This window comes from Scyliorhinus canicula, chromosome 20 (assembly GCF_902713615.1).
Source record: "Scyliorhinus canicula chromosome 20, sScyCan1.1, whole genome shotgun sequence".
Classification (NCBI taxonomy): Eukaryota; Metazoa; Chordata; class Chondrichthyes; order Carcharhiniformes; family Scyliorhinidae; genus Scyliorhinus; species Scyliorhinus canicula.
The window spans coordinates 12,837,241-13,125,598 of record NC_052165.1 but is presented as its reverse complement, the minus strand read 5'-3'; the positions used below and the strand labels follow the sequence as shown (position 1 = coordinate 13,125,598).

At 44.6% G+C, this 288,358-nt stretch overlaps 2 protein-coding genes and 1 long non-coding RNA gene across 11 annotated transcripts; 1 reads left to right on the top strand and 2 right to left on the bottom strand.

The window, feature by feature from the left end:
* Nucleotides 1-65,736: 65,736 nt before the first annotated feature.
* On the bottom strand, nucleotides 65,737-82,809 carry LOC119955178. 3 transcript variants are annotated; one of them, XR_005458400.1, is made up of 4 exons: nucleotides 82,675-82,809; nucleotides 76,290-76,390; nucleotides 68,993-69,124; nucleotides 65,737-66,795 (listed from the first exon to the last, which is right to left on the bottom strand). It is a non-coding gene; the product is annotated as an uncharacterized LOC119955178 (long non-coding RNA). The 3 variants fall into 3 exon arrangements; XR_005458402.1 differs by lacking the exon at nucleotides 82,675-82,809 and adding an exon at nucleotides 77,358-78,450 and having other exon boundaries at nucleotides 76,290-76,403; XR_005458401.1 differs by lacking the exon at nucleotides 82,675-82,809 and adding an exon at nucleotides 77,358-78,449.
* si:ch211-272n13.3 (ankyrin repeat domain-containing protein 26) lies at nucleotides 82,639-248,318 on the top strand. Of its 7 annotated transcripts, XR_005458399.1 has the most exons (41): nucleotides 82,639-82,966; nucleotides 88,686-88,800; nucleotides 96,151-96,324; nucleotides 100,260-100,366; nucleotides 105,333-105,470; nucleotides 106,735-106,871; nucleotides 117,123-117,173; nucleotides 122,905-122,941; nucleotides 125,875-125,944; nucleotides 130,600-130,660; nucleotides 130,766-131,022; nucleotides 132,997-133,141; nucleotides 149,915-149,985; nucleotides 151,803-151,905; nucleotides 154,918-154,946; nucleotides 155,070-155,109; nucleotides 155,220-155,264; nucleotides 156,566-156,895; nucleotides 159,867-159,955; nucleotides 165,731-166,795; nucleotides 169,074-169,315; nucleotides 172,764-172,964; nucleotides 186,525-186,552; nucleotides 190,119-190,260; nucleotides 190,710-190,923; nucleotides 193,554-193,737; nucleotides 195,140-195,274; nucleotides 196,515-197,483; nucleotides 203,508-203,660; nucleotides 204,972-205,147; nucleotides 212,257-212,350; nucleotides 217,850-217,927; nucleotides 218,613-218,747; nucleotides 223,430-223,542; nucleotides 226,091-226,232; nucleotides 229,079-229,369; nucleotides 232,072-232,307; nucleotides 239,198-239,450; nucleotides 240,412-240,469; nucleotides 243,747-243,792; nucleotides 247,541-247,698. XR_005458399.1 is itself a non-coding variant. In XM_038781157.1 (40 exons), the coding sequence occupies exons 1-40, from the start codon at nucleotides 82,764-82,766 to the stop codon at nucleotides 247,687-247,689; spliced, it is 7,242 nt and encodes a 2,413-aa protein (XP_038637085.1). In that variant the 5' UTR covers nucleotides 82,639-82,763; the 3' UTR covers nucleotides 247,690-248,318. The 7 variants fall into 7 exon arrangements, 6 of the variants coding, with proteins under 6 accessions (XP_038637085.1, XP_038637087.1, XP_038637084.1 ...); XM_038781157.1 differs by lacking the exon at nucleotides 240,412-240,469 and having other exon boundaries at nucleotides 195,140-195,268; nucleotides 247,541-248,318; XM_038781159.1 differs by lacking the exon at nucleotides 240,412-240,469 and having other exon boundaries at nucleotides 82,640-82,966; nucleotides 165,731-166,732; nucleotides 247,541-248,318.
* Nucleotides 248,319-254,637: 6,319 nt separating this feature from the next.
* lsm8 (LSM8 homolog, U6 small nuclear RNA associated) lies at nucleotides 254,638-261,432 on the bottom strand. Its single transcript, XM_038781032.1, has 4 exons — nucleotides 261,253-261,432; nucleotides 259,180-259,220; nucleotides 256,240-256,367; nucleotides 254,638-254,976 (listed from the first exon to the last, which is right to left on the bottom strand). The coding sequence occupies exons 1-4, from the start codon at nucleotides 261,281-261,283 to the stop codon at nucleotides 254,886-254,888; spliced, it is 291 nt and encodes a 96-aa protein (XP_038636960.1). The 5' UTR covers nucleotides 261,284-261,432; the 3' UTR covers nucleotides 254,638-254,885.
* Nucleotides 261,433-288,358: the final 26,926 nt, after the last annotated feature.

The window sequence follows — 288,358 nt, the reverse complement described above, 5'->3', positions numbered from 1 at the left end:
GGAAACATGTTCAGATATTTACAAGTGAAGGCATTTGCTAGACGGCAGGTGGAGGGGTTCCCCCTGCTCCCCAGTAAGGGGGCGAGTGATAGGGTGTTCTCGGGGGTCTGGGTCGGAGGGGGGAAGATATCAGACATCTACAAGATAATGCAGGAGGCGGAAGAAGCATCAGGGGAGGAGCTGAAAGCCAAGTGGGAAGGGGAGCTGGGAGAGCAGATAGAAGACGGGACGTGGGCGGATGCACTGGAGAAGGTCAATTCTTCCTCCTCGTGTGCGAGGCTGAGCCTCATTCAATTTAAGGTGCTGCATAGAGCTCACATGACGGGGACAAGGATGAGCCGGTTCTTTGGGGGTGAGGACAGGTGTGTCAGATGTTTGGGAAGCCCAGCGAACCATGTGCATATGTTCTGGGCATGTCCGGTGCTGGAAGGGTTCTGGAAGGGGGTGGCAAGGACGGTGTCGAAGGTGGTGGGGTCCAGGGTCAAACCAGGATGGGGGCTTGCGATCTTTGGGGTCGGGGTAGAACCGGGGGTACAGGAGGCTAGGGAGGCCGGAATACTGGCCTTTGCGTCCCTAGTGGCTTGACGAAGGATATTAATTCAATGGAAGGACGCGAGGCCTCCAAGCGTTGAAACTTGGATTAACGATATGGCTAGCTATATTCAGCTAGAAAGGATCAAATTTGCCCTGAGAGGGTCGGTACAGGGATTCTCCAGGCGGTGGCAACCTTTCCTTGACTTTTTAGATCAGAGATAGACGTTCGGGGTCGAGGCAGCAGCAACCCGGGGGGGGGGGGAGGGGAGGGGAGGGAGGGGAGGGGAGGGGGGGGAGGGGAGGGGAGGGGGGGGAGGGAGGGGAGGGGAGGGGGGGGAGGGGAGGGGAGGGGGGGGAGGGGAGGGGAGGGGAGGGAGGGGGGGGAGGGAGGGGAGGGGAGGGGGGAGGGGAGGGGGGAGGGGAGGGGAGGGAGGGGGGGGAGGGGAGGGGAGGGGGGTGAGGGGAGGGGGGGCAGCAATGGTCGTGGGGGGACATGCACGACTGTAACGCGGGCAAGTCTGCTCGCTGCTCGTGTCTGAAACTGTAGGCTGCCTTGTTTGTTAAGTTGTTGCTTGGGGGGGGGGGGGGGACTGGTGCGCGTGAGGGGGCGGGCGAGGGAGGGATATTTGCCTAGAGGGATTGTGTTGTATATAATTTAAAAAATAGTAGGGGTAAATGTTTGTATGGAAAAACTCTTTCAATAAAAATTATTTAAAAAAAAAAAATAATTCCTTCGTGTATAAAGACACCCGTTCTGTCCCTCATATTTAGCAGCAGGGGCTGTTTAGCTCACTGGGCTAAATCGCTGGCTTTGAAAGCAGACCAGGACCATGCCAGCAGCACGGTTCGATTCCCGTAACAGCCTCCCCGAACAGGTGCCGGAATGTGGTGACTAGGGGCTTTTCACAGTAACTTCATTTGAAGCCTACTCGTGACAATAAGCGATTTTCATTTCATTTCATTTTCATTGTCTGGTAACCATCGACACATCGCTAGCCTGTACTCTTAACTGCTCCTATAATTTGTGTTTTCTAATTTCCCCTACAATTGAACCCTCCCCCCACTATTCAGTTTAAAGCCGTATCTACAGCCCTAGCTATGCGATTTGCTAGGACTCTGGTCCCAGCATGATTCAGATGAAGACCATCCCATCAGAACAGTTCCCTCCCCTCTTTCTCCAGTACTGGTGCCAATATCGCATGAATTCAAACCCATTTTTCCCACACCAATCTTTGAGCCAAGCATTTACCACCTTAATCTTATAGACTCTGTGCCAATTAGCTTGCGGCTCATATCCCACTAGGATGTCACATCAGCTGCGTACCTTAGGACCAAATACAACCACTCATAAATTATCTACTTTCAAGGAATCTCCAGCAATCATAGCAATATTCCATTCGCCCTCTCTATGTAAACAGATAAATGGTCAGAAACAATCATGACCTAATACTTTACGACTTCTTAATTACAACTTTACCAGACATATAGTTTGGATACCTTAACCTAGGTTCTTTAATAATATTATTGCAACAAATATATACTTTAACCCAGGCTTCTAATATCAGCACTGCCACAAATATTTTTTTTTATTCACGGGATATGGGCATCGCTAATCAGGCCACCATTAATTGCCCATCCCTAGTTGCCCTTCAGAAGGTGGTGGTGAGTTGCCTTCTTGAACAGCTGCAGTCTGTGAGGTGTAGGTACACCCACTGTGCTGTTGGGGAGGGTCCAGGATTTTGACCCAATATAATATATAACACCTTCTATATTCATTGCAATAGGGTATGGAGAGAGGGTTATATTTTGAGATCAAGGTTCCCTAACTTTGGGCTTACTCCAGGGTATGAAGCGGGATGCAAATGTCAGCTGGAAACGATGAAGACAGCCTCAGCTTTGCAAACATTTAGCTGCTGACGCGTAATTCCAATTTGCGGAGCCACGTTGGAAGCTGATTCAATCTTGCTTGCTTCTTACTTCAATCTTACCTCTGCTTGTAACACAATGTGATGGTGAAGTTCAATCAACCATTGAATGGTACGAAGACCCCACGTTCTTAGATGCCCAAGCATTTACAAATGCACCAAAGAGAATCTTCAGCATTACATGGCATACCTTCCAAACCCTGAATCTGAATTTTGAATCTGCTGTCTCCTCCAAATTAGCATGCATCTCATCCAAATTATTGATCACTGAGAGTGCAGAAATACTGGCAGTGATTATGATTATACATTGCTAAATAGCTGGCCGGTGGACTTTGCTATCTTCAGTGAAGTCTGCTCATTTAAATAATCTATCTTGCTCCCTGCATAGTTTCCTCCTTCATCGGGAATCAGGAATTCATATGTTGTTGGAAAGGTTGCCGGACTGAAACATTTAAGAAGAGGCCACAAGATTTGGCCCACAGCCTGATTGTTGGGTGAAGTGAAGGCAGCCAGGGTAAAATCTTCAACGTGCTTCGAGCACGGGAATCCAGTTTGCAGGATTTTCCTCTCCTTCCTCTTTCTGGGAATGCAGCCAGGGTCCGCTTCCAGAAGTGGCTCAGCCAAGGCAGATGAGAACTGAGTGAAGGTCAGAACCTAAGTAGAGGACCAGGTTTTTACTTCTCAATGTGCCAAATGGATACCGTACTGTGGTGAATGTGATTCACACTATATATAGTTGCCAATATCACTCCATGTATATATGTTCGTTATCTACCCGTTGTAAGATCAATGCTGTATATAGTTGCCAATATAATTCCGTGTATATATGTTCACTATCCACCATTGTAAGTGCAGTTGCACTATCCAACCACCAGGGGGAGTCGCTCTGGGAGTACGCGAGAGTTTTTACTGGGCTCCTCCCTTGGCTCCGCCCAGGACCCCTCCCCCTGGGACCGATGTATAAAGATCAGTGCCTTAGAGCCAGCCTGCCAGTTCATCTGAAGTTCAACGACGAATAGGCTGGCTCTGTTGTAAGTGTATTGAAGCCTCTGCTCAGATCCAACTACACGTGTTCGCTGAATTGATGGTTCCATCACGTACTAATCGCATGTGGGAGATTTGCCTCTGTGAGTACCATCGCAACAGAGATCTGGCAGACCACACCCATAACCCTGTTTATCATTCCTTTTTTAATATTTTTTAAATAATAAAGAAGCACTGTCACATTGACCAATATTATAACAGTTAAAAGAGGCCTTTCAGTGTCCCTTAATTGGCCATCCAGGAGCCTCCATCAACCTCTGGGTGGAAAGGCCATCCTCACCCTCTCCTACTATTGACTGAATTGCACATGGTTGTCGGGGTCTGGTTTAGCTCAGTTGGCTGGACGGTTGGTTCATGATGCAGAGCAAGGCCAATGGTTCAATTCCCGTACCGGCTGAGGTTATTCATGAAGGCCCCGCCTTCTCAACTTTGCCCCTTGCCTGAGGTATAGTGATCCTCAGGTTAAATCACCTCCGGTCAGCTCTATCCCCCCTCCCCCCTCCTGAAAGGGGGAAGCAGCCTATGGTCATCTGTGGTGACTTGACTTGACTTTAATTGGAAAGGTGACATGCACTCCACTCCCTGACTTCCCTCTCTATTCTATGGTGCCTGCTCCTGTGGACTGGATTAAATTCAGCTCTGAGAGTGCCCTGACCCCCAACAGACCCACACAGTCGGGTTTCCAAAGTGTGCAAGGAGCTGTTCCAGTCCTCCAGACTGCATGGCTTCTGATCAGCCTGAGACTGCTCTGACTTGGGATGAAAACAGATTCAAATCTTATGCTGTTTAGCACAGGGCTAAACCGCTGCCTTTGAAAGCAGACCAAGGCAGGCCAGCAGCACGGTTCAATTCCCGTAACAGCCTCCCCGAACAGGCGCCGGAATGTGGCGACTAGGGGCTTTTCGCAGTAACTTCATTTGAAGCCTACTTGTGACAATAAGCGATTTTCATTTCATTTCATTATAATACAAACTCAGTCTGTGCCTACAGGCAGCAGCTTCTGCTCCCTCTGCTGGTGAGCTTGGAGGCAGCAAGGACACGTCATTAGAAGGGATAAGGGCGTGCCTGAAAGCCACCGCCTCCCTGCCTTCACCAGAATTAGGCTCTGCCTGGGACGGCCCATTGGTGGCCTCACAGCTCCACTGCCAGTTCAGGCTCCGGACCGACCACCTCATGACCATTTCAGGTCTCACCTGCTGTCAACCCAACCGCAGGCAGGCCAGATGCCATGCAGCATGCGCAGTGAGGTCTTGATTCCAGGCTGGCCTCATCACTGCCGGATTGGCTTGTGGTTTGATGGGCCTTCCTGAAAAGGAGCGTGAGGGGCGCCCCACCAGCCAGCCCGTGAGACTAACAACTCCTCAACAAGATTCAGCCCCACATAATGACATAGCTGCATGTGCAGGTTAGGCGGATTGGCTGTGCTAAATTGCCCCTTAATTAGAAAAAAAAATAATTGGGTACTCTTAAATTTATTTATTTTTAATTTTAAAAATAATGACACAGCAGCATAGTTAACTGAGGCCACAGTTTTAGGCGTTTACCCAACTTCAAGTCTTTTGAGTTTTTGCCTTAGTTCTATTTTTATTGTAAGTGCAGAGACCAAAACCTTCACCTTTTTCCATAATATGGTGTCCTGAAAACCAGTCTCGTATTTGGAAATACCTAACCTGGCTGTTTATTATTTCTTGCCCTTGTGTTTCCAAATTGTGTTAACATAGAACATAGAACAGTACAGCACAGAACAGGCCCTTCGGCCCTCAATGTTGTGCCGAGCCATGATCACCCTACTCAAACCCACGTATCCACCCTATACCCGTAACCCAACAACCCCCCCCCCCCCCCCTTAACCTTGCTTTTATTAGGACACTACGGGCAATTTAGCATGGCCAATCCACCTAACCCGCACATCTTTGGACTGTGGGAGGAAACCGGAGGAAACCCACGCACACAGGGGGAGGACGTGCAGACTCCACACAGACAGTGACCCAGCCGGGAATCGAACCTGGGACCCTGGAGCTGTGAAGCATTTATGTTGTTGAGGCATTGAGACAAGATAAAAATGTCCCCCCCCCCCCCCCCCCCCACATTGAATAACACAGAAAACCAAAGTGCAAACTGCTGTGAGAGCTTGCACATTTAGACTCTCAAAGCCTTCTAACAGAGCATAAAACAAGGACAAATAAATAGCTCGGTGACTTCCAGTGGGATGTAGAGAAAGAAGTGCGATTTGGAATTATAATATAGTTCCAGATGAATTGCTACCGCTGCCTCAGCGAGCCAAATGGACTCCTTCTCTGCCAAGATTTCAATGGTGCTGCAGCAACACAGCTTCCCACATCAGTCAGTGATGGGAGCAAACAGACAAAGCGTTACTCGGGCCTGAAGAAGAATGAAGGAGGGGTTTATCCGAAGCACACTGCAGTGTGCTTTGCACCAAACATTCGGCCGACAGCCTGCTGCCACAGTATTAGTGTAGCCCAGAAAGCACTGGTCCCAGTCCAGACTGGCTGTAAAGCTGAGGGCAAGCTTCTCTTTGTGTCTTAACCTTGTGAACCAAACCGCTGTAGGTTCTCGAGCTACTTGCCCGCTGTGTTTATCGCTCATTTTGCAGGCCATTGATGAAATACTCAGTCTTTTTTTTTCAAATCGAAGGTCGCCCTACACACGCTAGCAGCTTGGCCTTAAAGCGTGGATCATTTCTCACACAACCTTGGACCGAAACCATTCAATGCTGAGCAGCTCGTGTGCTGTTGTCAAGAGGCGGCTTCCCAGCGCAGTCCAGCATCAACTCTCTGTCTCAAAAGCTGTGCCGCTGGGAAGAACGATACAGGGAGCCCACTGCTGGGACAATATCTCCGAGTTCCACGCCAAGAAAGGTGGCTCAGTACTTTCTGCGCTGATGATGCTTATTTTAAAAAGCAGTATCCAAATTTATCAATACTTTTGGTCAATAAGAAACATGGATGGCTGAATTTATTACATACAATCTCGGAAGAATCATTTGTTATCCCTTGATCAACAGATTAAATTCTAAATGAAACTGCTCGCAACTAAACTTCAGTCTGTGCGGCTACACTGCCACCTGCTGGATTTCGTGTGGAACCGTTCAAACAAAATGTGCAAAGCAATTAATCAAAACAATTAAAGTCTTTTCAACTGTCCGCAGACTTTATCATAATCTTTTATGGTGAAAATATACTTTTTTACAATTTCCTTTTTTTGGGGGGTTCCCTTTTCCCACCATCTACCTTTCCCGGCTAGCAAATAGATCCACCTTGCCTGCACATATGGGGCTGGGCCAGGGCTAGGAGGCAGGGAGGGGCAGAGTGGTGTTAAAATGGTAAGAGAAGGCAGGGAAGGGACTGCCAGTTGCCTTCCTGCCAACATGGCATTTTACCAGGAGCGGGTACAATAGCACCCTCTTGTGACCATTTGTGTGTATGTAATTTTAGCCAAATCAGAATAAACTAATTTTTCATTTGGTACTGTTATAACCTCCATGAGGACTGTGGGGAAACAATCATTGATTTCCCTGTGGGTACGAGCTCCCTAGCTAGTGGGGGAGGCCAACCAGCTGGGGCTCATTAAGGCAGGAGATTATAACAAGCCCAACCCAGGGCCTGATCGGAGAACATCCTTCTAGCAGGGACTGTACTGGGAGTAAAATGCAATGTAAAGTATAACTTGTATATATGGAGATAAATTCACCTCCATTGTGACAGTTTCCTTATGAGTTATTATTGGTACATTGAACTCCCTGTGCTGCATGCAGTCTCTTGTTCTGCTCTGTTCTGCAGAATCACCTTCCTTCCCAGTGGCCAAATGAGCCACTTAAGTGGCCAAATAAGGACATCTTCTCACCACTGCTGGCATTTTAACAGAAGCAGTTAAGCCCTCCATCACATGCGAAGGCCACTTGTTGCATCCTATGGGTTTGGAGTTTGTTGGGGTTCCCCATTTCAGGCACTCTGTGGTCCACTAAATGTCACCCTGTTGACAATGAAGCACCCACAGCAACAACCACCCCCCTCCCCCACCCCCTGCCCTCACCAACCAACCCACCCTCGGTGATTGACCTCAGCAAACCATGACCCCACTCATCTTGTTGCGAGGGTCCTGACATTGGAAATTGGGGGGGAGGGGGGCTACCTCCCAAGCCTTCTGACCACCAGTGCCTGATTGGAATGACATCATGCTGGGCCTCCTGGAGACAGGCGGCCGGGTCTCCCAACAGTCCTCTATCTATTGGGCGAGTTTCCTGTCACCCACCCTAGGTCCTGGCCAACGTGTCAGTCTGATGATGAAAAATCAGCAAAACTTTTACCGATTAAAAGTGAAATCAACCGTACTGTTTTTCAGTGCCCATTGTCAATTATTATTTCCTGTTGAGGCTTCTTAGTTCTCTTTTGGTTTTCTTTATGTGGACACTCTGGGATGAGCGGTACAAAGAGTCCCATGAAAGACTGTCAGGGGCTGAGTTTCAGGCACTGTGGAGGCACCTCCTCCAAATGACCTCCCTGTACCATCACATGCGAGGCATGCCAAGTCCTCGACAAGACTCGACAAAGCAGTTCTCCACTTTACGAAATTCGAGGTACAGCGAGCGGCACTTATACCATTTAAAAATTGACACCTCTTTTCGAATTTATGACATCGATTTTGACTTTACGACACCACTCTGGCCCACCTTTTACACCTTTACAAATATAATTCATAAACTTTTTTTAAAAATTTAGAGTACCCAATTCGTTTTTTCCAATTAAGGGGCAATTTAGTGTGTTGAATCCACCTACCCTGCACATCTTTGGGTTTTGGGGGTGAAACCCACACAGACACGGGGAGAATGTGCAAACTCCACACGGACAGTGACCCAGAGCCGGGATCGAACCTGGGACCTCAGCGCCGTGAGACTGCAGTGCTACCCACTGCACCACCGTGCTGCCCTATAATTCATAAACTTGATACATTCAGACCAAGCAAGCTAGCAGCACGGTTCGATTCCCGTACCAGCCTCCCCGGAGAGGCGGCGGAATGTGGCGACTAGGGGCTTTTCACAGTAACTTCATTGAAGCCTACCCGTGACAATAAGCGATTTTCATTTCACTTCATTTCATTTTTGTTTCGTTTCATTCAAGTTGTGAAACCTTCATCCGAATTACCAAGCCCTCTGCGCCCTACACTCACTAAGGTGGAACCCTGGGGCCACAAGGTCGCTGTGGAGAATGGGCACCATGGCCCACCAACAGCACGCCCGCAGCCTGGCTGAATTGGAGCCCAGAAACAAGAAAACTGGAAACTGAGGCCGCAGTTTGCCAATGAAAATCCTGCCTTGACCTGCTGGCCGATCTCCCATTGATTACAAGGGGATCTTTAGTGCCTGTGGACTGAAGCTTTCTGCTCGGCCAGCCACTGAGAAGGGTCACTGAAGCCCATCAGCAGGGGTCTGAATGCATCAGGACGAATGTCTAAAAGCCCGGGGGAAATGAGGGCGTAATTTTCCAGTTAAAAACGCTGCCGTGGCCCCACTCTCTGAACCAACCCCCCATTTTTCACATTGTTCCTACAGGGGAATCAGTTCTGACTTAAAACGTTTCGATTTACGACCTGGTTTCCGGGAACCAATTGTGTCGCAAGTCCGAGGTCTGCCCGTTTTCCTGGAAATTTTATCACGTGACTTTTCCCCCCGCTCTCCAGCCATTAGTCAGCCAACACATCCATCCTTGTGATGTACAACATTCTTACACCAACAGGAAAGCAAAAAGGCCATTACCCAATTGATTGATGTTTGACTGTCAGCCCAACAGCCATTCTTTCCCCCCCCCCCCCCCCCCCCCACCCCCTTTCCCCCCCAATTTTCAATATTTTTACCTGGTAAAGAGAAATGTTCAAAGAAAATGACAAAAATGTAGGTTCAGTCGGCAGTTAAGAAGCCAAATGCAATGTTAGCATTCATGTCGAGAGGGCTAGAATACGAGACCAGGGATGTACTTCTGAGGCTTTATAATTCTCAGGTCAGACTCCATTTGGAGTATTGTGAGCAGTTCTGGGCCCCGTATCTAAGGAAGGATGTGCTGGCCTTGGAAAGGGTCCAGAGGAGGTTCACAAGAATAATCCCTGGAATGAAGAGCTTGTCATATGAGGAATATTTGAGGACTCTGGGTCTGTACTCGGAGTTTAGAAGGATGAGAAAGAATCTTATTGAAACTTACAGGGGACTGTATGGACTGGAGAGTGGACATGGAGAGGATGTTTCCACTTGTAGGAAAAACTAGAACCAGTGGACACAATCTAAGACTAAAGGGACGATCCTTTAAAACAAAGATGAGGAGGAATTTCTTCAGCCAGAGGGTGGTGAATCTGTGGAACTATTTGCCGCAGAAGGCTGTGGAGGCCCATTCACTGAATGTCTATAAGACAGAGATAGATAAGTTTTTGATTAATAAGGGGATCAGGGGTTATGAGAAGAAGTCAGGAGAATGGGGATGAGAAAAATATCAGCCATGATTGAATGGCGGAGCAGACTCGATGGGCCGAGTGGCCTAAATCTGCTCCTATGTCTCATGGTCTGATTGTCTTACAAATTATCTTTTTACAGTACTGCTTTCTGGAAATTGATCTTCAATTCCTGGAGACTCCATCCCAACCCTGGAGGGCACTTAGGGAAGGGCAATGCTGGCCGGACCATGAAAGAATCTAAAAAATAGATTGACCACATGCTTGTGATGGTTTTAAGAACCACAATGATCAAACTAGACTTGACAATAAACAGCTGCACCCTTTTCTGGATCAACAACATCAGAACAACTTATTCAGTAACAACTCCAAAAACATTCAAACAAAATTTTCCTGTGGTTGATTTTCATTTCTTGTTCAGTTTGTAAGGATCAATCACTTCTCAGTTGATTGTTTTTGATGCTTATGACTGATGAAAATTAATTATTTAATTTTGGCACTCGCCATCTTCTGTGCCTTGCCAACATTACCTCTTTCACGTAGAAACTTGCATAGAGAATAGAAGCAGGAGGAGGCCATTTGGCCCTTCGAGCCTGCTCCGTCATTGGCCGATCATCAAGTTCAATACCCTGATCCTGCCTTCCCTCCATAATCCCATGATTCCTTTAGCCCCAAGAGCTATATCTGATTCCTTCTTGAAATCACACAACGTTTTGGCCTCAACTGCTTTCTATGGTAGCGGATTCCACAGTGATGAAATTCATTTGTGGTTACTTTCTTCTCATTTTTATGTGATCGCAGGATGAATTCCTGCTCATTTCATTTTTAATCATTTACATTTTTCCTGTTTGTTTCATTTTGACATTTTGAACCCTCAGTCAAGATATCAGTCAAGTTAAAGTCCGCTGAACGACTCATCGAGTGGGGGTGTTTCTCTGTGCCCGCAACACTGGCCCGATCCCCGAAAGCTAGATAATTGGGATTTTGAAAGGTGCTACTTAAAGGAGAATGGCATCTTTGTCTCTGCCTAATGCATGAGTCGTTACTTCATTGCAAACATCCAAGACAAACAAATCGAAAACACACGTTGTTCTTCTGAACACCTATTCAGCGAGTTTGTTACACATCACTCCGACAGACACGAGTTGATATTATTTACAGTCTCTATAAATAATATTGTCGTCAGTACAAAAAGAAATGAGAAAACTGTGCACTGCTAACCTTTTTGCCATCCCATATCAACAGATTCTATTCCGGGAGACAGAAGATAAGATTGCCAGATTAGTCCACAAAGTCAAAACAGTGACAGCTTCATGATACTGAGGGAGAATTTTACAAACCTGGAATGTTATAAATTGAAGACACTCTACTCTTCATTTACACTTCCAACGGATTTAAGTCTGAGTTTTTAATGAATGATCTGTGGGCTGAATTTGCTGTGCTTTCCAATTTCAATTAACCCTTGAAACATCTTTGTGACAGCTGTGGCTCACTGAGTAAACACACTCACCACCTGTGTCAGAATATTGTGAAGTCAAGTTCCATTCCAGTGACTCGAAGACAGAAATCAAGGTTGACATCCCTGTGCAGTGATGATAGAGCTACTGTCAGGGATGTTTGGCTGGATAATACCGGGAGGTATTATCCAGCTGTTCTGGCAGGGCCAAGAGCACATTTGTGGCCATTGGCGGTTTTGCAAAAGGGAAGACAGAAAAAAAGCCCAGTGCACCCCAATGTTGACAAATGTGAGGTTATCCATTTTGGTAGGAATAACAGCAAAAGGGATTATTATTTAAATGATAACATATCAAAACATGCTGTTGTGCAGAGAGACCTGGGTGTGCTAGTGCAGGAGTCGCAAAAAGTTGGTTTACAGATGCAACAGGTGATTCAGAGGGAAAATGGAATTTTGTCCTTCATTGCTAGAGGGATGGAGTTTAAGACGAGGGAGGTTATGCTGCAATTGTATAAGGTGTTAGTGAGGCCACACCTGGAGTATTGTGTTCAGTTTTGGTCTCCTTACCTGAGAAAGGACGTACTGGCAATGGAGGGTGTGCAGAGGAGATTCACTAGGTTAATCCCAGAGCTGAAGGGGTTGGATTACGAGGAGAGGTTGAGTAGACTGGGACTGTACTTGTTGGAATTTAGAAGGATGCGGGCGGATATTATCGAGACATATAAAATTATGAAGGGAATGGATAGGATAGATGCGGGCAGTTGTTTCCACTGGCGGGTGAAAGCAGAACTAGTGGGCATAGACTCAAAATAAAGGGAAGTGGATATAGAACTGAGCTTAGGAGGAACTTCTTCACCCAAAGGGTTATGAATCTATGTAATTCCTTGTCCAGTGAAGCAGTTGAGGCTCCTTCATTAAACGTTTTTAAGGTAAAGATAGATAGTTTTTTGGAGAATAAAGGGATTAAGGGTTATGGTGTTCGGGCCGGAAAGTGGAGCTGAGTCCACAAAAGATCAGCCATGATCTCATTGAATGGCGGAGCAGGCTCGAGGGGCCAGATGGCCCACTCCTGCTCCTAGTTCTTATGTTCTTATTTTCTTATGTTGGAAAGTCCGGATCTTGTTAAGGAGGGGAGCCGGAGCGTAGAGAGGGGGCAGGGTTTGATTTCAGTTTGGAGAGAGATAGGGACAAGTGGGATTTAATCGTAGGGGGACAGCACCCACGACCCACAAAGGGAAGTCCCCGATGATCTGGCCCCCCTTTTTCTTTACTGCCTTTTGAAGGTTCCCCTTAAAATAAATACATCAGGTTACGCGCTCCAGCCCACCTTTCCCTGCCAACCCTTTTATAGCATGGACAGCATGTTATCAGGGTCAATTGGCTTGGTAACAATTGTAATTGATACTTGATTTCCTATTTGAATATGACAGACGGGTTGTCAATTTCAGTACTCGCACACACATACCATGGGGGTTAGCTCAGGGGTGGGTGGATAGGTAGTGGGGTGGGCATCTGTCTTCTCTGTGTTTGGGTGGAGGGTGGGAAGGGGTTTTTGGAATAGTTAGACTAGTATGCCATTGTTCCATTATTTCCATTATATGTTGATCTTTTACTCTTATTATAAATAAACAGTCTTTTAAATGTTTTACTTATAAATCTGGTACCTGTAACTCACTGGAACAGTCAAAGGTTAACGATCTCAGGACAATACACCAATTATTGATTCATTCACTGATATTGGCATTCCGGGGTCTGTGAGGCTGGAATTGACCGTGCAATTGCCCTGGGTGTCGTAACATGCCTTACCGCAGAGCCTGGACTTCAGCCATCTTGGAACCCCAATGCCATTCAATCAAGGCCCCACTCTGCCATGCATGGATCTTTGGGCCCTGAAATATCAGAACCCTGAGAGACAACCCCAACAGTGACAGACCTGAGCAGAGTCTGCAGATCATTCACTGGACTGATCAGCCATCTCAGAACCTATCGGACTGAAATCGAAGCAGGTCATGCTCACTCCCAAATGAGTGCCAAATAAGGAAGCTTAGAATGTGTGGAAGCTTACATCAGGTCTGCACCAGACCCTATTCCAGAAGCTCAGATGATTCAGATCCTCTACACGCGACTGAGCTGCAACGTCTTTCCGCTTATCCAGGACGCGCCGACCTACGCCGACGCCATGGCGCTACTGAAAGAAAACTATGCTCAGCGGACTAACATGCTTTACGCCAGACACATCCTCGCCACTCGTAGTCAACTCCCTGGTGAGTCAATAGAAGATTTCTGGCGTGTTCTAATCCCCCTAGTCAGAGACTGTGACTGTCAGGCAGACACGGCCATGGAATACTCAAACTTGCTTATGAGGGATAGGGTCAGATTACATCCACCAGCGCCTTTTAGAAGGGGCCACGCTCGACCTCGCGGCAACCAAAAAGCTGGCGTTCTCACTGACGATCGCCTCGCACAAAATCCATGCCTACACCCCCGGCCGCGCGGCCCCCTCCTACACATCGTGGACTCTGCAGACGGCCACCCCATCGGGGACCCCACTCAGCCAACCCCACGCCTGTGCCGCGTGCCCGCCAACCAACCCTGGGGGCCCCAGATGGTACTTAGGCAGCCAAAACACCTCCCCCCCCCCCCCCCCCCCCCCCACAACGCTGCCCGGCCTGGAGCGCCCTTTGTATGGCCTGCAGCAAGAAGGGGCACTATGCTGCGGTGTGTCAGGCCCGCTCAGTCGCCGCTATTGTTCCGACCCCCCTATCGTATGGCCAGTGGGCGCCGCCATCTTCCCCTCCTCGGACCACGTGCGAACCGTGGGTGCCGCCATCTTGTCCTCCCCTGGAGCATCAAGCGCCGCCGTCTTGTCTTCCCCACGACATGTGCGGCCCGTGGGCGCCGCCATCGTACCAGGACCCATGCCCCCGGGCACCCCATTGTCTGCCACCATCGACGACCAGCCGCGTCTCACCTCAATCACGATTGACCAGTCTCGCTCACACAACCTAGCAACCGCCTCTACAAATGTGAAAATCGGTGGGCACTAGATCTCCTGTCTGCTGGACTCCGGGAGCACCGAGAGCTTCTTTCATCCTGATACGTAAGGCGCTGCTCCCTCGGGGTACACCCCGCCAACCAGAGAATCTCCCTGGCCTGCATGTCCCACTCCATGGTGATCCGGGGGTACTGCATCGCCACCCTCACTATCCAGGGCATGGAGTTTACCGGCTTCCGCCCCTACGTCCTCCACAACCTCTGCTCTGCCTTACTCCTCGGCCTGGACTTCCAGTGCAACCTCCAGAGCCTAACATTGAAATTCGGCGGCTCCCCACCATCCCTTATTGAGTGCAGCCTCGCGACCCGAAAGGTCGACCCACCTTCCCTATTTGCAAACTTAAGCCCCAGATTGCAAACCCATCGCCACCAGGAGCAGACGGTACAGCGCCCAGGACAGGACCTTAATCAGGTCCGAGGTCCAGTGGCTGCTTCGGGAAGGCATCATCGAGGCCAGCAACAGCCCCTGGAGAGCCCAAGTGGTAGTGGTGAAAACTGGGGAGAAACACTGAATGGTCGTGGACTACAGCCAGACCATCAATATGTACACGCAGCTCGACGCGTACCCCCTCCCACATATATCTGATAGGGTCAATCAGATTGCACAGTACCACGAGAGTTGAATGCAATGGGGAAGTCTTGCTAAAACTATACAAAGCACGAGTTAGACTACACCTGGAACACTGCACACCTAGTCCCTTTACCTAAGGAAGGATATACTGGCATTGGAGGCAGTCCAGAGAAGATCCCGGGTATGGAGGAGTATTCTTATGAGAAGAGGTTGAGTAGGTTGGGCCTGTACTCGTTGGAGTTTAGAAGAATGAGAGGTAACTTTATTGGGACATATAATATTCTCAGGGGATTGGACAGGGTGGATGCTGAGAGTTTGTTTCCCATTGTGGAACGTCTAGGACCAAAGGACATAATCTCAGAGTAAGGCATCATCCATTTAACACAGAAATGAAGAGGAATTTCTTGTCTCAGAGAGTAGTGAATCTGTGGAATTCTTCATTTTTATACCTTTAGAACATAGAACATAGAACAGTACAGCACAGAACAGGCCCTTCGGCCCTCAATGCTGTGCCGAGCCATGATCACCCTACTCAAACCCATATATCCACCCTATACCCGTAACCCAACAACCCCCCCCCCCCTAACCTTACTTTTATTAGGACACTAAGGGCAATTTAGCATGGCCAATCCACCTAACCCGCACATCTTTGGACTGTGGGAGGAAACCGGAGCACCCGGAGGAAACCCACGCACACAGGGGGAGAACGTGCAGACTCCACACAGACAGTGACCCAGCCGGGAATCGAACCTGGGACCCTGGAGCTGTGAAGCATTTATGCTAACCACCATGCTACCCTGCTGCCCTAAAATGAAGGCCAGCATTCAGTGTGCTTTCCATAGACCCATAGAATCATAGAATCCCTACAGTGCAGCAGGAGGCAATTTGGCCCATTGGGCCTGCACCGACCCTCTGAAAGACCACCTTACCGAGGCCCACTCCCTCTTCCGATCCCCATAACCCCACCTAACCTGCACATCTTTGGGCACTGAGGGGCAATTTAGCATGGCCAATCCACCTAACCTGCACATCTTTGGGCACTGAGGGGCAATTTAGCATGGCCAATCCACCTAACCTGCACACCTTTGGACACTAAGGGGCAATTTAGCACGGCCTATCCACCTAACCTGCACATCTTTGGACACTAAGGGGCAATTTAGCACGGCCAATCCACCTAACCTGCACATCTTTGGGCACTGAGGGGCAATTTAGCATGGCCAATCCACCTAACCTGCACATCTTTGGACTGTGGGAGGAATCTGGAGCACCTGGAGGAAACCTACACTGTCAACCAAGGCCGGAATTTAGCCGGGGTCCCCTGTGCTGTGAGGCAGCAGTGCTAACCATTGTACCACCCTCCCTATTACCTGCTGAACCTGCATGCTAGCTTTTTGTGATTCATGCATGAGGAACCCCAACTCCCTCTGTGCTGCAACTGTTCTGCAGTCTTTCTCCATTTAAATAATATTCAGCTCCTTTATTCGTCCTACCAAAGTGTATAACTTCAAATCTTCCAACATTATATATCATCTGTTAGGTTTTTGTCCACTCACTTAACCTGTACATATCCATCCATAGACCCTTTGTCAGTCTCACCACTGGCCTTTCCACCTATTTCTGTGTCACCTGAAAACTTGCTAATAATACATTCACTTCCCTCATACAAATCATATACATTGTAAATAATTGTGGCTCCAGCACTGATCCCTGTGGCACACCATTAGTTATAGGTTGCCATCCTGAAAATTCCCCTCTTATCTAAACTCTCTGTCTTCTATTAGTTAGCCAATCCTTTACCCGTCCTAGTATACTACCCCCAACACCATGGGCTCTTATTTTATTAAGTAGCCTTTTGTGCAGTACCTTATCAAATGCTTTTTGGAAATCCAAGTATAAGGCGGCACGGTGGGGCAGTGGTTAGCACTGCTGCCTATGGCACTGAGGATCCGGGGTCGATCTTGGCCCAGGGTCACTGTCTGTGTGCAGTTTGCACATTCTCCCCGTGACTGCGTGGGTCTCACCCCACAACCCAAAGATGTGCAGGTTGGTGGATTGGCCACACTAAATTGCCCCGATATTGGAAAAAAATAATTGGGTACTCTAAATTTATTTTTCTTAAAAGGAAATCCAAGTATATTACATCGACTATTTCCCCTTTATCTAACCTGCTCGTTACCAACTAAAAGAATTCCAATAAATTGGTCAGGCATGATTTCCCCCTCATGAAGCCATGCTGACTCTGCTTGATGATATTATGCATTTATAAATACTCTGCTATTACATCCTTTATAATGGAATCTCACATTTTCCCAATGACAGATGTTAAGCTAACTGGCCTATAATTACCTTCTTTTTGTCTCCCTGCCTTTTTGAATAAGGGAGTTACAATGGCAGTTTTCCAGTCCTCTGGGACCTTTCCGAAATTTAAGGATTATTACCAATGCATCCACTATCTCTGTACCTACTTGCTTTTGATATCCTGGGATGCAATTCATCAGGTCCAGGGGATCTATCGGCCTTCAACCCCCATGAGTTTCCCAGGGGCTTTTTCTCTTGTGATAGTTATTTTATTTATTTCTTTCCCCTCCCCCTTTTGCCCCTTGATTATTTATCACTTTTGGAATGTTATTAGTGTCTTCCACCGTGAATACCTACACAAAGTACTTACTTAACTCTGCTGCCATTTTCTCGTTTCCCATCATTATTTTCCCAGTGTCATTCTTTTTGTGATGTCGTGAGATTGTGAAAAGCACTCTAAAAATACAAGTATTTCTTTCTCATTTTTGTATTTAAACAATTTGTTCTGCCTGTGAATTAATCCATCCCCCTCAAGCTGTACTTGAAAGAGATGACTAGTGAGAAGCACTTCCTTTCAAACAAACCGTTAACAAGGATTAAAGCAGGCAGTCCTTTCCGAACTCTCTGTAGGAATGCAATAAATTGGCGGCTGCCTCCCCCTTGGAACAGTTTCCTTCGCAATGAGAGAAAGAGTGAAGGATTAGGAATGAAAACCAAGGTATAGGAAAAGAGAAGGCAAGTGAGAAGTAAGAGGTGCAGGAGAAAGAAAGTTGAAGGAGGAGAAAAAAGAGGAGTAATGAGGGGAGATTGAATATGGAAAGTAAGAGTTGAGAAAGAAATGTGAGAAAGAAAGGCAATAGAGAAGCAAAGAATGGCAAGAGAGACAGTAGAGAGCAAAGATAGGTGTAGGAGGAGCTAACTTAAACAAGTAAAGGAGTGGAAGCAAGAGAGAGAAGAAATGAAATGCTAATCTTGATTCATAAGGAGATCAATGATTATGGGGAGAAAGCAGGAGAATGGCGAAGAGAAAAATATCAGCCATAATTGAATGACAGAGCAGACTCGATGGACCGAGTGTCCTAATTCTGCTCCTATGTCTTATGGTCATAGGTCTTATGATAAAAGAGAAAGGCCGTAATGAAAGTGAGGGGGGCTAAGATAGAGACAGAGAGAGATGTATAAGGCGAAAATTGTATGGTCCAAGGATTTAAGTAGTTGAGTATGGAGTTTAATGATTATTCTATTTGACTCAAAAGCAATTTAATTATTCATAGCCCATTTGCTCATTGTGGCACATGGACCTGACTCACTGCTCTAACAGACTGGGAAACCTAATTCCAGGTATTGAACAACTCAGATGACTCATTAGCTTTGAATTTCCTGCTGCTGTTATTGTAATGCTGGCATTGACTCATTTATCTTCAACCAGTTAATACCAGTGTTAAAATAACATTGATTTGAGAATCTAGTCAATGTTTTCATAGTTTCTGTCAGGTTTTTGTCCCTTTGAAGTGTGCCCCTGAGGTTTTTAAACATACTTTGGATGAGTTTTTGTGTTGCAACATTTCAAAGACATTACTACTAATAATAATAATTTTTATTAGTGTCACAAGTAGGCTTACATTAACACTGCAATGAAGTTGCTGTGAAAAGCCCCTAGTCGCCACATTCCGCCGCCTGATTGGGCACACAGAGGGAGAATTCAGAATGTCCAGTTCACCTAACAAGCACGTCTTTCGGGACTTGTGGTAAGAAACCGGAGCACCCGAAGGAAATCCACGCAGACACGGGGAGAACGTGCAGACTCCGCACAGACAGTGACCCAAGCTGGGGGTAACCACTCTGACACCGTGCTGCCCAAGAGTGGATGGAAGTGGATGTACCAGAAACAAACACAACTGTGCTGGCATTGTTCAGGATGATGCATTAGTAAATTACTATTCTAAATTATACATACCAAATAGTATAATGTTGCACATTCAAGCTAATTTTACAAGTGAGGACCTTTATGACTTTAGTGATTTCCCAAGATCTTCCGTACAAGCCTGAGGTAAACACTTCACTGTTCAAAGTTGTACATTTTATGTCAATAACAGCATAGCAGTGTCTAGGTTTAAATTTATTTTTTAATTGTTTTCTTTAGGAATATTATATATAAACTAAAACTACAGACTCTAGAATTTCCCAACAACATGAAAGACTCTTGCTGTTGATGAACATTATCAGCTCAGATATAAAGTTACTAGTAATAAAGCTCCAAAATGGCCACTTGATTGCATATTATACAAACTAGCAGATATTTTAGGATTACATGTTCTGATAGCTTGACATCTATCGCTCGGTAGGTTATGCCCTGTTGGTTCCCTTGACGTATTCATTTCTCCAATGACGACGGGAAGACTTTAGGACTATTGGATTGCAAGTATTAGACACTTTAAGGGTTAAATGCCTGAGGTTATAGTCTGTGTGACTGCAGTGGTCATTTTTTTTAAAGAAGAACTATGTTTTGCAGGGCCTGGATACTTTTAGCGGCCGGAAGGTGAAATTGACAAAAGAATGTTTTTTTCAGTCTGGACTAATGGACTGTGGTTTGACTGGGAAAGTCCCTGTGGAGTTAATGTGCTTTTCAGCCTGCAGGCATCATTTGTTTTTGAGTTTGGGGAGATGAGATCATTGTTTGGTGGAGCCAAGGAATGGAGAGATACATTTTGAAAAGCTTTAGAGAGGAACTTTGGAGAGAGGGGTTGAATTCTAATCTGCCTGATGCTGAGTCCGCAATCCTCCCACAGGAAGATATTGAGAGCTGTATGTTTATTTTCTTGTTGTTCAATGGGAAATTGAGTAGTAGTGTTTAAGGTGTAATTGTAAGTTGTTTTTTTCAGGAATGAAGTTAAAAAGTTTAATGTTGTATTCATAATAAAGTTTTTTTTAATAGGACCCAAGTCCTACTTCTTCATGCAATCACTCCTAGAGCGAATCATTCTCTCCACAAAGTCTTATTAAAATATAGGGGTTTCAGTCCAGTATCATAGTTGGGGTCTGATCTGGGATTGTATTACTCTGCTGTCTGTAGGATTTGCTACAACAGATATTTCTAATTCAAGCTATAGAATGGATTTCCATTCTGGGGTTACTTCCAGGACCTAGACCTGCACATGTCAGCAACACACATATGTTGCAGTGTTGCTATGTAACGATGCAGCAGCCTGTTCACTGTCAAGTTAACAGCAGCAAACACATGAAGAGATGGGGTATAGGCTAAAACAGGTTCCATTTAAACACTGGGATGCAACTATTGATGAGGTTGTCATTCCTCCAAGGGATGGAGGAGGGTGCATTGCAAAGAGCAGTGAGAATAGAGGCCCCCATTGCAGCCAGCACCACCCCCAACCCCCTCACCTCCCCAGCTCCCCCTCCCCCACCATGTATTTGGATGCCTCATTGAAGGTGCTGCTGGAGGTGGTGACTGAGCACAGAAACATGCTGACCCATCTTTGTGGTGCCAAAAAAGACTGCAAGGCTCACCAAGAGGGCATGGCTGAGGTTGAATAACAAAGTCAGCAGGTAGGGACTGGCGAGGTGGAAGTTGATCCAGTTCCAGGAGCGTTTGGGTCTGGCAAGGGAAGTCCAAAGATAGATCGAGATTGGATATCCCCTTTGCAGCAGTCACCAGAGTACAAAAGGGAGGGGCTTCCTGAGGGCACATTGAGTTCTCCTGATCATTAGAGAGATATGGGCACCGCAGCCCTGTTGATACATGAACAGAGGTCAGAACCAGAATGCTTTTGGTCAGAGGGCTGGAGTCCTGACTACAAGATCATATATAAGAGAGGCATTTTTCGAACTGCATCTTTCTTCACCTTGTAGGCCAACTGGGAGTTGAAACCTAGGAAGAACAAGGTGGCAGGCCTTGAAGGTGGGGCTGCCGCAGCTCATGTTGTTGATGCGCTTCAATGTGTCAAACCACAGGAATGCTGGGAACAGAGAAATGGGATCTGCCTTAGACAGACTGAAAACATCTAAACATCTCCATGTCTAGTGTTGGGCGGCACGGTGGCGCAGTGGTTAGCACTCTGCCTAACAGCGCCGAGGACCCGGGTTCGATATCGGCACGGGTCACTGTCCGTGGGGAGTTTGCACATTCTCCCCGTCTGCACCGGTCTCACCCCTACAACCCAAAGATGTGCAGAGTAGGTGGATTGACCACGCTAAATTGCCCCTTAATTGGCAAAAAAAAAAGAATTGGGTACTCTAAATATACTTTTTTAAATCTCCATGTCTAGTGGATCCATGGAATTGCTTCCCATTGATGATCTGTCAAAGCTTGAGCTGTGGAAGTATCTGTTGACTGTTCCAACCTCTCATCACCATCCTTTCTTGTGACTCCCACAAGCCCAGCCACAGAGGCAGAAACCCTAACCAAAACAACATTCCCGAGGAGTCAGTAGAGGAAGACGCTTTGGAGCCTGCACCATAACATGTTTCTTGCGCATCCTCCATCAGTGCAGATACCCACACCTCAGTGGGTCCTTGTCCTCATATCTTAATATAAAAAATGAAAAAAAATGAAAATCGCTTATTGTCATGAGTAGGCTTCAATGAAGTTACTGTGAAAAGCCCTAGTCGCCACATTCCGGCGCCTGTTCGGGGAGGCTAGTATGGGAATCGAACCAAGCTGCTGGCCTACCTTGGTCTGCTTTCAAAGCCAGCAGCACAGTTCGATTCCGTGTAAATCATAGTAAATCCACTATGATTTAGCCCAGTGTGCTAAACAGCCGCAGGGGGTAGAGTGAAGTGTACATCATTCCAGAGCTGTGGTCAGTCTCCCTCAGAGGATGGAGGACTGATACAGCCTTGCTCAACAGGCTGAGCCTTGAGGGTCACAAAGCAGCTCCGCCTGAATAACCAGCGTGAGATGCGTACCCACATGCTGGGAGTCACCTGAGGGACTGCGGAGTCATGTGATGAGAATGGTGGAGACCATTCATCTCATGTGCTCCACACTGTCACAAGGACTAGAGCACATGTGCAATGAGAGAATGGCCAACCTCATGGAGAGTCACATACGGCATCACTCAGATTTGATTCAGCAGCAACGTACTGACATTCATGGTTGTAACAATATGGATATTGTGTGGTGGATGAAGGATTAACAATTTAATGTAAATACATCTAACCACCAGACGGTGATCCAAAGCACGTGACATCCTCGATTCTGGGAGAAGGTGTTTAGGCGTGAGAGAGAGTAGTGGTGTGTTCTGGAGTTCTGTAGATAGAGTTATAGCATAGTTTATTTAGCAACCTTTGTACTTCGAAAAACATTAGAATCTAGTTCTAAGTAGTGTTAATAAATTAGGTTTGTTGCACATCAAAGCCATCCTTACCAAGAAAACAGAACGTCACAATGGTCTGCAGCTTTGATCAGCCAGTGGTGCAAATGATGTGAAGAAAAATAGGCTGGTTACCAGCTGCATCCCAATTAGTGGTTACTCCAGTGACAAGGACTCCATCAAAAGGCTGAGGTGGTGATAAATGGCGCTGAAGAGGCCATCCGCCATTAGTCTCCAGCAATTTCATCCACCTCCCTGGTCCCACCAACACGTGAGGCATATGTGGAATCACAGCCTGTAACTAAAGCTGTACTAACAATGGTACCAGAGCATTAGCCATTAGAGATGTCCCCCCTGAAGTGTTATCTGTGTTGGTCTAACATTGACTGCAACTGGATGCAGTAAAATGAGAAACAGGCTTCTGACACAGGAGATGGTCAAAACTGTTTTATTGAACCTGTTGATTGCTGTACATAATCTGCTGTGGTTTGACACTCTATTAACCTGATAACCTCCTACTGGCTTGACCAGACTAGCTCTCTATCACATGGTGATGATGTTCATTGGCCTGTGCACTGCGACTATCTCCCTAGCCCTGTCCTGTGTGAGAGAGCGAGAGCCTTAATGTCCTGTGGGCTTTATAGTGGTGGTGTCCTGTCTGGTGATTGGTTTTTCTGTGTCGTGTGTGTACATTGGTCATCCTGCGTGTCAATCACTGCCTGCCTGCATCTCATGATATACATGAGTGGATATTATGACACCTCCCTGCCCCACCACCACCACTACTCCCCCGCTACCTCTGCTCCGAGACCAAGTGCCACAGGAAGTTCAAGGCAGGCACTAATGCTGTCTGTCTCCACCTCTTCCTCAGCCACTGGGAAACCACCTCATAGGCGTGTAGGCCACTGCATCAATCATGTTACTCAGTGAGTCACTTTGGTCCTCTGATGTAAACAATATCACACTGTATTCTGATAAAGCACTGGGCATGTTGTTGCACCAAAACAGATTTGTTTACCTTCATTCCGTCATGGTGACATCTCCACAAAGCTGCTTTCAAAGACTACGGCCGTTTCTTACCGCCAAAATTTAATCTTCAAGAAATTAAATCGTTCTAATTCTGTATTAACTTACCTGTGGCTTAAGGCCTGGAAATTAAGTAGAGCCAGTTAGAAGATCCATTCTTTTACAGGAAGGTGTGTCCATTTGTTACATTTATAATATTTTATCCTCTTCTGGGCCTGCTATCCTCCTCACCAGAATGGTGAAGCCACCGTCAAGCATCGGTTCCATTGCGGCAGGTAGTCGGGATCTCAATGACATTGGCAAACTGCTAATGAGGCCCTCACCTACCTGGGATAGAGGCCTCACACAACGCCCAAAATATCCACCTGGGTACTCGGATCAGGCACGGACATCCAGGCCTAAATCAAGGAACAATCTGGTCAGGTTCATGATTAAAATGGGAAAGAACGGTGGTGTATAATGACCAAACATGCATTGCTCTGCATTCTAAAAGAGTTTTGGCGTCTTCAAATAAACCCAGCATTCTGAATGTATTTCAATACATTTGAATTTGTTTTGAGTAGAAATTCATGAATAAACTACTGAACTGAAGCTCTCCCACTGTTTCCAGTGTGCGTTTTGAAAGTGAAGCACCAGCATTTGAAAAAAATGAAATGTTGTTGAGGGATTTGGTGGAGAATAGAAAATTAATTAATTCCATTGATATGCTTATGGAGTTTACTCAATAGTAGGCCCTTAAGTAAGTGAAGCGGATTCAAAGTGTTTGTGCTCAGTTTTCAGTTATGCAAGCTCCACCACCTAGCTGACCAGTTGGGAACTCTTCACTTGTTTATGTTCAGTAACAGTCGAAAAGTAAAACTTCAAAGCCCCAAGTTTTTCTTTCGAATCCTATCTAATCACATTTGAGGACCCACCAAAGTCACTGTTGGGATGGTGCGCAATCTGAGTCCTGTTCCGGCTGCACTTCACCTGGTGAGGGTGAAGGGGTTTGTCATTGCACCCCAATGCCAGCACTTGTGGGAGACACAAGTGAAGATAGTGAGAACTGGCCTTGGAAAGTGCAAACCGCAGCAGAGCGGAGACTTCCCAATGCAAATGCTTCTCCTGCATGCTGCTGGAGGGGTTGGCACTCTTGATGAATGCATTGCAGCCGATATTCACCATCTCACCCAGGATTGCCCACCTTGCCTTCCCCCGCTGGCTCTTCATCAGTGATTGTGTCAAACTCCATGGCCCTGATTACATGAAGATAGGGAACCCCTTCTCTTCTCTTGTCCCTCTTGTGGGCATTGTGTACCTGCTCCTCCTGCAATAATAAAAGAGTGCGATATGAGGCACTGCTGGCATCCATAGACAATGTCAATGGCTCATATATATAAGAACGTGCATGTACCAGTGATGGAAGGTCTTCAGCAGTACTATGGTTCTGGGTCCTGCTCAGGGATCTGTACATGGAGCATGGAGCAGCAGGCATCCTCAGGCTCCTTAGCCATAGTGTCTTCAGGAGGTGTAAGGCCCATCCTGAAGGTTTCTGCATTGCACTCACCTTGCCAGAGATAATACATTCATTGGATCTCTTTATACTTTGAACCTAGTTCTTCCAGGCCACATTCAGTCTGCTCACAGTGTCAGTGGTCTCCATTCAGCTCTGCTTGATCTGGAAGTGTAGCCTCCTCCTGCTCCCTCCGCTCCCTCGCTGCCTCAAGGAAGACCTCCAGGCTGCTCAGGTTATAGGCCTCTCCTCTTCCATCTTCAACCCAGTAAATAAGGAACGGGAGTCACTGTAATGGCTGCCATTCTGCGTTTAAATCAAGCCCCCATTTTCAGATCCATGAAACCTGAACAATTACTTGTGAGTCACAAGTGTTACCATCTGAGAATTATTTCAGGAAAAGCTAGAAGTTTTAGGTACTCCAAACTGAGTGATTTCTACTCTTCCCATCTAGCGAGCTCATCAAACACTGCAGAAAGTCATCTTCACAGGCAAACCAAATTTGCATGTTTCATAAACCAGGCCAGTGTTCTTCTGCTAGTAGGCTTACAACCAGGCACTAATATTGATTGTGCAAAAGAAGATTCGATTAATGTTCATGTATAGTCCATGTCACATTTAGCCTGTCTCTTTCTGAACGTCGCAATAAATCCATATTGCAACAAAGCTGGGTTTAGCTTTATTTGCTGTTAGCTATATCAGTGCATCACCTGACAATTGCATGATGAGATGCTCTAACCTATTTGTGATAAAAACACTGGTGCACATGGAGTTCCAGTGCCCAGTTGAATACATTTATTCTGGTTTTGGTTTATATACATGCATACACACATGACCACAATAGAGTGCTATTATACTCCTCAATCTTTAGTGGGGAAAGTTATACAATGTTCAAATCCCATGCATCTTATATACATTTCTTGTAAAAATCCAACTTAACCACGGCCTTCCTATTCCCAAGCTTTCAAAACTTGGGTGAGGATCTTTTCCTGCCTTAGCCTGAGTCTGAGAAGAGGTTTTCTCCAACAAAGACTGATTTTTCCCTTGATATTTAATTGAATTTTATGTTTAATGTTGAATTTTATATCAGTCATGTCTGTCTGAGCCTGATTTGGATCTGAACTGATTTCAGGTATGACTTATGTTAGAATGACTATTGGTAGTCTACTCATGTCTCAACTATCCATTTCATCAAACTCATTTGATTCTTCCCAACTCCCTTCTTCTTCTTGAATCTCTGAAAGTAAAACATGCGGCGGAATTCTCCCATCGGGAGAAAAACAGTCGACGCCGGAATGAAACCCGGAGTGTTTCACTCCGGCATCGGAGGCCGCTTCTCGCCCCCTATTCTCCCCCCCCCCCCCCCCCCCCCCCCCCCTCCCAGGGGCTAGGAGCGGCGGCGCGTGAATCTCGGGCGCCGGGCCTTGACGCTTGCGTCAAAGTGGCGCGCTGGGAATGACACGGCCGGCGGCGCCTAAGTGATGTCAGCCGCGCATGCGCAGGTTGGCCGGCGGAGGGAAAAGAGTGCGTCTTTTAGAGACGCCGGCCCGACGATCGGTGGGCACCGATCACGGGCCAGACATCTCCTGAGTACACTCGATCCTCCCTCCGCCCCCCACAGGCCCAACACACAGAGGTCTCTCGCTGTTCACGCCGGCAGCAACCAGGTTCGGCAGGCCGCTCGGCCCATCCGGGAGAATCGCCGGTCGCCGTGAGAAATGGCGAGCGGCAATTCTCCGAACGACCTGTCGAAAAACGCGACACGCCATTTTTGGGGGGTGGTGGGAGAATCGCGGGGGGTTCAGGGTGGCGTGTCGTGATTAGCCCGGCCCTCCCGCGATTCTCCCACCCGGCGTGGGGTGCGGACAATCGCGCCCATGATCGACATGTACAAATCTAACGTTTCTACTCCTAAACATCTTGACCAAATATGTGCGAGAGTCACATATTTTCAGACTCTTCATGAATAGCCATTTAAACCATTTATGCTGAAGATCTTTCACCTTAACCTCTGGTTCAACTTCAGACTTCTTTATCTCACTCTACCCCTATCGTGACACTTTCTGCCTTGGCTGTTTCTCTTATACTGACTGTGCTAAATAATGGATTCAGCAACAAAACCCATTCCAGGCTGTCTTCTAAGAAATAATTCAGCTGGTGTTCTGGTGGTAGTGTGAGATTTGCTAAAGCAAATAAACAGAAAGCTTCACCGTTTTATGATTCAATGACAACTGACATTTCTTCCCATTTGTTTTTAGTATTTTTCTGAACAAAAGCACGCTTAAAAACGTGGGGCATGCACGCTGCTGCTCCATTTCCAGCAGGCGGCACCCTATTGTGTTTTACCCCAATAATTAGCATGAAATTTGAAAACCCTTATGAATAAAACTGAGGCCCATTGGCAGACACATTTCCTCTGGCAAGCCATAAGCAGCAAATAAGCTGTACAAAATATTTAGAGTTTTGCAAGTTGTTGTTCAATCCATCATAAACCCGTCAACCCACTTTGAATGAATATCTATAACAATGAATAGCTCTTGCCCTTCATATTCTACAAAATCTATGTGTAGCCTCTGCCACACTCTGGCCATTTCCATGATTGCAAAGGTACCAATGGTGGCTTGTTTTCTTATGCTCGGCATTGTTTCACCGTGTCTTTTATTTCCTTAATTAACTGTGGCTACCAATAGTAACTTCTCGCTGGACCCTTAACAATAATAATAATCTTTAGTATTGTCACAAGTAGGCTTACATTAAGACTACAATGAAGTTACCGTGAAAATCCCTTAGTCGCCACACTCCGGCACCTGTTTGGGTACACTGAGGGAGAATTCAGAATGTCTAATTCACCTAGCAAGCACATCTTTCGGGACATGTGGGAGAAAACCCGGAGCACCCGGAGGAAATCCACGCAGACATGGACAGTCCCAAGCCGGAAACAAACCCGGGTCCCTGCCGCTGTGAAGCAACAGTGCTAACCACTGTGCTACCGTGCCAGCCCTATGCTGTATCTGCACATTAACTTTTAGTGACTCATGCACGAGAACACCCAAATCCCTCTGCACCTCAGAATTCTGCAGTCGCTCTCCAGTTAAGTAACATTCTGCCTTTTTTTATTCTTCCTGCCAGTGAACAACTTTACATTTTCCAACATTATATTCCATCTGCCAGATTGTTGCCCACTCACTGAACCTATCTATATCCATCTGCAAATTTCTTTTTTTTTTTAACAACATACTTTCCTACCTAGCTAATAATAATAATCTTTATTATAGTCACAAGTAGACTTACATTAACACTGCAATGAGGTTCCTGTGAAAATCCCCTAGTCGCCACACTCCGGCGCCTGTTCGGGTACACAGAGGGAACATTGAGAATATCCAATTCACTTAACAAGCACGTCTTTCGGGAGTTGTGGGAGGAAACCGGAGCACCCGGAGGAATCCCAAGCAGACATGGGGGGGAACGTGCAGACTCCGTTTTATGTCATCTCTAAATATAGCTATCATGGGCGGAAATCTCCCGAAAATTTACTAAGTCTGGGATTCTCAAGGGCCGCCCACCAACAGAGGAAATCCCTGCTGAATTGGGTGTTAGGGCAAAAACGGGTTTCGCATCACTCGTTAAACCTGGTCACAAGTTTCCTAGCCCGCGCTGACAGTCTCAACAAGCTTCCCAACATCCCTGATGAGGTTACCATCCAGACATGGCGGGAACATGCAGGTGGCTAATTCGAGCTGATTAGCCTGTAATTTACAGGCAGAACCCCCGATTCACCTGACTCGTGGGATGCTCCAGTCCCCCTCGCCTAGAGTCCACTGCCATCAATTGGAGCAAGTATTGAGGAATGGGGAGCGAATCAGCATGGCCGATCCACCTAACCTGCTGTGGTCCTGTGGGAGGAAACAGGAGCAGCTGGAGGAAGCTCACACAGCCAAGGGGGAAAATGTGCAAACTCCACCTGGACAGTCACCCAAGGCTGGAATTGAGTCTGGGTCCCTAGCACTGTGAGGAAGCAGTGCTAACCATATGTTCTTCTGCACCACATACTCCTGAAACAAAGTGGGAAGTACATCAGTGAGTGTCCCGCATTACGTTTGCGAGGTATGGCTTTCATGGTTAAATAACTGCGAGTGTGAGTGAGGCTGTCAGTTACAATAACAAAAAGAGAAAGAGGTAAAGCATTTAATCAAAGGATAAAAGCAAATTACTGCAAAGCTGGAATCTGAAACACAAAGGGAAAATGCTGGAAAATGTCAACGGGTCTGACAGCTTCCGTGGAGAGAGAACAGAGCTGACGTTTTGAGTCTGAATGACTCTTCATCAAAGTGAGAGAGTACTGTAAATAGGATAAGATTTATACTGTTGCGGGGGTTGGGAGGGTGCAGCAGTGGGCTGGATCGAGAGCCAGCGATAGGTGGAGGCTCGGGGAAAATTAACAAAAATGTTGTGGACAAAAAGACAGAAGGAATGTAAATGATGGTGATCATGTTTAAAAACTGTGCTGACAGTGGCACATTAAGAGATCAGAATGTGTAAATGGCAGAACAGAGGTAGGCGGTGTGTTAAAGGACAACCTGGCAGAGGGAACAGATGCCCTAGCAGGGCAGCGGGAGGGAACACGGTGCTAACGGAAAAACAGATTGATGGGGGAAATGAAAATAAATTGCTAGAAATAAAAATGGGGTGATGGAGGAGGAGAGAGTTCACAGTCCGAAGTTGTTGAACTCAATGTTAAGTACGGAAGATTGTAACGTCCCTAATCGAAAGATGAGATGCGATTCCTCCAGTTTGCGCATGGCTTCACTGGATCATTGCAGCAGGCCACGGGTGGACATGTGGACATGAGAGGAGGGCGGTGAGTTGAAACGGCAAGTGACAGGAAGATCTGGCTCCTGCTTGTGGATGGGCCGAGGGTGTTCTGCAAAGCGATCACCCAGTCTGCATTTAGTCTCACCAATGTAGACTCGACCATAATGGGAGCAGCAAATGCAATAGACCAGATTGAAGGTGGTGCATGTGAAATCATTGGAATGGGTATTGATTGATAGAAGTTGGTGATAGATGGGTGATAGCAAATCGAGCAGTGGATAATGTTGGTGGTGAAGTTGATAGGATAAACTCCTTGACCTTGACAACTCTTGTGCACTGCATCCATAATCTTGGACTAAGATTCCTGGCACTAATCCTTTTCCTACTGCCTTTTGAGCATCTGTCTCGGGGTGGGTCTGCTGTTACCCCCAGCGCCCCATTCCGCACCCGTACCCCATTCCTCCACCAACTCACATGGGTACAGAACATCTCGCTTCTGCCCACTTCCTCCACCAAGACCTCCGGCGCAGTGTCTGAAAATTTCAGTGCATGCTTTCTTGGATGTGCTGCCATTCTTCAAAGAATCACAGGGCAGGTACTGTGTTAAAATGACACCCACCATTTCTTGCACTCACAATCCATCTTCCCCTTTAAGAGCAGTAGGCTGCGTTTAAGTGACCCATGACATTGAACCCCCTGCTGATCCATGTAGCTATAAGGTACAATAGCAGTACGAGTTTACCACTCTGCCTGCAATGCAATGAACGAGTGCGTGTTAATTGCTCATCGCGATCCCCAGGTCCTTTTTCGGGGGTTTAACCAATTTCTACACCCTTGAGGTTGTCATATTTACTGCAAAGCGAAAGAGGCTCATAAAGATCATATCACAGAGAGAAAACAGCTTCTATTGGATTGAAACCTGTAACTCAGATGTAAATGAGTGATGTTCTCATGCACTCCCTACAATCTAATTGCTTATTGTTTTACTTTAAATGCAGTGAGATCTGTGTTACCATTCATCCCGCTGGAAAAACTCTCTGATGTCCATCCCGAGAAAATTTTAATGATTCTGCCCCAAACCTACATCCAGAAATAATCAGTTGATGAGAGCGAGGTGAAATCATTTGTATTCATTTTAGGCCAGTTTCACCATAATGAATGTAATGACAAGGGAACCAATCAATTGCGAATTAAATTCCGATAAAAATCCAAATTACATTATCTGAGTTTGCAATCAATGATGCATAATAATTACCTAGATAGCAGTAAACACCAGCTATTTTCCAACACAGCTAAACTAGGATCAAAAACAAAATACCACCAGAAATCTGAAGATAACATTTAAAGGTCGGGCAGCACGTGTGGAGAGAGCAACAGAGTTAACAGAGCTTTGACAAAGAGTCATCGGACTCGAAAGGTTAGCTCTTTTCTCTCCCCACTGATGCTGCCAGACTTGCTGAGATTTTCCAGCATTTTCCCTTTCGTTTCAGTTCCAGCATCCGCAGTAATTTGCTTTGCAACAGAGTTAACATTTCAGGTTTGACCAGAGAAAAGTCTGAAAGGTTTTAAGGCAAGGGAAAGTCTGGTGGAAAGAAGAACAAAAGGTGATAGGATGAAAAGCAAGAGAGGTTGAGAGATTAAATGACAATAAAGATAGATGATGGTGCAAGGAAAAAAGCAGGGGGGGGGGGGGGGGGAGGGGGGGGATTCTCCGACCCCACCCGCAGGGTCGGGGAATCGCCCGGGGCTGGCGTAAATCCCGCCCCCGCCATGGCCGGAATTCTCCGCCACCCGGGAATCGGCGGGGGCAAGCCCCCCGCGACGATTCTCCGGCCCACAATGGGCCAAAGTCCCGCCGCTGTCAGGCCTCTCCCGCCGACGTGGTTTAAACCACCTCCAGTGTCGGCGGGAGCATGTGGCGATCTGACCCCGGGGGGTGCCCCCACGGTGGCCTGGCCCGTGATCAGGGCCCACCAAACGGCGGGCAGGCCTGTGCTGTGGGGGCACTCTTTTTCTTCCGCCGCCGCCACGGCCTCCACCATGGCGGAGGCGGAAGAGACCCCCTCCACCGTGCATGCGCCGGGGTGACGTCAGCGGCCGCTGACACTTCGGCGCATGCGCGGACTCACGCCGACCAGTGAAGGCCTTTCGGCCAGCCCTGATGCCGGTCGGCGGGGTGCCAAAGGCCGTTCGCATCGGTCGGCGGAGCGGGAGGCACTCCGGCGCGGGCCTAGCCCCCAACGTTGCGGAGAATTCAGCACCTTTGGGGAGGCACGACTTCGGAGTGGTTCTCGCCACTCCGGTACGCCGGGACCCCCGCCCCGCCGGGTAGGGGAGAATCCCGGCCCAGGTTTTAACGTGACAAGAGAAATGAAATAAGACGTGCCTGATTGACAGATCTGCAGAATTATTACCAACAACCGGCGTCCAGGAACAAGAATAACACACAAAAAAAGCACAATTTATGGAGGGAGAAAGTATGATTTGAAATTGTTCAACATAACGTTGAGTCTGGAAAGCTGTGAAATGCCGCATTTTACCTGAGAAAGGACGTACTGGCGCTAGAGGGTGTGTAGAGGAGATTCACTCGGTAAATCCCAGAGTTGAAGGGGTTGGATTATGAGGAGAGGTTGAGTAGACTGAGACTGTACTCGTTGGAATTTTAGAAGGATGAGGGGGGATCTTATAGAAACATATAAAATTACGAAGGGAATATATAGGATAGATGCGGGCAGGTTGTTTCCACTGGCGGGTGACAGCAGAACTAGGGGACATAGCCTCAAAATAAGGGGAAGTAGATTTAGGACTGAGTTTAGGAGGAACTTCTTCACCCAAAGGGTTGTGAATCTATGGAATTCCTTGCCCAGTGAAGCAGTTGAGGCTCCTTCATTAAATGTTTTTAAGGTAAAGTTAGATAGTTTTTTGAAGAATAAAGGGATTAAGGGTTATGGTGTTCAGGCCGGAAAGTGGAGCTGAATCCACAAAAGATCAGCCATGATCTCATTGAATGGCGGAGCAGGCTCGAGGGGCCATATGGCCTACTCCTGCCCCTAGTTCTTATGTTCTTATGTTTAAGAGATGGGTTTCTGTGTCCCAAACTCATGCTAAAGTTCTTTGGACCAGTGTTGCAAGCCGAGGACAGAGAGGTCAGAATGGGATTGGAGTAGAGTAGAGCTGACAGCTGACTGGAAGCTCTGGGCCATGCTTACAGACTGAGTGGAGGTGTTCCACATAACCTGTGTTTGATCTCCCCACTGTAGAGACTGCCTTGCCAGCAGCAAGTACAGGATACTAAACTGAAAGAACTGTAAGTGTTTTTTATCTCTTTTTTTAGTGTGTACTTTGTTTTGTTTTTGTATAGTAGCTTTTGGTGATGATTCTCCATTTATATTTATAGTTCCTCTACATTCATTGTTTATCTCTTTTCTTGTTCCATTACTACCCTTCAGTTTGTCTTGCATCATTATCCTTTTTGTCAATTATTTTCCTTGGACCTACATGGCCGTCTGTATGTTAGAGGTGATGAACAGAAGGTTTCAGCTTGGAAGAGATGAATACCCTCAACACAGAGTGTACAGAGAGTGACCTTCCTCAGCACAACAGAGCTACAGTGTCTCACATGGTTCAGGCTTTCACTGCAGGTCCTTGCATTTACCTGCAGCCTCCTGGAACTAGACCGCCTTCCATTAAGGGGACTAGGTGGGCATTCCTTAGCAGTGGTCATCAATGTCCTCACATCTCTCAATTTCTTTGCCTTTCGCTCCTTCCAGTGATCTGCTGGTGGTATGTCTAGAATCTCTCAATCTGGTGCCCATTAGTGCAACACCCAGGTCTCGGTTGAGGCTAGTCAAAAAAGAGAGACCTGCCGGATTTCACTGCAATGTTTGGATTCCCTTGGGTGCAGGTAGTCACTGAATGGAAGCATGGAATAATTAATTCACCCTCAGATTGGTTAGGAGTTTTCATTAATCACAATGGATTCCACATCCTCGATGTCCAGCTAGAGCATAACCATCAGAATGCGATTGTGCCTGTCGGTAATAAATATCCAGGATGCTTCCATGATTCATTCATTCAGTGGCAATCTGACCTCCAGTAGCTTTTCGCTCCTCGATGCATCTTTAGGGGCTAGCTCCTGGAAGACAAGGGCTACCCTTTGAAGACTTAGCCGATGACTCCTTTAAAGAAGCCTTACCAGTGAGCCAGAGGAGAGATTCAACAGGATGCACTTCAGACGCCTTGACAGATCTGGAGGTGGCCTTAAATATTCCCCATCAAGAGCCTCCAGGATTTATGTGGTTTGCTGTGTGATGCACGATCTATTGCACAAAAGACTCAGATTGGTACAACTGTGGCTTTATTACAGTCAGATGCGTGGCCTCATACTGCAGCTGGCGAAATGGCTGATCAGGAGGAGGTCATGCATATTTATACGGCTCCTTGTGGGCAGAGCCAGCCGGCAGGGGCTACCGGTGAACCTGTAGTGTAGGTCCTACCGTACATCCCCTAATACAGGTGCACAGTGGTTCACCACACTGTGCCTCTTACGACATGGCACTGCAAAGTGGAGTGGAGCTGCAGCAAGTAGAAAGGTGCAGAATGACTGGCATCTTGGTCTTCTGAAGAGGAGAAGCCAGGTGTGGCCATGGTATGTGAAGCTGTGCACTTAACTGCCAGAGATGCCGGTGATGGACTCATTCAGCCACACATCACTTAATATGCATGCATGGCGCCAGCTGGCAGTGTTGTCAGAAATCCTGAGGGAACATCCAATCCCGAAACATCATTCCCAGCAATCAACCATGACCTTCACACCCTTCCCTCCCCATAACAGCTGATCATACAGCTCTGAAAGTAAATGTCCAAGGTGAATGGAAGACGTCATGCTGATGAGGAGTTCAAATACAGGAGGCGATTTTCAGCCGTAATCGCTGTCATAGAGAACGGTGATGCGGGTGGAAAATCGGGAGAGACTCCGGATTCTCTCTGGAGAGATCAGGGGCTGGATTCTCCATTTTTGGGACTATGTCCCCCACGCCGGCGTCAAAACGTAGAGTTTTATGCCAGAAAAACTTGGTTCGAAGGGTCACGAATTCCAAGCCTTCCAGGGGGCTAGCAGGGACTCAGAGGAGATCTCGCAGCTGTTGCTGCAGACGGGCCCCCGCACTTCCGGGTCGGAGACCGCGCATGCGCACAGCGGCGGCCTCCAGCGGCTGAGCCGTGCTCCATGGCGGACTTGGTCCGCGGGGCTAGACCCACAGAAGAGACCCCCGATCGGCTGCGTGCCCAACCCTCAACCCCCGCAGAGGCACTTCCCGTCGTCGGGACTTCGGCCAGCAGGGGTGGAGAATCGTTGAGCTGGCCTCTGTCAATGGCCCGATATAGAACCCAGGTGGCGCGGTGTACTTCCCGAGTACGCAGCTTTTCGGATCCCGCAGAATCAGTGAACCGGCACCGGTCCCAATTTCTTGCGGGAACATCAATTCTTAGCCCCCGCACCGACCACAATTTTGGTGCGAGGATGCAGAGAATCCAGCCCCAGGTTTTCTGATTTTCCCCGCTCCTCTCTGGCACTGTCATGAGGTTCATGCCAACAAAGAGTGGGAACCTCATTTACACAGATTTTAATGAATTTAAGTATTATTAACGGGCCCTTTGCCACACGATCCACCCCCCCCCCCCCCCCCCCCCCATGATGGGGAGGGGGTCATGCGGCAATTCCCTTGCACTGTCCCTTGGTGCAGGTGGCATTGCCATTGGTGCTGCCTGTTGGCATTGTGCCACTTGGCAGTGACGAAATGGCAGTGCCAACCTGTGCCGGGGGCTTGGTAGTAGCCCCATGGTGGGGGGGGGGGGGTTAATTTATGTGTGGAGGTGGGGAGAGCGGTCACTGTGGGGTGGGGCGGATTGCTGCCAATGACTGGCGGGCAGGAGGGGGTGGAATGGCAGTGATGAATGTTAGGGAGGCGGGTGAGAGCCCCCGATACCTCCCTGGTGGGGGCTGGGACCGCTATTACTGTATGGAGTGCCCTTTAAAGATGGCGCCCCGATCTGTGTGGAGCCGGTTGCCAGCTCTATCAGGCCCCACCCTGCCAGAATGATGGGGTAAACCACACCCCCTCATTTCTGTCTTCAATGAGGCTCAATTTCTGGAGGGAAAACGGGTCTGTGTAACTGGAGAGCTACACACCAGTTTTCAGGATTTGGAGGAGGTGCCGCAAGAGAGAGGAATTTGCAGAGCTGCAAGGCATGCTGTTTTGTGGAGCTCTGTCCATAAGAATTCTGGGAAAGTAAGAGTGTGGGGATTTGGACCTGAACGTTAATCATCTTTCCTGTCCTACTGAGTTCCTCCTGAGGCACCGTCTCTTTGTTCGACGGACCACATTCCAGCAATTCATTTCCTTGGCCACTTCCATCCAAACCTGCATGTTTGGAATAACTGTTCTCTTCCTCCAGTTCTTGGCAAACTCTATCCCACAGCAGACCTCCAGATAACAGTCCAAGCTCTGGGGGGGGGGGGGGTTTGAGAAGGCAGCTGCCTTCCCAGGTCTTAGCTCCATTTTTGTAGCTGTTGAAGTTTCAGGAATCATTCTCTTGTTCAGCTACTCTAACCCCAACTGGAATCCCTATAACTCAAAAGTCTTCATTTGACAAAACCGGCATGTCATCCTGCACACCCTTGCTAATTGCCCAGGACCTAGGAAACCTGGGGGCAAAATGATCATGAAGAATCCAAGCGTTGGTAAAATGATGTTGCCGCTCCGCTTGAAGGTGGCGCACGACAAGCTCCCAAAAACAGCCCCATGATAATGACCAGGTAATCTATTTTTTTTGTGACGTTTATTGAGGGATAGATATTGGTCAAGTCATCAGGGATAACACCTCCACTCTTCTTTGAAATAGGACTGTGGAATCTTTGGACATATTGAGGCAGTTGTCTTGGGGAATTCTGTATCAACGATATTTTACTATATTTACAGTAGTTATGGAGAGGACTCCATACTAAGTCCTTCCACATCACTACCCATCAGTAGCCTGGCCCAGCTCCAAGTCAAATGCCTTCTTATGTCACCATGTGTATGGTACTGTACTCAGTCTCATGGTAACCCACCCATTAGGTACCAGATCTTTCTACTACAGATAATAGTGTAGCTGAGTTGAAGAGCCACGGTACAACCTGCATCTGGATCAAATGATGCTAACTGTCTTCCTGCTGAATGTAGATCAGTTTTGTTAAGATTACACCCATTCATTCTGTTTCCCCCACCCACAGCATTTTATCTCATTTGCCAAAAAGAGATATGTAAGCAGCACAGGCATTGTACCTTTGGGTAGAACCTAAGATAAAATTCATAAGATTTAAACTGAAGCTTACTTAATCCTCTTACAAGAAGAATCCAATGGGAAAATCCATTTTAGAGTTTGATGATAATTTCCCAATTTATACCTATTGTACATTTTTTGTTTTTCCTTTGCTCACTGAGCATTTTGTTCATTATTTCAGGACCTGAATTAGATGTGTTTTATCTCCTCTCCAGACTACAGAAAGTTCAATTGACGTAAAATGCTTCTAATCCACACAAGCCCTTTTTATTGAGGATAAATTGAACACCGTGACACTACTTAAAATCCCGAGTTATCTCCATTCATCTGAGGAAGGAGCAGTGCTCTGAAAGCTAGTGATTTGAAACAAACCTGTTGGACTTTAACCTGGTGTTGTAAGACTTCTTACTGTGCTCACCCCAGTCCAACGCTGGCATCTCCACATCATGGCTTCTTAAAAGCATGAGATAATAGAGTGAGAGGACAGCACGGTGGCGCAGTGGTTAACACTGGGACTGCGGTGCTGAGGACCTGAATTCGAATTCCGGCCCTGGGTCACTGTCCGTGTGGAGTTTGCACATCCTCCCCATGTCTGCCTGGGTTTCACCCCCCACAATCCAAAAAGATGTGCAGGTTAGGTGGATTGGCCATGCTCAATTGCCCCTTAAATGCAAAACAAATAATTGGGTACTCTAAATTTAAGTAAAAAGGGAATAGCATGAAAAGAGCCCACAGTTATTTTTGAATATGAAGGGCGGCAGGGCGGCATAGCGGTTAGCACTGCTGCCTCATGGCGCCGAGGACCCAGGTTTGGTCACAGCCCCGGGTCACTGTCCACGTGGAGTTTGAACATCAGTCCCATGTTTGCATGGGTCTCACCCCCACAACCCAAAAATGTGCAGGGTAGAAGGATTGGCCACACTAAATTGCCCCATAATTGGGAAGAAAAGAATTGGGTACTTTAAATAAAAAATATATATTTTTTTGAATATGGTACATCTACACTTGTGAGCAACGTTCAATCTCCTTGCTAGCCCCTTGCTTGCATGCGTCCATGGGTCTTTCACCACAACTAAGGCAATCATATTCAACAATTTGCGGTTAGCTGACCCAAACTGTACTAACATGATCGTGTGTTATACAGAGCACATGTAATAAATTTTCAATCTTCTCAAGTTCAAGATTATAAAATATAGTTTTGTGTTCAGAAAAAACATAAGCAGTAGCAGGAGAAACTTAAATGATTTAACCTAATCTAATCTAAGAGTAAGTTATAGTGCTTTGGTCTTATCTCAGTCTAATTATATCCTTTTCATTACCCACCACTGACAATCATAGTGTTCTCATATTCACCAAGGGGAATACTTGGTGCAAATGGCCAACTTACAATTATCCTGATCCTTCAACATCAAGTTTAGGTTTATTAATAAAGCATCTTTTAATCATAGGTCTAGATATTAATCAGGCTGCAAAAATAATATGACAGAGGTTGAAAGAATCCCATAGAGATTGTGTGATTGTCTGCACGTATACCTCTTGGCTGCTAAGTGTACTCCTTGTGGAACACCACATTGTGTAACTTGTTCCACATTATCTATCTCTTTAAAACCTAGATACTTAGGTCATACGGTACACAACATGCTCCTTCAGGGGACAAAAGGTATATTTACAGCCTGTTTTGTTGTCACTGATGATTTAGAGACATTTGGGTCAGTATTTAATGGAGGTAATAAGGGTTATGTCCACCAGTTGGAGAGCCAGCAACAAACTTGGGTTGCCTCTTTTTGGAAGGGTTCCTATTAGGTGCCAATTAGACATTTATCTGGGACACAGCAGGGCTGCACTGAGATCAAAGACCTCGGGAGCTCGAGCCTTGCCTGCCTGAGGCTGGCAACTTTCCATTGCTCGGCAACACTACCAGGGAGCCAATGGATGATGCCAACCAAGGTTCATAATCAGCGATGGATGGTAGGTAGGGGAATCACAGGGTGTGAGTCGAGTAGGGCATTGACTATAAGGGCAGGGAGGTCACTTGCAGTGGACTCTTTGAGTGCCTCAGGTAGAGGGACACCCCTGGAAGCCTGCAAGCAAACATAACAGGGTTTCAAGCTTCTCACATGATGAATCCACAGACCCTTAAGCAGGCATTAAATCTCCACTTAAGAGCCTCAATTGACAGCCGGGTGGGAAGGCTGTCCGCTGGTCTTCCCGCAATGGACTTCATTGGGGAAGAGGCAGAAATATGCCAGGAGACTACCCAGCCCCACCCCCCCCCCCTCCCTCCCCCACCTCACCCCAACCTGATTAAACGTTCCCACCATGAAACCTGCCAGGGGGAAGGGTATTGAATTCTGCCCTTGGAGTGAACGACATCTCATAAATATTCTTGCAGGGTGAGTCTTCATTAGGCAATCCAGTGGTCTGAATCAGAATCTATTCTCTTATTTTTTTTTGCTCCTGATAGTCTATGAATATTTTAATATCACAGACAGAGATTTTACAGTGAAGCCGCACAGAACTGCATAAATGAAATGAATATTAGAAATGTTAATGAAGCGCAAATCAATCAAATGCAGGCGCACGTAGCTCGTGACAGAGCCTTCCTACTGAACTTCAGTGTTCAGGGAAAAAAACCTTTGAAGAGTTTTCGGAGATTACTGCTGAAGAAATACAATTACATTTAGCACAGCACAAACTCAATATTTCCATCATTTCCTCCCCTTGCAAAAAAAAAGAATTCCTCCCAATTGAAACTCAGCCAGGTCGGTATCATCCATCTTCTCTTTGTGACTGAACAATTTCTGAACGGTTCAGCTGGTTGAAATTTACTGCGAGGCTATTCTGTGGCTGTCTCCGAAACCTTAATGGTGATGAAACACACTTTGCTTTTGAATTTTCAGCTGTACATCATTACGCTGTCAATGTAAAATCGCCCATTTTCTAGCATCTTCCTGGTTTCCTATTCAGTAAAACCTGATGTGGCAATGGAATTATCTGTACTGAATCCTGAAAACAGGAACAAAGGGTGGAGGATCTTCCACTTCTTTTTTTTTTAAATTTAGAGTACCCAATTATTTTTTTCCAATTAAGGGGAAATTTAGCGCGGCCAATCCACCTATCCTGCACATCTTTTGGGTTGTGGGGGTGAAACCCACGCAGACACGTAGAGAATGTGCAAACTCCTCACGGACAGTGACCCAGAGCCGGGATTCGAACCCGGGTCCTCAGCGCCGTAGGCAGCAATGCTAACCACTGTGTCACCGTGCTGCCCTAGGATCTTCCACTTCTGAGTGGTTGCAGCACTGCCAGTAAGGTGGCGATTTTTCTTTTTCCGCCTATATTTCTGAGGTCAGTTAGAGTGCTTCGTTATCCCAAAATGAGAGCCTAAAAGATTGCTGTTCCATGATATAAGCCTGCAACTTACAAATCAGCTGCCACATATATACCCCATTCTAAATCTACAACTGCCACATACCTCCCCTTCTCTGACACCCTAAATTGCCCTCTGGTGTTGTCCTTGATAAGAAAGGAGAAGGTGAGAGTGAACTTTACTTAGCACAATTTGCACGGACCCCATGTTTCTTTGCAAGGGCTTTTGAAGGATGGAGGTAGGGGATTGAAGAAAGACTTCCAGATCAAAACTGGAAGTATAAAGTGCCCTGAATTGCCTCATGATAATTCATCAGAACTGCACTATATAACTAATAGGTTTAGAAGGTTGTTATGCTTTTGGCCTGTATCTTTAATTCAGGCTAAAAATTGAGGGTGGGTCACGTGACCTGATTTGAAGTCTGCCTGACAACAGGCCTGCGTGAGAGGACTCTTAAAGATTAAAGAGAGACCCAGATTATTTTGCTTGAAAGAAAATGTAAAGTGTTCACTCTTGGAGAAAATGGTAGCAAGTATTTTTGGTTACAGTGATTAGGATGCCAGTCTAGAAAGTCCCAGAAGGTTTGCAAATGTTGGTTGTGAAGTTATGTTTTGAACTGTCCATTTACTACCAAGACAAAAGATAATGGGGGGAGGGGGTCTCAAGGATAGTTAAGCAGCATTTCTATCTGGATACAAGGCCTATTTGATTCATGTTACCATGGAGATGGACTTTGAGATGAAAGGGTTTCTATGATATCCCGTAAACTCAGAGACAAGTTAGTCTGCCTGTATCTGGGAGAGAGAGAGAGAGCATTTAGAGGCTGAAAGAACCTAAGGTTCATTGTGCAGGATTATGGTTGGAGCACATGCTTGGGTTTAAAAGACCAAATTTGTGAGGAGTTAAGATGAGGCAGAAGGATTTGCCTGGAAAGAATCTCGAGGAAAACTCTCACCGTAAACGAGTGTTTGGAGGTTAAAGGTTACCAGGCTGGGGAAAGGAATATAATGAAAGCAAACCTTCGGGAGTGAAGAAACACTTTGGATTGGTTTCAGGAGAATTGTATATCTACACAAAGGAGGTGAAACATACTCCTGTAAAATGGGCTTTTCGGCTGTTTTAAAAGTAAAATGGGAAAGTTCTGTTCATAGAGTATAATTTGCCGACAAAATAATGCTTAGTTAAATGTGCTTTTAGTCTTTGTTACAGTAAAAGTCTAAAACAATGAAACTATATCATGTCGTCCTTTTTGTAAGAGCATTTTCAAGACCTGTATATTGAGTCAGCTTTCACGTGGGGTTCTCCCCTGTGGTTATGGCTCAACCCAATACAGAGAGCAACAAAGATAATAGTATGGATAAGACGGCTTTATTATCCCAAGCTTGGTTATGTGCACACAAAAGAGAGAGAGAAAGAGATCTGGATATTTGCCAAGATCTATCTGCTAAACACCAATAAAAACACATCAATTATACGATTTAACAAAAATCAATAGCCCACCCCCTTTGGACTTAATCCAATCCTTGAAGTTGTCATTTCCAAACTATCCAGTAAAATTGTGACCAGCTCATAATTTAACCCCATCTTGTCACCTGTTAATTACCAAAATGTGTCCATTTTAACATTTTTCCGGGACATTCGCATCCTGATATCGCAGTCAGATCCTGTCCACCCATTGTCCATCCAGGGGCAGGATTCCAGAACTGGCTTCCCCGTTACTCCATGGATTGTTTCAGAGGATATTGGGGCCACTGATAAAACTTACTAAATCCCCTACGTAATCTGCTGACCACACAATCTCGTGTGTCTCAAAAACATGGGCAAGTTAGCGAGCCTAAATCCCATCATGCATTGTGGCCACTGCTTGTAGCTAGAGTTTACATGATTATCACTGCTATAACCGAAAATACAGGTTCAATGGTTAATAATGATTACCGGGTATACTTTCTATGATTAATCTCAATCCTCAATAAACTAATTTATGTAGAACTACTCTAGTGGCATCCAAGCTATTCAGTTTTAAGAGGTCTCATCGCTGGACACCCCCTTCACTTTTCAGCTACTAACTGGAGTTGTGAATTCTATTAAAAAGTTATAATCCCTGGAGAGGTCATAACGTCTGCTTATCTGGAAAATTAGAAAGTGCCCCATGTAAGTTTTCACAATGATGCATTAATAGATCTGAGGAAAGGTCCTTAACCCTGTTTCTTTTTCCACAGATGCTGCCAGATTTCCTGAGTATTTCCAGCATTTTCTGTTCTTATTTCGGAATTAGGGGCAGCACGGTAGCATGGTGGTTAGCATAAATGCTTCACAGCTCCACGGTCCCAGGTTCGGTTCCCGGCTGGGTCACTGTCTGTGTGGAGTCTGCACATCCTCCCCGTGTCTGTGTGGGTTTCCTCCGGGTGCTCCGGTTTCCTCCCACAGTCCAAAGATGTGCGGGTTAGGTGGATTGGCCATGCTAAATTGCCCGTAGTGTCCTAAAAAGTAAGGTTAAGGTGGGGGGGTTGTTGGGTTACGGGTATAGGGTGGATACGTGGGTTTGAGTAGGGTGACCATTGCTCGGCACAACATCGAGGGCCGAAGGGCCTGTTCTGTGCTCTACTGTTCTATGTTCTATGTAATTCCAGCATCCGCTGTATTTCGCTTGTGTTGCTGCTGTATCGTCAGCACACCGGCCCCTCTCCATTTTTCTCAATGAGAATGCCAACGAATTCTAAACCTGATCACGGAAGTGAATCTAGCCCTTGCATTGACAATAGATAATTAAATCATCTTAACATAATATGAGGTGAAGGTAAGTGCCAGACATGCAAAATATTGTATTTTTAGACAGTGTGTTTTGCTCTTATTACCTTATTGAATGGATAAGCATATTAAACTTCTTTCTCCACTGCCATGTCATAGAATCATGGAATTTACAGTGCTGAAGGAGGCCATTCATCCCATCGAGTCTGCACCGGCCCTTGGAAAGAGCACCCTACCCAAGCCCACACCTCCACCCTATCCCCACTACCCCATAACATTTTTGAACACTAAGGGCATTTCAGCATGGCCAATCTACCCAACCCGCACATCTCTGGACTGTGAGAGGAAACCGCAGCACCTGGAGGAAACCCACGCACACACGGGAAGGACATGCAGACTCCGCACAGACAGCGACCCAAGCCGGGAATCAAACCTGGGACCCTGGAGCTGTGAAGCAACAGCGCCAACCACTGTGCCACCGTGAAATCGGCACCAGGCACGGACCTCAATTTTGGACAGATGCCCGATTCTTCGCCCAATTATAGTTTGCGGCAGAGAATTTTACCCAGTTTATAAATGCAAGTTTTTTCTTTAGTTATTACAGATATAAATGTCAGTCCCTATCCAGAATTAAAACTGAACACAATTATATTTTCTGGCTAAAATAAACCTTGCCCACTTACTTCATCATCAGTAAAAACAACAAATGCCTTTAAAGAACCAAGATTAGTTCAGGTATCACTTGTAAACATTGCTCAGTACACTTACTTATCTACATGTTAAATCTTTCATACAGTGGTGTGAAATCTCAATATATGTTTAGCTGTCTTTGCCTATATTCGCTTACACAAATAGTTGACATTGTAAGTACAATTTGGAGTGACATTCATCTGCACAACAATCACAATGCATACTTAATATCGTGGAATTAAATCACATGGTCTTGGAAGATTAGACTGAACACTGCAGTTTGAAATGTTAGGGAACCGGAATTATCAGAAACAGAAGCAATGTGTTTATGTTGAGATCCTCTGTTTTCTGTAAGCCAGAAATGTAATTCATTGGCGGGAGACTTAAGTTAGTACAACCTGCACTGGTCAACTCCTCCCATTCCCCCCAGGCAATTCTTCTTGAGCCCCCTGGAATCAAGGCGCAAAAGATTGTCTCCCTCCTCTGTCTCATTTCCAGCAAAAGAATAACCGTCTCTCTTCGAGTTTTGCATTTTAAACAGCAGCCTTTTAGCAAAACATGTTTCCAGGGGAGACTGCTTTCTGCAGCTGGGTGTGGCTGTAATGGCAGCTGCTTCTACTATGTCCCCTTCTTCAATTATCTGTATGGATATATCGTTTTATTTTCCTTTGATGTTACCCACCCTGTGGATCCGGCTTTTAGCACACACCTGTAACTGGCAATTCCCTTATCTTTCCACTTTGGAATAACTTCTCTACATCCCATTGTTTCCCCTTAGTAACATGGGTAACATTTGCTTTTCCCATTGGTATGTTAATCCAGATTTCAAACACCCCTTCAGATAGCTGCACTTATCAGTCCGTTTCTATCCCCTTTATTTTAGTTTAACCCAGTTTCATTTTTTAATCTTAATTTTCCTCAATTCTTAACAAATATATAAAGTTACGTTTAGCAATACTAAAGTTGTTTGGTGATTTTTTTTAAAAACAACTACAGGTATCAGCGAAAATGGTTGCCGTAGCTGCTTGTGTGTATGTGTGTGTGTGTGTGTGTGTGGACAGGCAAAGCTCAATTGCATCATGTTTTTACATATTTTGTTTTAAATTTCCCAATCAATAAAAAGGAACCAGAGATTCTGTTTTAATTTATTTTCATTCAAATTCTTTTGATATCCTTTCTTCAAATTGGAATAAGATAAGTTAACTTTCACCATTAAACAAAGCCTTTGCCTTTCCACACTTTGGCTGGAGAAAAGAAGGCAATGTCTTTCCTACACCTCTTTTATTTACCTTTTTTCTCCTTTAAACCAATTTTTAGCTTCAGGTGTTTAGACGAAACTGACAGTAAAATGTGCTTTTAATTGACTTTTTATAGTCAGTTCTTTTTTTAACTCTCGCATAAGTGCTTTGAAAAGTTCAAAATAAATTCCTGCCAGACATTTTCAAAGCTCCAGGTTTATCTTTTGGGAAACAACTTCTTCCGGGATTTTCACATCCCTACTAGTAAACTCTGGTCAAAATTAATCCAGACTAACTCAAAATGTTGTTCAGTTTTTAAAATATTTTCCAATTCTTTTCAGTCTCATTAACATCTTGGTGTTTGCTTTCTCTCAGCACAGAATCTGGGGCGGAATTCTCCGACCCCCTGCTGTAGCCGGAATTCTCCGCCACCCGGGAATCGGCGGGGGTGGGAATCGTGCCGCGCCGGTCGGCGGGCCCCCCGCGGCAATTCTCCGGCCCGCGATGGGCCGAAGTCCCGCCGCTGACAGGCCATTCCCGCCGGCGGGAATCAGCACACCTCTGATGCCGGCGGGAGCAGGCAGCGCGAGCGAGCCACGGGGTCCTGGGGGGGCAGGGGGCAATCTGACCCCGGGGGGGTGCCCCCACGGTGGCCTGGCCCGCGATCGGGGCCCACCGATCAGCGGGTGGGCCTGTGCCGTGGGCACTATTTTTCTTCCGCCGCCGCCATAGCCTCCACCATGGCAGAGGCAGAAGAGACCCCCTCCATCACACATGCGCTTGGGTGACGTCAGCGGCCACTGACGCTCCGGCGCATGCGCAGTCTCACGCCGGCCAGCGAAGGCCTTTCGGTCATTGGGTTATGGGGATAGGGTGGATGTGTGGGCTTGGGTAGGGTGCCCTTTCCAAGGGCTAGTGCAGACTCAATGAGCCGAATGGTGTCCTTCTGCCCTGTAAATTCTATGATTCTATATTCCATTGAAGCAATTTATCGGCGTACCTTGTTCAATATTAAATATCATTGGAATTACTTTTTGATAAAATACGTAAAGTTATAAATACTTCTCGCTGTGGCAAAGCTCGAAAGATCTGGTCGTCATCTAACAGCTCCTGAGGGGAGCTATAATGCTGAAACAAGTAAGGATTGTGCTACTAATTCAATAATTTTGCTTCAAAAATTTACGCCTGCTGAGACTTGTATCCAGACGTTGGAAACAGTACTTCCAAAATCTCGTGTTCGTTAAATCGTGCAAAACTACCATGACAAAGATTGAAATTTGATGTCAAAGAACAAGTTACATGTCAATAATTACTTCTAATAAGCAGTGTTGCTATTGCTACCACCACTGCTATCATCAATGTCCTCTAATCTAAATGTTCAAACTAGTGAAACTAATAGTGTGGTACATGTTTAATTTGTTGTTGATTATTTTTAGGAAACTATATGTCCGTTACAATGTCCAAAATAGGTATGAAAGATGCATTTGATACTGTGTGATTATAGCTGCCGAGAGACATAATTTAAATTTCCCTGATGGAATTTTAATGATATCAGCCTCACTGGAAATGTCTGTCTCGGATATAATCTGTTTTTAAGATCTTTCACATTTTGCAATGGAGGTGAAGACATGCATTGCATGCAAATACCATTCATTTCCGTTCCATTAGCTACTTTTTCTAAATGACCACAATCTAGCAAAACAAAGCATGTTGTCAGAATTTGCGAGAACATATACTTAGAATATAAATGGTAACAGGTCAGGTTTGCAATATAATAGTTGGCAGGAAAACTCAGAAACAAGAGTATTCCAACTGTGCCTTTTATAAATGTCTGCGACATTGACAACTGCAGTTTTAAGCCATGACACCAATAATAAAACAGTTTGCTTGTACAATTCTTGAAAATTGTGATCAGATGAAGTTTTGAATGAATATCCTCATCCAGAAACATTGCTGTCTCTTTGTAATCTCATGAATTCAAACGCTAAGATCAGAATTGCTCCAAATTGCAAGTTTGACAGGAAAATGACACCAACTGTGCTGCTCCTATATTAGCATTGGTCTCAAAAATCTTGGTAATGTAATCTTAGCAATGTTTGTAAATTTGTAAGAACAGAGTGATGTGCATGAGGCAAGTAAGTGCAAGCACCATTGCAGGTGTACCCACCTGCCCCTTGAACTCATAACGTCTGATAGGTGCCCATCATGAAGGGGTAGTCATTCATCATCTTGACTTGGTGCTATATATTGTCCATTCTTTCACTGTCGCTGGGTTAAAATCCTGACCTGACAGAATTCTGGGTGTACCTACAGCACATGTAATGCAGTAGTTCAAGTAGGTAACACACCACCACCTTCTCAAGGACAGTTAGGGTTGGGCAATAAATGCTCGCCAACATCCCATGCATGATTTTTTTTTTTAAAGTTTTCCCAAGCCTCACTCAAGTCTGCAGTTATGCTCACCTCACATCCCCTATGTAAGGAGGCTGATAAACACATTATGCCTTTTTTAATGTCTCCAGGTATTTACCTGGGTGGACATTCCACCCCATGCCCCCCACAAATCCCTGTTAGGGACCACTTCTGGAGGCCGAAACACCTAACTGTATTTGATTTACTATCCTCCCCCCATTACCCCTGTCCAGGCTAATCTACATGGTATAACGCTTGAATAGTTAATAGCTATTAGAATATTTTAAAGTGACCCAAGTGGTCAGATAACGCAAAGAGCTTTGTTTGAGCATTTTAGCCAGAGAGAAAATATGGAGAACATTCTGAAGTCTGAAAAGTTTACTGTTACAACCCCCAGTTGATGCTATAACTAAATGGGAAGATCCCAGAATGGAACCCTGGCTCAAAAGTCCACATCTTATACATTTTTTAAATAAAATGTGGGGGAGCAGAGTCACAGGACCGCTAATTAGCTTTAACATCAAGAAAAAATATTTATTAAAGTTAGAAAAATTGGATTATACTACATAGAACATAGAACATAGAACAGTACAGCACAGAACAGGCCCTTCGGCCCTCAATGTTGTGCCGAGCCATGATCACCCTACTCAAACTCACGTATCCACCCTATACCCGTAACCCAACAACCCCCCCCTTAACCTTACTTTTATTAGGACACTATGGGCAATTTAGCATAGCCAATCCACCTAACCCGCACATCTTTGGACTGTGGGAGGAAACCGGAGCACCCGGAGGAAACCCACGCACACAGGGGGAGGACGTGCAGACTCCACACAGACAGTGACCCAGCCGGGAATCGAACCTGGGACCCTGGAGCTGTGAAGCATTTATGCTAACCACCATGCTACCCTGCTGCCCCAATACTCCTTTACTCCTACCTTCCCTTAACAATTACATACGGGTCTTAAGATTAACACGGATGATAAAGTACAATGGTACCATCAACACACAAAGTATTTTTTAAGGCACACAAATTGGCTGTGGTCAAATACACACTCCATTCTGAACCCAAGTAAAGGCCGGTGGATGCCTCCACAAAATCGCCCCAGAAGATTGCCACGTAACAGTTTCCAAACTCTAATCCTCAAAACATTCTTTAAAATCTTCTTTCATGATCATGCTTCCCATTAACGGTTTGCATTCTGAAATCCAGTCCACATTTTCTAAATGACTCTTGCAAACAGAACTGCCGCTCCACTTTCACCAGAGAGTCCACTCTAGGTCCTACGCCAACCCTTCTGGATTTTTTTGTCTCAACTGACTTCCACTGTTACACAAACTCTGTAGTTTGTGTAGCCTATACTGTCTTCCAAATTATTTTTAAATTTGTTTTGCAGACTGTAGTAAGACATTCCAAATTTTAGGATTACTTTGGAAACATTTCAGATTACATTAGAAAACTTTAGAAACCTATTTTCACACCAGCCAATTCCTTCATAGCTTTGTCTGGGATGGCCATGCACAGTTTCTTGTTCCATTTCCAGGTTTCTAGAACCAACCACCCGTTAGTTTCTCTGGTGCTTGCTTTCTTGGACAACTTTCCCTGCTTCAAGTGAAGCTATGAGAGATGCCTTCTTGCATCTCCCTATCTCCAACTGCTGTGGCTCTCAGTTCAAAATAAGAACAAAAGAAAGTTTTCTCTCTCTGGGAAGTTGCCTGATGTTGCTAAACAACACCTTATGTCTGTGTGGAGTTTGCACACTCTCCCCGTATCTGTGTGGGTTTCATCCCTACAACCCAAAGATGTGCATGATAGGTTAATGGGCCACACTAAATTGCCCCTTAATAGGAAAAAATTATTGGGTACTCTAAATTATTTTTTTTTAAAACACCTTATCCCTATTTATTCTTCCTCTGTAGCCGTCTCTAAGCATGATAGAATCCCAGTTGGAACTGAAACAAGCCCCCACACATACCTTTGCCCAATATGAATCTAGCTATAGATCCCTTCCAGGCACAGAAACATTAAATTAAACACACCTAAAACTATGCTTATTTCTAATGCTTACCCATACAAACTACCTTCTGTTTTACCTAAGATGCTAGGCCTTAGGTGGGATATAGTATGATAATTTATAAACAATGAAAACATATCATATAAGAAGAAGGAACAATAAAAAAACAAATCATGTAAGACAAAGTTGGAAAGGAAATTAAGACAATGAATTCACAGTTCAACGTGAAATCATTTTCGTGGGACACAGTTATGAATAAATGCAGCTCATACGCAGCCATCTATTATGAAGGTGGAACTTGTACCTTCAAACGTGTATCACGGTGGTTAGCACTGTTGCTTCCTAGCGCCAGGGACATGGGTTTGATTCCCGGCTTGGGTCACTGTCTGCACGTTCTCCCTGTGTCTGCGTGGGCGTCCTCTGGGTGCTCCGGTTTCCTCCCACAAGTCCCGAACAACGTGCTTGTTTGGTGAATTGGACATTCTGAATTCTCCCTCCGTGTACAGGCGCCGGAGTGTGCCGACTAGGGGGTTTTCACAGTAATTTCATTGCAGTTTTAATGTCAGCCAAGACTATTATTATTATTGAACAATCTTCCGAATAATCGGAAGATCTCCTGTCATAATGGTGACTCACAAATTGCACGTCTGATCAGCCTGGACCTCTTGGATGGAAGGGGTAATATTAATTGCTTTTCCCTTAACGTAGAACAGTGTATATGAACAATACTATTTATGCAGAATAAAGTTAGTTGTTTAAAACCACCTATGTCTCAGTCATGTGGAGGTGATTGTTGTCGGAACAGTCCTTTGATATTACAGTAACCACAGGAACTTTACTAATAGTTCCTGTGAGGATGTTCATTCAATACAAATTAGGTTGTTTGGATGCAAGATGTTAATGGGTAAATTAAATTAATCAGGAATGTACTTTATTTCAAGAAATGCGGAATTTACATTTAATTAATCACTGAATTATACATCCCTACAGTGAAGAAGGAGGCCATTTGGCCTGTTGCAGCTGCACCGACTCTTCGAAAGACCACCTGCTCTATCCCTGAAACCCCTCTTAACTTTCGTTGGAAACTGGAAGGTCTATTTATGTTCCAATATGATAGCACATGGTGATAAGTCATGAGTTCATTCTCGATTCTCCATACAGCAAGATCAATTCTAGTCCTGTTGTTAGGGTGGACACTGAGTAACAGATGCTATACTGTGAGCAGGAAAATGCACCCCACATGAAAGAAAGGGCTGTATTTTACAGTGGGATTTGCGACTCCAACTCTGGGAATAAAATGGGGGACCTGAGTCCGCACTTGCCGAAAAGAGACAGGTGGAGCAATCTTGCCAGAGTTGGCTTCCTAATTATCTGTCCCCAAGCTTCCTTCCAATGAAGGAGAACGGGCAGGCTCTTGATGCTACCGGCCCAATCAGAGGCCTGCAGCCTTGGCAGCTCCACTCCCATTGCTGAAGCAGGTTGGGTATATGAGGGAACCTGAAGGTGGAGGTGCGTCACTGTCCTTGCACATCATTGAATGCAAAACCGGTCTGGGCTGAAGCTGAGCAGAGGGGAAACCTCTTCATTGGATCGGGCAAGGCCCTGACCATGGCCATTTATAAATGCAGCCCTTTCTCTGCGGCCTGGAGCCTCTGACTCTGATGGCCCCCTGGCCAGCCACAGGAAGGTGACCTCCATTGAGCTGGCTGCCTCGGCACGCAGCAGGGTGAGGTGGCGAGGGGCACTGCTCCACCAGCAAAATGGCAGCAAGTCTGAAAAAAAAGGCCCAAATTGAGGCCTGAATAATTGCAAATTGATGTCCACAGGCACAGAGTAGGCATCCAATCAATTTTGCGGCCCACCTCTGGGAATGTACCCTGGAAACTGGAACACGTCAAGGAGCCATTCTGACATGGCACCCCACTATTTCCCGGGCCAGGTCCCGCCCAGCATTCCCCCACTCCCCACCTCTCCAAACCTGCCACCACAGGACTGGGAAACCTCAGCTGAAAGGGACAATTGTGATCAAGAGCATATTAGCCGTGTAAAATACAACCCAGCTAATGCAGGAGATTGGCCCATTACAGTAGGATGTTTTCCCAATACACCAGTATTCATTATGGCCAGCTAGATGTAAATGCTATATATTGAAAAGGGAATAAGAAAAAGATAGAAGACAGTTAAAATGTTCATTATGGAGTAGGTCAGAAGGCTGTGCATTTCTGTTCCACCTCATTGTGTTGTCTTCCTAACCATAAGAAACAATCTGTTAATAATCACTGGTCTTCATAAATGTTATTTTCAAAAATGGCGAAACTCCCCTGAAGCACAAAGACAAGTCAAAGGAGTAATTGAAGTTCCCACTAATCATAGTTGTTGAAAACACAACAGTTATTTCCATGAAATAATCAAAATTCTCTGAATTGTACCTGATATTGTCTCACAGGATTGTATTCTACCGAGCAAGCTGGACGCTGAGGATAAGACCGTTAGTTTCTTATTGGCATGAAATCCCACTTTCAGTTTATTTATTTTAGGAAATATGTATAACTTCCACAGTTCCCAAGTTGGGTGTTAGAATTGGGTTTGTGGATCTGGATTGGCTTTAACAGAAACACGGGATTCTCCGATCCTGAGACTAGGTGCTGATGCCAGGGCAGGATTCATGGAGGTCCATGACAGAAAAACTGGCGCCTTGCCTGGACCAATTCAACGACTGTTGAGGTGCTCGCACTGACACCATGTGGAACACAATTAATTCCAGTGAGAAACGGTGCAGGATTCACTGGGTCCTTGAATGACACTGAGGAGGTTGACAAGCTGCAGCCGCATATACTCCCCACACACACAATCTCAGCCAACAAGGTGACAGCAAGACGCGCAGCCCCATGTTTTATGGACGCCGAGCTCGAGACCCTCCTGGACGCAATGGAGAAGAGGCAGGGCACACTGTACTCCGGCCTGGGAAGGAAGCTGCCAGCCACCGCCTTTCACCGTGCCTGGGCCCAGGTGGCAAGGGCGGTCAGCGCCGTGGGCAACACCGTCTGGACCCGGCCAGCACTGCAGGAAAAAAACTGCACAACCTCCTCAGGGTGGCCAGGGTGAGTAGGAGGCACTGTGCCCCTGGCACCAACCCCTATCCCACCCATCCCCACCCGGAGGGCAGCCAAACTCCCACCCTACACCACATGCCGGCACCCATATCGGCCACCTTGGCCGGGTCCCCTGGCCACTGACGGCACCAGCTACCCACCTCCTGGACTTCATGTGTCGGACTGTCTAACACTCTGCATTTTCTGTTTACCCTCCCCATGAGGAGAAGGCCGCCCATTACCATCGGGAGCGGGGGAAAATTGGAGGTGGGCCCCCAGACTTGCGGCCCCTCACTGCAGTGGGCCCTGGACGTTGGGCCTGAGGAAAGGGACGTCGCTGTGGTGGAGACCGGTCGCGGGCGAGGAAGTGAGGCCCGCTGAGTTGCGGTTCCCGTGCCACGTGTGTCAACCCAACACCACCCTCACCCCCATACCACCCTCACCCCCACATCACCATAATTCCCACACCACCCTCACCCCCACATCACCCGCACACCACCTTCACCCTCACACCACCCTCCGCTTGCACCCCCGTACCATGGAATAGCCCGGGGATCCCAAGGTCAGAGGACAAACAACTAATATATTGCATTATCCAATCCTCTTAAGGCGGTCAATTTGGTTTGAGATTATGACAAGCATCCTTCATCAGTTTAGCGATTTCCTTCTGATAAGGCAAAACTTTTTTGAAAAAGTCACAAGTTGAGCTCCTTGCAAGCAATCTAGTGCCACAGCTATAGATTGATTGATTTTGATTTTCAAAACGTGTTAATAAATTACCACATAGGTGGCCTTTTGGTCAAATGAAGATGTATGGCATTAAATAGAATGTGGCAACATAGGGCAGGACATTCCCTAAAGGATAGAAAACACAATAATAGTCCATGTATGATTTTCAGAATCAATGGTGTAAACACTCCAAGGCAATGTGCTAGGATAATTGTTTTTCTCAAGATATCTCGATAACCTGGAATCTTGGTGACACATATCATTTTCTTCAGACTGACATCAAAATAGAGAAAATGGTTAACTGGAAATGCAATAAAAGGATCTTCAGGAGTCATAGGTAATGGTAGATAGATATTCAACAATATTAAAGTGGAAAATGTGAGGTGGCACATTTTGGAAGAATTGAGAGAGGAGATGCGTACATAAAAGGTAAACTTTTCAATGACTGGAGAAACTAAGGGCCAGACATTTGTCTGTTTCCATTTTTGGGTGTGGGTTTCAAAATTTGCAACTTCCCTGCACCCGTTCCTGCTGAGGCAGGTAGCCCATCAACTTTGTGCTGTCTCCTTATTTGCGTGATTTCAGCTTTCGGCCTAGCACGACCCACACTGCTGGTTCCATGCACAAAAGAAAGCCTCATAGCATGTGAGGCCAACGTGAGTTGCAGCTGGCCTCTACCTCTGAAAGGAAGTGTGCTTCTCCTAAAGGGAAGTTCATTGAATCCCAGGGGATTACAGCCTTTCAGCACAAGGGAAATGGAGCACAAAGGCAGAGAGAGGACTCCCAGGCTTATTGGTGTTCTAGGCCTTGTCATATCGGTGGACAGAGGGGAGGGGAAGGGGGGAGGTCATGTTTCCACAGATGACCAAGGTGCCCTGAAGGAGAATCCTCCAAAGAGAATGGGAGAAGGGAAATCAATGCTGGAGTCTAGCCCTGGGAACTCGTTAATAGTGACAAAAGATGTTTAATGACTTCACAGGATAACTCCTATCTGTCAAACTACCAGCCTTTCACAGCTTCTCTCCACAGCTTCCAACCTCATAATGTCCCAACCCCGGAGAGCCCGCTTCTACCTCCTCCCCAAAATCCACAAACAGGACTGCTCCAGTAGACCCATCATGTCAGCCTGTTCCTGCCCCACCCAACGCATTTCTTCCTATCTTGACTCCATATTCTCTCCTCTCCTCTTGTAAAGTCCCTTCCCACCTACATTCGCGATTCCTCCAAATCCCGACATCATATCAACAACTTTCAGTTCCCCGGCACACAGCTCCTCCTCTTCACCATGGATGTCCAATCCCTCTCTACCTCCATTCCCCACCAGGATGGTCTGACTGCTCTCTTCTTCCTCCTCAGACAGAGGCCCGAACAATCCCCATCCACCACCACTCCCCTCCGTCTGGCTGAACTTGTCCTCTCACTCAACAATTTCTCCTTTAAAATGTCCCATTTCCTCCAAACCAATGATGTGGCGATGGGTACCCGCATGGGTCCCAAATCTGCAGGGGCTGGTTTAGCACAATGGGCTAAATAGCTGGCTTTTAAAACAGACCAAGGCAGGCCAGCAGCACGGTTCAATTCCTGTACCAGCCTCCACGAATAGGCACCAGAGTGTGGCGACTAGGGGCTTTTCACAGTAACTTCGTTTGAAGCCTACTCGTGACAATAAGCGATTTTCATTTAATTTCATTTTGCCTGTCTCTTTATGGGCTATGTGGAACATTCCTTGTTCCAGTCCTACTCCAGCCCCATCCCAAAACTATTTTCTCAGCACATTGACGACTGTTTTGGTGCTGCTTCATGTTCCCGTCTGGAGCTGGAAACATTTATTAATTTTGCTTCCAATACCCAACCCTTTATCACCTTCACAAGACCCATCTCCAACACCTCCCTTCCCTTCCTTTATCACCTTCACAAGACCCATCTCCAACACCTCCCTTCCCTTCCTTGACCTTTTCATTTCAATTTCTGGGGATAGACTGACCATTATTATCCATTACAAACCCACCGACTCCCACAGCTACCTTGTCTATCCTGTAAGGACTCCGTCTCATTCTCCCAGTTCCTTCGCCCCCATCTCATTATGCCACTTTCCAAAACAGTGCTGCTGACATGTCTTCAATCTTCCTGAAACATGGTTTCCCACCCACCGTGGTCGACAGTACTCTCAATCCATCTCCCGCACCTCTGCCCTCACCCCATCTCGTGCCTCCCAGAACCAGGATAGGGTCCCCCTTGTCCTCACTTTTCACCCCATCAGCCCCTGCATTCAAAGAATCATCCTCCCACCTGTTCTGCCAACTCCAGCATGATTCCACCACCAAACACATTTTTCCCCTCACTCCCCCTGTCAGCATTTCCCAGGGACTGTTCCCTCCGGGATACCCTGGTTCACTCCTCCTTCACTCCCAACGTCTCACCCTCTTCTCACGGCACCTTTCCATGAAATCACAGAAGGTGTAAGTCCTGGCCCTTTACCTCCTCCCTGTTCACCATCTCAGTTCCTGAACACCCTTTTCAAGTGAGGCAGTGCTTCATGTGCACCTCCTTCAATCTGGTCTATTGCATTTGCTGCTCCCAGTGCCTGTGTCCCAACCCTGTGTCTCTACTCACTGACTGTCTCCAATCTACATTGGAGAGTCTAAACGCAGACTGGGTGGTACTTTGCAGAACACCTCTGATCTGTGCATAAGCAGGACCCAGACCTCTTGTTGCTGCCATGTCAACTCACCATCCTGCTCTCTCTTCATGTCCATCCTGGGTCTGTTGCAATGTTCCAGTGAAGCCCAGTGCAAACTGCAGGAACAACACCTCATCTTCCGATTAGGCAGGTTACAGCCTTCTGGACTTAACATTGAGTTCAATAACTTCAGACTGTGAACTCTTTCCTCCATCTTCACCCCATTTTTATTTCTATCAATTTATTTTCATTTCTTCCATTGAGCAGTTTTTCCCTCACCATTGTTCCCCCTCCCCCATTCCCTTGGGCCAACTGTTCCGAGTTGCCCTTTGACACACTGTTCACCTTTGTTCAGTCATTCACACATTCTAATATCTTTATGTGCTGCTATCAGCACCCTTCTGAGCATTACACACCCCCATTTACATCCCCTTTGTCTTTCAGTCCTCGATATCTGTGCTGCAACAGATTACTCGGATTGGTGAGGTGTTGACCTTATGGGAGAGGTACTGGCACATTATACATACACTGTCCTCACATGGTTGGGTGGTGGAGAATGGTCTTTGTTCCCAGGCAGCTTCTCATTAACCATGGAAACCGGGCGATGATGGGTCCAGCTGACAGAGGTAGGATGAATGCATTCTGGCTGCTTTCAGGACAGCCGACATTCATACATATGATGTGGGAGTGGTTTCACACCAGCTACATGTTTATAGAATGGTAGCCCAATTCCTGAAATTCTTCCTGTTCTCATGGGAACTGCACAGTACAGTTGATGGTACTCTGCATCATTAGGAATCCCAATATCCTGGCTCAGTCATGTTTCCTCATGTGCTTGTCTCTTCTAAGGGAGATAATGTTGTATTCACATCCTCTCCTGGAACAGATGATCCCAATGATCTCCCAGATGCTCCGATGGATGGTACAATGGGATAAAGACTGAGATATCACCCTTTGCATTTGGAAAGACCAGATGCTTAAAAATTCAATGTCAATGTGACCGTGGCAACCCTCAGCAGCAGGCTGTGGGAGGTGGCACAATTCAGTGCCCACCCGTTTACTGAGTCTGCATCACCTCAGGCATTGCTCCTGGGGCTTGGAGAGGTAAAAGTGTCCCCAAAACTCCTTGGTTGTGTTATGGGCCAGGGTTTAGAGAACTCCAAAGTGTATCATGGAGTTCACCTGACCCACAACTTTTAATAGATAGTGGTATGGGGAGCACACGGCCCACTATACAGGTGTAGGACAGCAGAAATGGAAAAGTATTTTTTTAAGCAAAACAATATTTATTCTATGAACTCAAGTTAACCTTTTAAAAACATACAGTGATCATCTCAGCAACCATTAATTCAAATATAACCCCCCAATGACTACAACACTAAGTAATCCTTTAAGCTTTTCTTTTAACATCCATAAGACTTAAAAACACCTTTTTAAGAAAGACATCAGGTTTAAATTCACTATTGAGAGCCCATGTTGAAATCAGTAAATGGACATTCATAAGCTTACAGAGATTCACACACATCCTGCTGTGATTGCAGCTTCTCCAAAACTAAAATGAAACCAAACCCACCCTGCAGCAAAAAGCCTAAAGCGAAAGTAAAAAACTGAAAGACAGCCCAGCTCCACCCACTCTCTGACATCACTGCAGTAATAGACACCCATTTCTGAAAGGTACTCTCACTACAGATATTTATATACACACCTATTTATAAACACCCGTTTTTTAAAGGTATTCTCACATCGCCTCCTTCCACTTTGCAGAGCTTCCCACCTCTGCTCTATTTCATGCCACGTTTCCGATCAAGGGTCACTTCAATTTACAGGCCTCTAAACTAAACTGTGTCCCCAAAGAGCACCAGCTCGTCAAATCATCTCCAAAACTACAGCAAGATATTTCCACAAACTAAACTCAGCCAAAGCATCTTACCTGTAAAATTGTGTCTTCTGCTAGTGAGACGTCCTCTTGTGTTGCTGAATACTTGTTCAGCTAGGAGTGATGGATAGAGACATTTTTTGGGCAAGTGTAGATGCAATTCCAGAAACGAACATCAGGTGCCGAGAACTTTAGTTATGGAGGTTAATTCTTACTGTGGATATGCTGATTAGATACCGGATGGGATCTACTGGCCATGTGATGCTCAAACGGCAAAGCAGCAGGAGATCCCTCTTCCGGGATCTACCCGGCTCACCGTGCCTCACGAGACGTTGTGATGTGAATCCCGCCTGTAGCCATCTCAGATGGCCACCTGCAAAGGTCCATGGGAATTATGGCCAACCCAGGACTCAGACAGACTCAGAGCTCGTGTGTGTATTTGCAACCCAGATAGCTAGACGCGATCAAAACCCCCGCTCGTTTGCATTCTAATGGCCCATTTTCCCAGAACAAAAGAACTGTACTCAGGTAACCGATACAGATACAGACTAATCAGGGAGCCCAAACAGCCATGGTCAATGACCGCTAAGGACACATCCAGCCATCAAGGCACCCGCCCCTTTATTGGCCAAAATCGAAGGCAGTGATCGAAGCCTGTCGAATTATTGGGTCGAAGTTGAGGACCACCCCAAAGAGCGTGCAATCCCAGAGGGATAAGAAGAGACACAGCCATGTGTTCGGTCTCTCTTGGATCCGGTCTATGCCAACCCAAATGCAGCATAACGACCAGACAGACAAGTTCAAGACCAACGATCGGTACCAGACGGATGAGCCCAGCAGAAACAGAGCCACTCTCCCACCCAGCCATGCAAGATCCGGACAAAGGCCTTGTCCATCTGCATAGAGCCGGTTGCCCTGAAGTTAAGTATAGGTTATCGTAGTTGTTAGGTTTGTAGTGTTTTGTGTTGCATGTCAAAGTAATCCTTGTGTGTAAATAAACCACCTTTGAACTTGAACTGACTAACTGGTTGTGTGGTCCTTCGCTCGATATCCGGTAAAGCCTTGTGGTGGTATCATTTGATACCTGGCGACTCTAAAGAGCATCATTATTAATTGGCATCATTAATTGGCGACTCAGGTGCCGATTGGCAACACGCCCATTGTGGGCGGATCACATTTTATCAAATCTCCATATTAGAGTGAGACAGCTAGAGGTTTCATTGCCCATGTGTAACCTGATGCCTTGAGACTTCATGAGATCCAGTGTCGATATTGAGGACTCTCAGGATAATTCCCTCCCGACTGCATACCACTGTGCTGCCGCTTCTGCTGGGGCAGGACATATCCAGGGATGGTGATATGGTGTCTGGGATGTTACTTGTAAAGTATGATTCCATGGGAGTATGTCAGGCTGTTGCTTGATTCTTGAACAAGGCTACAAATGTTAATGAGGAGGACTTTTCAGGGCTGGGATTGCCATTGTCGTTTCTGGTACCTAGGTTGATGCCAGATAGTCCATCCAGTATTAATCTTTCTTGACTGTCTAGCAGTTTGATACAATTGAGTGGCTTGTTAATCTATTACCAATGAGCCATTGCATCAGCTGTTACGACAAGACAATTCCCTTTCTGATTAAAAATCTATCACAGCCTTGAACATACTTAACAACCCAACCTCTACAGCTCTCCAAAGTAAAGAATTCCATAGATTCACTACCCTCTGAGAGAAGAAATTAATCTTTATCTCTGACTGAAATGACATAATTACTCTGAGATTATGCCCTCTGGTCCTAGACTCTCCCGCAACATTTCAGCATCTACCCTGCCAAGTGCCCTGAGAATCCGATATGTCTCAATAAGGTTTCAAGCGAATACTGATATCACCTGACATTTTAGCTCACTATGACAAAGAACTGCCCACTATAACCTCTGCAGATGCATCTTCTGCAGGATTGGGAGCTGTATTCTTTCAGATACAGATGGATGAAAAATGTAGACCAGTTCGTTACGCATCCCATGCACTGACTGAGACTGAATAGATGTGTGCAATGAGAGAGAAAGAAGCATTAGCTGTTACATGGGCTTGTAAAACAAATTGCAGATTATGTTATTGGTCTCCAATTCGCGTTAGAGATTGGACACAAACCCATAGTAACACTCTTAAATTCAAAGGAGTTAACAAAATCCTTCCACGAGTACGGTGATTCAGACTAAGGATGATGAAGTTTGAGTATCTTCCAGAGAAACAGCAGAGGCTTTGTCCCAGAGACAAGACTTGCACAAGGTGATGTAGCCCCTTGCTAAATAGAAACCTTTGCAGCAACAACAATTATTACTCTGCCAGCAACAACACTGCAACTAAATAAAACAGAAATGCACAGAAAGTTGATGAAGCACGTGCTCAGGTCAGTGAACATTGCATCAAAGGATGATCATTATACATTCTGTATAATCGCATTCTCAACAGTGCTATAAACAGAGAGGACATCTCAGTATGGTTGATGATTCACTCATCTACGATGAAAGTGTTGTCATTCCAGGGTTCTGAGACTTGATAACGATTCCACCGAGGGCACATGGTGATTATAAAATGTCGAGCAAGATATTCTAATTGGTTGTCAAGATTCTCAAAGTTGTTGGAAGAGATGACATAGAATATAGAACACAGAATATACAGTGCAGAATCAAACTTTATTACTTGTGCTATTCATCATCAGGAGACACGAGAACGATGAATGTCATTTTCCTTCCATCAAGACCATGGGAATGCCTTGGGATGAACCTGTTTGCACTCAGAAGTAAAACGTTCTTGATCATAGCAGACTCAAGGTGGATAGGAGTTAAACAACCACAAGGTCACTTTTCTGAAGGAGTGATTACAGTGCTGAAGGAGAAATTTTAAAAATTAGTTTTGTTTGTTAACAAAGCTTGGTGTTCTTTGTTCAACACTACGCATCCAAGCCATCCAGGTAGAGCAAAGCAGAGAACACCACACTGCGTTCACCGAGAAATCCAGATGACAGCCACATTGCTGAACTGGAGTCACCTGTAAATTCTCCTTCTGTCCAGAAGAGTCTGAGAGATCACGCACAGGACTCAAATCCCCACTCTCCCCCAAAGGACCAGAGGATCAGTTCGGGTAGACTTATGCAACCGCTTCAGGGGGTTGTCCCTCGAAAAAAGAAATTGAAGTCAGAGACTTGGTGGGGAGATGTAGTACAGTGGAGAGAATCAGAGACTTGGGAAGATGTAATATAAGGGGTTAATTCAAATTGTGGATATGCTTATGGGACACAGTACACATCATCATAGTGATGCAATGTCTCAAGATCATGTACCAACTCGTAGTTAAGGTGACACAATAGCACAGTGGTTAGCACTGTTGCCTAACAGCGCCAGTGTGCCAGGTTCAATTCCCGGCTTGGGCCACTGTCTGTGCGGAGACTGTACGTTCTCCCCGTGTCTGTGTGGGTTTCCTCTGGGTGCTCCAGTTTCCTCCCACATATCCCAAAAGATGTGGGGCGCGATTCTCCGCCCCCTACGACGGGTCGGAGAATAGCGGGAGGGCCTTCCCGACATTTTTCCCGACCTCCCGCTATTCTCCCCCCCCCCCCCCCCCCCACGGCCGCCCCCCGACACGAATCGCTGCTCGCCGTTTTTTTACGATTCTTCCCTAGCCAATGGGCCGATTTCCCAGGCCTTTACGGCCGTTTTCACGAACGGCAACACATCTGCTCTCACCGTTCGTGAAAACGGCCGCAAAGTGCCGTTCTGGGGAGCCATGGCAACGATTGGCACGGCCGCACCACGGCTGTGCCAAGGGTGCCATGGGCCCGCGATCGGTGGGCACCGATCGGGGACAACGGGTCCGAACCCCGCGCACTCTTTGTTCCTCCGCCGCCCCGCTAGATCAGTCCACGGGGCGGCTGAGGGGCATACCGGCCCACGCATGCGCGAGTTTCACGCATATGCGTGATGACGTCATCCGCGCATGCGCGGGTTGGAGCCGTCCAATCCGCGCATGCGCGGCTGACGTCATCGTGCACGTCAGCCGCCGTTAACTTTGGCGCGCGGGCTTAGCAAAGTTCGCTAAGCCTGTGATGCCGAGGTTCACGGGGCCCCGCTGCTAGCCCCGAACGGGGAGCAGAATCGGGTCCCGGGAGGGGGCGCGGAGGCTGCCGTGAAACACGGCCGGTTTCACGGCAGCCTTCACGACTCTCCACATTTGTGGAGAATCGCGCCCGTGCTGTTTAGGTAATTTTAGGTAATTTGAGGGGCTGTTTAGCACACTGGGCTAAATCGCTGGCTTTGAAAGCAGACCAAGACAGGCCAGCAGCACGGTTCGATTCCCATAACAGCCTCCCCGAACAGGCACCGGAATGTGGCGACTATGGGCTTTTCACAGTAACTTCATTGAAGCCTACTCGTGACAATAAGTGATTTTCATTTTCATTCATTTCAATTTGGAATTCTCCCTCTGTGTACCCGAACAGGCGCCGGAATGTGATAACTGGGGGCTTTTCACTAACTTCATTGCAGTGTTAATGTAAGCCTACTTGTGACACTAATAAAGATTATTATCGTTATTATATAGTCACCATTTGAGATGTTTTAAGAAAATTAATGTTTTCCTAAACTCAGCAAACTCTGTATATTCCACATTAGTATAATGAAACCGAGAATATATATTTTTTTTTTTTTAAATTTAGATTACCCAATTATTTTTTCCAATTAAGGGGCAATTTAGCGTGGCCAATCCACCTATCCTGCACCTCTTTTGGGTTGTGGGGGCGAAACCCACGCAGACACGGGGAGAATGTGCAAACTCCACACGGACAGTGACCCAGGGCCGGGATTTGAACCCGGGTCCTCAGCGCCGTAGGCAGCAATGCTAACCACTGTGCCACCGTGCTGCCCGAGAATATATATTTTTAAAATATTTTTATTCTCCTCCTTTTTCACATTTTCTCCCAAATTTACACTCAACCATAAACAACAATCAATAATGAATGCAATGTCAATCCCCATGTCAATAACAACGATCCCATCCTCCCACCAAACCCTCAAACATGAGCCCGCATGTGAACATAAACAAATGACAAAAACGAATCAGGAATCCCCCATAGTCACCATTAACACGTACAGTCCCCCTCCCCCCAATCCTCCCAGCCCCCCTCCCTAATGTTCGATGTAATTCAATTCTCGAAAGTGCCTAATGAATGACGCCCATGAATTGTAGAACAACCCCATCCTTCCCCTCAGTTCAAATTTGACCTTCTCAAGAGACAAGCATTCCAGCAGGTCCCCCCGCCATGCCAGGGCACAGGGTGGAGAGGTTGATCTCCACCCTAACAGGATCCGCCTTCATGCGATCAACGAGGCGAAGGCCTCAACATCTGCCTCCGCACCCATTTCCAACCCTGGCTATTCCGAAACCCCGAATATGGCCTCCCAATGGCCCGGGTCCAGTTTCACGTGCACCACTTTGGAGATTACCCTAAAAAACCTCCTTCCAGTAAGAGACCAAGAATATTATTGGAAAAATGTTTTACATCACATACCATCACTCCTGTTGCTTCCAGCTCATATAGCATAGTGCCTTCCCAGAATGCTACACAGTGCAGATTGAGCCAGAAGTATCCATTTTCTTGGTGATGGGTTTTATAGCATTAGCAGCAGCATATCATTGCAGACCCTAATTTTGCAACCTATGAATCAGGGAACTCTCTTTGTTGAAAGTGGCAGGATAATTTGAGAAAACTGTTAAAAATAAGTTTAGGATTCTAGGTTTTATAATTGGGTGGCAGGAAGGGGGATTGTTGGAGGGTGGGCGGGTGACTACAAAAGCAGCAGGTAACACTAAACCTACACCTTCAGTTCCTAGACAATGAGAATATTCTGTCGAATTTTGGATGTCCTACTTTAAGAAGCACGAAGCAGCCTATGGTGACATAGAGACGGCCTGTGGTGACCTTTTTTTCACAACAACAGAGAAAGCCAAGGGATGTGATGGAAGTGTTCAGAATTATGACAGGTTTTGATCAGGTAAGTCAGAAAAACCTATTTCACTGACTGGTAAATCAATAACTAAAGAGCATAAATTAAATAAAATAACAGAAATCTGAAAATCCAAAACACAAACATGTTGAAAACACATAGCAGGTTAGTGGGGAGAACTGTACAGCATTTGTATCGATCTGTTGAGCTGTGTGGTCTGTGCAAGGTAAACCAAAAGGATGGCTTGACTTGAGAAGGGGCAGAGTTTAATAAGAAAATTGGAAAAAGACTTACGAAGATGGTACCTGAGCAGAAAGATTATATCAATCAGAAAAGACTGTTCAAGCTGACATGATAGGGATCTTTAAAATTATTTAATGGAGGTAGCAAGGACGGTTCCACTTGCCCTTGGAGATCAGAACCAGATGCTGTAAAATAGTTACTGATAAATTCAATGGGAAATTCAGGAGAAATCTATCTACCCAGAGAGTGGTTAGAAAGTGGAATTGACTATCACAGGGAGGAGTTAAGATGACGCGCATAGATACATTTAAGTGGGATGCGGTAAACACATGTAGGATAAAGAAATAGGACAGTAAGAAGTCTTACAACACCAGGTTAAAGTCCAACAGGTTTGTTTCAAACACGAACTTTCGGAGCGCAGCTCCTTCCTCAGATTCACATGAGGAAGGAGCTGCGCTCCAAAAGCTCGTGTTTGAAACAAACCTGTTGGACTTTAACCTGGTGTTGTAAGACTTCTTACTGTGCTTACCCCAGTCCAACGCCGGCATCTCCACATCAAAGAAATAGGAGATATGGATTGGGTTTGCTGAAGAAGAGTGGGAGGTGAATGGTGTGGGATATGGACAGCAGCATTATTGACCTGTTGAGCAAAATGACCTGTGCTGTAAATACTATAGAATACCATGTCCATTAATAACCTTGTAACCTCTCCCATCCCCCTATTTTTTATTACAAATAATTCTGAGTATCCAATTTAGGGGCAATTCAATCCACCTAACTTGTACACAATTTTTGGGTTGCTGGGGGTGAAACCCACGCAGACACGGGGAGAATGTGCAAACTCCACACAAACAGTGATCCGGGGCTGGGATCGAACCTGGGTCCTCGGCCCCGTAGGCAGCAGTGCTAACCACTGCGCCACTGAGCCGCCCTGTAAATTCTGCCAATAGGTCGCACTTTGGGGAATACCGCCCAGTCCATCACACGAACCTGCCTCCCATCCATTGATTCCATCTACACCTCCCGCTGCCGGGGGAAAGCAGGCAGCATAATCAAGGATCCCTCCCACCCGGCTTACTCACTTTTCCAACTTCTTCCATCGGGCAGGAGATTCAGAAGTCTGAGAACACGGACGAACAGACTCAAAAACAGCTTCTTCCCCACTGTCACCAGACTCCTAAATGACCCTCTTATGGACTGAGCTCATTAACACTACACCCTGTATGCTTCATCCGATGCCAATGCTTATGTAGTACATTGTATATATTGTGTTGCCCTATTATGTATCCTCATGTATTTTCTTGAATTCTGTTTAATTCCCTTTTCTTCCCATGTACTGAATGATCTGTTGAGCTGCTTGCAGAAAAATACTTTTCACTGTAACTCGGTACACGTGACAATAAACAAATCCAATCCAATCCAATCCACTTTAATGAACTTATTTCCTGGGTTACCCCACCCACATCCCCCTGCAGGATGGCTTCTACCCTGTGTAGGGAAACTCCTCTGGATAAATCAGTCTCTTGGTTTTCTCCAAACCTGGCGAAGCAATAATTATGTTTTGTTGCAATTTTTCTCCGCAACCCAGCTGTGATGAAGAATTTTGTCCTGGGAATTTCAATGACAGAGTCGCATTCCATCGCTTTGTGGCATCGTAATTAGCCCAGCGCTCATGTTCTGTTACATCTTTCTCTATTTCTTAAAATTGCACACAGGTAAACCTCCTGCTGGCGTACGGTGAGTGAAACATTGCTTCGGTCAGCTCGAACAATCTTTTCTGATTGGTATAATCTTTCTGCTCAGGTCCCATCTTAGTAAGTCTTTTTTCAATTTTCTTATTTAACTCTGCCCCTTCTCAAGTCATGCCGTCCTTTCGGTTTACCGTGAATAGATACATGTCTGGGCAGGAAAAATACAGAGACAAGCAAATACTGATTATGGTCCAACATTCTACAACACCGTTATTATTTTAACTGTTACATTTCAAACCTATGATACTGATGAAGTGTTCTGCTTTCATCTTTTGTTCCACTAGGTGGCAAGGTCGAATCGCAAAGCCAGTAGAGAAATAAGCAATATAAAAAACTCTGAATGATGAAAATCTAAAGTAAACTAGAATACTCTAATTATGACCAAGGTTCTCGAGTCTGCTGTTTCTTTTTCAGATGCTGATGGGATTTCGGATATCGTACACTTCCAGCATTGTCAGAGAAAGGGATGAAATCAATTTGGTGATTATAATGACGGTGAAGCTGTCAGCGCCCGCAGTCATCATTCTGTGAAACTGCCAAAATCTTCTCGTGAGTACACGTGCAGTTTAATGTGGAAATGCAGAGGTTGCTGTCAGTGATTCCTCCTTCCTCCCCAGGATGCACTTTTGGAAGTCTGCGCAAATGGAAATCAATCAGAAATCATGAAACTTCCACTTTTGTCACGATTGGTCTTGCTGTATAAAAGTTACAGGGAAGAGCTGAGATGATACATTTAAGTGGGATGCGGTAAACATATGTGGAATAAAGAAATAGGAGATATGGATTGGGTTTGCTGAAGAAGAGTGGGAGGTGGATAGTGTGGGATAAGAACATCAGCATTACTGACCGGTTGAGCATAAAAAGTTTTTTTTAATTTAAAAAATTTCTTTTTTAAATGGCACATACAGACCGATTACTGTTGAATAATCCCTGTGGCCCTGAAAATGGGCCAGATTCTCCGTCCCGCCAGACCCGTTTTCTGGCACTGCTCGCCCCCCCCCCCCCCCCCCCCCCCCCCCCCCCCCCCCGGCAATGGGATCCTCCGTCCCATCAGCCAGCCAATGGAGTATCCCATTGTGGCCACCCCCATTTCGTCGGGAAATCCGCGGGCGTGAGTGCGCTGCCGGCAAAGCAGAGGATCCTGCAAATGGAGCATGCCGCCCCCCCCCCCCCCCCCCCCCCCACATCTCATATTTTTGGAATGTCACCTTTGGAATGAGAATACAATTAACTGTTATCAATTAATTGATAACATCATAGAATCAATTAATCTCTACAGTGCAAAAGGAAGCCATTCAGCCCATCAGGTCTCTACTGACCCTCTGAAAGAACACCCTACCAAGGCCCAATCCCCCCGCAACCCCACCTAACCTTTGGACACTAACGGGCAATTTAACCTAGCCAATCCATCTCATTTGAATATCACTGTTTCTAGATGCTAGAAATCCTTCATAGCTGGTGCCAAATATAAATTAATTTACGGAAAGCTGAAATCCACCCCATATAGACCACCATATCTTTGAGGTCAGCATAGAACCTAGTTGGGGAAAATGGACGGGAATCAGGGGAAGGTAGCGGGGGGGGGGAGGGCTACGGGTTCGTTATGGGGGTTTGATGGCAAGCTAAGGCCCAAAACCAAACTGTAAATAAATGCCTATAAACATGTGCCTCGGCCATATTGGGGAATGTAAAATATGTATGCCGGCTAAAGGGGGCGGCCACAGTTGTTATTATGAAGATGCTTACCTGTAAATATACATGTTAATTTTTGCGTGTTTTTTTTCCTAATAATTTGTAATTTGGTGGATATAAAATATGAAAACTCAATAAAAACCATTTTTTAAAAAAAGCATAGAACCTAGTTGCAGTGCTGCTGGCTGACAAGTTAAAGAATCAATTGAAATATATACAGGGTTGTTACAAATTCAGGTGTGCTATATGTATCTTCTCAGATTCACTGGTGTCAGTCGCTCCCTGAAGCAACACTTTCACGGTATTTGACTCACACTCTCCTATATGTACTTGTAAAATAGCGGTGGCACAGTGGTTAACATTGCTGCATCACAGTGTCAGGGACACGGCTTCAATTCTGGCCTTGGGTGACCGACTGTGTAGAGTTTTCACCTTCCTCCGTGTCTGTGTGGGTTTCCTCCGGTGCTCCGGTTTCATCCCACATTCCAAAAATGTGTGTTAGGTGGATTGGCAATGCCCTTTATGGCAGGGTGCCCTTTTGGATGGTTGCGGCAGACTCGATGGGCCAAATGGCCTCCTTCTGCACAGTAGGGATTCTGTGAAAGCGTAACTTCAGGGTGTATCAATAGCTTACCCCTGCAATCTGGATTTGATACTTATTCTTTTTGCATGTATTTTTTAATTCTCTCTGAAGACAAATTAAATTAAATGAGGTGAGTCAAATCTTGGTTTGAATCATTAGCAGCTTTATTTAGTAATAAGATCAATGTGCAGGGCAATAGTTATGGTAAGTTTTGTTTAACTCAATCATTTAAACTTTGCTTTACATGATTTAAAAGTAATGAATGTGCTGTCCCACGCTGCTAGGTCATCATACCAGCTAAAGCAGAATAGTCTCTCTGCATCTTTTCCTACAACCAGAGCAAAGTCACTCCTAATCCATTCCCTCGTTTCTCACAGCTTTTTTGCAGCACTTTAAAGACTGATATATCTGCCCAACCCTCGATGTTGCCCAGGTCTTGCTGAATGCAGGCATGGGCTGCTTCATTACCTGTAGAATTGCAAATGGAACTGAACATGGCATTCATCAGCAAACAGCCCCATTCTGAACTTAAGACGTATTGAAGTTGATAAAATACCTGAAGGTAGTTGAGCTCAGGACACTGATGTGATGAAATTCTGGAGCCGTGCTCTGGAGCTGAGATGAATGGCCCCCACATCCACAACCATCTTCCAAGTCTACGTATGACCCCGACACTGGAGTGTTGATCCTGATGAATATAAAACTGAAAATGGTTTCAAAAATCAAACAAATACGTGTGGTTGCTTTAAGGCCATAAAAGTTTCAGAAAGTCTTTACAACATGAAAAGCACACCCTTAATGTTGGATTGAATCATAATGATGCTTTCTCCACGTGGTGTATGTGGCATTCCAGGAACTGCAGTCACAAATGTTAGGTATTAAATTCCAGAAATTCCAGAGCTGAAGGGGTTGGATTATGAGGAGAGGTTGAGTAGACTGGGACTGTACTCGTTGGAATTTAGAAGGATGAGGGGGGATCTTATAGAAACATTTAAAATTATGAAGGGAATAGATAGGATAGATGCGGGCAGGTTGTTTCCACTGGCGGGTGAAAGCAGAACTAGGGGACATAGCCTCAAAATAAGGGGAAGTAGATTTAGGACTGAGTTTAGGAGGAACTTCTTCACCCAAAGGGTTGTGAATCTATGGAATTCCTTGCCCAGTGAAGCAGTTGAGGCTCCTTCATTAAATGTTTTTAAGGTAAAGATAGATAGTTTTTTGAAGAATAAAGGGATTAAGGGTTATGGTGTTCGGGCCGGAAAGTGGAGCTGAGTCCACAAAAGATCAGCCATGATCTCATTGAATGGCGGAGCAGGCTCGAGGGGCCAGATGGCCTACTCCTGCTCCTAGTTCTGATGTTCTTATGTTTTTGGGATATTGAGCTTTTAATCAAATTTAGGCTAACCAATTTCTCATCAGCTGAGTTCTCCTACACAGGTGGAGACATGTTGACCTCGTCCGAATTGCCTATTCAGCCTCCTAGTGTGACTCTGATGATTACAGCTGGAAAATTTCAGAAAACCAAATAGCTGAGAATTAGAGATATAAGATAACATTAGTTGAACAGTTCAACAATATTTTACTATCCACTGATTTACAGTTTCTACACCAATATGTACTTTTTCAATGAACTTGTGTCCAAAACTATCGGCAACATTCCCTCAACATTCAACTGATCGTGGAACTTGCCTTGTTTAATCACCACAAATCAGTGGACCTGAAGGTTATATTGTCCCTTAATGTCTCTCATCAATATTTGTATGCAATTGTTACAACATGTTCAGCCGAGGGTAAATGAGCAATTAAGCATGAAAATGCAAAGCTTCTTGCGTAAGCTACCCCACTGCAATATTTACCTATTTTCCTCACAATTGAAATATATTCAAGAGGATTTTGTTCCTGTATTTGCAGGATATTCATGCCAGGAAATATATCCTGTAGATATGAGCAAAATCTGTCACAGAAAGTTTTGTCTGATCCATTTCAGTCTAAGTACCCTTTTTCAAAATTCATTGTTACGGAATTTGGTCTTGCATTTGTTGCCCATCCCTAATTGCCCTTGAGAGGGTGGCGGTGAGCTGCCTTCTTTAACTGCAGCAGTCCATGTGGTGTAGATACACCCATAGTGCTGTTAGGGAGGGAGTTCCCAGAACTTGACCCAGTGACAGTGAAGGAACGGCCTAAGGAGCCTTGGGTGAGTTACTGCAGTGCATCTTGTAGATGGTACACACAGCTGTTACTGTGCATTGGTGGTGGACGGACTGAATGTTTGTGGCAGGAGTGCCAATCAAGCGGGCTGCTTTTTCCTGCATGATTTTGAGTGTTGTTGGAGCTGCAGTCATTCAGGCTTGTGGGGAGGATTCCATCACACTTCTGTCTTGTGCTTTGTAGGTGGTGGACAAGCTTTGGGGAATCAGGAGTGAGTTACTCGCCACTGGATTCCAAACCTCAGGCCTGCTCTTGTAACCACAGTATTTGTATAACTAGTCCAGTTCAGCTTCTGATCAATGATAACCCCCAGGATGTTGATAGTGGGGGCTTTTCACAGTAATTTCATTGCAGCCTACTCGTGACAATAAGCAATTTTCATTTTCATTTCATTTCATTTGGTGATGGTAATGCCATCGAATGTCAAGGAGTAATAGTTTGATTCTCTCTTATTGGAGATGGTCATTGTCTGGCACTTGTGTGACACAAAGTTTACTTGCCACTTGTTAGCCCAAGCCTGGATATTGTCCAGGCCTTGCTGCATTTGCATATGGACTGCTCTGAGGAGTCGGGAATTGTGCTTAACATTGTGCAATCATCAGCAAATATCTGACCTTACGTTGGAAGGAAAGTCATTGTTGATGCAGCTGAAGATGGTTGGGCCTAAGGCACTACTGTGAGGAACTCCTGCAGTGATGTTCTGGGACTGAGATGACTGACCCCCAACAAACACAACCACTTTCCTTTGTGCTAGGTATGACGTTAACCAGTGGAAGGTTTCCCCCCTGATTCCCATTGACTCCACTTTTGCTTGGGCTCCTTGATGACATACTTAATTAAATGCTGCCTTGATGTCAAGGGCAGTCACTCTCACCTCATCTCTGGAGTACAGCTCTTTTGTCCATGTTTGAACCAAGGCTGTAATGAGGTCAGGAGCTGAGTGATCCTGGTGGAACCCAAACTGAGCATCAGCGAGCAGGTCATTGCTGAGTAAGTGTCGCTTGATAGAATTGTTAGAACTGTTGATTATCCCTTCCATCAATTTACTGATGATTGAGAGTAGACTGATAGGGCGGTAATTGATTGAGTTGGATTTGTCCTGCTTTTTGTGTACAGGACATACCTGGACAATTTTCAAAATTGCCACGTAGATGTCAGTGTTGTAGCTGGAACGGCATAGCCCGGCACATTCTGGAGTACAAACCTTCAGCAAATTCTGGTGCACAAGCCTTCAGTACAAATGCCGGAATATTGTCAGGTCCCATAGCCATTGCAGCATCCAGTGCCTTCTGCCGTTTCTTGATATCACCTGGAGTGAAATGTATTGGCTGAAGACTGACATCTGTGATGCTGGGGACCGCTGGAGGAGACCGAGATGGACCATCGACTTGGCACTTCTGACTGAAGATTATTGGACATGTTTCAGCCTTGTTTTTTGCACTGATGTGCTGGACTCCTCCGTCATTGAGGATGGGGTTTTTGTGGAGCCTCCTCCTCCAGTGAATTGGTCAACTGTCCAACACCATTAATGACTGGATTTGGCAGGACTGCAGAGCTTAGATCTGATCCCTTGGTAATGGGATTGCTTAGTTCTGTCTATCACTTGCTGCTTATGTTGTTTGGCACACAAGTAGTCCTGTGTTGTCGCTTCACCAGGTTGTCAACTCATTTTTCTGTATGCCTGGTGTCCTGCACTTTTCATTGAACCAGGGTTGATCCACTGGCTTGGTAGTAATGGTAGAATGAGGTTTATGTCAGGACATGAGGTTACACATTGTAAGAAGTCTTACAACACCAGGTTAAAGTCCAACAGGTTTGTTTGGAATCACTAGCTTTCGGAGCACAGCTCCTTCATTAGATGATGACAGAGGCATCTGCAGCAGGCAGGTTGCATGTGAGGAAGAGGTATATTTTTCCCTCTTGTTGGTTCCCTCACCACCTGTCACAGGTCCAGTCTAGCAGTTATGTCTTTTAGAAATCAGCCAGCTCAGTCTGTAGTGGTGCTACCGAGCCACTCTTGGTGATGAACATCGAAGTCCCCCACCCAGTGTAAATGCTGAGCCCTAGCCGCCCTCAGTGCTTCCTCCAAGTGGTGTTCAACGTGGATTCAACAGATGATGGTGGACAGTACGTGGTAATCAGCAGGTTTCTTTGCCTATGTTAGACCTGAAGCCATGAGACTCCATGGGATCCAGAGTTGATGTTGAGGACTCCCAGGGCAACTCCCTTTCAATTGTATACCACTGTGTCGCTACCCCTGCTAGGTCTGTCCTGCCGGTGGGACAGGTCATACCCAGGGATGGTGATCGTGGTGTCTGGGACATTATCTGTAAGATGTGATTCCATGGCTATGACTATGTCAGGCTGTTGCTTAACTAGTCTGTGAGACAGATCTCCCAATGTTGGACAAGCCTCCAGATGTTAGTGAGGAGGACTTTTCAGGGTCGATAGGGCTGGGTTTTTCTTTTCCAGTGCCCAGGTGGTCCGTTCAGTTTCTTTCCTTTTTATTGACTATATAGCAGTTCGATACAACTGAGTGGCTTGTTAGGCCATTTCAGAGGGCATTTAAGAGGCGACTCCATTTCTGTAGATCTGGAGTCACATATATCAGACCAGCAGAGGACTGCAGATTTCCTTCCCTAAAGGTCATTAGTGAACCAGCTTGTTTTTTTTACGACAATTGATAATGGGCTCATCATTAGACATTGTTCAGATATTTAATGGGTTCAACTCCACCATCTACCGTGGCAGGATTTGAACCCACGTCCCCGGAGTACTATTCTGGGTCTCTGGATCACCAGCTCAGTGACAATACCACCTCCCCTTCTCATGGCAATGATAAATGTTAATTACTGCCATTGATTATCTCTTCATGTAAGTTAATTATTGCATACGTGAAGATACATTCCCTCAGATTTTAATTGTTGTTGGAGATTTTTAAAATAACACATAGAACATAGAACATAGAACATTACAGCGCAGTACAGGCCCTTCGGCTCACGGTGTTGCGCCGTCCTGTGAAACCCCTCTAAAGTCCCTCTACACTATTCCCTTATCGTCCATATGCCTATCCAATGACCATTTGAATGCGTTTAGTGTTGGCGAGTCCACTACTGTTGCAGGCAAGGCATTACACGCCCTTACCAATCTCTGAGTAAAGAACCTACCTCTGACATCTGTCCTATATCTATCTCCCTTCAATTTAAAGCTATGTCCCCTCGTGCTGGACATCACCAGCCGAGGAAAAAGGCTCTCACTGTCCACCCTATCTAATCCTCTGATCATCTTGTATGCCTCAATTAAGTCACCTCTTAAACTTCTTCTCTCTAACGAAAACAGCCTCAAGTCCTTCAGCCTTTCCTCATATGATCTTCCCTCCATACCAGGCAACATTCTTGTAAATCTCCTCTATACCCTTTCCAATGCTTCCACATCCTTCCTATAATGTGGCGAACAGAACTGCACACAATACTCCAAATGCGGCCGCACCAGAGTTTTGTACAACTGCAACATGACCTCATGGCTCCGAAACTCAATTCCTCTACCAATAAAAGCTAACACACCGTACGCCTTCTTAACAACCCTCTCAACCTGGGTGGCAACTTTCAGGAATCTATGGACGTGGACACCGAGATCTCTCTGCTCGTCCACACTACCAAGAATCTTACCATTAGCCCAGTACTCTGCCTTTCTGTTATTCCTTCCAAAATGAATCACCTCACACTTTTCTGCATTAAACTCCATTTGCCACCTGTCAGCCCAGCTCTGCAGCTTATCTATGTCCCTCTGTAACTTGTAACATCCTTCTGCACTGTCCACAACTCCACCGACTTTAGTGTCATCTTCAAATTTACTCACCCATCCTTCTACACCCTCCTCCAGGTCATTTATAAAAATGACAAACAGCAACGGCCCCAAAACAGATCCTTGTGGCACACCACGAGTAACTGGACACCAGTCAGAGCATTTCCCATCAACCACCACTCTTTGTCTTCTATCAGCTAGCCAATTTCTGATCCAAACTGCTAAATCACCCTGAATCCCATGCCTCTGTATTTTCTGCAATAGCCTACCGTGGGGAACCTTATCAAACGCTTTACTGAAATCCATATACACCACATCAACTGTTTTACCCTCATCCACCTGTTTGGTCACCTTCTTGAAGAACTTAATGAGGTTTGTGAGGCACGACCTACCCTTCACAAAACCATGTTGACTATCTCTAATCAAATTATTCCTTTGCAGATGATTATACATCCTATCTCTTATAAACATTTCCAAGACTTTTCCCACAACAGAAGTAAGGCTCACTGGCCTATAGTTACCGGGGTTATCTCTACTCCCCTTCTTGTACAAGGGGACAACATTTGCTATCCTCCAGTCCTCTGGCACTATTCCTGTAGACAAAGATGACTTAAAGATCAAAGCCAAAGGCTCAGCAATCTCCTCCCTAGCTTCCCAGAGAATCCTAGGATAAATCCCATCCGGCCCAGGGGACTTATCTATTTTCACACTTTCCAGAATCGCTAACACCTCCTCCTTATGAACCTTGTGGACCACGACTTGGGGCTGCTCCCCCTCCCCCTTAAGGATCCTGAAAACACGATCTGAGACATCGCGGACCCTGGCACCTGGGAGACAACACACCAACCGCGAGTCTCTCTCGTTCCCACAGAATCTCCTATCTATCCCCCTATCTATGGAGTTAATAATATTTTTAATTTCCTTTTGTCTTTTTTCTCTCACTCTTATCCTTTCAAACTTTTCATTGCTCCTTTTATTTCACCTTTTACACCCCATTTCACATTGTATTCACCCACTCTAATTTACTCTTCCCTCTCAGTCATTGCACTGTTAATTTCACAATCTTTCAATCTGATTAGCTAAGGATATACATTGTTCCTTGCCATGTTCACTCGGCTCCCAGGTGCCTTGTATCTCTCACAGCAATGTGATTAGATTTCACTTTCAGCAACTTGCCATACAAATACTTCAGAAACCTAAATATGGAGGAGCCAGGGCTGACAGTATCAGACACTGCCACAGCAATTCATGGCCCAATGTTTGCTACAAACCATGAAGGAGCATGAGAAATACCCTTTCTACATCGCTCAAATTGTTTTTAGAATCAGAACATACTTCTTCAACTAAGACATTTCAGTTAGTATTTGTACAAAGAAAACTTATACTCAAGAAAGGTGTAATTATTTATTAAAGAAGGACATAACTACAAAAGCATTATTTTGTTTCACAAACCCTCTCCAGGGTAATGGAGAGTTTTGTTTACTGATAATTATTGGTTTAAAGACTGTGGAATGACTGTGGACAGTTCCTAAATGCAGTGAAGCAATATGATTCCGTTACGTTTGTCATAGACACTCAAAGCTGTCAGGTGAAGGAAATATTTGAAGTAGGGACGGTGGGGATTGTCAACCTGTGTAAAGACATGAAAGCTCAGAGGCTATGAAAGAAAGACAAAGGGAAATGGCAAAATATGCAAGTGAGAAAACTGATCTTTATCCTTATTGAATAGATATTAGTGCAGGGTGACACGAAGTGTAACCGCAGAAGGCATTTTTATTTAACAAGCATTTAGGATTAACCAAAGGTTTAAATAAATAAATAAAATTACATGAATGAAATACCTCAAGATGCTTCCACCTTTGATTTTCTGCCATAAGGTATGAGTTTCAGCTTGGTTCAGTTGGCACAAGGTGATACGTGGCGGGTTCCACTACAAGTTCCCCTGAAAGACATTACTGGTACTTCTCATGGTCATTCTTTTGGTGCCAGCCTACAAATTCTAACCTACTGAACTCAATTTCACAACATGCTACACTTGGAACAAAGACAGAAAATGCTGGTAACAAAGTTGGCTCAGTTTGTCCCACCATGAATGCTCAGTACCTGGTAAAGTGTACCGCTGTAGTTTTGCACAAGGGAATGCTCACAGAAGGTGCACATTGAGGGCAGCTGCTGGTCACATTCATTAATAATGTTCAACAGATTTTCATTAAATTAATCCTTGGAGGGCATGCAGATTAAGGTTTGTGGGACATTCTTCCAGTCCTTTTTTTTTAATGGGAAACGGCCATTTATTTTACTGTTGCATTTCCCCAATTTCCCCTTTTGCAGTGAAGGCAGAATCAGTTCAGCACATCAGAAAAAAAATATCCAGACTACAACACTTAATTTTTTTTTTGCTACATCCAGCTCAACTGCAACATTGAGGATATGCCAACAATATCAATATTTTTATATCAGTTTATTTTTAAAGGTACCTTTTATATGTTCTGATTATTTACAACTGTACAAGCAAAGCACACACTTCCAAGTGCACAAGTTTAATACAGTATTGACTATTTTTGCATTTACAGGGTTCTTAATCTGAAAAAAAGGATCCAACTTTTAAGATCTTTCATAAATTATATTACAAAAAAATGCTATTTACTGCTAGTTCACACACATCTGATTTACCCAGTAAGACTAGTGACAGTAGAAGAAACTGAGTAACCTTTTATCATGCTCGTTCCAACCCCCCGGGGTCAGTTATAGCAACATCTAAATCTGTCTCGTACAAAAGTTAAGGTAAAGTCATTTTCAAGTTTAAAATGAAATTCAAGTTTCTCATTTTGACACTGGATGGAAATTAATTTATAGCATGAAAAGAACACAGTTGTTGAAATAATAATACCCCTTATGGAATAACTTACCCATTTTCTCCTATGACCAGCAAGTTTGTGCCTAGTTCTGTACTGCTTTCTCTGTTTGAAGCAGTCATATTAGTCTGGGTTACTATGACTACTAGCCATAAGAATTTTTAAAAAGCCAATACGGTCTTCATGTGTAGCAAAAGAAGAAGCATCCACATGTCACCTGCAACATTAGTAGATGGCAGAAGACTCAGTGCACCCTTGTCCTTCAAAATTATATATTTTAAAAGAAAACTCAGCAACTAATCTAACATTTTCCACACAGCAGAGATGAATCGCTATTAGAGAAAAAAAAAACTGGCAAGACAAAAACATTGTGAAAATTTGGAGGAATTCCACTCCCAAACTTTACTTTTCACCCTATTTCAAGTACTCTACAAGGTACCAAATTACCAAAAGGTGCCAGTGTATTGACTGGGAGTTTCTCTTTAAAGAAAAAAAAAAAGCACTTGGAAATGAGCATTAAAAAATAAAGAACCGTCACCACCTACTTTAGAGCACAGAGGTACATTAGCCAGTCTTTTGTAGTGATTCATAATCACTGTGTCACACGTTAGACAGTAGCCCTACCCTTATCCAAAAATCAACTGGCCGCTTACTATTAACAGTGCAAAAGTAAACTCTGAAGCATCGAGATCAATGGAAATCTATTCTTCCAGTCCTTAATGGGGAAAAAGGAGTTAGTAAAGGAAGCACATTTGGGATGTATACAGTTGGAGCTAAAAGCAACTGCGGATGCTGGAATCTGAAACAAAAACAGAAAATGCCGGATAATCTCAGCAGGTCTGACAGCATCTGTGGAGAGACAAGGGAGCTAACGTTTCGAGTCTGGACGACTCTTTGCCAAAGCAGTTGGAGCTGTTGGTCATGAACACTTAGAGGTTGGCCACTTTGGGACCTAATGCACTGCTTGGAAATATTTAATTGTTCATTCAAAATGTTATATAAGCATTTCAACCTATGGGCCTTTCTTTGGTCCTGGAGACTGTGATGTGACCAACAGCGAGATACTAGAATCTCATGAGTAATTACTTGTAAATAAATGAGCTTCCTGGCATTGAATGTCCTCAAGATTAATATTTTCACCAGTATATGGGTTCCAAGTGGCTACATTAGAGCTGAACAATAATTTCTGTCTGTGTGTGGGGGGGGGGGGGGGGGGGGGGGGGGGGGGGGGGTGTATTGGGTACTCTAAATTTATTTTTACACACATATGGATTTCACTATGTCTTCACAGGCCGCTTATCTGTTTTGTCAGAAAATTACCTCGCCGTCTGAAAAAATACTTCCTACTCAATGCGAAGAGGAGAGTCTCTCATGGACATTGTTGTTGCAATTCGGAGCACTGCAGCAAATTGGTCATCATTGAAGGCGGATGTGTTCTTTCATTTATTGAATTTCATAACAGAAAATGTGTGTTTGCAGACATAAGTTGCCCAAAACAGTACAAGCATCTTTTGGGCATGAGCCCTGATCTTTGGAAAGTGCAAAGCAAACAGTAGTGACAGATATATTTTCAGGTTCTGATTAGACATTGTGAAATGCAGACGTGTGTGAACTTCTTGCCTTCAATTTTATGGGGTAAAAAGAGCAACTTTGGCATGAAGGTCTTGATAAGGGAGAGTACATGTCATGAACAAAAAGCCCCATTCCTTGTAAACTTTAGAATTAGATTTATTCATGTGATTCATGACATTGATGACAAACATGAAATCAGCCGGACAGTTCACATTATTCAATTGGGGCAAATCCACATCTTTAGCTTTCATTTATTAAAACAAATTAATCCTTGCCTTCAGCTCCCACGCTCTTTTCAGAACCTTCCCCAAACTAAGCCTTCTAATATTAGTATGGTAGTGAATATCCGTGTGCTCTGATTCAGGTTCTGCTAGAAAAGAGACAAACATCTGTGGTTTAATGCTCTTGAAGAAAATGCATGCAGAATCCCTACAGTGCAAAAGGAGGCAATTCAGCCCAATTCAGCTGACCCTCCAAAAGAGCACTCTACCCAGGCCCTATCCTCATAACCTAACTTGTGCATCCCTGGACACTAAGGGGCAATTTAACATGGCCAATCCACCTAACTTGCACATTTTTGGACTGTGAAGGAACCCAGAGCACCTGGAGGAAGCCCACGCAGACACGGGGAGAACATACAAACTCCACACAGTCACCCAAGGCCAGATTCAAACTGAGGTCCCTGGCGCTGTGATGCAGCAACCACTGTGCCACCCTGTCGCCTTGATAGTGAACTGTGTTTCTTGTCTGGGAACAATATTGCAGCAGAGTCAACCGAGCATTCCCTGATGAATGCTCCCTGGGAGAATGGCTTGCTGTTTTTGGCGATTTTTACATGCAATCACATAGCTATCAGTCTGGTAATTCCATCTTGTGTTACGTATTGAATGGATTTAAAAAACTGCTTTCTTCATTTGTGCAACCATCCCATGAGATTGTCTAGCTTTCTCTTCGTCAGCCATGTTCTTATATTTGGCTGTATGTTTGCTCTCAAAGTGTCGGTTCAATTTGCAGTCTTTGAATATGGCGACACTTTCTTTGCAAACTAAGCACCCTGCTAAATCCGTAAAGGAGTATTTGGAACTCCACTCCTTGTTAAACACTTGGCTTTCAGCGTCTACTTTCCTCTCCTTCGACAAACTCATGTTTGTATTGTATCCTTCCAATAAAGCACCAAAAATGCGAATCCCTGCAAAACTGAAAACTAGTATAGAACTAATTTTCATGCTTCCCTTGCCGTGAAACCATTGGCTGCTATGTGTGGTGGTATAACTAGGAGGTTTACGGTACCTGTCTGCCATTGGTGCAGAGCACTCGCTGCCTATTGGCTCAGGTCGGTCATTTGCCTCTCTGCTGATTGGTTGAGGCTAGTCATGTGACTGCTCACCCATTGGCCGAGAGGCAAGTAGTCCCGCCTACGAGGCGGGGTATAAGAACTCGTAGGACCCGGCAGTCGGCCTTTCTCTGTAAGTCGACTGTCGGGCACACAACTAGTTAAAGCATGATATATGGAACTTCTTCATGACGCGAGTCAAATTGATGGTACATCACTATGATTAGCAACATGATCATGGCAACCAATCATAGGCCCGTACCCTGCACGGAGACATTGCATTGCTGATGTACAACGATCGCTGGTAAATTTTGATCAAAATGCAACGTTGTGTTTCGGGTTTTTAAAAAATCTGGTCTGGCAGGCCGGGTCCAGCCCGTGGCATATTTTGCCTATCCCTGGGCTACTCTGTACTCTAAGTGTGATCTAACCAATGCCTGGTGCAACATTTCCTTTATTGTGGTTGAAAAGTGATGGAAGTTCCATTTCACAAACCCGAGTATTTTGGATATCATGGACGCTGCATAATGACTTTCTACATCCCACATTAATGCTGCTGCTTAGACCGGCTGAAATGTGCTAACATTCTCTCTTTTCTGTTGATTTTTCAGCATCTGCTGTAATTTGCCATGGATCGACTTGGAAACATCAATTTGGGGGCAAGTAGAAGAAGGCCATTTGGCTCATCGGACTGCACCAACCCTTTGAAAGAGCACCCCAATTAGGCCCACTTGCCCACCCTATTCCCTGTACGCTGCACATCTTTGGACACTAAGAGGCAATATAGCATGGCTAATCGACCTAACCTGCACATGTTTGGACTGTGGGAGGAAACTTCAAAGCACCTGGAGGAAACCCACTCAGACAGGGGAGAACGTACAAACTGAATTGAACCTGGGTCCCTGGCACTGTGAAGCAGCAGTTCTAACCACTGTGAATTCATAGAATCCCTACAGCACAGGAGGCCATTCATCCCATTGAGTCTCCACCGACCCTCTGAAAGAGCACCCTAACCTAGGCCCACTCCCTTCGTCCTTTCCCCGCAACCTCACCTAACACTTTGGACACTGAGGGGCAATTTTAGAATGGCCAACCCACCTAACCTGGTCACTGTCTGTGTGGAGTCTGCACACTCTCCCTGTGTCGCGTGGGTTTCCTCCGGGTGCTCTGGTTTCCTCCCACAAATCCCGAAAGACATGCTTGTTGGACATTCTGAATTCTCCCACAGTTTACCCGGAATGTGGCGGCTAGGGGCTTTTCACGTAGCTTCATTGCAGCGTTAATGTAAGCCTACTTGTGACAGTAAAGATTATTATTAAATGCCGCCCTGCTATAAGCTTCCATGAGCAATGCACATTGACACAGCCTCCCCTTCGGAATTGCTTCCAAAGGAGCCTTTGGAACTGGATGAGACTGCTGGCTTGCAAGCTGTGAACTTGCAAATGCTCTATTGCTCCCTCACTAAACCTCAACCGCTGTCTACGTTTATGTATTTTCACTGTCCTCATGTATTTATGGTAGGTCCCATGTTTTTTTCACGTATGGGGTGATGTGCCCAGACTGTCCATAGCACAATACTTTTCACTGTACCTCGGTACACGGGAAAATAAACCTCCATGTGGAGAGGGAGCTGCCACACACACACACATCAACCCACACACACACCCACCCCAACCCAAACAATTGTGACAGAACAAGCCCCGGCCTCCCGGGACGCGTCATGCCCGATTCTGCTTCGTGATTGGTTGGTCACGACAATGGTGGTGGGTGACATAAGACGTTGAACGCGTGGGGGGCGGGGGCTGAGGTTGCGTGTGACGTCACGCGCATGCCGCTTGGAGCCCGGCGGCAGTTGGGACGGAGCGGAGGGGGAGGAGTCGGGTGGAATGGGGCTCCTCCCGCACACCGCAGCTCAATAGCACCCGCAGCCTCGCCGGTCCGCTCCGGTGGGGACCACGTCACTTTGCGCCCGGTGCCAGCCTGTCAAATCCTCCTCACCCCACAGACGCCTCTCTTCCTCCCTCCCCGGGAGCTGCTGTAATCGCCCCCTGATGTAGAGGACCCCCCACCCGGAGAGTCAATACCTCCCTCACCCCCCGCCCCCCCCCCCCAGGGGCCAACATCTTCCTCCACCCACCCACCCCAGGGGCCAATACCTTCCCCTCGAGAGACATCACCTGCCTCACCCCCCCACCCCCGAACATCATCTCCCTCACCCCCACCCCGGAGGGTCAACATCTCCTCACCCCCCCCCCCCCCCCCCGGGGCCAGTACCTTCCCCCCCCCCCCCCCCCGGGGCCAGTACCTTCCCCCCCCCCCCCCCCCCCTTCTTCCCCGGAGAGACATCACCTCCCTCTCACCAGGAGGGACATCCCAGTCGCCTTCTCCCTGTGAGCGGCCTGTCTGATCTATTCTAGATTCGGAATTGACGCCCCCCCCCCCCCCCCCCCCCGGCTAAGTGCTCACCCACAAAGCCGAGTGATGCACCCGAGCTTTTACTGGATAACAATCCCAGCCCGGGCCGGAGCCGCTCGCCTTTGTCCCCCGAGACGACGATGAAGAAGATACTGCGTTTCGCCAAGAGGAAGAGGAAATTCTCCCCCAACACCTCGGACACCGGCAGCGTCCTCTCCGCCGGCTACGAGCTGAGGGAGAAGGACCTGGGCAAGCTGCACAAAGCCGCCTCCACTGGCGATCTGTCCAAACTCCGACAGCTGGTCAAGAAGAACGACGTGAATCAGCTGGACAAAGAAAACAGGTGAGGGTGGGGATGGATTGGGGGTGGGGATGGTGGTGGGGAAGGATTTGGGGGTGGGGGCAGGAATGGATTTGAGGGTGGGGATGGATTTGGGAATGGGGATGGATTTGGAGGGAGGGTGGGGATGGAATTGGGGGGTGTGGGGTGGGGATGGTGGTGGGGGCGGGGAAGGATTTGGGGATGGGGCAGGTATGGATTTGAGGGTGGGGATGGATTTGGGAATGGGGATGGATTTGGAGGGAGGGTGGGGATGGAATTGGGGGGTGTGTGGTGGGGATGGTGGTGGGGGTGGGGGCAGGTATGGATTTGAGGGTGGGGATGGATTTGGGAATGGGGATGGATTTGGAGGGAGGGTGGGGATGGAATTGGGGGGTGTGGGGTGGGGATGGATTTGGGGGTGGGGATGGATTTTGGTGGTGGGGGGGGGGGGGAGTGCTTGCATTGAAACAAGCCTCGCTTAATAGTTTCTGAAATGACAGCTAGGAAATGCTAGCAGTACTCTCCATGGTCATCAGCCTGAAATGTTACGCTCATCACACCCGCCACCTACGCCGCCTGACCTACTGGAGTTTTCCAGCATTTCTTGTTCTTTATTTCAGCATCACTTAAAACCGTGATATTTTGTCCCCCCCCCCCCCCCCCCCCCCTCCCCCCCAACACCCCCATTCAATCATTGGCATGCAGCGTTGGCTCTAAAGCAAGGCTATCCCAGCCACGACTGCAGCTAGAAAATCCAACTTGCTCTCCCGTGGGTGAAACATTGCTCTCTGGAGAAGGACTGATGTTATTTCCATTTAGTTTTGGAAAAAAAGGAGGCAATATAGGCGACATGGAAGCACGGTGGTTAGCACTGTTGCTTCACAGCACCAGGGTCGAAGGTTCGATTCCCGGCTTGGGCCACTGTCTGTGCAGAGTCAACACATTCTCCCTGTGTTGGCGTGGGTTGCTCCGGGTGCTCCGATTTCCTCCCACAAGTCCCGAAAGACATGCTTGTTAGCTGAATTGGACATTCTGAATTCTCCCTCTGTGTACCCGAACAGGTGCTGGAATGTGGCGACTAGGGGATTTTCACAGTAACTTCAGTGCAGTGTTAATGTAAGCCTATTATTATTAAGAATGGCTGAGGAACCTATATGCAATCCCGTGAGTTTGACTTAATCTACCTTGTAATGCTGTGTGCATTCAGATAGAGTGCCCATCACTCTGTCTTTTTAATATTATTCCACATTCTGATCCTATTTCATGCTTGCCTTTGCTTCTTCTGCCTTCTGTGTTCGGTTTTGGTCTCCTTACTTGAGAAAGGATCTCAAGGCGCACTGGAGGGGGTGCAGAGGAGATTCACTAGGTTGATTCCAGAGTTGAGAGAATTGGCTTATGAGGAGAGACTAAGTAGACTGGGACTATACTTTTTGGAATCTAGAAGAATGAGGGGGGTCTTGTCGAGATATAAAATTATGAAGGGAATAGTTAAGATAGAAACAGGGAGATTGTTTCCACTGGTGGGTGAAACTAGAGCGAGGAGGGCATAGCCTCACAATAAGGGGGAGCAGATTTAGGAGTGAGTTGAGGAGGAACTTCTTCACCCAAAAGGTTGTAAATCTGTGGAATTCCCTGCCCAGTGAAGCAGTTGAGGCTATCTCGTTGAATATTTTTAAAGCAAAGATAGATTTTTGAACAGTAAAGGAATTAAGGGTTATGGTGAGCGGATGGGTAAGTGGAGCTGAGTCCACAAAAAGATCAGCCATGATCTTATTGAATGGTGGAGCAGGCTCGAGGGGCCAGATGGCCTACTCCTAATTCTTAAATTCTAATTTCACTTGCTACTTTTTTACTTCCTGTTATCAGTTTTGCTTCCCTCCAGTCTGAACTCCCTCTCGGGTTCCCATCCCTCTGCCAATCTAGTTTAAACCCTCCCCAGCAGCACAAGCAACTTTATTCACAGCACCAAGGTCCCAGGTTCGCTCTTGGCTCTGGGTCACTGTCCATGTGGAGTTTGCATATTCTCCCTGTATTTGTGGGTTTTGCCCCCACAACCCAAAGATGTGCAGGATAGGTGGATTGGTCGTGATAAATTGCCCCTTAATTGGAAAACACGAATTGGGCACTCTAAATTTTAAATTAAAAAAAAGTAACTCTTCTAACCTTAGAACCATAGAAAAGGAGGCCATTCGGCCCGTCTTGTCCATGCCAGCTCGAGGACACCCAGATGCTTTAGTTCAAAAGGTTGGGTTACAGGGCTAGGTTGGGGGCATGGGCTATGGGCTGAGGTAGGGTGCTCTTTCAGAGGGTCGATGCAGGCTCGATGGGCCATGAATGGCCGCCTCTTTTTGCTCTGTAGGGATTCTATGAAAAAGTTGCAGAAATGTTTCGTTAAAAAATTTTACAGAGCACCCGGACTGAACTGAAGTTAGAAAAGATTGCTATAATGGATTCATGATGGTAAGATCTAGTGAATCCAATTTACCGGTTTCTTTGAACATGTCATTTGAACAAGAAAAACAAAAAAATGATAGAAATTTGCTGCAAATCGGGCAACGCCTGGAGAGAGAAACGGACCAGTTCCTTTTATCAGCATTGTTATAGAATAGAACAGTACAGCACAGAACAGGCCCTTCGGCCCTCGATGTTGTGCCGAGCAATGATCACCCTACTTAAACCCACGTAACCCGTATACCCGTAACCCAACAATCCCCCCCATTAACCTTACACTACGGGCAATTTAGCATGGCCAATCACCTAACCCGCACATCTTTGGACTGTGGGAGGAAACCGGAGCACCCGGAGGAAACCCACGCACACACGGGGAGGACGTGCAGACTCCACACAGACAGTGACCCAGCCGGGAATCGAACCTGGGACCCTGGAGCTGTGAAGCATTGATGCTAACCACCATGCTACCGTGAGGCCCCCAAAGGTTAGAGTTGTAAATGGTGGTATGAGGAGGAAAGAACAAAGGGCTGTGAGGTGACAATCAGGAGAATGGTTGAAGGAAGGATGGTGCAAGGCGAAAAGGGATGTTGGGACAATTCAAGAAGAAGATGAGTCAAGAGGGTGTAAATGGCAGGATCATTACCATCAGTTGTTGCCTGAAATATGTTTGAACTCATTTTGTCCTGAAGGCTGCGAAGTGTGTAATTGAAGGATGAAGTGCTGATCCTTGAGTTTATGTTGAGACCACCAGAAACATGGGAATCAGGCTTGCAGACTGAATGGAAGTGTACCACAGAGCAGGCATCCAATCTGCATGTGTAAAGGAGACCACATGGCAAGTAGTAAATACAGTATATTAAATTGAAGAGGTGCAAATTGTTTCACATGGCAGGAGTGCTTGGGATGGTAGGAAATTAGGAGATTAAATTGCTGGTGTTCCACATCCTGCAATTGTGTGGGAGTGTGCTGTGCAAAAGGGCAGGTATGTTGGGAGTAATTGAGATCGACCAGGGTGTTTATCTCTTCAGAACTTTTTAAGGAGCAGGGAGAAAAAGATGTGTTCCAAAGCAGAAATGGCAGAAGATGTTTCATTTGATATTGGAAGCCAGTAGGGTAGAAGAGGAGGACAACAGTAATCTCATTTAGGTTCTGCAGAGTGTGACAGGGATGAAACCAAGAGTGCGTGCATTGGATGGAAATGATCAAAGGCACTCGTTGTCAACGATGGTGGAGGGGAAACCAGGGTTTAGAAAAGGAAAACATGCTGGAAGTGCTGGAGCTGAGAGGCAAACCTGCAGAATAGGGAGAATTGACAGCCAGGAAAATCAGCCAAAGCTTTGGATACATAAAAGGCTGGAATTGTTTCTGAAGCATGTGTGAAGTCCAGTTGAACAGATGTTTGGAGGAGGGTTTGCTAATTTGTAGGTATGGAGTTCTGCTGAGCAGTTATAAAGGTGAGCTTGCAGGGAGGTACAACAGCAGAACTATGCCATGGAACTTCAGAGGAGCTTTATTGGTTAAAACCTAACACCAAGTCAGAAAGAAATATTGGGCATGTGACCAAAAGCTTGGACACAGAGCTAGGTTTTGAGGAGTAATTTAAAGGGGGAGAGAGGGTGAAAAATATAGGAAGCCAGAGAGGTTGAGGAATTCCAGTGCTTAGTGCCCAGGCAACAGAAGGCACGGCCACCATTGGTGGAGCAATAAAAATGGAAATACTCAAGTGGCTAGAATTGTCTTCAAGAGTTTTAGGGGCTCAAAAAATGTTTCCCCTAGCCATTGGTTCTATCTCTCCCTAACAACAGACTAGGATTATTTACAGTGTTGGTGTCACTTTTGATTCCAAGTTGAGCTTCCGACCTCGTATTCATGCCATCTCTATGACCGACTATTTCCACCTAAGTAACAACGCCTGACTTTGCTCCTCTCTCAGCTCAGCTGCTGAAACTTTCATTTTTGCTGTTTTTACCTTGAGATAGCGGGGGCCTCACAGATGCTCAGTTTTGAGCTGCTCTTAATCTTTCCCATTTAGTAGAGTGGTAGTGCCTCAGCACAATAGAAGGTGTTCTCAGTTTGAAGACAAGACTTTGTCTCGATAGGGACTGTTCACTCTTATCCATATTGGCAAGGACTGATGCTTTTGTAACACAGATTAGTGAAAATAAGGTGGAGTAGGTTTTTTCCCCTTGTGCTAAGTCCCAGCTGGCTTTCATGGTTCAGTCAGTGATGATATTGCCAATCTACTCTATGATGGACGTTGAACTCCCTGATCATCCTGACATCTCTCACCGGATGAAGCAGCATTCCATGTTGAACAACACATGGAAGAAACACTCAGTTAGCTCTTGAGTGTTTCTTCCATGTGTTGTTCAACAGTACTGATGTGCAGAGTAGGTGGATTGCCACTTTATTGGAAAAGAAAGATTTACAATGGCCAAACTTTTACATTTACTCTGGGTTACTATAAACATGTTTTTGTCAAATAAAATTCAATTCAGAATTATTATAAATACTGAGAGTAGGTTAGGAACATAGCAGGGGTAGGTCATTAAACCTGTTAAGCTGCTCCGCCATTCAATAGGATCATGGCTGATCAATGGCTTTTTCCTATACTATCCCCATATCCATTTATATGATTGGCTGGCTAGATGGACCAAAGATGGTCTCTGTCCTGAAACTGTTGTTATGGTATTAAAGCTGTTGGTATTTTAATATTGTCCTTTACAGTTAATAATGTCCTTTACAGTTAATATTTTCAAAGCTGCAGATGTTATCGAGGAGATGGCGTTAGTTATGAAGTAAAACTTAAAATATTAGGGTTTTTTAACTTACAGTTGAGGAGCTTAATGTAGTAACGAGATGGGTGATGGCAAGATAATGGTGGTTTGAAATTAGTGGCAAAATTAGGACAAGAGGTTGGAATTTTGAGTTGGTTAAGAATTCAAGTGGAGGTCGAATAACACTTTAACGATGAAGGTGGAATTTTCAACCATGAACAGTTGTTGAAGCAGAGTTTTTAAATGCATTCTTATAAAAAAGGATTAAATAGCTGTTTGGTATTCATGAGTATGGTGCGTAACCAGGCAAGTATGATTCATGTGGAGAAACCAGCAAAGATGTGTTGGACCAGATGGCCTTTTTTTGTGTATCTATGATTCTAAAGCTTTGGAAAATGTTACTTTAGAAAATGAATGATTTGAAAAGGCACAAGCATTTTAGAATGCTTTGTACAGATCACATCAGTGTCACTGTTCTGTAATAAATATGTGCGTATTCACTTTCCTTCCAGGGCGCCATTGCATCTTGCATGTGCAAGTGGGCATGCAGAGGCAGTTTCTTTCCTTGTGGAAAACAAGTCAAAAGTAAATATCTGTGACAATGATAACCGCTCCCCTTTGATGAAGGTAATAAATAAATAGGTGGTTAGTTTATTGACCAAATTCTGTGTGATTGTGACGCTCTTATTTTTAAAACAATGTTCCATTTGAATAGTTTTGTGTCATAATTTTTGTCATTATTTGACTACACTGCCAGTTACATATGTAGGTAGCATTTTCACAACGCTTTTCAATTTTGGGTGTAAAACTTTAGGCGTTAAAATAATAACTGATTGTAAGGTTTGAGTTTGCATGTATGTAAGTTCTTGCCACCAAGTGTCATTAGGGAGCAGCCTAACGTTATATTTCTGGTTTGGTTGAGAGTGGAGTGTGCATACATGAAATAAAGTATATCTTTTTGTCTATATTTCACCGTTTCCCTTCCCCAGAAGGAGTTAATTGCTGTCCTACTCTCTCCACAAATCAGCAAAAAAGATCTTCTTACAATGTCTCTTGTTTCCCCTTCCCCACCTGCAACACCTCTAATCCTCTAGCCTCCTCTCTCCTTGCAGATGTTCTTCTTTCTCTTCATCCCAATTCTTCCCCTTCCTAGTTTGCTTTAACACGCTCTCGCTTTTGCTCTCGCTCTATCTCCCTCCCTCCCACCGCCTAGGACAGTTTTTTTGCCTGCGTTCGTGAGAACAGCGGCATGGGTGTAAAATACAGCAAGAATCAGGATACACAATTCTCGCTGGCGAGATCGTGTTTTCTGATTTTTCAGGCGCCTCGCCAGTGACGTAAGGAGAATTCCGCTACAAATGATTGGGAACCTCATTCAAATACATTAATTAGCCCTTTACAACAGCCGAAAAAAGAGAAGAACCTAGCGACTTCATCTCTGAAGGGATATCAGAGGTGAGCGTTCATTTCGCCATCACCCTCCTGGGTGCCAGTTGTGGAGTGGGCACCGAGGGGACACAGTGGACCCAGATAAGTGCAACTTGGCTGGGAGGGAATGAATTTCAGCATTTTGGTGGGGTTGGGACGGTTGGGGGGGGGCGTGTGGGGGGGCTCTCACGCCTTAGCGGCTCTTCATGTTAAATCTCCAGGTTTAAGTCTGCCAGCTGGTCTGTGGGCAGTGCTTCCAGTGTCCTCCTTGCTGGTTTTGTGGCGGTATAACTACCCTTCTAGAGTGGGGAATGGGACTATTTGGCGCCGCCCTTTTGGCGCCAATCATTTGGCGCCGACCTTGTGGCGCTCATCTGTTTTGGCGCTGACCTTTTGGGCGCTCATCTGTTTGCCGCCAATTCAGACTACTTCAGCCACTAATAACAATCTACAGCCTTGGTGCTACATAAGCCTGTTCTCTTTTCACATTTGAAAGCTGGAAATACAGTTTTGCTTTTAATTTCTCTTAGACCCCATACCAGAAATGGCTGAAAAAATTCTAAGCAAGAGAGACAAACCAAAATTAACACACGATGGATATTTATACGTGTTTGATAAATGTAGCAAAAGCGACCCATTGTTAATGTTTTGGAGATGTGAATTAAAAAACGAGTGTAAAGGTCGCATTCGCACTAAAAACAATGAAGTAGTGAAGGAAGTGAATGGACATTCTCATGGTGCTTCAGCAGTGGGTGTGGAAGTTGCTACCATCAAAACAAGTTTGAAGTGTAAAGCTGAAGAAACTCTTGAAGTGCCGTCAACAATTATAAACGGATGTCTTGAAAATAGTTCTCAAGCTGCACAAGCATCACTTCCAAACTCCGAGGCTATGAAAAAAATCATAAGAAGAAAACAAAATCTAATAAAGTCTGCTCCTCCAAACCCTGCAAATTCAAGAGAGTTGGTGATCCCTGACGAGTACAAATGCTATGTGACGAGCAATGGTCAAAGTGAGAACGTTTTAATTGCTGATGGTGGTCAAGAAGATGAGAGAATTTTAATTTTTGGGAGACAGAGCTGGGTAGTTTTTTTACGTAGCTTCTTCCACTTAGCCCATAATATACATAAGCATTTGAAACACCTTGGGCTCCAGCATTTGTACAATAATGATCCTGACTTTGCCTTAAAAGCGAAAATGATTGTAGCATTATGTTTTGTACCTGTTTTGTACCACATGGATGTCTACATCGATGCTTTATTGGAGGACTTACCTGATGAACTTCAACCATTGCTGAATTGGCTCGAAGATAATTACGTTGGGAGGACAATGAGACGAGGCAATGGGCGGCATCCGCCACTTTTTCCTACAGAAAATTCCTACAGGAATCAGTACAGTGTTAGAAATAAATGTCATGTTTTTATCTATTATTATTATTATTAACCTATCATTACATTCCTGGCAATATATTCAATACACAACAAAGGCGCCAAAACAGCTGGGCGCCAAAAGAGTGGCAGGTAGAAAGTGTGTGGGAGCAGGTGAATCCATAGTGTCAACACTGGGGGCGACAGTGAGGTTACTGCGTGGGCTCCCGTGAGATGACAGTTGCATGGGCAGAGTGTGGGACCCAAGCGGTGTTTCCAACTGAAGACCCTCACATGGAGGAGGACAAGTGCAGTCAGAATGAACCCCACACGCAGGCTGCACTTTGAAGCCCCTGGGCATGAGATGTCTGGAAGGTTAAGGCCACTAGTTATGGAGGGAAGGCTGCTGGAGTATAATGTATTGGTGGCTGGCTCTTCAAGTTGGAAGGCTCGTTTTAATCTGCAGCTCAGGAGCTGTGGGAATGAGGGTGCTCTCTAAGGATAAAGTTGACTGCCATGCAAAAGATGGGGAGGTAGTTCCCGTAGATCATCTTGAGCAGGGTCACAGATGGGGGTGCCTCCGATGCCACACTACCAGCCACGGATATACCACTATAGAACCTTCTACCTCCAGACATCAGAGGTCCAGTGTGGAGAAGAACCTGTCTCTCCCGGGGGTGATGGAGCACCTTTGCCAGGTGAAATAAGAGTTGGTACCACACAGACTGGGAGGTCACCCATTGCCTATGTCCCTGAAAGTTACTGCCGCTCTGAGCTTCCATGCCAGTGACTCGTTTCAGAGCTGCATGGATGACCAGTGCAGCGTATTCCAATCACCAGTGCATAAGGAAGGTCACAGACAATCTATTTGCAGGTGCCCACATGTACATCAACTTGGGCCAGGGCCAGGACACCAGGGCCATGGGCTTTGCCTGCACAGCAAGCATGCCCCAGGTGGAGGGTGTCACCACAAAGCCCTCTGCGCTCCCCATTGCAGCATGGGGCACCATTTCTGAACCACAAGGGATACCACTCCCTCAGTACCCAGATCAAATTGACCATGCGATGTGCATCTTGCAGGTTGTGGCACTCGCAGATCCCAGCTGTTTTTGAGGGAGAATAGCAGCTGGAGAGATCGCTCATTGGGGAGAAACAGTACCCATTCAAGGGCCAGCTAATGGTGCCAATGCGGAGGCTGAAAACACCCGCTACAGGGAGGCTCATGTGTCAAACCGTGCGCTGGGCATGCAGGCGATCAGACGTCCCAAGATGCGGTTCTGGAGCCTGGACTGGATGGGGGAGGCCCTCCAATACAGCCTCCGGAGGGTGTCACGCATCATTGTGGTCTGCTTCTCCCTGCAAAATTTGGTGTTGCAGTGGGGAGAGCAGCTAGACCAGGTGGAGATGGAGAAGCGGCACATCTACTTGGATGAGGAGGAAGGCAACCCATGTAGGAGGCAGAGGAAGGGCCGTGGGTATGAGCCCGCATGGGGTGCAGGGCTAGGGTCGCCCTGAAGCCTCATGATTTGGGGATGACCAGGACTAGGATGTCAAGACTTCTCCCACCATGGGGTTATCTGCTCACTACTGTGGTGCCTGTGGGAGGTCATCATGATGGTGGTTACGTTCAATGGCAGATATTAAAGTGATTGGCCAGACGCTGCAGGCAAACAATGATGAGTTGCAGTGAAGACAGTGATGCTCCTCTTATCCTCTGCAAAATGTCTAACTCCTGGCCTTCAGAGAGCTGAATGCGACGTGCCATCGAACAGAGTGATATAACAGCGCAGAGAGGCTGAATGACACATCTCAGCCACTACTGCCTCCTCCAAGGTCAGGGGCCCGGGTATTTTTCTTCACCGACTGACTAGGTGGACAGACTCTCACGTTTTCACCCCTTGGAATCCTCATAACGAGAGAATGTTGGCAGACATGAGAGACTCTGTGTTGCTGTGCGAATGGTGGGAATGGGGTAAACTTTCCATGGATGGGGGGCTGGCACCAGGAACAGCGCAGCTTTACTGCATCATCAGTGTGGGAGGCGGGCAGCACGGTGGTGCAGTGGTTAGCACTGCTGCCTCACGACGCCGAGGTCCCAGGTTCAATCCCGGCTCTAGGTCACTGTACATGTGGCGTTTGCACATTCTCCCCGTGTTTGCGTGGGTTTCGCCCCCACAACCCAAAAGGTGTGCAGGCTAGGTGGATTGGACATGCTAAATTGTCCCTTAATTGGAAAAAATGAATTGGGTAAATTTATGAAAAAAAGATCAGTGTGGGAGAGACATAGCAGTGCCATTCTCGCACTGCACAGGGATAAGGCGCTGAGTTTGCATGGGGGTTTGTGGAGCATGGCACCATAACATGATGTTGTGGAGGGTCCGTATGGGTGAAGAAAGTGATTTGCAATACAAGTGCGCTATTATAATAGTCACCTATCTCTACTAGTGCCTAGGTTCACCCTTGCTCACTAGGTGGCTATTTTTTACTCTGTATCCCCAGGATCCATAGCTGTGCTTGAGACAGCCTGCTGATTTCCATGCCCTGTTGCCTGTGAATATCTTGGTGGGCCTGGATCTTGAGGTTACGGGTCTACTTTTGGGCTGTACGGGAGTTGCAGTGCTGCCATCCTTGTGTGGGCTGGAGGTGTCTCACTCCCAGGGTCCTGTGGGTGGAAGGTCCGGGCTGTACTCCTGCCAATCCCCTTCCCTTCGGGTGCTCGGGGACCTTTGTGCTCCTCCACAAGATTGAGGAGCAGCTAATGTGAGAGCCAGAAGTCCCACCGTCCTCTGGCGCTGGCACTCTCGCACTCATGGATTCCCACTAGTGCCTGCACCATGCAGTTGGAGCCCTGATCAAGGAGCTCATGCCCTCAGCCTTGCGGGGCACGAGCTGAACCATGGAGCGGACATCCCCCACCGTGGAGTGCACATTCTGCACCAAGGTCTCCACTGTGGACATCACCCTCTCCGTGATGTATCATCTCCTCAGACAGAAGGTGATTGGACTTGCAGCCCAAGGAGGGATGCTGTCATCCCTTCTTGATGCTCGCGACTCTGCCTTTGAAGCTTCAACAGCTCTGGGAAGAGGACCCAGGGGCACGTCATCAGCCAGGGGCTCAGTAGAGTCCTTGGCTCCAGCATCCCTCCCAGTATTGGATCCCTGGATATTCCTTCCTCCACCTACTGTGGACCTTCACCTGTGAATATTGTCATGTCAGTATTGGAAGATTGCACACAGCAATTTCTGATGTAAATGAAAGATTTAAAATCAGTAATTCATTACTGCTGTTGGATTAATTATAGTTGAGTTTTTTATGTTCACAAATATACTTTTATGCTGGTAGAACAATTCCGTTATTTGCTTTTATCCATTTATTATCATGTCTGTTCCCTAACCTGAAGGATTTAAAATCAGTTTTTTGGAACTTTGTGAGATGGCTGTAGAGTGATGGGATTTATTGAGTTTATCAGTATGCTTTTGTATTGCTATGAATTGTACCTAAATCGAAAATTGCTGAATGGAGTGTGAACTCCACATGTAAACATTTTAAGATAAGTAATTCCTATAGGGTCATGGTCAATATAATGCACAGGTATCTCGAGCAATCGTAATGCAAAAGGGCAAGGCCAATTTGTGACTGCCGTAAATATAGATAGTGACGCTTTAGCATTTTCGAGCAGAGTGAATAAGAATGAAGTCACAAAGCCTTTATATTGGTCTTCTAGAGTGAGTTACAATAATGTGTATCTTTACAGTTCCTCTAAGTTATTAAACTGTTTTGTAAGCTTGATTTTCTGGTATCCATAACAATTTTTGGAATGAAAAACACCAAACATGGCCGTCGGCCACTGGAATCTATGATGTGATTGCAGAAGTTTATTTCAGTTGAAGCCCTCAGAACACCAGAAAAACTTTTTAATCAGCATGGTTCTGAGCTTTGAGAGGACAGAACTTTCGGCTGCTGAGCAATTCAAAACCCTGACAGCTATTGAATTTATAAGGGACGTAACTTTCAAACTTCCCAATAAACATTCTGAAGGTAAAAGAAAGGTAAAGAGAGATTTGTACAATTGACATGCCATCATCCAGAATTCATTTTATTTATCTACTAAAGAGAAGAGACCAAGTAAATAGGAATACAAATATTTCTCTGACTATGTAATTGTTTAACAAAGCAATATGCTAGTGAGTGGTAAGCAATATTCCCTTTACACTGTGTGACTGGGCAGCCACCTGTAAGTCACTGAACAGGCCGCGCAAAAACAATTTAATGGGGCTGTACTCTTTAAGCTAATCACCTGCTCACTCCCAAATGTATCAGTGGGAACATTCGTGGTAGGATGTAAGTGTGTGATCATTACTTCCGAGACTAGATCAATTGAAAATTTCAAAACTGAGATTGATAGATTCTTTTATTGGGTAGTGGTATGGAACCAAGGTTGATATACGGAGATGAGATCCAAATCAGCTGAACAAGCTTGAAGCTGAATGACCTACTTGTATTCCTGTTTTCACTTGGGTAGAGATCCACAAGTCAGTATCCAGAGGCTTGGCTCAGCCCCACTAATAGAAAGGAAAATTTGAAAAAATAGTTTACCTAGCGCATCTTGCATAACTTAATGGCTGGCCTGTAAGCCATAATAACAAAAGCCTGAGACTTCTTTTTCAAAATGATTTGCAAAAAAAAAAAAAAATATTTAGCAGGTGGTACTAAGAGCTGCAGCTAAATATCCCAGGCATCCTGTGTTGGACTGCATAATCCAAATTCATCTCTCTGTCACAACTCTGGGCAAAATATCCCAGTCCAAGATTTTGGCAGGAGTTGAAGCATTTAAGTAAAACTCTCAGGAAGCCATTAAAATACAGAGATGCTAATTTGGTAGTCATAGGATGATATAATCTCAACATGTAATAGCTGCTATTGTGTGTCATGCAGTGTGACACCTTTTATGTTGCAAATACCTTTCACTGCACTGCCACAAATGTAATAAGGGCTGAGTTTATAGGAGTTTTGAATTAAATGATGCTCCAGATACAAATTACGTATTGTATGTCACAGAACTTGCACTAATTGTAAAGTGTTGATAAACTAAATTAAATTTGTTAGATTTGTTTCTGGTTGACGGAAATGAACTTTATGCTTCAAAAATATAATTGTGAAACTTTTTGTTACATCATCCACAGGCAGTACAGTGCCAACAAGAACGTTGTGCAGTCATCCTACTGGACCATAATGCTGATCCTAACCTTGTGGACATTAATGGCAATACTGCCCTGCATCTTGCTGCTCTGATCCCTAACATTTCTTTGGTAATGCATTTGATAGAGCATGAAGCACACAGGAATGCTCGAAATAAGGTGCTTATATTTGTGCTTTTAAAAAATTTGTTATCTTTGCGTGTCTTTTTATGTGTTGTGCAAAATTACTTCACTTTTATGGATTATGTATGGGACGATATAAAGCATGTGACTTGTTGCTGATGATGCTTGCTGGTGCAATTCTTAAGGCCTGATAGATAGTGTTACTTCTCAGTAGAGCTCATCATTTATGGCATTTACTGCAAATCCAAATAAAACTACTTGTAAAATTGTATATTAATATAAATTAAGTTGCTTATAAAGACTTGAATTGTGCTAAACTCCAGTCATATTTGTAATGGTGGTCTGTGTATTAACATTGTGTCCAATTGTTAAATGCAGGGAAGGCAGTGGCGTAGTGGTATTGTTGCTGGACTAGTAACCAGAGACCTAGAGTAATGCTCTGGGCACCCGGGTTCAAATCCCACCATGGCAGATGGTGAAATTTGAATTCAATAAAAATCTGGTATTAAAAGTCTAAGGCTATGATTCAATTGTAAAAATCCATCTGGTTAGCTAATGTCCTTAGGGAAGGAAATCTGTTGTCCTTACCTGATCTCCAGATCTACAGCAATGTGGTTGACTCGTAAATACCCTCTGGGATGGGCAATAAATGGATGCCCACATCCCATAAATGAAAAAAAGAAATACCAATTTCCTACAGGAAAATCAGATAGGTAATTATGAATTGTACTATATTACAATGCATTACACTTGGTTTCTAAAGCAGGTTGTAGAGATTATAGAACAGTGAGCAGCTCCGAGTGATTTAATGTCAGCAACAAAATAAGAACGCTTACTACTGACCTCAAGGAGTCTCCACTAAGAGATCTATCTCTTTGCTGAGTTTTGGAAAGTAATTGGATTGCCATGTTTAGTTGGGATTCCCTATGTTGAGCTGCAGTTGTGTCATCAAGCTGTTCGAACACCCAATTACATTACAAAATTCTTTCAGCCAATTAGGAAATAAGCCCGAATAACTAAATAAATGCTGAAATACCATAAACTTTTAAAATACATCTAGTTTTTCAAACCAATTTTTTCAAGTTATGAGGCTGCTGAACAATTCTTATTAATAATTCTAGTTGAAAAAAATCTAGTAATTCATTATAATGGAGACATTAACAACATTCCGCAAAGATAACCCCATTATTTTTTCAGGGCCAGATCAGTTGTTCAGTAGGAATTATTACTCCGATTGCTATTAAAATTCAGTTACACCTCATTGTACACAACTTAACTATTTATGGGTTTCTAACTGCAATATGCGAAAGGAAAAGAAGTTCTCAACAAATCTATTGATGTCACTGATTTCTGGCTCTGGGAAATGGGGATTCCACAGTGAATTCTGTGACAGAGAAATGAATGGTGACTGTACCTATAGGATATTCATATTGGCCTGACATTGCAGTTAGATTTGATGGGGTAAAGATTGCGAATGCAAACAATTCGCCACCAAAGACCTACAAATCCCAGCCCCATGTTTTCTCAACCTGCCTAAAGGTATAGACTTACTCGGGCTCAATTGTTAAAAAGAGATTACCAATCACCCAGAACCTTTTTGACCGTGACCCATTATATTGATTCCCAGTTTCCATCACTTAATAAAGTTTGAATTTAAAACGGACAGTCACTTATATCATCCAAAAAGCATTTGCATCCATGCCAATTTTGAAATAGCCATTACAGCATCTTGGTGCTCAGTTTATTTTGGATTGAAACAGCTGTATTAAGTTAAATTGTTAACTCTTTTCCTTCACACTGATCATCGTGGAAATTTATTCCCATGAAAGGGAGATAGTTTCACGGTGCAACAAATTAATTTCTCAAATCTGTAGCAGGATTTTTGGATTTAGTAACCTTAAACTTGCAGGTTTTAGAAAGTGTACTTGGTATCTGGACCTTTTTTTGATCAATTTCTCCAGATGAATTAATCTAGTTCGAAGATAACAAAACTCTGTTTAAATAAAGTAACTTTTTTTAACATCCCATTTGATGAATGTAGTAATCTCTCCCTCAGCTGCCTTGCCTGCTTGTTGGTGTTCGTTTTCTATACTTGAATGTTTTCTCATGGCATCCTCAATGGCTGGTGTTTTTTGTCTTGATTTCTGCAGTGTGCCGTTAGCTTTTTAGACTTTGTTCTCCCATTACCATTTCACTTACATTTCCACATTACCAAACTAGTTTGTTTCAGAAATATCCATTTCATACCACTAAGGAGACCATTGTGAATATTTTCTCAGAAGCAAAAAAGTACTTCCCAAATTAATTCGGCTTTTGTAAACTATATATAGAATATTATGGTTTGTTATGCATTCCAAGTGAAAATATGATATTTGAATTGATAATCCATTGAGTTTTAGGGATGAAACCTGATGTCACCTGAACTTCTCATATATGCTACAGCCCTGAAAAACATTCTTTTATCTCTTTATGATGCTAACTTTATGATGGTTTTTATGGTGCATTTGTGATACAATATCATCATCTCTCCTATCCGGCAATGAATGACTTTTGAATTACTTGTCGAAGCTCTGTGGCATTACATTGTTTCTATCACTCTTAATCCCTCTTTTCCTTCTGTCGATCCTATTCTGCTCTTCCCTCAATTCTTCTTGTTTTTCTTTATCTGTCGTAGCTCTTTAGTCTTTTATTTTTGAATGAGAAGTGGTGGGTTGGCATATTCAGTGAGGATGACTATTTTTTACGGTGCAGAAGGAGGCCATTCAACCCATTGAGTCTGCACCAACCCTACCCCCATAACCCTACCTAACCTTTTGGACACTAATGGCCAATCCACCTAAACTGCACATCTTTGGACTGTGGAAGAAAACCGGAGCACCCTGTGATATATCAGATTGCCAATATACTGCCATTTTTTATGGTAATTTTATTGAACATCAAGGGAAGGAGGTTAGAATCTCTTGTTGGGTGTCACATCTGGTGTGAAGGTTATCTAACAATCATCAGTCCAAGACTTGCAAGCAAGGGAAAATGATTGATGATGTAGCTGAAGATGTTGGGCCGAGGCCACAGCCTTGAGGAACGCTTGAGGCTGAGATGATTGACCTTCATTTAACTGCAACTATCTTCCCTCATGTAGGGTAAGACTCCAGCTAATGGAGTGTTTTCTCACAATTCTTGTTGGCTAGGTCTCCTTGATGCCACTATTGGTTAAGTGCTACCTTGATGTCACAGGCAGTCACGTGTATCTTGCCTCTGGAATTCAGCTCTTTTGTTCATGTTTGGACCAAGGCTGCAATGTGGCCTGAAGCTGAGCAATCCTGGTGGAACCCAAAACAAGTACTGGTGAACAAGGTTATTAGTAAGTGGCGGAACTCTTGACAATTCCTTCCATCACTTTGCTGATGATTGGGAGGAGACAGATGGTGTGATAATTAGACAGATTGGATTTTTCTCTGCTTTTTGTGAGGAGGGCATACTTGGGCAATTCATCATCTTGTTGGATGTCCGTATTGTAACAGTTGTTTGGCTAGAAGCACAACTAGTTACGGTTCATACATCTTCAGCGTTACAGCTGGATGCTGCAGCAACCCAAAGCTTTAGCATTATTCAGTGCTTTCAGCCATTTCTTGATATCGCATGGAAATGGATATTTCTGAAACAATGGTCCATATGGTGATCACTATACTTCCCTATGCCAAACATGAACAAAAATACATTTGTAAGTAGTTCTGTCAAAATGCAATTTTGTATGACAACTTTTAATGAAAAGTGCCCCAACATTGTGAAGTTGTAAGATAGAAGTACATTTTAAAATCTTTAATCATTAGGTTAACCTGCAAAGCTTGTAAGAATTCAAATAAGAGCTCATTTTCATATGTGGAACTGACTTAACATATCAATAAGTTGTGAAATTGCTAATTATTCTGCTGTAGTAATTAAATAATTTGAATAAATTTTGTTTCCAAAAGGATGGTTGTACACCTTTGCTGTTGGCTGTTATTGGGAATCATCAAGAAATAGTGGACTTTTTGCTTAAAGAAGGTGCAGATGTCAATGCCAAGGACAAAACTGGGAGGTACAGTTTACATTCTAAGACTTAAATTACTGTAGTAAGAACTTGTTTGTGCAAAATTTGCATACCTTGCTACCTACTTCTTTATGGAATTCTTGAAGTAACACCTATCAAGCACTGATTATTGCTGTTGCTATGCTGTACTTTCTGGTTGCCAGCAACAAGAGCTCATGTGTGCAAGAGAGTGCAAGAGGAGACATTCCATTGCTTAAATTGAATCTGATGGCTCAAATTCTGTCCTTATTTTTTTTGAGAATGTGCATTTGATTCCATTCATTGAGAATAATTAGCTCCTCCAAGCATGTAATTTTAATATTGGAACTACCATCAGAGATCATGACATTTTTTTAGCTTTTGATGTCATAAACTAATGTCAGTGTAATACCTTTCTTCATTTAGCAAAGGGTAACAGCTTTGAACTTTGCACGTTTACATCCTCCTCATTGTTAATTAAGGGATGAGAGGCAGGAGAGTAATGCATGTGGCTCACTGGCACAAAGTAAGTGTTAGAAATTCGAGTCACCTAGTCAGCTTGCTTAATGTATTTCAAACAACCTCACAATCCACAGTTTGTACAATTTTTACCCCTGCCTCCCCATTGCCACCGACGAACAGTTCCTCAAACATTGTCATAAACAACCTCCACCATGTCTCGAAGTCCCTGACCCCCTCAACTCAAATTTGATCTTTTCCAACTGTAGAAAGTCGTACAGGTCCCTCGGTGGCATATCCAACCTCCAATTCAGCAAGGTCCTTCGCCAGGCAATTAGAGAAGCGAAGGCCATAACATTGGCCCTCACCTCCATTAGCTCTGTAATTTCCCATAGCCAAAGATTGCCACCATTGGGTTTGGCTTGATCTCCACCACATTTTTCTCCACCACAATTTTGGACAATGGCCCTTGCCCGAACTTCTCGGCCACCCCTTGAAAGAACCCACTCATCCTTGCCTGATTCGTATGCACCCTGTGCACTACCTTGAACTGAATTAAGCCCATCCGCGCACAAGAGGAGGTTGAGGTTGAATTCACCCTTCACACTGCCTCACACCACAGACGCCAGTCTATTCCCCACTCCTCCTTCCACTTGCACTTGATCCTACCCACTTGTGCATTGTAACCCATTCCCTCGTCACCTGAATCCCAAAATATCTGAAGCTTTCCCTAGCTACCTTAAATGGCAACATCCCAAAATTGGCCTCCCGCCCCACCACATTCACCAGAGACACCTTGCTCTTCCCGGCGTTCAACTTATACCCAGAGAAGGCACCCCTAGCACAGTCTCCATCCTTCTCGTCACCAACTTAGCCAGCACCTGCATGTCTGTGTTCAACAACAAAATGGGCCTATATGACCCACACCCAACAGATTCTTCCCCTTCAGGATTTACGTGATTGATGCTTGCATCAGTAACTGGCAGCTTCCACCTACTCCAATGCCTCACTAAACATCCCCAACATATGTGGAGCCAACTCTGTTGCAAACACCTTATAAAACTCTGCCGGAAAGCCATCCAGCTCTGGAGCCTTCCCCGACCATCCCCTTAATAAGAACATAAGAACTAGGAGCAGGAGTAGGCCATCTGGCCCCTCGAGCCTGCTCCGCCATTCAATGAGATCATGGCTGATCTTTTGTGGACTCAGCTCCACTTTCCGGCCCGAGCACCATAACCCTTAATCCCTTTATTCTTCAAAAAACTATCTATCTTTACCTTAAAAACATTTAATGAAGGAGCCTCAACTACTTCACTGGGCAAGGAATTCCATAGATTCACAACCCTTTGGGTGAAGAAGTTCCTCCTAAACTCAGTCCTAAATCTACTTCCCCTTATTTTGAGGCTATGTCCCCTAGTTCTGCTTTCACCCGTCAATGGAAACAACCTGCCCGCATCTATCCTATCTATTCCCTTCATAATTTTAAATGTTTCTATAAGATTCCCCCTCATCCTTCTAAATTCCAACAAGTACAGTCCCAGTGTACTCAACCTCTCCTCATAATCCAACCCCTTCAGATCTGGGATTAACCTAGTGAATCTCCTCTGCACACCCTCCAGTGCCAGTGCGTCCTTTCTCAAGTAAGGAGACCAAAACTGAACACAATACTCCAGGTGTGGCCTCACTAACACCTTATACAATTGCAACATAACCTCCCTAGTCTTAAACTCCATCCCTCGAGTTCACCTCCCTCAGCCCCAGCGGCTCTTCCAATGCCTACCTCCTCTTCCTCAAATCTTGGGAACTCCAATCCGTCCAGGAAACACCCATATCCCATTCCTCTCCAGCCTGCTTTGCCCTATACAACTTCTCATAGTACCTCCGGAACACCTAATTTATCTCCCTCGGTGCTGAGACTACCTCTCACCTCCTTTCGCACCTTAAAGTTTCCCTGGGCGCAGCTTGCCTCCTCAGCTGGGGCCAGCATACGGCTCGTCTTCTCCCCAGATTCATATTGAACCCTTCTCGGCCTCCTTCCCCATTGCCTTCCCCATCGTCAACCTGTAGAAATGCCCCTGCAACCTCTTCCTCTCCGCCGCAACTCTTTAGTAGGGGCACCTGCATAACTTCTTTCCACTATCATCCAATAGCCATCCATGCTCCTCCCTCCTCCGGTCATTGTGTGCCTTGAGCGAGACAATCTCCCCTTGGACCACTGCAATCAATGGCTCTCAGAATGTGGCTCCCGACACTGCCCCATTCTGATTGATTTCCACATACTTACCGATCGCCGACCTCACCTTTTCACAGAATCCCTCATCCGCCAACAAAACTAAATCCAACCTCCATCCTGGCCTCTGAACCTACCCCTCGATGAGCCTCACCTCCAGCAAATGTGGTGCGTGATTGGAAAATACAATTCCTGCATATTCCGCCCCACCACCCGCAACAACACCGCCCAGCTCGCCACAATGAAATCAATTCTCTAGTACACCTTATACATGTGTGAGAAGGAGTACCTCCTGGGTTCTTAATCCTCCACGGGTCAACCATTCCCATCTGCTTCATAAGCCCTCCCAACTCCTTCGCCATCCTCAATCTCCTCATTGACTTGAGGCTTGAACTGTCCATCCTTGGTTTCATTGTGGAATAAAAATCACCACCCATAATCAATTGGTGCATATCCAGATCCGGAATTGTTCCCATAAAATCCCTCCCATCAACCCATTCGGCGCATACGCATTAACGAGCACCACCTGCATCCCCTCCAACACCCCATTCACTATTAGACCCGCCCCACCCCTCCAATTCCATCCCGTACTTCCTCTCTCTGTACTGTAGGGATTCTATGGGTACAAGTGATATCGTCTTAAGTTCTTTGTGATGTCATGCCTTTTCTGGTTCCTCCAGTATGCCCCTACTTTATACCCTGGCTAGGTCTGATTTCCTGCAGTTTTGTCCATAGCCCCCTCCCTGTATCTGACCTGGAAACCTAACATCTTGCCTACAGGAGGTCCAACCATCTATCCCAGATTCACTAGCAACATTTTTGTGCCCTTTGACGTCCATCGACACCAATATCCTCTTTGGCATCAAAATTGGTAGTAGCAGTTCTCTACGGGAAGCATGTTTTTTAAAAAAATGTTGACCCTTTAGTCTTCTCTGAATTGCAAACATTACAATTCATACTATTACTGTTCAGAACATTTCCACAAATAAAACAAACAACATATTAATCGGAACATCAGAATTGAATGAAGTAACATACTTACAATTTCCTACACTTCTGAGATTCCCAGATACGATTAACACCAGTAAAGGCGCATGTTTACTGTCACTCAGGTCATGTCAATCCTGTTTTTGCAGGATTTCCAACCAACGCACCAAGTTCATGATCTGACCCTTTGATACAAACTCTCAGCTCTTTTGCATCCCTGATCTTTTTGCACTGATATTTGCAATTCAGTCCCTTTTAGCTCGCTCTCTACGTTGATGTCCCAAGTGATTCTGCAATTTTATCTATCTTACTGTCAAACAGAAAACCTTTTCACAGGAAGCTTTGCATGACCTCTCCTCACTCAAAATTTTGTGTTCCTCTTTCTGTCTCTGTGTGCTTTCTCTTTATCTCTACCTGTGCACTGATTGTCTTCTGCCTTTGGCTTTCATTTGTGTTCCCAGTTCTCCTTTGAATCACCGGCTTTTGCATTTTAACTTCCTTCCTATTGGTGTACTTCCAGGTCAAGATTCGTCAGGTCTCATGGATTGGTGTTTCTTATTCAAAAAAATTACAATTGACCCTATTACAATTTATGTAAACTCTTAAAAGTCATTTGCAAAAATTCTTAAAAACAATCACAGAAACCCCAGACATCTTAAAGTAATTACAAATTTTCCTTATTGACAGTGCTTCAGGGTCAAAGGTTGTCACTAGTCTCACTACAGCATTAGTCTATAGTTGATCCCTTCAAAATGCACACTTGCAGTCCCACTGAATCTTCTGCAGTTTGGCGAGACTTCTGTTTCCCTGTCTAAATTTATAAAGTTAATTTGTAAGTACATAGATAGTACATAGAACATACAGTGCAGTTATTGGGTTGCTGTAAATACTACAGTAAAATTTGTATCCGATGTCATGGATCAATGGGTAAGCCCAACCACTGTCATAAATTGCTTTGTTGCCAAATTGAAATGGCATCACTAGCTTTTTGTGACTGTTCCATAGTATCAAAGAGAGTGTTTGACCCAGTACTGATGACAATCTCACATCAAACGTGGGAGATGTCTTAAATTAATTTGCAGCGAGGTGGGGAGGAATCAGTGTGGTCACTGATATCACATAAATTGTCTGCATGAGTCATTGATTACACTTCAAGGAATTCAACATTCAAATACTTTAAAAGCTCAATCCTGAGAACAAAAGGAGTCAATTAGCTGCTGTGGCAGTCGTAAAAGAGAGGAATATATTTTTAGCTATGGTTTATGATTCAAATATATGACGTGGGGCAATGAATGTAAATCTTTATTTTATTTTTTCTAGAACTGCCTTGATGATTGCAGCAAGTAATGGACAGATTAGTTTGGTTAAGTTACTTCTACGTTATGATGCGGATGTTTCTTTAAAAGAAGATAAAGGATGGACAGCTGAAGATCATGCAATGATGAATGGACACCATGCGTATGGATTTTTCAATTTCATTTATTCATGTTCAGTGGTGTTGGCATGGCAAGGTTATTACTAATGCGCCTGAGGGCTAATGTGTAATGGTACAATCTGTATGTCTCCATATAAAACCAGATCGCAAAGCCATTTTAATCTTGCCCGTGCAGCAATTATTGCCAGTATTTCTGGCAGTTCATGTGGTAAGGAGCTCGGTCAGGTTCTGTTGATTTTCAAACCCGTGAACCTCTACTGGAGAGGGCATATATGTGGATATTCAGTGAGAGGGCAAACGTATGGAAAATACAGTTCAGTGTGAGTTCATCCATTTTGAATCTATGAAATGTAAATTGGAATTTACAACCGACTCAAGAACAACTTCTTCCCCACTGCCATTAGACTTTTGAATGGACCTACCTCGTATTAAGTTGATCTTTTCTCTACACCTTGCTATAACTATAACATTATATTCTGCAGTCTCTCCTTCCTTATGTATGGTGTGCATTGTTTGTACAGCATGCAAGAAACAATACTTTTCACTGTATACTAATACATGTGACAATAATAAATCAATATTTTCTTAATGATGAGAGACTAGCAATTGTGGAGGAACAAAGGAATGTGAATGCCCAAATGTGTTTTTTAAAATTTAGTACAAAGGTCAAGAGGCAAATAGAATGTTAACCTTATCTCAGGTGATTGGCATACAAAAGAAGGGGAAGTTATACTTCAGTTATACAGAGCTTTGACCGGAACCCATTTGGGGCACTTGTGTTAAGGATTGGTAGTATAGACTAGGTTAACCGGAATAATTCCGATTTAAAGGGTTAAATTATGAGGGCAGATGCGCTGAATGGTCTTTCCTTTTACATTTACGGTCTGTGGTAGGTAGGGTATGATTTCAGCTGTGACCTTGAACCAGGGAAGTCTTAACAAACACGACTGGACTTGGCTGTGATGGGCAGGTGGAAAGTGGCCAACTGAGTTTATACTGGGATGGTCCCCATAAGGGCCAAAAGCAAGTAGTCATTGGATAGATCTTTTATATAACCGACACACGCAAGCTGGCCAAATGATCTCCTCGCTATATCTTCTATGATTCTATGAATGAAACAGCTGTAAATTTGTTCTTGTTTGTAATATTGAGATACTGCCTACAAATTATTATTTTATTAATTAACATAATATTTCCATTTTTGAAAAAGCGAACAGTTGTGCAAAAATATTTCTTTCCATTTGGGAGGTTCTTGTGTAAGTAAAATCTTCCATCTGATTTATCCAGTTGTTCACATCTAATCACTGAGCACGATACAAAAAAGAAACTTCATCAGTCACCATACTATGGAGCAAGCAAGGTGAAAGGGGAACATGCTTCTGCAGTAGGTTTTGCACTTGGAGGACCAGCCACAGACAAAGAAGGTGAGTTTGGAAGTAAAATGCAGAAAGATATATGTTGAAATGTTTTGAAAATATTTCTGCATTGTGGACTAGAATATTTTAGACTGTAGTTTATTGAAGATATGGGCACAGCAATTTAAATATCATTCATGTACTGTTTTTGGTAAGATATGTACGTCAAATTGTGTTAAAAGTAGCTGCAGATGTATAGCTATGAATGTTTGATGCAAGAACTTGTTTGTGGAAAATAATTTAAATGTGATCATATTTGAGTTCAACGGTAAATTTTGTTTTCCCTTTTGAAAATACAGGCTAAGTATAATATTTTGAAATGCTGCGATAGACCCTCCATTACATTTATTGATTGAAATGTTACAAGTATATATCAAATAGAAAAATGTGGCTGAGCATCGATTTGTGCAAGACCCAAGCTGAACTTTCCAGTAATACTCTTTTGATGTTTGTGTAAAAATTTAACTTTCTGCTGACCACCAACTTTGTATATGTCTGTAAGTGACTCTTAGTCATATGAGTGAGTGAGTACCTGATGTCACTGAAAACGGCACTGCTTTTGTCAATCATTTTTAGCAACAGTTCCTTAGTCATCATTCCAGATCAACTAGAATGCTGATCTGAAGGCATGTGAACTGGGAAAAATCGATACCTAATGGATTCTGAGTTTGTACTTCATTACTCTTCGGTCTTGAGTGCTTCCATCTTGGAATTTGAGTCATTTAAAAATATTGATCAACGCAGTTCTCTGTGGAGTTCTAATGTGCTACTAACATCTCTAGTTTATATCTATTGGAATGAAGCACAAACTATTGTCGATGGCCATTTTCCTGAGAAAGCTGTATTAAAATTTTAGTTGGCCTGTTTTTCAGTATTATATTTTGAGAGGTAGTGATGGAGGATAATGGAGAGCATTTGTAACAAGAAACTTTGAACTATTCTGTTAATTTCACCAACCTAACTATAGCTCTTCACGTGAGTGTTTACATTTCTGAAATGAACTTAAAATGGATATGAAGAGCAAAGAAATTACATTTAAATAGTTTAGCGTCTAACATAATAGAGAACACAAGTTTTTTTTATAAACAAATAAAATAGTTAGAGATTAGTCAAAGGAAGGGTGGAGCCAATCAGGAACAAAAGTGGAGATCTTGTGAAGGCAGAGACACTACATGATTACTTTCCAGTGCAGTGGAAGGAAGAAAATGGAGAAATTAGTTAGGTTCAGAAAAGATAGAGGAGGTACGTAAATGCTGGGCAGCGCTACAAAGTAGAAAAGTCACCCAGTCTGATGGGATGTATGCTTGGTGGGAAGTAAGTTTAGAGATGGTGAGGTTAGGGTCACAATCTTCCAATTCTCTTTAGATAGAGTAAGATAGAGTATGAGATTAAACTTGCTCAGAATATAAAAACAGACAGTAAAAGTTTTAAAAATATATAAGACAAAAAAGAGTTGCTAAGGTAAATATTGGTCCTTTAGAGGATGAGAAGGGAGTTTTAATAATGGGAAATGAAATGGCTGAGAAACTGAACAGGTTTTTTGGGTCGTCTTCACAGTGGAAGACACAAATAACATGCCAGCGACTGATAGAAATGAGGCTATGACAGGTGAGGACCTTGAGAGGATTGTTATCACTAAGGAGGGAGTGATGGGCAAGCTAATGGGGCTAAAGGTAGACAAGTCTCCTGGCCCTGATGGAATGCATCCCAGAGTGCTAAAAGAGATGGCTAGGGAAATTGCAGATGCACTAGTGATAATTTACCGAAATTCACTGGACTCTGGGGTGGTTCCGGTGGATTGGAAATTAGCAAACGTGACGCCACTGTTTAAAAAAGGAGGTAGGCAGAAAGCAGGAAATTATAGGCCAGTGAGCTTAACTTCGGTAGTAGGGAAGATGCTGGAATCTATCATCAAGGAAGAAATTGCGAAGCATCTGGATAGAAATTGTCCCATTGGGCAGACGCAGCATGGGTTTGTAAAGGGCAGGTCATGCCTAACTAATTTAGTGGAATTTTTTGAGGACATTACCACTGCAGTAGATAACGGGGAGCCGATTGATGTGGTATATCTGGATTGCCAGAAAGCCTTTGACAAGGTGCCACACAAAAGGTTGCTGCATAAGATAAAGATGCATGGCATTAAGGGTAAAGTAGTAGCATGGATAGAGGATTGGTTAATTAATAGAAAGCAAAGAGTTGGGATAAATGGGTGTTTCTCTGGTTGGCAATCAGTAGCTAGTGGTGTCCCTCAGGGATCCGTGTTGGGCCCACAATTGTTCACAATTTACATAGATGATTTGGAGTTGGGGACCAAGGGCAATGTGTCCAAGTTTGCAGATGACACTAAGATGAGTGGTAAAGCGAAAAGTGCAGAGGATACTGGAAGTCTGCAGAGGGATTTGGATAGGTTAAGTGAATGGGCTAGGGTCTGGCAGATGGAATACAATGTTGACAATTGTGAGGTTATCCATTTTGGTAGGAATAACAGCAAACGGGATTATTATTTAAACGATAAAATATTAAAGCATGCCGCTGTTCAGAGAGACTTGGGTGTGCTAGTCCATGAGTCACAGAAGGTTGGTTTACAAGTGCAACAGGTGATTAAGAAGGCAAATGGAATTTTGTCCTTCATTGCTAGAGGGATGGAGTTTAAGACTAGGGATGTTATGTTGCAATTGTATAAGGTGTTAGTGCGGCCACACCTGGAGTATTGTGTTCAGTTTTGGTCTCCTTACTTGAGAAAGGACGTACTGGCGCTGGAGGGTGTGCAGAGGAGATTCACTAGGTTAATCCCAGAGCTGAAGGGGTTGGATTATGAGGAGAGGTTGAGTACACTGGGACTGTACTTGTTGGAATTTAGAAGGATGAGGGGGGATCTTATAGAAACATTTAAAATTATGAAGGGAATAGATAGGATAGATGTGGGAAGGTTGTTTCCACTGGCGGGTGACAGCAGAACTAGGGGACATTGCCTCAAAATAAGGGGAAGTAGATTTAGGACTGAGTTTAGGAGGAACTTCTTCACCCAAAGGGTTGTGAATCTATGGAATTCCTTGCCCAGTGAAGCAGTTGAGGCTCCTTCATTACATGTTTTTAAGGTAAAGATAGATAGTTTTTTGAAGAATAAAGGGATTAAGGGTTATGGTGTTTGGGCCGGAAAGTGGAGCTGAGTCCACAAAAGATCAGCCATGATCTAATTGAATGGCGGAGCAGGCTCGAGGGGCCAGATGGCCTACTCCTGCTCCTAGTTCTTATGTCTTATGTATATGGAAGGCTGCCAGAGGACTAGACGATTGGAAATATTACACTGTTCAAAATTGGGGAGAAGGATGAATGTGACAACAAAAATCAGCCACCCGAAAAGTGTTCGGTATACTTTTGAGACAATTTGAGACAAAATTAATTGGCACTTGGAGAAATACAATTTAATCAATTACAGTATGGTTTTGTTGAAGGTGAATTATGTTTGCCAAAAGTTTTTTTTCTCTTTGAAGCAACAAAAAGGATTAATGAAGGTCGTTCAGTTGGTGTGGATATATAGGGCACGATTCTCCTAAAAGGGAACAAAGTCCCCTCATGAGCACATTTAGCTGCGTATTTCCCAGCACTGACGCCGAGAAACACGTGGCACACATGGCGACTCACATTGAATAAGGGGCCTGAACGGTGAATGCACGGCTGAAGCCCTTTTTTTGCACAGTGGGGAGCTCCGCCCGCCGGAACTCCCCACTGTCGTGAGAAATCGGGATGCCTGGGTACCCTTCCATGCCACCTGTGCACCTTGGCACTGCCAGGGTACCCAGCTGGCACCAGCAGTGCCATGGTACCATCCTGCCCAAAGGGCAAGCAGCTGAAAGCCTCCGATCTATTTGGAGACCCCCCATGAGTGCCACTCCATTCTCTGAGGCGAAGGGATTGAATAGCGCAATTTGCATATTAGAGTGAAATTAGCTGGCACATTGTGGGCGGGATTTACAGCGCAATGTCTCGCCAGATTCCGTTGAATCTCGCAAGGCGTTGCAAGCTGGGTAGATCCCAGGAGCGAGTTCTGGCTTTCAGCAGCTACACTGCACCGCTGTGAGCTGCTTTTTTGGTGCAGCGTGGCCGTTGGATCGAGCCCATAGACTTTCAAAAGATGTTTGAAATACCACATTATGAGCTTGTCAGCAAAATTAGTGTTTAAAGTGACAGTGGTTTCATAGATATGAAATTGACAAAGAAAAGAAAGCAGTATTGCTGAATTTATGCTTTTCATGGTGGAGGGAGGTGTATGCACTGGTATATCCCTGGTGTTGGTATTGGGACCCCTTCTCTTGTTGATATTAATGAAATGGGCTTTGGAATACAGGGCATAATTTCAAAGTTTGCAAAAGATGTGAAACTCAAGAATGTATTAATTAGTAAGGAAGACAATAATGAGAAGAGTAATGGAAATGAGCAGATAAATAACATGCAGATCAACATGCAGTGCTTCACACTTTTGTATGTTAGTACTGAACTAAATGGTACAATTGTAAAGCTAGAAGGACCAGGGTTATTTGTGCAGGGCAAGTTGAGATGTTTTTTATCTCGACTGATACCAGAGATAAGGGGCGAAATTCTCCGACCCCCAGCAGGGTCGGAGAATCGCCCGGGGCCGACGGAAAATCCCGCCCCCGCCATGTCTAGAATTCTCCCACCCGCAAAAAGTCGGCGTGCAGCCAATCCCGCCGCCCGCCTTGGGGGCCGGTGGGAGGCTACGGGTTTCTGTGCTGCCGTTATTCTCCGGCCCGGATGGGCCGAAGTCCCGCCGCTGAGAGGCCTCTCCCGCCGCCGTGGTTTGAACCACCTCTGTGCCGGCGGGATCAGCGGCGCGAGCAGGCCCTCGGGGTCTTGTGGGGTGGGGGGGGGGGCAATCGGATCCCAGGGGGTGCCCCCACGGTGGCCAGGCCCGCGATCTTGGCGGGCGGGCCAGTGCTGTGTGGGGGCACTCTTTTTTTCTTCCGCTGCCTCCACCATGGCGGAGGCGGAAGAGAATCCCCCAGCGCACATGCGCCGGTGGTGACGTCGGCGGCAGCTGGCGCATGTGCGAACCGGCGAAGGCCTTTCTCACAGGCCTGGCGCCGGGCGTCAAAGGCAGTTGCCGGATTTGGCACCAGTCGGTGTGGTGCCAACCGCTCTGGCGCGGGCCTAGCCCCTCAATGTGAGGGCTTGGCCCCTAAAGAGAATTTCGCACCTTTGAGGAGGCCCGACGCCGGAGTGGTTGGCACCACTCTGCTACGCCGGGACCCACCGCCCCGCTGGGTAGGGGAGAATTTTGCCCAAGAACTTCAGTTAGGCGGAAGACTGGAGAAGCTAGTATTGTTTTCCTTGAAGCAGAGAAGGTTAAGGGAGATTTGAAAGAATGTTCAAAATCATGGAGAATTCTGATGCAGTAGATCATAGAATAGAATCCCTACAGTGCACCGTTCCCTAAAGGACGCCATTTGGCCCATCGGGTCTGTACCAACCCTTTGAAAGAGCACTCTAACCTAGTCCCATTCCACTGCCCTGTACCCGCAACCTAACCTAAACATCTTTGGACGCAGAGGGACAATTTAGCATGGCCAATGCACATCTTTGGACTGTGGGTGGAAACTGGAGCACCCAGAGAAAATCCATACTGATGCTGGTAATAGTCCTAACCACTGTGCTGCCCATAGCCTCCTAGCATATCTCCTAAGATAAGGAGAAACGTTTTCCAGGGATGGAAGGGTTGTAACCAGAATATAGAATTAGGGTAATAACAGAAAATGCTGGCAATATTCAGGCAGCATCTGTGGAGAATGATACAAAGATTTAGATGTTTTAGACTGATGACCTTTCATCAGAACTTCGACATCTGCACCCTCTACCCTCTTGTGTTCTATGTCTCAGAGTATTTCAATTCCTTATCTCAACTACCTGTAACTTGAGTGTGTGTCTGAGCTGCTGAATGCAGAGACAAGGGTGTGTGGTTGGATGGGTCACCAGTGTTGTCTGATTTTTATCTTTCAACATCCAAAACCACAGCCACAATATCATATTTAACCATTTTAACTTTTATTTTATGCTACAAGTTTCCAAAGAGAGATAAGTGGATCCTGAATACACCCAGATTGGGATTTTAATTTTTCAGGTGAAGCTTGCTCAACTGGCATTTACATTCAGCATAAACAGTTTGCTGGACTTCATAAGAGGTGCTTTCATGGATTTTTCTTTGTGATGCCGCCTTATCTTGTGCAAAGGACCATCTCTGGTAGCACTGTGGTTAGCACTGTTGCTTCACAGCTCCAGGGTCCCATGTTTGATTCCCAGCTTGGGTCACTAGCTGTGCAGAGTCTGCATGTTCGTCCTCAGCCTTCGTGGGTTTCTTCGGAGTGCTCCGGTTTCCTACCACAAGTCCCGAAAGACGTGCTGATAGGTAATTTGGACTTTCTGAATTCTCCCCCTCTGTACCCGAACATGCGCCAGAATGTGACGACTAGGGGCTTTTCACAGTAACTTCATTGCAGTGTTAAAGTAAGCCGACTTGTGACAATAATAATAATTATCATTATTATTGAAGCACACTAAACATTGATCCCAGGCTGCCATTCACTGTGAGGTAGAGAAAAACTCAGATGGTCATGAGGTCTGTGCCTGGTGAGAGAGCAAGTAATATTTTTGTGAATATTTGTAATGAATCGCTGGAGGATTTTATACACTGGTCCTGGTATTTGGTGCTCTTGTATAACAATGGGAACAGGTAATATGCTGATGTTGAGATTTGGTTAAAATGTCGTCGCGCTGTACAGAGCTAGCATTTCACATAGAAGGTTTGCAGAGAGGGGGCAGATCTTTGGGCTAAGGCTTCAAAATAATAGCTCATCTATGAGGCTATGCCCCAGAATCTGATTCTCGGCTCGGCTGCAACAGCAGTGTTCATTAAACTTTACGTCAGCTGGAACATCCCGTAGTCCTTGCATGATTTCAAAGTGGTGAAGCTCACCACATGACATGGTAATTCATGAGTCAGTCTTGAGCATTTAATACAAGGCCTTCATACAAGGTCATACCTATCCCGGCACCAATGGCTTACTCCTGTTATGCCCTGGTCTTTAGGATATTCATTACATGATGGGGTTCATTACAAGGAGATGGTATGAGCTAGGTGAGTAGTAGGTGTCCCTCATCACTCAGCTGCCATCCTATCGCTTGGTCCTGCTGTTTAAAATTGTAAACAATAACTGCTCTAAGCATATTGTGAATTAATGTGCATGGCGCTGTGCTTTCATTGAAAATGAACTGCAGATGCAGTTTGGAACATGGCGCAGGGTCGGAGAATTGCCCGGGAACGGCGAAAATCCTGACCCTGCCGTGGCCAGAATTCTCTGCCACCTGGGAATTGGCGGGGACGGGACTGCGCCGATCGGCGTGCCCTCTGCGCCGATCGGCATGCCCTCTGCGCCGATCGGCAAGCCCCCTGTGGCGATGGGCCGAAGTCCCGCCGCTGAGAGGCCTCTCCCGCCGCCAACCACTCAGTCGCGGGCCTAGCCACTCTGCTACGCCGGGACCCCCTGCCCCGCCGGGTAGGGGAGAATCACGGCCATGGAATGCAACATTAGTACAATCAATATTTTCCATCCAACAAATCTGACATATCTCTGATTCCTCAGTATGCAGGACACTATCAAAGTGTTGCCATGTCATAGAGGGCATTGCGCAGCAAATTAGCTGATATGGAAAAAGCCCTGTGGTTCCTTTGAGCCTGTGGCATAGAAGCTGAAAGCTGCAATCACTCTGCTGTTGTGTGTGCTGTGAACAGTAGTTGGAGATCAAACTGCAACATCAGGCAATCATTTTCAGTGCTTCGTGACAATAGCGCAAGCTAAAATATAGTTTCTAGAAATTAGCACCTCATAATCTGTTCATTGGGTTATACCAGGGAGGCCTCTGACTATCCTCTGATACTCCGTGATTAATTTGGCCCTTCTCTCGTCTTCCACTTTACTGTTGCTTCAGTATAAGTTGTCAGGAGCTGAGATTTATATTGGGTATCCCATTGTGTCAGCCCTCTGATCCAAGTTCAATTATTGTTTTGAAATTGAATGTTGTGCAAGAGTAGAACAGAATTTAGCAATGGCCATCCTGTGTATAACTGAAAAGTGATCTTGTTACCTACAATTAGACCATAGAATGCAGAAGGAGACCATTCAGCCCATCGAGTCCCTCCGAAAGACCAATCTACCAAGGCCCACTCCCCTGCCCTATCCTCGTACCCTGCACATTGCGAATGGCCGATCCACCTAACCGGCACATCTTTAGACTGTGGGAGGAAACCGGAGCACCCAGAGGAAACCCATGCAGACACATGGAGAACGTGGAGACTCCATAAAGACAAAGGCCGGAATCGAACCCAGCTCCCTGGCGCTGAGGCAGCAGTGCTTGCACGTCTGCAATGATTTGGCACTGGACGAATAGTCCTGTGATTTTGCCATAAATCTCCAAGAACTCTTAGTTGAGCGATGTCCCAAATACTTCATTGATAAAGAATCCTTGCAAATTCACCTTGAAGTACTGGTAGATATTCAGAACCATTGTTAGAAGGCCAGATTTCTCAAATTTGGACCCAGTGATTCTGTCCCTACTGTAATTTATGTCAGGCTGTTGTTGCAAGTTTGGGCATTTTCTCAGTGCAGCCTGAAACTGAGTGGATTTATACAGATAGTTTTGCAGCAGAACTCTGCAGTGCACCAGATGTTCTTGAACCTGTAGAAGTGTAATAGCCAACTTGCACCCTTCCTCAACCCAGGGGAGAAGGCAGAAGAATGATGGAGCAGATCCGATGGGTCTAATGGCTTAATTCTGCTCCTATATCTTATGGTCTAACACTTATTTTGGGGCCCAAGTATCTAGCACCAATTGGTCCAGTTTACATAACCTTTTGCTGAGTATTCACAGCTTTAAAACTGGGGGATGAAAATTAATTACAGGTAGAGGTAAAGGAATACTGGATCTAGAATTGAATAGAAATCGCCCATTTATAGTTTCTGCAGAATAATAGCATTGTGAAACTTAATCCAAAGTAATGGTTAGGAGCACACTATCATTTTATTAAAAATGCAATTTGGTTACTGTAAATCAGGTCCAATTGTGTGAACATATATGTATTGCTATAAATAACATGCTGCTTGTGATGCGGAATGTGTCAACCAGTGTCAAAGATTTTAATCACTGCTCAGCTATTGTGGCTGAAGAAAAACAGCAATTTAATACACCGCCATTAAATGGTAGTGTAATGTATTTATTGCTTTCCAGTGACTAAAACTTGCAGTGCTTTCACTCCAGCAATAATTACACAGTGCAGAAAAAATGGAGACTTTTAGCAAAAGTTAAAAAAAATGTAGTAATCAACAGTAGCAAGTCATCTTTACTTTTGTATCCTACGACCAACCACTGCCAATGGGACTTCCCTCTATTAAAGAGAACTACATTTTGAGAAATAATACTGACTCTTGCTGCTTTAAATAAAGTTGCTAAACATGCTGTATATGAGTAGGGATTACTGGAATACACCGGAGTGTGAAATTTTCTCCGGTTGGGATTAATATATTGTTTTGGACAAAGACAAGAATGGAGAGTCTTATTCTGCATCTGATCAAGTAACATCTGACTGGGAACTTGAAGAGACTGGAAGACTAGAGTAGAAACGTTCTTTGTTTCTCAGCTATTCTTTGATTTGAGGACAAGACTATCAGTTAAAATAATGATTTTAATGCGCAAAATGTAATATTTGCTGTGCTTTATACAACCAAACCATTTGCATGTCTAGTTTATTAAAAGTACCAAGGAAGAGTTGTCTGTAGAATGCTCAAGATTTATATTTTTGTATTTGTAATTTTTGTGGAACTAGACTATTTCCATTTGAGCTCATTTTTTTCAGATTGTATTTCGAGGAAATCATTTTGTGTAGCCACATGGTGAAAATTACTGTGTTTTGGTAAAACTACCAAAAACCTTGTTGGTAATTTGGTTTCAAACTGTGTTTCAGCAACTTAACATGGGCTGCTCAAATTTCTTAGTTCAAAATTCAAAAATTTCTGTTTGAATAAAATATTTTTTTAATTCAAAAGGCGGGGGTAAATCTTTAAAATTATGTTTCCCTGTTTGTAATGGTCTTGGCAGAAATGTTGTGTTTAGAGTTCAGCTGTTTTAGTTCCTATTTTCTCTTGTTCCTGACTTTGTCTCATCTGTTCCTCATGTCTTTTCCTGTGGACATAGAGTTTCAGGAGTCTCCTGAACAGAAGTGGAGAACAAGTGATTCTGAGAAAGGTAGTATTAACAATAGAAGCTGTCTGACAAAATAATGTATATGATTAAACATTGTCCCACTTGACATCTACGTTTCTCCTCTTTTTGCACAACATTTGCTTTATTGAGTTCACTTAAAAATTGATTTGCTCTGATTTTCCATGATGTATTTGTGAATGAACACCCCTGTGAAACTCCAAAATTGTTTTAAAATCGATGTACTGCATAAAGTTTACAGCAAATGTTGGTCAAACAATGGCTAAATGAAATGAACTACATAATTATGTTTCAGAATATTTGAAATAGCCAATCTTATTCTGCTTCATTAATAATCAAAATTTATGCTTCCTTAGTCTCTCAAAACTGCAAAACCTTATTCTTTAAACCTTTCACAATAGTTGTGCTCCATTTTTCTGTTTTTGAGTGAAAGTTTCACTCAAGTGGAGGTTGGAAAGTTGTCACATCAGCCAGTTGAATATTGTGGACTATTTTTCCAAATGTCTCCCCTCCAAACAAAAAAAGTGTACATAAATTTAATTTATTCTGTTAATGACCAACCTTAATTCATGTATTGTGAGTTGCTTGCAAAATGGTAGTATCTTAAGCTCATTAATATAATTTGTCTATGGCACAGTGCTCACAGTATCGCACTTGGGTTTGTGAAACCAACTTTTAAGATTAAATTGAGTTCTCTTTCTCCTGAATATTAGAGGAAAACTTCAACAGTAATTTTCAGAGAGACATATTTATTTCCTCAAGTCTATAGCATGCCAACGCGTGACTTTCAAAAGCATCACATCTTGTAAATATATCAAAGTACCATTGACTCAATGTTGTTGACTCAAAGCAATTCTGTTTGGTCATTGAGCGAATGGAAAATGGAGCACTTGTTTAGTTTTTTCTGAAAGCTATCAATCCAAAGCAGGATACTACCAATGAAATCACTTTTAAGAATTTGGGGTGTTGGCTTAAGTTAGTAGCTTGATTTTTTTTTCCTCCTGAGAATTCATTTAGTAATTGGCCTGTTGTTGAGGAGAGTACTTAATAAAAATAACATCAATAGCTTCATTAAAAGATTTTTAGATGCTAAATCCCTTTATTTAACAAGAGCTAACAACATACTTAGTAATGCCTTTGGCATACCAGGGAACAAGTATAAATTATTTTTGTTTGAAGAAGTTACGAGGATTTAAACTTGAATAAAATAAATAATGACACTAGCAAAAGTATAGGAATAATGATGTCCATCCTGTGTTTTGATAATCATAGGCAGCATTGCACCATTGGAATATCTGCAATAATAAAACAATCCCATACCTGTCCTTTAATAATGACATGCTTTTAATGATTTTATTACCTATACCCTGTTTTAGGACTTTCATTCTGAGGTGAATTGACCAGATTTTCCTTGCTATATTTCCGCTTACTTAATGCTGGTGTTCCCACAAAGATCAAGCTACAAAGTAGCCAATTTGACTTGATATATCATGCTTTGTATACATTATCACGGTATAAAGGCATAAATATAGTGATATGCAGCTGAAAATTAATCAGTTACTTTGTTATTTCAGACTCATTGGGCTATATGACGGTAGCTAGCTGTAAAGAATTTGAACTGTGTGACCGCTCACCAACCAGTAATCTGATAATTAATCCAATAAGGACAAATGTGCTTCATTTCTGTCGCACCAAGCGTAACTTGATCACTTTGCTATCATTAAAGATAATGAAGGAACGAACAAGAGGACATAACCTTCTTCAATTTGTTCTTGCCAATATACTTGTCTGGACAGTGTCCATGACTATCACCAGAGTATTTGTGAAGACAAAAGACTCAATCTTTGTCTGGCATTGCAGCAATAAATATTAGAGATTCAGAACCGGTCAAGCAGCACAAAACTGGATATTCATGAGGAGCTGTGAGCCATCACTAGCTGCAGAATTGTACTCTACATTTCGTATCCTTCGGCATATCCCTCCATCTACTATCATTGTAGAGCCAAGGGACCAGTAAGTGAGTATCTTCTGCCAAAAGTGCCAAGTGGATCTTGGCCTTCTGAGATCACCAACTTCGCAAAAGCCACATGATGTCAAGATGGCTGAGCTCACTGGACAAAGTAGTCAATGGGTTCTGACAACATTTCAGCAGTACGCTGAAGAATTCCAGAACTAACTGGGCCTCAGGTTGACCTTTTCCAGTGCAGTGACAACGCTGGCATCCACCTGACAAAGTTCTCCATACCTCATTACAGCCTTGGTCCAAACATTGACAAAGGAACTGAATTTCAGCAGTGAAGCGTGAATGACCTCCGATGACATTAAAACAGTACTTGACTAAATGTGGCATCGTGGAACCTTTGTAAAATTGAAATTAATGGAACTGGGTGGGGGGGTGAAACTGACTGGAGTCATAATGAGCACTGAGAAAGATGGTTGTAATTGTTGTCAGCCTATCATTTCAGTCTCAGACCATTGCTGTAGGAGTTGTTCTTTCCAATCATTTTAAGCTGCTTCAGTCTTCCCTCGATCTTCACTTTGGAAGTGAGGATGTTCACTGATTGCACGGAGTTCAGTTCCATTCATACATTAGATAATCAAGTAGTCTGTAGGCACATGCAGGAGGACCTGGATAATATTTAGGCTTGGGCTGCTAAATGACGAGCTATACTTGCGCCACACACATGCCAGATACCTGACCCTCTTCAGCAATCGCTTCCCTATGACATCGAAGGCAATTCCATCGCTGAATCTGCCGCAGATTACAACCTTTTTTGACAGCGTTAATAACCTAAACTTTCCCAGAATTCACCTGGTAGGTATTTCAGCTTTTAATTGTCCTATAGGAAATCTGTAGCTGAATATCCCAAAATTTCTTTCTATCTTTTTCATGATTCAGATAATCTTTCTGTCTGAAGTAAAATACTGTCAATGAAAATATTATAAATTGCAATTGATATACCCTATTGCTAAATAATACATATAAGGTATTTCACAGTTTAATTACTTTAAAAAATACATGATTAAATATATGGTCAAGTGGGAGAAATTAACATAAATATTAATGTCCAGTTTTTCAGTTCAATTGTGATGTAACATTTTTTTGTAAATCAGCTATGAAAGACAACTGGCTACAAAACATTTGTCATTGATCAGGATTCCAGTTATAATGTCCATTAATTTACTAGAAAGCCTCTCAAAAGAGAAAAATTGATTTCCATTGGAAAACAATTTAAACTTTTTTCCCCTAAAAGGTGTAGATGCTGTAACATATTTTAACTATGCTTGGTTTTTACAGCTTTGCATGTTACCTAATTCATATAAATGCAGGAAATGCTGTATTTTAAAATAGATTTTAAAATTTCAGAATTATTGAATGCATGCTGACTCAGCACACTATAATGAAACGTGGGCTATTGTCTGCTAACAGAGATCCATCAATATTTTGAGGGTTCGTTCATACTGCACAAGTTCGGTGAAGCTAATGGGAATCTAGGAAGAGACCTCAAATTTCTCAAAAGGAGGAAAATTATTTTAAGTGTCTCGGTGTAGAAAAGGCACTTTTTGTTATCAGATCTTTCTCTTGACTGCTATTAGAACATGTGGTGTAGTGGATTTAACTATCCCTAAAAACTTCGGCCCTCAGATTTTAGGTTACATTTTTTTTTTGAGTTCATTGCAATGTGGCCAATGCGCAAGGAGGTTTTCTTGACATTGCCTCAAGAGAAGCTCTTTGGAGATCTCATTTTTTTTTAACATCATTAGGATAAAAAGGGAGTAAATTTTTATGTCCAGCAGAAAAGTTTTGTATTAGCTGATTTCACTGGAAAATAAAATTTATCAGGGTTTATAGTGTGGCTGGTATGTTACCAGCAATCTTCTCCACGCAGTGAATTTGAAATACCAATCACATTTCAAGGTAGCATGCCCTTCATTGTGACTGTTGGAAGTGAACCATTATATTCATATGAGAGGACACTGCCTCGGTTTTCTTTACTACTATCATATAATACATTTGTTACAGCATATTGAAATGAAACAATTAATTATTTTAGATTGTCTATAATATCAACTCTATTATGTAATGGTCGTAAGTTTTGAATGTAAATCTTCCTCCATGAATAAGGTTCTGTTACCCTCACCTTTTATGTCTAGCTACAGCCTTGCATTTTAATATGTTTGTTGTGATTAATGCTGCATGATGTCTGTTGCCTTCTTTGTTAAAGAACTAAAGTGTAAATTTTAGGAATGGTGAAGAGCACCTGTTAATGACATGGCCTATGCTGTGAAACTCAGAAGATTCATTCTCACAAGGAGGCTTTTCCCTGTATTGAACAAGTAACATTCATTTACTTGTAGATATTGAGACATTGGAGCAGTTGAAATATCTGCCGTAGTTTTCTCATATTTGGCATGTAAGCAAGATTTGTTCCAGAGGTTCCCCCTGGGGCTAAGTTGTACAGAGTGTGTGTCATTTGCTATACGAGTATAGAAACATCACAACTTTGAGAAACCTGCATAGATTATAACTTGCAAATGGATATTTCTTTAATGTTGTTTATTCTAGAAATACAACATGATGAGGCAATTGTCCAAAAATAAGGAAAACCAAACTGCTACTAAATTTTAATAAAGCAAATTCCATGTTATTACAATCTTGGTAAAGACCAACAACTTTTTCTAAAGACATTCAAACTCATTATGCCGCAAGATTTCACATTTTTAAATAAAAACTTTCGTACTACAAGACTTAAATATAGCAAGTACCAGTAACTTAACACTGTTTCATAAACAACCCAGAAACATGAACCCAGAAATCTCAACAAAGTGCTCCATTAGGGGCTGGTTTAGCTCACCAGGCTAAATCGCTGGCTTTTAAAGCAGACCAAGCAGACCAGCAGCATGGTTCAATTCCCGTACCAGCCTCCCCGGCAGGCGCCGGAATGTGACGACTAGGGGTTTTTCACAGTAACTTCATTGAAGCCTACTCGTGACAATAAGCGATTTTCATTTCATGTTGCACTTTTATTTCCTTCGCTTCCCCTGGGATCAAACTAAGATGTGCCATAGCTTTCAGGAATTCACTTTGATTCTTCTCCGTATTCCTGCTATTCTCTGAGGTGCAAGACGTCTTGGAGTCCTTCTACTAGCATCTGACTAGGTGAATCTTCCAACTCTCTGACAACTCATGTTTGTGGACTCCCTTGCTCAAGCATGGGTCTCGTATTCTTGCTTTGTGACTCCAAATCAGAAATACTTCTGATTCTGATCGCCCTCCACTTCTGATTTGAGGTGTTTTACACATTCTGGCCGATTCTCTCTCTGCATTCTCCAAACTGCTCTGGGCCCAGACTTCAACAAACTCTTGCTGCGAGAAACCACACCAATAACACCCGAAGCCTGTCTGCGAAGTCTCCAATTCCCAAATCTTCCCTTTGTCTGGAAAGTTATATGGATAATTTAAACCCCTTATTCCGATTGCTGTAAACATCCTGTCTCCACCAAGAAGTTCAGGGAGGTGGTATCCAGTGTTTAATTTGCAATGCTTCCCATTATCACCTTACTAAAAAAACCATAGACCGCCTTTTGATTTGTAATTACTTTAGGTCTGCTTATCAGTGTGTGAAACCAGGCATTTTCATTTATCTTGCACATAGAAATTTCAACCCCTGAATTAAAAGTTATATTCCTAAAACACACAAGCATGAAATAAGAAATTTATATCAATGTGTAAATTATTTGCTTTATTTTGCAGTACCAGATGATGCATCTCAAACAGAGTCAGTCAGTAGGTAAGAAATATTTATACAGTCGCTTGATAGTACAGAACTTGAATATTGCTGAAAAGGGGTGACATGATGCAGAAGCTTTTTGTCGTACACTCGTCAGAACAAATGCAACAATGCCAAATTTCAACAAGTTATGCTACAGGAGAAATAGGAACTTAATTGGCAAGTTGACTCCAACAAAGCTGTTGCCATGGAGAAAGCAACACGGAACCATAGGCCCCAGGCAATTCAAAAATAGGTGCAAGGCTTGAATGTAATTAGTTTGCAGATATGTGTCGCTGCATATGGACTGAATTCTTCGTTTGGAAGACTATGGGCTGGATTCTCCGATTGCCAATGCAGAAATCGTGATTGGTCAGAGAATCTGTTTTTACGCCACAATCGGGGGCAGCACCGTTTTTTGAATGTTCCACCCTTCAAAAATGGCGTAATTGTTAAGTACGTCACCTGAGGCCCTCCCCCAATGAGCCGACGTCACGCCGGCGTTGGCTACGTGTGCTCACAGTTTACAGGGACCTTGTGTGGCAGCTGCTGATTGTCCAGCGCTGTCACAGCCGGGGAGGGCTTCGGCGGGGACTGGTGGGAGTTGGACAGGGGGATTACAGTGAGGTACTATCTGGCAGGCCGGGTGCGTGCGTGGCTAGCGCCATGTTGTACGGTGCAACCACTGACCCGGACATTCTCCGGCCATATCTGCAGGTGAAGCCGGCGGCTTTACATCGCGTGGCTGCTAGCACCCCTCACCGGGCAGAGCATTGATGCGGAGGCAGTGCCGACATTTGGTCGTAAGACGAGACACATGCGCCGGACATAGCCTCAAAATCAGAGGAACCAGCCCTATGTTCTGCCGCTGAAGCTGAATTGCTTCTGATTTGTGCCAGTGCTAGGGGGGGCACCCAGAAGTGATTCACTCTCCCTAACAGTGCAAATATCTGCATGGTGAGAAGTGCAAGGGATTCTGTTCCAGATTCTGCTATTGGGCCACCATTGTGAGCAGGCGGCCCGATAACGAGGATTGGCAGCTACCCCCCCCCCCCCTCCCCACCACCCAAAACCACCATCGTGTGTATAGCAGGGTCACCCCCCATCCATCCGATACCATAATTCTCCACCCCAATCCCGTATGGCAGGCCCTCTAATTAGCCATATAGGAACTGTTTTTTCACCTGTTCCTTACACCTGCCTCAGACAGATGTCTAGAAAGCAACAGCTGTTACTTCATGGAAAGCCAAAACGCATTTTCAACCCCCTCGACCTGTCTATTCACTTTCTAAGAGTAAAAGCAGTTCATAGGCTGCAATTGTCAGCTTCCAGACAATCATATGTATGAATTGTTTAATTTCATTTCCCTTGATGCTTGAATGTATCGCAAGTAACCTGCTCTGCATCTAACCACAATATTTCTAAACATCTAGCTATGATAGACAACTCCTGACCACAACAAAATCAGTTAAGTGGTTTCTGCTGAGAAAAAGAGGAAGTGAAAGCACTTAACTGCTAGATGTTTATAAACATTGAGGTTAGGTTCAAAACATGATATTTGAGATGCAATCAAGCGTGAAGGGAAATGGTGGGGGCATCTAGTGGAGTGGTCTGATGGGGGGAACTGGATCAAAGGGTAGGTAGGATTTGATGCGTGGAGGGTGTGAAGGGGGCCCTCTGATAGACTCTAGGGGCACTAACTTAAATACTTAACCTCTTGGCCCAAGGCTATGTCTATGTCAGGATCACGCTGGTAAATACTTGCACAAATCCATGTCTGTGTGAATCCCGAAGGAGAGGGCAGGAGCATCGTGGAGCTGTGGAAAATCCAGCATCTAGCCCATTAGTAGAATGCAAATTGAGTCCTGTTGACCCATTTTCATCCCCCTGTGCCAGCGGGGGACCAGAACATTGCAAACTGATCGGGCGCTGATCGCGTTTTTTCCCTAGTACGGGATTCGCCACCGCATCAGGAACTTCACCAGTGGCAGAGGAGAATCCGCCCCTGTATGTAGCTTCCAGCAAGCGTGAATGAGCCACGCTTCAAATTTGACTGATTATCTTCATTTGGTTGTTAGTGTAGCTATTAATGCGCTCAGGATCCTTCAGCAAGTGCTGCCCAATTACAGAATCATATGTAGGATGTTTGTCCGAAAAATTGGTTGATCGAATCAATCATGTTTTCCACTTGTTCGTACTGAACATAGTACAGACCATACTCAACCAGCCCTTGCAAAATGTCCAGTCAGATGTAATTCTGTGATTGGACAGCACTTGCTGAGCAATTTGAGTGCATTGATCAGCAACACTAATATCCAATTTGAAATAAGCAGCCGAGCTCCTGACGTCACTCATTTATGCTCACTAGAAGCAACATAGATTCGTATGCAGGGAGCCATTCTCTGCAAACCAAAGGAATATCTTTAAACCATGCACATTTTTTGAAATATCCAAAAGGCTTATGGTTTCCTGTTGCTGTCTTGGTGACAATGCCTTGGCCTATCCGAGCCCAATTACTAACCAAGCAGCACCACTTTTCTGCTGCAATATAAATTGTTGTGATCATTTGGAATTTGGCATTCTTGCTTTGATCCTGATGAGTGCAAAACAAAAAGGTTCAGTAATATGTCTCTCTTTTCAGCAATAGTCAAGAAATATGTATATTCTGACGATATAAGGGGCTAGTTTAGCTCACTGGGCTAAATCGCTGGCTTTTAAAGCAGACCAAGCAGGCCAGCAGCACGGTTCGATTCCTGTACCAGCCTTCCCGGACAGGTGCCGGAATGTGGCGACTAGGGGCTTTTCACAGTAACTTCATTGAAGCCTACTCGTGACAATAAGTGATTTTCATTTTTCATATTGCTGTTGCTGTTTAAACTTTTTTAACATCGGTACGTTTATTACAACCGTATGTTTTTCTCTATTGAGATTGTATTTGTATATATTAATTTTAGGGCCTCAAAAGGTGCAGGTGACTCCTGGCTATCTTCAAATGATGATGAGGAACTCCAAGTTAGCTCCAAGGTATTAATTTGTCACTGGTATAGTTTTAAATTTGATTTGTAGTAGCTGTTACACTGCGGTATCTTTTTCTTAAGTTTGAATGGCTCAAGGGCAGCATGGTGGCCTAGTGGTTAGCACAACCGCCTCACGGCGCTGAGGTCCCAGGTTCGATCCCGGCTCTGGGTCACTGTCTGTGTGGAGTTTGCACATTCTCCCCGTGTCTGCGTGGGTTTCGCCCCCACAACCCAAAAATGTGCACATTAGGTAAATTGGCCACGCTAAATTGCCCCTTAATTGGAAAAAAATAATTGGATAATCTAAATTTATTAAAAAAAAGTTTGAATGGCTCATAACTAAGGCATAACTCCTGATTATAATCATAAACCACTGAGATGACTTTTGGAATGCAATCTCCAACTCCTAATCCTGCAAATATTTTCAGCAGTCATTAAAGGGATGTCACTAAAACGTAAATGGGATGGAAAGGTGATGAGTTGATGCAACCTGTGCAGAAGCTAAACGTTGCAAAATTAGTCTGTCGAAATAAATGGAATTTATGGACAAGTGATTGAGTGGCAAAGCATCTACTCCACAGTGTTTCAAGATTGGCAAAGTGACTAGCCTGTTTGGTATGTGTGAGATGGATTGCCTTGTTGCGGGGAGACTTCTCTTTCAGATAGGAGTACACCTGGTGATCAATGAGGCCAAGGGTATTGGATGGGGAATTCCAAAGTGTTGGACGTAAACAACTTAAGGCAATGCCACCAGCAATTGGGCGAAGGGGAATGGGAACCCTGCACAAAAGCCAGGGTTGGAGAAATGGAAAGTTTGAGATGGCAGTTGTAAAGGTGGAGAAATGAAAGACCATGTGTGGGATTCTGCGTTCCTCAGTCTGCGTTGACACCTGGCAGGATTCGTGAGACACCTGGGCAGGATTCGTGAACTCCCACGACAGCAAAACTGGAGCCGAACCTGGACCGATTCAGCGTCTGTGGAGGGGCGAGCACCGGCATCGATTCCAATGAGAACCGGTGCGGGATTCGCCAGGTCCGTGATTGACACTCGGGAGACTAAAAAGCCGCAGCATGCTGGAAGGCTGCCTTGCAGACCGTGACAATGGTGCTCCTTCCCCTTCACCCAGAGCCCACCTCCTGGCCATCCCCTGCTACTCCCCCCTGGCCCTGGCAGAAGTTCCCCGGGCAGTGGCACGACTGTCAGCAAATTATGGTGATGCTGGACAATTTCTCTACCCCCTCTCCCTCATCAGCCATGACACTGGTTTAAAAGTACAAGTGAACCTTGCTGTCTGGAATTCGGGGGGGGGGGGGGGGAAGAGAAAATCACGGAGGGCCGGGAGAATACCGGATTGGGTCCACTAATGATATGTGTTTGTGCGTTCTGGAACGCATTGACACCGCTGTCGATGTGACGGAGAAATGCGATTTAACGTGAAATCAGCGGCCGCCGTGATTTCGATGTCTGAACCGATTCTCCGCCCAATCGCGTGTCTCGATTCCAGCGTCGGTCTATGTAGAATCCCGCCTCAAAGTGATTTAAACACGAATACCACAGAATTTGGATGTGGATTATTTTCCATGCTATGGGTGTCGCTTTCGCACCAAAATGGTGTCTGCATAATTTTAGCTAAGCATATGTTCAGCAGCAGCCAGGGTGTCCTCCACGAGCACTATTTAAAGGGATCAGCATCTACTTTCAAGATGGTTGCTGTTGAGTTAGTACAAATATTTCGTGATTTGCCCTGCTGTTTAATGTTAAAGTCTGCATGTAGAGCAGATGGTGAATGCTAGTCCTGCTCAGACCCCACTTTTTAAAAAAAATTCATTTATAGGATGTGGGCGTCGCTTATTTAGTAGCATTTATTGCCCATCCCTAGCTGCCCTTCAGAAGGTGGTGGGAGTTGCCACCTTGAACTGCTGCAGTCCCTGAGATGTAGGTGCACGCACTGTGCTGTTGGGGAGGGAGTTCCAGGATGTTGCCCCAGCAACAGTGATGGAATGGCGATACATTCCCAAGTCAGGGTTGTGAGTGACTTGAAGGGGGACCTCCAAGTGGTGGGGTTCGCCGGTATCTGCTGCTCTCAGTATCGGTTCAGTAGCTTCCATTCCACCTTGACCTGCAACTTGACAGAGAGAGTGAACAGAAGTGATACAGATGAGATGAGCCTTGTGTGAGTGAGGATGAAGAGGGAGAGATTGGCTCTCAGCATGGACCATATCCACCTAGGGTCTTGAGGAGGGAGCAACTCTCTTAACTCTATGGCAGTGAGGAAGTTGATGTTAAGAACCACGCCAATGTTAAATGCGTGGGCATCCTAAAACCTAGAAGGGTAATTCGGACACCGTTTCTTAGTGGTGTATATTTTCAATTTGGTATGTGAGAAAAGATATGAAAACCAGTGAGAAAAGTTCCAGTCTTGTCGCAATCAATCATAATAGTGTTGATTTAAAAGAAAGACTTCAATACATGACAATTGAATACGTAACTGCAATAAACCTCAAATAGTTACCATCTATGGGTTAACTTTAGATATGGGAAGAATTGTTCTTCCATTCAGCATAGTTGTTCTCTGAGGTATCTAAGACCCAGCCGTGGGAGAGTCCTGCTTGATTGCTGTTTTTCTCTTGTTCTTTATCTATCTCCTCCTCCCTCCCACTCTCTCTAGTTAACCCTGCTATGGATATATTGTTTTTTCTCTTTGATTTTATTCTATCTCAATAAGCCCTTGGACCAGGCTTTTAGCATATACGTGTATAGTATATTCTTCTCTCTCCACTTTGAACTCACCTCTTCTACAGTTCTAACACCTATTTCTATACACCATTGTTCACCCCCCCCCCCCCACGCAAACATTTATTTTCCTGATGTTCCTCCCAGTTGGTGCATCCTTATCTATTCCATTCTTAACTTTATTTCATCCAAATCTTATTTTTTTGAAATCAATTAAATCTTCCTTTTCTACCATATACTTGACAAAGACAACTGTCTCATTAAAGAGATATTCGCTAAATCTGTCAGCCAAACCTGCAGCCTCAGGATAGGGTGAGGACAATATAGCAAGTGGCTGTGAAGCTGATCTTGGCCATGAATTTTTCTGTGTCCGGCTCCTTCTAGGCTGGAGGAGGTGATATTTGAAACATCTCAAAATTTGCCTTCCTCTAATGTGTGGCGGAGTTCATTGAGGCCCTATTTTAAAATAAAACTGAAGGCATTTAGTTCTCTTGCCAGAGAAGCAGGCTGGGTGGTAGGCATGCAACTTTGCAAGGACGGTATACTTCCCAGTTGTGTTGATTGCATTATGACTTGTGTTTAATCATGAACAGGTTGAGGGAATTAATTGGGGTTTCATTTGAACGTATATAAAGAGACACTGACTGAAAGTATGGTGTGGTTGAGTTAGGAGGTGTATGCTTGCACCGTTTCACTCTTACAAATACATGTAAGACTGCGTAAAGGTTGGTTACAGTGCTACATTTCAACTGGCTTTTCAAATAGAACAAATTGTGAAGGTTGCCTTTGACTGCACACTTGTAGCGTTGCAAGTGCCACATCAAAATTGAGATGTACCACAACTGGAAGGAATTCTACTCCTTTTGTTATCCAGCTTGTGTGAAGCCATGCTCAGCACATCATGCAGGTAAATGCCCTGCATCTTGGGAGCAGTTGGTTGTCCATTAACATTTGAGCCACCATAGTAAACCAGATGGTGGCTACTGGAAAATGAGGACATATCCGCCTTCAATCTGGTTCAAGAATCTGTTGTGCAAATCGCTGTAGACAGCCTGCATATAATGAAAAATCCTCTGAATCAAAACGAATTTCTATTCCATCACATTTTTTAAACCACTTTCAAGATACAGTAAAGTATCAGCGCTTTGGTTCAATAGTTGCACTCTGAACCAGAAGTTAATAGACCCCCCCCCCCAGTCCAGTGACTTGATCACACTATCTCAAGATAATTTCAAAGATAAGCAGAGAGGCTCTCCTGGCTTCCTGGTCAAAGTTTAATATTCACCAACACTCTTGAAACAGTTTATCAGGTTGTGTATTTCCTTTGTTTGAGGGACCTGACTGTGGACTAATTGGCTGCTGAATGTCTTCATTGCAATACTTTGGCTGTTGCCCTTTTCAAAAAAAATACTTCTTCGGCTTAAACATTTTGGAATATCCTGAGGATGTGAAAGTCACGATATAAACGCATGTTGTTTCTTTAAAACCATATTTCTTTAAAATATGGTTTCTTTAAAACCATATTTTAGGCCTCCCTAATCTTTGAAAATTGTGAAATTCTTAAGGATTCTATATTCCATTAATCTGATATTTATTTATGATGATGAAGAATTAATTGAATAAAATTGTGTTGATTCTGGCCTTTTCACAGCAACATGCATGTTGTTGGTAAATGTTTAAGTGGGAATAAGTTATTTTGTCTGCACAGATTTGCCTAGATTCCTTGGGGGCATGTAGTGATATGGGTCGCTACTAATGTGCCCCATGTGCCATTCTTTATCAATATAATCATGGAATGCTGTGCAAGTCATAGCCTACAGCACTTCCTGCATTCAGGGAATTGAAATAAGTCAGATATGCAAACATATTTCTCCCCCATACATTTCTAACATTTCAGACCAGCTTATAAGAAAACATTTTTTTTTCAGGTATCGCAGAAATTTAGCTTGACTAAGTTGTTAAATACTTCCCAGAAAAGTAAAGAAAATGGTGAGTTATTGATTGAAAATAAATTTGAACATTGGTTTACATCATGTGTAGTTAATGACATTGTTTCAACATGTATAAACAATGGATTTCTCTATTTTACTTTAGTAAATGCAAAGGCTAACTCTGGCAAAGTCCAGAACATGGACAGTTTACATCCAGTTGAATCCGATGTAGATAGTGAGGAAGAGTCAGAAGAAGATAGTCAAGATGAAGAAGAAATGAATGAGAATAGCCGCTCGCCAGCCCAACCTTCACCCCAGGCTAAGCCACCTTTACTTGCTTCTTCTGAAATAGCTGAGCCTTTGGCCAACTCCTTTATGAATGCTCAATTTAGTTCTACCCCTTTTAAAGGCCATAAGCAGGTAAATTATTATGTCGATTGTATTTCATTTGAATATCATCTTTAAGCAGTGTATTGAAGATTTCTTGTGATATTGACGACTGTTAAACCAAAAATCCAACTGAAATGACATGTAATCAATAGCTGGGATGTTGCAACGAAGAGGGGCATGCTGCAGAATGTGTTTCAGGTGAAGAAGAAAGCAATGAAAAAGAGGATTGGCAAGTAGAAAGATGAAAATAGAATCAATTAGTTGAACACAAAAAGGTAGCGTAAATTCAGATAAGGAATGCAATAAAATCATACTGGAAGGTATTTAGTGCAACATAATCAAAGAGGATGGTGAGAACGGTGAGGAGAAATGGGTTTGGAGTTTGAAAGTAGGTCCTGAGCAAATTGAAAACTTGGCAGTCAAGGGTTCTCTAGAAGAAGAAAAATGAGAAAACCTGTTCAATCTCAAACAATCAAAGTTTGGGTTCTAGCATTAGGCACTGGTAAGAATTGGGCTAATATGAAGAAATTAAAAAGAAAATTATATAACATGTTCAGATTTCGCCATCTAAAATTGGCATCGCGGTTTGGTCAACTGCTATAGAAATTACTGATTTCAGTAGGAAATAAAATTGGTTGTTTTCTATAATGGTTGTTTCCCAAAATGCCAATTTTATATTCAGATAGTGAAATCTGAACATGTTATATAATTTTTTTTCTAACTTGGTTAAATTGTAATTTCTTGAATCAGTAAATTTTTTTAGATGACTTGTGAATAATTTGGTTAGCACAGTTGCTTCACAACACAAGGGTCCCAGGTTCGATTCCTGGCTTGGTTCACTGTCTCTGCGGAATCTGCACATTCTCCCTATGTCTGCGTGGGTTTCCTCCGGGTGGTCCGGTTTCCTCTGACAAGTCCTGAAAGACGTGCTTGCTTAGGTAAATTAAACATTCTGAATTCTACCCCTGTGTACCCGAACAGGCGCCGGAGTGTGGCGACTAGGGGAATTTTTCAGTGTTAATGTAAGCCTACACGTGACAAAGAATATTATTATTATTACATCAAGAAAGTCACTTTGTAAAACAAACAAGTATTTTTTTCAGAATCTGAATATTTAATTCTATATGGTCAATGGAAGAGTCCTGGGGAAAACTGATGTACAGAGAGATCTGGGAGTTCAGGTCGATTGTAACCTGAGGGTGGAAACAAAGGTTAATAGAGTGGTCAAGAAGGCATACAGCATGCTTGCCTTCATCAGGCAGGGTATTGAGTACAACAGTCGGCAGGTCATGTTACAGTTGTATAGGACTTTTGTTAGGCCACATTTTGGAATACTGCATGCAGTTCTGGTCACCACATTACCAGAAGGATGTGGATGCTTTAGAGAGGGTGCAGAGGAGGTTCACCAGGATGTTGCCTGGTATGGAGGGTGCTAGCTATGAAGAAAGGTTGAGTAGATTAGGATTGTTTTCTTTGGAAAGACGGAGGTTGAGGGGGGACCTGATTGAGGTCTACAAAATTGAGAGGTATGGACAGAGTGGATAGCAACAAGCTTTTTCCAAGAGTGGGGGTGTCAATTACAAGGGGTCACGATTTCAAGGTGAGAGGGGGAAAGTTTAAGGGAGATGTGCGTGGAAAGTTTTTTACGCAGAGGGTGGTGGGTGCCTGGAACGCTTTACCAGCAGAGGTGGTAGAGGCAGGCACGATAGCATCATTTAAGATGCATCTGGACAGATATATGAACGGGCGGGAACAGAGGGAAGCAGATCCTTGGAAAATAGGCGACAGGTTTAGATAAAGGATCTGGATCGGTGCGGGCTGGGAGAGGCGAAGGGCCTGTTCCTGTGCTGTAATTTTCTTTGTTCTATCTATTTCCATAGGTGGTTTTAAGTTATGACAGAGTGCTGTTTTCTGTCATTTGTAACCTCAGCATATGAAATGTTATTTTTGGTTATTATTCAGTTGGATTGAAATAATTTTTATTTTATCTTTAATCTTGTGCAGGATAGATCTTTGGAAGAGGCGACGTGGCCTGACAAATTGTGTTCAACAAAATCCAGAGCTTCAGCGACGCAATCTGTTCATCTTGATGGAGCTTCCACATATGCTGCTCAGGCAAATAAGACTGCTCAACAAAAGAATAGAAGAGGTAGCAATGATATGGATTTATTTTTTAGATATTGATAAACCAATGTGACCATAGACATATTAAAACTACTTTCTTGGTTGAAATTGTATGTTGGACAGGGCTATTTTTTTTTATGTCTTCTAGCCAGGAATACTTAATTCCCTCAAATAAACACAGAAATTGCTGGAAATACACAGGTCTAGCAGCATCTGAGAGAGAGAAGTGGAGTCAATGACAGGGATAATTTTTGAGACTATTAGGCTGGATTCTCAGATTGTCGACGCCGAAATCGCGTTTGCCGATTGGCCGGAGAATCCGTTTTTACGCTGAAATCGGGGAGACGATTGGGCTGGATTCTCCGATTGTCAACGCCAAAATCGCGTTTGGCGATTGGCCGGAGAATCAGTTTTTACGCTGAAATAGGGGCGGTGCTGTTTTGCAGATACATAGATACATGAAGCTGGGAGCAGGCCTCAGGAGCAGGAGGGGGCCTTTTGCCCTTCGAGCCTGCTCCGCCATTCATCACGGTCATGGCTGATCATCCAACTCAATAGCTTAATCCTGCTTTCTCCCTTTGGTCCCATTCTCCCCAAGGACTATACCTAGCCGCCTCTTGAATAGATAGAGATAGAGAAATACAGCACAGAACAGGCCCTTCGGCCCACGATGTTGCGCCGAACCTTTGTCCTAGGTTAATCATAGAATTTTGGACAATTTTACATGGCCAATCCACGCAACCTGCACATCTTTGGACTGTGGGAGGAAACCGGAGTACCCGGAGGAAACCCACGCAGTCACGGGGAGGATGTGCAGACTCCGCACAGACAGTGACCCAAGTCGAAATCGAACTTGGGACCCTGGAGCTTTGAAGCAATTGTGCTATCCACAATGCTACCGTGCTGCCCTTAAGAAGTTAACCTACACTCCATTATTCTACCCTAATCCATGTACCTATCCAATAGTCGCTTGAAGGTACCTAAATTTTCCGACTCAACTACTTGCACAGGTAGTGCATTCCATGCCCCCACTACTCTCTGGGTAAAGAACCTACCTCTGACATCCCCTCTATATCTTCCACCATTTATCTTAAATTTATGTCCCCTTGTAATGGTGTGTTCCGCTCGGGGAAAAAGTCTCTGACTGTCTATCTATTCCCCTAATCATCTTAGAAACCTCTATCAAGTCGCCCCGCATCCTTCTCCGTTCTAATGAGAAAAGGCCCAGCACCCTCAACCTTTCCTCTTATGACCTACTCTCCATTCCAGGCAACATCCTGGTAAATCTCCTTTGCACCTTTTCCAAAGCTTCCACATCCTTCCTAAAATGAGGTGACCAGAACTGCACACAGTACTCAGTACTCCAAATGTGGCCTGACCAAGGTTTTGTACAGCTGCATCATCACCTCACGGCTCTTAAATTCAATCCCTCTGCTAATGAACGCTAGCACACCATAGGCCTTCTTCACAGCTCTATCCACTTGAGTGGCAACTTTCAAAGATCTATGAACATAGACCCCAAGATCTCTCTGCTCCTCCACATTGCCAAGAACCCTACCATTAACCCTGTATTCCGCATTCATATTTGTCCTTCCAAAATGGACAACCTCACACTTGTCAGGGTTAAACTCCATCTGCCACTTCTCAGCCCAGCTCTGCATTCTATCTATGTCTCTTTGAAGCAGACAACAGCCCTCCTCACTATCCACAACTCCACCAATCTTCGTATCATCTGCAAATTTACTGACCCACCCTTCAACTCCCTCATCCAAGTCGTTAATGAAAATCACAAACAGCAGAGGACCCAGAACTGATCCCTGCGGTACGCCACTGATAACTGGGCTCCAGGCTGAATATTTGCCATCCACCACCACTCTCTGTCTTCTATCGGTTAGCCAGTTTGTTATCCAACTGGCCAAATTTCCCACTATCCCATGCCTCCTTACTTTCTGCATAAGCCTACCATGGGGAACCTTATCAAATGCCTTACTAAAATCCATGTACACTACATCCACTGCTTTACCTTCATCCACATGCTTGGTCACCTCCTCAAAGAAGTCAATAAGACTTGTAAGGCAAGACCTACCCCTCTCAAATCCGTGCTGACTATCCCTAATCAAGCAATGCCTTTTCAGATGCTCTGAAATCCTGTCCCTCAGTACCCTTTCCATTACTTTACCTACCACCGAAGTAAGACTAACTGGCCTGTAATTCCCAGGGTTATCCCTATTCCCTTTTTTGAACAGGGGCACGACATTCGCCACTCTCCAATTCTCTGGTACCACCCCTGTTGACAGCGAGGACGAAAAGATAATTGCCAACGGCTCTGCAATTTAATTTCTTGCTTCCCATAGAATCCTTGGATATATCCCATCAGGCCCGGGGGACTTGTCTATCCTCAAGTTTTTCAAAACGCGCAACACATCTTCCTTCCTGACAAGTATCTCCTCAAGCTTATCAGTCTGCTTCACGCTGTCCTCTCCAACAATATGGCCCCTCTCGTTTGTAAATACTGAAGAAAAATACTTGTTCAAGACCTCGCCTATCTCTTCAGACTCCATACACAATCTCCCGCTACTGTCCTTAATCGGACCTACCCTCGCTCTAGTCATTCTCATATTTCTCACATATGTGTAAAAGGCCTTAGGGTTTTCCTTGATCCTACCCGCCAAAGATTTTTCATGCCCTCTCTTAGCTCTCCTAATCCCTTTCTTCAGTTCCCTCCTGGCTATCTTGTATCCCTCCAGCGCCCTGTCTGAACCTTGTTTCTTCAGCCTTACACAAGTCTCCTTCTTCCTCTTAACAAGACATTCAACCTCTCTTGTCAACCATGGTTCCCTCACTCGACCATCTCTTCCCTGCCTGACAGGGACATACATATCAAAGACACGCAGTACCTGTTCCTTGAACAAGTTCCACATTTCACTTGTGTCCTTCCCTGACAGCCTATGTTCCCAACTTCTGCACTTCAATTCTTGTCTGACAGCATTGTATTTACCCTTCCCCCAATTATAAACCTTGCCCTGTTGCACACACCTATCCCGCTCCATAACTAAAGTGAAAGTCACAGAATTGTGGTCACTACCTCCAAAATGCTCCCCCACTAACAAATCTATCACTGCCCTGGTTCATTACCAAGTACTAAATCCAATATGGCCTCCCCTCTGGTCAGACAATCTACATACTGTGTCAGAAAAGCTTCCTGGACACACTGCACAAACACTACCCCATCCAAACTATTTGATCTAAAGAGTTTCCACTCAATGTTTGGGAAGTTAAAGTCACCCATGACTACTACCCTGTGACTTCTGCACCTTTCCAAAATCTGTTTCCCAATCTGTTCCTCCACATCTCTGCTGCTATTGGGGGGCCTATAGAAAACTCCCAACAAGGTGACTGCTCCTTTCCTATTTCTGACTTCAACCCATATTACCTCAGTAGGCAGATCCCCCTCGAACTGCCTTTCTGCAGCTGTTATACTATTTCTAATTAACAATGCCACCCCCCCACCTCTTTTACCATCCTCCCTAATCTTGTTGAAACATCTATAACCAGGGACCTCCAACAACCATTTCTGCCCCTCTTCTATCCAAGTTTCCGTGATGGCCACCACATCGTAGTCCCAAGTACCGATCCATGCCTTAAGTTCACCCGCCTTATTCCTGATGCTTCTTGCATTAAAGTATACACACTTCAACCCATATCCTTGCCTGCAAGTACTCTCCTTTGTCATTGTTACCTTCCCCACTGCATCACTACGTGCTTTGGCGTCCTGACTATCGTCTTTCTTAGTTGCTGGACTACAGATCCGGTTCCCATTCCCCTGCCAAATTAGTTTAAACCCTCCCGAAGAGTACTAGAAAACCTCTCCCCCCCCCCCCCCCCCCCTCCCCCCCAAGGATATTGGTGCCCCTCTGGTTCAGATGCAACCCGTCCTGCTTGTGCAGGTCCCACCTTCCCCAGAATGCGCTCCAATTATCCAAATACCTGAAGCCCTCCCTCCTACACCATTCCTGCAGCCACGTGTTCAACTGCACTCTCTCCCTATTCCTAGCCTCGCTATCACGTGGCACCGGCAACAAACCAGAGATGACAACTCTGTCTGTCCTGGCCTTTAACTTCCAGCCTAACTCCCAAAACTTGTTTATTACCTCCACACCCTTTTTCCTACCTACATCGTTGGTACCAATGTGCACCACGACTTCTGGATGCTCACCCTCCCCCTTCAGGATCCTGAAGACACGATCCTGAAGAGACATCCCTGGCCCTGGCACCCGGGAGGCAACATACCTTTTGGGAGTCTCGCTCGCGACCACAGAATCTCCTATCTATTCCCTAACCGTTGAATCTCCTATTACTATTGCTTTTCTATGCTCCCCCCTTCCCTTCTGAGCCCCAGAGCCAGACTCAGTGCCAGAGACCTGGCCGCTGGAGCCTTCCCCCGGTAGGTCATCCCCCCCCCCCCCCCCCCCCCCCCCCCCCCCAAACAGCATCCAAAATGGTATACTTGTTTTGAAGGGGAGCGGCCACAAGGGATCCCTGCACTGTCTGCCTGTTAGTTTTCTCTCCCCTGACTGTAACCCAGCTACTTTTGTCCAGTACCTTTGGTGTGGCTACCTCCCTGTAACTCTTCTCTATAACCCCCTCTGCCTCCCGGATGATCCGAAGTTCATCCAGCTCTAGTTCCAGTTCCTTAACACGGTCTCGGAGGAGCTGGAGTTGGGTGCACTTCTCGCAGGTATAGTCAGTGGGGACACCAGTGGTTTCCCTCACCACCCACATCCTACAGGAGGAGCATGCAACTGCCCTAGCCTCCATTCCCTCTTACTTTACAGAATTAGCTGCCCCTTGGACCAACTGGACCTCTGCCCTCTGACTCTACTTCCAGACAGCGGTACTCTAAACTCCTGGCTCCCTTCACACTCTTTGATAAATATAGGAAATGAAATGTAAGGAGCACCTTACTCCCTCCTCACCTAACTCCCTCAGTCACCAAACTCTCACTGTAGCACTCAAATGCCACAAGCTCAGCACTCCCTCAGTCACCAAACTCTCACTGTAGCACTCAAATGCCACAAGCTCAGCACTCCCTCAGTCACCAAACTCTCACTGTAGCACTCAAATGCCACAAGCTCAGCACTCCAGTGCAAACAAAGTCTGCACTGTAACTAGCTCCTATTTATACTGTGACTCTAGCTTCTGAAAAACTGGCCTAATGCAATTAACTAATTAACAAGCTCCAGCTGCAAGTAAGTCCAAGTAGAACCTTGTTTAAAGCTGATTCAAAATTCACCTTCTTATAGACCAAACAGCAACTTTTAAGTTAATTAACTAAATAAAAGAAATACTAGACTTTAAATAAAAATGAACCCTTATACTCCCTCAGTCACCAAACTCTCACTGTAGCAATGTAGTCAAAGTATTAGCATCAACTGCTTCCTGTGGTAATGAATGCCACAGGCTCACCACTCTTCGTGTGAAGAAATGTCTCCTATCTGTCTGAAATGGTTTACCCTGAATCCTCAGACTGTGACACCTGGGGCAGGATTCTCCGACACCCCCCCCCCCCCCCCCCGGGCCGGGTCGGAGAATCGCCGGGGGCTGGCGTCAATCCCGCCCCCACCGTGTCCCTAATTCTCCGCCACCAGCGATTCAGCGGGTGCGGGGATCGCGCTGTGCCGGTCGGCAGCCCCCCCCCCCGCCGAATCTCCGGCCCGCGATGGGCCGAAGTCCCACCGCTGTCAAGTCTCTTCCGCCGGCGGGAATCAAACCACCTACCTGACCGGCAGGAATGAGGAATGGGCGGGGTCCTGGAGAGGGCGCGGGGCAATCTGGCCCCGGGGGGTGCCGTGGGGGCACTCTTTTCCTTCTGCCTTTGCCATGGTCTTCACCATGGCGGAGGCGAAAGTGACCCCCTCCCCTGCGCATGCGCAGGGATGACGTCAGCTGATGCTCCGGCGCATGCGCGGACTTACGTCGGCCGGCGAAATCCCTTCTGCCCCCTGCTGGCATAGTGCCAAAGACCGTCCATGCCAGCCGACGGAGCGCCAACCACTCCGGCGCGGGCCTAGCCCCTCAAGGTGAGGGCTTGGCCACTAAAGGTGCGGAGACTTCTGCACCTTTGGGGTGGCCCGATGCCTGAGTGGTTCACGCCACTCCATCACGCTGGGACCACCTGCCCCGCCGGGTAGGGGAGAATCCCGGCCCTGGTTCTGGACACATCCATCATTGGTAACGGCGTAATCAGGACATCACCCGAGGCCCTACCCCGATGGGCCGACTTCCCGATGGCATCGGTCGCGTGTTTTCGGGGGCCACATGTGGCGGCTGTGGACTGTGTCCAACGCCACCACAGTCCGGGGCGGGGGGGGGGGGGGGGGGAAGCCATTCCACTGGCCGGGAGGGCTTCAGCAGATGCTGGGGGGACTGGTGGGGGGTGGTCCAGGGATGGTGAGAGAGGTTATAGGGGGTCACTAGGGTAGCACGGTGCCTCATGGCGCCCAAGTCCCAGGTTCGATCCCGGCTCTGGGTCACTGTCTAGGAGTTTACGCATTCTCCCCGTGTTTGCGTGAGTTTGGCCCCCACAACCCAAAGATGTGCAGGGTAGGTGGATTGGCTGTGCTAAATTGCCCCTTAATTTGAAAAAGTCAATTGGGTACACTAATTTTTTTTTTTAAAAGGGGGAACTATCTGGCAGGCCGGGTCCGCTTGTGGCCGGTGCCATGTTGTACGGCGTAGCCACCGCAGGTCGCTTCCATGCGCATACATGGCCATGGACCCAGACATTCTCCGTCCGTATCTGCAGATAAATGTGGTGCGGCTGCTACTGGGCAAAGCATTGGTGTGGGGGCGCCGCCCCGACTTTTTCCGGACATAGCCTCAAAATCGCAGAATCCAGCCCTAAGTTTTGACGCCAATGGAGATTCCGTGGACTTTTAAGACCGAAAAACCGGTGCCGCATTTGGATCTATTCCACGGCTGTTTAGGGGCTAGTACTGGTGCCACATGAAATATACTCCATTCCATTGAAAAACAGTTTCTTCCCCACTGTTACCAGACACCTAAATGACCCTCTTATGGACTGACCTGATTAACACTATACCCCTGAATGCTTCACCCATTGCCGGTGTTATCTAGTTACATTGTACACCTTGTGTTGCCCTATTATGTATTTTCTTTTCATGTAGGGGGGGCTATATGACCCACCATGTTCAAAGCGGGTTGTTTGGGCTGTGCATGGCTGACTTGCAGGCTGCGGTAATAGTGCCCTTCCCCGGCCGAGTGACACAATTGTCAGTGCACTATGGCATTTCCGTACCCCTTCTCTCTCTCACTCGATAGCCGCCACGCCGGTTTCATGATTTTTAAAAGCAGAAATGAAGCATGCAGTCGGGAACTTGGCCAATCGGAGGCAGAGAATCGTGGAGACCCTGGAGAGCACCGGGTCGGGCCTGCTAATTGTTTGCAAATGATGCCTACTGTACATGCGGAGTGAAACACATTGACACCGTTTTCGAGGTGACAGAGAATCGTGATTTGGCATCAAATCACCGCCTGCCGTGAATTTGGTGTCGGAAGCTACTCTCCACTCAATCGCGTTTCCCAATTTCGGTGTCAGCTAATGGAGAATCCAGAGCAGGCCGGAGAATCACCGGGACGGGTGTGAATCGCACAACGCCGGTCCGCCAATTGAGCGGAGAATTGGTGCCGGCGCGGCGCTGGCCGCTCTGAGGCCCGCCCCCGCCGATTCTCTACCCGGGATGGGCCAAGCGGGCGTACAAAAAAAATCCAAGTCCCGCCGACGCTGTGCTAACCTGGTCTTACCCGGCGAGACCTCGGCATGAATGGATCCGAGGGCGGCCTGTTGTGGGGGATTGTCTGACCCCGGGGGGCCTCCGCTATGGTCTTGTTTGCGATCGGGGCCTACCGATCGGCGAGCCAGCCTCTTGGGTTGGGGGCCTCTTTTGTTCCGCGCTGACCTCTGTAGCCCTTCACATGTTGCGTCGGGGCCGGCGGGGAAAAGGGAGCCACCGCGCATGTACGACAATCGCGCAGGTCCCACTGCGCATGCGCAGACCCCCGGTGCCCATCTGATGCCGGGATCGGCAGCTGGAGTGGTGTGGCTCACTCCTGTGCTGTGCTGGCCTCCTGTAGGGGTCAGAATCGCTGCTCCTGAGGCCATGTTGACGCGGTTGGGAAACGCGACGGCGTTTACAACGGCGTCAACACTTAGCCTCAGGTTCGGAGAATCCTGGCCCCAATGTTCCTGGTTGTGACCTTTTATCATTTTGTTAATATATAACTCCCTTATGCTTTGTCCTGCCTGACCTGCTCTATTTATTCTTTCTACAAAGACATTTTGCCCCAGAATTAATCTCATTTCTCTAGAAATGAAAAGTGCTCTCTTCTAACATCAATTGAGCTATCTTTCTAACCATCCTGGTTAGTTGGAAGTATCTAATGCACTGAAGATCCGATCCTTTTAAGTAATTGACAACTGGCCTCTAGCAGCACTTTTGCGAGTCAAAAGGTCATGAATTCCATCCTTGCTCAAGGGCAAGAGCACATTATCTGAGGTTACATTTTTTAGCATGTTCTAAGGGAGTGCTGCAATGTCAGATTTGCCTTTCGAATAGAGCATTCGACCAAATCCGTGCTTGTCCGTTCAAATGGACATGTTTAATCCCTTTGTACTATTCAACTTTCAGCAATAATATTCTGGCCAACAATTATTCCTTAAACAGTAAGTTTAACTGGTTAATTTTCTCACTGCTGTTTGTGGAATTTACTCTGCACAGACTGGCAGCAATGTTTAAGTGTTTTGTGATAGTTTCATTGAGTCAGAAACTGAAGGCTGCTTATTGGAAGTGCCATTGGGTTCAGACTCTTAAACCACCTTTTTTATCATATCTTGATCCTATTGGTATTAAAATGTCATGGCTATCTTTTCAGAGCACAGTATTTACTTTTGTTCCATAATGCTATTTTAATACCGGTCAAAACATGACTTATGTTAACCTTTTGTAGCAACAACAAAGAGCAGAGTATGTCAGTTGACTGGAATTTCTAATAATTACCTCAGTTGCTATTAATCTGCAATTAGAAATGTCTTTCTTCATACAAAAGACATCAGAAAATACAGTAGTTTTAAGCTTAATTTATCTGCTAAATCGTGTTTTTTTCAAAAGCTACTGGATGGGACTATCTGTGAACTTCATGAAAATTGCCAATACATCCTCCTGTAGTGATCACTCAGCAATTTTATGCAATGCTAAGTGGGAGTTTTTGCATCAGCATCATTTTCAGCTGCTTCATCAATAACCTTCTCTGATCATTAGGTCACATGGGGGGCTATTTGTGAATGATTGCAATGCCCAAATTTATCAGCAATTTCTCCTGATAATGGATCAGTTCATCGGTTCATGCCAGCCTGCAGCAATCCCTGGGCAACATCCAGGTTTGGATTTGAAGTTGTTAGTTACATTCACATTAAATAAGTGAACACCTACCCTTAACTGTCAATAGCACTGCCATTGCCAAAGCTCTTTCTGATGTGTGTTTAGTATGAAGAAAGAAACCTCTACCCATAACAATTTGGGGTCTCCAATGGCAGGAAACTCTGGTAAAGACGATGGGTTTTCTGCAACAAGTAGCTCACCCAACCTTTGACTCACCAAACTCCTCCACATGGACGTGAGCCAGGAATGTGATTGAATATTTTTCACTTAACTGGCTGCAGTTGCTGCACTCCATTCAGGACTAAGTAGTCTGCTTGATCGGTACATCTCCACTGGTGAACTATTACTGTGGTGTGAACTGCTTAGAGCGTGCACTTCAGCATCTTACTAAAGCTTCTTCAGCAGCATCTTCCAAACCTGTGACATCCACCAAAAAGCAATGACAGCAGGTTCTTGGAAGCAGCATCACCTTCAGGTTCCTCACAAACTATTTCCTGCTTGGGCATATATTGCCACTCCATCAACGTCGCTTGATAACAGTACTGGACCTCACTACTGTGGCAGCACTGTGGGACATCTTTGCCATATGGACTGTTGCAATTCAAGGAAGCTGGCCATTACCTTCTCGAGGGTATCTAGGGGTGGGCAGTAAACGTTACACATTTTTTTCTTGGAGTTTGAGATACAACAGTTAACCTAGAGTTTTGTAGTGTCTTTGTTCCGTAATCTACTGGAGAAAGATCCTTCTCGAGTATCATATTCTTAAGTTCATTTTATTTCAAACGATGCAGAGGCCTAATATTTCTTGAAAACGTGTGCTGAAACATTAAATATGTTTAATTTCAGCACAAAGGGTGAAGTATTGTTGGTATGAATTATGCTCTTTGTAAGGGAAGGTTCAGGTTTGGGCTGAAGTTTGTGGCATGGGTGCATCTGTTATATGTGGCACCGGTGGCGAGTGTACGGACTAATGATATGAGCTCACAAAGCTTCGGGTTACACAGGGGAACAAGGCAGGGTGCCCTGTTATCGTCACAGCTGGTCGCGCTAGCATTAGTGTCTCTGACAATGGTCCTCAGGGGGTCGGCAGAGTGGTAAGGGATTACGTGGGGGAGTCGGTAACATCGAGTGTCACTATATGCTGACAACTGTGTTGTTCCTCGTGTCTTAATAAAGCTCGCAGTCTCAAGTGTGGAGAAGATGCTTTATTGTGGGTTTGTTCAGTTTCCAGAGCTCGACCTAGAACTACCTTCCAGTGCTAACTACCAGCTTTGCTTGCTGTGTGTCCTGCTTACCAGCCCCCCTGCTGTGAAGAGTGTGTCCTCACTTCCTGTCCTGATCTATTTATATGGCTCTCCCGTGCTCCCTCTAGTGGTCGCTCAGTTGTGTTGCATCTGGTTAACTTGTGATCACCACATCCCCCTTTTTCTCTTAACATATTTTCTGAACATCGTTAAAGAAAATTGTACATCCTGTCCCAGTGTATTTATAGCTCTCCCGCTCGTGTTTGCTCTGTTGTTTTTGTATCTGGTCAATCTACGATCACCACATCCCCCTCTTTCTCATTACATAGTTTCTGTACATCATTAAGGAAAATTATACAAAACAGTAACTTATGATATGCGTATCTATACAAGTGATGATGCTATTGCCTTGGTTAACAAAGCCAATGTATTTATATGTCCAAACTTAATAAACACATTTATGAGTCCAAACTTGATGAATTTGTTCAGAGCTTTTTTTTTTTCTTTTTGTTGTTGATGACGTGGTGATATTGATATTGCAAGTCCGCTGTGAATGTTGTTGGTGTTCCTTGTTATCTTAAGTACCCAATGCGTCATCCCGAGGTGTTTGCATGGTCACATCACTGATGTTGACTGGCATGGACTTTTTTTTTGTGCTTGTGGTGTTGATTTATTGTCTCATCCGCCTTGGATGCTGGTGTGCTTGCTTGTTCTGGAGCAGACGTGAGTTTGTGCGATTCGTTGTCATCCCATGACATGTTTGTAGTCTTGTTATCGTTTTGCAGTGTGCTGTGGCATCGTCCATCATGTGCCAAGTAGTGCCATTGTGTACAAGTCGGTGTTTCATTGCTGTTGTTTCTGTCGTTCCTGTTTTTGTTGTTTCCGTTGCCGTACTTGTCGCTGTTTTTGTCGTTTCCGTCTTTGTTGTTGTCGCTATCTTTGCTCCTGACTTTGTTGTGTTTGTTGCCCTTCTTGTTGTTTCTGCCTCTGTCGTTGTCGCTATCTTTGTGCCTGACGTTGTTGTTTGTCTTGTTGCGCTTCATGTTGCTTTTATTCTTGCTGTTGTCGTTCTCGTTTCTGCTGTGCTTCTTGCTATTGTTGTTTGTCTTGTCGCGCTTCATGTTGCTTTTCTTCTTGCTGTTGTCGTTCTCGTTTCTGCTGTGCTTCTTGCTATTGTTGTTGGTCTTGTCGCGCTTCATGTTGTTTTTGTTCTTGCTGTGTTTCTTTTGACTTTTGTTTTTCTTGTTATACTCTGAGTGTCCCGAGTGGATAATTTGAGTCATTGAGCATTCCGTCTCGCGAGTGGTGCGAATGATCTGATGTTGCATCGGTGCAGGTGACATCAATCAGTTGTGGAGAATTGGATTCCGCATCTTTGCTTTCTTGGTGCTCGTCTTCCGGAGTCAAAGTCTTCTTGATTACATTTGACGCGGTGTCTGTGGACTCTCGGCGCTCCTCTTCTGGAGTCCAAATCTGCATGATTTCAGTTGACGTGGTTTCTCTAGACTCTTGGTGCTCCGCTTCTGGAGTTAAAATCTTCATGATTTCTGTTGATGTTATCTCACTGGACTCCAGGTGCTCCTCTTCTGGAGTCAAAATCTGCATGGTTTCTTTTTGTTTGATGTCTCTGGACTCCAGGTGCTCCTCTTCTGGAGTCAGAATCTGCATGGTTTCTTTCGGCATTGTCTCTGTGGACTCCAGGTGCTCCTCTTCTGGAGTCAAAATCTGCATGTTTTCTTTTGGCGTTGTCTCTCTGGGCTCCAGGTGCTCCTCTTCTGGAGTCAAAATCTGCATGTTTTCTTTCGGCATCGTCTCTCTGGACTGTTGGGTGGCCCGACTCTGTGCTTCTGTACAGACAAGCTGAGAACTGTCAGTCTCACTGTGATCCTGTACGTCGAGTGCGAGCACCTTGTCACTGTTTTCGCTCTGTGCTTCGGTACAGACAAGCTGAGAACTGTCAGTCTCACTGTGATCCTGTACGTTGAGTGTGATCACCGTGTCACTGTCTTCGCATGCAGTGGGCAGAGGTGCATTGTCTTCTTCTTGTTCCTGTGAGCGTGTTGGACTTTCATAGTCCGCTCTTTCTTCTTGTTCCTGTGAGCGTGTTGGACTTTCATAGTCTGCTCTTGCTTCTTGTTCCTGTGAGCGTGTTGGACTTTCATAGTCCGCTCTTTCTTCTTGTTCCTGTGAGCTTGGTAGACTTTCATAGTCTGCTTGCGGTTGCTCAGGTACAGCGGGTTTACCTTCATGGTCTTGTTCATGCTTGGTGTCCGCCCGGGAGTGTTTGCTTGCATCCCTGTTGGCGTCTTTCATCACTCGCACTGTGGAGCCTGTCATCGCTCGCTCCGTGGAGTCTTCCTGTGCTCTCTGTGTGGCGTCGTCTTCGTCTTGGGTATTGCTGTCATCCAATGTATCGACGAGCTGCCATGGCACCATGGTGTTGGATTCATCCACCATGAGTAGAGTCGTGTTGAGCTTTGCAACGGTGTCGCTGATGCTGTGATCAGCATGTCCAAATAACTCCTCCATGTCTGAGTAGTATTCTTTGAAACCCATTTCATCTTCGTTGGCTTCTTCTACCACGAGTTGATTCGTGTTGAACTTTGCGACCGTGTCGCTGATGCTGTGATAAGCATATCCGACTGACTCAGCTGTGTCTGAGTAGTATTCTCCGAAAACCAAATCATCCTGGTTGGATTCTTCTACCACGAGTTGATTCGTGTTGAACTTTGCGACCGTGTCGCTGATGCTGTGATAAGCATATCCGACTGACTCAGCTATGTCTGAGTAGTATTCTTTGAAAACCAAATCATCTTGGTTGGATTCATCTACCACGAGTTGGTTCGTGTTGTGCTTTGCGACCGTGTCGCTGATGCTGTGATAAGCATATCCGACTGACCCAGTCAGGTCTGAGAGGTAATCGTCGAAAAACAAATCATCTTTTGTTGTTTCGGAATTCTTTTTGTTCGCTTCACTGTGTGTGGTGAAGGCAGCTTTTTCCAAGGTTTTGTGCAAGTTGTTTTTCACTGTTGGTTTAAGTTCAGGCGTTTTTCTGTGTTCTGAGGCAAGAAAATTTGGTTTTACCACTTTAAGTGTCTTGTTTTCAATTTTCGGGCATTTCCCTTTTAAGTGGGCGTGGTCAGGATTCTCAGACGTCATGACGTCACGCGTAGGAACGACTTGCACATGCGCAAATTGGCTTTCTTTCCTTGTGCGGTTCGGTGTCCATTGCGCATGCGCGGCTTGCGCATGCGCATGACGGTCCGCGACGAAGACTTTTTTTGACTGCGCATGCGCGGCTTGCGCATGCGCATAACGATCCGCGACGCGATCTTTTGTAAACTGCGCATGCGCGACTTCCGGTTCCGGCGCATGCGCGACTTCCGGTTCCGGCGCATGCGCAACTTCCGGTTCCGGCGCATGCGCAGACGCGATTTGTAGTTCTTTGCTTACCAGAGACTGCAAAATGTGCTCCGACGCCATTTTATCGCGGATTTCAGCGTTTTTTCTTTCTAAAAGTTGTAAGTTACCTTTTCTTTCCGATCTGGACTGGATTTCAGCGTTTTGGCTTTGTGAAAAATTCATGTTATTTCTTCTTTTTGATCTGTACTGTGCATTCGCGATTTCCTGATCTTTTTGTGATTTTTTAAGTCTTGCATCACTCAGTCTCTGTGCAGGTTGGACTGTGAGCATGCCTTGCTGTTCAAATTTCTCACAGTACTCTTCAAATTTGTTTAGTAACGTTTGTAAGCTGTTCCTGTCTTCACCTTTTGAGTGTTTAAATCCATTATACACTTTCCTATTGACAGGCCCTTCGATGAGAATTGCTATTTTAATTTTGTCTGAGGCTTCTGCAACATCATTAGCTATGAGATAAAAATCGAACATTTGTTTAAACCTTTTCCAGACATTTCTTACATTACCAGTCGTGTCCAGCTGAGGTGGGTATCCATGCCACATCCTCGAATTAGCGATGTCTTCCCCAGTCAAATGTCCAGTAGGAGATTTCCATGCCATTTTGTGCTTTCTGTATCTGCAGCTGAGTTGTCCTGTCGTAAGCGTCCTGAAATCACTCCTGGTACCATGTGTTGTTCCTCGTGTCTTAATAAAGCTCGCAGTCTCAAGTGTGGAGAAGATGCTTTATTGTGGGTTCGTTCAGTTTCCAGAGCTCGACCTAGAACTACCTTCCAGTGCTAACTACCAGCTTTGCTTGCTGTGTGTCCTGCTTACCAGCCCCCCTGCTGTGAAGAGTGTGTCCTCACTTCCTGTCCTGATCTATTTATATGGCTCTCCCGTGCTCCCTCTAGTGGTCGCTCAGTTGTGTTGCATCTGGTTAACTTGTGATCACCACAACAACCTGTTGCTGTATGTCGGGACCCACTGGAGAACGTGGGGAAGATTATGGGCCTATTAGGGAGGTTTGTGGTGTTCTCCGGATACATGTTGAACATAGGAAAAAGTGAAGTGTTCCCAGTAAACAAATTGGGTCGGACAGCCAACCGAGGGGGGGCTACCATTCAAAGTAGCCAGAGACAAGTTCAGATACCTGGGAATTCAGGTCACTTGTTGCATAAATGGAATTTAACAAAGCTGGTGGAGGAGGTTAGGGAGGATCTTAAGAGGTGGGATACGCTACATCTGACTCTGGCAGGGAGGGGGGAGGATGAAAATGGGGGGAAATCTGTACAAACTGCAAAATCATGTGATGGGGGAGTATGTTCCCCGGACTGCTTATGTTTTGTAACCGTTTGAATAAGTTTGGAATAAAATACATTGAAACAAAAAGGATTATGCTCTTTGTGACACTGCACCAATGTTCCTTGATCCTTTATGCTGATGCTGCAAACCCCTCTGCTGTTCATTAATATATCCCAAAGCACCATGCAAAAATGTATCATATGAATTTTCTGAATTTACACCAGCTCCAAATAGTCTAGGTTTTGTCTGAAATTTTAGGCGCAACAGAACCTATACATATTTCAGTATTTCCATGGCATTATTTTCAGTGATTTATTTTTCTCTCCTCAGTTAGACTTGACTTAATTTTATTTACTGCATCTTTTAATAAATCATTATGAAATCTGAATGATTTGCTAAATCTTGATTTAAATAATGAACGTCTGTTTTTTAAAAATAAATACTTTGGGCGGGGTTCTCCTGCAATCGGCAGGATGGCTCAGCGCCAAGAACGGCGCAAACCGCTTTCTCCGTCGGGCAACGCGGAAGTTGCGGAATCCACCGCACTTCCGGGGGCTAGGCCGGTGCCGGAAGGGTTGGCACCACACCAACCGGCACCAAAGGGCCGCCGTGGTCCCACGCATGCGCAGAACCGCCGGCATGTTGCTGCGCATGCGCAGGGGGGGGTTCTTCTCCGCGCCGGCCATAGCAGAGCCCTACAGAGGCCGGCGCAGAGGGGAAGAGTGACCCATGGCACAGGCCTGCCCGCAGATGGGTGGGCCCGATAGTGGGCCAGGCCATCGTGCCTCCCCCCCGGAGGACCCCGCTAGACGGCCGACAAGCCAGGTCCCGCGTTATGGACCATGTCCATTTCACGCCGGTGGGACTGGCCAAGAAACGATGGCTGCTCGGCCCATCGGGGCCCGGAGAATTGCCGGGGGAGGGGGTGGCGCTGCCGACAGCCCCCGACAGGCGAGGCGTAAACCCAGCCTGCAAACCGGCGCTGGAGAATACGGAATTCTCCGACCCGGCAGGGGGGTCGGAGAATCCCGCCCATTGTATCTTGACTTTGAGTACTGATTTATGGAATAGGGCAGCACGGTGGGGCAGTGGTTAGAATTGCTGTCTCACAGCACTGAGGTCCCAGGTTCAATCCCGCCTCTGGGTCACTACCCGTAGGAGTTTGTACATTCTCTCTGTGTTTGCGTGTGTTTCGCTCCCACAACCCAAAGATGTGCAGGGTAGGTGCATTGGCCACGCTAAATTGCCCCTTAATTGGAAAAAGTGAATTGGGTATTCTAAATTTTTTTTAAAATAATATTAATGAAATAAAAACCATTATATTGAGGGTGGCTGACAGCTGCACCACATTGTATTATTTTATTGATTGGAATACTCTTTTAAATTCCTTAAATGTAGACCTGCTGCTAGAATTGGGCTTGGAGGAGGCGGAAGCTGAAGAGCATATAGAATCTCCTTGGGATTCTGAGGTAAGTTTTAACATAATTTGTCTTGCTTGTTTTACTTCCTTAAATTGAGGAATCTCATTTAAGTCATCCAAGTTGATTTAATAATATGTTGTAGAATATTGTGGTGTTATCACTATTTCAAATATTTTGGAATTCTCCAGAACTTCAAAAAATAACCAAGGTAAGGTAATAAATTTGGCTTTTGTTAAATGAAGAACAGCAACCTACTTGTATCATACACCTCTATCATGGGAAGATCCCTAGGGGCTCCAAAAAAAGCTTGAAAAGAGTGCTCAGCTAAAGATTAGTAGTTGTGACCAGATTCTCAAGCAAGAAGTAAGTTCTAAGAAGGACATGAATGGGAAAGCAGAGGGATTAGGGACGGAAGTCCAGAGATCTATGTGGTTAAAGGTAGTACTGTCACTTGTGGAGCAAAGTAGGAAAGCACACACGAGGCTTGAGCCAAAGTATAGATTGTTTGAGTTTCCTAGAATTGGAGGTAGGAAAGGGCAAAATAATGGAGGAATATGAAGGTGAGGAGAGTTGTTTAAAATTTCCCGTGTTGAGCTTGTATCGGTGAGGATTTGAGGCGATGAGCAAGCCTATAATTGTATAAGATGGAGTACAAACAACAGAATTCTGAAGCTGGAGTTTGAAAGGCGGAGACCTGAGAACATTGGAGAAATTGGGTCTAGAGGTAATGAAGGTTTGCATCACCAAATTAGTTGAGGTAGTGATGGAGGCAGGTGGTGTTAGAAGTGGTCTTTGTGATGGCAGCAATATGTAGTGAGAAAAACAGCTGAGAACCAGCAGAATATTGAGGATGTCAATTAGAGGGGGTTGTATGAGAGGTGGCTGGAGTTCATAATAAGGGAATAGAAGACACAATTCAACCAAAAAATTTCTAAGTGTAATTTTGGGCAAGTTTAGCGGGAGTTTTCCCACCGGCGTTTTGGGTGTGATCCACACTGGTATTTACCCACGCTTGGGGCACAATCTACCGGCTGCGTTGCGCTCGACCGGGAGGGCAACGTGGCCGGTAGATGCTGGGTGAAGTCCCGCCACACTCTTCCCGGCAGCTCTACCCAGATCTAGCAAGGTGTTGCGATCAGGATCCCACCCACAATGGGCATCACCAAGCCGTGATCACTTAAGTAGGTTTTAAACCAACTTAGGCGAGCTCACTCAGGATCCCCTGGGATCTACCTGCCTCCTTGGGGAGACCCCAGCTGGGCACTATTCAGTACTGGTGCACACAAACATGCAGAGCTTATGACAAGTTTGGTTAGGGGGATTGGGAGATGGAGGTTAGGGTAGAATTGCTTTTGTCTTCTTGGTGTTTATTTGAAAGCAATTACAACTCATCAAAGACAGGACACTGATACCATTGTGAGAGATGGTGGTGTTTTGAGATTTCTTATAGTCTGTTCTTAATTGCTAACATTTTTAATGTAACATACCAGTTAGGAAATGCACTTTTTAGAATATTCACTCCATTTTATTAGATTACCTCCTGTCATCTATCTGGAGGTTTTTTTGGAGGATCAGAATGTGGTGCAATTAAACTGGTGAATGGGCTAAAGATCAGTTACCAACCCTCTGTTGGTGCTGTCTATTGGTCAGGTGCCTGGCCCTTCAGTTTTCCCTTTCTCTATGTGGTAAAGAATCTCCACACCAGAGCTTCACAGTTTATGGGATACTGTGAATAGGTACATTTCACTTGCTTTGTCACAGCACATTGGGGATATGTCACCAATGTTCCTGAAGGTTGATGCAGTTGCATTAGTTGAAATTTCATGCAGTGCAAAATTATATCAAGATAAATATTATTATTTTAGTCTGCCACAGAAAGCCCACAGAAGAAATCGAATGCTTCATTTGTTTCATCTCCTGTCAAGAGCCAAGCAGAAATGCAACACCTTGTGACGACTCAGAATAATGGTAATCAATCACAATAGTTATTTTCTAATGCATGAGGTTAGCGCAGTTTGGCTTTCTTAAAATTCTAACATCCTAAAAATATTGTTATTTATCCATATCTATAATCTAGGATGCATAATGAGCAACATCTAGTTTATTCTATGGATGAAGATACCATAAAATCATAGATGATTAAAAGGTTAAGTGGGGTTGATTAAAGGGTTAGGTGGGGTTGCTGGGTTATGACCAGGTGCTCTTTCCAAGTGCCGGTGCAAACGTGATGGCCTCCTTCTGCACTGTAGGGATTCTATGATTCTTGGTTATATTGTTCTCCAAAAATTAATTGAAGATGGAGCTGATTGTGCTTAATGGCTAAGAAATGTTATCAACAACTTTTAGGATAAATGTTATTCTTAAGCTGGTAAAAGGAATGTGACTTTTAGTTGTCATTGATGTTAGATTTGCTGTTAAGAAATGGTCTTCTTTGATACAGCATTTTTACACATTTTCATAAATCTCAATGCACATTACAATCAATAAAGCATTTTTGAAGTCACATCACTGTTCAAAGTAAATATAGCAGCCAGTTTGAAAATTGCAAGTTTCCACAAAAGGTAACAAATAAAATTAGTGATCAGTTAGTTTGTTGGTAATGGTGGTAGTTGTATGAGGGCTATTGAGCAGAATATTAAGAGGACCTCCAGTACCTCTTCACATTGTGTCCTCGGATCTTTTACATTCACCTGGACAGGTCCTTGATTTAAAGCAAAAATATGGACCTTCAGCATTATACAAACCTCTCCGTAGTGCAATATAGTGTCACTCCAAATTAAGTGCTGAGGTTTATTAAATGACAATCTGACAACCAAACCTTTACCCAGCTATCTTTATCTGCATGATTTATTAAAAAAAAACTAAGTACGCATACTTTCAGGGCAGCACGGTGGCCTAGTGGTTAGCACAACCGCCTCACGGCGCTGAGGTCCCAGGTTCGATCCCGGCTCTGGGTCACTGTCCGTGTGGAGTTTGCACATTCTCCCCGTGTCTGCGTGGGTTTCACCCCCACAACCCAAAAATGTGCAGAGTAGGTGGATTGGCCACGCTAAATTGCCCCTTAATTGGAAAAAATAATTGGGTAATCTAAATTTTAAAAAAAAAGTACGCATACTTTCTGTCTGTGCTTCATGACTTCTTGTCACTTTTATTGACACATTTTGTATCAACAAAATTTCTCCGTCCACATTTACCACATTTTACTTACGCTATCAGTGCAACAAAGTTTATATAATTGTCAGTGACTGCAAGACAACCTCTTGGCCATTGTCTTCATTTTTAAATTGAATCAGAAGAGAATTATGAATGTTTTTTTTACTAGCCTTAAATTGTTTTATTGATGATTTCAACTTGTGTCATGGATTCCAAAAACTTTATATCCAACATCTTTATAGGAAACTTGGCAATAACAGGTTAGTGGATTGTCCTCCTCCCCTCGGTTGTGTTTCTAAACCATGTTTTCCTTTTAATTTTCCCTTCCCCACTCAGAATCAGCATTGAAACCAAATTAGCAATTAATATGTAGGCATTTAATAATCCTTTTTGAGGATATTTTTGCATGGTAGTACCAACCTGATCATGTACCCGTAGACGCTGTGTAATCAAACCCATGCATCACATCTCAACAGTACATTTGAAGAACAAAGCCCTTGCAACATTTCTGACTTTTCCCCATTACCGACCTCTACCACTGAGAATAGTTCATGGTAATAGATCCCACCTCCATGGAAAACAGACTAAAATCATGAAAGTAATATTTTAATATCCACCAGGTGGTCAAAGTGTTAGTTGAGCAGTCATCTACATTACGACCAAGGGTTGTCACGTTTCTAGTTTCTCCAATCTCTGTGGGATGAGTTTGACTGTTGATGGGACCAAAATTGGAAGAGTACGCGGTTTCCTAGCCCTACTGCTCCACAGATAGCACCAAAAGTAAATGTTTAATTCACTACCAAAATGGCCAATTGTTTACCGCTGCTACAGCTAGACCCAGAATAAAAGAGACTTTAAATGGGCTTCTTTCTGAATTCAGAATAACTGATTTATAATGAAACAAACTTTTTTTTAAAGCAAATGTAAAACTGATTAACAAACACTTTGTTATCCGGAATTGTGATGATTTACCCACTTTTTAAAATCCCAAATCATACATGCACCCACAAAGGACAAAACAAATAAGGTATTTGTGGAGGTTGACATAAGGAAACACTATAAAAAAAAATGAAGTTTGAAAAGATCTTGACACTGTAGATCTGATAGACTGCTGATCACAATAGTTATCTGAGAGTCCTTCAAAATGGATCTTCATTGTGACACTTGTAAGCAGAATATTCCCATATTAGCTAACAGTGACCATAACTTAATTTGATTCAAAGTAATTCTGGAAAGAGACCAGTAAGTACTGTATCAAAGGTCAAAATGCTTAACTGGGGTAGAGCTACTTTTCTGTGATTCAAGAAGGACCCTATCACATGTATATCCAAGGTAAAGCAGTAAGGGTGCAATGAACATAGAACAGAAGGAGGCCATTCAACCCATCGAGTCTGCATCGACCCACTTAAGCCCTCACTTCCACCCTATCCCCGCAACCCAATAACCGTTCCTAATCTTTTTGGTCTTTAAGGGCAATTTATCATGGCCAATCCACCTAACCTGTAAGTCTTTGGACTTTGGGAGAAAACCGGAGCACCCGGAGGAAACCCACATAGACACGGGGAGAACATGCAGACTCCGCACAGACGGTGACCCAGCAGGGACTCAAACCTGGGACCCTGGCACTGTGAAGCCACAGTGCTACCCACTTGTGCTACCGAGCTGCAATGGAGGACATTGAGTGAAGAGATAACTCTAGTACAAACTTGGCATATTCCCTTATGATTGTGATCAAGTAAAAATACTTATGTAAACCAATAAACTAAGCAATTGAATTTTTTGGTTCGATATATTAAGGATAATTGTGCATTTCATTATTCCCAATAGAACCATCGGAAGTGAATATTGCAGCACTGGTAATATGTTATTTCTACTTTATACTATTGTTTTTGATTTAAAAATGCTTGTACGGTTTGAAAATTGAAACATAATTACAAAATGATGTGCATGTTTTAACTCTTTATTCTATTTCTTTCAAGCCACCATTAGCAGCATCTGAAGAACACAAGCAGAAGTCAGGTACAACTTGGGATCTTCCTTGAGTGATTTTTAAAGAAAATAATGAGAGTAATTTTATTACTTATATTTTTCCTTCTAATCAGAGATGCTCAATTTTTCTTCTGTTCTAGATCTAATTGCAGAGCTTGGCTTAATTGATGCAGGTGATACAGAAGGTAATTGTCATATGTCTTAATGGCACATTAATGGCTTTTGTACCATTATTTTTATGGAGGTTATTGAAAATGAAAAATGAATAAGTTTGAACAGTTTGAAGGAACAAGTAACTGCACATGGAAGATACTTCTATTAAAGGGCAGAAAATCCACACCTATTTCAGATTGGAATCAATGTCAGTTTTGTATTTGATGAAGAAATTTGTGCATTGATGCACCATCATCTCATGTTGTCGAAAAATACAACTGTTTTGCATATAGTTATTCATTTTGGAATTTATTAATATGGTATGTAAGCAAATGTGACAGTCATTTTGAACTTGGCATAATCAAACGGGGAAATTATATATTTTTTGTTCATTCATGGAATGTGGCCATTACTGGCTAGACCAGCATTTATTGTGCATTCCTAATTGCCTTGAAGGTTGTGGTGAGCTGCATTCTTGAATCTCTGCAGTCCAAGTTGTAGCAGCAGTGCCCATGATGCTCTTAGGAAATTATTGACAGGCTTGCTGGAGCGCATAAAGAGAAGGTGCGGGATTTTCAAGCAGCTCCCGCCAACAGGAACTTCCCATCCTGTCAATGGTGACCTCCTGCAGTGAGTTCACTGGTGGTGGTGGGTATGAACAATGGGAACGTTTGTTAACAGCGACGGGACTGAAAGATCCCACCACCGGCCAATGGTGGGTGCCTTCACCACAGCAAAGCACGTTGGATTGCGGGGGAGAGCGAGAAAGTCTCGTCAAAACTGTTTCTCTTGTTGGAGAGTCTAGAACAGAGATGGACCATTCAAGAGTGATGCCAGGAAGTACTGGGTTCATACAGAATAGTGAAAATCTGGACCAGTCTTTCCCAAACAGCTGCTAAGGCTAGTTCAGTTGAAAATTCTCAAAACTAAGATTGGTAAATGTTTTTGGCAAGAGCATTAAGGAATATGGAACCAAGGCAGACTAATGAAGTTGAGGTACAGATCAACCATGGCCTATCTGAATGGAGAACAGGCAGGAACTGAAAGGCCTCCTCCTGCTACTATGTTGATCTGTGTTTTGTGGTATTGGTTGTGTGAGAAATGTGTTTCGAACACCAGAAGAAGCTTCCTATTTTTCTTGGAATAGTTCACCTGAACAGACAGATGTTGCTTCAGATGGCATATCTTAACAGTGCTGCACTCCCAGAGTCCTCCAGTGGAGTGGTGACCTGTATTTTGTTCTCCATCTTAGAGTGAAAATTGAGTTTATATCTTTGACAGAATTTGCCTCTGCTCATTATGTTTTGGCAATGAAATATTTTTTTCTTTATAGATGCCTCAGACTGGGACTCTGTCAGTGCTTCTGGTAAAAAGGTTTCACCCAATGTGTTTAGTTCTACACCACAAATAAACCTAATTAGGGAAGATGACAAACCACCACTCCAGTCAGTTCACTCACCAAAAAGAGAGATGTCCAATACCAAGACTGTAATAAACATATTAAAGTCAAATTTCGAAGAGACCACATGTGTCCACCGAACATCACAGCTTCAAGGTTCACCTGATTCATTGAAAACTGGGTTAAATTCACATCCCTCAGTGCAACACCAAGTTGCTTCTCAACTTCAACTTAAAAGTACCATATCAGCTAAACAGGAAAATGGTATGTGTAATGGAGTTATGTCTTATTCTTGTTGCTTGCGCTTGTGCAGTTAATTTATTTCAGTATAATATAATCAATCACAAGGAGAAAGTAAGAGGTCACAGATTTCTGTCTTACTGACCTGTCAGGAAAACATTTGAATGGATTCCTGAGATACTGTATTGCATAGGAATGGAGTTTAATAAAAAGAGTTTGGCAGTTATATGATACATTATTGAATGACACTAGGGTCACAGTCTTGGGAAAAGAAGCCGATCATTTAGAAAGGAAATGAAGGTAAGGATGCTATATTTGCTGACAACACAAAGATAGATAGGAAAGTGAATTGAGAAAAGCATATAGAAGCTGCAAAAGGATATACTTGGGTTAAGTGAGTGGGCAAAAATCTGGCAAATGGAGTACTATTTGGGCAAATGTGCAATTGTCCGTTTTGGCAGGAAGAATTAAAGAAGCTTTTGTTAACTAAATGGTGAGAGATTGCACATATGAGGTGCAGATGGACCTGGGTGTCCGAGTGCATGAATCATGAAAGGCTAGTATTCGGGTGCAGCAAATAATTAGGAAAGCTAATAGAATATTATCTTTTATTGTGAAGGGAATTGATTACAAAAGTAGAGAGGTTATGCTTCAGTTGTATAGGTAATTGGAGAGACTACATTGAGTATTGGTCTCTGTATTTAAGAAAAGATGTAAATGTATGAGAAGCAGTTCAGAGAATGTTTACTAGCATAATACCAGGAATGAGCAAGTTTTACGAGGAAAGGTTGACAAAGTTAGGTTTGTATTCACTAGAGTTTAGAAGAGTAAGAGACAAAATGTTTAAGATCCTGAGGGGTATTGACAGGTTTGAGAGGATGTTTTCTCTTGTTGGAGAATCTAGGTGTCATTATTTAAAAATAAGGGGTGGCTCATTCAAGAAGGATGGAGTGAAATTCTTTCTCAGGGGGTCATGAGTCTCTGGAACTCTCTTCCTCGAAAAGCGATAGAAGCAGATTCTTTCAATATTTTTAAGGCGGAGCTAGATAGATTCTTGATTAACGAGGGGGGGGGCAAAGGCAGGAATGTGGGATGAGATTACAATCAGATTGGCCATAATATTGCATGGCAGAGCAGGCCCGAGAGGTCGATGCCTATTCCTAATTCATACAATGTATTCACTTGGAATGTTGAGCAATTTTGGAATGGATACTCCATCATAGAGTTAGTTCGAGGCTAAGGCAGACATATTTTTGGTCTCAGAATCTAGGAATGTGAGGCGCAGCTAAGTTGAGGTAGAAAATCAGCCATGTTTGTATTGAATGGTGGAGCAGGTTCAAGGGGCTTTATGGTCTACTACTCGTGTTCCTTCTGTTCTTAGTGTTATGGCTCTGTTTAGAACAAATTCAAATATGGAATAAAATAAACAAGCATAACAAATTTTTCTTTTACAAAAGATAAACTGTGCATGTTAGAAATGTGAAATAAAAACAGAAAATCCTGAAAAATACTCAGTACGCCTGGCAACGTCTGTGGAGAGAGAAACAGTCAATGTTTAAGCTGTGACCTTTTATCTGGATTGGCTGTTCTGATTCTGACAGACCTGGTTATTACCAGCATTTTCTGTTTCTATAACTAAAACTCTTCACATGGTTAAAATTTATGTACTGTGAGGTCAAATTTAACTAATTATCTTTCATTTGGTTCAAACTCGTTTCCCACATATTATCTCATTGATAGTGAATATGATTTTGCCACCCTGTTGCACCCAGTGCTGATCCCGTTGCGCAAGGAGCACTGTGGGAGAAGCCCAAATCGGGCTCCGCGCTGGGCCTGATACAATGCGCGAGTCACCCAACCTACGGCACCCACGCAATCTGGATCACACCCTGATGTGCCCTTAAATATGCATGGCCTATTTTAGGTCACATTCTCCTAATGTCTGGGAGTCACCAGCCGCACTGGTGAAGCCTCAACTGAGTACCGATTAGTCTTGGTCTCCACAAGGGGATAGCTGGTGTGATGGCTACTCATGGAGCCCTACAGTGCAAAAGGGCAGTACCCTGGCATTCCCTCTGGACCCTGGGCACCTGGGGTTGTCCATGGAGTGGGTCGGGGATGTAGGGGACCCTTAAGCTCGTTTAGAAATCGGGGCACCCTTTCAAAATAGCGCCCCAACATCTTGAGCTGGTCTCGCGGGCGAGTCCAACTCCTGCAATACCGTATCATTTATTTGTCTTATTGCTTTGTCTTAAATTAGGGACTGATAGAAACTCGGAGGACAAGGATATTCTCATGGGGAAAGGTTGTCCACCAAGATGGAAAGAAACAAATGATTATGGTCTTCTTTCCTTGGCAAGGAAAAGCTAAATTTTGGGGCAGAATTTAGTAGCGACGAGCCAAATATTGCCCGAGTGCTGCTTCGTAAAACACATTCATTACTGTCACCAAATAATAATATGCTAGTTAGGATGGATCTGCAATTGTAATCATATTGCTTATTCAACTAAATTTCCAATTGATCAAATAGCACATTACTTCACAGCGCCAGGGACCCAGATTCGATTCCCGGCTTGGGTCACCGTCTGTGCGGAGTCTGTACATTCTCCCCATGCCTGCGTGCGTTTCCTCCAGGTGCTTCGGTTTCCTCCCACAACTCCCGAAAGATGTGCTTGTTAGGTGAATTGAACATTCTGAATTCTCCCTCGGTGTACCCGAACAGGCGCCGGAGTGTGGCGACTACGGGATTTTCACAGTAACTTCATTTGCAGTGTTAATGTAAGCCTACTTATGACACTAGAAAATATTATTATAACTGACAATATGTCAGTAATTCAGCTGTGAGATGCATAATACTTGTGGCTTCGAAAATATAGTGGAATTTCTCAGTTGTCTATATCAATTACAAGTAATTACAATCTCTACACAGGACATTGACACACTTCTTTTAAAAATGTACTTTTAAAGCTGTTACATTTTGTAAATATGTCTGCAGTACATGAACTGAAAATATCTCTATCAATGGAGGAAGATAAAGAGAAGAAAGATAATGAAAAGGAAGAGAAAAATGACCGGAAAATGGAGGTGAAGTATTCATGACTGACTGTAAATGTATTGGCTTTTTATTTGTGCAAATTTAGTTGCATATTGAAATACATTTTTGAAAACACAGACATTTATTTTCATGAACAGCAACATTGCTACATGGTTCCTTCATTACAATAGGTGAATCCAGTAACAAAAATGCAAGTTATCAAAAGTTTATATTCCAGTTCTAGTTAAATGAAGTGTGGCATTTTCATTCTTAAAGAATACATTGTTTTTTAACCTGTTACAAAACGCCATACATTTTTTTTCAAAATGCTGAAGCTTACAAGGATTGAACCTTGAGCAGTTAAGTTCCATTAGTAGAATTTTAAAAATTGAGAAAATTATGGAGTGGAGAGTTCACTTCTACTGTGATCATAGAATCCCTACAGTGCAGAATGAGGCCATTTGGCCCATCGAGTCTGCATCAACCTTCTGAAAAAGCACCCTACCTAGGCCCAGTCCTCCGCCCTATCCCTGTTATCCCAGCTAGGGGTAATTTGGCCAATCCACCTAACCTGAACGTCTTTGGACCGTGGGAAGAAACCCACACAGACATGGGAGGAATGTGCAAACTCCACCGAGTCACCCAAGGTAAGAATTGAACCCGGGTCTTCTCTGGCACTGAGGCAGCAGTGCTAACAACTGTGCAACTGTCACACCCCAAATCTTGAGAAAATATATTAACATATAATTACCAAATAATGTATCAACATATAATTTCCAAGTGATGACCAAGTCTTGAGAAAATATTAACAAGACAATGGATGAAATCATTCCAAAATTACACAGTGTGTTGGGTCAGGCAAGAAAAGCTGTGTGAAACTCTCTAGCTTCTCTCGGCTGATTTAAATATCAAAGTGTTGGCGAGGATTACACAGCCAAGTTCTGATTATGCTTCTGACGGGGTGGGGAAGACCTCAAACTGGCTTAGGCCATTAAGGGATTTGTGTCCGTGGTCAACGGGGTTGGATGATTCTGCCCAATATTTTAGATACATGTCTAATTTTGCTGACCAATTGCAATATCTGTAAAGGGGGCTTACCATTCCTCGCTGTTTGATTTACCTTTCAAGTTACAAGCCATCTTTCAGTAATTGCTAGATTCTACATTTTATGCATCTAGTTTTGCTGTGTGTTCACTTGGGCTTTATGTTTACTTGCATTGCACTTCCTTTGAATTGAAGTGTGGTTTTCCATTCATTAAATGCATGGTGGATGCTTGATGGGAAACAGTAGAATATTATTTTCATCCCTTTAGTGACAAAACATAATTCGTAAAATTTTTAAAAGGTTAATCACTGGGGTCCAAAAATGTGGCACCATGTGGTACTCTCATCACAATTCATGACTGCTATAGTGTGAATAATTATATGAGCTATAATAAAAATTAATGTGTTTGGGCGGCACGGTAGCATGGTGGTTGGCATGGATGCTTCGCAGCTCCAGGGTCCCAGGTTCGATTCCCGGCTGGGTCACTGTCTGTGCGGAGTCTGCACGTCCTCCCTGTGTGTGCGTGGGTTTCCTCCGAGTGCTCCGGTTTCCTCCCACACTCCAGGGATGTGTGGGTTAGGTGGATTGGCCATGCTAAATTGCCCGTAGTGTCCTAAAAGTAAGGTTAAGGGGGGGGGGGGGTTGTTGGATTACGGGTATAGGGTGAATACGTGGGTTTGAGTAGGGTGATCATTGCTCGGCACAACATTGAGGGCCATAGGGCCTGTTCTGTGCTGTACTGTTCTATGTTTAACTTCGGTAATAGGGAAGATGCTGGAATCTATCATCAAGGAAGAAATTGCGAGGCATCTGGATAGAAATTGTCCCATTGGGCAGACGCAGCATGGGTTCGTAAAAGGCAGGTCGTGCCTAACTAATTTAGTGGAATTTTTTGAGGACATTACCAGTGCAGTAGATAACGGGGAGCCGATGGATGTGGTATATCTGGATTTCCAGAAAGCCTTTGACAAGGTGCCACACAAAAGGTTGCTGCATAAGATAAAGATGCATGGCATTAAGGGTAAAGTAGTAGCATGGATAGAGGATTGGTTAATTAATAGAAAGCAAAGAGTTGGGATAAATGGGTGTTTCTCTGGTTGGCAATCAGTAGCTAGTGGTGTCCCTCAGGGATCCGTGTTGGGCCCACAATTGTTCACAATTTACATTGATGATTTGGAGTTGGGGACCAAGGGCAATGTGTCCAAGTTTGCAGATGACACTAAGATGAGTGGTAAAGCGAAAAGTGCAGAGGATACTGGAAGTCTGCAGAGGGATTTGGATAGGTTAAGTGAATGGGCTCGGGTCTGGCAGATGGAATACAATGTTGACAAATGTGAGGTTATCCATTTTGGTAGGAATAACAGCAAACGGGATTATTATTTAAACGATAAAATATTAAAGCATGCCGCTGTTCAGAGAGACTTGGGTGTGCTAGTGCATGAGTCACAGAAGGTTGGTTTACAAGTGCAACAGGTGATTAAGAAGGCAAATGGAATTTTGTCCTTCATTGCTAGAGGGATGGAGTTTAAGACTAGGGAGGTTATGTTGCAATTGTATAAGGTGTTAGTGCGGCCACACCTGGAGTATTGTGTTCAGTTTTGGTCTCCTTACTTGAGAAAGGACGTACTGGCGCTGGAGGGTGTGCAGAGGAGATTCACTAGGTTAATCCCAGAGCTGAAGGGGTTGGATTATGAGGAGAGGTTGAGTAGACTGGGACTGTACTCGTTGGAATTTAGAAGGATGAGGGGGGATCTTATAGAAACATTTAAAATTATGAAGGGAATAGATAGGATAGATGCGGGCAGGTTGTTTCCACTGGCGGGTGACAGCAGAACTAGGGGGCATAGCCTCAAAATAAGGGGAAGTAGATTTAGAACTGAGTTTAGGAGGAACTTCTTCACCCAAAGGGTTGTGAATCTATGGAATTCCTTGCCCAGTGAAGCAGTTGAGGCTCCTTCATTACATGTTTTTAAGGTAAAGATAGATAGTTTTTTGAAGAATAAAGGGATTAAGGGTTATGGTGTTCGGGCCGGAAAGTGGAGCTGAGTCCACAAAAGATCAGCCATGATCTCATTGAATGGCGGAGCAGGCTCGAGGGGCCAGATGGCCTACTCCTGCTCCTATTTCTTATGTTCTTATGTTCTTATGTTCTATGTTTGCATTCTATATGTGACAATCCACAGTGGTATTGGCTAAAATGATAACGAGAGCCAATTGGGATATTGGAACATTTTAATCAAGCTGCAAGTAGAATTTTAATAATACTTTACATTCATTGATTTATTTCTGTAAAAAGGTATCTTAGTACACAAAGCATAAAAAATGATCATGAAAAAAAACACGTTAGTGACTGTACATAGTACACCAAGTGTGGTCTAACCATGCATTGAGCATAATCTCTCTACATTTCCTTAAACTCTGCGCCTATCCCCTATGACTAACATTGATTGTGGAGTTAATTTTTTAAGCTTTGACAATAAATGTCTTTATAATATTTATTATAAATGCCTTTATAATATTTATGTTAATTACTTAAATTCTGTCTTGCATCTATCCATTGTTTAGCATTCCTAAAAACGGCGTGCTAAAAATCGTGCTAAACAAAAATCACTGGGTGGCACAGTGGCGATGCGCTGCCTCACGGCACTGAGGACCCGGCTTTGATCCTGGCCCTGGGTCACTGACCGTGTCTCACCTCCACAACTCAAAGATGTACAGGATAGGTGAATTGGCCGTGCTAAATTGCCCTTTAATGAGGGGGGAATTGGGTACGCTAAATTTTTTAATTTTTTTAATGAAAATTGCTTTCCCATTAGAAACCATGTAGAAAGGATGGATTATTATGTTCTTGACATTTATTTTTGCATTTAAACTATTGGCTGCAATGAAACCTAACTGGTCCAAAAATCCTCTTAATAACTCTTCCTGCTTACCTGCTGCTCCCCGGCACTACAGTTGCTGCAGCTTCCCTGATCCTTGGCTCGCCGATTCCTTCTTGAGTGAGAGATCAGGGGCGAAATTCTCCGCGGACCGACGTGACGCCCATTTCCGGCGGGCAAAAGCGGTGTGGATGACTCCGGCGTCGGGGCCTTCTTTTAAGCTGTTAATCTCCGTTCCCGAAAGGGCCAGCAGCGGACTGACGCGTCATCAATGGTTGACACCGTTTTAAAGCTACTCTGTTTTTCGCCGACGTGGCGGCCCATCCGGCACGGACAATGTGTTTCCGTTAAAAATCAATGACATCCCGCCGACGCCAGCTGTTTTCAGAGGCTGCCGGCAGGATTTGCACAACGCCGGTTTTTGGCCACTCGGAGAATTAAAAACCCGGCGGGAGCGGGAATAACGCCGCCGCCGGCCGATTCTCCGACCCTGCCCTCCCCAGAGGAGTAGCGAGAGGGGCTGCAAGTGGGAAAGAGTGAATTGAAGTCAATAAGGGAGGCGGTGTATGGGAGCCAGCAAGTGGGAGTGTTGCCGAGTGGGCCGCAGGAAAGACAGATTAGAGCCCGAAGCTCGAGTAGCCAAGACTGCTGCGATACATATACCTTTTCTTACAGCATTTAAATATTTTTATTGATGTATATTATTTTGTGCTCATATCTTTTTTCTGAAGGGATGCATCCAGCAGTACATTTTCTTGATTTCATTTTACATTCACCATTTCTTTTAGTAGCGGGGAATAGCAACTTTCCTTTTTCAGTGTAACAGCTGCTTAATTATCATGCCAATCTGACCCGTGCACATTTGTATTGAGTTGAGGGTGACGTATACAAGAGTTCCAAATCATTGGGTCCATTTACGTAGCTTCAGATGTTTAGGATTTTTTGCGTGGTCGAGTCCAGGCTGCAATCATATGGTACTGAAACAGTACAAATGGAGTCTAGTAGGTAATCAAACAAAAATCAAATATAAGTTTACACCTATTGTGTTGAAAGTTATTTCCCATTTTCGGGGCAAAGAATAATTGAATGATTATTTTCGCATTTTCCTGTAGTATTTACTAATCTTTGAAGAATTTTGACCTAATTTTAGTGAGGAATATGCATTGATTAATTAACAATTTTCCAAGGGGTGGGATGTTGGAAATATTTTATTCTTTGAAGATTTATCACTATGCTAAATGGTGCTTGATATAACTGCTAACCTCTGATATGGCCACACAGTCTAGTTCAGTGCAGAAGTACGAAATGAGACCATCAATTCATCATAAATTGGAACATTATTGGTCAAAGTTTGATTTATTCTGAAATTGAATTAAATGGGGATGGTAATGAATTGGCAGAAAATAACTTGATTGTTATATGTCGCTACAGTTTCAAAAATAATCAACTCTGATTTAACTAATATGCCACATTTATAGTGTATTCTATGAAGAAGCCAGCCACTTAGTTACTATGTAACTACGGAGCAATGCCATTTTATAATGTAAGGAGATGTTCCATATAGCTGAAATTGATTGACAAATAATTGTAATACCAATGTTGTGTAGAATACTTTTGTTGGATTTAAAGTATGAATGATACAAATCAATTGAGGAACATTGGAAACCAATTCCCAGTGTCACAATGCAAGTTACCTCATGTATCTCTAATTTAACGTAAACATTTGTTAGCTAACAATTGTATGTGTCAGTCTCTTGTGGTGCTACTTTGTTATTTATTTAATGTACAACGATATTAGTTATCAGGAAGTGTATGTTTTTCCTACTTAATCAAATGTGTACTTAACTTTTGTTAGTTATGATGCCTGATTTCTCTTTACCTGTTTCACATGCTTTCGCAAGGATAAATATATTTTAGAAACAACCAGTATCGATGACAAATTGCCCACCAAAAGCCCACAATCTGCAAAGCAAACTCATGAGGGAGTGTTACTTTTACATCAGAAAGCTGAAGAAGTCAACCTGAAAGAAGAACCTGATTTTGATAGTAGTGAGACTGCTCCTGAGAATATGGAGTTAAATGAAAAGAGTGAACTGGCCTTGAAGAAACGATGTGCAACATTCTGGGTTGAAGAGGGAAAGCGAGAAATAGCATCACATCTAGAAACACTCACAGTTGAACTGAAACAAAGATTTGAAGAACTTCGCCAGAGCAAGGATAGTGCAATTACTGTGGAATATTCAGAAGATTGTGATGGAAAATACGTGAGCAATGAATCTAATAAAGAAATTGTAATTTCAGCCATCACGAATAATGAAGATACTGTTTTAGAAGAGGGTGCATATGATGAATATGACCACAAAGCACTTCATCTAATTCCAGAGCAACGGGAATTGGAAGATTTTAGCACAGGGCAAACACTCCATAAGACACCTGAATCAAAACCAGCAGTAAGTAATGATGAAAATAGCTTGGAGCATATTTGTGCACCTGAGGAAGTTAGTGAGTTAAAGTGTGAGACAACTAAAGAAGATCATGCAACAAAATTGGAATCGGCTATTCTAAAGGAACAAGAAACTGCAGGTTATGTTACTGATTTAGACTCTGATGCAGATAATGATTCTCTTAAGTTGCACTTTGGTACTGATAAAGTAGGTTCTGATAAAAAGAATCCTATTTCTTTTGAAAAAATTCAGAATCACAATACTGAATTGGTGGAGTTTTCATCCATAAGAAGGGAAGGTATTGTGTCCAAGTGTATTCCTCATCTTGAAAGAAACGTCGAGACACCGGTGGATTATTTGGAGCACCATCCGAAAAATCTCCAGTTGGCCTCTGGAGCAGCTGCCAAACCTTACTTGGATGAAGAGCTAAAGGAAGATATGCAGCGATTTAAGATTGAGGTAGGAATGCTGAAAGTAGTATTCCTGGCTTTGGAGAGAAAGAGAGCGCAGCTGCAGAAAGAGGTAGACGTTTACCTAATAATTCTCCATTGTGTGTGCGAGTGCTCCTGTTTTGCCTGAAGCGTTTTCTTCATTTCAACTACTTTGAAGGAAAGTAGTGTGCATGAAACTAATATTTCTAGTTTTTTTAGATGATATAATTTTTCAATATAGAATCAGAGAAGTTGCAGCACAGAAGGAAGCCATTCAGCTCATCTTGTCCATGCAAGCCTGAGGATACCCAGGTGCCCTTTCTAATCTCACCTTCCTGCATCTGGTTCATAGCCCTGTGGCTTAGAGCACTTAAGGTACAGACCCAGGTATTTTTAAAAAAAGAGTTTAGGGTCTCTGCCTCCACCAACTTGGGCAGTGAATTCCAGACACCCACTGCCCTCTGCGTAAAAAAAACTTCTACTTCATGTTCCCTCTGCACCTTCTGTCTCTTATCTTGAATCTATGTCCCCTGGTTCTAGAATTCTCCACCAATGGAAACAATTTTATCCTGTCCATTCTATCGCTACCAGGTGTACACCAATTGTACTGAGAAAGAAGAAGATAGGTCAGTTTTCAACAGTACAAGTTTTTAATGGTTGAGTCATTAGTTGAGTTTTTATTGAACTGAATTTTAGTAAGGAGAAAGCAGAGAAAAATATATTATTGACTTTATATTACATGTTGCATGTCAACCATCTTTAGATTATCAATGTTAAATCTTTTGGCTCTAGATGGTGATAACGGAATGACAATTATTTCCATGCCACCATTAAAGATTTCTTTTCAAAATTGAAATGCTTCACTATATAAAGTGAAATCCATTGCATGTCTATGAAATTACAAAATGGCCACGAAGCTTTATTGCAGAAAAGAAATTTAATATTTGATGGTGTATATTTTGCCTGTCGTATGCCATTGTTAATTTGCTCAAAGAAGTTCGATATTTGACAAATCCAGTGAGTAATGGTAGTTTGGCATAACAAGAAATTCATTGCAGTTCTGCTTGTGTGCATGTGTGTATTTTTAAAATACGTTTCTATTTTATAACGTTTGCGTGAACCCTGTTTGTGTACTCTGTGCTGCATCTTGTATACTTAAATGTTTTCAGCTTTATAGTTATTTAGCGTTTTCCATGTTCTCTCATACCCTTTCACTTCAGTCTAATTAGGCATTCTACCTTTCTAATTTGTCACTTAGGTTGGTGTTTTAGTTTGTTTTATACACAATAGAAATGTTTTGACCTTGCCAAGCATCAAGTTATTTCAATCAGGAAATAATAGTGCGAAAACAACACATTGCTCTAGTCTTGTATGCGATGGTTGGTAAAAGCATTTATTAAATACCTTCCCTCAGATTTAAATATTCCCTTTTATGCTGACAGAAAGGGCAAAATGCAACCATGAGAAGAATAGACTCTATAGCATTGTCAACATGGGGAAACACTGTTATACACACCTGCATTTTGTCCTGGGTTTTCCACTGAATTTCTACCAGGTAATCTGGGAAGAATCAAATGAAATGGCATTAAAGATCTTAGAATTCTAAACATCCTAAATTTACACTGATTCATTAAATAACTTTGCGTTTAATGGGCGTAACTTTACCCCAGCAAATCCGGTAGGCTGTTGGGTCACATTCTGGGTGCATTTTGTCCTAGCAAAACTTCCAAACCTGTATGTTTTAAAATACCTAAAATAGAACTTGAAATTAGTGTTGGAATTTAGTGTAGGAATATTTAACATGTATGTCTGAAATTGGAGCTGTTTGAGATTTCTTTTTAAACAGGTTAATGTCCTCACTAAAATAATGGAGAGGCTAAATTTCAGCGGGAAGGGTTGTTGCACCAGTATTTTACAAAGCAATTATCTTGTTTGTCCACATGATAATTCTGGAATATGTATTGTGAAATACTACTCCAGTACATTAGACTTCATTGCGCAGGAGACTTCTTCGGAGTCTCTGATAGATCTTTTTTCTTTTTTTTTATATTTTACATTCATGAAATAAAAATCCTTTGTGACGGTTACTTGGACTAGATATTTTAATGCATTAAAGCACTGGATGTGGTGCAGGAGAATGACAATTTATTTGCTGTACACAAAGTACAAAGTTATGATTTTTATGAGACGCTTCTAGGAAGAATATTTATTGTAATGTGTGGTAAATTTGTGGATCCAATCCTCAGTTGGGATCACAATATTTATTCATTTGGAAAGAACAGTAGCATTGTTTCAGTGATATTTAAAATTATGATTTTGGATGCTAAGTAAGATATTGTTGATCTTAAAATCCTATTGTATGTTTTCAGGTTGAAGAGGAAAAAAATAAGAATTTTCAAAATAGAGAAAAAAACAGCCACACTGAATTAGGCATTTCTGAATCAGCAAGACAAACTGAGGAATCTATTCAACAACAAAATAGTGAAAGTTTAGTGGTGAAATTGGCTAAGGGATATTCAGATTTATCTAAACAGCTGCAAGCTGATGTACCCTCAAGGTTGGATAAAGAAAAACGAAATAAAGACAGAACGAAAAAAACTCTTTTCAAAGGGTGAGTTAATTGTTGTATATGATTTGATTGTTTGGTAATAAGAGCCTTTTTCATTTCACATTGGTATTTAGTACCAAAAATTGGAGAAAATACAATTAATATTTGATAGCTGACGTTAAACCCTTTCTTTTTAGAACTTTCACACCTATTTATTTTCTGTTTTAAACATTCCACTGATGCCATCTCACAAAATTTGATTTTCTTCTAGCTTAAATTTCAATCTTAGAGCCCCAAATTGTGTTGCTCTTTCCGATTCACTTCGTGATTTTGATAGTAACTTTGTACTTTCTTGACGTAATTTACTGCATGAAAAAGAGTCAATTTAAAGTTATAAACCAAGAAGATCTTGCAGGTAGTGACTTTTTGTTTTTAATTGAAAATTGCTTAAATACTTACTAACAGTATTAAGAGGGGCAGCACGGTGGCGCAGTGGTTAGTACTTCAGCCTCACGACGCCGAGGTCCCAGGTTCGATCCCGGCTCTGGGTCGCTGTCCGTGTGGAGTTTGCACATTCTCCCCGTGTTTGCGTGGGTTTCGCCCCCACAACCCAAAGATGTGCAGGGTAAGTGAATTGGCCATGCTAAAATTGCCCCTTAATTTGAAAAAAGTCATTGGACGTTCTAAAGAAAAATTAAAAAAATTATAGTATTAAGACTAATAGCACATTCCAAGCACTGGTATGGCCTGCCAAAGTTTACATGTTTGGTAGGGCATGTCTATGATATGTCCAGGCCAATCTTTGCTTTTTTGACTTACAGATGGAAAAATGACATTTAAATCTGTGCAATGGGCACTAATGAGAAGTTTTTAAAGTTTGTTTTTATTAGGAAAATTGTAATGTGCAGAAATGAGAGATTAAGTCAAATAAAGATTTGAAAATAGTGTGAAGGAAGCTAGGATTGTGCAATAACAACTTGATTAGAACTGATTTGATTTTTAAAAAATTATTTTTGTGCTCAAAGGTGAGATTTGTTTGTATTGGGGGGATAGAACCCTTCCCCTGTTAGACAAGAGCGTGAGCATCAAGTACTTGCAGGTCGAGGTGTACCACAGAATGATGCAAAGCAAAGTCACCTACACTGCCCTATCATGCCTCATACTACTGCACTAGTGCGATTTTCTTTTCCACTTCTTGCACTAATGTTCCTATAGTTTGTGTATTTGCCAAATGGTGCCAAATTAGAAGCAGTTTTGTAAAATAGAAAATACTGGAAATATTACTTGTCAATTGGTCCACATGGAGAGAAGTTCACATTCTGTGTGTAACCCTAACATAGTTGTGGCCTAAGCTTCTCATGGACCTGGATTGAAATCGCCCAAACTTCTTTCACATTATCCATATCACCAAAAGACAGAAGAGATTTTCATCCTTTTCGGGATTCGTGCCATACAAGTGCCAAGCAATGACCGTCAACAACAAAAGCAAATTTAACTACAGGTTCCTGATATTCAGTGGCAATGCCATCGCTGAATTTCCCACTTTCAACATTCTGTAGGTTACCATTGACCAGAAACCGAACTGGACTAACAATAACTGTGGTTACAAGAGCAGGTCAGAGGCTAGGAATCCTGCAGTGAGTAACTCTCCTCCTGACTCCCCTACGCTGTCTACTATCTATAAGGCCCAAGTCAGGAGTGTGATTGAATACTCTCCACTTACCTGGGTGATTGCAGCTCCAACAACACTCGAGAAGCCTGACACCATCCAGGACAAAGCAGCCCATTTGATTGGCACATCTTCGGAAACATTCACTCCCCCCACCGATGCACAGTGGCAGCAGTGTGCACTGCAGAAACTCACTGAGGCTCCTTAGACAGCACCTTCCAAATCCACGAGTGCTACCATCGAGAAGGCCAAGAGCAGCAGATGCATGGGAACTCCACCACCTGAAAGGTCCCCTCCAAGCCACTCGTCATCCTGACTCGGAAATATGTCGCCGTTCCTTCATTTTTGCTGGGTCAAAATCTGGAACTCCCTCCCGAACAGCACAGTGGGTGTACCTACATTACATGGACTGCATGGTTCAAGAAGGCAGCTCACCACCACCACCTCATGGGCATTTATTGCCCATCTCTAAATGCTGATCTCGCCACTGATGCCCACATCCCATAAAATGATTTAAAAATACATTTTAAAAAGTCATGGTGGACTGGATTTGAACTAGTAGGAAATCACTGCACTAATTAGCAAGCCTCAAATTTAAAGTGCTTAATAGAGTTATTTCATGTCAGTAACTTAATTACAATGTTTGTTTCAACATCAAAGTGAGTGAACCAACAACTTGACAAATGGCTTGAAACAGAAAAACAAAACATTTCTGACCCTGCTGGCATCGAAGTGTTAAGTTTTCCAAATTCATGTGTCATCATCAGTAGCCTTTAATATATCCTTAAAAGTATTCTTGAAACTAATCAGAAAACAGTGATACGTTTGTATGCTTATATCTGTACGTTTCTGCGTGTATTTCTGAGCGTGTGTCTGTATATTCACCTATCTAATAACCCTTCTAACATCCAAGTTGAATATGGTGACAGTTTTCTACTTGTCTGTTACGACTTGTACACTCCCGAGTTTTTCAAAAAATGTTTTTGTGCTTTTACGTCGTTGTCTAGACCCATTACAGTCTACTCCCCCGCCATAATCAATTTTCCCTGAATAAATTGTGACTGAGAAATTTGCATCATTATATGTGTGGTTTAAAATAATATTTTCTTGAAGATGCTGCTGCTATGACAGTTACCCTACTCACCTCAGTTATATAATCAATGTACAAAAATATTCAGAAATTCACAGGAAATATCAAAAGTCTATTCATCCCATCTTCCAACTGTCCTGACAGCTTCCCTTTTCATGCACTCCATCTTTTGAGTGTTCCATCCTGCTAGGCCTCATTGACCACCTAGACCTGGGAGTGGCACCATTAACAAAGATCACAGTATGCACTCGCACTCCTGAACTTCATGGCATTTTCTATAAATTATCTAATATTTCCGAGAGCAATAATATTTTTACATATTCATACTTGAATTATTTTTTCAGCTTCACTTCCCTGATTAGAAACGGTCAAAGTTTAATTGGACTTGAAAATTGTAACAAGAAAAATGCAGCCATTAATAAATCATTGTTCACATTTTTAGTGCTTTTACATTTTTCATTTTACAAAACGTTTTAACTTGCATGGCCTTGATTATTTTTTCAGGATGATTTACTGTTTAAACAGGTTAAATTTTTTGTTATTTAAATGTAATGTTTCAAAAAATCATTAATTATTCAAACAGCATACCTACCCAAGAATGTCAGGCTGTTGGTGCAACAGTAGACTACCTTTAATTGTGTACAAGCTTTAAAATGCAAGCTACACCTCTCAGCCTGATCCCTATTAATCCATGCGCAACACCATGGAGATCCGTTCAAGTATATATGCAAGTTAAACATTTTTATTTAAAGGACTGTCTTGGGCACAGATGAGGAGAATTATGAGACTCATCAACGTAATCAGCCAAAGCAAGCTGATCAAGATTTGAGAAACATTGAGTTGAAAAGCATTGAGAGACTGGTCAGACTACAACAGATATCAACAATGAATGGGGATGCCTTATCTGCCTTTGATGACAGTACCACAAGTGAGATGTCTCAAGATGAAGCGAGGTACTTAACGTTTATACTCTTAAGTGTTGATATTGACCAGCAGGACATTCTTGGGCTGAACTTCTTTTTCGTTGCTAATTTTAGCAAAGAGCTATGCAAAAAATGAAAACCGGTAAATCTTGTAACAAATTTTGTCCATGTTTACCACATTTTGGAAGCTTCTTACCTCTCCAAAAGAGTTGCTGTGATTCTTAATTGTTAATCATGGAACCTTGTATGCAATTGCACAATGCTAAATTTCAGACCTGTTTTAATCAGGGAAAATCTTGAGCTATCAACAAAACTGTTATTGAGGTGCATCCTTTGTATTAACAGGCTCAGCATTGAGATAACAACTGGTGTGTTGCGTACATGTATGACATAGTCTCAACCATCCAATGTCATTACCAACGGCATTAAAGATCATTGCTGTACTCTTGCGACTCAGCATGTAGCAAGAGATGTTTTGTTTGCCACCACCAGAAACAAATCATAGAATCATTGAATGATATAGCCAGTCAACCAGTGCATGGTCATTGAAATTGGTCCAATTGTTTCTGCTCCCATCCTCATTTTCCTGAGCTCTGCAAATGTTTCCTTCTTAAATAGGAATCCAATTCCGTTTTGAAATGAAAGCTGCTTCCACAATTTAGCCTGTAACTTCCAAATCATCATAACTTAAAGGATAAAGAAAGATTCTGCTCAATTCCCCATAGGTTCATTATCCAATTATCGTATATTTATTCTCTAGTCATTGATCCACTTGCCAATCGGAACGGTTTCCTCACGTATTGTGTCCAGAATTACACATACTACTCAACTGGAGCCTAAGCAGTGTTTTATAAAGATTTGCCATAACTTCCTTGGTGCACTCTGTGCTACTAATTATCAAGGATCTTGTATGTTTCTAAGGTGTGTACACACAAACTGCTATGCCTTTGCACCCTGTTTAAAATTCAAATTGTATCTTCACTTTTTATTATCTTCCCTCATTATTCCATCAAAATGCATCATTTCACACTTCCTTGTGTTAAATTCCAATTGTCTCCTTTTTCACCTGCCTGTCTTTCTTTTTCCTGAAATTTAATCTGAAATTCTACTGCAAAATATATATAATGTAAAATCAAACTCCCAGGGTATACCGGACTTCCCTCGAGTTTAAAAACACTCATTCATCACTCCTTTAATCCCATGGGTTTAAATTTCATACATGCCAACGCACATCCCGGACATTTTCCATGCTAATGTTATTCTATGGCAATCTAATGTGTCGCAATCCTTTGGATTAAAAGATGATCGGATAGCTTGTTCTTTGGGACTATGGCCTTAATTTTGCAATTGTGTTTGATTGATAGGACCATCGGTATACTGAAATCTCAGTATTATGATGGTCTTGTTGCTGTCGACCTACTGCATTTTGAAACTGCCTATTATCATGCCATTACATCCATTGGCTCTCTCATCAACTCTATTAGTTACATACAATGTTCTTTCTAAGCTATGCAATCCTGTGGCAACCCAAATGTTCACACACCAGTCCACCCCTTTTAAGTAATCATTTATCAGAGCATTATGCAAAATTTTAAAGAAACACTTTTTAAAAGAAAAAACAGATGGTATGTTGGTTACATCTTCAAGATTTGTCAAATGCAATTTTTGCTTTTGTAACACTTTGTTGACTCTGATTAATCATATTATGGTTTTCTAAGTGCCCTGTTACTACACTCCTAATCATAGGTTCAGGCAGTTTGCCTTCTACTGACTGATAGGCTAATTGGTGTGTAGTTCCCTGCTTTCTCTTTTTTTGAATAGCGAGGTTAGGTTGGTTGCTACTTATAATCTTTTGGGAGCCATTCTAGAATCCAAGGAATTCTGGAATATCAAAATCAATGCATCCATTATCTCTGTAGGTACCTCAATGGAAGTCCTCAGATGCAGGTAACCCACTTTGGGAATTTGTTGGCATTTAGTTCTATTACTTTCTCCGGTACTTTTTAAAAAATTTGTACTGATTTCCTCAAGGTCCTCATTCCCACTAGACCCCCGGTCTTCCATTATTGCCAGAAAGCTTTTGTTTTCTGCCTTGAACATAAGAACTAGGAGCAGGAGTAGGCCATCTGGCCCCTCGAGCCTGCTCCGCCATTCAATGAGATCATGGCTGATCTTTTGTGGACTCGGCTCCACTTTCCGGCCCAAACACCATAACCCTTAATCCCTTTATTCTTCAAAAAACTATCTATCTTTACCTTAAAAACATTTAATGAAGGAGCCTCAACTGCTTCACTGGGCAAGGAATTCCATAGATTCACAACCCTTTGGGTGAAGAAGTTCTTCCTAAACTCAGTCCTAAATCTACTTCCCCTTATTTTGAGGCTATGTCCCCTAGTTCTGCTTTCACCCGTCAGTGGAAGCAACCTGCCCGCATCTATCTTATCTAGTCCCTTCATAATTTTAAATGTTTCTATAAGATCCCACCTCATCCTTCTAAATTCCAACGAGTGCATTCCTAGTCTACTCAACCTCTCTTCGTAATCCAACCCCCTCAGCTCTGGAAGACAGATGAAAATTATTTGTTTAATTATTTATTCCCCATTATGATTTCACCTGTCTCTACCTCTAATCAATTTATATATCTGTAGAAACATTTACAATGGTGCGCAGAACTAGCATATACTCGATTTGCGTAGGCAAATGACGTGATTCTCCCCAAACATTTCTGATTTAATTTGTGGCGGGTATTTCAGGGAGTTTCCCGCCGGCCCTGCCAGCAAGATCCCCATCGTTATTCAATGACACTTGGTCAATTTTTTGGACCCTGGGGAGTTTCTCACCAGTTTATCCCACACTTAGAATTCTTTTTAGCACTGAGCAACTGAACTCTGAGATCAGGCCGCCATTTTCAAAGGTGCCCTGACCTCTAAGTGAGCTTGTGGGCCCCCCCCCCTCCCCCCACCCATTGACAATGTCACCCCCAAACATGTGGACACTACCCCTCCCCCCCCCCAAGTGAGGCTGCCGCCTCCAGACCCGTTACAGCACCCCCTCCCTCTAGAACCCCCACCCCTCCAACCTCCCAGAGGCCCCTATGTACCTGCCCTGCATTCTCCCAACCTTCAAACCTCACTTCCACCCTCATTTTATGGGCAAACCCCCCCCCCCCCGGTCCTTGGCAGTACCTTTCTGACATTCGGGCACCCTTTGCACTGACACTGAAACACTGCTGCTCCTGCTGACTGGGCAGTACCATATGGACACCTTGGCAGTGCCAGAATGGCAGAGACAGGGTGCTGGCTGGGCAGTGCCAAGGTGCCCATGTTCCAGGGGGGTGGCCAGAGGTGGCCACCCTGCACTTAATCCTGACCACCCCGGATGCTATTCCACCTGGTCCACGTTTGTGTGGACCAGCACTGATTGGCGCTCGGCTGTAGCCTCACTGCAGAAGCTGAAGAATCGAGGGAGACCGGTGGATCCGGGGTGTGTAGGTAGGAAGTAGGTTTACGACCTACTTCTGGGAGCGCTGTTCTGTCACGCCCATTTGGGGTGGAGTTCCGACTCCAATGTCTCCATTTGCTCTGTAATGATGTCATATTTATTTTGTCACCAGGTATCTGAGACACCCCAATCTTTCCATCTCCCATGACTAGGTACAACAAGACTTTGCTTATCACCAGCGCCTCTTTAATTGTCGGTATGGCGATAGTGTAGAGCTACCTCCTGTTCTCTTTCTCTCACTCTCATGTTTTGGACAAAGAGGGAGAGAAAAGACAGTAAGAGCAATGGAATATGTTGAGTGGATGAATGGACGTCATTTGTGGAGGATCACATTGAGAGTTACGTGTGACATTGCATTAGGGCCTGCTGTTTCTGTGGTGTAGTGACTATCACATTCACCTTACCCACGGAAGGTCCCCGGTACAAAACCGGGCAGAAACATCACACGGGGCTGAGTGTCAGGAGTGCAGAGTCAGATAGGGTTGTGAGGAGGTGTAGATAGAGAGGGATGCGTGAAGAATGATGTACATAAATAAACATTGGAGGTAGAGTTGAGCAAATTTGGGGTACATAGAATTAGAACTTTTACATAGAATTTACAGTGCAGAAGGAGGCCATTCGGCCCATCGAGTCTGCACCGGCTCCTGGAAAGAGCACCCTACCCAAGGTTAACACCTCCACCCTATCCCCATAACCCAGTAACCCCACACAACACTAAGGGCAATTTTGGACACTACGGGCAATTTATCATGGCCAATCCACCTAACCTGCACATCTTTGGACTGTGGGAGGAAACCGGAGCACCCAGAGGAAACCCACGCGCACACAGGGAGGATGTGCTGACTCCGCACAGACAGTGACCCAAGCCGGAATCGAACCTGGGACCCTGGAGCTGTGAAGCGATTGTGCTATCCACAATGCTACCGTGCACATCAAGATGTATTAAATACACCATACCACCACTTTCTACCCCGGTTAGACCATTAAACCTCTTCCAGTATCGTATCTAGGGATATGACACCCACACACCTGCTGGCCTCCTCGTTGCATCAGCAGATAACAATATCACCCTGCAGGCCCTTACAGCCCACAGAATCATCTCTAGGGAGGTATCAGTGAAACCTTGCAATGCTGAGATTCTATTTATGCAGTTTTTTGAACAATTGTACAGTTTCAAGTGTAACCCTAGAAGGGTCCCTTTAAACTTCTTGGTCCGAAAATTTGAAAGTCAGATGCAAATACAGTGACTGAATTTTCAAAAATTCTAGCTGTCTGGAACCCTGCTGCCTGAAGTTGAAATCCACCACTGTAACTTTGGATTTCTGTTCCAACTTGCCAAAATGCCACCCAAATCCTCAAGATCTTTTATTGCCTAGTGTCAGAACGTCTATTTTGAGACCCCCTCCCATTATTTTTGCTTCAAACTTAACGATAGAAATTCACACAAGGCAACTTGAAGCTTGAAAATTGTTTTCTGCAGTCCCTTCTCTCTCCTGTCATGGTATGTATTTCTGATGATTTTGTTTTCAACGCCTCACTTAGTGCATTTCTTTTTATACTTCTTCACGTCGGTAATATAGTTTTGTGCACATCTTTCCAGCATGCATATTGTCTTGTACCGATTCATCATAACTTCCAGACCTGACACTCGTGCTCTTCCTTATTTATTATAAGATTATAAAACATTTTCTCCTAACCTTTTTTTTTCTTTTTTTTTTTTTAAATTTAGATTACCCAATTATTTTTTCCAATTAAGGGGCAATTTAGCGTGGCCAATCCACCTGCTCTACACATTTTTGGGTTGTGGGGGCGAAACCCACGCAGACACGGGGAGAATGTGCAAACTCCACACGGACAGTGACCCAGAGCCGGGATCGAACCTGGGACCTCAGCGCCGTGAGGCGGTTGTGCTAACCACTAGGCCACCGTGCTGCCCCTCCTAACCTTTTTTTAGCAGTTACTGTAAATGGACTTTGTATTCTGATTCTGAAGGTGTAGTTTTCCAATAATTGTCCACCGTGTTACTCTCAGAACTAGCAATTATGCTACATCCAGATATCTGCTTATTGATTAAATTTAGTATGTTACGCGTACTGTTCTAATTGGTAGATGCTAACACATACTCCAGAAGCTTGTCAATAAATATAGCATTGATTTACAATCAGAAAAATCAAGCACTAAAGAATTTAGGCATATACTATCAAGTGCATCATTAAGCTTAACGATACAAATAGTGCTATGTCTTTTAAAATAGAAAAACATCCTAAGGTGCTTCAGAAGCATAAGGAAAATGAGCACGAAACCAAAAAAAGGAGATATTAGAAAGGTGAACTAAAGGTCCGACAGCATCTGTGGAGAGAAAAGGAAGCTAACGTTTAAAGTCTGGATGAGGCTTTTCAAAACTAGAGCGAACTGCTAATGGAGTCAGATTTATACTATAGTGGGGGGAGGGGGGGGGGGGGGGGAGGACGTGGAGCAGTGGGGCTATATCGGGCAGTGTTCTTCAAACTTTTTTTCCGGGTACCCATTTTTACCTGCCGGCCGACCTGCGCCACCCACGCCGGCCGACCTGCGCCACCCACGCCGGCCGACCTGCGCCACCCACGCCGGCCGACCTGCGCCACCCACGCCGGCCGACCTGCGCCACCCACGCCGGCCGACCTGCGCCACCCACGCCGGCCGACCTGCGCCACCCACGCCGGCCGACCTGCGCCACCCACGCCGGCCGGCCTGTGCGACCCAGCATTTTCTCTTGCCTTGTTTGCTGCTGACAAAAATGGAGGAAATGGTTTTGGGTCCCTTTGGCCCTTGTACACGCTCCTCCAAAGATACCTGTTGGATGAAGGTGAAGCCTTCTGGCGTCGGAAAGTATGAAGTCTCCATCTCCAAAGTTCTGCATTTTTTCCTGTAAAATTTTATCAAATAAACCCACCCCGCCCCGAACTTGTAAAAAAAAATGAATAAAATAAATGAAAAAATGAATAAACCCCCCAACTTGTAAAAAATAAAATAAAATGAATAAAATAAATGAAAAAAATAATAATTAAATGAATAAATAAATGAATAAAACCCACTACAGAACTTGTAAAATAAAAAGCTGCAACCGTTTAAAAAAAAATCAGTAGCCGCACTGTGCATACGTGTCTGATGATCGGCGCGCATGCGCAATGCGGACGAATATTTTTTTTTCCACATGTTCGCGGCCGTTTGCAGCCGCCGTTATGAAAAGCCGCCTGCTGCGCGGGGATTTGAGCGATCGGGAGCGGAGCAGACAACGGCTCTGCAACCCTCCCGACACCTGCCCGCGACCCACCCACGGGTCGCGCCCCCGACTTTGAAGAACACTGATAGAGGGGACCGGTGATAGATGGTGATTGACAAAGATGTTGAGGACAGAAAGACAAAAGGAATGTAAATGGGGGGGTGATTAAGGCTAAGAAGAGCGCTGATAGTGGCACATAGAGATTAGAATGTGTGAATTGCAGAACAAAGGTGAGCAGTGTGTCAAAGGGTGACTCGGAGCAGTTTGCCCAAGTGGAGTGAGGGGAGGGGGAACAATGGTGAGGGAAAAACAGATCAATGGAAATAAATTGGGTGAAGGTGGTGGAGAGAGTTCACAGCTTAGTCAAGCACACTTAAATAAGGAAACAAAAGTGAGGAAGCAGAGGGATTTAAAGAGGTATTTCCAAAGAACAAGATCATGATAGCTGAGATAACTGTCACCAGTGGTGAGATGAAGAAGGAATTTTAGGCAGAAGATTGCATTGTAACTGGAAGGGGCAGGAATTGAAAGGCTGGTGGAGGTTAGTGACCGGGAGAGGCAAAGAGGACATGGCGATATTTAAATAGAAGACTACGAAGAACTTAAGAGGAAAGAATATTAGGGTCCTTTGTTTATGCTAAAATGTTACCCCCAATCAGCCTATCGTTTTCAACAAACCTTTCAAATGCTTTTTGGAAATCCAAATATACTGCATCCACTAGTCCCTTTATTACCTACACTACACGTTATATCCCCAAAAACTCTTCAGATTTGATTTCCCCTTCCTAAAACTATATTGACTGTCTGATATTTTCTGAGTAGCCTGTTGCCATGAACCTCAAAATTAATTTTAAATTTGGGACATTGGAACCAATTGAGGTCATCGAAAATTGTTTGAGTGTGAGGTAATGTAACATGATGTAGGGAGCAGTATTGTCGGTGAGCTGAAGTTGGGGAGGGTGGGAGGCCAGTCAGCAGCACACTGGAGTCATCAAATTTACGAGTGGCCTAAATATAGTGTTTTGCTGGCAATCTGAAGCTGTGATTCGACAGGCAAAAATGGAACCAAGCAAATCAAAGAGGAGAGACTTGGGGGAAGTATCATGTGATCAACTTTTTTCCATTGCAGCAAAATTGAGGGGATAATACATCAGTCATAATACAGATAATAGGGTCACAGAATTATATTCTTGACTTCTAGTTTGATATGGGAGGGGCACAAACCTGATTTGAGGAAATCAAATGGGATTTGCAGGTAGGTACAGATCTGGGAAATTGAATTTTTAAAACCCTGAAAGGAAAGGTGAGACAATAATTCGTGAGATATAAGGAATCAAAGGTAAATGTTGTCTTAGCCTCTGTCACAATCTCTTTTGATAAAATAAAGTAACTTCATTACTTTCATGTGACATCCTTAGTACAGGCATTGATAGTAAGGCAAAATGCTGCTAATGCTGTAAATCTGAAATGGAGAAAACAAAATACTGAATACCCAGCAGGTCAGGCAGCAATGATTTTGGCATGCTGTTCACTGGCGGCAGGATTCTCTACTTCCGCTGCTTGTCAATGGGATTTCCCATCGAAACCACCCCATGCCACCAAGGAACCTGCAAAGGGGGGGGGGGGGGGGGGGCTCTGTCAGAGGGAGCAGAGAATCCCACTAGAACAGTTCTGGCTAAATCTTAAATTAACTCAAATGTTTACTGTTTATCTTCCAACAATGCTGCCCAGTCTACTGAGTATTTCCAGCATTTTTGTCTTTTATACTTAACATAGGCATGTTAACTGGAATTGAAATGAAATGTATATTTCCAAAGTCATGCATTATGGAGTCCTATTTTACCATATAGCAGAAGTCCGAAGTAAAGTATTGATTCTCTTAATTTTTGAAGTTATAATTGTCAGAGACGTTTGGGCATAATGCAGTGAACATTGTTGGGGAACAAAATCTAAATTATAAGTATGTGCAAGATTTACTTCCCAAATTTCTCTCCATTTAATCAATGAATAAGTAACATCTGTTTACTGAGATTTATTTGACGTACAGGATTCCATAAGGAGAACATCCATTTAGTTTAACGCATTTTAAATTAGTTAACCACACTGATCTTGATTTCGTCCAATATTTTTATTATTATTTAAAAAAAACAAAAGAGGCGGGATTCTTCGACCCCTCGCCGGGCTCCCGCTCCGCCGGAGTGGTTCACGCCACTCTTTGGCGCCGGTGCGGCCCGCCTGCTGGGTGGGGGAGAATCCCGGCCAAGGTATTTAAAATTTGATATCACACCTTGGTGCTTTTTCGATTTGTCTGACTTTTTCTCCCACTTGCCTCATCCTTTTACCCCTTAACATATCACTTATTTCTGGGTGGCATACTCCCATACTTTCTTCCTTTACTTAAATGGGCTGATCCTCATCCATTGTTACATAGAAACAAGGGGCGGCATTCTCCCCAACCCGGCGGGACGGGGGGTCCCGGCGTAGGGGAGTAGTGCCAACCACTCCGGCGTCAGGCCTCCCCAAAGGTGCGGAATTCTCCGCACCTTTGGGGGCTAGGCCCGCTCCGGAGCGGTTGGCAACATGACAGCTGGCGCCAAAACCGGCACCAGCGGCCTTTCAGGTCCGGCGCCGAGGCTGGCCGATAGGCCTTCTCCAGCTTGCGCATGCGCGCTGATTCCCCCCCCTGCCAATTCCCGGGTGGCGGAGAATCTCTGCCACGGCGGGGGCGGGATTTTCGGCGGCCCCAGGCGATTCTCCGACCCTGCGGGGGGTTGGAGAATTTCGCCCAATATTTTTATTATTGACTTTGATCCATTCTCCAACACAATTATTCACAGCTGGCTAACAATAAAATAAAAGATCTTTACTGGTTACATGGTTTGATATTTGCATTGATTTTACTTCATTGCCACTGATTAAATCTATTTGCCTGCATGTGTACTATTTCATTTGTAGTTTGTAGAACAAAAGAACATTCATGTTTGGCATCCAAGAAAGAAAGGCATTTTTGGTTCTTTTATTTAAATAGTATGAATTTCCTTAAACTAAATTCCTTGCAGGAAGATTTTGTGCTGTTAGGTGAATTGGACATTCTGAATTCTCCCTCAGTGTATCCGAACAGATGCCGGAGTGTGGCAAGTAGAGGATTTTCACAGTAACTTCATTGCAGTCTGGTGTAAGTCTACTTGTGACAATAATAAAGATTATTATTATTAGTGGTAATGGGGAGAGTTTAAACTAACTTGGCAGGAGCCTGGGATCCCGAGTGAAGGTTCAGCAGAAATAGATGTACAAACAAAATTAGAAGAGACATCAAGTGAGTCTGGAAGACATAGAATGTCTAGAACAGTTAAGTCAGAAGGATGTTTGGCAAGATTGGATGGTATTTATTTTAATACAAGGAGTCTGGCGAACAAGGCAGATGAATTAACGGCACAGATTCAAACATGGTGGTATGGTGTCATTGCTGTCACAGATGATTGAGAGAGGGGCATAATTGGCAGCTCAATTTTTCAGGATCCTCAGGTGAGATAGGGAAGGAGGTAAAAGAGGAGGGAATGTTGCATTTTTGATCAGGTAATCAATTACAGCAGTAAGGAGGGACAGTATCTTGGAAGGTTCTTCAACTGAAGCCATTTGGGTAGAACTTAAAAACCAAAAAGAAGGTAGCACAGTTGCTTCAAAGCTCCTTGGTCCTAAGTTTGATTCCCAACTTGGGTCACTATCTGTGCGGAGTCTGCACGTTCTCCCTATGTCTGCATGGGTTTCCTCTGGGTGCTCCGGTTTCCTTCCAAGGGCCAAATATGTGCAGGTTAGGTGGCTTGGCCATGCTAAATTGCCCTTGGTGTCCAAAAAAGGTTAGGTGGGGTTATTGGGTTACGGAGATGGGGAGGAGCTGTGGACTTTCCAAAGGCCGGTGCAGACTCAATAGCCCGAATGGCCTACTGCACTGTAAATTCTATGGTTCATCTATGATTTATAAGCAATCACATTGCTGGGAGAGTTCTATATGTCCCCTAACAGTCCAAGATAAATAGAAGAGCAGATATGTAGGCAAATTTCAGAAGTTTAAAAGTAATAAGGTAGTGATAATGGGGGATTTTAACTTCCCCAATATTAACTGGGGTAGTCATTGTGTGAAAGGTTTAGAGGGAGCGGAATTATTAAAATGCATCCAGGAGAACTTTTTAAGCCAGTATTAAAAGGATCTACAAGAGAGGGAGTGGTCCTGGACTTACTAAAATTGGCCTTCCCCTAGTTAAAGTAAGATCAGGTATGATTTGGCCAGAGTAGACTGGGAGCAGACACTTGGGTAAATCTGACAGAACAGTGGGATGCATTCAAGAATGAAATAAGGAGTATAGGGCCAACATGTTCCAACCAAAATAAATGATGGGACTGACAAGTCATGTGATATAGAGGGATATACAGCATTGGATCAAGAGAAAAAGGGAGGCTTTTGACAGATTTTGAGGGGTCAAAACCCTAGAGATGTTTAGAATGTGCAAGAGGGCACTTAAAAGGGAAATTAGGAGAGCAAAAAGGGGACATGAAAGGATACTGGCAGGTAAACTGAAGGAAGGAAGCAGAGGGTGATGGTCGAGGGGTATTTTTCTGACTGGAAGCCTGTGTCTAGTGGGGTCCCACAGGGATCAGTGTTGGGACCCTTGCTGTTTGTGGTTTATATGAATGATTAAGTTGTTTTACAAATACACTAAGGTTAAAAGGATAACTAGGGAAAGAGTAGGGCCCATTAAGGACCACAGTGGTAATTTGTGTGTGGAACCGGAGGATATAAATAGGTCCTAAATGAATACTTTGTGTCAGTGTTCACTCGTGAGAGGGACAGGGTAGGTATGGAAATCAGGGAGGAAGAACTGTAATAAAATTAAAGAGATTAATATAGACAGGGAGGAGGATCTGAATGGACTGGCAGGCTTAACTGTCGACAAGTCTCCAGGGCCAGATGAAATTTATCAGGGCTGTTGAGTGAGACGAGGGAGGAAATAGCAGGGACATTGGCAATAATTATCAATTTCTCTCTGGCCAGACAGGTGCTGGAGGATTTGAAGATAGCCATTGTGGCACCATTATTCAAGAAGGGAGGAAGGGTTAAACCAGGAAACTACAGGCCAGTCAGTCTAGCCTCAGTGGTGGGGAAACTATTAACAAGAACAAAGAACAAGGAAAATTACAGCACAGGAACAGGCCCTTCGGCCCTCCCAGCCTGCACCGATCCAGATCCTTTATCTAAACCTGTTGCCTATTTTCCAAGGATCTACTTCCCTCTGTTCCCCGCCCGTTCATATATCTGTCCAGATGCATCTTAAATGATGCTATCGTGCCCGCCTCTACCACCTCCACTGGCAAAGCATTCCAGGCACCCACCACCCTCTGCGTAAAAAAATTTCCACGTACATCTCCCTTAAACTTTCCCCCTCTCACCTTAAAATTGTGACCTCCTTGTAATTGACACCCCCACTCTTGGAAAAAACTTGTTGCTATCCACCCTGCCCATACCGCTCATAATTTTGTAGACCTCAAACAGGTATCCCCTCAACCTCCGTCTTTCCAATGAAAACAATCCTAATCTACTCAATCTTTCTTCATATTGGAAGCAATTCTGAGACTGAATTAATCAGCATTTAGAGAGGCAGGGATTAATCAAGAACCATTAGCATGGTTATGTCTGACCAACTTGATTTATTTTTCCAAAGAGGTGACCAGATGTGTAGATGAGAGAAATACATTTGACGTAGCCTACTTGGACTTGGCTTTTAATAAGGTCGCACATGGGCGACTGATGGCGAAGGTAAGAGCCAATCGGATCCCAGGAAATTTGGCAAATTGGATCCAAAATTGGCTGAGTGGCAGGAAGCAGAGGGTGATGGTCCAGGGGTGTTTTTCTGACTGGAAGCCTGGATCCCGCAGGGATGTGTGTTGGGACCCTTGCTGTTGTGGTTTATATGAATTATTTAGACTTCATTGTCAGATGGGGATGATACGAAAATTGGTGGGATGGAAAATAGTGCGGAGGATAGCCTTTGATTACGGGAGGCTATAGATAGGCTGGTCAGATGGGCTGATTAGTGGCAAATGGAATTAAATGGGGAAGTGTAAGGTGATGCATGAGGGATGTGATAGCACTGGAAGGGGTGCAGGGGAGATTTAGCAGGATGTTGACTGGGCTGGAGAGTTTTAGTTATGAAGAGTGATTGGATAGACTTGGATTGTTTTCCTTGGAGCAGAGGAGACTGAGGGGTGACGTGAGGCATAGATAAAGTTGACAGGAAGAAACTTTTCCCATTGGTGGAGGGATCAATGACCAGGCGGCATAGATTTAAGGTAAGGGACATGTTTAGAGGGGATGTGAGGGAAAACTTTTTTACCCGGAGAGTGGTGAGAGTTTGAAACTCAAAACCTGAAAATGTGGTGGAGGCATAGACCCTCATAACATTTAGGAAGTATTAAGATGTGCACTTGCAATCCCAAAGCATACTACCTAAGGCATCATGTGGACCAAGTGCTGGAAAACGGGATGAGAATAGTCGGGTGGTTTTTGATCGGCACTGACACGATGGGCTGAAGAGCCTTTTCTATGCTCTCTGACTTGCAATCATATAGCCTAGATTTGTATTTCAAATGTCTGGAATGGGACAAGAATGAGAATGCTACCACTGAGCCATGCTGACACGTTAGAAATAATCTTTTAAAACGTGGTCTGCCAAATTATAAACTTGAGTTGTAATAACTTTTGACAAACCAGGAGTGTGTAAACTTGTTCATCACAATATTAATTTTAATTGTTTTTGTAATCTCTTTTGCAGACCTTTCAAGTCATCTGCAAGTAAGAAGGTAATTACTTATTTTGTGAACCTAAGCTTATACCAAATATGCATTTGCAGAAACTCACCACAAATTGCATACGTGCATTTACACTGCATGCAGTGAATTACTGTCAGATTTATTGAGGCTTGAAATGCTTGCAGTCAGAATGGGTATCTGATTGGAAATTCTGTTGGGAATTTTACTTTTAATTTCTAACTGCCAGCGGGAGTTAGATTTGCTTATATAATTCCATGCTGATACTCTGACTTTGGTGTCATGTTGAAGTGGAAACAATCTTGCTGAAACACTAAACCTGGTGTGAATGGACCCTTAACTCGAATGTTTATTTTTCAATCTTCTATACCACATGATCTGTTGGCTATAAGCCTTAATAACCTACAATAAATCTCTGCTGGTTTGAGTAATTATTAATTTAAAATTGTTAAATGCTAATATAGTGGTATGTAAGTTGTATTATTTAATTGTATGCATTTTGAAGAACATCCTTGTGTCACATCTCTCCGTGGCATTGTCCCCCTTTCTAACCTCATTCTGGCCTACTTAAGTCTCCTCCCATCCTTCCGCATCTAACTCTGTCAGCATAACCCTCTAAACTCCCTCATGTTTTAACTCCTCCCTGTGTATTGAGTACCATATTCTCACCATGCCCATGCTAAAGGAGTTTCCCCTAAACTCACTACTTGATTTAATGGTTACTATCTTATATTGCTTTGTTCTTCCCCACAAGTGAAAGCACTTTGGGCTGGATTCTCCACCAGCAAGATTCTCCATTGCGGCGGCAGAGCACCCATGCCTGTGGGTTTCCTAGCGGCATGGGTGGCCACAATCCCACGACCAGGTGGCGGGAGTGGAGAATCCCGCTGCCGGCAAGGGCGTGCCGCCCAGGAAAACGTGGCTGGCGCACCGGAGAATCCCACCCTTGGTGTTATTTTAAAAGCCTGCATAATTTTAAAGACCTGTATTAGAGCGTCCCTCCACTTTCTCTTCTCAAGATGCGTTTGAGGAGACTGAGGGAAATTGCAGAGACACTGGCCATCTTCTAGGATGGTGCCAGAGGACTGGAGAATTCACATATTTTGCAGCTTTGTTCAAAACACATTTTAAGAATATATCCAGTCAGTTTAACCTTGGTAGTGGGAAAATCTTTGGAAACAACAATCCAGAACAAATTTAACAGCGACTTGAAGAAATGTGAATGAAGGAAAACCAGAAAGGATTTGTTAAAGCCAAATCGTGTTCAACTGACTTGATTGAGCTTTTTGATGAGTTAACAGAGAGGATTGCTAAGGTTATTTTCAAATGCATGAGGTTATGCAGTTTGGCTTTCTCAAAAAAAAAATTATAACATCCTAAAAATATTGTTATTTATCCACATCCATAATCTAGGATGCACAATGAGGAACATCTAGTTTATTCTATGGATGAAGATACCATAAAATCATAGATGATAAAAGGGTTAGGCAAGGTTGTTGGGTGACGGGGATAGGATGGAAGCGTGGGCTTAAGTAGAGTGCTCTTTCCAAGGGCCGGTGCAGACTCGATGGGCCGAATGGCCTCCTGCACTGGAGGAATTCTATGACATGGTATACATAGACTACCATGAGACATTTGTTGAAGTGCTACATAATAGGTTTGTCAGCAAAGATGAGACCCATGGAATAAAAAGAACAATGACAGCATGGAAACAAAGTACTAATGGTTGGGGGGACTAAGAATCACAGGAGATGTTGAAGTAAGGTACAAAATTGACATTGAGATAACAAATCAAAGATCCATTGCCATATATTAAATAAAGGTAGCGAGGTACGTTTGTGTTCTATTCTAGATGCTTCTACATTGTGCTCTCTCTGCAGCTGGAGCTGCAGTACGGATAGTTTGCTGCCCTTGCTACTCTAGTGGATGAGTAGGTTACAACATCATAGAAAGGCCTGGTGTAGACTGGCTCATCTGCATTTGTGCATGGCAGCCTCTGTCATCAGGGTTGGAAGCAAACATTCCTGTCATAGGGTCCAAGGGGATGCTGCCAAGGCTTGGGGGCACCTTGTACAAAGCCACCATTGCCTTCAGCGATTTATTCCTTGATCTGTCATGGTATACCTCACTCTCCAACTCACTACCTGGAAGAAGAACAATGCGTCTCTGAGCCATGGCACCAACCCAGTGCTTAATGCTGCTGAAGGTTGACACCACACTGTGGAGCCTTCTGCATCCACTTGGCCTGCTGCATGTGGTTCTCCATGGGGATCACCACTCTCAATGAAGGAGGTTTTAAGCTCATAAGCCTTGAGGGCACCTCTCGACATGGATCGATGCCTACATTGTGCATGGGAGTGAACAGCCTCTTGGAACATTGATAGCTGCCCACACTGTTGTTCCATAAGCAGCTGCTTTACTGCTAACCCCTGAGGCTCAGAAACATGAAGCTGAACGTTCCACAGTCCTACAATGGAAACTTGTTGCACCTGTCACTTGCCTGCTTAACCTGCTCCCACATGTGCCTGCTGTGGCCACTGGTTGTTGCTTGCTGCCCCACCCACCGCTTTGCTTGCTGCCCCACCGCTTTGCAAAGAGTGTGATAAAACTCTCTGCCTCTGTGATACTTATGAGACAGCGCCATTTTCAAGGTTGTCATTGAAACACTGCGAGGCCTCCTGCATGCATTTAACCATGCTTAGGGTTGCATCAAGCGCAAATTATTAGCAAGGTTCACTGTTGTGATGCGACCCTCTATCTTGATGCATACATTGGTCCTTGTTGAGTTCCTTTTCATGGGTTGTCTATGTCACCGTGTGTGCCATGGCTGCCATATTATACATGCCAGTCCTCACTGGGTCATTGAAGTGCTTCCACCACATCACCTAGCAGCTGCACACTTCTTTGGCCACTAAGGCTGGATGGTTGCAGTCGCCTGTCCTCTATGGGTAGTACATCTCTCTTCCCTCCCTGCCTGCAGGACCACCACAGGGGATGTGTCAGTGAAGTGTGGAGTGGCACTTTTATACACACCAACCAACTCTGCACACACTGCATTGTGCTGCATCCTCTCGATAGTCTTCTGAGTGCCACCAGTGGCAGGCTGCAGATTGCCCTTTAAAGTCTAGGGCTTCAATTGCTTCCAGCAGAAGTGCAGGAGATGAGCAGACGTCCCACCATCCACACGTGCAGGCGCATAAGTCAGAAATTACCCTGATGTTGGGATCTCAAGCCAATTAGTAAAACGCAGAACTGGAAAATGTTACCAATAAACAGCTTTTAAGCAAAATTACATGATAATGAAACATATAGAAGTAACAACATAGGTTTCTATGCATATCTCATTATCACCTTGTTTTGCTTTGCCTTGACCCTTTGTTACTTCATCAATTTAATCAATTCTGTTCATTTCCGTCCGCTCCCCTTTTGTTGGCTCTTCCATCTTTCAGTTCTGATGATCAACCTGAAACCGTAGCTGTCTCTTCGCAACCTGACCTGTTCAGTGTTTCCAGCATGTTATGTTTCTATTATCCAGTAGTTATTATTAGTATTACTATTATTGAGTTGGCTGTTCCATATTTCCCATTTACCTGTTTTAGTTCACTAGACCAATAACTATTTCTGATGACCTGGATGATCTTACACAGTCCTCTGACACTGCTACAGATGGATCAGAATCACCTAGTTCTGCTTATAGGAATACGCCATTGTTAATTGCTCAGCTTGATGCAGAGGCAATAGGTAAGGTAAACCTCTCTCTCTCTCATTGGTGATTATTATTGTTTATTTCAGCATTCTATGCAAAACTTGCAGATGTTGGTTCTCGATTTTGTTGTTTTCCTCCTGTAATTATAAAAGAGGGCTTACAATCAACCAGTAAGAATATATCTTGTCAACTTCAGTTTTCACTTAGATTCTGAATTGTTTATTTTAACTGAAGCATTAATACCACCGAGGCAACATACTTAATAAGAATGAAAACATTTTTGGAACAAAATAGTCTGTTTATGTGATGAAATTCAATCTGCTTTCACATTTTAATTATGTGACCATCTGAAAAACCAATAAATGCCATATGTTGTACATGGTATAAATTTGTTAATTCTACTGTTTTAATGAATTGTGCATTCTATCAAAATGGATTACTTAAATAATTGATTTGATTTTTATAATTGTTTTTCAATCACCAGACTCTGTAGGTTTACTGAAAATTCAGAATCTGGTTCATGAATACGAACGAGCAGTTGAACGGGAAAAGAAGCGTTATGCCTTACTTTCAGATAAAGTAAAATATCTGGAGAATGAGCGAAAAGACCTCCATCAAAAACTGGATCAAACTAGAGAAATAAAATCCAAACTGGAGTGCCAGAAAAGGGAGAGGGATACTGATTTTAACAGTGTCAAGTATGCTCTATATTGGATCTATATTAAATTTTTGTACACTTTCAAAACCATTAATTATAGCAAAGGTACAAAATAAAGCAATGTTAACTCTCTAAATTAGTGCTACGGTTCTCTTCTAGTAGGCTTGGAAAGGTTCATTCAAGGGATGGGCAGAATTTAATCCAGATGATTGTAGTTGGAGGGGTTCTTCCCTGATGGTGGGGATAGTTGGAGCCCCATGTAGCCTCCTTTGAGGAAGATCTGCTGCACTCTGTGCTAGCCAGACACTTAAGTGGCCAGTAGTGGACCTTCTCCAGGATCAAGGACCTTTGGAATGGAAATTCCCCACCACCACCACTGACAGCTGCCAGACAGATCAAGGGACCCAGGCTATTGTGAGTGAAGGAAGGATGTACATTGTGGGAGAGAGATAGGAATAAGCAGGGGATAGCTTTTAGCTTTTAAAGGCAATCCCACCCTCCCCACACCTTCCCAAAGCTGGGTGCCTCAATCCTGATGAGGGAACCCTCTGGTAGCCCACAAGCAAACCTAGACAGGGTTTTTACGTTTGGGTTCCCAGCCCTTGCCTGCCACTGGTATTCCACCAGTGGGGTGAGATGTGCCCCGTAATTGGGCACTCATAGTCAACTTAAGGGCCTCAATTGGTGGTGGGTCATCTGTGAGCCTTCCCGCCCCAGACTTAATCATGGAATAAGTGAGAAGCTGGGGTCCCTATCTGGCAACCTTCCACCCGAAAAAGGATCTGACTGCACTGTTGCTTACCCCCTTACCGCAGCGGAGGGCATTAAATTCCATTGTTGTGCATTACTAAAGACCGCTTATATCTTTCACATTTGCTTTGATTTAATGTAAATTTACATTCACCCTCTCTCCTTAACCAGTTCATGCTATGTGTGTCATTAATTACAAAAATTTGCCATCTGGAAAAATATTTACCACATGAGAATATTTACCTTTTTTCTGTCTTTTGGAAGAAGCTGACATGACAAGGCATTGTAGAGGAGGCTGTTAAATTAGTTAAGAGCCCATTGTGTTACGGGTAAGATACTGGTATGGATAGAGGATTGACTAACTGGTAGAAGGCAGAGAGTGAGGATAAAGGGGTCTTTTTAAGGATGGCAGCCGGTGACTAGTCGTGTGTCTCAGGTGTCTGTGCTGGGACCACAACTTTTCACGATATACATTAACAATCTGGAAAAAGGATCTGACTGCACTGTTGCTAAGGTTGTAGATGATACAAAGATATGCAGAGGGACAGATGGTATTGAGGAAGCAGGGGTGGCTGCAGAAGGACTTGGACCGGCTAGGAGAGTGGGCAAAGAAGGGGCAGATGGCATACAATGTGGAAGTGTCAGGTTGTGCACTTTGTGGCGACTAGGGGGTTTTCACAGTAACTTCATTTTTTTTTTTTTTTTATAAATTTAGATTACCCAATTATTTTTCCAATTAAGGGGCAATTTAGCGTGTCCAATCCACCTACTCTGCACATTTTTTTTTTGGGTTGTGGGGGCGAAACCCACGCAGACACGGGGAGAATGTGCAAACTCCACACGGACAGTGACCCAGAGCCGGGATCGAACCTGGGACCTCGGCGCCGTGAGGCGGTTGTGCTAACCACTAGGCCACCGTGCTGCCCTCACAGTAACTTCATTGAAGCCTACTCATGACAATAAGCGATTTTCATTTCATTTCATTTCATTGTAGGAAGAATGGAGGCACAGGCTATTTTCTAAATGGAAAAAGGCTTAGGAAATCAGAAGCACAAAGTGACTTGGGAGTCCTAGTTCAACATTAACTTGCAGGTTCAGTCGGCAGTTAGGAAGGCAAATGTAATGTTAGCATTCATGTCAAGAGGGCTAGAATGCAAGACCAGGGATGTACTTCCTTGGCTGTATAAGGCTCTGGTAAGGCCCCATTTGCCAGTATTGTGAGCAGTTTTGGGCCCCATATCTACGGAAGGATGTGTTGGCCATGAAAAGGGTTCAGAGGAGGTTCACAAGAATGATCCCTGGGATGAAGAGCTTTTCATATGAGGAGCAGCACGGTGGCACAGCAGTTCGTACTGTTGCCTCACCGCTCCAGGGTCCTGGTTCAATTCTGGTCTCGGGTGACTGAGAGAGTTTTCACTTTCTACCCGTGTCTGCGTGGGTTTCCTCCAGATTCTCCCACAGTCCAAAGATGTGCAGGTTATGTGCATTGGCCATGCTAAATTGCCCTTAGTGTCCAAAAGGTTAGGTTGGGTTATGGGGATAGGGTGGAGGCATAGCCTTAAGTAGGGAGCTACTTCCAAGGGCCGGTGCAGACTCGATGGGCCGAATAGCCTCGAAGACTTCCCAAAGCCTTTGGCAGCTGGTGAAGTTTGGAAATGAACCTGGGTGTCAGTCAAACCAAAGTATATTGTTAAGAACAAACTTGTTATCTTGGCTCATTAATAAGACCATAATATACTCCAGTATTTGTAAAGTGTTGTTTTGCAGAATGACATAATTTATGAAGCTTGCAGAGAGATGGTAGCGAAATCAAAAAGGGACGCAGAACAAAAAAAATCTGATTGAAATTGCAATTGTGTAGGTATTATTCTACATCATGATTCTTTTTCCTTATGGACATTATTTTTTTTTTAAATAAAGATTTAGTCTGAAACAAGAAGAGGAGAAGCGGAAAATTGCAGAAATGTTGTATGAAAAGAGCCGTGGACAACTCCAAAAAAAAGAATTGCAATACTGCGAGGAGTTGCAAGCAAAACGAGAACTGGAACTGATAATAAGAAACCTAGAAATGGAAAATAAGTCATTGATCAGCAATATAGAACAGGTTGTCTGATTTGTTTCAGATTAATGATTTGAGCTAATTAAAAGGCTAGTAAATTTGTCTCGGTGTAAAGCATTTAAAGATGCAAAAGATTTGCATTCATATGAAAACTAAATTCTATTTTCCTCTGGTACTAAAATTAATTCTGAATGCGTTCTCTAACATACTATTTAAACGTTTAACAACATGCTTTTGGCTGATATATTTTACACATAAACCCCATATTATAGTACCACCTCATTCCCTTGGTCCCATTCCACTCATTCAGCTTTCTTTGTCGGATGCAATGCACAATGCTTTTTGATGTTTTAAGTGTCTCCATTTCAAAACTAGCTTCATCGCCTTCAGACAACAGCTTCAGACTGTGATCTCTTTCCTCCACCTTCACACCATTTTTGTTTCTTCATTTCTTCCATTGATCTGTTTTTCCCTCACCATTGTTCCCCCTCTCCCCACCCCACTTGGGCCATCTGTTCCTAGTTGCCCCTTGACACTGCTCACCTTTGTTCTACCATTCACACATTCTAATCCCTTTACGTGCCACTATCAGCACCCTTCTTAGCCTTAATCACTCCAATTTACATTCTTTCTGTCCGCGACATCTTTGTCGATCTCCACCTATTGCTGGCCCCCTATCCAGCACCACAGCTCCAATTTCCCCCGCCCCACACACACACACACACACACAACAGTACAAGTCTGACTCTATTTCCAGTTCTCTCTAACTTTGACAAAGAGTCATCCAGAGACTCGAAATGTTAGCTCCCTTCTCTCTCCACAGATGCTGTCAGACCTGCCGTGATTGCCCAGAAATGCGTGTTTCTGTTAGCAAACACATAACTATACAGATAAAAATGCAAATTAGCTATCTTTTCTCTTCAAAACTTCTTTGATTCGGGTCTCATAAATACATAAATAATAGACATCTTTAGTGTCGCTTCCAGACTCCTTGGATTACTGCAAATATTCCTGTTAGCTTCTTTGATCTGGGAACTATGATAATCCACATCTTTTATTGAAATAACTATGGACCTACTAAAAGGTCAAAAATGGATCATCTATTATTTAATTCTTCCTTTTAATATCAAGTAAACACTTTGTAACAACTCCAGATCTGTTTGAATTGCACTTATTTCAGATTTGCTTTCGACTGTTTCTGCTTACTTTTGACGATCTACTCCCCAACCTAAAATTTATATTCTTAAAGCTAAAAGTTCTACTTTGAAAACATATGAATTATAGAAAATTATAAAATCTGATATTTACAACAGAAGTAATATTTGTTCAGTGCTTGCTCAAAGGGCACATGCCTCGAAGTTAGACTGAATCCTATTTAAATTACGAATTCTGAAGTAATTAAATTTTTTTAACCAAATATTAATTGAACTTCATTTAATATGTTTAGCTTGATGAAGAACAACATGAATTACAGAGACAGTTCAAGCAAGAACAAGCTGTGCATAAAGAAATCCTCAACAATCATCTGCATAGACAACGTGAGATCGAACAGGAAGAGAAGATAACAGTAAAAAATGTACAGGTATATGAGCACAAAACTATCGACAAATGAAGCATGCATTCTTTGGGCAATAAGTTATTTTGCTGAATGTTGAGCTATTTACTTTTTCATGTATTTTAACCCACAGCAAGTGAAGAATCAAAAAACGGTGAGAAAAATTGTGTTTGATTTCTGGACCATCTGTCCTCTGTAAATAATCTTGCAGTGCAAAACCTTAATTTTAGCTTCATGGTTTGAACTTTCATAAACCGAATGGGACAAGCATTATATTTTTCCCTGCAAAGAGCAAGCTACTTTTGCCTTCTGCAGTGTTTCAAAAGAGCCTTTTTGCTTTCTTCTTTGTCTCCTTGGAAGTTTCAGCAAAGGTTAGCAAAAGTTACTAAGTTGTAACAAGTCGACTACAATTGGGTTACAAAAGACTGAATTTAAGCCTGGGAATATTAATATCGAGTCTGCATCTACCCTCCAAAAGAGCACCATGCCCACTGCCCCCTGCCCAATGCACCCTATCCTCATAACCGAACCTGTACATCCCTGGACTTATGGGGCCAATCCACCTAGCCTGCACATCTTTGGACTGTGGGAGGAAACCGGAGCACCCGGAGGAAACCCACACAGACACGGGGAGAACATACAAACTCCACATATGCAGTCACCCGAGGTCAGAATCAAACCTGGGCCCCTGACACTGTGAGACAGCAGTGCTGGGCACTGTGCCACCATGCTGCCCTAATATATATCTATACACACATACATAATATATATAATATATATTATGTGAGAGATTTTTATTACCTGACCTCCAGCTAGTATAACCTGCAGGTAACATAAACTAAAGTTTTTTTTATTTCAGCCAATATTTTGTGAAAAATATCTTTGTCTTAACAGCAGATTTAGCATTTCTCTGGGAAGACATCTTATGACCTCGGTTACATTTTTATGATCTGGTGTAAATTGTACATGCTGTCAAATGTGTAGATCCTTTAAAAAGTATCTAGCAAATTAATATACTGTTGCACTATGACATCAAAGAACATTGCATTACTGATTTGTTTCTACACACCTTTAGAGGTCAGTTACAAAACAGTACCCTGTACTGGTAGATCTTGGAACCAATTAATGGATGGACTGAAGAAAATAAAAATGGGTGATAATTTTCCACTTGTTTAACCCACATGTTTTCTTATTCCATTTGTAATCTTGTCATCAGCTTATATTGCCACTCTATCCTTTATTCAATGTAGTATTCCTTATTTTGAAGGCTGTCACTCATCTTTGTGATATTGACGACCACGAAAAAGATGTGATGCAACAAAATCGTTCACTGCAGGATGAAATCACTGTATTAAAACTGGAATTGGATCGCGTGCGTGAACGAAATCAGGAAGAACAGGGAAAGTATATTGAGCAGATTGAGGTGTTAAAAGAAAGGCTAGATGACACGAAAAAGGATTTAAAATTTAACGAGGAAGCTTTGGCCCACACAGCTTTACAATATAATGGTCAACTGAATACGCTAAAGACTGAGATGTCAATGTTGACTTCGAAGCTTGAACTTGAGAAACAAAATAAGGAAAAGCTAGAGACTGAGATGGAAGCCATCCGTTCACAATTGAGTGTAGCCCTACAGGAGTTGGAACGGAGTCAAGCAGCTAAATGTGAATCTGAACAAATCCTTCAAAGGGAACATGGTGAGTGGCACCATTCAGATGAAAAACGGAACTATGAAATTTCCAGTCTCCGTGAGACTAATAACAGTCTATCACAGAAATTAAGCAAAGCGGAAGAGAAGGCCAACAGCTTAGATTATGAACTTCATCGTGCAACACTTAATCTAGCTGAGAAAAACGTTATGCTGGAGAGTGTTCAGAGGAACCTGCATCAATCTCAGACTCAAATAAATGACTTTGAACGCGCCAATCGACTGCAGAAGGAACAGATAAGCAAATTTGCTGTTCGTCAGGAGTCTATGCAGGAGAGATTGGCCCAAGCCCAAAGCGAAATCATGCTGTTACGGCAGCAGCTTGAAGATGCACAAAACAAAGGTATTATGAAGGAAAAAGCAGTCACTGATGTTCAAGACCGCTTCAGTGACATATTTTCTAAACTTCGAAGAGATAGTGAACGGCAGATAAGTTTGGTGGAAGAGAGAAACAAAGAACTGGTGAGCAAGACTATTGAACAAAGAGAACATATCTGCAAGTTTGAAAATGAGAAGATAGAAAGAGAGGTACTGTGGTGACTAATATTTCAATAACTAATTAGATTTTGTTTCTGCCTATTTGGTTTGATTTTTTTCCCCCCATTTTGGTAGCTAACTAATTGCGAAAATAAACTCCCCACCGTAAACTTTTTTGTTAATATAATTTTTATTGGAATTTTTTACAGAAAATATAAAACATAACGACAAACAATGAAATGCAACAAAATAACCCATAATAACTGTGACACCCCCAGACTGTATCGACGCATGTATCACATCCCCCCACCCCCCCAACCCCAATGAACAACAAAAGAACTTAAAAATATATTAAAATTAAATAAACAAACATAGTCATTGTCCGCCCCCCCCCCCCCTTTTCCCTCCCCCTTCCCCCCCGGGTTGCTGCTGCTACTGTCCCTGTACCCTATCGTCGAGAAAAGGTTGCCACCGCCTAAAGAACCCTTGTACCAACCCTCTCAGGGCGAATTTGACCTTCTCTAGCTTAATGAAACCCGCCATGTCATTGATCCAGGTCTCCACGCTTGGGGGCCTCGTATCCTTCCATTGTAGCCAGATCCTTCGTCGGGCTACTAGGGACGCAAAGCCCACCGTAAACTTTAAGCGGCAATGTATATTTTTGGAAAAAAGCCCATCGTTTTGCGAAAAGTCATTTGTATTTATTCTCCTTTAACTTTACGTCATTGTCTATAGGCTTGCATATTCTAATTTTAATAATATTATCCAGGTTGGTAACTTTCAAATTGAAAATATGTAAAGAAAGAAATTGTATATACAGGGCAGCTTTCATTTTCCTGGGCATTTTATAACCACAAGATGCCCAGCAAATGTCCTGCCACAGTAAATAATCACTCGATATAGCCATAAGCTGGAGCTAGTTTGCGCATAACTGTTATACAAACACCAAATGAGATGAATGGTCACTTAATTCACTTTGGTGATGTTATTTGAGGGATAAATATCGGCATGAACATCGGGAGAAGTCCACTGGTGTTCAAATAATGTCATGGGATATTGTTTATGTCCATTAGAGCAGGCAGAGGTTCTGGGTTAGCATTTCTGACATATCACCTTTCCAACGGTTGGGTGTCCTTCGTAGGTTTACTATTGTTAGATACAAATAAGCTAAGCCCTATTTGATATCAAATTTGCTTTGCCAATAGATGTGTTATAAAGTTCAGAATTATTGGAACAAAGAAATGAAATTAAAAGTTAACAGTCTACCAAATACCAGGGGCCCGATTCTCCACGCCCCACGCCGGGTGGAAGAATCGCGGGAGGGCCGGGCGAATCATGACACGCCGCCCTGGCACACCCCCCCCCCCCCCCCCCCCCCCGCGATTCTCCCACACCCCCCAAAACGGCGTGTCGCAGAATCACCGCTCGCCGTTTTTCACGGCGACCGGCAATTCGCCCGGATGGGCCGAGCGGCCTGATGAACCCGACCGGTTCGCACCGGCGCCAACCACACCTGGTCGCTGCTGGCGTGAACATCGCGCAACAGGTAAGTGTGGGGCCTGTGGGGGGTGGAGGGAGGATCGAGCACCACTGGCGTGCTCAGGAGGTGACTGGCCCGCGATCGGTGCCCACCGATCGTCGGGCCGACATCTCTAAGAGACGCACTCTTCCCCTCCGCCGCCCCGCAAGATCAAGCCGCCATGTCTTGCAGGGCAGCGGAGGGGAAGACGGCAACCGCGCATGCGCGGGTTGGAGCCGGCCAACCTGCGCATGCGCGGCTGACATCATATAGGCACCGCCGTCGCGTCATTCTCGGCGCGCCACTTTGACGCAAGCGTCAAGGCCCGGCGGCCGAGTTTCTCACAACGCCGCTCCTAGCCCCCTGGGGGGGGGGGGTGAATAGGGTGCGAGGAGCGGCCTCCGACGCCGTCGTGAAACTCGGCCGAGTTCACAACGGCTTTCCCGATGCTGCGTGGCATCGGAGAATTGCGCCCCAGATGTCCTTCTTGAAGCCAGCTCCACAAGCATTTGGGGAAACTCCCTCAAAATCAATATAGGTGGACTGGACACTTGTATCCCCTTGGTGGAAAAACGCATATGCAACCAAGTCCTCTTTCAATACTCAAATGGCCAATGGTTTATTTGTACGTAATAAAGTTACAAAGCACTTTCGGTAAAGTAGTAGCATGGATAGAGGATTGGTTAATTAATAGAAAGCAAAGAGTGGAGATTAATGGGTGTTTCTCTGGTTGGCAATCAGTAGCTAGTGGTGTCCCTCAGGGATCCGTGTTGGGCCCAAAATTGTTCACAATTTACATAGATGATTTGGAGTTAGGGACCAAGGGCAATGTGTCCAAGTTTGCAGATGACACTAAGATGAGTGGTAAAGCGAAAAGTGCAGAGGATACTGGAAGTCTGCAGAGGGATTTGGATAGGTTAAGTGAATGGGCTAGGGTCTGGCAGATGGAATACAATGTTGACAAATGTGAGGTTATCTAATTTGGTAGGAATAACAGCAAACGGGATTATTATTTAAACAATAAAATATTAAAGCATGCCGCTGTGCAGAGAGACTTGGGTGTGCTAGTGCATGAGTCACAGAAAGTTGGTTTACAGGTGCAACAGATGATTAAGAAGGCAAATGGAATTTTGTCCTTCATTGCTAGAGGGATGGAGTTTAAGACTAGGGAGTATATGTTGCAGTTGTATAAGGTGTTAGTGAGGCCACACCTGGAGTATTGTGTTCAGTTTTGGTCTCCTTACTTGAGAAAGGACATACTGGCACTGGAGGGTGTGCAGAGGAGATTCACTAGGTTAATCCCAGAGCTGAAGGGGTTGGATTATGAGGAGAGGTTGAGTAGACTGGGACTGTACTCATTGGAATTTAGAAGGATGAGGGGGGATCTTATAGAAACATTTTAAATTATGAAGGGAATAGATAGGATAGATGCGGGCAGGTGTTTCCACTGGCGGGTGAAAGCAGAACTAGGGGACATAGCCTCAAAATAAGGGGAAGTAGATTTAGGACTGAGTTTAGGAGGAACTTCTTCACCCAAAGGGTTGTGAATCTATGGAATTCTTTGCCCAGTGAAGCAGTTGAGGCTCCTTCATTACATGTTTTTAAGGTAAAGATAGATAGTTTTTTGAAGAATAAAGGGATTAAGGGTTATGGTGTTTGGGCCGGAAAGTGGAGCTGAGTCCACAAAAGATCAGCCATGATCTCATTGAATGGCGGAGCAGGCTCGAGGGGCCAGATGGCCTACTCCTGCTCCTAGTTCTTATGTTATATGTACAGAATCCCAAGGCCAATATGAATGTGATACGCTATGGGTCTAAGTGCAATATTAATATTTCAGAAAAAGAGTATCATCTACTCAGACAAATGTAATAAAGTTCTGGTAAAATCCTGGGAGACAAAGGGGAATAGAGATGGCAAGCCATGCTGACAGTGTTTAAAAGTAGCACATCAGAACACAGGAGCTGGATCCTGCACAGGAGAAAGAAACTTAATTCTGCGTAGCTTCCAAGAGTGAGATAATTATCACCATGTCCTGCTTTGGCTTCGTGGCAGTTGTTGCATACACTCAGTACCTGCTTAACATTAATGTTGTTACACTTCAACACCCTTAATAAAATAGTGAATTGGCATTGCTAGTTTAACTTTAATGTTGTTTGCCACAGACATTCTCTTCTGTAGCCAGCATGGACACATGGCCTTTTCCACCAGCACTTTGGTATTTTTGACCTGAGTCCCTCTTCTCAAACCCCTCAGCTCCTGGACCTCCCAGCCTTGTCCCCCTGATATACCTCCTGCCCTCTATCCTTAATTAAGTGGCTGGATTCTTGTCCCCCTGACATAAGTCCCGCCCTCTATCCTCCGTGGAATGGCTGGGTACTTGTCCTTTTGATGTGCCTCCTACCCTCTATCCTTAGTTGAGTGGCTGGGTTCTTATCAGCTCCTGTTCTGAAATCGAACTGAAACCCTGGCTCCATCTAGTGGTGAAACCTGGTTGGTGCAGGTAGTCCTTGGAACTTCAGCTCCTGTGGCACCAACCAACTTCTGCCACTGGATGGAGCCTACTGCACTGTACGTGAGTGTAATTTTAAAAAAAAACATTTTATATATTGTATTTCTTATATTTAGTGATGTACTTCAATTTGAAAGTTAATTCAGCTGTGATTGCACATGGTACAGTGTTTATACTTATAGAACTTTGGGGCAGCAGGGTAGCATGGTGGTTAGCATAAATGCTTCACAGCTCCGGGGTCCCAGGTTCGATTCCCGGCTGGGTCACTGTCTGTGTGGAGTCTGCACGTCCTCCCCCTGTGTGCGTGGGTTTCCTCCGGGTGCTCCGGTTTCCTCCCACAGTCCAAACATTGAGGGCCGAAGGGCCTGTTCTGTGCTGTACTGTTCTATGTTCTACAGTACAGCACAGAACAGGCTCTTTGGCCCTCGATGTTGTGCCGAGCCATGATCACCCTACTCAAACCCACGTATCCACCCTATACCCGTAACCCAACAACTCCCCCCCCCCTTAACCTTACTATTAGGACACTACGGGCAATTTATCATGGCCAATCCACCTAACCCGCACATCTTTGGACTGTGGGAGGAAACCGGAGCACCCGGAGGAAACCCACGCACACACGGGGAGGACGTGCAGACTCGACACAGACAGTGACCCAGCCGGGAATCGAACCTGGGACCCTGGAGCTGTGAAGCATTTATGCTAACCACCATGCTACCATGCTGCCCATTTTATGAAACCATAAAATTCCCATATCCCCTCCATCACAAAGAGAGCCTACTTTTACCTCCATAACATCACCTGTCTTGCCTCAGTCTGCTGCTGAAACCCTTATCCATGCATTGTGATCTCCAGGTTCAGCTATTCTAATGTTCTCCTCCCAATCTCCTCTTCATGTTCTGTAAATTTCATCTTGTGCAAATCTCTTGCCCATATTTCATGCTGCATTGTGCGCTCATGCATTATTATCCCCTACTGACTTAGATTAATTCCCAGTCTCCAAGTTGTTTTAGAAATGAACATTAGCTATGTGAAGAAAGATGTTTGGTTCACCATCCTATTAGTCACATGACACAATGATAATCAGGTTGTTGAGTAATTATGGCAATCGATCTCTCATGTGTTCACAACACACATCCAGGCATGACATGAGGAAAGCCCCAGTGATGGAGACTTTTGGATACCATGGGCAGGATTCTGCCGTAATTGGTGGGGCGTGTAACTCCGGCGGGAAGGAGGGGCGTGAACCACTCCGGCGTCGGGCCGCCCCAAAGGTGCGGAATCCTCCACACCTTCAGGGGCTAGGCCAGCCCTGGAGTGGTTTGTGTCGTGCTGGCTGGCAGGGAAGGGGCTTGGCACCATGACAACCAGCGGCAAAGAGCCTCCACCGGCCGGCACGGGTTGGTGCTAGCGTAGGAGCACCAGCGTATGCTGGCGTCATCCCAGCGCATGCGCAGAGGGCTTCGTCTCTGCACCGGCCATGGCGGATCGGTCCAGCTGCCGGAGTGGAAGAATAGAGTGCCCCCACGGCACAGGCCGTCCCGCGGATTGGTGGGCCCCGATCATGGGCCAGGCCACCGTGGGGGCTACCCCCGGGGCCAGATCCCCCCCCCCGAGAACCCTGGAGGCCGCCCGCGCCGCCAAGTCCTGCCGGTAAGGACCTACTCTAATTTACGCCGGTGGGACTGGCAAAAAAAATGGCGGCCACTCGGCCCATTGCGGGCCGGAGAATCGCCAGGGGAGCCGCTGCCAGCCTTAAATTGAAAATTCTCATTCCAGCCTTTCAACACCCCTTCAATCAAACTCTCCATTACTTTGGCCTTAACCCTTTGCCCACAATTAGCAGCTCTACCTTCAACCATGTATTCCTCACACTCAGAATGTTCCTCCCTAAGCCCCTCTGTTTCACCACCACCTCTGTTTTTGGTCGCCTAATATGACCTCAAATCCCATTAAAGCACCTTGGGACACATTTCTTTGTTAAATGTGCTATATAAACAAAAGTTATTATTGTAATGTGCTAATCACTGAGAACATCCTTCTTTAGACTTCATTGAGGCAACTTCAACAAGAACTTGCTGATGTACTGAAGAAACTTTCAATGTCAGAGGCCTCACTGGAAGTGACCACGCGCTACCGCAATGAAATCGAACAAGAGAAAACACGTACGCAGAAGCAATTAGAGAAGCTCACGACTGAGGTAAATTTGAACGGCAAGCGATAAACTAAACTGAAAATAAACAGAATGTTTCTCTAGTGACAGTGGGATTCTGCTGCTCATCTTGACTGCTTTATTAAAAACTATTTAAAGATACGCAATTTATAGCAGTCCACAAAATTGCTCATCGTTTAGCGATATATTTCACTAGACAACAAGTAGGATGCAATAGTTGTGCATGTAAGGACTACCATCATGGGATAGGTTTCATTGAACTGCAATATATCCTTTCGATGAAAATCTTAAAATATATTGAATTCTCTTTTAAGAGAAAGCCCACTTGATTATTTTTCATCAGAATGCTACAGAAACATATCTCCTTGGCAACCAATAAATACACTAAAGAATTAAAAAAAAAAGTTACATTTTGGAAGAAAGTGCTTCATAGTCAATAAAATATTTTGGGAAGTCTATTCCCTGGTTTGATGTAGGGAAGCATGGCAGCTAACTTGCACCCAGGTCCTGCAAAGAGCAATTAAATAAGTTGCCAGCTATTTTGGGCCTTAAGTTAGTTATTGTGGGTGTCATCTCTGGAGAAACAGGAGTGTTTGTCCATTGTCCTGGTCAAAATAGTGCTGGAAACAGATTGTCTGCTCATTTATCTCTTTCTGTTTGTGGAATCTTGATTACCCAAATTGGCTGTCCTTTGTCCAACATTGCAACAGCGTGAACATGTGTTAGCATAAACCAAGATCTGATAATTATTCCAATTGCAGCAAATTATTTGCTGGGGAGCACATCTGATAGCCAATATGTTTCCTGTTAAGTGAGAACTGGGAATATTACACTAGCTGACCTGTAATAAAAACTGAAAATGTTAACGCATCTCGGCCGATCAGGCTGTATCTGTGGAGGGAGAAGCAAAGCTAAACTTTCCTAACTGACGAAAGTTTGAGAACAAGAAATCTTGTACCTAAAGTAGTTAATTCACAGACACTAGAAACATGTCCCATATTGACAAACAATCCAAAATTGCACCCTGCCTGCTGGGTAGCCGACAAATACTCCTAATCTGTGCAGCCATAAAATAACCCAAAGGTTCCCAATCGGGCAGAACAATTAGCACTGTTAAGTTACCTACTTGCGTGGCTGCCCAAACTATTTGAAGGTCTTTGCACCTAACCGAATAAGCCTCACACAAGACAAAAAAAAAGAGAAAGTGCTGCAGCCAGCAGACGGTCCCACATGCTGCCTCATAATATGACATGTTACTTAAATGCAGATTTTAAACAGCATTTTTTAAAAAAGTCTAATTAGAATATTTGAGCTAACGAGTATATCTTTGCCTTACAGCTGCAGGAGACTAAAGATGAATGCATGCAGTCAGAGAGGAAAATCCAACAGTTACAGAATGCTCTGGATGACAAAGAACGTGATGTGACTGCAACTTCCCAAAAAATGCAAGAAGCTTTGTCAGCTTCTTCACGGACAAGAGAGGCTGCAAAGCAACTTGACGAACATGTACAACGGTAATTGATGGCAGCTAGGAATTTGTCATTAGACTTGGAATAAAATTTGAAAGATTTTGGTGTGTAACTGCATTGTATAATCTAATAAACAGCTTGGCCACGCATTACCATTTTGGGCATAGTTAGTCCAGATGCAATTTTTACAGAAAGTTATGCTAGTTTTCAGAAGTTCTATTTTTGCCCAAGCTTCCACTCGAACACATTTGCATATCGCTGGGCATTGAATCTTCTATGAGCACAATTGACCTCTATTTTAGAATGTGATTTTTGAAAAAAGTTTCATGAAAAAAATGTAGCGTGACACATTTAATAGTCATAACTTTGTGCATTTTTAATAGTACAGCTGAATATTGGTTTGTCACAAAAGATATTTTTAATTGGCGTCTCGTCAACACTTAAAATAGTAACCCTATTTTGAAAGAATTAAAATTGAATCATACAATTATGCACAGCCATTTATTAGCTAAATTAGCAAAAAAATGAATATCTTAAATTGAAAGAAATGTAAAAGCTTTCAAAAACATATACGAATGTCCTTGTGACAAACATAATTTTATCAGAGCCTTTAATCAGAGGCTTGCAAATAGATATAATTAATGGAAACTCATATTGGTGGTTAATTCCATTTTGGGACCTGGCCACTTTTGTGGGCAAGGCCAGGTCCCATCATGATTTTTTTGAAACCAGTGCAAAATATGAGTGCATAATTTACACTTGAAATTCCTCCATCTTTTATACTGAGTAGCTAATTTGGGATAAAGTGCATTTGTAGCGAAACGTGAGGTATTTGAGTTTTTCCACAAATGGAAATAGTTTAATTCAGTAAATATGGAGAAAGATGTAATGAGTTAGGATGCTTGCAGATATTTGAAAATGAATTGTAAGGTGCTGACCATTATCCAATGATTTCTGATTAACATGTTTGAATTTCGGAAACGGAAGCCTTGCTGATCAGCTGTTGCATAAACAAAACCACTCAAAACGTTTCTAGATAGAATGTGGGAAAATGCGAGGTTATCCGCTTCGGCAGAAAGAATAGAACATAGAACAGCACAGAACAGGCCCTTCGGCCCTCGATGTTGTACCGAGCATTGTTCGAAACCAAGATCAAGCTATCCCACTCCCTGTCATTCTGGTGTGCTCCATGTGCCTATCCAATAATCGCTTGAAGGTTCCTAAAGTGTCCGACTCCACTATCACAGCAGTCCATTCCACACCCTAACCACTCTGAGTAAAGAACCTACCTCGGACATCCCTCCTATATCTTCCACCCCGAACCTTATAGTTATGCCCCCTTGTAACAGCTACATCCACCCGAGGAAATAGTCTCTGAACGTCCACTCTATCTATCTCCCTCATCATCTAATAAACCTCTATTAAGTCGCCTCTCATCCTCCTCCGCTCCAAAGAGAAAAGCCCTAGCTCCCTCAACCTTTCCTCATAAGACCTATCCTGCAAACCAGGCAGCATCCTGGTAAATCTCCTTTGCACCCTTTCCAATGCTTCCTTTTATGAGGTGACCAGAACTGCACACAATACTCCAAATGTGGTCTCACCAGGGTCATATATAGTTGCAGCATAACCCCACGGCTCTTAAACTCAAGCCTCCTGTTAATTTTTTTTTTTTTTTTAAATTTAGATTACCCAATTATTTTTTCCAATTAAGGGGCAATTTAGCGTGGCCAATCCACCTACTCTGCACATTTTTGGGTTGTGGGGGCGAAACCCACGCAGACACGGGGAGAATGTGCAAACTCCACACGGACAGTGACCCAGAGCCGGGATCGAACCTGGGACCTCAGCGCCGTGAGGCGGTTGTGCTAACCACTAGGCCACCGTGCTGCCCCGAGCCTCCTGTTAATAAACGATAACACACTATAGGCCTTCTTCACGGCTCTATCCACTTGAGTGGCAACCTCCAGAGATCTGTGGACATGAACCCCAAGATCTCTCTGTTCCTCCACATTCCTCAGAACCCTGCCATTGACCCTGTAATCCGCATTCAAATTTTTTTCTCCCAAAATTAATCACCTCGCACTTATCAGGGTTAAACTCCATCTGCCATTTTTCAGCCCAGCTCTGCATCCTATCAATGTCTCTTTGCAGCCTACAACAGCCCTCCACCTCATTCACTACTCCACCAATCTTGATGTCATCAACATATTTACTGACCCACCCTTCAACCCCCTCCTCCAAGTCATTGATAAAAATCACAAATAGCAGAGCACCCAACACCCTGTGGTACACCGCTGGTAACTGGTCTCCAGTCTTAAAATTTTCCATCCACCTATGGAGATCTTCTCTGTGATAGCCAGTTACTTATCCAATTGGCCAAATTTGCCTCTATCCCACACCTCCTTCCTTTCTTCATGAGCCGACCATGGGGAACCTTATCAAACGCCTTGCTAAAATCCATGTATACGACATCAACTGCTCTACCTTCATCTACAGACTTACTTACCTCCTCAAAGAATTCAATCAAATTTGTGAGGCAAGACTTACCCTTCACGAATCCGTGTTGACTATCCCAGATTAAGTTGCATCTTTCCAAATGGTCATAAATCCTATCCTTCAGGACGTTTTCCATTAACTTACCGATCACCGAAGTAAGACTAACTGGCCTATAATTACCAGGGTCATTCCTATTCCCTTTCCTGAACAGAGGAACAACATTCACCACTCTCCAGTCCTCTGGCACTATCCCCGTGGACAGTGAGGACCCAAAGATCAAAGGCAAAGGCTCTGCAATCTCATCCCTTGCCTCCCAAAGAATCCTTGGATATATCCCATCTGGCCCAGGGGACTAGTCGACCCTCCGGTTTTTCAAAATTGCTAATACACCCCTCCTCAGAACATCTACCTCCTCCAGCCTACCCGCCTGTATCACACTCTCATCCTCAAAAACAGAATATTATGTAAACTGCAAAATGCTCCGGAGCAGAGGGATCTGGGCACCCTCGTACATCAATCACAAAAGGCTAGCATGGAGGTGCAACAAGTAATTAGGAAGGAAAATGGTTAATTTGTTGATTTGATATTTGTTAATTTGTTCACTTGTCCCCTTTTAATTGATTAATTGATTATCTCAAAGAGTATAAAAGCAAGAAGCCTTGCTACAACGGCACAGGGCATTGGGGAGACTGCATACAGTTTAGTCTCCTTGCTTGAGGAGAGATGTACTTGATTTGGAGGTTCACTAGGTCAATTCCCAAGATGAAGGAATTGTTTTCTGAAGAAAGGTTGAGCAGGTTGGGAGTGTATTCCTCAGTATTTAGAAGAATGAGAGGTGACCTTATTATGACTGAGGGGGCTTGACATGGTAGATGTCAATAGAATGATTCCCCTTGTGGGGGAATCTAGAACTAAGGGACAGTAGTTTCAAAACAAGTGACCTCCCATTTAAGACTGAGATGAGGAGGAATTTCTTTTCTGAAGGTTTGTTAATATTTGGAATTCTCTACCCGAGCGAGCAATGGAGGCTGGGTTATTGAATATATTCAAGACTGAGTTAGATTTTTGATCAACGAGGAAGTCTGGGGTTGTGGGTCAGACAGGAAAAGTACAGTGGAATTCCCCCATCCGAGACAAAGGGCATGATTCTCTCTCTTCGTTGCACTCTCGCTCAAGTGAGAGTTAATAGCGGGAGAGGCCAAAATCGAGAACCGCGCCAGGCGCCAAACTGTTTGTGATGCAACTGGCCCACTCCTGTAGGCAAAATCGGGATCTGACTGTAGCGTGGCGAGAAACTAATTATCACCCTTAAGCATAATTTCCATACAATTAACAAGGCGACCCCCATATCCAACAGCCTCCCATGATTCATTGGCCTCCCAAGCACGTGGCCACGCTGGCGGAGATTAGTACTCCTTTTTTAAAACGTGACTGTCCACCAACTGCCAAGGCGTCTGGTCATGCGGCTGAAAGCTATCGCTAATAGGGAATTGGCAGTCGTGGTTAAGTGAGCACTTCACACAACCCAAGTGGATTCCTGTGGGTGGGCGAGCCATATAGCATGTGGGAGTCATTGACTAGCAATTCGGTCACACTTTGATGGATGGACACTGCGCCTGAGCACTGTGGGAGGCAACTCCACACACGCAGCAGCCGAGATCCAAACACCTAGGGGATGGGCCCCAGCCCTGGGGACATGTCCACAGCCGGAGGATGTATCAGTGCAACGGGGAGGGGACCAGCGCACGGTCCAAGTGATATTATGGGCTTGTGTCTGGGGTATAGGATATTGGGTCAGTTGAAGGGGGTCCGCTGCAGCCAGGTGTGTGAGCAGGGCTTTTCGGGCCTGGGTCGGGGGAGGGGGGAATCAATGGGAGAGTGGAGGGTCCCGGGGTGGGAGCCACCGCTGTTTGTCAGTCTAACAACTTCTCCCAATTCCTTACAGATATTGAAGAGTATAGACAGTATTTTGGACCCTGGAGAACAGACCCTAGTGGTGCTGCTGCTAGCCGGGGCGGACAGACGCTGGAGATTGCGGCAGCAGCAGCATCTGCAGATGCTCAAGAAGATGGTCCCTGTCCTGGACCCCGCCCCACATGATTCCCGGCTGCCCATCAGGGGGAAGCCCATGACTGCCTGGGGTGTATAGATAGTGTGTGCCACAGGAGACTCCGTCTCAACAAGGAGACGGTGTGGCACCTTACGGACTTGGCACCACGTGGAGGAGGAGGACACGCTCCTGGTCGCCGTCAAGGTCACTGCAGCTCTGAACCTTTAGGATCAAGCGGGGACCTGTGTGGCATCTCTCGGTCCACAGCCCACGAGTGCATCCGACGGGTCGCGGATGCCCTGTTTGCCAGGGTGGAAACCTACATCAACTTTGACATGTACTAAGCCCAATAAGATGCCCGGGCAGCAGATTATCCGCCATTGCCGGACTGCCCCATGTCCAGAGGCTGATAGACTGCATGCATCCACTCCAGGATGGGCGGCTGGCTCTTGGGGGTCAGCGATACCCACTGAGGACCTGGCTAATGGTGCCATTCCAGCCGGAGACTGAAGTGGAGACCTGATAGAATGAGGCCCCTGTTGCCACCAGGGCTGTCATTGAGCGTTGCATCAGACTGCTCAAAATGTGGTTCCAATGCCTCGACCGCTCGGTGGTGCCCTGCAGTACACCGCCCGGTGGGTCGCCTGCTTTGAGGTGGTATGCTGCGCTCTCAACAACCTGGCACAGCAGTGGGATGCCGTGTTGGAGGTGGGGAATAAGGAACATGTAGCCACCTCCGAGGAGGACCAGGATGATGAAGCGCCACTAGACCAGCAGGGGCTGGAGGATGATCCCAGGAAGCACCGGAGGACCAGCTGGAGGCTGCAGGACACGCGGCAGCAAGGATGGTCCGGAGGGCCAGGGAGACTCTCATACTCTCCCCGCTTCACATAGGATGTGGCCTGGCCCATCTTCGACACCTTACCCATCCCCCACTCCCATCTCCCACCCTCCAGAGTTTGTGTCACATCATCCAGGGTGCTGGGATAGGGTGTCGGCACCGTCAGCGGGTCGCTGTTGAGGGCAGAGAGCTGAGCACTGGTGCTCCTCAATCTATGCCATAGTCAGACCCCTGCCTGTCTGCTGAGTGCTCGTTCCAACCAATCACCTTGACGTGATGTGCCCGAGAAGTGGTGGGGATGCATGGGCGGCACGGTAGCACAGTGGTTAGAACTGTTGCTTCACAGTGGCAGAGTCGCAGGTTTGATTCCTGGCTTGGGTCACTCTGTGTGGAGTCTGCACATTCTTCCCCTGTCTGTGGGTTTCTTCCGGGTGCTCCGGTTTCCTCCCAAAAGTTCTGAAAGACGTTTTTGTTAGGTGAATTGGACATTGAATTCTCCCCTGCCCCCTCTCCCCTGCCTTCCCCCCGGTGTCCTCCGTGATCCTCAATGTGCTTTGTAGTTGAACTGCACATGTAGGTGTGTCCTCAGGATGTACATCTGAGGTGAGGCAGCCAGCTGCTTACCACATCCCGTGGGCTTCAATGCCCCTGGCTGGCGTCCTCTGGAGGGCTCTGCGGTCAGATGGTCCCGGCGCACTTGTCGACGGCGCATGCACAGCCGTGCCGTCCAGTCCCGTGTGCTGACCCTGAGGTGCGACGAGCAGCCTCGTTAAGTGGGCCAATTAACATTGAATAGCATTGCTGGCCTCTCAGGGCTGAGCCTGGGAAGCTCACGGCAATTCCACACGCTACCACAGAAATCTTTCTGGTGAACGCGCCCACAGTACCGGGACAGGAATGTGGAGTATTTCCCGCTGTGGAGGCCAGTGGGAAACTACACCATATCTTCTGGTCCTGACCTCATTAATTATGCATGTGGTAGTTTTGTGCCGTATTCCATATCAGGGTGGGCAAGATGGTGGGCGAGGCCCGCCATCATATCTGGGTGCCATATTGAAAAGGTACCTCATCCACCCATCCACTTGAAGGAAGAAGATGAACCTCTTACAAAAGAAAATGGCCCTGCAGGATAACTCTGAGGCAAAAAGGTGGACCTCCTGAAAAACAAAATGGATCTCTAGGAACACTGGAGGCTGGAAGATCCATCTGTAGATGTTCCCCCACCCACTGCTGTGGTGTTCCAGGGTTGCTGATGGCCTCCATCTCGAACTCCAGATACAGCATTCTTCAGATGAGTCCCGGTCCTGACCTCTGCACACCACGTTCTTCTGAATCGGTGTGTTTTTCCTTGGCATTGCGGAAGATGGGAAGTTGGGGGAATATTCCAGTCGGACCAATTGATTAGATGCAAATCAGTTTCTCGCTTCCCTCCAGCAGGTTTCGCAATCCGGCACGCCGGGCACTGGTGAAAAATCCTCCCTCCAAATTCTCACCCTCTCCCGCCATTGAACCCACCGGCGAGGCCATGGGAGAACTTGCCCGCAGAGTTAAGTCCACAATCAGATAGCCATGGTTTTCTCCAATGATTAAGCAGGCCCGAAAGGCCAAGTCTTTTATTCCTACTTCTATGTTCTATAGTGTTACTTAATTGTCAATTGATGGGGACTTTTGAAGTTTCATTCTAAACATCTATATCTCACAAACTTACATTTAAATGCTTTCATCAATATTTAAGACCACCTTTCTTGCCTCTGCTTACTATTTCAGATTGGAGATTGAAAATGCAAAATTGGAGTCTATTGCAAAACAACAGGCAAACAAATCTGATTTGATGGAGAAAGAACTTCAAGATACTGTGTCAGTAAGTATGAAAGCCCCATAACACAAGACAGCAATCACAATACAGGTGTTTTCTAAATGTAAATAATGCTAGCCAGTTTTTATGAATGGTTGTGTATAAAATACCGAGGTCACGGTAACTGTGGGTTGGTGTACTTGGAGTAAACTTTGTCTGCCAGTCTATCCATGGAAATAAAGGTAGAGGAGTTGAGAATTAAAGGGTCTGCAATGGACCATGTGAAGGCTAGGGAAGAATGAAAAGTCGGTTAAACTTTCCACTTTGATAGAAGAGCAGTAAATGGCACCAACACCATCATCAATGTGCCTGGAAAACAGATATGACTGGAATAAAAAAAAGATCTACAATGTCAGGCAGAACTTGGACCCAAGTATGTTCCCAAAGCAGCACCTGTTTTGAGAAGTGAATGAAGTCAAAGGAAAAGTTACTCCGCGTAAGAACAACTTCAGTCAGGTGGAGCAGGATGGTGGGAAACAACGGCATGCTCCAGGCAGAGGTAGGGGATACATCAGAGACTTGGCAATCAGCTTCTGCAAAATTAAGGTTGGATTGCCAACCAGCAGCACTGCCACTCTTATCGACAGCTTTAGTGAAGGTTGGACCTGAGAGAATAGAGTGTTGCAAATCCCAATGGGGGGTGATTTTGAATGAGGTGAGTGAAGCAGAAGAATTGAAGAAGATCTGGAGAAGGGGGAATGCAGGTGGATCAATAATTCTGAAGATGGGAGAAAAGGGCCATTGTGGGAGACGTAGACTTCTTGCTAAAGAAGTGACCATGGAAGCAACGGCAGTAGGGTATTGTTGGCCATTATAAATATACCAAGGTTAGTTCCCGCAGTAATGTAATTGAACAAGTTTACTGCATTGTATTTCCTTTCTGCCTCTTCATTCTATGTTGAAGTCATTTTATGTTTGGTAGTGAAATTCTGAAATGTGCTCCCTACGGTTTGTTGTGCACAATGGGCAGAAAATGGAATGGAGACATGTCTGATATACAAAACTGGTAGTCAAGGTTTCACATCAGAAGTGCACATTAATGAAACAAGGGGGCCTCACGGTAGCATGGTGGTTAGCATCAATGCTTCACAGCTCCAGGGTCCCAGGTTCGATTCCTGGCTGGGTCACTGTCTGTGTGGAGTCTGCACGTCCTCCCCGTGTGTGCGTGGGTTTCCTCTGGGTGCTCCGGTTTCCTCCCACAGTCCAAAGATGTGCGGGTTAGGTGGATTGGCCATGCTAAATTGCCCGTAGTGTAAGGTTAATGGGGAGATTGTTGGGTTACGGGTATACGGGTTACGTGGGTTTAAGTAGGGTGATCATTGCTCGGCACAACATCGAGGGCCGAAGGGCCTGTTCTGTGCTGTACTGTTCTATGTTCTAATTCCCTTGCTTATTTTAGATTGTCTCTCTCTATAATCTTGTGGCTTTTTCTCCTACCCTTGTAGAAATGTGTTTCTGCCAGCAGACGCCAATGTTGCGCTGCATATAATCTGTGAAATTAAGGATTGGGGCTGTTGGTATCCTTTTTCAGGTTTAGGGAGTGCCTTTAGAGCTGCAAAATGGCATTGACTGCACATGTGCACATTTGTGTGACAAACTGCACTTCATGTCATATCCGTGCAGTGGTATTATCAGACAAAGTCAGCATGGATTTATGAAAGGGAAATCTTGCTTGATAAATCTGCTGGAATTCTTTGAAGTTTAACGAGTCGAGTTGACCAGGGAGAACAGCTCAGTATGGTTTATTTAGACTTTAAGAAGGCTTTCGACAAAAATCTCCAATTGATTTGATTTTGATTTATTGTCACATGTACCGAAGTACAGTGAGAAGTATTTTTCTGCGGCCGAGGGAACGTACACAGTACATACATAGTAGACAAAAAGAATAATCAATAGAGAACATTGACAAATGGTACATCAACAAACAGTGATTGGTTACTGTGCGGAACATGGGGCCAAACAAAGCAAAAATATGAGCAAGAGCAGCAAAGGGCGACGTGAGTAGTGTTCTTACAGGTCGAGGGGGAGTCATTGAGGAGTCTTGTAACTGTAGGGAAGAAGCTGTTCCTATGTCTGGATGTTCAGGTCGTCAGACTTCTGTACCTTCTGCCTGATGGAAGGGTCTGAAAGAAGGCAATGCCTGGGTTGGAGGGGTCTCTGATCATGCTGTCTGCCTTCCTGAGGCAGCGGCAGGTGCATACAGAATCAATGTGGGGGTGGAAAGGTTGTGTGATGCTTTGGGCTGAGTTCACCACACTCTGCACTCAAGATTCTTGTGATCTTGGACCGAGCAGTTGCCATTCCAGGCTGTGATGCAGCCGGATAGGATGCTCTCCATCGCGCATCTGTAGAAGTTTGTGAGAGTCGATGCGACATGCCAAATTTATCTAGCTTCAATGGGAAGTAGAGACGTTGTTGGGCTTTCTTGACTGTTGCATCAATGTGAGTGGACCAGGACAGACTGTTGGTGATGGTGACCCCCAGGAACTTAAAGCTATCAACCAACTCCACTTCGGAGCCATTGATGCAGACAGGAGTGTGTGTCGTGCTACGCTTCCTGAAGTTGATGATCAGTTCCTTAGTCTTTCCGACATTTAGAGAGAGGTTGTTTTCAGTACACCATGCAACCAAGTGATTTATCTCCCTCCTGTAGTCTGATTCGTCGTTGTTTGAGATACAGCCCACCACATTTGTATCATCCGCAAACTTCTAGATTGAGTTGGAGTTAAATCTTGCCACAGTGTCATGTGTGTATAGGGAGTACAGTAGAGGACTGAGCACACATCCTTGCGGAGCCCCAGTGTTGAGGACTATTGTAGAGGAGGTGCTGTTGCCGATCCTGACAGATTGCGGTCTGTTGGTGAGGAAGGATCCAGCTGCACAGGGTCAGGTCCAAGATTGCAGAGTTTGGTTATTACAGTAGTCCCCCGTTATACCGCGCTCCGCAATACCGCGGTTCGCGATATACCGCGGGGGGGGCTTATGGACCCCAACTGTCAGTTGTGTCAATTTCAGCGGCCGGATCACTTTGATCCGGAGAGGGAAGCTGCTCTCTCACTGAAACAATCAGCCGGCCGCTGAAATTGACACTGCCGGCTGCTCTCTCCCTCCAATCCAACTTTTAAGTTTTAATGTTTCTGATTGGAGGGAGAGAGCAGCGGGCAGTGTCAATTTCAGCGGCCGGCTGATTGTTTCAGTGAGAGAGCAGCTTCCCTCTCCAGATCAAAGTGAGCCGGCCGCTGAAATTGACACTGCCGGCGGATTGGAGGGAGAGAGCAGAGAACACAGGAGGAGGTCATACGGGCCTCTGCAAGACCAGCATGGTCTCACATCGCCCCTCCCCTCTGTAGCTGGGGTTCAGGCTGTGGCTGCTGGGGTACAGGCTGTGGCTCCTGGGGTACAGGCTGTGGCTGCTGGACTTCAGGCTGTGGCTGCTGGGGTTCAGGCTGTGGCTGCTGGGCTTCAGGCTGTGGCTGCTGGGGTACTGTGGCTGCTGGGGTTCAGGCTGTGGCTGCTGGGGTTCAGGCTGTGGCTGCTGGGCTTCAGGCTGTGGCTGCTGGGGTACTGTGGCTGCTGGGGTTCAGGCTGTGGCTGCTGGGGTTCAGGCTGTGGCTGCTGGGGTTCAGGCTGTGGCTGCTGGGGTTCAGGCTGTGGCTGCTGGGGTACAGGCCGTGGCTGCTGGGGTACTGATTGGAGGGAGAGAGCAGCCGGCAGTGTCAATTTCAGCGGCCGGCTGATTGCTTCAGTGAGAGAGCAGCTTCCCTCTCCGGCCGCTGAAATTGACACTGTTTTAATTAGATCCACGATGGGGGTTTTAAATTTATTTAAAAATCTATGCTAGCGCTTCCCATTGTGAGTCTACGGGGGTCTGACCTCTCCCCCCGCCCCCCGTAGACTCACAAGGGGAAGCGCTAGCATAGATTTTTTAATAAATTTAAAACCCCCATCGTGGATATCCGCGGCTCGGATGCAACGCGGGTGGCTGTCTTGGACCCCAACACCCGCGTTATAAAGGGGGACTACTGTAGTATGGTGTTGAAGGCGGAGCTGTAGTCGATGAACAGCAGTCTTACATAGGTGTCCTTGTTGTCGAGGTGTTCGAGTTTTGATTGTAGGGCCAGGGAGATAGCATCTGCTGTAGACCGGTTGCAATGATAAGCAAACTGCAGTGGTTCGAGACCGTCTGGGGGGGCTCATAGCAGATTATGAAAAGTTAAAGCGCATGAGATTGCGGGTAGTGTCTTGAGATGGATAGAAAGCTGCAATCTCCACAAATCCATGAGATATTCTGACTTCTTGAGCAATCCCAATTGTAATTGCTTCACCAATGGTTGCTGTGCCCTAAAGCTACCCAAGCTCTGGGATTCCTTCCCCAAATGATGTCATTTTTGAAACTCTTTCTTCTTTAAAATGCTCCTTGACCATTCTTTTGATCATCTGCCTGATTTGTTTTTAAGATGGGATCCGCTGCCAAATGTTGCTTTACATGCATCATTTTTTAAACAATTAGATAATGGGGGTCACTAGCTGAGCCAACAGTTATTGCCCTTGAGCTGAGTGGTTTGTTAGGCCATTTCAAATGGCAGTCAACCACATTGTGTGTAGGCCAGACCAGGCAAGGACAGCAGTTTTTCTTCCCTAAAAAGGACATTAGCAAACCAAATAGGTTTTTAATGACAATGGCCTCATTGTCATCAGTAGATGTTGAATTCCAGGTTTGTTTTATTGAATTCAAATTTTACCATTTGCCATCCTAGAAATTGAACCCAGATCCACAGAACCATAGAATCATATCATAGAATTTACAGTGCAGAAGGAAGCCATTCAGCCCATTGAGTCTGCACCAGACCTTGGAAAGAGCACCCTACCCAAGCCCACACCTCCATCCTATCCCTGTAACCCAGGAACCCCACCTAACCTTTTTGGACATTAAGGGCAATTTAACATGGCCAAGCCACCTAACCTGCACATCTTTGGACTGTGGGAGGAAACCGCAGCACCAGAGGAAATCCACGCAGACACGGGGACAACGTGCAGACTCTGCACAGACAGTGAGCCAAGCCGGGAATCAAACCTGGGACCCTGGAGCTGTGAAGCAATTGTGCTAACCACTGTGCTATCGTGCTGCCCTACATTACTTTGGGTCTCTAGATTACTAGTCCAGTGAAAGTACCACTGTGCCACTGCCTCTACTTTTATTGTACTAAAGGGGCTATATAAACACATGTTGATAGTGTTGTTGTAGGATACCACGTGTAGCTATATACAAATTATTAGGATTTAGTTTAATCTCATAAGAGGCAAAGAGAAGATTGGATACAGGTATCAAAATCATGAGAGGGGCTGAATGTAGTAGAATTGGGGGTGGGGGGTTTACATGGAAAATACAGGAGAATGACACCAAATTATAATGTGCATTTGGAGAGCCGGTGCATACACAATGGGCCAAATGGCCTCCTTCTGTGCCGTAATAATTCTGTGATTATTCCAATGTTATCTCATTAGGTCCATGCTCGTCTAGAAGACTTGATAACAAGCTTACAAGGGATGAAGGTTAACTTGGAAGATCAACTTGGACAAGAGGTCTGATATTTCCATTACAATGTAATCTGTATATGATGTTTATAACCTGACGACCAAAACAGCAGACCATTGGGCGCGATCTATCAGCCTCGCCGCGCCCAACTCTGGGCATGGCAAGGCTGGGTAAATCTCATGAGGGGGTCTTTCGTGAGATTTACTGGCCTTGTCACGCCCGTGACGCTTCGCGATCTGGATCCCGCCCAGATTGGCACATTGAAGTGAGCAGTTAGTCTCACTTGAAAATGTCTATGCCAGATCAACCCTGGACCTGAATTCCTCGACTCGGAGACGCCGAGCACTGGTTTCCACAGGTGTACCAACACTTGGTGTGTGTGCATGCGGTGTGTGGAGGCCTGGGAAAGTGGAGTTTTCTCAGTGCTACGAACCATCCAGCTACACATACAGGACACAGGACTGTTTAATCTCTGTTACTTCGTGCCCATTGTCTTCGTTAAATTAGCACTTAAGTGACTGATTTTATTTGTTACCTAGAATAATTCGACCCTGCAACCCTAATCTAGTTGCTGTGCCATATCTTGAAATATTTTGGTTTTATTCTGTGATAACTAATGTCAGTTGCTTTTATTTAGCTATTTAAATCTACGCAATCAAGAAATAAGCTCCATTATTTAATGACAAATGAATGTCTATAGAGAACAACTTTTTTTTCATGCATTTTTTTTAGGTACAAAAGCAAACTATGTTGTCACAAAGTGCAAAAGATTCTCATCAACTGTGGGAGGAGGAATTGAAAACGCGATCGAAGCTTGGACTTCGACTTTCTCAGTTGAATAGAGAAAAAGATGACCTGACAGGACAGGTAAAAACAAAGTGAACAGATAGTTTGTGATATATTGCTCTTCTCGCTTAAATCTGATTTATACCAACTATCAACAGTGCAACTTAGGCAACTTTCCTCAGGTGTGATTGTTCACAGATCGGCCTGACCAGTGGGTTGATGAGTGTGTTTTCTTGCAGCACAATAACAATATATTTCTAATCACCCAGATAATGGATCCAGAAAATGGCATATAAATTAACAATACAGAAACAGGCCACAAATTGATGTGCCTGTTCTTTCTATAACCATCAAACAATCTGACATGACCTTTGCGTCTATCAATTTCTGTCATGTGGCCCTGACTTCATTTATTTATTCATTGATTCATATTATATTGATCAAGTTGCAAAAGGTTAAATCTCACGGAATCCAGGGTGAGGTAGCCAATTGGATATAAAATTGGCTTGCCGACCGAAGCCAAAGGATAGTTGTAGAGGGTTGTTTTTCAAGCTGGAGGCCTGTGACCAGCGATGTGCCTCGGGGATCAGTGGTGGATCCACTATTATTTGTTATATATATTAATGATTTGAATGAGAATGTAGGAGGCATGGTTAGTAAGTTTGCAGGTGGCACCAAGATTGGTGGCATGGCGAAGAAGGTTATATAAGATTGCAATTGGGCCAGTGAGCCAATGAATGGCAGCTGGAGCTCAATTTGGATAAATGTGAGGTGATGCGTTTTGGAAAATCAAAACAGGGCAGGACCTACTCAAGTAATGGCAGGGAGTTGGGGAGAGTTACAGAACTAAGAGATCTAGGGGTACAGGTTCATAGCTCCTTGAAGGTGGAGTTGCAGGCGGACAGCATGGTGAAGAAGGCATTCAGCATGCTAGGTTTTATTAGTCAGAATATTGAATACAGGAGTCTTGTTGAAGTTGTATAAGACATTGGTAAGACCAGACATGGAATACTGTGTTCAGTTCTGGTCACCCTATTATAGTAAGGATAGTGTTAAACTAGAAAGAGTGCAGAAGAGTTTTACGAGGATGCTACCAGGACTTGATGGTCTGAGTTATAAGGAGAGGCTGGAAATTATTTCCCTGGAGCGTCGGAGGCCTAGGGGTCTATAAAATAATGAGGAGCATCGATAAGGTAGATAGTCTACATCTTTTCCCAAAGGTAGAGGAGTCTAGAACTAGAGGGCATAGGTTTAAGATGAGAGGGGAGAGATACAAAAGAGACCAGAGGGAAAATTTCTTCACACCTGGGTGGTGAGCATCTGGATCAGGCTGCTAGAGGCGGGTACAATTTTTTCCTTCAAAAAGCAGTTAGACAGTTACATGGGCAGGGTGGGTATCGAGGGATGTGGGCCAAATGCGGGCAAGTGGGACTAGCTTAGTGATAGAAACTGGGCAGCATGGACAAGCTGGGCCGAAGGGCCTGTTTCCATGCTGTAAACATCTATGACTCTGCAAGTGTTCTAGTATGAAGTGCCTTCTTTGGTTGAAAGATTTTCAGTACAAAATCTATATTTATGTTTATACTCCCAATTACATTGGGAGCAGCAAGGTAGCATAGTGGTTAGCACAGTTGCTTCACAGCTCCAGGGTCCCAGGTTCGATTCCCGACTGAGTCACTGTGCGGAGTCTGCACGTTCTCCCCGTGTGTGCGCGGGTTTCCTCCTGGTGCTCCAGTTTCTTCCCACAGTCCAAAGATCTGTGGGTTAGGTGGATTGGCCATGTTAAATTGCCCTTAGTGTCCAAAAAGGTTAAGTGGGTGTTGCTGGGATAGGGTAGATACGTGGGCTTGAGTGGTTTGCTCTTTGTAAGGGCCTGTGCAGGTTTGATGGGCTGATTGGCCTCCTTTTGCACTGTAAATTCTACGATTCTATGTTACATGTTTAATATTATAAAGAATTTTCACTTTTAGAACAGGGGTGGCACAGTGGTTAGCACTGTTGCTGCACAGCGCCAGGGTTCCAGATTTGATTCCGACCTTGGGTGACTGTGAAGTTTGCCCGTTCTCCCTGTGTCTGTGTGGATTTCCTCTGGGTGCTCCGATTTTCTCCCACAGTTCAAAGATGTGCAGATTAGGTGAATTGGCTATGCTAAATTGCCTAAAAGTTAGGTGGGGTTACGGAGCTAGGAGTGCAGGATTGGGCCTAGGCAGGGTGCTATATCGGAGCAAGGGCTAGTGTAGACTCGATGGGCTGATTGGCCTCCTTCTGCACTGTAGGGAGTCTGTGCAGATTCTGATTTCATGCGACATAAGAGAAAGTGGTGGAGCTGAAAAAATAATTATTAATCAAAATACAGCCTGATTGTGAAACATAAAACAAAATTATTAAAGTACAGTCCGAAGAATTAAATAATGCAATATTTTCATTCAAGCAAATGTAATTGTATACAATATATGTACAACATTCTCCACATTTCAATGTATGGAACGCTTGGAACTATTTGTAAAAATCACAATATAATAGTGAGATAAAAACATCAACTATTTAATTGAAGGATGCGTCGATACCTTGAAATCAAGTGTCCTAATTGCAGAGCATTGTCTTAAAGATGCACCAAAATAGTGCCTGTATTTTGTCGCAAAAATAATGAAGTCATCAGTGCTATTAAAGAGTATTATTAATAAATAGTAAGTCAGACAAGCAACTTGCGCAACCTCAAATGTGCAATTAAACATGGAAATCAAGAAGTTGCTGACCAAGCCTCCTTGCCTCACGAGAAACTAAGATTCAGGATTGAAATGTACAGAACAATGTAAAGTCGGGTTACTTAGATGATAGATATCCATTAAATATGCAAGGAAAGGTTACAGCATGTTTATTCCAGCCCACGTTAATTTTAGTAGCATGATGTCTTGATTACAGACAAACAAGCTCCCTGAAGATTAATTTTTACAAATGTTGCGTCTCATTTCTACAGATTTTGGTTATTATAGATTTATTTTTGTTCTAATGTCACTGTCCCTCTGTTTCTCTGTTCTAATCCCCTCTTTTTTCTGTCTATTTCTCTTGCCCCGTTGGATATTCAATTAAGTATTCCTCCTTTTTTAGACTGCACGGTGAATTTTTATTCTAACGTTGGGCCAAGGAGGGTGTTGAATTGAAATTGGTAAATCTGGGAGAATGAGTTTAACCACAGGCCCTGCTGAACTTAATGGAAGGATCTAATCTTTTTGCTTTAGTTTCCTATCCGCAGTCAAATAAATTGAGAACCTGGCTGTTGGGTAGGTAGGCCTTTAGCATTCGGCCACAGCCAAGATGTGCAGAAGGGCGGGTTTGGAAGCTGGTAGAGGTACTGGTGGAAAGAGGAAGCTGGGGGGAAAGACTGATCCAAGTTAGATAGGGAGGTACGAAGAATTGGTAGCTTTGGGCATGCGATTGGAGACTTCATGGTGAGATTGAGTCTGGGTGGGGGGCTGGGTCTCCGATCCTAGAGGAGATTAATAATAATAATATGTTGGTGAAGCAGGTACACTGGATCCAGCAGGTGGTTAAAAGTCACTTGCCTCCCAGATTCAGCAGTCCTGACCTTCCCTTTGTTTTGTTTTAAATAAATTAAGAGTACCCAATATTTTTCCAATTAAGGAGCAATTTAGTGTGGCCAATTCACCTATCCTGCACATCTTTTTGGGTTGTGATCCACGCAAACATGGGAAGAATGTGCAAACTCTACACGGACAGTGACCCTGGGCCAGGATCAAACCCGGGTCCTCGGCGCCGTGAGGCAACAATGCCAACCACTGCACCATCGTGCTGCCCTTGACCTTCCTTTAGTTGCCAGGTTTCCTGAGGCCCACCATCTAAAATTAGATTTGAAATTGTGGATTAATATGAGCCAGGCAGCTTTATTAAATTAGTTACATTGCAGCCCCCAGCTGCTGGAAGTAGCTTGATTACCTGATCCCACCCTGCCTTCATAAAACTGGAAGCGAGTTGGTAGTGAGTGCGATTCAGAATCACATAATCCATGGCTCAAACCTGCCCAAACCTGCAGTTTTGGCGTTAAAATTCCCCCCTGGCACGTCTCAGTTAGGATTCTGCCATCTGGTTATGACTATTCTCCTTGCTTTCCCTGTTCATACAGGTCCCAGATATGCTGTAAAGGGCACTACACTTTCAGATTTCTGATCTCCACAAATTCCAACAGAAAGGTCCATAGAAAATCGAGATAAATGTCAGTATAATTAAGTTCATTTGCCACTACTGCAAAATCTGTGCTACTCGTGGTTAAGTTTCTGAAATTACAAGCAGCTAGTCCCATTATGAATAGAATAGCAATTAACTGGAAATTTGTTATTACTCATTACATATCCCATCATGACTGTGATATGGCACATCATATGAAAATTGTTCACTACAGAATGGTACTAAGAGCTTACTTCATGTAAGAAGAGTGCATAATATAGAAAGATACGGTATTTTATTAAAATTATATATTAAGTAGTTTTGAGATTATCTCGAGTAATGTTACTCATTAATACTTATGTTAACATCACTTGGCAAAATAGTTTTTGCACAGACCGATTGTGCAACGGTACTATGTGGCCAATTACAAAATTTAAATCTTCCAATAAGTTCAAATTGTAAGTATACATGCCAAAATATAAGGAGTGATTATTAGTGTAATTACTGATTCCTTCCACTTGTATCTATCTTTATTATTTAATTTTAACCTTGAGTAAAAAGAAATAACGTTATTTTTAAAGGTTGAAATTGAAAAGAAAAAAGTGAAGAAGCTTGCTGAGTTTAAGCGATCAGTAGAAACCAGACTGGCTCAGGAAATGAAAAGAAACAATGAGCTTCAGAGAGAACTGAACCGGTATGATATTAACTTTTGCAACATATCTATCTGGACTGTATTAAACAATGTTTTGAAATTCCAGTACCATACCACTTTTTCTGTGATTCTTTATCATCCTTGCTGTCACACTTTTCTATTATAATTAATTATAATTAACCATTTTACCCATCTGTTTAGAGTCCCCTCGACTTGATCTCCAAACACTCAAAAGGCTCCCAAAATTCAGAGTTGTGTCTGATGCAGAGTCTTGGCACCTCTTCTGGCTCTTGTATAGAACTTTCTTGATCAGTATGTCTCTAGTCTAACAAGAAAGGAAGCAGGGTTGGACCTGGATCTGAGAAATGAAGTGGGGCAAATGGATGTATGACCGTAGGAGATCATCTAGCTACAGTGACCATAACATAATTTAGTTTCTAGCAATTAAGAAAAGAGAAAAATGTTAAAGATAAAAATGCTCAATTGGAGAAGAACTAACATCAATGATTTAAGAAGGAACCCATCACAGGAAATTGGAAAAGACAATTGCAGGATAAAGAGGTGGCAAGCAATGAAGGATTCAAGTAAGAGAAGTTCAGGTTCAAATTGGCCATCTTCCTTTTGGAGGATACTGGTAGAACATCCAAAGCTAATGCTCTGGATATTAAAGTTGCAATAAAGCAGAAAAAGGATTGTTATGAAAAATGTCAGGAGCAAGATTCAAATAATAACCAGGAAGCACAGTACAGGGGGGAATTGAGGAAGTCCATACAGGAGGCGAAGGAAGGTTGCAATGTTAGCAAGCAACATTAAGTTGAACCCTAAAATATTTTGTAAACAAATGAAGTGTAAACTTTTAGCTCGGGGCCTATTAAGGACCCAACAGAAAATCTTCATATTGAGTTAGAGGATGTAGCTAACCTGTTAAATGAGTCTTGAGTACGCCGCTTTGGAGGGGGTGGCGCATCGCGAAAGTGAAATTCAAATGACCACTAATGCTTGTGCACTGATCGGAGTGCTTGCGCCCTTGCATCCATGCTTGGATGCTAGCACAAGTGCTAGGTACGACCAACTCCAACAAGAGAAATTGGATCATCTGCCCTTGACATTCAGTGGCATTACCATCGCTGAATCTGCCATAATTATTATGCTGGAGGGACGCCATTAATCGGAGAGTTAACAGCAGAAAGATATTGGGCTGGATTCTCTGATTCCGAGGCTATGTCCTCACGCCGGCGTGAGAATGGTGGCATTTTATGACCGAAAATTTGGTGCAGAAAGGCCAACAATCCTCAGTTTGGCTGGGGACTAGCATGCCAGCAGCATAGAGCACCCGGCTCGAGCTGCCGATACGGCCCGGAGAATTGCCGGGACCGTGGCCAGCCGCGCGCAGACCCTGCTTGCAAAATAGTGCCCCCCCCCCCCTTTGGCTGGCTTGCAAGCCCCGGACCACCCCCCAACAGTGCCCCAGCCCCTGACAAAGTCCCCCCTGCCCCGCGGGTCAGCCCTCCCCTGGCTGGCAGCGGCGGACTGAGTCTGCATCTGCCACACTGAGTTCCCAACGGATGACAGCACATGCGACCGACACCGTCGGGAACTCGGCTGATCGGGGGCGAAGCATCGGGGGGGGGGGGGGGGGGGGGGCCTCGGGCAACATCTTGAGGCTGTCGATATGGCGCAGTGTACGCCGCTTTGGAGGGGGTGGTGCATCGCAAAAGTGAAATTCAAATGGCCACTAGAGTGCTTGTACCCTGATCTGACTGGAGTCCTTGCATCCATGCTTGGAAACTAGCATAATTAGGAATCATGTTAAGTTGGTTATGTGTGAGCAGCATGTTGGCACAGTGGTTAGCACATCTCCCTCACGGCGTCGAGGTTCCAGGTACGGTCCCAGCTCTGGGTCACTGTCTGTGACATTCTCCCATGTTTGCATTGGTTTTGCCCCCACAACCCAAAGATGTGCAGGTTAGGTGAATTGGCCAATTAATTGGGTACTCTAATTTTTTTTTTAAGTTGGCTATGTCTTTTTAAAAGGATTTTGTCACCTACCAGGTCAATGGAGAAATTTACCTTTCTTAATGTGGAGCAGGATATTTTTAAGGGGCAATCTCATTCAAAATTGGGAAATATGTATTATTTAAATAGTAAATATTGCTAATAGTTGTAAAATAAACCGGTCTGCCTCACTTATTGCAGGAAGCCCCTCTCTTGTCCGAACCTTCTATGATACAAATGTGAAGGGTTCTCCTTCCCCCTCTCTTCAACACTACCTTTCTCCTTACCACTCCCTCCTTTTCATTGCTCCACTCTCCTTGTATCCAGTTTGCTTTGTATACCGATATTTGGGAAAAATCTTTTGGTGCACTTTTTTTTCCCTTCCTGATTTTAATTCACACTTAGAGCCTATTGTTCCTGCCTTAAAGAATGCCTATATTGTTTTTTAATTGTGCATACTCAAGATTATAAACAATAATACTTGAATTATGTGGAGTATGATCCCTAGTAAAAGGTATATTGAGCCAATCTAAAGTAATTAAAAGCCAGCAATTGTGGACAGATTTCAGCACCGTTGATCATGTTTGTTATACAGAATGAGGACACTGTTAAAGACTGCCAAAAAGAAGCTGAAGGAATATGATAGTGGACAGTTTGTCACCCAAGTCGGTGGTATTCAAGAACTGGATCATGAACACTCTGAAACTGCAGTCACCATTAACAAACTGAAGACAAAGGTGAGGCCATTTTATATCCTACATTTAATGGTGCAATACATTTTATACATATGCATTATACTGGTGCCACCAGATGATATGCCATGGAGTAGTGTACAGATTCACACCAATACCCTCTACTTTATGAATCCCTAGCCATTAGGTTAGATTAAAAGTAAATCGGATAGATCACTCCAAATTGACCTCTTCACCTCTTCTAAATCAAAAGTGGGTTGGCAAAACCCACGAGAGCAGGAAGCTTGCTTTCCCCACAAAGAATTATGACAGGCAAACGACACCAATACTATTTTCAATGCTGCCTTACTCGATATCTAAAGGTTTTATTATTTTTGGGTAAATCAGGAAATCCTGTTTGATTGAACAGAACCAAAACAGGTTATTCTGCATTGCTGACGGTGTCTTCTTTAAGATCAGATGTTAAATCGAGGTCTCATCAGCCTTCTCGGGTGTAAAAGATCCCATGGTGCTTTTTCGAAGAAGATTGGAGAAACGGAATCAGGGCATTGAATTTGATGATCAGCATATTGATCCCTGACTAACATTGCAAAAACTGCTCTTAATTTCCCATTCCATCTTTGTTTCAATATCCCTGTACAACTTGATTGGTCCTGAGAATGGCTCCTATTTTAAAATATCTAGAAATATAGACACTATTCCCTAACATCACCTTTTATCCAGTCATTGATATACATAAAAACATACATAGAAAATAAAAGTAGGAGGAGGCCATTTGACCTTTGAGACTGCTTCACCATTCATTATCATGGCCGATCATCAGGTTCAACACCCTGATCCCTCCTTCTGCCCACATATACCTTGAATCCCGTTAGTCCCAAGAGCTCTATCTAATTCCTTCTTGAAATGACATTTTTTTCCCACCTGAGCTACTTTTTGTGGTAGTGAATTTCATAGCTTCACCATTCTCTAGGTGAAGAAATTTCTCCTCACCTCAGTCCTAAAAGATTTACCACTTACCCTCAAACTATGACCCCTAGTTCTGGACTCCCCCACCATCAGGAACGTTCTTTCTGAACCTACCCTGTCTAATCCTGTTAGAATTTTGTAAGTTTCTATGGGATCCCTTCTCATTCTTCTTAACTCCAATGAATATAATCCTAACTGACCGTCTCTCCTCGTATGACAGTCTCGACATCCCAGGAATCAGCCTGGTAAACCTTTGCTGCACTCCCTCCTTACCCAGAACATCCTTCCTCGGATAAGGACACCAAAACTGCACACAATACTCCAGACGTGGCCTCACCAATGCTCTATGCAATTGTAGTAAAACATTCCTATTCCTATACTCAAATCCTCTTGCTATAAAGACCAACATACCATTTGTCTTTTTTATTGCCTGTTCTTTCAGTGACTGATGCATGAGGATACCAAGGTCTCACTGAGTATCCACCTCTCTCAATTTACACCTATTCAAGTAATAATCTGCCTTCCTATTTTTGCTACCAACGTGGATAACCTCACATTATCCACATTATACTGCATCTGCCATGCATATGTCCACTCACTCAGCCTGTCAAAATCCTACTGAAGCATAGACATAGAATTTACAGTTCAGAAGGAGGCCATTCGGCCCATCGAGTCTGCACCGGCCCTTGAAAAGAGCACCTCTGCCCCATACCTGCAACCCAGCAACCCCACCCCAACTCCTTTGGACACTAAAGGAAATGAGCATGGCTAATCCATTTAACCCGCAGTCTTTGGACTGTGGGAGGAAACTGGAGGTCCCCGAGGAAACCCACGCAGACACAGGGAGAACATGCAGACTCCGCACAGACAGTGACCCAAGCCAGGAATGGAACCTGGGACGCTGGAGCTATGAAACAACAGTGCTAACCACTGTGCTACCATGCCGCACATCTCTGCTCCTCCTCACAGTTCACCCTCCCTCCCAACTTTGTATCATCTTCAAATTTGGAGATACTATGTTTAGTTCCCTCGTTCAAATAATTAATATATAATGTGAACAGTTGAGGTCCTAGCACAGATCCCTGCGGTCTTCCACTAGTCATTGCCTGCCAATCGGAAAAAGGCCCATTCATTCCAACGTTTTGCTTTCTCTCTACTAACCAGCTTTCCATCCATCCCAAGACACAATTCGCATCCCATGCGCATTAAATTTAAATAATAATCTGCTCTGTGAGACCTTGTCGAAAGCCTTCTGAAAGTCTAAATAAACCACATTCACCAGTTCTCCGTGGTCAACTCTCCTAGTTACATCTTCAAAGAATTTCAGTAGCTTTGTCAAGCATGATATCCCATTTGTAAATCCATGCTGACTTTTTCTGATTATACCACTGCTTTCCAAATGTATGAAATCCTTGATAATGGACTCTAGGAACATCCCTATACCGACGTTAGGCTCACTGGTCTATACTTAGTGAACAAAAGCAATCCCAGAATAAAACCCAGTAGGGCATTGCTACATACTCCAGATATATGTATCCAGTAACTACATCTAGATATATTAAATTGAATGTCACTTATCAGATTTTCGACCTACCAAAAATTAAGCAGAAACATTAAGATGTGATTTACATGTCATGAAAGATATTTTCAGGGCAGCACGGTGGCGCAGTGGGTTAGCACTGCGGCCTCATGGCACCGAGGTCCCAGGTTCGATCCCAGCTCTGGGTCACTGTCCGTGTGTAGTTTGCACATTCTCCCGTATTTGCGTAGGTTTCGCAACAGCCCAAAAATGTGCAAGCTAGGTGAATTGGCCATGCTAAATTACCTCTTAATTGGGAAAAAATGAATTGGGTATTCTAAATTTTTTTTAAAAGAAAGATATTTTTGAACTATTTATAACCCAATTTCTCCATATCTTTCAGATTGATGACTTATCCCAGCAACTAGAAGCAGAATCTGCAAAATGTAGGCGTTTGGAATCAACCAGTCAAGAACTTTCTGCACAGATCACACCAATGAGAATTTTACAGAAGAACCAAGATTGGCTAGAGAATAGAAAACATCAGCTAGAGGAGGAAGTAGCCAGTCTGAAACATCAGCTTGAAACCAATGTGATGAACTACAGTCACTTAGAAAAATACAAAAGGGAGGTAGAGGAACATGCTCGTAAGGAAATCAAACAGAAACTAGAAGAAGTCAATTTATTCTTACAGGTGAGGCAATGCATTTAATTTCAAACCAGAGATGTAGGAATAAATGATGCCTGAATAATGAACAAAGTGTTCATCAACTTGGTAGAGACATTGCTAAATATTAAAATTTACTACAACTGGAGAAAAGTAACGTAAGGATCTAAAATTTAAAAACATTTTCTTTGTCCATTTTATCTGCCTTTTCTTTCCTGCATTATTTCTGTACCTAAATTCGGATTGAAATCACTGTTCTGCTCATTTAATGATTCTTCAGTCTGGTTGTTTAAAATGTTTAGTTGCTTGCCCTGTTCACACGGGTCCCAATTATCCTGTAGAGTGAGCTACACTACTTGGCCATCCCACTAACAGCAACCTTCCATTGCAAAACCCCATAAAATATCTGGGCAAGTTGAAGTCGAACAAATATCAGGCACCGTTCATTCACCATTCACAGCAAAATCTGTCCCAATACCTTTTTAGCCTACTGAATTGAACAGTTTGTAGGTTCCTGTAAAACCAAGAAATCTTGGTGTGCATAATTCTGTTTCCATGGGCTTGAAAGTTACATGTCTCCTGCCTACAATGATTTAAACTACCATGCAAATATTTGAATGAGTTTTGCTTCTAATATAAGAAACACATTCCGAGAAAGATGCTTCTAAATTGAAAGTGAACCCTCGGAAAGCGTCAGGTCCCGGCGGGATCACTGGTCGTGCACTCCGATTCTGCGCAGATCAACTGCCGCATGTGTTCGTGGGCATCTTCAACCTCTTCCTACTCTGTACCAAGGTTCCCACCTGCTTCAAAAAGGCCATCATCATACCGGCAATGTGCCTCAACGACTACTGTCCAGTGGCCTTGACATCGATTATTACGAAGTGCTTCGAGAGGTTGGTCATGAGGTACATCAACTTCATACTCCCAGAATGTCTTGATCTGCTGCAATTTGCATACCGCCACAGCAGACACCATCTCCCTGGCCCTACACTCATCCCTGGAGCATTTCGACAACAGGGATTCCTACGTCAGACTCCTATTCATTGACTACAGCTCTGCTTTCTACACCATAATTCCAGCCAAGCTCATATCAAAGCTCCAAAATTTAGGCCTTGGCTCCTCCCTTTGCAACTTGATCCTGGACTTCCTGGCCCATAGACCACAAACAGTAAGGATAAACAAATACCCACCTTCACGATAATCCTCAATACCGGGGCCTTGCAAGGCTAGGTACTTAGCCCCCTACTATACTCCCTATAAACACAACTGTGGGGCAAAAATTTGGCTCCAATTCCATCTACACGTTTGCTGATGACATGACCATAGTAGGTCGGATCTCGAGCAATGATGAGTCAGAATACAGGAGGGAGATAGTGAACCTAATGGAGTGGTGTAACGATAACAATCTCTCCCTAAATGTCAGCAAAACTAAATGCTGGTCATTGACTTCAGGAAGCAAAGTATCGTACACACCCCTGTCTGCATCAGTGGCACAGAGGTGGAGATGGTTGAAAGCTTCAAACTCCTAGGTGTGCACATCACCAACAATCTGTCCTGGTCCACCCACATCGACTCTACGCGCTATGACCAAGAAAGCACATCCGCGCCTATACTACCTCAAGAAATAAGGGAGTTCGGCATGTCCGTATTGACTCTCTCCAATTTTTATAGATGCACCAGAGAAAGTATCCTATCTGGCTGCATCACAGCCTGGCATGACAACTAGTCAGCCCAAGACAGGAAGAAACTACAAAGAGTCGTGAACACAGCCCAGTCCGTCGCACAAACCTGCCTCCAATCCATTGACTCTGTCTACACCTCCCACTGCCTTGGCAGAATAATCAAAGATTCCTCCCACCCGGGATATTCTCTTTTCCAACTTCTTCCATTGGGCAGGAGATACAAAAGTCTGAAAACAAGCACTAACATATTCAAAAACAGCTGAGAACACGCACTAACAGATTCAAAAACAGCTTCTTCCCTGCTGTTACCAGACTCCTGAATTACTCTTATGGGCTGAACTGATCTCTTCACACACCTTCTATACTGAGTAGTACTGCCCTCTGTATGCTCACCCATTGCCTGTGCCTATGTATTTACATTGTGCATTTAGGTATGTCCTATGCCTTTTTTTCATGTATGGAATGATCTATCTGGACTGTACCCAGAACAATTCTTTTCACTTTACTTCGGTACACGTGGCAATAAAACAAATCCAAATCCAATTCCTGTGGCTTGATTTAATGCTAGTAATATTTCTTTTTATGTCTTTGTTTTAAATATAGTCTAACAATTGTTTTTTCTGCCTGCTGGAGAGAATAGGAATACGTAGGCAATCCATGTAAAAGGACAACTGTTAATCTTAAGACCCCTTACACCATTCACAGCAAACTTTAGACTGAACCATTTCACACTGGAACTGGCACAAATGCACTAATGAAAACTACTGTTTAACATGAACACAAATAATACTAAGACGAAAGAGAAAATTGTAAATATAGCACCATCTCTCGAGGCACTATTTTGCAACTGAAAACAGCCTCAAAGATAGTAGCAAAGCTGTAAAATAAATGCTTAATTTGTGTAATCTGCCCTCCAAATGTGACTGCTAATTTAAGGTCTCGGTGCAGTGTGATGTAAATGCTCGTCATTTTCAAAAAGCAATGTGTGATTTTAAATTATTTTATCCCAATGCAGTATTAAATTGTTTCACTCTGCACGTTTAGACACAACAGGCCTCCCAAGAAGCTTTGGAACAATTGAGAGCCACAAATGAAAGCACAGTTAAAAGCCAATTGGAGCAGAGAATAAAAGATCTGGAATCGGAGCTGAGTAATCTTAGAGCTTCACAACAAGACAGCATGAATCTGAAAGAATCTGCACACTTGGAACTTGAAAGATACAAGGAATTGTATTCGGAGGAATTAAAACTACGCAAATCCCTTGCAGCCAAACTTGATAGGTGAGACATTTATAAACATTATCTTCAAACACCCCAATGGTTCCATATCATTTGATATTGCTATAAAGAGCTGGTCGGGAAGGCTGTTGCGTTGTCACTTGTCGAGATTCACAAGTATGAGGAATAGTAGCTTTGGTGACGAGCCACTGACACGAAAGTTACCGTCGCTAATATGAACTAGAAATTTCAATTTCAGGAGGTATGGCAGATAATCAAATCAGGAACTGAAAATGGTGTTCTTGCTTCAGTATTTGAACATCAAAGATGATCATTATTTAAATTTTAGTTGATCAGTTTGCGTACATAAATGTTTTATCTCATAGTATAATATGTTACTTTTTTTAAAGTAACCAGAATTGCACAAGGCAAGATCATCAGTGGTTCCAGTAGACCGACTTACTCACATATCATGTTTTATGCTGGCTGTTGTGTTCATACCTTTGCATGCATCTCTTGGAAAATAATGTGAAGTTGTGGGAGGGTTCACTGACCAACAGTCTGACATGAAATACTCTTCCCATGGCCATAACTGTTTTGGTGTTAGCCGTTAGGCTGGGTATTTATATATGACAGTAGTGTTGATGGAAACCAACACCCCTTACAATGAAGTTTGGAGGGGGAGGGAGGGCATCTAAACAAGTTAGACACAAACCCCTTCCGAGATCTCAACCCAGAATTCAGAGTCTCCATTTGCCAGGATTGTTGTGAGCAGATTTGAATCCTGCCGCTTCTTATTTGGGCAGGAATGCAACCACTAAACTGCAGACTTGCTCAGTTATGCTTCTTACAGTTTAGGAGATTCACAACCTGAAAGTGAGACGATCTTAAATGGCCAAATATCAACAACAAAATAACAGTGGCCATGACTTTCTGGGTCTGGTCGCCGGGCGCACAAATCCCATAATGGCTGCAAAATCTCACGGGAGGCCAAAAACGTCATTTGTGTCAACAAGAACACCGAACGCGATCTTTCTGGGTCCGCCCTGTTGAAGTAATCTGGTTCATGCCAGGAAAGGGCAAGAACCCGATTTAAATCCTTTTGAATGTAATTAGTGAGTTTAAAGTCGGATATCCTGGCCTCAATGTATCTTCCCGCTCACCAGCATGATTACTATTACTGTATATAAACATGGACCTCAGAGGGAGGAGGTCAGTACCACTCTCCACTCTGTGCCACGATGCACAAGGGGAAAGTACCGCTGGACAGCTGTGGATGTGAGTGGAGGGGGTTGTTCAAGGGTTTCTTGGATTTGAGAGGGTTGGGCTGGAGGTGAGGTGGGCAGATCGGAGGTCTCCTCCAGACTGGGGGTCGCGGATGGTCTTAAAAGTGTTGCTATTAAGCCTGCTGTATGTCTGTTTTTTAAAACCCCTTTGCAGCCCTGAGCAATTCTGCAGCCTTCCGTTTTAAAAGCAGTTCACAGCCTAGGGAGAGTGATGGGCTCTTTGTTTACAGAGCTCTTCAAAGGCCAATGAAAAGGCTCTGCTGACTCATAGGAGCTAGTGAAAGGTCATTTTCCCCCGAGCTGTTGACTGCCCTCCGAGATTACAGAGCAACACTTTTTGTCTGAAAACCTTTTTGCCTGTGTACCAAAGAAGTGAGAATGAACTCTCAGATAGCAGTTGCCAATGGCCTGGGGAGCTGGGCTGGGGGAGCTGGGCTCATGAAGTGGGGGAAAGGGAATGATGAGACTGAAGTTTGACTGGATGTGACCCTGAGAGAAAAGACAGGACCGTGATGATCAGGTTACAGGGGTTAAGGCTGAGGGGGTGGTGGTGGGAGGGGGGGGGGGGGGGGGGGGGCAGTTGAGGGGGCATCAGTGTGCCACTGCACATCTCTGAGATCATATAGTGGCTGCCCAGGCATGTTAAGTGGCAGGAGTGTTAAGTGGCATGGCAGTAATTCGAAAATGGGACAATGAAGCCCAAGTATGAACAGTGCCTATTAGTGTAGCGTTTAGCTGCCTCAGAGAGTAGTTGCGCCCTCTAACATTCCTGAAAGTCTTGCCATCCAACTAATTGGCCATCATCATTTAGTCCTCAGCAATGTTATTGGTCCACATTCTCACCGTTAAGGTAGGGGGTTGAAACCTTAAGTGATGAGGGGTGAAGGTTGGATGTAGGGCATCAGGAGGGATAGTGTGGTGCCTTGCAACTGCAACCACCTGACTGTCCTGGAGGATCCAACAGCCCTCAAGTTTCACATGGGTGTTCATTTGCCCCAAGCACATGATGAACCCCACTTCTGTTGATATTAAGGGAGGGAACAAACAGATGTGAGCCCATAGGCGCCTCTGCAGGGGCGAGGGCAGTGACCATGGCTGGTCAAGTGATGAAGTGTGATGGACAGTAGAGAATTGAGGTTATGCGGGTCACCAGAGACGGTACGGATAGTCAGCTTCACAGACCAGGAGCAGGGAAGTTTAATTGGATAGATACCCAACTGGCTGTCCCATCCCTCCCAGATTACTGATTTGATTCAGGATGGAGCCAGTTGAGTTCTTTATTATTCTCATCATTGCACTGGAGGCAGACAGATGCCACCGACTGATGCCCTACCCAGGCAGTAACCTGAGCCAGGAGAACAGGGAGCAAGAGGCACACCTTGCTGATGGTGGGGCTCAACAGCATCAGAGATAGAGACCCTGGGTTTATAGGACACAAATATCCTTCTTGGAGCTGTCGGGCAACATGTGCCACAGGAGACTCTGTCTCAACAAGGAGACAGTGCAGCACCTCTTCCACTTCCGAGTACATCTTTAGCCACGTAGAGGAGAGGGGGTGGGGGCATCTCTGTGGCCGTGTAGGTCAGGGCAGCCTTAATCTTTTTTGCCAGGGTTCAACCGATGACCTACGTGGTATCTTGCAATCATCAGCCCACAAATGCATCCGAGAGGTCATGGATTGTGTTTCTAACCCCGTCCACTGAGTGTATCAAGTCGACCAAGCCATCAGGATGAAGGGCGGTGGGACATTTTTCCATCGCTGGACTGCCCAGGTCCAGAGGGGCCATTGATGGGACAAATATGGCCCTGAGAGCACCGTCACATCAAACACAGCCCTTTATCAATTGCAAGGGGTTCCACTTCCTGAATGTGAAACTTGTCTGGGACCACAGCGTGACCATTATGCACGTCTGTGCATGCTTCCTTGGGAATGTGCATGACCGCTTCATACTGGGGCACTCGCAGATCCCCAGAGTCTTCAAGGCTGGATGGCTCGTGAAGGACAAGGGTTACCCGTTGAGGCCTCGACTGATGACGCCAGTGTGGAGGCCTCAGGCCGTTGCATAGTCCCTGTATAACGAGGCATACACTATCACCTGTTGAGTTATAGAGGAGTGTATTAGGGTCCTGAAGATGCACTTCCGCTGCCTCGACCAGTCCCGGGTACTCTTCAATACGGTCCCTAAGCGTCTCCCGCATTATTGTGGTGTGCTGTGTCCTCCACAACTTGGGTCAGCAGTGGAACGACATGCCAGAGGAAGAGAGGAGGAACATGCAGCTTCATTTGATGAGGAGGACGACCAGGGTGGAGCGGAGAGAGAGACCGAGGTGGACCCGGAAGAGGGAGGTCAGGCAGCGGGCAGGGTGCGCCAGGGCAGAAGGACCAGTGATGCTGTCATCGCCTCCAGGTTCTTCCATTAGGAGGCTTGATGTCTGACACCTCCACAACAGCCCCCCCCCCCCCCCCCCCCACTCCCCCTTCCCCAGAGCATTCATTGACACCGGAATGGGGTGATGGACCTGGGTTGTCCATGTGCTGGGGTCGCTTGTCAAGGCAGGCAAATGATGATGATGACTCTCAGCGAATAAAGTTGTGAAGCTTCCCAGATTCTCTTTACGTTTGACTCCTGTCTGTTTGCTAACTGTGCACTGACTCCGGGAGCTCATGCCTTACAGCTCCAAAGGAGGAGAAGGGGCAATGTGAAGGGTTCACTGTGTGGTGGCGATGTCATTCCAGGATGTCTATTGGTGGGCCTCATTGGGTGTCACTGCTGACATTGCTTGGGAAGGCCTGTAGTAGGAACTGTGTTTAGATGGGAGATGACATTTCACTGTGGGAGAGGGGTCAAAGGCAGGCGGTTAGGCTTTGAAGAGGAAAATTGTTTAATTTGATAAGTAGTGACAGAGGTAACTCGATTACGGCCTAACTACCGGTGCCTAACTTCACCCGTGCCCACTCTGTGCACCTAGAACTCCTTAATCTTATGAGGCCTACTGCTATGTCCAAGTGGGTCCCCAGGATCACAGAGGTGGAGCCCGCCTGTTGCCTTCCACGCCCTGAGATGCCCTTACAACAAGATGTCATAGAAAACACGAGTTTAGGACATGTTAGTGGTTCCTGATATTATTGAACTTGGGTTTCAAGTGGAAGTACATGTATAATCAATGCTGTCTCTCAACTGGGATTCCTCAATTTATTGCTACATAAACAATTTGTTATTTTTGTGCAAACAGGTGAGAAATGGGCATTGTAATTTTGATCCTTTAATTTTTTTTTTTGTTTCTCGTGCATAAGAGAAATCAAGATTCTGTAACACCTATCTTTTGACAGGCTGATTGTTTCACAATAAATGTCTTGTGGTTTGATAATAGTCGGTGAACAATACTGATCTATAATACAGTATTGCATATTTACCAGTTAACAACCCAGAAATACTGCAGTCTATTTTTAGTAACACTTTGCTTTTTGACAGGGGTTTTTGTCCGAGGCGTATAGTGAATTGAATTAAGCTACGTGTGGGCTAAAACAGTTTGAAATCCAGCCAAACAGTGATAAAATATCATGAGTATGACTGGTGGAAATGTGTGCCATGTAACAATGACCCCCAACCTTTCAACCTCAGGACTGTAAAGCAAAATGCATTCCTTATGAAACAGAAATATGCTGTAAATCAGGCAGCATCTGTGGAATAAGAAATAATGTTCCCTGCACATCTGGTTCCATACTGAGTACAAAAGTAGTCCTATAATGCCACTCCTTTCTAAAAACATATCTATGCAAGCTTGTTCCTCAGGACTGCTATCCTCGGGAAGAACATTCTATCTTGCCCAGGAATCTATTATGACGTATCAGGCCTCATCTGCAGACTAACGAACTTTTTTAAATTTAAACTTTTTCAAAAATGTTAAATTTTAAATATTCTTCAGCCTCTCTATTTCACTCTCAATCCCATATTTCTTTCCCTCTCTTTTTTTTTTGCCCCTGCTTTGATATTAAATTCACTCACTCCAATTTATCCTTCTCAATCCTTCCTGTTTATTTCTCAAATCGTTTAATTTCCATGGTTAAGACAATACGTTTGTGGTAGAAAAGTCCCGGATGCCCTGCTTTTTAGACTTAAAGTTTAAAACATTTGAATTGGACATCGAACATGCAGGGGTGGGTGGCATCCCCCACCCACCCCTGCAAAAGCGGTTTGAGTTGCTGTGGCAACATGCACTCTCTCAGACTTCCTTATTTCTAGAGCAATGGATAGTTATAGTTATGGTGGAGGCTCCAATTTCTTTTCCACGACGTGGATTTGTGAATACATGGATGACCAGGAATTTCTCCCGCTCTTGCCACCAGTCATTGCCGCATGTTGGAAGCAATTACAAGTTGATACTCGGCCCGTTGGGCCATGTTATGAACACTCCTTCCTTGGCCGTTAGATCCTGGAGGGGACTTGAATCAGAATTTCTGGCTCAGAAAGAAGTCTTACAACACCAGGTTAAAGTCCAACAGGTTTGTTTCGAATCATTAGCTTTCGGAGCACAGCTCCTTCCTCAGGTGAATGGCTCGGAGGCAGGGACTCAACACACTATCTCCTTTGAGATGCACTTGTTGTACCTTCTAAACCACAGTATGCCTTTAATCTGTATACAATGGACAAATGACCACAAGTTGCTTAGTACAAGAATACTTTATTTCACACCTATTAATCAATCACATATACATACAAGTTGAACTCTAATCTAACACACTAGAAGGAGTGTGTTTAGACCTTAACTTAATTTCCATGTGACTGGCAAGTACAAAGCCGATATGGCCTCATCTGGAATCCTGTTGTCTGGCAGTGCTGGATGTAGTGATGGTCGCCTGTGTCCTCTGCTCTGGTACCTCTGTGGATGGTCGTCTTCTTGGCTGGTGAAGGGATCAGTCGAGTGTTGCAGTTGAGAGAGCAAGTGGTGGGCTGCGCAGCACCTTTAATCTGTTGAAAGTTTTGCTCGTTTTTGGGTGGTCCCAGGTAGATGTCCAATCGATTGATCAGGGCTTGATCACCCTGATTGATCCCAATCAACTGAGGGTTGCCACCTTGATCAGGTCCCGGTCATGCACGGCCGTTAGTGTCCGAGGCACGTAGGCCTTCCCAAATAATGAAAACAGATGCCACTAAGTCTGCCACTTATTGTCAGTTTCTACTTTGAGTCCATTGTCCCGAGATGGCCTTTTAACGGCCTTTTCCCTGTTAGTTTCTGCAGCTTTTGTGTATTTTCAAGCTGCAGCCTGTCTGTTTCTGTCTTTGACCAATTTTCCCATTGATCTTTGCAGGTGGCCATTTTAGTCTCCAGCAAAATCTGGTCCAGTCTTCTTTCTAGTGTCACTGATAATTCCGCCTCCACCTAAATGATAAAAGAGTGCACTTCCAATGATCCCTTCCAGCACCTTGCCGATTGAAATCAAACTGTGGGCCTATAGTTCTCCAATCTCCGTATCATTTTAAAAAAAATAATGGAACTATATACTTCCTATTCAAGGGAATAAGCTCTGATTTTAACAAGGTGTTATAAAGGAAAGTGGCTGGTAAAGGTCCCTTCTCAAGAATACAGGGATCTTTAATGTCATCTAGTTTGTTTGGAATTGTCATCGGCATTTTAATCACTTCTTCCCATATTTTCCATTTATAGATCAAATGAGAGGTTAGCAGAAACCAACACTAAGCTCCTTAATGAACGCCAGCGTAGTAAATCCTTGATTGCTAGCAGCATTATGAATGGAAGTTTGACCACGACTCCTGCTTTGGATATGGCTCAGCTGCAAAGCACAATGGGTCATGTCGGTAACCTGGGAACTTTCAACCGAAATCTAGGAAGTAGTTTCTTAAATCCAGTGGAAGATGGATTATCCTCGACCAACAAAGTAGAGGCATATCTGGCTAAGGTCAGTTATCACAATATACTTTGTGTTCTCAAATTGTTTCCTTCCTGAATGTTGTCCAGATAAAGACAGATTTTTCTTATTAATGGAACAAAAATTACAATTGTAAGTTTCTGAGAGACAAAGTTGTCTTTGTATTATATTATATGGCCAATGTTTTTCTATGATCTTCACAACTCTTTATTTTGGAAGTTCAATATTTAGATTTCTGCAAATTTTAGTAAAAACAATTGCAACAACCCACACAGTTGCATGACATAGAAATATTTTTCACAGCAATGTGTCATCAAAAAGGATCTGCTAATATCAATGTACTATCCAAGCACTATTGAATTTTCCAGAACATTCTTCAGTGATAAATACACATTTCAATTCATAACCTAAGCTGGATTCTTGTCAGCAGACTGTTGTGTGTAAATGTGCATCCGTTTTTTAAAAAAAGGTTTATCTATCTGTACGTATAAAATGCAATTAGTGTGACTTTCATAATTTATATCCCTGAAGTAGTTTGTACTTTTAACATTCGGACATCAATTAAGAGATTAGATTTAATTTCTTTATATTTATAACTCTTGTCTTTTTGTCTTGTGGGAGGTTCTTTTCAGGAGAAAAATGTTTTCCAGAAACAGAAGGGCCCTTTCTCACCAAATAAATAGGAAATATTATAAATGTTCCTTCCTGAAAATGTTCCGCGGTGATAAATAAAATAGGTTTATCAAATTAAACTCAGCATCTAAAAAGCAGAAACCCCTGTCCATCTCGCAGACGGAAATTGTTTTCTAAAGTTTTATAAATCTATACTATTTGAATTCCAGTTTAATGGTCAATTTGATTCTACATTAATATTACTGAATTGCTTTAGAACCCTTCTTTCACCGAGCATGAGTTTTTAAAATACAAAACAGTGAATTTAACCCTGAATTGAGGTCTGTACACTCACAGGTCTCGTTTCTCACTCCTCCAGCTCCTCACTCAAAACTCTGTTTCACACCTATCTTCTATGCACCCAGATGCATAACAAGGTCTGTAGTCATGTGTTTATTTGTTGACTAATAATCATTGTGGCTGTGTTCTAAATTAGGGATACCTTTGTTTTATCTGTCCAAATTATTGCATTTGGTTTGTGAAGTATGTTTATGTCTTACATCAATTGTACAAAAGCACCCAATATTTTGTTTTCCAACATTCTGGGTCATTTGTATCATTGTTGAGTAACCTAGGCTGGTATGAATAGTAATGATTCTTTCTGACATTGCATGGAGTTGCAAGAGACATTTGCATGTACCATGGACTACGTTTGGCTGTCGACACTATAATCAAGTGTTTTCCACTGTGTATTACCTTTAAAACCACACTTTACATCTATAGCACTTAAGTAGCAATACCAACATTATAATTTGTGACTTAAGATACGTTGAAGATATGAGAGTATGCAAAGTATACAAATGATTTAGAATTGCATCCCCTTCACTATTCGCCTTAATCTTGTTTCACTTTTGCAGGTAACAGAAAGAGCAGAATTTTTATTATTGACGTTAGTCCTTTGTTTAAAATTTAAATCCAACCATTTCAAAATTAAAGTTGTTTATTGCAACTTTTGTCATTAGGTAAAAGGAAAATGCCAAAATCAGAAAGATGCCAATACTTTCCTTGGAGCAGATTTAAATGTTTAATAAATTTGATTTTCCTTTGCTTTTTGCTGATTTTAAGGATTATCCTGCTCACGCTCAGTTTAGCATAGAACCGAATCTTCTAAATTATCAGTAATTACTCCAGTTCTGTAAGCTATCAGAAGTGACTAACATGCTTTTACAAAAAAATGGGTATTATTGTTGTATCCTATCTGGGGCTGACTTTCATCTTCAGGCCTTTTCTAAGCATTTCGAACTGGTGGAAATCTCTTCTGCACGGTTAAGTGCAAATACCACACAATTATCAGGTATGACCTAATCTGAATAGTTATTTACTATTTACTGAGAAAACTCCGTGGTCTTGGGAAGACACTGGAGGAGAAGAAAAAAATGCCATGTTTGTAAAATTTAATGCTTTAGTTTTCTTCAAGGCTGAGGGGCAGGGCATTAAGAAGAACATTTGCCGTGTAATAGCGTGTGTTATCCCAAAGCACTTTGCAGCTTTTTAAGAGGATACAGATAAATACATGAGCGATAAAGGAATCAAAGGATAAGTTGAGATGAAATAAGGTGGGTAAAGTGGGAGAGAGCTCATGTAGAATACCCTTTGGGTCGAACGGCCTGATGAACTTTCTGAATGAAGCATGAGCTGATCAGAGGTGAGAGGACTACTACTGAAATAAGGTTGACAGTAGCAGAATGAATATGCTTAGGCCTGAAAATGAAGTCAGCCCCAGGTGGGATGCCTCTTTTCTTGTAAAGCATGCTGGTCATTTATGATCGATTACAGAACTCTAGAATCGAGATGAGGATAATCCTTAAAATTAGGGGCTGGTTTAGCACAGTGGGCTGAACAGTTGGCTTGTAATGCAGAACAAGGCCAGCAGTGTGGGTTCAGTTCCTGTATCGGCCTTCCCGAACAGGCGCTGGAATGTGGCGACTAGGGGCTTTTCACAGTAACTTCATTGAAGCCTACTTGTGACAAGAAGTGATGATTATTATTATAAAATTAGCAGAAAGCAAAGAAGAGAAATAATTGATCAAAAATGTAAATCACTTTACTCCAGGAAAAGTATTGCTATATTACTGTATTTTGGGGGGAAAGATACAGCTACCTGTAAAGAATTCAGGGGAGAGAAGCTGATAATAGTATTTCCACAATTTGGAAGTGCCCAGTTCTGATTTCTGGCTAGAAAACCAAAGCATGCGATGTGTTACAGTCAAAAGTGTTAACAAAGAAGAAACTTAGTGGTCTGAGTCTATAGCCAAATGATAGAGTAACCCAGGATCTGACATACTGATGGCAGCTGATATTCAGGTAGTGTTGGGTAAGGTGCATGAAAGAAATGTCAACCAAATTAAATTACCCTGATAGAACTAACGCATAGGTGAACATGCAGGCATGTTGGCAAGTAGAGCGGTGTGTTGGGTCATAAATAACCACTTCTGTCCCTGCATGTTCCCACGATCTGCTGCATGTTAGTTGCAGATGATATTACAGCAGCAAGCACATCCAGCAAACTTCTCTGTTAGCCCACAGTTATTGGCAAGTAAATGTGCCAGGGCCTACAGAAATGGTTGCTTACATCTCATCTGGCAGTGTCGTCCGGTATCATTTGGTTCTCACTGACCCTGGCAATACAACTACAATGTATCGGTATACTGTCTTTAACTTAATGAAACGTCCTACGGCTCCTTGTAGGAGCATTATAAAACATTATAAAACAGAAATATGACACCAAGCCCCATACTGTGATATTAGGTGAAATGGCCAAATGTTTAGTCAAGGAGATAGGTTTGAAGGAGTGCCTTACAGGTGGAAAGCAGCAGAGTTTTGGATGACATCAAGTTTATGGAGGGAAGAATGTGGGAGACCAGCCAGGGTTTCAGCAACAGATGGGCTGAATCGGTGGTGAAGCGATCTTAAATGATGACACAAATTAGGTTGGAAGCTTGGTTCTGCAACAAATGTGAGACAAGGTCAAAGTGCCAGCAGGAAGTAAAGAAAAAAGAAATTGGCCCAAATGTTAAAAACGATTGTATGAACCATAGTAAGACTTTGAAAATGTCCTTCAATCTGAAATATCTACCTCCACGGCACCCAACCTTTCTCACCTGGTATAATAGATATTTTGCGCCCACCAAAGAGAGCAGCGGCTTTCCATGCCTATATCAGGATATGTCCATATCGTATGGAAACCTCCTTGCAGTTTGTTTCCCCATCAAATCACAGATCCAGTTAATCCCATCATTTTCCAAATGAACAATTCTAATGGATTTCTTTGTATTTATTACTCTTTGGGGGACCTGCTGAGACATTTAAACATGGGCAGAAAATGGAAGGAGAAGCCAGCTCAGCAAGGCCACTGGAAAGTATCAGGATAGTATGAGTACTGTTAATTTTATAAATAGTTTAACTGGAACTTTAGGAAAGAAAAATGAGTTCTGATTTCATTCAGCAATTAAGGCATCCTCTCTGTACCCATGAGCGTGGACCAGCACCCTTTATAAATGATCTGTCTAATTAGAATATGTGCAATTCTAACTGATCTATCACATACTATTAAATACATATTTGGTTCATAACTAATTTAGTTCTTTACTTGCACTTCCTCAATGGTTTGTTTAATCAAATTGCATTAATCTGTTTAAAATGTTATTGTTTCAGATGCAGGATGCATTGCAAAAGAATATTTCCAAAGAACTTGTTCAAGGTAAATGATAACCATTTCAAACAAAGCATTTTTGTATGTTAAGTACTGAAATAATTATAAAAACTTTTTACTGATAATTCAAAGTTGCTTTTTTTTAATTGAATTACCCAGTAATTCAAAATCACATTAAAATACCAGAGATAAGGGGCAGCAGGGTAGCATGGTGGTTAGCATAAATGCTTCACAGCTCCAGGGTCCCAGGTTCGATTCCCGGCTGGGTCACTGTCTGTGTGGAGTCTGCACGTCCTCCCCCTGTGTGCGTGGGTTTCCTCCGGGTGCTCCGGTTTCCTCCCACAGTCCAAAGATGTGCGGGTTAGGTGGATTGGCCATGCTAAATTGCCCGTAGTGTCCTAATTAAAGTAAGGTTAAGGGGGGGATTGTTGGGTTACGGGTATAGGGTGGATACATGGGTTTGAGTAGGGTGATCATGGCTCGGCACAACATTGAGGGCCGAAGGGCCTGTTCTGTGCTGTACTGTTCTATATTCTATATTTGTGTTCATGCAATTTGATATCACATTATCCAATAATCACCACTTTGAATTAACAGGAATAAACTGTTCCCATAACTCTTATGTGCAGTAAAGGAGAAATGTTTTTTGTTGCATGTTTTTATACAATATTGCCAAGTGATATTTTATATATCATTAGTGCTGATCTAGAATCATGAATACAGGTTGCTATAAATATTGAACTGTGTGTGCCTCACTATCACCATTTTTTCATTTAATAGACAGTTAACCTGTTTTTTTCTTTTATTGATTCTCGGGATGTGGGTATCACTGGCAAGGCCAACATTTGTTGCCCATTCCTAATAGCCCTTGAACTGAGTGGCTTGCTAGGCATTTTCAGAGGATAGTTCAGAGTCAACCACATTGATGTGGGTCTGAAGTCACATGTAGGCCAGACCAGGTAAAGATGGCTGAAGATACCGGATACGTCTCCGCTGTAATACTGAAGACGTGCTCCAGAACTAGCCATGCTGTTCCATTATGGTTAGAACACTGGCATCTACATGACCATGTGAAAAAATCTCTCTTTGGAAGTCATATTTAGCAAAAGGAAGACAGTTGTGATTGTTGGATGTCAATCATCTCAGCTGCAGGACATTGTTGCAGCAGTTTCTCAGAGTAGTGTCCCTTGGCTCATTCATTTTCAGCTGCTTCATCAATAGCTTTCCTTCACCATAAGGTCAGAAGTTAGGATTTTTGCTGATGATTGCAGTGTTCAGTATTGTTTGACACTGAAGCAGTCCATGCCCACATGCAGCAAGACCTGTACATCATTCAGGCTTGGGCTAATAAATAGCAAGTAACATTCACACTGAGTGCCAGCCAATGACCATCTATAACGAGAGAAAATCAAACCATCTTCCCATTGTTCACACCCTGGAAGTAACTAGAAATGTAAGTGGACCAGTGGGTCATAGGCTCTGAATTCTGAAGTGACTAGCTCATCTCCTGACTCCCCGCTAAATTGGTGCCCCCATCCACCATCTTAAATATTCCTCCTCCTACCACCAGAGCTCATTGGCTGCAGTGTGCACCGTCTACAAGATGGAGTGCAGCAATGTGCATGGCACTTCTGACAGTCCCAAATCACTGACCTCTACCATTGAAAAAGACAAGGGCAGCTGATGCATGTGACACCGCCACCTACAAATTTTCCTCCCAAGTCACACCATCCTGACTAGTAATTATATTGGGTTCCTTCACTGTCACTGGGTCAACATACTGGAACACCCTCCAAAAACCACATGAACTGCAATGCTTCAAGAAGTTGGCTTACCACCATTTTCCCAACAGCAAATAGGATGGTTAACAAATGCTGAACTTGCCAAAACCGCTCCCACACTATGAATGTTTTTTTAAAATAATTTCTGCCACCCCTGTGCCAAACTTGACACATGGACATTGTCAGTGAAAACGAAGTCAGAATATGCAGTTAGATAAATAGGGAAAATAATGACAGCAAAGATGTGGCGGTTAAGTGGATTGGCCATGCTAAATTGCCCCTTAGTATCCAAAAAGGTTAGGTGTGGTTACTGGGATAGGGTGGAGGTGTGGCTTAAGTAATCTTTCCAAGGGCCAGTGCAGACTCGATAGGCCAAATGGCCTCCTTCTGCACTGTAAATTCTATGATTCTATGAAGAGGAGTTAATATAGTGTTCCCTAACAGCACAAAACAAGGCATCCAGCATTGTTTGAAAAGGGATTGAGTTGGTGACCACAGGCATCAAAAATATAGAACATAGAACATTACAGCGCAGTACAGGCCCTTCGGCCCTCGATGTTGCGCCGACCTGTAAAACCACTCTAAAGCCCATCTACACTATTCCGTTATCGTCCATATGTCTATCCAATTACCATTTGAATGTGTTTAGTGTTGGTGAGTCCACTACTGTTACAGGCAGTGCATTCCACGCCCTTACTACTCTGAGTAAAGAATCTATCTCTGACATCTGTCCTATATCTATCTCCCCTCAATTTAAAGCTATGTCCCCTTGTGCTGGACATCACAATCCGAGGAAAAAGGCTCTCAATGCCTACCCTATCTAATCCTCTGATCATCTTGTATGCCTCAGTTAAGTCACCTCTTAACCTTCTTCTCTCTAACGAAAACAGCCTCAAGTCCTTCAGTCTTTCCTCGTAAGATCTCCCCTCCATACCAGGCAACATCCTTGTAAATCTCCTCTGTACCCTTTCCAATGCTTCCACATCCTATAATGCGGCAACCAGAACTGCACGCAATACTCCAAATGCGGCCGCACCACAGTTTTGTACAACTGCAACATGACCTCATGGTTCCGAAACTCAATTCCTCTAACAATAAAAGCTAACACACCGTACGCCTTCTTAACAACCCTCTCAACCTGGGTGGCAACTTTCAGGGATCTATGGACATGGACACCGAGATCGCTCTGCTTGTCCACACGACCAAGAATCTTACCATTCGCCCAGTACTCTGTCTTCCTGTTATTCCTTCCAAAATGAATCACCTCACACTTTTCTGCATTAAACTCCATTTGCCACCTGTCAGCCCAGTTCTGCAGCTTATCTATGTCCCTCTGTAACTTGTAACATCCTTCTGCACTGTCCACAACTCCACCGACTTTAGTGTCATCTGCAAATTTACTCACCCATCCTTCTACGCCCTCCTCCAGGTCATTTATAAAAATGACAATCAGCAGCGGCCCCAAAACAGATCCTTGTGGTACACCACTAGTAACTAGACACCAGTCTGAACATTTCCCATCAACCACCACCCTTTGTTTTCTATCAGCTAGCCAATTTCTGATCCAAACTGCTAAATCACCCTGAATCCCATGCCTCTGTATTCTCTGCAATAGCCTACCGTGCGGAACCTTATCAAACGCTTTACTGAAATCCATATACACCACATCAACTGCTTGATTTTGAACAGGTTTCTAAAGAGGTGAAGGGAGTGGAGCGGGGGGTTGGAAGAGAATTCCAGAGTAGTGGGACCAAGGAGGCTATGAGAGGCAGCAGGGTGAATGAAAAAGAGGCCACAGACAGAAAATCAGAAAATACATCCTGGAATGTCGGGCTGAGGGAGGTTGGAGTGCTAAGTTTGTCAGGTTTCAGTAATCAAAAGCACGATTGGATTAAACGCATTGACATAAATTTGCTATGAGACTATGGATGACCAAGGATAATCTACAGGAAGAATTACAATGTGAAAATAAGTTCAGATTCATTTGCTAACTAATTTCTACATCTGCGTTCTAGCCACTGCTGACTTGGATAGAGGATCTACACGTGTCTCGCCTCTGGGGTCTGCTGCTGGCTCCCTAAAGAGCATAAACCAAGATCAGGACCCTGTCACTAAAGCCACAGAACAATACCTGGAGGTTCTAAAGAAAAATTACATGCTTTGAATATTTTTTTTTTAATTCGATCAACTTTCTGCACAAAAGCAAGTCAAAATAACAGTGCAAAGCTATCCAATGTGAGAATTTTACAAGTACAAAATGCTGTTTTAAATGTAACATTCCATGATTTGATTAACTGATCAGAAAAACATGGAAGGTTATTTTGCAGCATAGATTTCTGCAATTATATTTGCTCAGGAGGAACTTTTTATATCTATTTAAAATTATTGTACAGAACTGTTAATTTTATTTGTTGCAAATCACATTTGACCAGACCAATTTTAATAGTCTCGTTTAGCGACCACAGTTTTCCTGTGTCAGTGTATTACAACTATTGAACAAGGTCCAATTAATTGAACATTCCATAGTCTGAATTAGTGTATGAAATTGCACAACTACAAGCATTTTATCGAAGAGCATTTTTTGCCACACGTTGTAAAGTTGGCTGTTTGTGAATATTAGCTTGGTTAAAATGTCCTCCTATGTGGTAATATCCATTCCGTTGTGATAACAGTATTGTACACTAGTTTTTGTAAAATAGTGCCAAGACTTTATCGACTTGTGTTTTAGTACACACATTAAAGGTATTGCATTGCACAACTATTTCAACATTAAACTTAAATGTTTACTTCTGGGATGCAATGTTGTTTATTTCATGAATACTTATTACTGAACACTAAAAGAGTTGGTAAACACTTTTATTTATTTTCCTCAAACTCAGAATGTGAAAGAAACCTCCAACCAGGTGAGTGAAGCAATAGCAACTGGACTCTTGGGTTTTGTGTGTATTTTCCTCAGATCTTCATAAAGAACCCCTCTTTGCAACTCAAGAGACTGTGTTCACCTCTTGCACCTTATAAAAGCAGGAATGTGATCTGGTACAATTTCCATTACTCTGGACTCCAATGCGGTTGAGCAATTTTATTGGGAAGGATAACCTACAGAATTAAGCAATTGGCTTTTGCTCAGTTGGGATTAATTGCTGTGACTAACTCCTGAGCGTCTCGGCCCAGAGGGATGAAGCAATCAATCATCGGAGGTAGAAACGTTACACTAGTTCCATAAAATTGGCGAACGATACTTGAAAATTCGGGTGCTTTTTTTAAGCATAGTCCTTTTTTAGAATCTTCAGTTTTTTTTTAAAAAAAGGACAACATTATTTGGATACCTGCTAGAATTTCTGCCACTGGTGCTCTTAAAATCTCACAAGGGTATATAGCAGAGTGGTTATATTACTGGATGTGGCCTAATGATCTGGAAACAGGAATTCGAGTCCCACCACAGAAGCTGAGAAGTTCAGACTCAGTTAATTAATTAAATAAGAAGCTAGTATCAGTAATGGTGACTATGAAACCGTTGGATTGTCATTAAAAAATACCTAGCTGATTTTAAATCTCGTGCTGTTACCCAGTGGCTCCAGATCCAATATAATTGAATTTTAACTGTCAGGACCCATGACTCTTGTTGTATTCAGGCCTTTCTTATATCTTAGAGTGAATCGAATTGGCTGAAGACTGACTTATGTGGACACCTCGAGAGGAAACTCCAAGATGGTTTGTCGACTTGAAACTTCTGGCTTCAGCCTCACGGGCTCTTGCATGCTGAGCTCTGCTATCACCGAGAATGGGTGTGTTCAGGGATCAACCTCCCACTCTCTTTTCCCCCCCTTGTTCAATTACCCGCCAACAAACACAGCTGAATGTGGCACCACTTCAGAACTTTGATCTGCATTAAAATTGATATGAAAATCTGTAGGAATAAAACTGGACAGAAGTCAAATTCACCTCGGCACCAGACTCCAACACAACAGGGGTACAACCAGCCTCTGCAAAGGTCGTCTCTTCATCATCTGTGGTCTTGACCCAAAAGCTATTCCACAGACTAATCAGGCAAATCTTGAAACCGTCATACTCCAAATCATACCTTTCAGTTAATGTTGCTAACCTGTATTGAAGGTGATGGAGCAGTGATATACAGGAGAGGGTGGCCCTGGGAATCCTCAACATTGGCTCCAGGCCCCGTTGCATCATGTCAACCATAGGCTAGAAACCTCCTGCTGATTGCCATCAACTGCCCTCCTTCAGCTGATGAATCCATATTCCTCCATGTTGAACACCATTTGGAAGAGGCACCGACAGGAACAAGGGCACACGATGGGGGACGTCAATCTCCATTAGCAGAAGTGGCTCAGTAGCATCCCACTGCTGACTGAGCTGTTAGTCCTATAGAATGTAACTACATGGCTCTGCTTGCAGATGTGACAACCACTCTACCTTGACCCCATCTCCATGATCAGCTTGTGTACAGTATTAGCAGAAGTGATCACCAGCGTGGCTGCATAGCAACCTGAAAGTCTCCACACCAGCTGTACAGCCAGCCCCATTATGGCACAGTTAAATACATCACCCACACACTCCAAAAAAACGTTAGAGAGAACAGTTAACCACCGCAATCCTGTAGAGACAAGTCACATTGAGGACACCCTCCATCTTGTAAGGAACTACCAATGTGCAAAAGGAACCGATTCAGAACAGTTAGCAGCTGAAAACCACCTGAGGCACTGTGAGTCTTCAGCAAAATCATGTTCAACCACATGTTGTAACCTCATGGCCTGGCATATTACCTACTCCTACCATTACAGGCAGTACGGTGGCACAAGTGGATAGCACTGTGGCTTCACAGCGCCAGGGTCCCAGGTTCTATTCCCTGCTGGGTCACTGTGAGGAGTCTGCATGTTCTCCCCATGTGTGCGTGGGTGCCCTTAAGTGCATAAATTTCCCTTAATGGCCAAAAAGGTTAGGAGGGGTTATTGGGTAACAGGGATAGGGTGGAAATTAGGGCTTAAGTTGGTCAATGCAGACTCGATGGGCCGAATGGCCTTCTGCGCTGTAAGTTCTATATATATTACCATCAAGCCAGTGGACCAGCCCTGGGTCTGAGTGGAGAAGAGCATGCCAGGGGCAGCACCATGCATACCTACAAATGAGAGACAACTTCGTGCAACTGAAACAACAACATGCAAGTTAAATAGCAAGTTAAGGGGCAGCACAGTAGCATGGTGGTTAGCATAAATGCTTCACAGCTCCAGGGTCCCAGGTTCGATTCCCGGCTGGGTCACTGTCTGTGCGGAGTCTGCACGTCCTCCCCGTGTGTGCGTGGGTTTCCTCCGGGTGCTCCGGTTTCCTCCCACAGTCCAAAGATGTGCGGGTTAGGTGATTTGGCCATGCTAAATTGCCCGTAGTGTCCTAAAAAGTAAGGTTAAGGAACGGGGGGGGGGGGGTTGTTGGGTTACGGGTATAGGGTGGATACGTGGGTTTGAGTGGGGTGATCATTGCTCGGCGCAACATCGATGGCCTGTTCTGTGCTGTACTGTTCTATGTTCTAAATAGCAGATGTAGCACGCTATAAATTGAGCTAAGCGATCCTACAATCAACGGATCAGATCAAAGCTCTGCAGTCCAGCTGCATGCAGACGTAAATGGTTGTAGACAAAGAAACCACTAATGGGTGGAGAAGGCGACATGAACTTCCCCATCCTCAATGATAATGGGAGTCCAGCACCTGTGTGCAAAGGACAAGGCGGGTGTTTTCCAGCCATCCTCAGTCAGAAATCATCTCTAAAAGTCCTACCCGTACAGTAGCCATTTCTCAACCTAATCAATTCAGTCAACATAACATCAAAAGGTTGAGCACACTGAATATAGTAAAAGCAACGAAACAACACAACATACCTGCTGCACTACTGAAGACTTCGGCTCCAGAATTAGCCAAGCTTTTCCAGCACAGCTACAAAACAGGCACTTAAGATAAAGTGAAATGTTGATCAGGTTTGTCCTATCCTGAAAAAGCAGGATAAATCCAATCTGGCAAATTAATGCCCGTCAATCTACTCTCAGTCAGTAACAAAGTGATGTTGACAGTGCTGTTAAGCAGCACTTAGCAAAAACATGCTGATGTCACACCCAAGATAAAAGAAAAATGGTTGTGGTCATTGGAGACCAATTATCTCTCCAGGATAGTGCTGTAAGAGTTCCTTGGGGCATTTTCCTAGGTTTCATTTACATGCTTCCCTCCATCGTAAGGTCAGAAATAAGGGTGTTTACTGATGATCATAGTGTTCATTTCCATATGTCCATGAGTACAGCTCCGACAATCAAAAGGGCAGCATAGTGGTTAGCACTATGGCTTCACAGCACCAGGGTCCCAGGTTCGATTCCTGGCTTGGGTCACTGTCTGTGCGGAGTCTGCATGTTCTCCCCATGTCTGCGTGGGTTTCCTCCGGGTGCTGCAGTTTCCTCCCACAAGTCCGAAAAGACGTGCTCTTCGGTAATTTGAATTCTCCCTCTGGTGCCGGAATGTGGCAATTAGGAGCTTTTCACAGTAACTTCATTGCAGTGTTAATGTAAGCCTACTTGTGACAATAAAGATTATTATTCTAAAAAAGCTTGGGGCCATCCAGGATGAAGCTGTCTGCTTGATCAGCACCTTAAACATTCATTCACTCCCATTTGGGCGCTGAATCTTGTAAGATTCACTACCTGTAAGATACACTGCAGCAATTCACCAAGGCTTTGTTAACAATAACTTCCAAATGCACAACCTCTACAACCCTGACCTCCCAAGTTCCCTGCCAATTCCACACCATCCTGACTTTGAAATATATCACCATCCCATCATTATTGGCCGTATTCCATCATATTCCAGGATGGGCCGACATCCTGGAACTCCATCACTAACATTTTGAGAGTACCTTCACCACACAAGCTAGAGGTTCAAGAAGACAGCTCATTACCTCAAGGGAAATCAGGTGGGCAATAAATACTGACCCCACTAGCAACCACCCCCCCCCCCCCCCCCAGTCTGAATTAATTGAAATTCGTGCTTCCATGAAGAAGATGGCTAATGAGCTGACCAACTTTGAAACAGCTGGTTTTCTTGCAACCATAAATTTAGCCCTTAGAAGGGGGTGAACTCAAAAGGTTCTGCAACCAGCCATTGAGCACTTAGATCTAGAGTTTGCATATGCCAAAGTTTTCTCCTATCCCCTCGTCGACCAGTTATCCCAATCCTGGCATGTTATTTCCATAGCCTGGGAATTGTGACAGGGCGAGTTGTGGAAGTGTCCAGCACAGAGGAAGTCCTGTTCCACTATTGTTATGAAGATAGAACAACATTGTGGGTTTTGTGTTCTGCTAATGAAAAATATATTAAAACTAGTATTATTTCATTGTGTTCAATTCAGGAGATTTGTAAAGCAGACACCAGGTCTGGAACCCCAGGATAACCAAACTAATAATTTAACTACCTAATCAGAACTATGGCTCCAAACTTATTGGCAATCCTTATTTTTGTGTTGTGAACATCTCAAGTTCTCTCGGGATTATACAGCTGTAGCTCACTTATTTAGAGTATTCTTCATTTTCTCAACATTTAAAAGTTGACTTTTCCAGAGGCTTTAAACATTACAAAAATACATTTTATCTTGAGTTCTGCAGACTTCATTCCACACTTTCAGGACCCCCCCCCCCCCCCCCCCCCCAAATCATCATTACTGCAATAACGTTTACCTTGGGCAAATTTACCACTATTCCCCACGTCCTTTGCCACTTCATCAACTTACCCTCTCATGCTGAGGTAAATTATTTAATGGATTAATCTCAAGCCAGCCGCCTATGTTCCTCTTTTGCTGAGCACAGATTGTGTGCCATTTGCAATTTTCTTCCAAGGTAAAATACGTAATTTCTTCTCATTTTATATACATCTCAACCTAATGTAATGGAGTCGAGTATTTTTTGCTTGCTGTTAAGTCCTTTGCAATTTAAGCTGATTTCTGCAATACAGAAATACCAGTGAAGCCTTCAGGGTAGGAGTTTAGAGATTTTGCAGAGATTGTAAGTTCCAGGAAGACGGTTGTGTGGCGCAATGAGTAGAATCCGTGCTGCTCCGCCAGAGGCTCCGGGTTCAAATTCTGCTCGCGGGCTTGGATGCCCAAGGAAGGTGCGTTTGTAATGCAGTTTGTCAAACAGTTTGTGTATCAACTTGTAAATCCTTCCAACATACGGCAAGCTGTTAAGAAGAGCAGGAGACTCCTAGTCAGCCATCTGCAGGAGGCAATGGGCAAACCACTGCAGTATTTTGCCAGGCATAATAATGTACCTGAGGCATGGAACCTGAAGAGAGAATTATGATCCAGGACACCAAATCCTGAGGCAGCTCTTCCTTCCCTTTGGCCATGATGCAAATATTCTATGGGATGAAACATTCAATAACTGTGAATGGGGAGATGAGTGCCTCTCGTTAATGATTCATTTTCAGCACCTGAAGATGAAGACTGGTTATATGTAAAATATTAAATAAATATTTTCAGAGCTTTTGAGAAATCATCCAAAAAAATACAAAATCACAGCTTTCCAAAAACAGCACAATTCACTCTGATGTAGACTGCTGATGCTGGTATTAAAATGGGGCTATTTTGGAAACAATGCCATTAACATTGGCCAGGGACAGAGGCCAAAGTAGAAGCAAAGGCTGGAAACCATGTATACAATTCTTCTGAAGACCTAGACCTTTAATTTCATATCTTTTGGGGAGGATCGAAATCAGCAGCGAATGACATTTTTGGAGGAGGAGTGACTCTCCCGGTGACTGACTCTATCTGTGACTGACTCTCCCGGTGACTGACTTTAAAAAGATAGCATTAAAGAAAGTACAGGATATTGAGGCATAGTTAATTAAATGTTGTCTTGCTTTGTTACAGAAACATACAAGGTATTAAACTGCCAGCCAGCACAAGCAACTAAATTTTACCGATCAATTTGTAAATATGGAAACTGGACTCTGGTTGTAAGTATATTACTTTGCAAAAAAAAAGTGATTAAATCATTACTATTTTAACTAAAATTGCTCAAATAAATTTCTGGAGCTGAGCAAAAGAAAAAGCATGCTTACGTACAATTAATCAATACTGTGTTTAATTTAAAATTGTATTTTAAGTTTATTTTCCATTCATCAGCAAGAACTGAATACACTCAAATTTTAAGAAATATTTATGTACATATTCAAAACTACAAAGACATAAAAATATTCAAATAGGAAATATTATTTCATCCTTCAGACGTCAAACTGCCTACATGCACTCTTGCGAAAGCATGTTTTAAACTCTCCTCAATGCCTGCCACACGTACAAAGTTCTTGCGTCTTTTTTAGTGTACCACAGAATTTAAAGGCTCAGCTCTGATGTTTCCCAAATCCAACGCAGAATCTGTTTCTTCATCTATTTCACCAATCACTGCCCTGTGATACAAGAGGTCAATCGTGATTATGCATTCAATCTTGGGAACGTTCCATTTCAGCTCACCCAGCAAAATGATTATACAAATAACTCCCCGGTATAATTCAGAGAAAATTCTCAATATATTTACTGTAAACAAAGCAGTGAAAAACTCCAACGTTAATCTTTATTAGTGTCACAAGTAGGCTTAACGCTGCAATGAAGTCACTGTGAAAATCCCCTAGTCGCCACACTGTTCAGGTACACTGAGGGAGAATTCAGTATGTCCAATTCACCTAACAAGAACGTCTTTCGGGACTTGTTGGAGGAAACCGCCCGGAGGAAACCCACGCAGACATGGGGAGAACGTACAGACTCCTCACAGTGACCCGAAACTGCGTCCCTGGAGCTGTGAGGCAACAGTTAACCATTGTGCTACCGTGCCGCCCATATGGTCAATGCATTTTAGTTGTCAATTTTATACTTAAAAAGACCCTGGTTACAATTGCTCAATGCAACGTCTATTTTTGTTCCCAGAGGTTTTTATACTTTGAGTAGCATCAGTTCAGAAGCTGGAAAATACTGAGGTTTCAGTAATTTTGTTGTTTATACGTAATTACTACATTTTCCCCATCACTAAATTAAATTGATCTGTTTTCCGCCTTATTAAAATTGTAGAAAGCATTTTTTAAAAATTCTTTCACAGGACGTGGGCTTCACTGGCTAAGCCAGCATTTTTATTGCCCATCCCTAATTGCTTTTGAGAACGTGACGAGTTGCGTTCTTGAACCGTTGCAGTCCATGAGGCATAGATACACCCACAGCGATGTTAGGGAAGGGGTTCCAGGCTTTTGACCAGCGACAGTGAAGGAACGGCGATATGATATTGGTCCAAGTCAGTGTGTAGCTTGGAGGGGAACTTGCAGGTGGCAGTTTTCTTCTGTATCTGCTGCCCTTGGTCTTCTAGGTAATAAGCGGTCATGGGTTTGGAAGGTGTTGTTGAAGGAGCCTTCGTGAGTTGTTGCAAGGCATCTTTGTAAAGATGGTGCACACACTGCCGCCACTGTAGGTCGGTGATGGAGGGAGGGGATGTTGAAGATGAAAATGAAATTAAATTAAAATGAAATGGATGGGGTGCCAATCAAGCAGGCTGCTTTTGATAAATAATATATAAAGCTTAGTTAGTTTAAAATGTTATCAATGATTCAAAGAGAGCAGTTGGTATATCAAGACTTTTATAGTGGTACCATTTGGTAGAAGAATCAATGTAATCCGCAAACACTTACACATTGTCCCCTCTCACTATGTATAAGCCAAGTACAACTTGTTCCACGCCTTGTTGTGAGCTAAATACTCGCTCATGACTCTCATCCAGGATTAGGTTGATTGTCTGGTCAAATCCTTTCAGGGTTCCCTGTGATAAGAAGCAACTGAAAGTTGTTCAGAATTCCATACATTTGTGTGTAGACAAAGCTCCTGTTAGTTAAATAACAGTAACCTGTCATTTTGCCAACATTCTCATAAGACTTTACAAAATGCATCACTTGACAGCAGCAAAACTGAGTCCACAACCCAAATTAAATAGACACCTGCAAGAGCCTAATGAAAAATAGCTAGGGAGGAACAAAAGGTTTTCCTGGCATAATTAAAACTTTTAGACACATGGCTTGAAGATCAAGTGTGCCCATTTTGCAGCATATGGGTCAGGAATTGATCCTGAATGGGTTGTCCTGAGGCCTTGGGCCTCAATCATTAAGCCGATGAGCTGCAGAAACTTAATGCAGTTCACAACTGCCGTTTGGGTTGGGGATAGCAATCGGAGTGGATGGTGAGGGGATATGAGAGACAGGCAGGGAAGAATGAGAAGCCAAGATTGGGAGCCAGAAGTTGATCTCAAAGGATTATCAACCATCCAAATTGTATCAACAGTCACAAACGTTTTCACCGGGGTTACAGGTTAACACGGAGGTCTTGTGCAGACCTCCAGTCGGTAGTATCCCTGCCTCTGAGCCAGAAGCTTCAGGTTCAAGTCCCACCCAGGACTTGAAGGCCAAGGAAGGGGCATTGATAATGCAGCCAAATGGGTTGCTAATCCTTCTATATATGCCAATGGCTGCCCATAAGAGGGGGAGACTCCTTATCAGCCACTCAAGTAAGCCTCTGGCAACCAGTTCCGGGAATCACTACCTTTGGAAACAGACAAAAGTTTGCCTTAGTGCACAACTAGGTGCGGAAAGAGAATTGGAACTGGACAAGTTAATATACATTAATGAATTAAATTTCAACTAAACTAACCACCCAATATAAAAGCAAATTGAACTCAATGCCAAATTAATTTACCTCTACAATTTCCAAAATACTTTGGAACTACACTACTAAAGGTGGACCAGGATGATAATTAAGACCTTGAATCCAATAAACTGTTTGGGCAACAAATTAAAGCAATGGCCATTTATTTAATGTCCTGGAATATATTAAGCTGGGAAAATAAAATACTTCCTTATCTAACACCCAGAATGTGGCTCACGTTAATGCATTAGTGCTTAGTGATCTGACAATATTCATTTTCTTCTTAGTTCAGAACATTTTACACGACAGGAGGCTATTTAGCCTGACATACACTACCAGCTGCCACTGTTATTTGTTCAGTAACATTCACACCACTCAAATGCCAGGCAATGACCATATCCAATATGAGAATCAAACCATCACCCCTTGACATTCAATGGTATTATCATTACTGAATTACTATCACCATCCTGGGGGTTCCCATTGATCAGAAACTGAACCGGATCAGCCACATAAATATTACAAGAGCGGGTCAGAGGCTAGGAATCCTATGGCAAATAACTCATCTCCTGACTCCCCAAAGCCTGTCCACCGCCTACAAGGCAAAAGTCAGGAGTGCAATGGAATATTTTCCACTTGCCTGGATGAGCGAAGCTCCAGCAACACTGAAGAAGCTCGACACTGTCCAGGACAAAGCAGCCCCGTTTGATTGGCAGCCCATCCACAACTTTCACTCCCTCCACCACCGACACATGGTAGCAGCCGTGTGTACCATAGGCAGCAATATCCAAACCCACGACCACTACAATCTAGAAGGACAAGAGCAGCAGATACCTGGGAACCCCACCACCTGAAGGTTCTCCTCCCAAGTCACTAACCATCTGACTTGAAAATATACCGTTGTCGCTGGGGCAAAATCCTGGAACTCCCTCCCTAACAGCCCTGTTGGTGTAACTACACCACATGGACTGCAGCAGTTCAAGAAGGCAACTCGTAACCACCTTCTCAAGGGCAATTAGGGGCAGGAAACAAATGCTGGCCGAGCCAGCGATGCCCACATTCCGTAAAAATGAATTTAAAAACTAGAAATGCTCAGTGGCAGGGTAATTTTTTGCCAATTAATAATCTTTTTTCAAAATTAAGGATTTTTTCTGTCTAATTAAGGGGCAATTTAGAGTGGCCAATCCACCTACCTTGCACATCTTTGGGTTGGGGAGTGAGACCCACGCAAACACAGGGAGAATGTGCAAACTCCACACGGACAGTGACCTGGGGCCGGGTCCTCAGTGCCATGAGGCAGCAGTGCTGACCACTATGCCAATTAATAATGGTTATGTACAGGAGAAAGACTACTGCATGAACTATTTCTCATCCCGTCCTCCAGGATACAACCCAGAGGACCACTTTGTCAATCAGCACAGGTAAGCACCACCAGTGGACTGCTATGTATTCAGCAATCCTTCTTAGCGTCAGTTTAGACCTGGGAATGCTGAACACTACAGTAGCTTCAACCAAATTTGAAAGTCACTTTTACAAATGTGTTTAAGATTAAAACGTTGTACCAGTTTTACAAGTAGCACCAGATGTTATAGCTCCCTTTACTATTTGAACAGGGTGCTTCTCAGTTTTCTGTCTCATGTGCAGGGAGAGCTAATTGCAAAACCTCCTGCTCCGCAGTTCCTAAGCCTGGTGAAATTTGGCCCACACTGGTCCAGTGTGCAAAGCGTATCACCAGAGTCTCTCCAACTGATTGGCCAGGTTTCAATCTCAAGCATAAAGGTGGGTAGCCATAGTCCACTGGGTTGATTGAAGTCTTCCTTACCAACTGCGGTTATGTTAAACTAGAACTAGATTATTTTTATTTTTCCACAACTGAGGTATCAATAACTAAGATTTAGACTTCATTAGTAAGATCTCCAAAATTAAGGTTAACTCACCACAATCATTCTTCCATCTGCTGTAACGACTGCAACAGTACCTGAAGACTCAAGTTAAGGTGAATATTGACTTTTGCCTCTCCTGCTTAATCAACCTTCTCAAAGGCAATTAGCGATGGGCAATAATTGCTAGCCGTGCCAGGGAACATCCATCCCATGTAGGAATAAAAACAATCCATAGGTAAAGGTCAATTTCCATATTTTTGCTAACATCCTGCATTATCTCTGTCCTCAACTCCACAGCCACCTCCCGCGTTCTCATATTGCCCGACAACGAGTGGATATTTGGAGGGTCTTGATGTCGGGGGGTCCACCACCCTCCTAACCATAACCCCATCCCCCAGCCATCTGGTGAACCAAATACCACACAACCTCGGTGCTAGATTTGACCCTGAACTCCAAATACCAGATCCAATCTGTTGCCACGGTAACATTGCAGCATCCATGATATAATTTGTCTCTTATTTCACTCTGACTGAAATCCTCATTCAAGCCTTCACGACCGCTGGACTCAATTTCTCCAACGCTCTCCCACTCAACTCCTATCAATTTACACGGAAAATATTCAACTCTTACAGTTTTCCAAAAGAAATCTTGTACTTCAATGGCACTAAAACTGTGAACATAACTTTGAAGTTTCAATCCCCGTTTACACCCAAAGGTTTGAGCCCCAGAGGAGGTGAATGTGTTACGTGAGAAGATAAGAAATAAGAGCAGTGGACCATTCAACTTAACCTTGCTCCCCATTCAGTAAGATAACAATCAATCTTCGTCTTCAGCTATACTTCCTCGCCCTATCCTCACATCCTTTGATTCCTTAATATCTAAAAATATACTGTTATTATTTATTATTATACTCAATGGATGAGCAGCCACAGCTCTCTGCAGTACAGAATTTCAACGGTTCACAGTGAAGAAATTTGTCTTGCACTCCTAAATGGTTAGCCACTTATTCCGAGGCTGTGCCCCCAAGTTCAAGACTCCCCCAGTCAGGGGAAAGCAACTTGTCAAATCTTGTTTCAAGTAGATTATCTCTTATTCTTCTAAATTCTAGGAAACATAGGTTTAGTCTATTGAGTCTCCAAATAGGACAATTCCATCATCCCACAGCCACAAATTAGTCTGGAGAAATTCGGACCTCACTCCCTCCAAAGCTGAGTAAAAGGAGACCAAAGCTAATACTCTAGCTGCAGTCCCACCAAAGTCCTGTACAATTAGAACAAGACTCCTTTGCTCCTCAAGATAATGTTATTAATGTGCAACGACAAAGAGCAAATACGCTTTCAGCCGAATAGTCACCAGAACATCCTGGTAGATATTGCCTCTGTATCCAACTGCAATCAGTATCAAGCCCACTCAATACTCTTCCCATAAAAAATTAAGAATCCTACATGGTATTGCAGAGTCTATGGATCTAACCGCCAGGAATCGCCCATGTCAGTGATGCCAGCTCCAAATAATGTTAAATAAAAGCAGATTATTCCCCAGCTCAGTGAGACTGAGCGCTGGGAGGGGAGGGGGTTTAAACTCGACTCGTTGCAGGGGGGGGGCGATAACAGTGACCACTCCCAGATATCCACAAGACCCTCCCCCAAACATCCATGAGATGCAACTGAAAATCCCCAAAACCCCAACATTCCGAAACCCCCCCCAACATCCCCAAGACCTCCCCAACATCCCCAAGACCCCCCCCCCCGCAACATCCCCAAGACCCCCTCGAGACCCCCCAACATCCCCAAGACCCCTCAACATGCCCAAGATCCTTCAACATCCAGGAGACCACCCCAGAATCCCCTCAACATCCCCGCAAACCCCTCAACATCCCCGCAAACCCCTCAACATCCCCGCAAACCCCCCCAACATCCCCAAAAAAAACCAACATCCCCAAAAACCCCCCAACATCCCCGCAAACCCCCCCAACATCCCCGCAAACCCCTCAACATTCCCAAAACCCCCCAACATTCCCAAAACCCCCACCCCCAACATCCCTGAGATGCCCCCCAAATATCTCAGAGACCCTTCAACCATCCCTTCACAATCCACACACCCCACCCCCCGGGCCGTGCAGGATACGGTTGATGTAGGTCTCCAGGGCCGAGGTCATCCTCCTCCTCCTCCTGCTGCTGCTGCTGAGCGGCGGCTCCGACCGGAAACTCCCGCTCTCCGCGCCGAGGCTGCTGGGTAAAGCAGGCCGGAGCAGCCGAGCGCCGAGCAGCCGACAAGACAGGAGCAATGGAAGGCCGCGTGATCCCTCCCCCACCCCGGTGATCAGCCTGGGAAGCCCCTCCCCCAGAGGTATCAGACTAGGGGGCCCCTCCTCCCAGAGGGATCAGCCCGGGAAGCCCCTCCCCCAGAGGGATCAGCCTGGGAAGCCCCTCCCCCCCAGAGGAAGCAGACCAGGAAGCTCCTCCCCCAGAGGGATCAGCCCAGGAAGCCCCTCCCCCAGAGGGATCAGACTGGGAGACCCCTCCACCCAGAGGGAGCAGACCAGGGAGCCCCTCCCCCAGAGGGATCAGCCCAGGAAGCCCCTCCCCCAGAGTGATCAGCCTGGGAAGCCCCTCCCCCAGGGATCAGCCTGGGAAGCCCCTCCCCCAGAGGGATCAGCCTGGGAAGCCCCTCCCCCAGAGGGATCCTCCCAGGAAGCCCCTCCCCCAGAGGGATCAGCCCGGGAAGCCCCTCCCCCAGAGGGATCAGCCTTGGAAGCCCCTCCCCCAGAGGGATCAGACTGGGAGGCCCCTCCCCCAGAGGTATCAGACTAGGGGGCCCCTCCTCCCAGAGGGATCATCCCGGGAAGCCCCTCCCCCAGAGGGATCAGCCTGGGAAGCCCCTCCCCCAGCGGGATCCTCCCAGGAAGCCCCTCCCCCAGAGGGTTCAGCCTGGGAAGCTCCTCCCCCCAGAGGGATCAGTCCAGGAAGCCCCTCACCCAGAGGGATCAGACCGGGAAGCCCCTCCCCCAGAGGGATCAGCCTGGGAAGCCCCTCCCCTAGAGGGATCAGCCTGGGAAGCCCCTCCCCCCCAGAGGGAGCAGACCAGGAAGCCTCTCCCCCAGAGGGATCAGCCCAGGAAGCCCCTCCCCAGAGTGATCAGCCTGGGAAGCCCCTCCACCAGGGATCAGCCTGGGAAGCCCCTCCCCCAGGGATCAGTCTGGGAAGCCCCTCCCCCAGAGGGATCAGCCCAGGAAGCCCCTCCCCCAGAGGGATCAGCCCAGGAAGCCCCTTCCCCAGAGGGATCAGCCTGGGAAACCCCTCCCCCCCAGAGGGATCAGCCCAGGAAGCCCCTCCCCCAGAGGGATCAGCCTGGGAAGCCGCTCCCCCAGAGGGATCAGCCTGGGAAGCCCCTCCCCCAGAGGCATCAGCCCGGGAAGCTCCTTCCCCCCCCCCCCCCCCCCCCCAGAGGGACCAGGCTGGGAATCCCCTCACCTGGAGGGATCAGACTGGGAGCCCCTCCCCCAGAGAGATCAGCCTGGGAAGCCCCTCCTCCAGAGGGATCAGTCTGGGAAGCCCCTCCCCCAGAGGGATCAGACTGGGAGGCCCCTCCCCCAGAGGGATCAGACTGGGGGGCCCCTCCCCCCAGAGGGATCAGCCCGGGAAGCCTCTCCCCCAGAGGGATCAGCCCAGGAAGCCCCTCCCCAGAGTGATCAGCCTGGGAAGCCCCTCCACCAGGGATCAGCCTGGGAAGCCCCTCCCCCAGGGATCAGTCTGGGAAGCCCCTCCCCCAGAGGGATCAGCCCAGGAAGCCCCTCCCCCAGAGGGATCAGCCCAGGAAGCCCCTTCCCCAGAGGGATCAGCCTGGGAAACCCCTCCCCCCCAGAGGGATCAGCCCAGGAAGCCCCTCCCCCAGAGGGATCAGCCTGGGAAGCCGCTCCCCCAGAGGGATCAGCCTGGGAAGCCCCTCCCCCAGAGGCATCAGCCCGGGAAGCTCCTTCCCCCCCCCCCCCCCCAGAGGGATCAGGCTGGGAATCCCCTCACCTGGAGGGATCAGACTGGGAGCCCCTCCCCCAGAGAGATCAGCCTGGGAAGCCCCTCCTCCAGAGGGATCAGTCTGGGAAGCCCCTCCCCCAGAGGGATCAGACTGGGAGGCCCCTCCCCCAGAGGGATCAGACTGGGGGGCCCCTCCCCCCAGAGGGATCAGCCCGGGAAGCCCCTCCCCCAGAGGGATCAGCCTGGGAAGCCCCTCCCCCCCAGAGGGAGCAGACCAGGAAGCCCCTCCACCAGAGGGATCAGCCCAGGAAGACCCTCCTCCAGATGGATCAGCCTGGGAAGCCCCTCCCCCAGGGATCAGCTTGGGAAGCCCCTCCCCCAGAGGGATCAGTCTGGGAAGCCCCTCCCCCAGGGATCAGCCTGGGAAGCCCCTCCCCCAGAGGGATCAGCCTGGGAAGCCCCTCCCCCAGAGGGATCCGCCCAGGAAGCTCCTCCCCCAGAGGGATCAGCCTGGGAAGCTCCTCCCCCCCAGAGGGATCAGCCCAGGAAGCCCCTCCCCAGAGGGATCAGCCCGGGAAGCCCCTCCCCCAGAGGGATCAGCCTGGGAAGCCCCTCCCCTAGAGGGATCAGCCTGGGAAGCCCCTCCCCCCCAGAGGGCTCAGCCCAGGAAGCCCCTTCCCCAGAGGGATCAACCTGGGAAGCCCCTCCCCCAGAGGGATCAGCCTGGGAAGCCTCTCCCCCAGGGATCAGCCTGGGAAGCCCCTCCCCCAGAGGGATCATCCCAGGAAGCCCCTCCCCCAGAGGGATCAGCCCAGGAAGCCCCTTCCCCAGAGGGATCAGCCTGGGAAGCCCCTCCCCCCAGAGGGATCAGCCTGGGAAGCCGCTCCCCCAGAGGGATCAGCCTGGGAAGCCCCTCCCCCAGAGGGATCAGCCCGGGAAGCTCCTTCCCCCCCCCCCCCCCCCCCCCAGAGGGATCAGGCTGGGAATCCCCTCACCTGGAGGGATCAACCTGAGAGACCCCTCCCCCCCCCCCCCCTCCCCGGAGGGATCAACCTGCGTGACCCCCCCCCCCCCCCCCCGCTCTGCGGACAGTCCGGGCACATCGCTCCATTCGTGAAAACATAGAACATACTATAAATACATAGTGTAAATACATCGGCACAGTCGTCGGGTGAAACAGACCCTTTAAGGCACCGTGTCATCACGCTCGTTCGGTCCACGTTTAAGTTGGGACAAGCAGTGGGACTGAGAAGAACAACGCGTGCAAACAGTAGCTGTACGAACTATTTTGTAATGTACAGATTGAACATGCCAACAACACGTAGCTATTTGCACAGGATCAAACAGGAATTTGCAAGTTGTTGCATCGCCCATCACTTCCCCTCCATCCCCCCGTTCTGTGCCTTAAAGAAGAAAAGGCAAAGGCCAGCTGTAAACTAGTTCGTTACATGGTCCTGGAGCCTTGTGCTTGGTTTGATCATGCACCCTGAGTGCTGTAGATGTTTCCTGGCTAGTGTCCTTAGCATGGACGGCGTAGGCCGTTCCCTTTGTGTGCCCGGTGGGTAGGGCTTGTTGCGTAAGCTTGTGGAGGAATTTCCATTTCCTAGTGGTTAGCACAACCGCCTCACGGCGCCGAGGTCCCAGGTTCGATCCCGGCTCTGGGTCACTGTCCGTGTGGAGTTTGCACATTCACCCCGTGTCTGCGTGGGTTTCGCCTCCACAACCCAAAAATGTGCAGAGTAGGTGGATTGGCAACGCTAAATTGCCCCTTAATTGGAAAAAAATAATTGGGTAATCTAAATTTATATTTTTTTAAAAATGAGTGTCTCTGAGGGATGCCACGCCTGGCGACGTGTCTCTTGAGCTTGATGGTGACTGTTTTACTCATCACGTTGGGCAGTTTGCCGAGTTCAAGCCACCCGGAATACGAAAAAACTAAAACTAAATGTTGTTTACCCTTCCATCCAAAGATGCCAGCTGCTGTGAATGGCCATGGGAGGCCCAGGACCTCCTGTAGGTCCAGCTAACCTTTGCTTGATGCAGCCTGAGTGCATTGCATGGTGCACATCTGGAGCCTTCCCTCTCCATGTCGACTTACATGGAGGGACAGTACAGTGATTCTTTGATCCTGTATCTGGCTTCTTGCAACCCAGCGTGCCCCAGTTGAAGTTGTTGGGTATAATAACTCTGGCGAGAAGCAGGGATGTCAAATCGCTGGCCATGCAGTATCAGTCCATCCTGTGCAATTATAATTAATCTCTGATGGTGAAGAATGTATGGAGCTCGTGGGGAAGCTCCCTTAAAGACTCAAGCCAGCCTCTCATGATGATTTCCGCCTTTGGGACATATTTGAGTTTCTAGATTATGGGAGAGGACAGCATCTCTATGGTCGTGATGTCCATGCCTTCCTCACGATCTGCCTGGTAGAAAAGCTCTGCAACGGATATCAGTCAAGTACAGCTCCTCACCACGTTTGTAGATGACAATGAGATTGTAGCTTTGGAGCCCTACAGACGGGCAGACGCAATGTGGAGAGGATTTTCCAAGATAGTTACGAGTGGCTGATGATCTGTTTCAACAATTGCAGGATAATTAAATAATCATGAAATTGCTCGAAAGCGAAGACTAGGGCAAGGAGGTCCTTTTCAATCTGTGCATAACGGGCCTTAGTGTCGGCGAGGGCCCTTGATGCAAAGGCTAGTGTTCTGCCATCCGAGATGCAGACTGCACCAGATTCATGCAGGGAGCCATCTGCTGGGTGCTCAAATGTCAAAGTATTGCAGCCTCGGTGGGGCTGAGTGCCTGTTTGAGTCTGTTGACGATCGCTGAGTGGGGCTCCTGCCAAAACCATTCACGCCCAGGTGGAGAAACTGGCAAAGGGATCCAATGACCTCACTAACACAGAATAAACTTACAAAGATCATTTGTTAGACCAAGAAGCAGTGTAAAGCGTGATTGTCCACTGGGGTGGTCATCTGTCAAATAGCTGTTGCCGCGTCTGGATCTGGCTTCACATCATCGGCTGTAAGTGACCCAGAAAGGGAACCTGGTTGGCCCTGAATCTGCTTTTAGCAGGGTTGTGCTTAAGCTGTACGGACCTGATTCTGTTGAGAATTAGATGAAGATGTGCATCATGTTCTTGCACAGTATGACCCCAAACCAGGGTGTTATCGACAATGATTTTGCAGGTTTGACCTGTAAAGAGTTGCTCTATGCACTGCTGGAATACTTGCTGTTGGGGGAGATCCCATGGGACACACAAAGAAAACGATATCTGTCTACTGATGACATGAATGTGGTACGTTTCGAGGACTACGCATCTAGCGGGATCTGTCAGAACCCACATTTCACATGCAGGGTGCTGAAAACCTTAGCACTGGACATGTCTGCTGTCCCCTGTTCCACTGCCTTCACAGGGAGATCTGAGGTCTGAGCAGCACCTTGTTCAAGGGCTCTTGGTCAATGCGTATCCTGACCATGACATCCTTCCTTACTGCGTCCACCATTGATGAAACCCATTCTGTGGCCTTGTCTATTGGAGTTACAACAGAAAGTATCGCTGTCCGATGCAGCTCATTGATGACCTCCTGCTTCATGGCTATCATACTCTTCTCGGAGGACATACTGTTGATGATACCAAGTCATCTAGTCTCATTTGGTATATTACTGAAAGCTTACCAATGACATTGCAGTTGAAGAGGCAGCAGTGCTAACCACTGCACCACCGTGCCGCCCTATTTAGTTCAACTAAATAAATCAGTGGAATGTGAGATGAAATTAAATGAAATGAAAATCGCTTATTGTCACGAGTAGGCTTCAATGAAGTTACTGTGAAAAGCCCCTAGTCGCCACATTCCGGCACCTGTCCTGGGAGGCTGTTACGGGAATCGAACTGTGCTGCTGGCCTGCCTTGGTCTGCTTTCAAAACCAGCGATTTAGCCCAGTGTGCCAAACAGCCCCAGTGAATGGGAGTCTTGCCAAACTAACCAAGAGTATTTTATTTACCAAATTGGATGTGAATAGTGGATTTTGGCCATTGCCTCTGGGCAAAGAATCCAGGTTGCTGACCACATTTATAACACCATTTGGAGCATTATTGTTTCACTCCAGAGGTTTTCTAGAGAACGATGTCTCACTCTCTAGACGGCATGGGAGGAGTAATGAACGACGTACTTACACACGGCTTCACGAGAGAAGAGCATGATCACAGGGTCAGAGCAGTCCCAAAAATCTTAAAGGATACAGGGAGTGAAAAATGAAATCCATGATGAAGCTTCTACGTTACACAGTACAAGGCACTGGAATCACAATCGATCCACTAAAAATGAAAGTAATCAGGGAACGTCCACAACTCAGGAACATAACTTGAGCTACAAAGATTACTCGGGGTGGTCAACCAAGTTGGAACGTTCCTACCAACTTCAGCCGAGTCCTTGAGACAGCTGTTGAGACAGGGTGGGCCACCAAAATGCTTTCAAATAGCAATGTTCAATCTCTTCTGAAATATCAGCGCATTATGACAGAATTACTGACCATGGCAGCAGCAGCTGCATCATCCAGAGGTCTGGGTGCAGTTTTACTTCAAGTGCCAAGATATGGCAGGTGTAGACTAGTCCACCATGCCTCTTGGTCACGAACAGAAACAGAACGATGATACACCATGATCGGAAAAAAAGCTTTGGCAGCAACATGAGAATCCAAAACATATTCAGACTTTAAGGAATTGTATTTCAAAATCAAAGCCTCTATTCACCCTTCTAAACCTGACAGCAATTGTGAAGATGCCACCCAGTCTCCAGCAGTTAAGATTAAGGTGGATGAGATACGACTCCATCACAGAGTATGTAGAAGGGAAGTAGCAAACCATGACAGGCGGAATGTCACAAATAGCATCAGGAGGAACCAAGGGAGAGGATTTACATTCCATTGAGGAGGACGCTTAATCACTCAGCACTTACCAGCTACTGCAAAGAAGTGGCAGGAAATATAAGTCTGCAAGTCCGAGAATAGTATCTGGAAGAAAGGCCAGATTTGATCCCCACTGATACTACGGCAGCACTTTGAACAGGGTAAGCACCTGATTGTCATTGACTATTTACTAGCCTTCAATGAGAACATAACCATTTTGAGAATACTTTGGCTTAATATTCTTCAAAAACTCCACCAAGGTAACCTTGGAATAGCAAAATGACTTGCAAGAGCACAGAAATCAGTCTGGTGTCCAGGCACTAGCTCTATAGAAGAAATTATTTCTAACTGTCTTACTTGTGTTGTAAACAGACAAGAATACATGATGCTGATGTAGTAATGATGTCAGATAACATGACAGGAACGAGAGAGATCCGGAGGGAGAAGGAGCTCTAACCATGAGATTCAAATGTGCAAATACTTGCTGAAAATAAACAACAGGCTCAAACTTTTGGAGAATAAACAATCCCCAAAGCCTCCATCTAAACCCAGACTGCGCAATGAAACAAATTCTACCATTTACCAAATTTTTTATTTTTTAAAAATAATCTTTATTGTCACAAGTAGGCTTACATTAACACTGCAATGAAGTTACTGTGAAAAGCCCCTAGTCACCACATTCTGACACCTTTTCAGGTACACAGAGGGAGAATTCAGAATGTCCAAATTACAAATGGCAGATGTAAGGCTAACTAGCTTATAGCTTCCTGCTTTCCGTCTCGCTCCTTTCTTAAATAGCGTTACATTTGTGGTTTTCCAATCCACTGGAACCTTTCTAGGATCTTCCCAGACAAAAGATTTCTTATCTCTAGTCTCAATTGAAGTTAATCAATTTTGTATCCAATTTTGTATCTACTCTCACATTTACTCTTGTATCCTGTATTGTTAAAGTATCTGATTTATTATTCATTTGATCAGTAAGCTTTGATTATTATTCACTGACTGATATTCTAATGTAGTTTGACACACATTTATTCAAAAGCATTGCTGTCCACCACTATCAAGAAGGTGGGGGTTACCATTAACTGGACCAGACACACCTGGCAGAATTTTGAAATGACAAGACCCGTTTGCAGTCGGGATTTGGCAGACTCGATTGTCAGAAGCAGGTTTTGTTGCAGCTTTATAATTCAGCAATGGCATTAGCCTCCCACTTACCGATTTCCTGCCCAGTCACTGAGCAATATTGATGATGACCTACATCTGTCAAAGGAAGGATTTGTAGTTAAAGGGACTCCAGCATGGGTCAGAATGGCTGAACTGTCCACTGATTCCTGTGCCAACCACAAGAATGGAAAGGAGATATAGGAAGGCTTCCCTCCCCACACCACCGCCCACATTGATCCCCCACCCCAAGTCTCTGACTCTTCCCTGGTGATACTGCTACAAGATCTCGGGGATGTGGGGTACCATTTCCCATGGATGGGGGGGGAAGAGCCCTGTCCATCAAAGCAAGAAAGTGCCCGAGGAAGTGAACAGCAAGCGTTCTGTCCCTCAAACCTTGAGGCAGCCCATCAAGAGGATCCAGGACCACCCAAGGGGAGGAATGGTGAGCGGCATTCAATTTCCAAACCCCAGATTCTGACTTCCCCAGCATATTCTCCTGGGCAACACCCTTCTGGCCAACGCATCTTGCAGCTCCACTCAGTCATTCCTTCTGTACTGGCTCTTCACATCCCTATCTGAACAGTCAACACTCACCCATCTCACATCCATGCCTCACAGTCACCCGTCACAATTGGTGAAATCCCCTTCACTCCACACATTCCATTTCTCCCAGTCATAATTCCATGCTTTCTTTCCTTGCTCAAGTAAAGCACAGGACTCCAGGAAGAGACAGGGAACCAGGATTGGTCCTCCAGTGACAGACTCTTGACAGCCACTGGTAATGTGTATCACAGAGTCCACAATGCAGCAGGTATTACTCCAGGAATCCTGGACCCGGCAATTCTCCGGCCGTTTATTGGTGGCGGAATTCTCTGGCTTCAGTGGGAATTCTGTGGCTTCAGTGGAAATTCTCATTGATAGTGACGTGGACGGAAAACACTGGACTGGGCAGTATGGTAGCATGGTGGTTAGCACAATTCCTTCACAGCTCCAGGGTCCCAGGTTCGATTTCCGGCTTCGTTCACTGTCTATGCAGAGTCTGCACGTTCTCCCCGTGTCTGCGTGGGTTTCCTCCGGGTGCTCCGGTTTCCTCCCACAGTCCAAAGATGTGCAGGTTAGGTGGATTGGCAATGCTAAATTGCCCTTAGTGTCCAAAATTGCCCTTAGTGTTGGGTGGGGTTACTGGGTTATGGGGATAGGGTAGAGATGTGGGCTTGGGTAGGGTGCTCTTTCAAAGAGCCGGTGCAGACTCGATGGGCCGAATGGCCTCCTTCTGCACTGTAAATTCTATGATCTATGGATTCTCCGGTCTCCGACGCCAAAATCGCATTCGACAAATGGCCGGAGAATCCAAGTTTACGACAGAATTGGGACGGCGCCACTTTTGCGATGTACCGCCACCCCCAAAGCGGCTTACTCGCAGAGTATTCCGCGCCTCGTAACAACGGCCTCAGGACATTGCCAGAGACCCCCCCCCCCACCAATGCTCCGCCCGCCGCATGGGTCTCCCATGGTCTCACCCGTCGGGAACTCGACGTGGTGTCTGAAGACTCAGTCCAGTGCCGCCAAGTCGGGGAAAGGCTGATCCGCGGGCAGGGATGGACATTATTCAGGGCTTGGGGGCACTGCGAGGGGGTGGTCTGGGGAGCGTGAGCCAGCCGAAGGGGGGGACTATTTCGCAAACTGGGACTGCGAGCTCCATAGCCATATTACATGGCACGGCCGCTGCAGGCCACCGCTGTGCACAAGCGCGGCCATGGACCCGGCAATTCTCCAGGCCGGATTGGCAGCTAGAGCCGGGTGCTCTACGCTGCCGTCCTGCTAGCCGCCAGCAAAATGGGGAATAAGTGACAATTTTGTGCCAGTTTTCCTGCGTGAGGACATAGCCCAAGAACTGGAGAATCCAGCCCTCTGCCTCCAGTGAATGATGCGCCGCTTTGCGCGGCCGAGAAACACGTGGCTGGGGAATGTCCTGGGAGTGTCCCTTTAAGAAAGGTTTTTGTCTTATCACATGGCTTCAGTGATGTCATTGTGTGGTTGGAGCTGGGCTGTGGCTCTGAGGTTTACTTTCACTTTGGGTTTGGACTGGTTTTGAACTGCACAGATTGAAAGAAGTGTCCCTCTATCTTCATTTTAAAAGTTGTTTCCCAGACTACTTGATAACTTAAAAGAGATAATTGCTTTCTGGAAGGAAGTCAAACCAGCTGTTTGGAAAGGGGAACAGAGTATCAATAACAAGTCGTATACCAGTAAGAGTGCCATGTGCTGGGCCACACCTGTGAAAAGGGGTTTCTGGTTTTACTTGGATTTTGTTATTGAATTGGAACAGTTAAAGGGGAATTCATTAAGGGTTTTACATAGATTACTGTAGCTGTATGGGATCTTTATGTTTGTAGTTGATAAAAATTCTTACTGTGTGTGTTTATACAAATGTTAACTAAATTCATAGAATAAAGCTTGTTTTTTGATTAATAGTGCCTAAGAACACCTGAAAGACAGGCTCTTGTGCTCATCATAACCAAAATCAATAAACAGTGGTAGGTCAGGTGAACTCCATGATATACTTTGGAGTTAAATACTGTGATTAAAAGAGCAGGTCAAGACTAGGAATTCTGTGGTGAGTAACTCACTTCCTGTCCACCAAGGCGCAAATCAAGAGTGCGATGAAAAGATTCACCACTTGCCTGGAAGTGTGAAGTTCAAACAACACTCAAGAAACTCAACACAATTCAAGACAAAGCAGGAACCTTGATCAACATCTCATCTACCACCTTTACCATTCATTTCCTCCACCACCGGGGCTGTGACAAACAAAGGATTTTAGAAATATTAGATTCTAAGTATTGGGCAATTTAAGGGTTAAAAGCCTGGGGTTGCAGTGTGTTTAACTGCAGTGGTCATGTTTAATTTTTAAGAATTTTGTTTTGCAGGGCCTGGGTGCTTTTGTGAGCCAGAAGGTGAAATTGACCAAGAGGAATGTGTTTGTCAGTCTGGGCTAATGGAGTGTGGTTTGAATCGGGAACATCCCTGGGGAGTCAATCTGCTTTCAGTCCCTGGGACATAAATATTTTTTTTTCAGCTTGGGGAGCTGATGTCATTGCTGAGTGAAATTAAGAGATTCAGAAAGAGATTTTTGAGAAATCGTTTGGAAGAAGAATTGAAGTCTGATCTGGCAACTCTTGGTTTTTTCAGACAACAAGTAAAGGCAGTTTTCTTTCCCAGTAGGAGAGTTTAAAATAGAGGAATAATATTTTAAAGCAGAACAGTCATGGCTGGAGACAAGGAAGAGGCTGAAACAACCGAGTTGAGTCTGCAGCGGTTCTAACCAGAGCCTAGAATGTAAAGCAAGTATTATTCTATGCCATGCTGGTTTTAAGCTGAGAGCTGTATGTTTCTTTTCTTGTTGTTTAATAAGAAATTGAGTAGTAGTCTTTCGGGGGCAATTGTAAGCTGTACTTTTCAGGTGGGAAGTTACAGAATTTAATATTGTAATTGTAATAAAGTTTTGTTTTAAAATACCAAATCCCTATGTTATCATGCAATCAGGAAGCAAAGTACTGTACACACCCCTGTCAGCGGGGCCAAGGTGGAGATGGTTAGCAGTTTCAAATTCCTAGGGGTGCACATCTCCAAAAATCTGTCTTGGTCCACCCACGTCGACACTACCACCAAGAAAGCACAACAGCGCCTATACTTCCTCAGGAAACTAAGGAAATTCGGAATGTCCACATTAACCCTTACCAACTTTTACAGATACACCATAGAAAGCATCCTATCGGGCTGCATCACAGCCTGGTATGGCAACTGCTAGGCCCAGGACCGCAAAAAACTTCAGAGAGTCGTGAACACCACCCAGTCCATCACACGAACCTGCCTCCCATCCATTGACTCCATCTACATCTCCCGCTGCCTGGGGAAAGCCGGCAGCATCATCAAAGTCCCCTCCAACCCGGCTTACTCACTCTTCCAACTTCTTCCATCGGGCAGGAGATACAGAAGTCTGAGAACACGCACGAACAGACTCAAAAACAGCTTCTTCCCCGCTGTTACCAGACTCCTAAATGACCCTCTTATGGACTGACCTCATTAACACTACACCCTGTATGCTTCATCCGATGCCGGTGCTTATGTAGTTACATTGTATACCTTGTGTTGTCCTATTATGTATTTTCTTTTATTCCCTTTTCTTCCCAAGTACTTAATGATCTGTTGAGCTGCTCGCAGAAAAATACATTTCACTGCACCTCGGTACACGTGACAATAAACAAATCCAATCCAATCCATTCACTCCTGGAGAGAATCAGGACAGTCTGACAAAATAAACTAAAATATTGGAGTTTCAGTCCAGTTTCCTAGTCGCTGTTCAAGTCTAGTCCGGGATCGTAATAGTGCACAGCGGTTGCAATGTGTACCATCCACAGGGTGCACTGCAGCAACGATCCAAGGTTCCTTCGGCAGCATCTTCCAAACCCACAACCTCTATCACCCAGAAGGAAAAGGGCAGCATGGAAAGTGTCACCTGCAAGCTCCCCTCCTGACTTGTGGTCCTCCTCCATTATTGTTGTAGGGTCAAAATTCCTTACTTAACAGCACTGTGAGAGTCCCTTCATCAATACACTGCAACAGTTTAAAAACAAGGGGCGGGATTCTCCGACCCTCCGCCGGGTCGGAGAATCACCAGGGGCGGTGTGAATCCCGCCCCTGCCGGCTGCTGAATTCTCCGGCGCCGGGGATTTAGAACATAGAACATAGAACAGTACAGCACAGAACAGGCCCTTCGGCCCTCAATGTTGTGCCGAGCCATGATCACCCTACTCAAACCCACGTATCCACCCTATACCCGTAACCCAACAACCCCCCCCCTAACCTTACTTTTTAGGACACTACGGGCAATTTAGCATGGCCAATGCACCTAACCCGCACATCTTTGGACTGTGGGAGGAAACTGGAGCGCCCGGAGGAAACCCACGCACACAGGGGGAGGACGTGCAGACTCCACACAGACAGTGACCCAGCCGGGAATCGAACCTGGGAGCCTGGAGCTGTGAAGCATTTGGCGGAGGCGGGAATCGCGCCGGTCAGCGGCCGCTGACAGCGCCCCCCCCCCCAGCGATTCTCCGGCCCGCGATGGGCCGAGTGGCCGCCTGTTTACGCCCAGTCCCGCCGGCGTATGTTACGACAGGTACTTACCGGCGGGACCTGGCTGCCTGGGCGGCCTCCGGGGTCCTTGGGGGGGGGGGGCACGGGTAGATCTGGCCCCGGGGGGTGCCCCCATGGTGGCCTGGCCCGTGATCGGAGCCCATCAATCCGCGGGTTGGCCTGTGCCGTGGGGGCACTCTATTCCTTCGCGTCGGCCGCTGTAACAGTCCGCGATGGCTGACGCGGCGATGAACCCCCCTGCGCATGTGCCTGGACGACGCCAGCACATGCTGGCGCTCCCGCACATGCGCCGACTCGCACCGTCCGGTGGAGGCCCTTTGGCGCCAGTTGGTGTGGAGCCAAGCCCCTTCCACGCCGGCTGGCGCGGCGCAAACCACTCCGGCGGCGGCCTGGCCCCTGAAGGTGCGGAGAATTCTGCACCTTTGGGGCGGCCCGACGCCGGAGTGTTTCACGCCACTCCTTCGTGCCAGAGGTGCCCGCCCCACCGGTTTCCGAAGAATCCCGCCCATGGTTCACCACCATAACTGCAAGGTCAATTAGTAATGTGTAATAAATGCTGGCTTTGCCAATGCTGCCGCCTCCCATGAAGTGAATTTAAAAAAATGAATGTATGTATTCTATGATGTTTGCACAATGAGTGCAGATTTATTGCTTTAAGACCTACCAAATTAATGGAATATCCGTGTTTTACACTCTTTGGGCGGGATTCTGTGCTGGGGTTCGCCTGGCGACTGGAGAATCCCGGCTGAGGTCTATGGACTTTTCCATTCTACACGGCTCACCCGTGATGTTTGTGCAGCAGGGGGATGGGGGGAGGCGGGAGGGGAGAATACAGCCCTTCACGTCTGAAACCTCAGATAACTAATTACAGTTGCAAATACTGATTACTAACCAACTGCCCAAAACTTAGTTTGTGGCTAGCAAGTTTGGTGCATTTTAATCAACTTTCAGGATTCCTCTGCTAAAGATATTGCACACTAACCACCCTGTGCCTACAAATAAGTAAACCATTCTGCTTGAAGTGTTGTGTTGCCATAGATGCATCTCTTTCATCGTGAATCACTCAGTAGGACGTTTTCAACCTTTATCGAATCTTATATCAGTCATATCCCCCAAATGAATTTAAATAATTAATCCAACATATATTTCAGAACAACTTAGCTTATTTTGAACTATCTAAGATCTAAGGATCATTAAAACGTAAAAACATAAGAGAATTATTATGTTTGGGGCAGCACGGTAGTATGGTGGTTAGCATAAATGCTTCACAGCTCCAGGGTCCCAGGTTCGATTCCCGGCTGGGTCACTGTCTGTGCGGAGTCTGCACGTCCTCCCCGTGTGTGCGTGGGTTTCCTCCAGGTGCTCCGGTTTCCTCCCACAGTCTAAAGATGTGCGGGTTAGGTGGATTGGCCATGCTAAATTGCCCGTAGTGTCCTAAAAAAGTAAGGTTAAGGGGGGGGTTGTTGGGTTACGGGTATAGGGTGGATGCGTGGGTTTGAGTAGGGTGATCATTGCTCAGCACAACATCGAGGGCCGAAAGGCCTGTTCTGTGCTGTACTGTTCTATGTTCTATGATTGGTCTGTGCATACAGTTGATATTTTTATTCAAAATTGGAGCAAAATTAGGAAGTAAATATAATTTTATAATAATTACTGATGTACCATCAATTCACTACAAGGTAATGCGAGCAAGTGAACATAGGCTTTATTATCTAAGAACTTGCCTGCCTGTGACTGCTGTAACAATGAGCGCCGCCCACAGACGGCAGGTCTATATATCGCCCCTGGGGGGCGGAGCCAGAGGCGGAGCCCAACAGGGTTCCAGTACAATACATGGAAGGAGATAATATTACCATTCCCTGGCCATAGGGCACAGTACTATACAGACAACTTATATTATGGTGAATACATTCACCACATTCACCCCCTGTTCAAAATGAAGTCCAGTGGGGGTGAAGTGGGGTCATCATACGTTCAGTCTGACTGGAGGCTTGATTGTTCTTTTGGACCTCCTCAGCTCTGGGAGTGCGGCAGGTACGGGCGTTGTAGTTGTTGACACATTGAGAGCGTGTTGTCTGGAGCTTCGGTCCGGCATGTCGTTGAGGGGTGGGGGTAGGCAGGGGGGTGGTGGATGGCAGTGTGGGACAGTACAGGAGCCCCAGAGGGTCGTAAGGGATTTGGGAGGTGGCGGTAGGCGGTGGGCACGCTGACATGGGAACCAATGGGCGGCAGGTCCCGGAGGGAGACCGTATCTTGCTGTCCGTCTTGGTGCGCAATGTTTGCATATTGGGGGTTGGCGTGCAGCAGCTGGACCCTCTCGACCAGGGGGTCGGTCTTATGCTCCTCGTATGCTTCTGGAGAAGGACAGGCCCCGAAGTTGTCAGCCAGGATGGAAGTGAGACCCCGGAGATGGACTTCCTAGGGAAGAAAAACAAACGGTCGTGAGGGGTCTCGTTCGTGGCTGTGCAGAAGAGCGATCTAATGGAGTGGAGCGCGTTGGGGAGGACCTCCTGCCAGCGGGGTCTACCAGGAACACGCTGAGGCTCTGGTAGGCCACCACTAACGAGGTGGCTAGCTTTATCATGTCCTGTAGATCAGTGGCCCCATTTTCCAACAGTCGCTGCCTGATGTAGTTAGACCGGACCCCAGCCACGTAGGTGTCCCGGATCATCAGCTTCATGTGCTCATCGGCCTTCACATCCCTGTAGTTGCAGTTGTGGGCGAGTAGAGTCAGGTTCTTTAGATACTCATCCCGTGATTCCCCGGATTCTACCAGTTGACGGCTGGTAGTGAGGAGATGCCGTGCGAACACTTCGTTCACGGGCTCACGAACTGTCTCTTTTAGAATCGCGACCGCCGCTTCGTACATGACTGCATCCTCAATCATACCCGCGATTCGGTGGCTCACCCGGGTGTGGAGGAGGCCCGACTTGAGGGCGTCGGAGGGAGGCCTATCAGAGGAGTCGAGGCAGGCCTCAAAACAGCGGAGCCAGTGGGAGATTTCCTTAGCTTCTGCTGTTCGTGCGTCGAGCTCCAGTTTATCAGGCTTCAGAGCAGCTTCCATAGTGATGTCTTTGGATAATAAATTGATCTACCATTAATTCACTACAAGACGATGAGAACGAGTGAACATAGGCTTTATTATCCAAGAACTTGCCTACCTGTGACTGCTGTAACAATGAGCGCCGCCCATCGCCTGGGGGGGGGGGGGGGGGGCGGAGCCAGAGGCGGAGCCCACCAGGGTTCCAGTACAATACATGGAAGGAGATCATATTACCATTTCCTGGCCATAGGCCACAGTACTATACATACAACTTATATTATGGTGAATACATTCACCACAGTTACATACTTTGTTGAGTACATAGAATCATAGAATTTACAGAGCAGAAGGAGGCCAATCGACCCATCCAGTCTGCACCGGCCCCTGGAAAGAGCACCCCGCTTAAGCCCACACCTCCACCCTATCCCCGGAACCCAGTAACCCCACCTAACCTTTTTGGACACTAAGGGCAATTTAGCATGGCCAATCCACCTAACCTGCGCGTCTTTGGACTGTGGGAGGAAACCAGAGCACCCGGATGAAACCCACGCAGACACAGGGAGAACGTGCAGACTCCTCACAGACAGTGACCCAAGCCGGAATCGAACCTCGATCTGAAGGAGTTGTGAAGTGACAGTGCTAACGACTGTGCTAACGTGCCACCCCAGTTAGCATGGCTTACTATAATGTTGACAGATATATCACAAATCAATAATTATATATATATATTGGGCGGAATTCTCCGACCTTCCACTGGGGCGGAGAATCGGCGCGGCGCCGCGCACACCGCCCCAAAGCCGGGTCGCAATTCTCCGCGTGCAGAGAATCGGTGCCATCGGCGTCGGTCGTGGTATGTGCTGACTCGCCATGGCCGGCGCGCCGATTCTCCGGCCGGGATGGGTCGAGCAACGGTCATCAAAAAGCCGAGTCCTGCTGGCACCATTCTAACATCCTCTGAGCCGGTGGGACCTCGCCATCGAAGGGTCCGGGGGTGGCCTGTGGAGGGGGAGGGGTGGTCCGACCCCAGGGGGGCCTCCGTAGTGGCCTGGCCCACGATCAGGGCCCACCAATCGGCGGCCCGGCCTCTCTGCCCTCCGGCCTCCTTTCCTCCATGGCGGCACCTGTAGCCCTGCGCCATTTTGCGTCGGGGCCACCGCGGGGAAGAAGGCCACTGCGCATGCTCTAGTTGGCGCCGGCCCAACTGCTCATGTGCGGACCCCACGCCGCCGGGTTCAGACCGGGATCAGCAGCTGGAGCAGCGTAGGCCACTCCGGCGCTGTCCTAGCCACCTGTGGGCCGCAGAATGGGGTCCCCGAACGGGCGCCGACGCTGTAGTAAAACATTCCCGTTTTCATTCTGGCGTCGGCACTTAGCTGCCCGTTGGGAGAATCCCGCCCATTATTCCCATTCACGTTGTTTGGATTATCAAGATCTGTCTGTATCAAAATATTGTGTCTCATCAAATTTCAGAAGTCATGCCAGTCTGAAAATATTTATGTTGCAGTTGAACCACGAATTACAACCAAGCACATCATAGGGAACTTACCAAGTAGAAATGAAAACAAACAATTGTGAATTTCAAAAATCTAGAAATCAGCAACAATGTAAAACACACACACAATTTGCCTATTCGTCAGCTGCTTTGAGTCCTTTGTGAAACTGGGGGCTTCCGACTGCAGGAAAGGTTTGTAACGTAATAAACACATTAAAAGTTAAATAATTGATTTTTGAAAATGGTTAAGCTTGTCTATACAATAGAATGTTTAAAATGACTGCACAATGCTTCCTGCCAGAAGCCTGTGAGTGAAAAGTCACAGCGTGGAAGTAATATGGATGGCTTTCAACTGAAAGATGGCAAAGATGATAATAAAAGAAAGATTGTCAAACCAAGGGCATCCAAACTAATATATATTTATATTAATATACAGATTATAAGGAACAAAACAAGAGAACGAGAATCATTGATTTCAATTATGATGTTGTGAGCTCAGTGGAGACCAGTAACGTTTTATTATTACTACTTTGGGAAATCTGAAAATCCAGGTCAATGCGTGATGCCAGAATGGCGATGGTAATGCCATTGAATGTCAAAGGGTCACAGTCAGCTTCTCTCCTATTGGAGATGGTCATTGCCGAATGGTCCGATGGGAACCCCTAAACTGAGTGAGTTTGGTGAATATGAATTTCCAGCACTATCGATGGTGCCTTCCATCACTTTGCTAATGATTGAGAGTAGGTTAATGGCAGGATTATTGGCCGGATTGGATTTGTCCTGCCTTTTGTGGACACAACATTTTTGGACATTTTCAGCTCTATACCAGTATTATAGCTGGGCTGGAACAACTTGGCTATGAGCAGCCATATCTGGAACACAACTCTTCACCAGTATTACAGCCGCGCCATTGTTGGGCCCATTGTCTTTGCTGTATCCAGTGTCCTCATCCAATACTTGATATCATGTGGAGTGAATTAAGGCTGTGATGGTGGGGATCGCAGGAGGGACCCAAGATGGATAATTATAGGAGATTTTAATTATCCAAAAATGAGCGGCTATGAGGAAAATGTGAGAAAGGGAGGATTGTTTGCAAAATGTTTTCAGAAGTTTCTTTGGTCAATATGTTGCTGATTCAATAAGTATGGATGCATATCTTGACATGGGGCTGAGTTTTGTGACGGGCGCATCATATTCCTTCCAGACTCCACCTCCCCAACTCCCACCCTCCACCCTTAGAGTGATGTACTTTTTAAATAAAGGCTGCCTCACACAATATAATGCCGCAGGGCGACCTTAACCTGCAGAAAGTGGGACTTCCACCCCACAGGGATGGAAGTCTCGCCCTTTAGAGCAGCCAGCCGCTATATTGACCAGCAGCTCTTGCATTCACAGCAGTTCCAGAACAAAATTGTGGGTATTGCCAGGACTGCAGGCAGTCCCACGAACATGGGCACACAAGTTAAATGAATCCCGGCCTTTTGGGTCGGAAGGGGCCCTTAGTGAGGGGGGTAGAAGTCAGATTATGGAGTCCTGGTGGAAGTCACAAATGGACCTCAAGGTGGGGGGGTGGGGGTGTCACTTCCACCGATAAGCACAGGGGACCGCGCACACCATTTCCTTCCCAACCTTTCTCCAACGCTGGTGAAAAAACAGCCTGCCTTCCACTGTCCAGCATTTTATGCTGGTTAAGGTGGGCAGAGGTCCTTAAGCGACCATTAAGAACACACGTGGCTGGGTGGGGGAGGGGCATAAAATCCAACCCATGGCTCAGCCTCCGCGTATTAAAATAGAACAAGAAGGTAACTTGAAACTTGAAAGACATTTGAAAATCAGAGACCTTATATAATTGGGTTCAATGTTACAAAAATTGTTCAGATCAAGCTGATTTTATAGAACAATCACAATATAGCAAAAGCTGATTAACAGAAAGGAAACATCACCCGATAGAAGAATAAATCAGCAATGGGAAATGTTTAAACAGGATATTTAAATGGTAGAAAACAAGACCACAAAAGTTGGTCTTGTAATTCAGCACCAGAAATGCCAATTCAGGTGGCAAATGGTGTTTGCCCTATCCCGACATGTTTGTCTCCATACCCCATGACATTGAGGTGCTTAGCACGGGCATTACATGCATGGGCTGGAGGTATGCATTGTAGGCAGATTGTGACACCATTCAACATCTCATGTTGATTTGCCGCTGGTCCTGCCATCTTTGTCCTCGTTGTTAACACCCTCCCTTAAATACACACAGTTGAACATTTATTCAGAGGCATGAGGGCTTTGCATCTGCTCTATTTAAAGGTATAGAAACAGAGTGTTGCAAATACTCTGCAGGTCAGGCAGCGTCCGGAGAGAGAAAAACAGGGTTAATATATCAAGTTGATGACCTTTTATCAAAATTAACCCCAACAGCGTAGAAGGAGGTCATTCGCCCCATCGAGTCTGCACCGACCTTCTGAAAGAGCACCCTACCTAGGCCCACTCCCCCACACTATCCCTGCAACCCCACCTACCCTTTGGACACTAAGGGGTAATTTTAGCACGGCCCATCCACCTAACCTGCACATCTTTGGACTGTGGGAGGAAACCGGAGCACCCGGAGGAAACCCACACAGACATGTGGAGAATGTGCAAACTCCACACAGTCACCGAGATGGTAATTAAACCTGGGTCCCTGATGCTGTGAAGCAACCGTGCTAACCACCGAGGAAGATGGTGCAGAGCTAAAGGGACTGGTTACGGAACAAGAAAAGAAACAAAAGACAGGTCTGGAGAAGGTGTGAGTAACAAAATGATGAACAGCTGCCATCTGTAAGCAGGAACAAGAGAAAAATGAGACTAAAACTAAAACCTGTAAAGCAAAGGAAACAATATGGGGTCAGAAAGGACTGTCTAAAACTACGAACTGAGTATTGAGCCTGAAAGGCTGAAATGCCTACATAAAAGATGAGGGGTGAAATTCTCCGTCCCGGGAAGTCCAGAATGTGTTCCCGGTGGGGCGGAGAATTGGGCATCAGAGGAAAATCGGGATCTGCGCCCCCAAAAGCAGTGCTCCAACACCCCCCCCCCCCCCCCCCCCCCCCGCCCCCCCCCCCCCCCCCCCCCCCCACTGTTGGCGGCGTGAACAAGGTCCACAATGTATGCCGATGGGGGGGGGGGGATGTAAACAAATGCACTTGGGTCTTAATGACATGTGTGGCCACAGACCCGGTAATTCTCCTGCCTTTTGTGTTGGGAACGCCGGGAGCTTTACGTGGCGTGGCTGCTAACCCCCCACCGGGCGGAGCATCGGTGCGGGGGGGGGGGGGGGGGGGGGGGCGGCAACGATTTTTTAATCGTAAAACTAGACACTTCCTCTAGACATAGCCTCAAAATCGGAGAATCCAGCCCTAGGCATTTCACAGTGACACAAAGAATAGAAGACTGAATAATTGCCCAATTTCAAAATTGCCAATACAATAGAAGGATAGGAGACAGCCAGAATGAGAACAAAATCACCTTTAACTGGCCATTACGTCAGAAGACAGAACTGGAATAAAAATCGACAAATTAATGCCCAAAGAACAGCTGTTAGGTTCTTTACGTGTGACTCAAGGTATCGTTATGCAGTGAACTGATCAAAGCAAAGAGGCAGGATCCTCAAAATGACACATGACAAACAGAATTCTGAGAACAAAGATAAATACATTTCCAGCATCCTTAGTTGGTATTCTGGGGCCTCACAATCCTTGACTAGAAATCAGGCAGGTTCCAGCATATTCTGTGCACGGATCCGAGGTATGTTTACGAGAGTGGGCAGTGATGTTGAGCTCAAGGATTTATTTCTGCAGCGCAGATACAGAGCTTCACAAGGGAAATCAGTGGGCATGCATGACAGACTGTCAGTAGACCATGAATCATACCTGCAACCTTCTGGGCCTGTCTGGCAAAGACTGTCAACAACTGGCTTTGCAGAATCTAGGTCAGCATGGAGCCATTTGCTTATCCCAAAACCGATGCTTAGGAAGATCTGTAATAGCCGCCAAACTCCCCAGATTGTTTGGCACCCTGAATGATTTCATTGAAGTGCTGATGAATTCAGGAAGATATGTGTGTGGGGTTCAATGAACGCCCTCTGGTGAATCATCCAATCAGGAAATGGCAAAGGAAGTGTTGCAGGTGGTCAAGCCTATAACATCCATATATAGGTAAGGATTTAAAGTCAGCGATGAAGTGACAGCACACATCATTGACCTTGAAGTCAGCCGCTCGCGAAGATCTACAAATCTCTGCAATATGGATTTCTCCCTTCCTGACTTTAATTTAAATCTGGCACCAAGCTATGCCAATCACCAGATAGCCAGCAATAGTGATGTAATTAAGGAGGCTAAGCAACCAATCACTTTGAAGAATTCTCACAGACAGTAAGGAGTAAATTTTCCCCCTCCGCAGCCACGTGTTCCTCGGCGGCGTGCCGACATCGGCAGCGGGATTCTCCATTCGCGCAGCCGGCCAATGGGATTTCCCATTCTGACCACTCCACACTGCTGGGAAACCCACGGGCGGGGGTGCGCTGCCAGCAGAACGGACAATCCCACTGGCGAAGAATTCATCCCTCAATCAGGATTTAATTGGGATTGATTATCTTTCTCTTCAATCGAACACACTTGATTGACAGCCAATCCACAAACACTCACGCCTCCACCACCGACGCACACTTGCAGCCGTGTGTACCATCTACAAGATGCACTGCAGGAACTCACCAAGGCTCCTTCGACAGCACCTTCCAAACTTACGACCACTGCCGTGGAGGAGGACAAGGGCAGCAGATACCGGGGAACATCACCACCTGGAAGTTTCCCCTCTTAGCCGCTCACCATCCTGACTTGGAAACATATCGTTGTTCCTTCACTGTCCCTGGGTCAAATTCCTGGAACTCCCTCCCTAACAGCACTGTGGGTGTACCTACACCACAACAGACTGCAGTAGTTCTGGAAAGCAGCTCGATCAGGGATGGATAAAAGTGCTGGCCCAGCCAGAAAAGCCGTGGATGAATAAAAAAACCTGATACATTTTATAGAAAGTGAAATGAAGACTGGAACACACACATTGGAAGCTGAAAAGAAACTATAGAATTTTATCCAAATAGAAAGGCTCAACATTGCAAAATCTAAAATTGAGTTTTGAGGGAAAGAGGGATCCTTCGGCAAGTTATGACTTAGTATACAGTTAAAAACCCAGTTACACCGCCTGAGATTTTATATGAGCATTGTTACAGTGTAAAAGGGCATTCTCGGCAGTTCACACTTAAGTGACTGCTTTCTGCAGGACCTTTAACATGTGGGGAAGCATAGAATCGCTCACAGCAACCTCTGAAATTCTGCATTTAGCCTCGCATGTTCAGAGTCTGGAAGTTGCTGTCAGCTTGAGAGGAGTAATGGCGGTGAATGATCACAGCTTCACCATCATTACCACCCTAGAATTTGGTCCACAATATCGTGCCTACTAGGAATTCCAAGTGCATGAAGGCATTGGAAAAGCAATAGAATGTTTAAGCCTGTGGTACAAGAGAGAAAAAGATTGTTATATTCTTTATTGTGGCCATAGTACGATGAACACAGAAGATCTAGTTCTTTGACGAGTAAGAAATTTTTATTAACAAGGTGAACACGTGGAAAGATAACTAATGAACTGTGATACAAACGGTAACAAAGCAAATTAATTCTGGGATTCTCCTGGAGCTACATCTAGTGCGACTGACCTGTCGTACGACTTACTACCAACTGCCGGATCTCTGGAGTCACATGGTGGATCTCTATTGCCACCTGCTGGTCCGAGGTTGTTATAGCTAACTATATGCATATCACCACAAAGATGAGAATAAGGGACTGAACTACGAAAGTTTGGGAACCAGGATGATCAGAAGTGAAATGGAATCAAACCCTGGTGCTGAAATCTGTGATAGGTATTGAATAAAATGACTTGTTACATTCATTTCTGTCAAGGACAGTGTGCATCTAAAAAGGCTGAGCTTTTTAATATTAGAGATGACACTGTTCTGTGGGTGTGCTAGTTTAATTCCAGTAAATTGATCTAGTTAATTAATTCAGGCTCTAAGCCCACCTATTGAGTGGTGTGTTAGTAATGCCATATTATTTTCCAGAGTGCTTCAGAGGTAATGCGTAATCGGCAACTGCAATCTATTTAAAAGGCGTGAGATCTCTACAGAGGCAGGTAACCACAGGACTGCAGTGCCTAGCTTCTCAGGGACGGGAAGGTCGATCAAAAACGTAGCAAATGTGTTGTAAAAGGGGAATAGCCTATTGAAATATTCTAAAATTACTTCACTCTGCTGGTATCGTTGTAAGCGATACCTGGACCGACACAGCTATACTTCACCATGGACATTTAAAATTCTTTTATTCTTTTATTCATTATAAATGTTTTGAGCATCTTGTTACAAAAACATCACTTCCTGTTTGTGTCAGAACAGCAATTCTTCAAAATGCATGCATAATGAATGAATTCTCTGTTTCAGAAACTAAAAGTGTTGGTGCCAGGACTGAATCGGTGGACGTCTACGGCAACTAAATTGGCGCCGATCCCGGAGAAATTCACTGACTGTTAATGGGCTAGCGCAGGTGCCATGTGGAACTCGATTGATTCCAATAAAAAACGGTGTCCGATTCACCGGGATCAGGATTGCCACACGAAAGGCTGACAAGATGCAGGGCTCGATCAAGGCCCTGGTCGCAGCATGGGCGTCATTGTAGCAGGTCGCCCGTCGGTCTGTGGCCTCTGGATAGGCGTCGTCAGCCACAACCTCAGCGGATAATCCTGGTCGCCCAAGAGCCAACCCCTCACCCGGGGGTGCCCCTCGAAGCTGTCAGGAACCACTGAGTGTGCCAAAATGAAGACGTCGGGCACACTGCCGGGGTATTGGGTGTAGACATGCGTGATGCGCAGCTCATGGTCACACACCAGCTGCACGTTTATCAAGTGGAACCCCTTTCAGTTTGTGAAAACCAGCCTGTCATGGGCCAGCGCAAATAGGGGGAAATGCATCCCGTAAATCGCCTGCTGGACCTAGGGCATTCCGGCGATGGCAGCGAGCCCCACTGCCCGGGAACCCTGGTGGGCTCTGTCCATATTCATGATGTATTGCACCAACTGGGCATATAGGGCCTCTGTGATGGTGTGGAAGCACCTGCGCACCAATGTCTGTGAGATCCCTGACAGGTCCCCATTCAGCGCCTGGAAGGACCCAGTGGTGTAAAAATTCATGCCGACCGTCAGCTTGACGGCCACTGGGGGTAAGTGTCCACCCCCGTACCCCCGCGGTTCCAGGTGTGCCATGATCCGGCAGATATGTCACACAGTCCCCCTGCTCAGCTGGAGTCATTGGCGACATGCTTGGTCAAACAGGTCCTCGATTGACAGGTGCTGTCGGTACACATGAGGCGTAATGCGGCGCCTCCTTCCCACTTCCTCCTCAGCCTGTTCAGCGGCCGTTCTCCATCCTCACCGGCTACATCCTGCTCCTCTAGGGCAGACTCCACCGCAACAGGTTCCTCCCCGAGCAGCTCCTGCTCGTAAAGCTTAAGTGCATCCCCCAGGATGAAGACAATTCACCGGGCCATATCGGCAGCTAGAGCCGGGTGCTCTACGCTGCCGGCATGCTAACCCCCAGCTACACGGAGGATCGGTGGCCGTTTTGCACCAAATCTTCGGGTGGAAAACGCCACCGTTCCCACGCCAGCGTGAGGAAATTGCCTCACAATTGGAGAATCCTGCCCCTTAGTACAGCATGAATCTAACTATAGGTTTTATCCTTCCAGGCACAGAATCATTAAATTAAACGCACACAAAGCTATACCTTATTTCTAATGTTTACCAATACAAATATAAATCCATTAAAACTACCTTTGTTCTCCTATTTAAAAAGTATGAGATCTCTACAGAGGCAAATGACAACAGGAGTGCAGCTTCTAATTTCTAACGGCTGGGAATGTCTATGAGAAACGCAGCAAATGAACTGTAAAAAGGGAATAGCTTATTAAAATATTCTAAAATTACTTCACTGTGCAGGTATCCAGTTGTAAGTGACATTTGTACTGACACAGCTACACTTCAACATTTTAAATCCTTTACAGATTCACTTAGCCACCATTTTACAACAAAGCTTTTTCCAAGCACATCACAGTAAATTAGCAACTGACAAACTGTCAACACAATTTTATTCATTACAATTGTTTTGAACATCACGTTATAAAAACATCACTTGCTGTTTGTTTCAGAGCAGCCATTCTGCAGGATGCATGGATAATGAATGAATTAGTGAGCTGTCCCCATAAAAAATGCTTCTGTTTCACAAACCATTTGGGTATTACTTATCATCCATTTTGGACCCATGACCTTCAGGCAAGTGATTATAATCTGCGATTCCATTACTTACAATCTGTTTCTGCAAGTGATGTTTTCATCTTTAAAAATTAGTATTCGATATTAATCACTTCCAGAGGAGGTGTTTAATTTCGATTGTGGCACACATGTGATAATTGACATAGTTTAACAGATAGAAAGCTTAGTATCTTTGATATTTACAAGCCTCAATTTGGCAACAGTACAAACCACATTGATAATTTCTGACTTGAAAAAACCTATGAGGCTAAATTGATAGCCCCTGAAAACAAGCAAGCTGTCATGATGTCCCCATACCCACTCAACGTATCATGAGGAAGGAGCTGCGCTCCGAAAGCTGGTGATTCGAAACAAACCTGTTGGACTTTAACGTGGTGTTGTCAAACTTCTTACTGTACCCACCCCAGTCCGACGCCGGCATCTCCACATCATGTATCATTATAATAATTGCCGCAGGCAGCCAGTGCTAACTGTGCTGTTCATTGGCTGCATCATCAGAGGGCCAATATCATTGCCTACTGGCACAACTAGTCTGCATTCCTTAAAGCTAACCCGCACCTCTTAAAGAAAAGGTGGGTTGTGGCTGATGGGGGTGCTGAGATCATTCAAATTAGTTGCACAGAAAACAAACAAAGTATCGCCCGACCACGTGTGAGAGCCATGTTGCCGGTGGGCGGCCTCTGATTTCCCCGCCCCCCATCAGCTCACCGCTTTCACACTCTGTGTGTCGTATTTAAAGTGGAGCCATGCACAGCCTTCTCAATGTCTGCAGCCCAGGATTGCTCCATGGAAGACATGGCTTCAAAGGGAAGAAGCACGCTGCTCTGAAATTCAGTGACACCTCACAGGAGCGACTGTTGGATGCAGTCGAGGCCAACTGCGATCTCCTCCACCCTGCCCAGGCTGCAGGAGGTCCAGAAAGGAGGTCACAAATCCAGTTTGGGAAGCAACGGCCATGCAGAAGATGTCAGCCACCCAGTGCAGGAACAGCATTAATGATCTCATCCATGCCGCCAGGGTAAGTCAACCATCTCATCACTCTCAACTTACAAGTGTATCATTGCAAAACAATTGGGAACGGGA

What these genes read in the sequence shown, in the direction of transcription:
- si:ch211-272n13.3 (XM_038781156.1), top strand. Translation starts at nt 82,764, where the DNA reads ATGAAGAAGATACTGCGTTTCGCCAAGAGGAAGAGGAAATTCTCCCCC. An exon ending in TCAACAAAAGAATAGAAGAG is followed by an intron (nt 133,142 to 149,914) that starts GTAGCAATGATA and finishes CCTTAAATGTAG; the next exon opens with ACCTGCTGCTAGAATTGGGC. An exon ending in AAGATCAACTTGGACAAGAG is followed by an intron (nt 217,928 to 218,612) that starts GTCTGATATTTC and finishes CATTTTTTTTAG; the next exon opens with GTACAAAAGCAAACTATGTT.
- lsm8 (XM_038781032.1), bottom strand. Translation starts at nt 261,283, where the DNA reads ATGACCTCGGCCCTGGAGACCTACATCAACC. An exon ending in CCTGGAGACCTACATCAACC is followed by an intron (nt 259,221 to 261,252) that starts GTATCCTGCACG and finishes TTGAGTCTTCAG; the next exon opens with GTACTGTTGCAGTCGTTACA. An exon ending in ATAGTGAGAGGGGACAATGT is followed by an intron (nt 254,977 to 256,239) that starts GTAAGTGTTTGC and finishes CTTGTATCACAG; the next exon opens with GGCAGTGATTGGTGAAATAG.